The sequence below is a fragment of the Lissotriton vulgaris genome, chromosome 5 (genome assembly GCF_964263255.1).
Source record: "Lissotriton vulgaris chromosome 5, aLisVul1.2, whole genome shotgun sequence".
Classification (NCBI taxonomy): Eukaryota; Metazoa; Chordata; class Amphibia; order Caudata; family Salamandridae; genus Lissotriton; species Lissotriton vulgaris.
Window position 1 is genome coordinate 1,246,244,881 of NC_141693.1, and position 288,358 is coordinate 1,246,533,238.

At 44.6% G+C, this 288,358-nt stretch overlaps 1 protein-coding gene across 1 annotated transcript; it reads right to left on the bottom strand.

Moving 5' to 3' along the window:
* Positions 1 to 13,837: 13,837 nt before the first annotated feature.
* MYBPH (myosin binding protein H) lies at positions 13,838 to 165,100 on the bottom strand. Its single transcript, XM_086923086.1, has 11 exons — positions 164,712 to 165,100; positions 150,410 to 150,544; positions 113,895 to 114,062; positions 111,902 to 111,990; positions 68,597 to 68,792; positions 66,541 to 66,680; positions 46,834 to 46,993; positions 23,173 to 23,309; positions 19,659 to 19,845; positions 15,728 to 15,777; positions 13,838 to 14,096 (listed from the first exon to the last, which is right to left on the bottom strand). Exons 1-10 carry the CDS (start codon positions 165,043 to 165,045, stop codon positions 15,767 to 15,769), a joined length of 1,557 nt encoding a protein of 518 aa, XP_086779212.1. The 5' UTR covers positions 165,046 to 165,100; the 3' UTR covers positions 13,838 to 14,096; positions 15,728 to 15,766.
* Between the last annotated feature and the right edge of the window lie 123,258 nt (positions 165,101 to 288,358).

A 288,358-nucleotide genomic window follows, 5' to 3' on the forward strand; every position in this document is an offset into this window, starting at 1 on the left:
TGCTCTGTCGCGCAGCCACATCACATGTTGATGATCTCTTTTGCTGAAATGACTTACTTGCCACCGTTTGTCTTTACCTGCCAGACATGTTAGTGTACCGTGGAGCTAGACCAGCCTCATCAGTGGTGATCTGTCACGGAGCTGGTTAGGGGCATTCTAGTTTATTTCATTTTGAAAAAGCACACGGTACTCAAGATCTTGGCACAAGAGCAGCTTTATTCACTTACAGAAAAGTGCCACAATCACAACAGTGCAAGAGCCAAACCAAACAGTGAAAGTATCCCAGAAAACCAAGACTTCCCTCTAGATTCAAAATACAAATACTCTATAAATCATAGGTGGCACCCTCCCGAGATTCCACCTGCTGAGGTTCTCATATCTGTGACCTTATCAGGTGAGATGCAGTTCCACATATCTGTTTATTTGCACAAACAAAAAGCAAACCACTCAGAAATTAATTCACAGAACGCTGGCTTGCTGTAAGTAGTGGAGAACCAGGACTTGCTTTCTGAATGCCTGCCTCCTACCGTTCTTCAGTTCCCAGGCCAGGGCACCATCAGAATGCAAATGGAGTTCATAACTATATATCCACATCTTGCCAAACGTGAAACACTCAATATATTTGCACCATGGAGTGTTGCAATGGTCCTCATTGCATTAATGAGTTCGAGAAGTCAATAACTCAACCAGGAACCTTCCTACTTCCTGCCAGTTCAATGTCTTCCATTTTGCTGGGATCATTTCTGCAAACCAGAAGATTGGTCTCCCCAAGTAAAACAAATGATGGAAAGCATATGCATACATTTGGGTCGTATACACTTGCCATCTCCTGCCGCTGATCTAAATGACCTCTAAATGAAAATGGTTCCTCTCTTTGTAGGCATATTGCCCTAATCCCATTGGAATATGGTTGCTATGCTCTAAAGCAGTGGGTCTTAACCTGCGGTCTGGGGACTCCTGGAGGTCGCAATGCCTACACAGGGGGTCCACTACTGCTTAGAAAATTAAATGATAACAGGTTAATACAGAGTATACAAATAAAGAAGCAAAATGTCAAATTGAACATTTTTAATGTTCTGTAAATGTCAAGGAATTTTAAAATGTATGATAAAAATGAAGTCAGTATCCTCAGTTTGATTTCTGAAAGCAGTGTAGTGCATCAAACAGGATATAGTATGAATGATGAGTGACCTCAATTGAATATAGAAAAGCATCAATATTCCTTTAAAAATGTAGCTTTGTGTTATCTTTGTATTGTGAAATATATTAAATATTTATAGTTTTTGTGTATTTGCTTGACAAATGCTCTGTATTCTGAGCGTAATGTTTTGCTGTTCGAATCATTGAACATGCTTAGACTGGGGTCCCTGGTTTCTAGTAATTACTCAGTGGGGTGTTGCAGGATTCCAATGTGGGTTCCTTTGTGGTACCGGGGTTCCAGTAAAGATTAATTGGGGATACAAAGAAGTCAGAAGGTTAACAGCCACTGGTCTAGATTTCATGAGGTGTATTTTAGACAGCCTACTATTTTATGCAAATTTCCAGTGGAAAAGCTTTAGACAGTATCCACAAAGTTGCATGAGCCGTGACAACTCAGGGCCTGATTTGAAGGAAGCAGTGACAGAGAGTACACAAACAAGCATTGGCATAGCCAACAGCTCTCGTCTTTGGGACCTTATAAGTGTTTAGTTATCAAGCACAATATCCTTGGTGTAACAACATCAACTGTTGCATGGCTAAACACTTATAAGTTCTCAAATGCGAGACCTATTGGCTATGCCAATGCTTGTTCTTCTTGGCTCTCAGTCCGTCATTTGCTGCATAGCGAGAGTGAGGTTTAGTAGGAAAGGGTGGCTTTAGCATCACTCTCAATCAACTTCATTTGGAGCAGGTCATTCCTGACAGCCGGCCATTTATATTATTAAACAATAGAATTCTTCAAATGAAACGAAAATTTCACTCAACTTTCTGTTATGAAAAACCAGTGTGTAATTGCAGTCTTATCATTTGTCTTTTAAAACCTAGAATTTGAAAGACGCAAATTTTGATTTTAAGATCATTGGCTCGTTCAAGTGGCATAGCCTAATCAACTCACCATGTATGTGTCAGACGAATGTCTGACAAAATATCGATAACACAAATATCGATATACAAAAATATCGGAACAAAAATATCGAAGTCAAAAATATAGGAATCCTATCCCTAACAAGGTAAGTACAAATACATCGAAAATAAAAAATAGAATGACAAAAATATCGTTTTTTGTAAAATATCGTTTTTTTTATATAATAAAAATGTAATATTAACAAAATAATATTTATAAATAAATAAACATATTTAAAAATGCACAATAATATTTAAAATTAATACATAATGTAATACAAATTATTATTAATAAATATATAATACATAACATATTTTTCATTAGTAATAACTCTAAATTAATTATTGTCATAACTTAAAAACAAATAAAAATGTAATAAATTACTAATACATTTATTTACATAAAATATTCACATAAATAACAATTAATAACAACATAATACTAATAAAAAAGCTAAATACATTTTAGATAGCGTATGAGTAAAAATTACTATTCCCACTCCAGAGAGTGCGTCAGTAGGGAAAGTGTTGGATAGCGTAGCGGTAACAATTACTATTCCCACTCCAGAGAGTGCAACAGTAGGGAAAGTGTTGGATAGCGTAGGGTTAAAAATTACTATTCCAACTCCAGAGAGTGCAACAGTAGGGAAAGTGTTGGATAGCGTAGGGATAACAATTACTATTCCAACTCCGGAGAGTGCAACAGTAGGGAAAGTGTTGGATAGCGTAGGGGTAAAAATTACTATTTCCACTCCAGAGAGTGCAACAGTAGGGAAAGTGTTGGATAGCGTAGGGGTAACAATTACTATTCCAACTCCAGAGAGTGCAACAGTAGGGAAAGTGTTGGATAGCGTCGGATTAAAAATTACTATTCCAACTCCAGAGAGTGCAACAGTAGGGAAAGTGTTGGATAGCGTAGGGGTAACAATTACTATTCCAATTCCAGAGAGTGCAACAGTAGGGAAAGTGTTGGATAGCGTAGGGGTAACAAATACTATTCCCACTCCAGAGAGTGCAACAGTAGGGAAAGTGTTGGATAGCGTAGGGGTAACAATTACTATTCCAACTCCAGAGAGTGCAACAGTAGGGAAAGTGTTGGCTAGCGTAGGGGTAAAAATTACTATTCACACTCCAGAGAGTGCAACAGTAGGGAAAGTGTTGGATAGCGTAGGGGTAACAATTATTATTCCAACTCCAGAGAGTGCAACAGTAGGGAAAGTGTTGGATAGCGTAGGGCTAAAAATTACTATTCCCACTCCAGAGAGGGCAACAGTAGGGAAAGTGTTGGATAGCGTAGGGGTAACAATTACCATTCCAACTCCAGAGAGTGCAACAGTAGGGAAAGTGTTGGATAGCGTAGGGGTTTAAATTACATACTTATAAATTACATCTATCAATTAATGAATTATGTAAAATTAATTACCAATTAATTAAATTTATTTACCAATTAATAAAAATAAATGTATGCTTCCTACTAATTAATAATTAATTCTTCATAATGAAATTACTTCCCACCCTATTCCCCTATAAACCCATAACCCTCTACAGAACATATTTATCAATTAATTAAAAATAATTACCAAAATAATTAAATATAATTACCAATTATTTTTAATAAATGTATGATTCATACTAATTAATCATTATTTAAACATTATTGCATTACTTCCCACCCTATTCCCCTATAAACCCATAACCCGCTACAGAACATATTTATCAATTAATCAATTAATTAAAATTATTTACAAATAATTCTCAATTCATTAATTAATAATTCCTACTAATTAATAATTAATTTAACATAATTAAATTACTTCCCACCCTATTCCCCTATAAACCCATAACCCGCTACAGAACATATTTATCAATTAATCAATTAATTAAAATTAATACAAAATTAATTTCCAATTAATTAATTAATAATTCCTACTAATTAATAATTAATTTAACATAATTAAATTACTTCCCACCCTATTCCCCTATAAACCCACAACCCGCTACAGTACTAAAGGACAATATTTATTTAAATTACATTAAAAATAAATAATAAAACATAATAAATACAATATAATATACGCAAAATTTATTTAAAAATCGATATTAGTAACATCGAAATTATTTACTTCGATATTATTGACATCGATATTTAAAACTTCGATATTACTAATATCGATATTAAGACTGTCGATATTACTTACCTTCTATATTATGTCCCATCGATATTTAAACTTCGATATAATTGTATATCGAAATTTAAAACTCGATATTTTGTCTGTGTACCGTGTCAGACATGGCTGTGTTTGATTCAAATTAATGTGTTATGCTACATGGTTTAGAGTGAAAACAACCTAGGCGGCACACCATACTAAGCAAAGAATTTTAGCTGATGTGTTTTTAAACCACGCCCTTCATTACATTGGCCACGCCCCTTTGAGAGACCCCCCCAGTTTTTTCATCCCACTTAAAGCCCTGGGTATAGGTTACACCTGGAAAAAGGACACACAACCCAAGGTTTTCAACAAGTACCTGCATGTTCTATTCCCATACTTTGAGTTTGCAGAGCTGCTTCGAGGATGTTATTTGAGGCGTCATATATAGCGTTGTTAGTGACGTCATGTGTTCGGACATAATTATTGGGTTACAGCGATAAATAGTGAATTCCAGTGTCTTTTGGATTTTGAATGCCAAAGTTAATGGCCCTTCAACTAAAGCTTCACTGCAGAGATGGGTGCGGAGTGGTGTTCAAGGGTAGTGCATCGGAGGAGGGGGAGGGGGCGCCGCCCTGCCCGCTCATTTGCACAGTCACGGCTGAGTGTTTAATCCGTGAATGATCTGTGTGTGCATCAAGGGCCTCTGAGTAATATGTGAGCCGGGATTGTTTTAAAGAGTGACCTTTAAAACCTGTTGGGTCATTCTAAACTTCCACAGTGTTTGTTTAGTAGATTTGCAATCCAGTGGCCAATTTAATCTTTCCCAGCGCCTGGTAGATGAAAGGGGGAAAAGCCAAGGGGTAGGTGGCGACCAAGTGGGGAGCAGGGCGGGCGAGACGCTTCCCATGCTGGGGCAATCCTTGCAAATACCAAACCTTCAGCACTATCCCGACTTGTCTCCTCTCACCTCTTTTGTGGTGTGTCCTCGTCTCCCAGGAAGCTAACCACAGTTTGGCAGGAAGTGACCCTGGCCGACCTGGGGTCAGGCAGACCACCCATCTCTGCATCCTCATGAGCCTGCATTCAAGCTGGCCTTAGGCTGCATAGAGAGGTAATAACCCTAATACCCTTCCATTAAAAGCAGGGCTTTAATCCTAGCGGAGATCTTTCTGCACTTTAAAATCCCAGCGCATATGAGTGCCTTCACTCTATCACTTCTGAAATACAGGGAAAAAAACACTCAAAGTAGCCACTTAAGCAGGGAGGGCACCCGTGCTAATTTCTGGGGAGACTGGGGGTTATTAGTTACCATAAAACTTTGACCCAACCCAGGAAAGAAGAGGCAGACAATGGAGAAAGAAGGTTGAAGGTAAGAAAGATTTGCGCTGAAAGGCAAGCAAGGCCCAGCGGCCGCAAAAGTTAAAGCGGCGCGCAGCATTTACCTTAAGGGAGCGAGCAGCGGTGGGCGAGATAATTGCAAACAGATTGCGCCGCTGCTCGTTTCCGCAAGGGAAACGCCATACATGCATGAGGGTTCATTGGAAACAGTGCAGCTCATGCACGAGTTTCCACAATAGCCCGGAGTGATTCCAAGAGGTTACTCCAAGGCAGTGCTTGCACGCTATGTAGGCGAGACCTAAAAACAAGGATCCAGCAGCTTAGTGACCAGATTTATTAGGTATATGCTGGCAGGGGTACGACTGGCAGAGACACTCCAACTCTCCCTTTGGCTCTAGCGGGGTCCAGCTCGAAAAAAACCAAAGATGGTGTCAGATCCTTCACCTTGCTTGGCAAAGTTAGTCCCTTCAAAAGCCATAACAAGCATAATGGAGGACTGTCACAAAAGATGAGTGCAGGCGTCTCTAACACCTATGGGAGAAAAGCTGGAGTGTTAGCGAGACAAGATATGTGAGCACTGACAATGTACCCTCCCCTGCCATTCCGTTCTTTTATATATGATACATTTCCAGTGTATTAGGTTATGGAAACTGCACCATCATTCTTCAAATTAGCTCCTCCTTTTGCGGTGCCACTTTGCTGAAGATACTTCTGCCACCGTAGTGGCAATTTCAGAACATGCCAGGGTTCTTCCTCCCAACCAGTGCAGCGAACAATCTTGATTTGCCACACTGGAGGATGGAAATGCCATTAGCAAAGCCTTAGACGAACCCTTCGAAATCTGTTAGCAGAAAAAAAAAAAAATTCAATACTCTTTGATATTGCAACACACTTTTAGGATTGAGAAAAATTGTATGTGGCCAATGTGATTCAAATTGTAACCATACACTGTAGTGATGTAAATGGTGATGATTCAGTGCTACTGTTAAAAAGAGTGAATGCCTTGCGGAAGCTACTGAACCCACATTCAGCACCGATTCTTGGCATCAACAAAATAAAATCTGAAATCATGTCCTGGGGTCCACAAACTTTGCAAGCTGTAAGACAAATTACGCAGGGGATTCCCCTGGAGAAAATGAATCAGTTTCATTACCTAGGAATCACTATCGTACCACGTCCCGGTTCGACCTTACACATTTTGAGAACCACAAAGAGAACCTATTCCACAGTAAATTGCTTACTGAGATTTGCACCGATACGTGGTTATGACTTGCTTAAGTATGTGGAAAACATGGTCAGGCCACGACTGGCAACATAATGACATATGAAGCTGAAATATCGGCCTCAGCGGCTAATCCTGCTCAGCAACCACAGCACAAAAGAAATACTGGCAAAAAAAGCCTTAGCACATCCCACTATAACTTCACCAGGGCCCTTGGAGGTAGATTGCAGTTTGGGGCCACTATCACTAAGAATCAGGAACAGCGTGCCGCTCTAGGTAGAGATAATCCTCTAGCAGGGACAATCAAAGCAAGTAGAGATCAAACCCCGCAGGAAAGTAAAGATAAAACATTAAGAGACATAAGACTTCATAGGTCATTCAACCTCATTCAGTACAGAGGAGCAGTAGAATTAACTCTTTTTTATTTGTTTCCTCCTCGCCTCTTCTTGTACCCTTTTCCTCGATCTTCATCATTATTATGTTATCTTATATGCATTTTAAATGTGCCTTTTATCGTCTTCTTTCCTTAATCGAAAGTCAAGTGGTTTCATGCAAATAAAAAAACAAAAACAAACCTTGTGATTCGTGAATGTTTTGAAATATTTATTTACTTTGTAAGCATAACTTTGTTTCCAATTTTTAAAAGAAGAGTTTTTGAAAGCCATTTTAATTAAAGCTATGTTATCTTTCTATTGAAAATGGATACATATGTATCACTTCACATCTGCCATTAAAGGGTCCGTTTAGAGTGGTATGCTGCCTTCTTTGAAGCTGTGCAATTCCAGAATCCTTTAAACCAATCATTTTTGTCTAGAAGTCACATATTCTGTGTTGATGACCTTTTGTGGGGGATTATTCTTTCAGTAACATGTTTTATGCCAAGATCTTAACGCTACTTTTTGGGTGACTGAATATAGACACTATTACGTTGCATTTATTTATGATGGTCATAAGAAACAGTAATATTGCAGAACTGTGTATGTGGAAATATATGTGGAAATGTTTTGATATCAAGATCTTTCCTAACGCTGGGATGAGTCTCCCGTACGGACAAGTACTGATGTAAACAACCTAAACATGGATTATGATAATATACTCTTTGTATTGTGATAGGCAGTCACAGTATGATTGGGCCATCCACACATAGAGGGTAACCCCCTTTTTTTAAATCACGGTGCATAGTGCACTATGGTACACAATATTAGAGTCTGAATGTCACGTTGCACTGGGGAGCATGAATTCACTATCACAATGATTGGAATTCCCTATGTAGGACGGTATACATTCAATTCTGTGTGCGTCAATTAGAGTACTTCGAACGATAATATTACGATTTACTGATCACATATCGGCAGTAACACATTCGCTTCGAATGTACATAAATCATATCTCCATTTCACAGTGTTCATTCTACGATTAATTACAATCTTAACATTAAACCCCATATATCATGTGTAGATAAATATATATTATCCTCTCAAACATGGCTGACCTAGTTACTCTCTAATGTACTCTAAGTGGAGGGAACGCATCACATTTGCGACGCGCTTATATGTGGGCGGAAACGCAGTCACGTGTTCATACACGGAACCGGGCCCGGAAGAGGTGCACTCGTCTGTTACCTTCGGAGACGCCGCACACGGGTAAGCGGATTAAATACGTGCACTGATACGAATGTGGACGTTAAGATTTTGGATTCGTAAGTAACGAGCAGATTTCTAAATCCCGCTTTTACTCCTTTTCTGTAGCTTGATACCCAATCTATTTGGAACCGCATCAGGTTTCCTTTCAAAAGAAATGAAATTGGTAAGATAGCGAACACTTTATGACGACTATTCCTACTTATTTATAACTAACCATAGTAGTTACTGACGTGAACATTATTTTCTTCAAACAGCACTCTTTCTGATCACGGAAGTTCCGAAATTCTGGTGAATGATATCGAGTGTTTTCCGAGCCCGACTTAAACTCGTATGCCTTTTAGATATATGTAAGTTGAATAGATCTACCTTGTATAGGGTAATACATAATACGCTACGCATGTAACAGAATTTGTAGCTAACAATAATGTCTCGGCAAGAATGAAAGATAGGGAATTCCATCGCATGTTTTCATAATAATAGGACTCTAGTGAGAGAATCTTTGTGACATTTTGTGCATAGGCAGGTCCTGCCCAGTTCCCCTAATGGAAGATTTTAACACTACATATCTAAAGTGACATATTTTTACCCTGATTGTGTCACAGATATAAGGACTTCCACCGCTTCTGGACGCACTTAAACCAGTGCTACTAGTGGAAGGCCCGGCTGGGTCGGAATTATCACCAGCTAAGCGATGAGTCGACGTACACTTATTTTCGGACAGTCTCATTGTGGTGATATCTTGCCCAAATATCACTCAAGTGCGGTTAGTGATGAGATTTTTCCGATTTTATCTTTTTTTTCTCTACAATGTCACAGACCTTCCGATGTTGACACGGCCATCTAGGTATGTCCTCTCAATGACACGATTTTTTGCACTATATCACAAGTTTGGCATGAAGGATGTAAGAGCCGCACACGGTTAGGACACTCTCGCTGCGAAGCAGGATTTTGTCACTATGTGTCGTTGGGGATCGTTGAACACACACATTGAGCAATTATTTCCTCCCACACAAATCCATCACAATCACTATCACGTATACTCACGTCTTCATAGAACATCGACTATAGACACCCTATTCGACACGGATGTGTTGTGGTGGCACTAGCAAAACGAGCCTGAACAAATCACTGTATGTTCACTGCTGGAGGAAGCATTTACTGTATGTCTATAATGACCAGACAGCATGGTCTGGTATGGAAATGTATCTGTTCAAAGAATATGCTATATGCTACTTATTTGTTTGTTTCAGCCCTGAGGAATCGCGAAGGCGATGAAACACGTGTCGGCTGGCTGTAATCTTCATTAAAGACTCCAAGATTTAATCATCTTGTGGAACTTTGTTCACTTCTGTCAAATTGGTGTTCTTGAATGTGCTTGTATTTTGTCATTGTACAAACGTCGTTACTTTACAGAGTGCTTCGGCAAATCGTTTTACTTGATAGGAGTAGTTCTTTACTCACAGGAGTGGTTTGGGTTTGTCCACTCGCCGAATAGCACCTGAAAATTCATGTTACTTGAAACTGTATGCGTATGAACAGGCAGTGCACCCTCTTACTGATTCAAAAACCTTCTTCCTTCCAGTCTTAACGCTAGTCGCATCTATTGTGTGCTCTGTCGCGCAGCCACATCACATGTTGATGATCTCTTTTGCTGAAATGACTTACTTGCCACCGTTTGTCTTTACCTGCCAGACATGTTAGTGTACCGTGGAGCTAGACCAGCCTCATCAGTGGTGATCTGTCATGGAGCTGGTTAGGGGCATTCTAGTTTATTTCATTTTGAAAAAGCACACGGTACTCAAGATCTTGGCACAAGAGCAGTTTTATTCACTTACAGAAAAGTGCCACAATCACAACAGTGCAAGAGCCAAACCAAACAGTGAAAGTATCCCAGAAAACCAAGACTTCCCTCTAGATTCAAAATACAAATACTCTATAAATCATAGGTGGCACCCTCCCGAGATTCCACCTGCTGAGGTTCTCATATCTGTGACCTTATCAGGTGAGATGCAGTTCCACATATCTGTTTATTTGCACAAACAAAAAGCAAACCACTCAGAAATTAATTCACAGAACGCTGGCTTGCTGTAAGTAGTGGAGAACCAGGACTTGCTTTCTGAATGCCTGCCTCCTACCGTTCTTCAGTTCCCAGGCCAGGGCACCATCAGAATGCAAATGGAGTTCATAACTATATATCCACATCTTGCCAAACGTGAAACACTCAATATATTTGCACCATGGAGTGTTGCAATGGTCCTCATTGCATTAATGAGTTCGAGAAGTCAATAACTCAACCAGGAACCTTCCTACTTCCTGCCAGTTCAATGTCTTCCATTTTGCTGGGATCATTTCTGCAAACCAGAAGATTGGTCTCCCCAAGTAAAACAAATGATGGAAAGCATATGCATACATTTGGGTCGTATACACTTGCCATCTCCTGCCGCTGATCTAAATGACCTCTAAATGAAAATGGTTCCTCTCTTTGTAGGCATATTGCCCTAATCCCATTGGAATATGGTTGCTATGCTCTAAAGCAGTGGGTCTTAACCTGCGGTCTGGGGACTCCTGGAGGTCGCAATGCCTACACAGGGGTCCACTACTGCTTAGAAAATTAAATGATAACAGGTTAATACAGAGTATACAAATAAAGAAGCAAAATGTCAAATTGAACATTTTTTAATGTTCTGTAAATGTCAAGGAATTTTAAAATGTATGATAAAAATGAAGTCAGTATCCTCAGTTTGATTTCTGAAAGCAGTGTAGTGCATCAAACAGGATATAGTATGAATGATGAGTGACCTCAATTGAATTTAGAAAAGCATCAATATTCCTTTAAAAATGTAGCTTTGTGTTATCTTTGTATTGTGAAATATATTAAATATTTATAGTTTTTGTGTATTTGCTTGACAAATGCTCTGTATTCTGAGCGTAATGTTTTGCTGTTCGAATCATTGAACATGCTTAGACTGGGGTCCCTGGTTTCTAGTAATTACTCAGTGGGGTGTTGCAGGATTCCAATGTGGGTTCCTTTGTGGTACCGGGGTTCCAGTAAAGATTAATTGGGGATCCAAAGAAGTCAGAAGGTTAACAGCCACTGGTCTAGATTTCATGAGGTGTATTTTAGACAGCCTACTATTTTATGCAAATTTCCAGTGGATTTTCTTTTCTATGATACATTTCATAAGACAATCTTAACTGAGGAAACTTGAAAAAACTAATTTTATGAGTATTGAACTAGTATCCATTACGTGAACCATTTATACTGTTTTCAATGAAAATCGTCATCCTGAATACCTACGTAAACACCAACTTTATCCCATAAGGCAAATAGAATGACAAAGTGTGTTACCGCAAAAGGCTGAGCTTTGTGACTCTGGTGCTGTATGAAATTCTTCCACCTTTCCTCAAGTACTTCACAACTATTAGAAGGAGCAGACCACCATTATTTTCACCAATATTTCCACCTCCTCGTTTTCTGAGTGCAGCTCTCCTTTCAATGGAAGTCATGATCAACTTGTGCCTGATTCCCTTAAGGGAATTACTACAATGAAGCTAATTAATGCATCACGCAGCAGACAAAGCCTGGAAGTTTCCCTAAAATAATTGTCTCTGCCTCACTGTCACAAATCTCTTTTATGGTTTTCCGTAATTATCTCTCCACCACAGAATACCTGAATGTGATTATGCAACCTTTGCACTGCCCACTTGCCTTTGGTCACTCGTCCCACATTTTTCTTTTCCACTTAAGCAATAGCCAGCTTCATTCTCTTAACCATTATTTACATCTGGATCATCAAACTACAACCTCAATAGGCACTCTGCCATATAACTCCTATCTTAACACACTTAGCAGCCAAGCCGTAATCACTGGTATCTGTAATTTTCAACAGGCTAAGAACAAATCTTTGATAATAAATGTAAATCTTGACAAAGAAAACCCTTTAGTTGTGAAACCTATGTCAATCATTTTGTGTTCGGAAGAGAAATAGCGGACACACGTCATTCACTTGTTTTGGCTGGAGTATATTGGTGTAGATAGTTGATCAAACAGCCTCTCACTGTGCAATGGAGTAGTAAGGATTTCCTTTCGGTGATAAGGAAGGAATGTTGTCTTAGTACAAAGATACTTCATGTAGTGAATAGTGTCCTCTATGGGTGATTTAAGAAAATACTTAGAGGATTATTGGATGCTGGTGTATATTGTCCAGATTGATCCTGTGAGGAATTTAATTCTGCAACAAAAAAAAAATCTACACCTAAACGGACATTATTTATCTAAATTATAATTTTGGAACAATATTTCTTTTAGAAGCTATTTCTGTATCCAAAATTCTGATATATATCCCCTTCAAGCGGTTGGGAATCTCAGAATTTAGAAGGTGTTCCTCTGCAGGGTGGGCAGGGGCCAAACATTTGCTGCTGTGATTGTCTGCAGGACTATCCGCCATTGTTTAAATGCCCCCGTAGTCTGATATACATTTCCTATCATATTAGTGAGAGGGTAACTGTCAGACATTATGTGTGAAAAGAGATTGTATTAACAGTAGCATCATGTAAGGTGAATATTAGAATATCATTATGAAAAATAAAGCCGACCAGAAAATGGTGTCCTAAACATAGTTAAGAAAAATTCACCAATTGGGTATAGATTTTTTCCTATGAAATCCAATGAGGCAATGTTTGTGAACTATATTTAGGACAATCTATTTCTGTCAGACAATATGTTGTCTAGAATACTCTGGTGCCATAATCACTATTAGCAGAAAGTAATCCAAATATTTCTGAATTACAAGGAAGTACGCTTTTCTTGTTGTCTAAACCTGAACCCTGGACTTAAGTATATAAAGAAGAAAACTTGGGAAGAATTGAACGCACCAGGTAACATAAAAAGTTGACCCAGTGAAGGAGGACCCTAGGAAGCATGTAGCATAAACATGAGCCTTTGCAAATAAAAATTAAATTCAAACTATATAGTGAGTTGATTCTAGACAAGGAGATAAAACAGTCATTCGATAATGTAATTGAGGCTTATTGGGGAAACTAACACAGTCAAGTACAATCAAAGTTGGAAAAGAAAAGACGAACATGTGCTGATACATAGGAAGAAGCAGTGAGCACAAATTCAGTGGCACACAACATCAACAGTAAACGATGAGCTCAGGCTCTTAGGTAGAGTGGCAACACACACCGACCCAATCCTTAATATGAGTCGTTTTTACCCACAAGCGCCTTATCAATATACATGTCTGTTTTACAGTCATTAAGGAACTGAACAACAAATATTTCCAGGCCCGGCTTTCATGGTTCAATCACACATGTAAGACCAGTAGGACATACGATTTCTCAATGAACAATTCAGAAGTAAAAAGGAGATCTTTGAGTTGCATCAGACACTCATTTATTCAATTGTTGAAATGTACTAATGAGCAACATCGATTGCTCCAGCAAAGTTCAGGCACTGTGAAATGTAGCTGACGGCATACCCTCGTGCCGACCTGAGAATTGATGCTAAAACACAATAAATATATGAACAATGTCATTGTGAATTGCTTCTGTAAATGGAGGTGATGCACAGCATAGACCTGCTGGTTTGTTTGTTGATGCCTTGAAGCATCCGCTTGTATTCACGATGGATTCAATCTAACGGAAGCAAAGGAGAGCAAACACAAGTAAATAAAAAGCAAGGACCTGCACATGCGAATCACCATACAGCATTTTTAACAGAAAACAAACCTAATTAGATTGCTTGTCTATTATTCTGTTCATTGAGTGGCACACTAGGGATGCACAAGAATACGAGTATACAAGTGATGGCATCTCAAATTACATCATTGATGAGCGCAGCGGGGGTTGGTTGCAGGGCCTTATCTGCAGCCAGGACCTGCAGCCAGCACCCCCCCCAATACAGCCAACCCCACATTGCGGGAAGGGAAACAGATCTAAGATCCCCTCGTAGCAGGCAGGATAAATTCTGAAACTCCCACCAGCTGGGAGTGGACTTGCTCTTTGTTCCTGCTTGGCGGGAGACATAAAAATCCTCCCACTGAGCGAAAGCGAACGCAGCTTTCCTGCCCGTGCTGCTGCAGGTAGGGAAGCTGCTATGTCCTGGGGATGGACACCCTGGGACATTGCCTGTGAGCTCGTCCTGAGGGATGGGGTTCCCAGGGACATTAATGGCTCAGGGAGGTAGGCCATGTGACCCCCCACCCTTAAAGGAATCAGCCCTGGTGGTGTGCTAGCTGAAGCCTTTTCTGGCTCGGGGAAGAGGGCTGCGGGCCCCTTCCATTTTAGTTAAACTTTGGCCCCAAGGGTGGGCTCCCCGGTACCATTGAGGCCTGGGGAGGGGGCTCCTCTCCATAAAAATTAACATAGGCCTCCAGGGGGCTGTTTAAGCCTCATTACTAAAATGTTTTTTTTAACCCTTTTACCTGTTAATCCACCAGCAATTGACCTGGCAGTCATGACTGACAGCATTTAGAATAACTGAACAAAAACAACTTAATATACGTTTTTATCCACATTTAAAAATAAATACAGACAGGAAAGTAAATGATTTTCTGTCAGTATTTATTTGTAACCATCAGTAAAAAACGGCAAACAGGCCGCTTTAGTAGTATTTCACTTTTAATACTTGGAGGCCCTGAGCATTACATCTGTGTGTAAGTTATAATTTGCATGGCTGTTTATGATTTATGGTTTCAGGTTCCCAGAACATATGTTGAGGTACTTTAACCAACAGTTAACCATACTTCACTTTAACCTTTAGTTTTATCTGTGAGTTTTCTCGAATCATATACAACATCCAAGTGTTCCTTTCATGTATGCTAAGAAAAACTAAGAAATCAATTTAGAAATCACCAATTATTCCTATGGATTCAATTTTTTTTAAACGCTTAATATTGCAAGTTATGTTTTTTTTCATTGTTTCAACATCCGTTGTGGAAAATAAATGGAGCAGCTTTTTAAGGCTCAAACATCGCAGAACTGATAGGCACAGTTTGAAAGCCACTCACCGGCTGCAGTGCTCCGGGCTGGAATCACAGAGATAAATACATAAATAAAAATAATGCCATGTTTGATTGTGAACGTTTCGTCCGAACTCTTATGATGTCTGTGCACCAGGCCCCTGAGCTCCCTTCAAAGCAGCATTAGGCATCCATAAATTGTCCTTCAAACAACTTTCTTTCCAGTGCAATATTGCCATGTCTGGCACAGTAAGGACATTGGAGGGGTTTGCCGAATTCTCACAAATACACCATGATAAAACTTACCATGCTCTTTGCTTCCACACCAGTTCCACCTAGGGATCCTTATTGCGGCACTGCAAGAAAAGAGAAATTTGCTTTTAGGAGATGAAACAGGTTTTAGCCAGCCCATCTTTCTGCCTCCTGTGCTTTCAGATGCAGAGCAGCAGACTGGGCGCCCCTGCCAATGGCAATGATAAGTTTTAGGAATTGCATTACTCTGTTGGCAGGATCGGTGTTGCTTCTGCATATTTTTGGGTTCTCTGGTTCATAAACAGACGAACAAAACGAATTCTAAAATGAGAACGTTTTGTCGCATTCATTTTCCTAAGTTGAATGATTGCAGCATCTGTTCCTTTGGATTGGATCCTGGTTAAACAAATGGAAACATTACAGACAACCACGGCCTTTCCAGACCCTGCCTGCTCAGAGGGAGGAGGCACTTTTCACCATCTTCATTTCAACGTTGGACAGGCTTTTTGTTGTGCTGCCACTTTCATTTAAAGTGTTAAAGCATCCACAATTCCATGCACCCACCAACAGCTGGCCGCTTTAATGGTGATCTATTAAGTCACACTTTTCTGTTCTAAAATAAAATTGATTTCAACATTGTGTTGCCAAACTATAATTTGTGGTCTTGTGGATACACATTTGTATCTATTTACCACATTCCTTAATTGGAAGTATCCTGCATTCAATACTTTGATGAAGGTTGCCATTGATGTATCAAAGTATGCGTTAATTGGTGCACATACCCAAATTATTTCAAATGTACTCAAATTCCTGTTTCTGGTCCTTATAAATAAAGAAGAATCGCTCCCTTTTGGAGTCTAAATTGATAACTTTTGGCCTGTGGTTAATGTCTTTAAGCAAAATTGGTGCTGCAAAATTTAGATTATAGTATGTTATTCTTTAGATATTAGGTTTCACAATTCTTTGTCCGCCTTTTTCAATTTATTGTATTTGAGCCTGTTTTATGATTTAAATTGTATGATTTTAATTAATCAACAATTAACAATTTACTTGACTTTTAACCCGATCTGCAGAATTTTCATTCGGGTGAGGACCCTAATCCCATGCCTCCCATCTCTTCCTTATGCCTCACAACACCCCAGTGAGAGCATGAGGTGCAAGCAGTGTGTCCACATGATTCTATCCTAATGAAAGTTTCAAGACACCCGTGATCATTGGGTAAAACAGAGACATCACACCCTGACAATATCGGGTAATTTCAGTTGTAAATAGATTGAAAACATGAACAACAAAAAATGCACAGGATTGGGCAGTAGAAAAGATATATCCTACGTGGCCATGACACTGCATGCATCTAACTGACAGCACCTTAATGGACCATTTCCTCAATAAATCAAGACATCAGTCACAGATACAGGCGTGAAAAAGATCTCAGAGAAGCAATATTGACCAGCAGAGAGTCAACTGAGGCTTCTGCAAGAATTAGCTGAGAGGCCAGGCATCTGGGTGTCATCATACAGGGCTTGTTTGAAGCAAAACTTATGAGAAGTTCTTCAATAACAATGTATTTTTAATACTATTCATATAAAATTGTTAGGATAACTGAATGGCTGATTATTATACATTATAGTTTTTTTTGTTTTTAGGTAGCATAATTCAGACAATCAATCTGTAGGATTTTTAAATTGGCTGTCCTTTTTTAAAATAAAACCTAAATTAGGTATAAGCAAAAATCTAAAGATATAAACAATCTGCATTAGATAAAAAATTGCACACAAAGACAAATGAAGCTGTCAAATATACACACAGTGTCACTTAAATATGTATTTGTCGTTAAACAATCACCTACACGTATTTCAATGTGAATTTGTCATACCTACATTTCTCACACCTTTCAGTGCTTTTTCCTCAGCCCTGTCTCAATCACAGGAAAGGGACACACTACAGCAGACGAACTGACCTGACAACAATAACAACCTCCCTGATAAAGGGAGCACATGAGGTCTCTGGTGAGTTTGATCTATCAGTTTGCATTTACCCTGGGAACAAGCTGCATGCTGCTCATATCAGCCTACCTTAAAGGTACCTTTAGATACTTCCATTAAGATTACAGGGATTTTAGTACATTTTCACTATGAGACAGCAGGTGAGAAGTGGTTCTCAGGAAGCTAACAATGACAATAATGCATCTCCCCGGATTCCTATTAATCGGCTACAGGCACATTTTTTGATATGGTTATTCATTTAAAAAGGAACACTACCACCAATGAAGGCTTCCTGGTATCTAGTCTCATGCAAAAATAGATCGATTTTCACCAGAAAACAAGAGAGTTATTTTACACAAAACAACTTGTTCACTGTTTTCGAAAAGTGAGATTTGCCTGTCTTCAAAGCTCTGCAGGGACAGAAATTGCAATTAAAGCAGCCTGTACCCAAAACGTTTGGCCACTGATCTAGACCATACAACACTGAGGGACCATCAAAACGTCTTTATTTACAAAGCAAATAAACTTTTAGCCCAGCAGTGTTTGAAAACACTTGCAGAGAAGAAACAGCATTTATCATTGTCTCATTTAAAGACAACCCAATTCTATCCATGGTACCTACAATTTAATTAGAGGCGTTCAAATGTAAAGTAAGATTTGAGCATAAATAAATACATAAAGAATTGGTGATTGTATCTCCTAATTAATGTACACAGAGGTGCAACATATACAATTAAGAGTGGTAGGATCAAAGAGGAAATCTAGGCAACCAAGTCAGATAGGTTCCTTTCCACACACATGTTTTATGGCACGGCAAAATGCTGGGTGCAGTTTGCTAGAAATGAGAAGCTCCAGCAAAGTATAAATCCCCCACACCTGCATTAGACACGTGATCAAGAATTATCGAATGTTTACCAATGCTTTATAAAAGTGAAGCAAAATAAAGGCACTGCCCCTGTTGTCATCTGAAACTTGCCAACATGTGTCTCTAGGTGCCTCGTGTTTTGGGCACATTTCTGTGTAAAAGGAATCCAGAATCTGAGGTAAGTTTAGGAATTGGTGTAGTTGCCAACTTATAGTGCGTCCAGTCCCCTTCCATTGGTAAAGCAGTTTGGATACAGGGCTAAGATCGTCAATGCCAGAGACTCCTTATTTGAAACTGATCTTACACGCTTTTAGAACTAGGTAGTCCACCATAGTAGCTGGACTTCCACTAGGTCTCCATTGCTTGTGTTTTTGTTCTATGCCTCCCCTCATTTAGTGTATCTGGATTTGTCTACTGTATGGTCGGATATCTCATCAGGAAGATGTCCTTTCATGTTTGTCATTGGAGCTCTTGTCACCTCTGTATAGTTTGTGCCATGTTCGCCATAACATACCCACTTCAGAGGTCTGCTCATGTAACAAGTCCAAGGTGAGTTATCTCTTGCCGCTTGACTCAGGCTAGTTATGGTCAATGATGATTTACCTCATGTGTCACTGCTTCAAGCATGCCTCATTATCCACTTCACACATTGCACCATATCAGGCAATTCCATGTCTGCTGCTGTGCTTTCTCTCTCCCAGGTGCTCAGAAGGGACTGTATGTTAATCACTTTTTATGGTCTAGCTTGGAAGCACATTTGTTGCCAGACAATTATGTGAGTATTATTAGGAGTAGGGCTTTAGCTCTGTCCACATGTTGGGAGCCAAGTGTACATATTTTGATTTGGAAGGAGTTGTGTGCTACCACAAAAACGTGATTGCCATCCACACAGATGTGATCATTTTGTTTATTTATCCAGCTGCCTGAGCTTGCCAATGCTTGTTGCTCCTGTCACAGCCATTCTTGCTGTACACTTTCACACATTGAGGCTGTGTGCTCAGTATGAAAATAATGCCATGGTTGAAAAGCTGGGGTAGAAAGTGTTAATTTAAATCTGGCCAAGCAGCAACAATGAAAAACTCATGAGCAGTTGCTTATTCTACACATGCAAGCAATATTTGCATTCATCACCTACCTTTCACATCAAGTCTGCAGTCCACAATAGCTTCTCCAAGGTCATTGACAGCTTTGCAGGAGTACACGCCCCCATCAAAGGGGCAGGGCTTGCGAATCTCCAGGGAGCACACACCCTGGTTGGTGAGAGCTCTGTACTTAGGGTCTTCTCTGATCTCCATCTGATTCTTCATCCAAATAATTTTGGGCTGAAAAAAATGTATTGTTTTAAGTAATTGCCAGCATTTTTTTAAAATCTGTAAATAAGTTCAATTAGAGGAGTGCAGAATTGAAATGTCATAAAAGTACTGGTAATTGACTGATAAAAATAATATGTGGCTGCAAGTTATATAGACAATATCATATGTTATAGAGAAGGTGGGACCTATTCAAAAGGGCAATTTGGAAGAAGAAAGTAGAACTGCTTTGGTAATCTTTTACATGCATTTGTGAATTAGCCTCAAAACATGTAAAAAGGGAATATATTGTGAATATTTAGGTATTATCTAGGTACAATTAATACAAATAAAAAGGATGGTGCCCTCTTTACACTTTTACTAAGAGGGTGTTGGATATTTCGTAGTGGATTGAAAAAGGAATGTAAGAGTATATAAAACTCATGTAGCACTGCTTCCCCTTCTCATGAAGTCTTTTGTGAATGTGTCAATTCATGTTAATTTAACATGGCATTGTTATATTCCAAATGTGTTTATGTTTTATTGCTCACTTTTGATTATTGCAGGCCATTGCCATACAAATTCATAACAGAATATAGTCAAATACAGTGGACAACACATTGTTTTAAGGCTATTCACTAAAGAAGGTCACCGAAGGCTAAAAGGCATTTCTTGATCAAAGATGTAGACGCTGACACATTCAGTGACTGAGAGTGCAGATACCTTCATCCGTGATACAGATTGAGGATGACAGGCAGATGAGGGCTACTAAGTAGGGGGGATAGTCATCTTTATTGTGGCACTGACTTGACTTTCTTCTCCAAATCCTACATCAACTAACAAAAAAGTACTATTTTTACTAAGAGCTCAATCTGCTTTTTTTGGCTTTCTTAAAGAGGGAGATTATAAGCATCAGGCTGAGTCTTTGATGAAGACGAGATTTTGTATGGGCTGAAATGGAATATCAATCAGCTCGTAAAATAAGTGTGATTCATGTTATCCCTATTAGTTTACTCAAAAAGTGGAGATATGAACCCTCTGTCAGGTGTGTTTGCCGTGTTGTAGCAAGATTGCCTAGGGGTATAATGCAAAGATGGCTGATCTGCCGCCTTGCCTTCTGGTTACATAGTCATAAACAACTCTAATGGGGTTGCATTAAGCCCTTAAACCCCTCAGACCTGGTGCCACTGCACATGCTCGACTAATGATAGCTTTGCCCTCGCACCCTTTAAACCTACATTTTACATTTGTCCAGTGTGAGAAAGTGGATTATTAGTTTGGGTTGATTCTAGTCCACCAAGCGTAATAATGCCACTATTCTTGTTAGGTCTAATAAAGGTTTCAGTAATTTAAACCTTGGCTGAACTATGGCACAGACTAGACAGGCTTAACCCTTTTAGTGTGGGCGTCGGCTAGCAACCATCATTTGGCGCACTGATGTAATTTCCACTGAAAGCAAAATTATTCAATCAGCTCATTTTACTTTCACTAAATCAGTGCTAAGGGGCATATCTCAGCCCATTGAGCACCGATTTGCATGGGGAAGGTATTGTTGGAAAAGAGGGTATCTTTCCTTTCCAGATATGTCACTCCCTACTAGATCCCAGCATGGGTATTGCCAGAGGAGGGCAAACCCTAAGCAGGTATCCTTCCACTGGTCACCAGGGATAAAGATTGTAGGGAAGGACATCACCCTGGGCCTGTGCTCCCTCCCACCCCACAGCCCAATTAGTTTTTCTGCCCCCATGGGGCAGATAGGGTGCTCACCCCAATCTGACCCCTCCCACAGGAGAGCAGAAAGCCCACTAGACACCACAGATTTGTTCCTGGTAGCATTTTTGGTGAGGAAATAGCCCTTAGTGGCATGGGCCTGTGATCCCCCAATTAGTCTTTCCTCCCCCCCAGGGTGTTGATGAGGTGTTCACCACAATCTGACCTTCAGGTGCAGAATGGCAATTGGAAGTCCATTGGACCACCAAGGAAAATATGGTTGCAAAAAAAGAAGGTGTGATGGCCGCCTGCCTTGGTCACCAGAACTCACCCAAGAGTTGTCCCCTCCCACGGGGCTATACTTCGAATCTTTCCCCTGGGGGAAATTAAGCCCACTAGACACCATGGATATATTTTATTGTTGCAGAATAAAAGATGGTGGGTGGGTTGCCCACCCTGGTATTAGGCCATTCCTCCAGCCCTAAAAACCCAACAGTCTTTCTGCCCACCTGGGGCAAAGAGTCCCATTCCCATTGCAAGTAAGGGAAAATGTCACGATTTTTGGTCATAGTTTTAAAATATGGACTGGCAGAGTGGGAGTAAATCTAAATCTCTTACTTGCCATGGTGAATGGTTGCGCAATTCTGGCCCGTGCTATGCCATATAGAAAAACAACAAAACTCAACCATTTTGAAAACTAGACAACCAGGAGACTCAAGAGTGGTGTGCCTTGCATGGATCTCACAATCATTTCTTACCTACAATACCCTGAAAACCTCAAACGTTGTCGAAAATCATACATTTTCTTCACATTTCTGGGAGGGAAAGTTAATTATTTCTACCACAGAGTATTCCCCTAGGTCTTGTCATAGAAATGGTACCTCACTTCCAAAACAGAACAAACCAGGGTTAATGGGGGGTTCTCCTCGCAAAGACCCATGATTGGTCTTCAAGTTCCTATGTCTAAGTTTTCTTCTATGAAAAATAATGAGGTGGAAAATTACTGCAAAACTTGCGATATATTGTATGACAAAAATATAGTACCACAATAGCGGCCATCACTACATCATCAAGTTAAGTAGATGAGGAGCTAACTCTCGTAACTATTAACTAACCTAGATAATGTAGTCTTAGTTCAGTAGTGAATGAGATTATTTTTAGTTTTATATTGTTGACCTTGATATAGTAGCATAACAAAATATAAGTCCCCCTTGCCGGGAACCAAACCGCCTTCACAAGTTTGCGCAAAGTGTATTGTACTCCCCTGTTCAAATTGCCAAGAGTCATTTAAACAATATGCGAAAGCCAAATCATTGCTGTCATCAATGTGACCATTTTGATGCAACTCTCACTTCCTAGCAATGGAGTATGATTATTACATTGTTGCTGTATATTGAAGATATACATCTTAATGAGGTATTTCAAAAGTTATCTTTCATGGCAGTGATTGAATTCAATTTAAATTAGTAAAATAATTGTGTTTTGACCAACTGTCTGTGTGACAAGGTTCAGATGCATTACACAATAAGGCAGAGCAACATGATTGAACACCTTGTACACTAGGTAATAAACAATCTGTTGCCAATGCATGAAACTCACTTGTGAAAAAAACAGTGCCATCAAGTTTTAATGCAGTGCAATTCGCCCTACCTTAGGGGTCCCACGAACTGCACAAAACAGCTTTGTGCTGTAGCCTGTTGTGGTTGTCCTGTTGCTCAAGGCCTGAGTGAACTTAGGTGCTTCGGAGAAATCACGCTCTGGGAACTCTGCCGGCTTGAACACAACTCCTGTCAATAGACACAAGAACATAAGCATCAATAGCTCCTGCAAGACTGGTCAGTATACCACGCTGTGTGCCTCCTTTCAGTTTTTGTGAAACAGTGTGTGTGCAACAGTGATCATATCTGTTATTATGAGCAAGAGCTAGTAACATATTTCCATATTTGTCTTAAGCCAGTGAGAGGCAGCTCTACATAGAGACAATGGGGATTGCACTCAAGCTTCATGGATATCAATTCACCAAAATGCCAAGGGTAGTGGAAGTGACTTCATCCCACTGGTCAACCGTTGATGTCACCACAGCAAGCAACATCCAAAGAAGTGACTTCAAATGATCTTTTGATGCTGATGATATTAGAGAAACTGTTGTCACATGAACTTTTGCATACTGGCATTGAGGCAGGGACCCCATTGAATTCAAAATACAAACGTAAATCAAAGAGCAAACAATAAATGAAAGATTAATAAAGTAATGTACTGGTTTCTAAAGCAGTTACAAATCTGTTTTTGTATCACTCTTAGATCTCAATTTGTGTAGTGCAACAATTATATGCCAGAAGTGCTGTCTTGATAGCCAGGTTTGCAGTAGTCACCTCCCCAGATAAATCCAGCATAGGCACATCCCCACATGCCACATGCCAAGACACAGCTGAAAATGCCCACGCCCTGCTAAGTGTTATACCCATCACCCAGTGCTCAGACACAGCCTTCAGTACTTTCACACAGCCTCAAAAGAATGGGTCAACCATTATTTCAAGCATCCTTCACTCACCAATTATCCATTTCAACAAGTTTTATTAGCACATTTTCATATATACATACAGTACAGTGATAGCATTTCCTCACGGGCTCCGTAGGGGTTACAACGGGCTTGGCGGACTCACCAATTATCAATCACATGGGCAGCAGTACAGAGGCAATCAGCCAAATTGCTGACCATAAATCAGTGGGGTGCAGCTATATCCTGCCAGGTGATCCCTAGGACTTGTTTTCATTCTCTCTTCTCCTGAAGGGAGAGGTCCTAAAAAAGGCACATGCAAAGCTCAGTAACAGAAGAGAAAGTGAAAGGACTTCTGCTCCTGTTGGCGCCCCCGAAATGTAATGGGGCTTTTGTAATAATCCTGCAGGTAAGCAACGTTTCAATTCATTTGAGTGTGCATTGCACGCGCTTCAGATGTTTTCTATGTGAAAAATAATAACATTCTGAAGCGGGAAAGAAACTCAAATGAATTAAGATGCCCCTTTTCCGCTCAAAAAACAGAAAGTAAACCGGGCTCATGCAAGTCCCGTTTTTCTTCTGTTCCAACCACTGCCATTGTGATTTGTGAAGCCATTGGTTAAAGGGGGTGCCAAGGATCGCACGAAGCATGCCAGTCATCGCAGATGTGACCCCTGAAAAGCCCTAAATGATGTCCATTGGTAGCTTCTATTTCAAGTTCCTCGATGAGCCATTAACATCCCAAACTAACACTCAGAGGACCTAACATAATCTTTTCTTCTCACACCTCACTCTTAAAACCTACTCGCCACATTTTAAGAAACAATAGGGCTTATTTACAAACGCCTTGTGCTGCAGGTGCGTCCTTTTTAATATGGGTGGAAAGGGGCGCACCGGCAGGGTACGGGGCTTGTAAATAAGCCGCCATGTCCAGGGCGGCCTTAGGCATGTGCAATGTGCACCTGCACAGGGCCACCAAACCCCAGGGGGCACCACGCCAATATATATCCTTAATATAATAATCCTCTGAGGATGGATACATATTTGCGTGGCGGTCCCCCCTGGCAGGGATTTGGCGGCCTCCGGCTCTGTTCCACTTCCAAACACCCTAAACACCCCCCCCCCCTCTTCACTGGCCTCTGTGCTCCCCCCCCCCCCGCCCCTCTTCCCGGGCCCCCTACCTACGCTCCCTGCCCAGGGCCGCCATGAGCCTAGAGCCGCCCCAATCAATCAATCAATCAGTGACACTTGTAAAGCGCGCTACATACCCGTAGGGTCTCAAGGCGCGGCCCCTGCCATGTCTCTTGTCTTCCCTCCGTAAGGGAGGTTTTAGAGATGTTACGAAGAATATGTATACATTATTTCATAAGCATTGTTATTTTGGACAAAGTATAAGAGCACTACTTCAACATATATGTATGAAAAAAGTAAAAGAAAACGTCATCCTTCAAGTTACATGCTTTCAAAATACAGCAAACACTTACAGTTCCTACAATTGTAATGGCTTGGTTATGAGGCAGTGAAACCTAGATGTCCTGGACGGCATGGTCGAACGCTGAAAGGGTTGCCAACTGCATTTTTCAAGTACTTGTATCCCGGGTAAACTAAACTGTACAGTTCTTAAATTGTTATATTCGTATTTCATTTTTAGTAGATTTCTATGGGTTTCTTAAAGGCAAATTAGGAAACTGCGTGATAAACATAAGGAAATATAGGGGCACATGCATCATCCCGGCCTTTTGCGAATTCCAAATTGCGAAAAATAGGGAATCGCAATTTGGAATTCGCAAAATGGGATGCATGTATATTTTCCCAAAATATTTGTGATTCGGTAAAAATCGCAATTTTTACCGAATCGCAAATATTATGCGATTTCCAAAGTGCAAAATCGCTATTCCCATTGATTCCTATGGGCCAAAAGGCCAATAGGGATCAATGGGAAGGCTTTAACAAATTGCGATTTTCTTTTTTAGAATCGCAATTTGTTCATGCATTACATGGGTGCAGGGGGGGGGGTCCAAAGGATCCCCCACTGCACCCCTGTAATGTATTTTTAAGTGCATGTTTCACACACACATGTCCTAAGGACATGTGTGTCTGTAACATTACACTTTAAAAAATGCATTTTTGTGCATATTTAAACATTTTCGCAAATTACCACGAGGTTCAACCTCGTGGTAATTTGCACTCCCTATTTTGAAATTCGCAAATTTCAAAACAATGATGCATTGCTTTTAAGGAATCGCAAAATTGCGATTCCTTAAAAGCAATCGTATTTTTGGAAAACGCTAAAAATAGCGATTTTCACAAAAATGCATAATGCATCCCAAAAACGTATTTAGGAAGTGCAAACGGCCGAATTTACCGATTCGCACCGTTTGCACTTCCTAAATAGGTTGATGCATGTGCCCCTTAGTGTTTAGAATTACTATTGGACAGGTGTATAAGATTCTTGTAAAGGTCCATGTATGACTTTAGAATGACCATCTGGAGGCAGTGATATGATCGTGCAAAGTGACAGAAGCCACTAGGAAAGTCCCAGTCAGCCCATCAGTCAGGGTTTTGTCCTATCAAACAGTAGTATAAAAATATCTCATTAGCTTTCCAAAAGATTGTTGATTGATCTCAAAGGTTTCTTATAGGATTATGTTGTAATCGAAGTATATCTTGCTCACATATATTATATTTTATTTTCTTGAAAAAGGTTGGTTAGAACCGTAAATTGAGCAAGTAGTTGTGAATTAGACAAATTCATCATGAACAGTTGTCTTCGGTTTATCTAAACCTGTTTCCAAGCAGACGTGCTAAAAATAATAACTAAAAAATGAGACATAAAACAGGATATTCCAAGGCTACAACAACATACACCACCTAGTTATTATTAATGCATTCCCCAATTATGCTGAAAAAACAGCTCTATACTATCTGCTTTTTTAAGCGACTGCACCTTGAGCTGGTCTGGTCCGTGCTCACCAAAACACGTGCAAAATATAATATCTAGTGGTCAAGTGATAAACTCCCTTGAAATCAAGCAATGCTACCCATAGTATGTATTGGAATACTTCCAATTCAGTACTTTATCCCTTTGTTCTGGCACCCCGCCCAAAAACAACTCCTCGATCTACATTTAAAATATATGCAGGGCAATAGTCATTCATGAGTACCTATCCATTTTCAAGAAGTTCATTAGCGGAGTTGCCAGGGAAGACCGCTTTGTAAACAATTATCCATTAGTATGAAGCAATAATGGTTGGCGTGTCCTAATGGTTGTCAGTGGAGTAAAAGTGACCATGGAAAACTGATATTGTGTATCACATAGGTATTTGGTTGTGTATGCCAACATCGGTACATCTAGATAGGCATCAGCTACAAAATGCCTTAATATCCACAAACAAAGACTCAAATCTGATAACAGTTTGTACCAGTTTATGTCACAAAAGTGATGCAAACCCAGGTGGATATACTTTCCAACGCAAATCATGATTAGCGTTGTAAAGTTTCATAAAGTAGCTCTTGGTGTAAGTTGCAATACTCTGAGTTAAGGGGGCATACCATGGGTAATATATGGGCTTTGACATGCAACCACCAATGGTTTTTGACACAAATCCCTATCTAGTAGCATTTATAGACAGAGATTTACATAAGAAAATTACTCCCCCTTGAGGCAGGAGTAACGGTTGAGCAAGATTTAAAACTCCCCACTTTTTTTCAGCTTTGCAGATATGCTGCACTGTACAGCACATAAAGAGGAAACATTATTAAAGCATAGTTTTGTACTGGAAGGGTTTCCTTCCAGGACAAAACATTTCCTTGACAGAAATCACCCACCCATGCATTACGGTTCAATGGTCGGTGTGTTAGCTCATGATAGCCTAAAATGTGCCATCACTGGGGAACAGATATACAATTTCATATCCTAGTAGATATGGTGCTGTTTTGCTCATACCCTTTCATGCAACCTGGCGAGCAACTTTGTTACTGCCCTGTGCTGTGTCAAAACTCAGTAAATCTGCCTCATAGCATGCATAAAGTGAGGTAGCTGTTAACATAAAGCATAGTATGTTTAGACAAAAGCAGTATAACGTTGATGCAAATCAACACGCCCCGCACACATCAGAACTCTCCTAATAGCACACAAAAGGCACCATGGGCCCTCATTTGGTGTTTGTCCTGCTGACCTGTGCAGTCAAAGAATACTTGACAAGTGCCTTTCAGCAATTCTTTCAAGACTAAACATAGTTGGGTGTGCTTTGCGTACTTTTGTTAAGGTTCAATCAATCAATCAATCCGGATTAGCAAAGCACACTAATCACCCTGTGAAGGAATCTAGGCACTAAGATCTGGGCTGCTCTGGAGGCATCATTTAAAAAGCCAGGTCTTGACTCCTCTTCTGAACTCCCGAAGAGAGGGTGAAGCCCAGAGATCTAGGGGAAGGTTGTTCCAGGATTTTGCAGTGCTTCCCCCACTGCTGCTTTTGGGGAATGCTGGGGGTGTGAGCAAGGTAGAGAGATGGATCAGAGGAGTCTGGATTGGTTGGAGGAAGCTCAGGCAGTGGTTATTATATGCTGGTCCTTGGTTGTGCAGGGCCTTGTAGGCTGAAGTTAGAATCTTGAATTGGCACCTCTTGTGGACGTAGAGCCAGTGGAGTTTCTTCAGATGAGGGATGATATGGGTGCATCTGGGGAGGTCGAGGATGAACTTGGACGCTGATTTCTGAATGGTCTGCAATCTCTTGAGGATGGTGAGGCTATTCCTGCATAGAGTGTGTCGCCGCAGTCCAAGTGGCTGGTGATGAAGGCTTGATTTATGGTGCGTCTGGTGGAGATAGGGAGCCATATTAAGATCTTTCAGAGAATGCTCAGGGTAAGAAAGCAAGTGGAGGAGACTGCTTTGATCTGGTTCTTCATGGTGAGTGTGTTGTCCAAGATGATCACAAGGTCACCGGTGTGGGGCGTGGGGGTTGGAGAGGGTCCTAGTTTGGAGGGCGACCAGGAGTTGCTCCATAGTGAGTATGTGTTCTCGAATGTCAGTACCTCTGCTTTGTCAGTGTTGAGCTTGAGGAGTTGTCTTGCATCCAGGCAGTAACGCTGGTCATATACAGCTGAGTTTGCGGTTGTGGTGCAATAAAGAGGATGAGCTGTCATCTGCGTAGGACATAATGTTGAGTCACTGGTTTCTGACGATGTTTGGCGAGGGGGATCATGTAGGCATTAATGATTGTGGTGTTGAGGGATCAAACTCGAGGTATGCTACAGTTGAACTTATTCGGCTCCGAGGTGAAAGGTGGAACCCAGACTCTCAGGGGCAGCTTTACAAGCCCTTTGCGCCACTTTTGCTTCATTTTTAACATGGGAAAAGTGACGTAAGGGTGGCGCAAGGGGCTTGTTAATATGCCTCTCTGTGTTCTGCAGTTTAGGAAGGAAGTAATTCATTTAAGGGCATTCTTTTGGATTCTGATCCGGTGAAGCCTCTTGATCAGCTTATGGTAGAACACAGGGTTGACAGCTGCTGTGAGGCCGAGGAGGGTTCTTATGTCGTCTTTGGCTGTGATCAGGACGGTTTTGGTGCTGTTTTCCTTGCAGAATCCAGATTGGGATGCATCCAAAAGATCATTGCTGTTGAGGTATTTTGTGATTTGGTGGTTAATGGCCTTTTCAAGGACTTTCATGGAGGAAGAGAGCAGGGAGACGGGCCGGGCAATTTTTAGCTTGATGGGGTCAGCTGAAGGTTTCTTGTGGAGGGATTTGAATTTGCGTGTTTACACTCATACGGGAAGGTGGCAGAGGGGATGAATATCAGGATGATGGCTGTGAGCATGTTCCTGATGGTGTTGTTGCAGAGGTTAAACATGTGGTGTGGAGAGGGCTCTGTGATAAGTCCTGAGTTGACGAAGTGCATGATGTTGATGATACTCTGTATGGTGAGCAGGTCCCATGCAGTGATCTGGTGGTCAGGGGTGGTGCCTGTGGGGTCGAAGCGGCTGAGGATATCAGTGGTGGTGAGTTGGGGTTTGAGGTTTTTGTAGATGGTGAATATCTTGTCAGGGAAGAAGTCCGCCAGGGAGTTGCAGAGTATTTGGCAGTGGGTGATGATGTTTTCTGTCACTGAAGTTTTGGATAACACCTTGACGATGCTGAAGAGTTCTTTTCTGTGGATCGAGCTGTCTTTCATCCAGGCGGCTAATGTGTTCTTTCTTGTTTCTTTTAGGAGTCAGTGACACTGGTTGAGTGAAGTTTTGTAGATGGTCCGGTCGGTGGGCTCCTTGGTGGTGCACCATTTCTTTTCAGGTTGTTTGCACTTATGATTTGAGATTCTCAGTTCCAGCGTGTACCAGCTGGCTTGTTTGGAGGGTCTGTTGGGTTTGGTGGGTTTGATGGGGGCGACTCTGTCGGTGCAGTCGGAAATCCAGGTAGTGACATTTTTGACAGCCCGTTCAAGGTTGGTAGAGGTGTTGGGTGGGAGATGTTGAGGGCATCGGTCCACTGGCTTTCCAACTGTGGTTAGAGTCGCTGGATGGCCTGTTGGAGGTGCTGGGGACTGCTGTGAGGGTGAATTGGATGATTGTCTGGTCCCTCCAGGTGAGCTCGGTGGTGTGACTGTACTTGACTCTGTTGCAGGCTGTGAAGATGGGGTGGAGAGTGTGTCCTGCGATGTGTCTGGGGTCTGTGACTAGCTGACTGCCTCCAATGTTTCTCATGCTTTTGAGAAGGTTGGTTGTGATGACATTGTTGGGGCCGTTGAGGTGAAAATTGGGGTTTCCAAAGAAGATGTAGTGTTTGGTGTTGAAGGCTTGGTGGGTGAAGAATTCGAGGATTGAATTGCAGAAGTCAGGCGTGGTCCTGGAGGTCTCTAGGTGAGGGTGCCCCTGATGGTGATGTTGCTGTCTATTCCGGGTTGGAAGTTGAGGTGTTTCATGACCGGAGTGTTGTCGTCCGTGGTGGTGCAGTGGATGGCAAACCAGCCTCCATGTTTGTTGATTCAGTCCCGGTGTGCTATCTTGTAGCCGTTGGGAGTGGCAGTGGTGATGTCGGTTGTGGATGCAGGGTTGAGCCATGTCTCACTGAAGAAGACGACATAGGGGGTGATGGCGTCCCAGATAATGGTGGCATGTTTGCAGAGTTATAAGACATTGAGCAGGAAGCCATGAAGTTGATTAGGGGCTGTTGTGGTTGACGAGGGGATGGCGGTTGCACATGTGGGTGGCAAAAGAAGGGTCCTGCTGTAGATCAAGGAGTGGTGCAGCTGCAGTTTTTGTTGCAGAGGATAACATCCAAGACTATGAGCTCAGCGCTGGTGTAGAATCAGGTGACTGGAGAACCAGAGATCCTGGCGCTGGACACAGTCAAGGCACGGAAGAGCCTTGGTGCAACAGCGGCATGCCCGCTGTGTGGCCACAGTGCGGCCTCCATTAAGTAGGCCCTGGGTGGACAGAGGAACTATGGGATGCGGTAAGCAGTGGAAGAGAATGGCAGGTAAAGGGTGGCAGCTCGGGCAAAAAACTGGCATAAAGAGGCACAAACTGGTAAAATAAGAGAACAGAAGCAGCGCAAAAGCAAGCAAAAGAAGAAAAGGCAAGTGAAGGCAAAAGCAGTAAGCTGGCAGATGCGGAGCAGAGTGATACGCATGGTGGAGCTGTCACAGGGACCTGCTCAATGGGTTTGCGCTGGGAGGCGATAAGCGAGCGTGGGGCGAGAATGGCAGTAAAAGTGCAGCAATGTGGGGAAAAAAGAGGTAACTATAGGCAAAAAGAGGCAACTAAAGGCACAAACTGGTGTAATAAGACGAAAGAGAGGAAAAGCAAGCAAAAGTAAAAGAGGCAAGTGAAGGCAAAAGGAGCGAGCTGGCAGATGTGGAGGGACTTTTATACGCAGGGGGAGTTGGCAGGCGGGCCTGTTGCAATGGTAAATGTGAAAGTGACATTTTAAACTATGTTTTGATACCAACACTACCGTATACAAAATAGTGTATATGTAAAGTCATAATTTGTGATCTGCAAAAATAAGCTACACGGTACCTAAATACGTTTAACAATTGGTAGTGAAGCCATGCACTTCATGGGTAAATCTTGCAATCAACAATACTATCTATCCATGAGGCTACTGCCAGATTTATGCCGAAATGAAGTGCGATGTGTGGTTCTGTGTGTTTCCGACGTCGGTCTCTGTGATAATCAGGCAACTGGTCAATAAAACCGCCCTTTAGAGCTACAATTGGACACACTGCTGGTTATAGAAAAGCCCAAAGAATTAAAATGCACATAAAAACAAAAATGAAGTGCTGGAGACTCATTTCGCTCATGTCATCAGCTTTGCTTAAAACTCACAGGCTTATGCAAAATCTGTAAGCTAAATCTTTTAAAAGGAAATGTAAGTGCAAAGAACATAATAGCCCGCTGAGTGGGACATAAGTAGACTGGGCTCTCTGTTGTGATAGTAAATGGCCGCGCTGCAGGATTAGCTGCGCTGATATCTAATGCCCCTGATTAATGGGAGTCAATGCCGCGTGGCAGCGCATCACAATGCGCGTACACACCGGAAATCGATGCATGGAACGTAGCAATCCATTCTAATCTATACAAGTGCTGCTGAGGACCCGTTCTAGGATTCCTTCCAATAAGCAACAAAAAATTACCTCAAGAAACCGTTTCTAAAGGCGTACATTATCCTCACAGAATAGCTAAAGAGAGCCAACATGGCGAAGCGGCGAAAGCAGACATAGAGTACTAAAGGGGGCAGCAGTGTAATCCTGGGCTTCCTGCCACGTGCTGCCCCTCCCACCTCAGCATCACTCGCCGTCCTGCACCACTCCCCATCTCTGGTCCCTCTCTTCCAGCCCTCTATGCCCATGTCTCTTCCTGTCCTCCACTTCTGCTCCTCATCCTCACCCATTCTTCGTCTTCACCCTCGTCCTTCCCACTCTGCCAACAAACCCAGCCCCAGCCTTCAATCTTGTCTACACCGCTTCATGGATGAGCGCGCATTGCTCTTATATCTAGTACGGTGCATCAAAAAACTACGAGCAATTTAAAAACACTCTACAGCAGCTAATAACCTTGTGGCCAAACAAAACTGTGTCCTAGAGATTCCCCAAAGTTGGACAATGCCCCTAAAGTGAGGGCGGGTTAAACACCCCCTCCTTCATTGAGTAGGAATAACTTTGGCATTGATTTTTAGTGAGATGTCTATTCATTCAGATCACATCTCAAACTATCCTCTTGTCACATGGTGGCATGGCCGCCTCCTCTTGACATCTAAGTGATGTTTTCTGATGGTTCTTCTAAACTGATTTCTCAGCTGCCTTCTAGCTTCCGTACTGTTCAGCATTCCATGCGCCACTGCCCACGGAATCTGCTGTTGGGTGGGGATATTGACTCCCAGCAGAAAAGCTAAGGGCAGTCCTGCACTCCACACCAAGCATTCAAATCAGCGACCTTCTTCTCATTAAGAAATTCTTCAAAGTCTATAGGTTGTAGAGAAGAGACAGGCATGGCCCGTGCAGGTAACACCGGTGGGGCCGGTTGGGGGGGTTTCGACGGACAATGATGAGGGAAAATTAAATAAATAATTAATTTTACCTCGTCACAGTCCATCCAAATCCGATAACACAGATGTTAGTAAAGGTGGATTTTAAATTGTGCATTTCAATATGCCACTTTTAGAAAGTGGGCATTCTCTTCCTTCACCATGCCGTGCTTCTATCTGCCTGAGGAGTCAATGTCTGGTTTAGACTGATAGCTGGGTTGTTTGTGCATTCACTCTAGACAGTCATACAAAGGGAGTTAGTTGAGGTGTGCCCTGCATATCCTGATGGCACATCACCAGGCTGATGGGCCTTCCTGAACTAGAGTGGTGAGAGGAGCTGTCACCTGCACCTGAATAGGGCTGTGCCTGGACTCTCACAATGCTGTCTTCCCCCCCTCCCCCTTCCCCCCGAAGTGTGTCTGGATCCAAGAACAGGCAGGACAAGAACTTGTGCACTACAAAGACAATCCTTTGAAGAATGCCTACTTCCAAGGCAAAAAGAGGCATAAATACTGGACCTAAAACCCCAGATTTTTAGAAAACCATATCAAAAGGAACCTCTGCCAAGGAGAAGAGCTGTGAGAAACAGTACTGCCACTTTGCTGTGTGTTGCTTTACTCGGGTGGCCTGCAGTTGCTGCTTCTGCTTTGGAGAGTAAAAGGACTGGACTTTGTTGTGTATCCTGCTTGTGAATTTTCGTGAAGGGCCTATTTGTGCGTGTCTCCTCTTAAGAAGTCTCAAGGCCATCAAAGACTTAATTTACAGCTTCCCTGAACGGCCAAAGAAATCGATGCATCGCCTGCCTGGGGCTGAAGAAACCCCCACAGCTCAAATTTAGCGCACCGTGTATCCAAAGTCTGAGACCACCACACTGACTCTGATGCAGGCCCACCTGTGCACCTCAGAAGATCAGCGCATTGTGGACCGTGGCTGTAGAAATCGATGCAGCGCCTGTTTGCCGTATCGACCTCCAGCACTTCCGAATTTCCATGCATCGCAACTGTGCGCCAAGTTCACATCGACACTGGGCTTCAGTAAGGAACTGAGGCTGAGGGTCCAGAGAACGCATCACTTGACCACACAATAAGAAACAGACGCATCATCTCCTCACCGTAAGGAACCAATGCATCATCTCTCCTGCTTAGCAGTAAGGAGCCAACACATGACCTCCCCTAGAAGCAAGGAACCAACGCATCACCTTCCCTGCGTGCATGAAAATGGCACATCGTTTTGCTTTCCGTCACTTCACCTCCCCTGCACCAGTTTCCAGATTGTAATTTTGACGCATCGCGGGTACTTTACACACAAAGTGTGGAGAATGGAAGATGGTGCATAATGAGGGCACAGGTAGAAGATGAGACAGCAGAGAACAGTTCCTGACTTCTCCAGAGAGTAAACACAGATGAGCCTGGTGTTGAAGGGAGCATAGGAGGGTTTCAAGAGGCAGGAAGGCAGGTGTGCAGGAGATATCATGCTCAAGTATGGTAAGGTACTACTTTCTAATTAAATAAGACATAGGTGCTGATATAAAGTGAACACAGCCTCTTTCAATGCCAGCCTCTACTATCACACCAATGGAACTCGGGGAAAGGTATTTGCGTTTTTTATAAGATAATTTAAAACACTTACAGTGGAGCTAAAAACAATTCAAACTCTTTAACCTGAGCTATCTTTAGCCTTACAATTGCCCCCTTGACTTGTGTACCATCTGACAGACCTCTTTATATTTAGGGTCACAGGTTCAGATTCTATTTACCTTTTTGCACAGAGACACAAAAAGGTGAAGGGCTATTTATAATTGAATGACCAAACATTATTGACAAAGTGCCTCTGTAAACACCAGGGACCCTTTGCCTGTGAAGGGTTAGACAGGGGAGATGAGCACTGAGTCAATTTTCAAGCAGTGTGTGAGCTTTCAAGAGGTCTCAGCTGATAATAAATCGTGCCTGACACCGAATGATTATGGCTGTGCCTTTTATGATTGACTCTTCTGAGGCAGCATCTTCGATCTAGTGCCTTGATACTCAAAGTACGGCCCGATGGCCGCATACGGCCCTCCTGACCTTTACAAGCGGCCCCCTGGTGTACTGCAGCACTCAGCTGCTGTTTACTAGAGAGATGCTAACAATAAAAAAGATGTTGAATAAGCAGGCAAGCATTTATTTAAAGGTTAATTGGTGTCAAAGAAAGGCAGTAACTATTGAGTCCTGCATCACTTAACTTTATGAGCACTTTCATGTTTAAAGTAAATCTTGCAGCAATAGTGGAAAAATATGATAAAGTCTCCTAAATTAAAAAAAAAAAAGTGTATTTAATTAATATGCAGATCCTTTTCACTTTAAAACCTCAGGTTAAATCAGTGCATTGAGAAGCATTATTTTTAAAGTGATGCTTTTCGAACAAAAATTTAGAAACATTAATTCTTCACTTCACCCTGACAACAATGGCAATAGTGAACTAAAGAGGCAAATTAGTTCTTATGTGCACTCTTTGGGTGACTTGCGTTCCGATTATACAAGTAAAACATTATAGCTTATTAAATCAAACACAGGAGAAGGTTTTGTACTACAGGCATCCTGAAGTCCTGTATTTTGAGATCCTCGTATATGTGAAAATGAAGAGCAAGGCGGGAAAGTGAAATGAAACTATTGCCTAGGATCACACAAATAGGTTAATTGGGGAAGCCGAGGGTTAATCGCAGGTTTTCTGGCTTCACGTTGTGCAATTCAGCAACTAGATGTATATGCTTTGCTTCACCTACACCCACCTTACCACCAATGCCCTGACCGCATCCATCTGGCATCAATGCGGCCATCGGTCACATCGTAGACCACACCCTTTGGCCCTTGGGAACATGTTTGCGAGTACCCATGATCTAGTGTGAATTATTTATTGAATGACACGCAAGCGCCCACCCCCGCCCCGTGTTCAGGGGCGGTAGCGTTACCCCCCTGGTCTTGCCCTTGAAACTGTGCCAGAGAACCACGTGCACCCTGGCCAGAGCGCATACTTCAGGAATGCCGGATCCACCGACCCATAACTGAACATCGCTCAAGCTTTAAGGAAAAGACTGCGTCTTTTCACTGTACAAAGCTCTCAGGAGCATAAAATTTGGTCCTAGAGGGCACAAATCCGGCACCTTACAAAAGGAAGACGGGATTAAATATAGGAAAATGTTTAAAGAGCAGTAAATGAGCGCTTTGCACACGTAAGCGTATTCTCCTCGCTCAGTATTGCTTAACTCAGCAGAGCGCAAAACTCTAAATAGAAACAGTCAATAGTAAGCGTGTGTGTAGGAGAAGAAATGAATCAAAGTTCGCTCTGGCTGGCTTTCGGTGAACACAAGAAAGAAATACAGGCATTGGTAAAATGGCCGCCTCCAGGTGGAGTGCGATCATGCTGCAATCCTACTGCCTATTGAATTAGTCTGCTTGAAATGGACACTCTCTTGCAGGTGTGCCGGAAAGAGACGGCTAATGGAAGTGTCTGCACTCACTGATATCTAACGCCAAGGAACTATTGCAGCTGGCACACAAGGTGTCATGGTGGAATGCCTGGTACCTGTGCAAATGGGGGCAGTCGCTTCTCTTCTGACATCAAGAGTCCGCCACACCACCTTTCGATCCGGATACGACATGTAAATCAGAGAGATATCCCTGAGGCCCAGGGTGCAAGGGCAGCCAGGATTCACGCAGATGCCAAGAGACTATGAGGTGGCGCCACGGTAACCTGGCCCACAACCCAGGGCCAGGGCACTAAAAACAAGAGAAAAGAGAGCTCGACATGACCTCAGTTGATCCTCTCTTAAGATGTCAGTGCAAGTCCAGGGGACCTACAAAAGCCCAGTCTCCTGTATACAGATTCACCTTGTTCCCGTGGGACACTTTCTGACGCACCTTTATTTCCCGGGACAGGTGCTGACAAGATGCTTTTGTCAGCAATTAACACAACCTAGAGGACGGAGGTCCGCAAGGAGCACAGCTGGCAAATTCCTGGCAGGGGGGTGGGGGGGGGGGGGGGGCTGAGATGGGTAGAGGATGATGAAGTGAGTAGCCTGGTGAGCTATTCAGTGGGCGGACATGTTGATATCAGGAGCCCTCTTGATAAACAGAAGGGAAATTGCAAGCAGGCAGATGAAATCAGGTGGCCCCCTGCTACCACACACATGCACAGATTCCATTATAACTGAGAAATATGCCTGGTGTCAATGGGATGAAACTGGAGAAATAGAAGCAAAGGCTGATAGAGTGGTGAGGATTTCTTTGCTTTCAGATCTTTGAAGCAAAAAGGGCACACACATGCGGTATAAAGCCATGCATCGCTGTGGCAACTTCTCGTGCAGGAGACCTACGGAAGAACCTATTTTCCATCTCCCATATCTATGGGGAGGGAAATGTACATAAAGAACAAAAGATTATTGTGACGAAAGGAAAGGGTCCACCTGGGCTTGAAGGGCATCCTTGTTCTAAAGCTAGGTTTACAGCATGCAAATCAAACATGTATAAAGGCTATTTTAGTAGTAGGTTACGTCAGTAAACAGCCTTGCGGTTTTGTGTGGCACTGAAGAGTAAAATAAACCTTGTGTCTCTCAATCGATACATCTTTGGTGACTGCGCGTGGCTTCCCGCGTTGTAACAGAATGAGGTGCCATATAGATCTGCCGCCATTGAGCCAATTTTAAAGCAAACAGAATTACACTGTTCCCAGAATATCTGTAATAGTGAGAGCAGCCGCAGGCAGGATGTCTCAAACAGATGGACTCCTACCCACCTGGGCAATCGATAAATGCATTAGGTGGAAATGTGAACTGCAATATGTGCGTTTTGAAACTACCGTGAAAGATAAACCTTGTTTGCAGCCACGGACACTGAGCTCTACCGCACACCTTTGTATTGTATTTTACCTGCATCAACATAGCGCTTCAATCTACCGTAAAGACTCCAGAGCACGTTTGGGAGGAGTAGCAAGTTACTCTTCGTCATGTGCCTGAGGTAGGACTTTTTTGGGTGTTGTGCTTATATTGCAGAGACTGCTGAGACGGTGTCTCAGTAAGCATGCAGTGCTACCTATAGGGGGCAGCAGGAGAAAGTGTGAGATAAGATGCCGTCCTGCCTACCTATACCTGTCGGTGTCAGAATGGTCGGCACTGTGCAGTTTAAACCACATTGAAGAAGGAAAATGGTTACCAGACAAGCATCGAATACAGTGTATGCACTGGAACCCACACAAAAGTGGCAGAGTGGCAGCCCATAGAGATAGGCATTATGCACCAGTTTATGCTCTGGCGGGTCCATCAATGGGTGATAGAGGAGCAGCAGCCAGCAGTCATAGTATGTGCCTAAGCAGCCTACCCAAGGGTGACAGGGACAACCTATTGGATAGGTAGAATATAACCAGCCATGCTGTATGGGCAGTAGAGGGCCCCATGGGAGCGGTAGAGGAGCAACTCACAGCACTTGTCAGGATTATATCAACAGCCATAGTAGACGCTCTGATGGACCTCTGTGGGGAAACAACCTTTACAACGCAACTTTTACTCCGCACTACCATTACAACGAAACTTTTACAACGCAACATCCATTACAACGCATGTATTTACAACGCAACCATTACAACGCATGACACTACAACGCACACCACTACAACGCATGCCCTTACAATTCAGTCGTTACAACGCATACCATTACAACGCATAGCATTACAACACATAGTACCCTTACACTATCCAACACTTACCCTACTGTTGCACCCCCTGGAGTTAGAATAGTGATTTTAACCCCTACACTATCCAACACTTACCCTACTGTTGCATCCCCTGGAGTTAGAATAGTAATTTTTACCCCTACACTATCCAATACTTACCTTACATGCAATGTAATGTTATGCGTTGTAATGGTATGCGTTGTAAATGTAGTATGCATTGTAGTGGAATGCGTTGTAAAGGTAGTTTCAAAGAATTCGTTGTAATGGCATGCGTTGTAATGGTATGCGTTGTAATGGATGTTGCGGTGTAAAAATTGCATTGTAAAGGTAGGCGTTGTAAAAGTATGCGTTGTAACGTCATACATTCACCTCTGTGGAGCGACAAAGGACACCTATTATAGGAACAGGAATATTATATTATTATATGCTCGAGGAGTCCACCCAAGAGAAGCAGGAAGCAATCCAAAGGATGGGCTTTTCTTCCGTCCATCACAGCACAGTACAGGTTCTGTAGAGTTATCCAGGAACAACAGAGGAGAGGTCATTGTTCAAAAAGTCATATTAAATGCTGTGATTCCACATAGGAAAGGGATAGGAGCAAGCGTTTGATTGGTCATTGTTTCCAGGTATGCTACAACACTCTGAGGGATCCACCTAGAATCGTCAGAGGACAATCTCAGAATGGCAGTATGCATCAGACTATGAATATGTCGTTAAGGTCGACACAGGAGAGGCAGTGAGCAACCTATATGAATCTTCAATATACCATACCATTCTATATGCCATGAAAATATTCAACTAGCCATGCTATATAGGTTGTGGAGTGCCCAGGGAGCAGCAGAGGATCTAACTTTATCGACAGGCATTATACAGTCAGTAAATTATATGGGTTGTATAGTACAGCAGAGGACACCTCGATGCTAACACTGGTTATGGTATATATTAGGAAGAGTCGGCCCAGAAGTCATAGAAATAGGCAATATACAAACCAGCCATAAAGTAGGGTCTGATAATTGCTCCGAGGACAGTCAAGGGAGAAACACAGGAAGCAACAGACACCACATATGTATGGGCTGTAGGGTCCACCCAGGAGCAGTGACACTCAAGCCAGTCGATGTAGATGATGTTAAAAAATCACAGAAAGGGGCATCAAGCAGTGATTCTGTGGAAGGAATAGCATTTGGGTCACGGAAAGGTCAAAGGCGCAGTACATTGCAACATTAACCTCTCCTCTGCTGGACGCTCCAGTGGTAGACGTTACAAAGGGCAGGTGAGAGTAGGCAGGAAGGTCAGAAGTCAGAAGATGTGGGCCAGCTGAGCCACCATGAGTGCCAAGATTAGGAGCTAAAGGGAGAATGCAGGCCGGCATGTGAGGAGAGGGAAGAAGAAAAGGAATGTCCAAGGAGGAAATTGGGAAATAGACGGGCACCTGGGGAATCTTCTGTGTTTCCTGATAAAAATGTTGACAAATGGGTACATTAAGAGGCAAACACAATCTGTAGAACTAAACACCAGATAGAAGGTCACAGCTTAGGTCAGGCCCCTCAGGATAGTCCAGGCTTGAGCTGCTCCCTCCTTTAGTCATTCTTGACTCGCCAAGCACAAGCTAACAAGACCGGAGCGCTCGTGACACAGATTGAAGCTAGTCCCACCACAGAGGAGAGCTGAGTCACAGACCCTGAGGAGACCCGAGTCACATACCCAGAGTAGAGCTATCTCACAGACCCTGAGAAGAGCTGAGGACAGACCCAGAAGAGAGCTGAGTCACAGACCCTGAGGAGACCTGAGTCACACACCCTGAGGAGAACTGAGCCATAGACCCCGAGGAGAGCTGAGTCACAGACCCTGAAGACAGCTGAGTCACAGACCCTGAGGAGACCTGAGTCACAGAACCTGAGGAGACCTGAGTCACAGACCCTGAGGAGACCTGAATCACAGACCTTGAGAAGAGCTGAGTCACAGACCCCGAGAAGAGCTAAGTCACAGACCCTGAAGACAGCTGAGTCACAGACCCTGAGGAGAGCTGAGTCACAGACCCTGAGAAGACCTGAGTCACAGACCCGGAGGAGACCTGAGTCACAGACCCTGAGGAGACCTGAGTCACAGACATTGAGTAGAGCTGAGTCACAGACCCCGAGGAGAGCTGAGTCACAGACCCCGAGGAGAGCTGAGTCACAGACCCTGAGGAGAGCTGAGTCACAGACCCTGAGGAGACCTGAGTCACAGACCCTGAGGAGACCTGAGTCACAGACCTTGAGTAGAGCTGAGTCACAGACCCCGAGGAGAGCTGAGTCACAGACCGTGAAGGCAGCTGAGTCACAGACCCTGAAAAGAGCTTAGTCACAGACCCTGAAGAGAGCTCACCCCCTCGTTTAAATAGGTCGTTCTTGATTAACAGAGATCATTCCTTCATGGGAGGGACCAGGTGCAGAAGGACAGGTAAGGGGGGAGAAATAGCCTATCTGGGCAGACCAGGAGTCCTGGGACACCGAAGTAAGGGTCAAAGCATAAGAATCCAACTCTTTTGGAGAAATGAGAGTAAAATATGTATACAAATGCGTAAAATAAAGGCAGAAGCATTCTGAAAACAAACAACAATGCTCCCTTTAGCCAGGCTGCTGATCGCAGGGTATTCCAGGTTAGAGCTGCTCCATCTTCTATTCGCTCACCAAGGACCGAGCAGGAGTGTAACCCTTATATAAGCTCCTAATCTTTACTAAAAAAAAACCTGGGCCTCATTTTTAATGTCTTCTCAATTCATGGGGCATATTGATGACATTATCACAAAGCGCAGCAAGTCACCGCACTACGCTACGCTGCACTGCATGACAGGGAAAGAGCAGGAAAGCTCAGTATTTAAAAAGATTTCCCTTGCGCTGTTGCCATTTTTACAACATAGCGTCAATGCAGGCTCCCTTGCACCTTGGTGCAAGTGTGCTTGTGTTGCATGCAGGATTATTTTTGTGCATGAAGGGGCACCTTCCTGCACAAAAACAATCCTGAGAGGCATATTTGTCTATCTATGTGTCCTGCAGGATGCAGCACACATAGACAAAGGAAATAAGGAGGAGAAATAAATATATTTCTCCTTGTTACACCTCTCAATGGAAGGGGTATCTTTTGGGGGCATTCCCAGGTGTACCAGTTCTGGTAAATCTGGAAATGCATCAAAAAAATATAGGAGTTGCGTGGGAACACCCATGTAACTCCCATTGAACACCTCCCTTGCACAGAGAAAGGCAATGCAGAGATTTGCGCTGCATTGCTTCACTAGAAATGTATGAAGCCATTCGGGATCACGCAAGTTGACCATGCGTGGACACATAAATCAAATTTTTGAGTTCTGATGCTCAAGAGTGATGCAGACTGGGTACATAATTATGGCCCAATGTGTGAATTTATAGAATCTGTGTGACCACACTAGCCCCAGGCTGTGCTGGGGAAGGGAACTAGAGGCAAACAGGGCGTCGGGAGCTGGCCAGCCTCCAACACAAGCTGTTATACACACATGAGGCCGCTCCTGATTTTATGACCTAAAAGGTGCTCAGGGTTGTTTTGTGTATGTGAGTGTAGGCATCTCACAAAAAGTTAAGGACTGACCTCACACACCACCTGGTGTCATGCTTCATCATCGGCCGTCCTCGCCCTCTAAAAAGTTGGTTTGATAGAGGGCGGGCATTCACCTGATGACAAGGATGCACTTCTAAACTAAGTAGGGGCCCAAAGTGAGTGAGTGAGATTTAAAAAACATTACAGTTGTCTCACTAAATTTTAATGGAATAGGTATCAGTATGGTGATAAAAACAAGTAAACGAAGATATGGGGAAAGTTATTAACCCCTCACCATATAGAATTGGGTCGACATGTTTCTGCCTAGTGTCAAACAATGGTACACGGCATTCATCAGGACCTATATACTCAAAGGGCTCCGCTCTTACCAACTCTGGTGAGAAAACCACTAAGTGGGGTGACCTGTCTCACTCTCCACTTCCTGGGGGTCCCTAGTAACCCCACAGACTTCACAGCCAAGGAGCTGCCCCCAAGCCTCTGAAACTTAAAACGTGCGACTAGGGCAAGGTGTAGGGCCATGGATCAGAGAGCTCACAAAGGAACATAAAAAGCGAACAGACTCTGCAGGTAGCGAAGACCAAGCCCGTGGAGAGCACGATGCGCCTGGACCAAAAGATTTTTATTTAACTCTATCCACCACAGGGAGCCAATGAAGAGTACACAGCTGATGGTAAAAGCAGCTCCTGGCTGAAATGCCTAATAGCAATCAAGCTGCCGCATTCTGAACCACCTGACATCTTTTCAGCAGGTAGCCTGGAACACCAGCAAACAGGGCATTGGCATAATCCAACCGTGACAGAATTAGAGCGCATGTGACCGTTGTACTTGCTGCCTGCGGCAAAAAAGGAAAGAATTTTCTAAAAGTTTTAAGAAGGCCGAAAATGCACCCTGCCAACTTCTTAATGTGCGTCGGGAAGGAAAGGCTCTCGTCGAACCAAACCCCCAGTTTTTTAACTGGCTTCCCGGAGGAGGGAGGCAGCAAAAGATTTGGCGGCCACAGCCGCTCTCGAAAATTGGGAGGAAATTTGCCAAGTAGCAAGATCTCAGACTTCTGATCGTTACACTTAAGTTGTGCATCCGCCAGCCATTTAAAGACAGAGGCTAAGCAGTGTTGGACCAATGAAACAGAGTCTGTATCTTTGTCCCAAGTGAAGAGGAGCTGGGTATCATCCGCATAAGCCATCACTTTAGCCCCAAGTTCCTCTGGCAGATAAATCAGTGGAGTGACACAGATATTAAAACGAAGAGGGCTAAGGGAGGATTTGTGAGGGACACCAGTTGTCACAGGCTGAGGGGAGGAGGAAGATGGTGGGAGCCAAATCGGCCCAGCACGCCCTTCCAAAATAGAGCTAAGCCAGTCCCAGTCATCCCGTAACCCTCTCATCTGCAGTCTTTGAGAAGCAGAAGGCCCCACATGACAGTCCATCTTCAAGGAGCTGACATTTGCAGTAGGTCAGACCTCCACTGTCATTGAAACTGACGGCCACAGACTGTAGAAGCTGGAAAGATGCATAGAACCATTACATTTCAGAGGAATCTTCAGGGCCAATCAAGGTATCTTACATAGAGGCACGGCCCCAAAGAATTGAGTTGAATTATGATTACATCAAGAAATGTATCTTCAAGTTTTCATATGAAAAATTACAAAACTATTGCAACTTATCAATCTATTCATGGAACCTTTAACCGAAATTATGAAGCCTCCAATTTTCATGACCACATGTATGCGGATGACACCCAACTATACCTAAAATTATCATCCCAGGATGATATCTGTCTACTCAGCACAATTTAGCAAAAAACACACAACTGGATGACAAAAAAACATCTCAAACTCAATGCACTTAAAACCAATTTTCTCTTAATCTCCCCACCGCAAAGACACAGCAACATAGAAAACTGGATGGAACACTTAACAGCCTTCAACTGCACCCCACACATCATAGATTCCACAAGATCACTGGGAATAACACTCAAAAAGAATCTCACCATGCAGGAACACATCAGCACAGCCACCAGAGGAGCAAACATTTATATGAACCTTCTTAGAAAACTAAAACCCTTTCTCAACGACGACTACCTAAAAACAGCTGTACCAGCTCTAATGATACCTAGAATAGACTATGGGAATACAACCCTTTGTGGTTTGCTGAGATCCAGCCTGGCTCCACTAAGAGCTTCACACAACGCGGCTACAAGATTGTCACCTGCTCCAAAAAGAACAACCACATCATCCCTGATCTAAAGGCCATGAACTGGCAAGATCACAGCAAACAATTGCCTGCATAACACACAAAGCACTGTAACCTCAACACACCAAAATGTCTAGCCACTAAACTGGAATTATCAGGAGGTAGCAGAACTTTGAGAAGCACCAACACCATGCAATTGCAACCACATACATAGGATCTAGAATGCCCTGCCACTGGCAATCAGAATGAACCCTTCAACCTCCTCCTTAAAAAAAGAAGTCAAACTACTTCTAATGAACAAAACTCTCCACTGATCCCAGTTCTAGAGCGAAATGGGTACAATTCAGACTCAGTTCCCTTTACTAGGATCTATGATGAATGAACGCGAAGCAAGAATGACTAAAGCACTCCTGAATTCCTCCAGACCTACAAGGTTTACTGTCAACATTTACTTTCTCCTTTTAGCTACACATATCTATGTTCCTAGTTCTCACCTCTCTTTTAGTTGTAAAAATTGTAAAGGGCTCTGATACCCTCAGTGGCTCTAGTTCGCGCTATATAAAACTTAATAAATAAATGCATTTACGGCAATATAAATTCACCATGAGAATAATATGACATTGGAGCGATCTTCATGCAGACCCTTGCTCCTTGACCAGGTGCACCAAGTAAATTTTAACAATCACATGATGTAGAGTTATGGAGACCAACAACCAATTTTACAGGATTACCTATATTTTGCCCTAAATCCAAAATAAGATTTCTTAAGCACAGACCCAGCCAGGGCTGACGCAATTGCTAATGTTCCTAAAATTTGTAAGCTGTTGTTGCCCTGACCAGTGCTGCAAGATGCACTGCGGTCCTTTAAAAAGACTTGGGGGCTCATTTATTAAAAAATTGAATTGCAAGTCTTTCTGCTCCATTGCCCTTCAGCAATTTGAATGGGCAGGAATGCACCTTATTTACGCAATATTGTGCATTCCTGTCCTTTCAACCAGCACTGACTTGCAATTTGGTGCCTAGCACCAATGCAGGCCCTCTTGCACCATGGTGTAAGGGTGTCTGCGTTGTTGACAGGATTGTTTTTATTCAGGAAGGGGCACCTTCTTGCACAAAAATAATCCAGAGAGGTGTTTTCCTCATTCTGTGTGTGCTGCAGAATGTAGAACACATAGAAAGAAGAAAAGACAATAAGGCGTAAGGTTGTGTCGCTGCCCCGGTTTACGTAATTTTGTAAATCTGGGAATGTGCTAAAATCCATGGGTGTTGCATAGGAACACCTACCAACCCACCCATGGAATGCCTCCTTGAGCAGAGTAAGGCATCACAGCCCTTTTGTGCTGCATTGCCTTATTCCATATCTATGAGGCCTGCAGGGAGGCTTTGAGTGGCTTCATAGATATGTTTGAGAGTCCTGTGCCATCGGAGCGTAAACAAAAGGGACGCCCCGGCTGCAAAGTCCTCTTATAAATAAGACCCCTGCCCTGAAACTCGCACATTAATTCAGTGCAGGGTGCGAATGTTGGTTTCAGGCCAAAGGTTCCTCTCTCAGACTATGTGTAAAACTTTCTTAGATAACATGTTATACATCTAATGTACACTAGAGGGCAGGGCAGGATTACTTTTATTATTCCAGACCTGGCCCGCTTCCATTCCACGTTGCTGGAAGGGGACGTGTTGTACAATTTGCATGCAGTATTCGCTATTTTACCTTACAGTGATTTTGATTGTCATAATAGTTAGATAAGATATAGTAAATAATGATTTGCACCCCCAATGAAGCACCCCTCTACACATTTAGTGTAGTGTGGCACATTTTATTACGAACCTGTTTTCTTAATGAAGGCGCAGTCTTTCGTTACCGTGGGCTTCTCGCTGAGGCCACACTGGTTTTCTGAGAAGACCCGGAAGTAGTAGGAGTTGCCCATGATGAGGTCTGTCACCGTGCAGTTAGTCCTGTGGTAGTGCTCCAGAACAGTAAACCACTCCTGGAAAGAAGGGATCGTGCAGGTTAGTGCCTGTGCGGAGTATGTGAAAACAGTGGTTATATAGCAGTGAACTCAGAAACTTCTCAATTCTTTCATTCAGCGCTGGCTTTTGGCATGGGCGAGCTGGGCCAGGCCACCAACCTTCAGAGGGGCCAAAAGAACTGTCTGCATTAAGGCCATGCAAACAGTAGCGCCCTCTCATTTTGCACCAATGATTCTGTTTAAAGTGCGGTGCTTTTAGTCACTGTTAATCATGCAGCATGTGCTGTTTTTAACACACTAGCAGCTCCTTTCCTTCCTCACCCCATCCAGTGTTTGGAATGAAGGGGGATACAGATGGATCCCGGATCCGGCAGCTGTTATGAAGCCGGGTCAGGGATCTACAGTCTGGCCCCAGCGAAAAATGCTGAATTTGTTCCAGTGTCATTTAACAACACTGGGACACTATTCAGCAGCGCCAGCACATTGTCTGCTTGGGGCAGCAACCTGCAGGCAGCGAGGGAGCTTTCATATTTTAGATTTCAACTGGGATGCAAAATAAAGCCAATATTTAAAGGGCCATCAGCCCTTCTTTTCTTCAGGTCTAATCCTGGCTGGGAGCTATCTGGAGCCTAACACCTAAGTGCAATGCAAAAGAGGATATCAAAGGTGCACAGCTTCTTATCACTTCACAAGTACTTAAGAGAAACTACGATTTGGAGGTACGCTTTTGACAGTGCATATAAGAGATGCGCATGTGCTGTAAGAATGTCAGATGTTTGACACTGTACGAGTATTTAGAAGAATAACAATTTGAATAGCATTAAATATTTTTTATTTAATTCTTTTGTAGCACTACTCATCGCAGTGTCTGGCGTCAAAGCCCTGTACATCACAAGCAGACATACATTGACAATAAATCGTAAAAGTGTGTACATCCATTTACTGGGCGTTACAGAAGACAATGACGGTTTCTAGGTGTAGCAGTCATACATCGTCTTTACTGGTAGGGATTACTGTCATGGAGAAACACAAAGTCTGGATTTTAAAATCTAATGCAGGGCATGGGATTGACTGTACTAATCTGCATTATCCCGTGCCTTACGGTTGCAATCAGGGTCCTTCATGCCATTTCATAGCTCACTGTGCAATACTAGAAAAACAACAAGTAATAAAAGGATCTCTGAGTCACAAGCAATATCCCCTTACTTATCTACATAAAATACATATTCGTCATCTGCATGTTAAAGGATATGTTTTCCAAGAAACACATCTATGGTACTTCATAGGTCAGAACTGCCTCTAGACAAAACACAGACCTCTTCAGGAAGTGCATTAACCACCAGAGTTATCTTACCATTATTATTATTCCCTGAGATTTACTAGGCACACAAAGCTCTCTACAGTAGGTGCCTTTAGCCCATAAGATATTTTAAAATCCAGCATTTTCAACCAATGCAGCTGGAACAGACTTACTGCCATATTTCTCCTTGTTGCCAATTTTTGCTGGGGCAGTTATAAAAAAATTAATGTACAAGCTGACAGTTAGACTGCTTTTTGTTACTCCACATTTCACGAACTTTCACCTTTCCACCCCCTTTTTATTTCCCCTCATGACTCCACTCCCTTTTTGTTGCCACAACTTGCCCCCCAATTGATGGGTGCCCTGAGTCACGTTTTTTCAATGTCAGCACTGCTCCCATCTTGTTCTCACCCCCTGCTGCAATGCCACCACATACCAAAGACCTTCCGGCCAAGAAACAACTTGGCACCAGTGTTATGGAGCTACGTTGTGAATGTAATGAATGAGTAGGGGGAGTTGTGCAGATGTTTGTGTTCAGAAGTCAGTCACTGCTCTAAAGCAACCAGCCAGGACCTGACCTGTCAACTCTGCTGCCTTTTTTTATTCGTCAGCAGCAGGCAAGAGCTCTGATGGTGCGCGATTTTTGAAAATAAAATCTGCTCGATTAAATCCACTCTAAATTCATATATTTTAAATAACCATACGCAAAACTACTAATATAACACGAGAGTGTATAACATGAGAAATGTGCACAAGGCACGATAGTTGATTTTTCCTACCTAAAATAATGTGAATATTGTTAACTGAATGTTATGCTGTTTTCTTAACTGCAGAAAAATGAACGACAAAAGAAAGACTGTCATGTCATAGTCACATTTATCCAGCTCTATCAATGGCAGGGCATCCATCACTCATCCTCTCAGGGAGGGGCAATGCACAATGGAACCCTTCTGCAGGAAGAAATGTATGTACGGCAGGAAAAAAGTTACCTCATTGTCAAGGAAATTGTGTTTCTAGAAACAAACTTTTTCTTTGGGAGATTTTTTTAAGAAAATATAAAACTTTCCTGAGCAGGTGCATTATAGATGGCACTGATTGGCACATCTTTGGTGGTGTGGTTCCACTGAAGCCAGAACTATCCCAACATGCCTGGTGGGGAATCTCTAAATATGATGACAGTCTTATACCAGGAAAGCAGAGACCATAGAGAGTGTTGACCTGGTGAACCACCCATCATATTCGAAATGACACCATAGGTACATCTCCATGGCTTTCTAGCTGGAATGAGAGGAAATGTGGGTACTAGTGCATCAGAATCCTAATATAAAGGCCATATTAGTTAAGTATTGCCCTTTAGGCGTGCATGAGCTATGCGCTCCTTAATTTCAAATATGAGAGGTTAATGACAGAAGAACCTTAGCAAGCTCTTGAGGCACCCTCCCTGGGACAAGGTTGGTTGAAGTCTCTGTGGTCTTATAGTCTGATTTAGAGATTGGCAGATAGGTACTCCACCACAAAGGTGATTTATATATTGTTCACCCATTATATCCTAATGCAGTTGAAAGAATATCTTTTATATCTGTGACAGTCTACCCATCAGCCAAATTCTAAATCAGGCCCTTCATGTTTTAGCTAAAGTTCTTTTTTGATAAGCAGGAAGAGGACGATTTCAGACAACAGGCAAGGGTAGGGTATCTCTCAAATATAGGGATAAATGTTCCCTGACAGTCAGCATCTACTTGCATCATTCATTGCCCTGCTGGCAGCGTCAGTACTGGTCAGTTTTCTGTCATCTGGTAACACTTCCCAATGTCATGGAAGAACATGAAGTGCTGGTAACAGATAAGAGAGCTATCATTTTTGCAGACTGCTCCCACCCTAATGTGGGGGCAGGGTAAACATTTTCCGGGCTCTTGGGCCCTATACCGGGCCTTCTCAGTTTAATTGAAGACCACAAGGGTGATCATCTGGGGGTGAGTTATAGCTAGTCGTTGTTCAAGGTTGTTCTGTATCGCCTCCCCTCACTCCTTCATTTGGGGTCATGCTTGGATTGACGGCTGGGGTTTTAACTCTCCTATCCACATGCCATGGCTGGTAAGTGACTGATGCAGAAGGGAGGGGCCAGAAGACAATCAAGAAGGCCTCCTGTGTGACCTATTAAACAAATTGAGACAGTTGTCTTGGATTTGACTAGATCAGAGTCAGCTGTATCGTGTAGCCACATTTTACACACACAAAGAAAATGTGGACAGGTTGCCATGCTTGTTGCTTTCCACTCAATGTCAGGATATAACACTAGGGTGACATTCCTGTTGAAGGATTGCTTTTATGCAATATCAGTATCCACAGGAGCTGTTGTTCCTTTCCCCAAAATAATTGACTTTGCATAGCTGGCAATCGTAGGAGGGAAGTGGGGTAAAACAGCCATCTTCCTTGGGCTCCTGTGTTCATTCGGAGAGGCCAGCAGTCGGATTAATGTTACTAGTGAGCTTTCCTCCTCAAGCTGGGCTACACACTCCTGTAGGTGCTGACTGGTTGATTGTTGCCTGGTGTGGTAAAGGATCTTCTTGATTTATGGTGGGCTCCTTGCTACTGAGACCACCTTCAGCTGCTTGAAGACCAAAGTATACCTAGCTCAACCCCCAGCCTGCACTTCTGGTACCTGCTCCCCTACAGTGGCCAGTGTACATATTGCTAATACAAAAGAGGAGGAAGAGAACGTAAGAAAGTTCCTTTCTTCTCATATGTGGTAAACACATTGCATAGGCATACTGTGCCCACTGGATGGGAATAGACCACTCACTTTAAGGGGGATTGTGTCAGTAATTTATTAGGTTACAGTGTGAGGGACCCATCAACTAGTAGTGGTTAACCTGTTATTTAAGACTGCTAATTCCTCCAATTAATCCCTGAATATCCACATACTTGGGAGTCTGTGAACCTCTGAGAAAAAACTGAACATACAGGTTGGCTGCTATTGCTGGGTTCTCTGAAACGTCTTACCTACGCTAACACCACGAGCTTTGTGAGAAGTTGTTCCAGATTTTACATGGTTGCAGCAAGGATTAAGTGTGGTTGCTGGCTTGCCCAAAACTCAGTCTTCATTCATACCGGATTTGGCAAGATGGGACTCATGGTGAAAAACAGGACCAAAAATGTAGCACCTGCCTCTGTTGTAACAGAGGGTCGACTGAACATAGCCACACACGTTTCCATGTGTTCCATTGCAGAATCAGTCAACCACCCTTATCCTAAAGCTATGTAATTAGCACACTTGATACTTTGCACAAGCGTTGCATTAATTCCAACAAATCTCTCATTGTTTTAGTCAGTTCCACCTTGTCTGTAAGAAATACATAATCCTGTGGTTAGATCATTCTGCTTCCCCAGAAAAGGCATTCTGTCCCCTTTTTTGCACAGGGACACCATATCCTCAGGCATAAGCAGTTGAGGCACTGGCAATCCCTTGGCCTCTGGGCTGGCTGTATCCTTTCCCCCCAATTCCTCTCCTCCAAAAAGTTCTCCAGAAAATCAGAATGGAGGAGGCCAGTGTGATCCTGATTGCGCTTATTGGTAGGGGTGGGCAGAACTTGCAGAGTTTTACTGTGTGAAATTCTGGGGAGTTACCTAAAAACTCAGCAAGATTCTGCAGAGTTCTGTGCGCAGCGCAATTCTGGTCGGTCGACCTGCTCTCCTGGATTTTTTGCACTGGGGCTTGTCCCACGCTGTAAAATCTGAACAAACTTCACCACAGCGCTGCTTCTTTCTGCTTCTCGAGTAGATTCTCTACTAGAACTGCAGTTTTCACAACATGAGCTGCAACTTTCTCAATGTGAGTGGTAGTGACCTGCCGTGATCCCCGGGTTGGGAAATCTCACTGGGAAGCGGTCTAGCACCCATTTTGTCTAGCTCAGGAGCAGCGTGTGAGAAAAACTCCACTATGCGGCAGTTGGGGGCGTTTGTAACTAACTCTACACTCCAAGTGGAACGCTAAGTGGGCAAAACTCAGCGAACTCTGCCGGCAGAGTGGAGTTTACTGCTCACCCCTACTTATTGTCCTTATTAGCCCAGATGTCATTGATTTCTTCTCCTTCGCTGTCTTTGTCACGTTTTTTTACTCTCCCCTTTATCTCCAGTGTTATCTCCTCTGTTTGTCAAACGATTGTCTGAGGGCTAGGCTGTTGAACAAGCAGGTTTAAAGAATTTGGGTTCCTCTACACAAGTTGCTCTTGAGATTAAGTCTTCTTGTAAGCAATCTACTTTAAGGTCATATAAAAAACACTGGGACTCCTTTTCCAAATGATGCTCATCTTTGTCTGAGGATTCAGCTATGACTGATTCCTTACAAATACTACATTTTTAAGAGATGGTTTTGAGACGGGATTGGCACCTAGTACTCTTTCCGCTCAATGGGCTGCAATAAAGGCTTTTCTTATCTTTTCTGGTGATTTCGCCACACTTTCTCCTTTGGTATTCAGGTTAGGTAAGATTTTCAGTTTGCAGAGACCTTCAATTCAGGAAGAAATGTTGTCTTTGGATTTGTAAGTTGTTCTTTGGGGATTGCAAGGCTCTACCTTTGAACCTCTTGAGGAGGCAGAGTTGGTGTGGTTAGCTGCTTAAGTGTTTTTCTTGGTTGCCATAACTTCTGCATGGCATTTGGAGGAATCTGGGAAGCTCATGACTGTTTTCCTTATCTCAAATTATTTCCAGATCATGTGGTTCTCAAACTGGACACCAACTTTATCCCTAAGGTCTCTTTTATCCTTTCATTGTGCTCAGGAAGTCATTTGTCAGGACTTACAGTTGCTTATTCAGATTCACTTCCCTCTCCTGATTTATCCAGAATGCACTAATCCTTTTCAGTTATCTAACTCTTTGTTTATTGCTCATGGCTCTGTTTCTAAGGATAAAAAGGTTTCTTCTTTAATTTAGGTAGATGGGTCACATCAAGCCATCAATCAATCAATCAAGTCGTATTTATTTAGAGCTACATGTCACCCAGGAGGGCATCCATGCGCTTGCTGCAGATTTTTGTTGAAAACCAGTTCTTAAGTCTCTTCCTGAAGTCAGCCAGCAATGGAGCGGAGTGGAGGTGGAGAGGTAGAGGGCTCCAGGCTTTGGCGGAGAGATGGGAGAAAGAGCGTCCTCTGGTGCAGCTTTGGCATATACGAGGGAGAAGAGTACAGAGCGGAGATTCCTGGGTGGCCTGTGGAAGTACAGGCGCAGCCATTGCTAGGGCATACTCTTCGGTGGGGGAACCCATTCCTGCTGATGTACTCAGACGTTCCACTATGGTGGTCTCTGCCTCCTGGGTGGAGGTATGGGGAGTTTTCTTACTTGAGACTGCTGAGCGGCTACTTGGTCCTCACAACAGATCTTCAACTTTATTGTCTTTCTGTTTGTGATGGTTTAGATGGTCATTTTGGTTCCAAAGTTCTGACTACAGCAGTGAAGTAATTGATGTCCTTCTAATAAACAAATGTTGCATCTGTTTGGTGTATTGCAACTTTTTTTTACTGCTTGGATACATCCTGAAGGATGCCCTAAGGACTAGGACGAAGAGGACTCCATGAGGGGTAATGAAGAGTACCAGTAAGTAAGTTATTTATTTATTACCCCGATCATAGTTTAAATGCCTATAATGGTGCACATATATATTCAGGCTAAAATCACAATTTTCGCAGCACACTTTACTGACTCGATCGTAATATGATCCAGTATAATTATACATCTTTCATTAATCCTCCAGGGATGAAAGTTTGAGTCAGATCCACCAAGACTCAAACGAGTGTCAACGCATGCCTTTGAACAGGTGTACGGCTTGCCACTCCCCTAACCCACGGATTATCCAGGGGCAAACAAAAAAACAAGAAAGATACAAAAACCTCAGAGCAGGGGATCAACTTGCCCATACAAAAGGCTCACATGTTGAAGGATCAGGAGACTTACCTTTGAAAACAAACTAAAATGTAATCTATAAAAAGGTAATTATTTTATAAAAGAAAATAAGAGGTGAAGAGCTCAAAGTACACACATGCTGAGTGAATTCAAAATACTGCAAGGGAGGCTAAAATCATTTGATCATATCGATAAACGCAGCCTCTACGTCTAATTGTCTCCTAATTGCCGATTAAAAATATTGCCTCCATAAAGAACTCCCAGTTGGCTTGGACTACCGCGCTACCCGTCCTCTGGAGGCTGGGGATGCCTTCCTGCTGCTGTATTTGGTCCAGATATCCGTCAGCACTCTGCCACCGTGACAGATGCTCTTCGGCTCAGCCAGACCACCGTAAATCACTCGAGCAGAGTCGCATACTCAGAAAGGATAAAAATATTTTTCGCTAGGGACTTAAGCTGGTGTCAGAAACGAGACACCCCCGCCTGCTGGCAGGAGAGAAGTGGTCCAGCCCGGTGCGTTTTCAACCGTTTATACTGTTTGCCAAAAAGAAGGTTGGGGGCCTCCTGCCTCTGTCGGCTCGAGCTCAAAATGTGAATCAATAGCAACCTACTGCGTGCATAAGACACGCATATTGTATCTGCATCGTTGTCAAAACGTCTGGCAGGGTGCCACGGTCTGCTCCTCTGTTTAGTTGCAACTCTACATGCCCGCACCTATGGAATCCATAGGGGCTGATCACTTAACTCAGAGGGGTCACATTTCACATCTGGAATATTCTCCGACTTCACCACTTGCCGAAGCCGCCTTCTCCGTTCTGAGCTGCTCCTGTCTCTCAGACCAACTATTAGCAAGAACAGCGCCTACAGACGACCTGATTGCACAGTGCGTTACAGTAAGGCTATTTCTTTGAGCCAGTCACCAGCATCCAAGTGTCGCTGGAACAGGAAAGATTCGAAGTACATTTGGGGAATGAAAACATGGCTCCTCTCTCTTTCTTCTCTCTCTTTTCTTTTCTCCTCTCCTCTTCGGGGAAGACGAAGGCGAAGCATACCACATTCTGTACTGTATATAAGAAATGCCAAATGTATATTCCACTTTTTTTTTTTGTATATTTTTAATAAAAACATTTAAATACAAAAAGAAAACATGGCTCCTCTCTCAAACACTCATAACATACCCTTATTTTTGTGGAAATATTTAGCAGCAGCAAGGTCCTGACTTTTAGACTGTCAAGCGTGTGTAATGTAACATATTTTCACTCGAGAAAATCAGTGGAAAGCATTGTGACGCATTATACGAGCGACAGGGCAAAAAACCTTTACCAGTTACCCCCTGGCGACAGTAACATCGCAGTCTACGTGATACATGCGGATCTAAAAAATGCACCGTGTGCCCACATTCTCTTTTCCGGAATAAAAAGTCACATTTGTTCAGTTCTGGAACTGAGAGCTACATCGTATGTATTTACTTAATCTGTAAGACTGTATTCGAAAGCATCTGCCCCAGTTTGACCGCTCTTGCAAAGTATTGTAAGATAATGACCTAAGAACCGATAAGCTACACACTGCAGCAACTGCCACTTCTGTCTCCATCAATAACTGGCTGAAGACGAGACAGCACCTTCCTGCTTTGAATTGTGTCTGTTTACTGAAAGGTTTTGTGCCCAATTCAGCATTAACGCTAGGCACGACGGATCAATGAAAGGATAAACATTTGGTTATTTATTAGCAGCTTTTATTGAGCTCTGGTAAATGAGGGGCATTCAAAATGGCCGCTCTGAAATCCGTGTTAGCGTCCGGTTATGGCCATCTCGGTATTTGATGTGTGAGACTTCCAAACACGGAACACTATCTAACTATCCAACACAGGCCTTCACTTGCCACAGAAATATGCGTCATATATTTTGCTTCCACAAAGTATAAGGTCAGGTCAGTAGGGCTTTCTGTTTTTGGCCTACATTCTCAGTAGGCAATACGTTTCCGCGAACTCAGAGCGGCCTTCGAGTTCCAGGACAATCCCTGTGATACTGCGCACATGGCTTCAACAGATTACATGTAATGTGTCTCAGTGATAATCTCCGCGCTCTGCCTCTGGACAGCTATTCTGGGCGCCATATGGCTGAACAGTTACGGGCCTTTTCCGACTATCCATCTTCAGAAGCGGTCTCCCACTCCGAGGCCTGCTCCCTGTCTTGTGTTGTGTCAGTGATATTTGAAAAGTGCAGTCTGTCACGTATATGGCTTCGTAGCCACGCATACTGCTATACGCCTACTCCCAATGTTTCGATGGTTACAAGTGGATGCATTTATATACAGCAATCATCTATGGATGTCCTACAAATAACTATAGCAGACCGCGAGACTTCTGCTGGGCTATGGTAGGTTTAGCGCATTGAAGCATACGCAATCAATATGGATCTGAAATAGGGGTCAAACCCTGTCTCTATGCAGTTGTAATAATTCAGTAGCACAACCGAGTGCCTGTATTTTGGGGAAACCCGCTGGGACGGCCGGCCAAACACACATGCGCACTTACAAGTGCTCATAGCACTCCTCCTCCCCCTCCCATGGCCCGGCCAGCCCGCCTGACCAACATGAGCTGACTCAGAGCCAACAAATGAAAAATAAAACAATGATAGAAAATCGTTTTATTTTTGACATGATGGCTCTGAGCCAATGGGGCGATGCTCCTCCGCCATTGTGGCAGAGCCGCCCCTGATTTCGATCAGTCAGTTTTGTTTCAAATCCATCTGTTTCCAACCACATTTTGATGACCACTGTTGGCAAGTACGTTCGACTGTGTGTGGATTAAAAATCTTCCACATCTTTGCTAGTATTGGGAGGTAGGACATTTGAAAACAATATCTGTGTTCTTTTAACCTAAGATTCCGGATTTCTTTTATAAAAGTCACAAGGCGTCTCCTGAGCGCCACAGCCTAACAATGCAAGCATAAGGAGATGGTGGACGGAGCGCTGAAACTTTTCAGACACTCACCCTCCAGTCACAGATCTGGGTTGAATCCATCATCGTTCTTTAGCTCACTTCGCCACCCCAGTTCAGACCCAGCCATATGCAAAACTGCTACCTTACTAGACTACTGCCTTGCTTGATTGCTGCCCTAAGGCCCTCATTAGAGGGTCTGGACCTGAACCCAGGACTCCCAGAATGTCTCCAAGGGCTAGTCTGCTGGCCTCCTGTTCGAAGCCCAGGGACATAGCAGGCTCCCAACCACCTGAACCAGTACCCGGATGCAGCTGGAGTAAGCCCCAGAACCCCAAGTGTTGTCCCTCAGGTCCTGGATCCTTGTGTGGCCTTGGAGGAACTAAATTGAAGTTTTTGGGCTCTTTGCAACCACAAACCAGCCCATTGGAACCTAAACCTTGTCGCTCGCACTGCCCACCAACACGAAGTTCCATCAGCTCCATCCTTTGCGCTACAGCATTGACCCCTCGGGGGAGCGCCAATCCAAAGGCCCAACAGTTCGTGATAACAACAGGATCTTCATGCTACAGTCGAGTTGGTGATGCGGCGAGAGCAAGGTTAGTGATTTTATTTATTTTTGTATTTAATTTTACCTACTCCGACATCTGTCAACTTCCCCCTCACCCCGTCCCATCGCTATTACATGTGCCAGCCGCGCCTGTTCAAAAGAATTCTGAAACAATCTTTAACAATATGTTCTGCCGGACCCGAACTGCAGCAAATGTACAGGTGTGAACATGATCTGCTGTAGCTCAAATTGTTTATTATATAAGCATGATATTTGCAGGGCCTCTTGATCACATTTTGCATGCATCGGATTCACCCTCCTCCACAGATTGCTAAGCCATTGAGACACAGCACAACTACAGAAAGCAGGTGGAGGGGTACAAGAGCATTATGTGCATTATCTCCAGGGGAGAATGCCACTCACGAGCTCCACAGCCCTCCTTCGGGGCATTTGCGGGGGGAGGGAGGAGAGTGGAGTCGAGGAGTATATTGACTCTTGGCACAGGTGAGACATGATAAACAGAACTTTATATAAAAGGTTGTGGTATTTATTTTTAGCACTGCTTTTCCCTAGGTTGGGTCACGAGCACCTACCACAAGGAAGCACAAAGAACGTTTTGTGCTGATGTTTTTTTAGTCCCCCAATTGTCTGTGCCCTTACCTGCAGACATGGGTGTTTATCTTATTGACGTTGCCATTTGTCACCTGCTAATTGTTCTACCCCTTAATATGCCACTATCATTGCACTTACTCATATTTTGCTTGTGTGCACATTCAGTGTAAGAAACTCCATGGTCCGTATCATGAGAGCTCCTTAACCACTACAGGCGCATTACAAACACAGGCATTTGGTTCTGTGCTGAGGCATCGGAGTCCATCATGATATGGCTCAGCAATCTGTAACATGAACGGTGCACCAGCGCAGACAGAGGCGTAACACAACCCCCTGCAGCACAGGGGTGGGGTGCCACCCCTTACAGGGCCTCCAATGGGGCCCCAAACCTTCAGACGGCCCGCATTCAGGCCAATGAAAATCTGTAAGATATGGGAGACTCAGGGGCCCCTCGTGACCTTCTGCCAGGGGGTCCATCATTTTGTGCTACGCCACTGAGTTCAGGTCAGAGCTAAGTGTCAGTTTAAAGGGGTAAACAGCCTTTACAATACGGCCGTTACCATTCAATACCATTACCATGCATCCATTACCATACATATGCCTTTACCTTGCAAAATTTTACCAAGCAGAGGCCTTCACCACACATGCCTTTACAACGAAAATGTAAGTATTTTGCAGGTACGTAAAAAGCCTTTATATATATATATATATATATATATAGATAGATAGATAGATAGATAGATAGATAGATAGATAGATAGATAGATAGATAGATAGATAGATAGATAGATAGACAGATAGATAAGGTTATGTATGTTTTTAGCGTTTAGGAGTGGGTGAGGATATTGGGTGGCTAGGTTTTTTTTTAGGATTTAGGGTAGGTTAGGGTATTAGGGTGGCAAGGGTATTTTAGGGTGGAATACTTACATTTTCGTAGTAATTGTTTGGTAAAGGCATATTTGCGGGTAAACTTTTGCATGGTAAAGGCATATGTGTTGTTAAGAATGTGTGATAATGGCACACGTGGTTCCGTCATACATCAATTTTTGTGTTTTGCAGTATATAAAGTACAGACATAAGTCTTTTCCAAGTTAGTGCATGTGCTGCTGGCAGCTTTTTTAATAAACAGAGGGAGGCAATCACTACTCACTGTTTCCGAGCTGTGCTGTCTGCAGATTATGCATTAACTCGAAGAAATTGCGAGTTAATGCAAGCACTTTAGACACTGTACATGTGCTGGCTCTGCTCTGAGCGAGCACATCTGTGCATGATACAACCCCATTTGTGTCACATTTTTAACCTTGTGAGCCATGCTAGATTTGCACATACACAAATAATATTCTTTTTTTCCCCCCATGTGTTAATCTACTTGAATGACCCCTTGGTCACGCTGAAGTGATTGACATGAACATTTTGCGAAAGCGTTTTTAATGCTGACTACGACGGCCCTGAAAAAAGCCACATGCTGTGTGCCTTAAGAGGTGGGCTGAGGCCCCTTTAAACTGAGCCGAGCAGAATACATCATGCAAGAGGGGCAGTGTTCAGTGCTTTCAAAAGACTATTAAAATGATTTAAATCTTTAACCCATACACTGCGGGTGTCGGTCAACGGCCGTCGCAAGCACTATCTCGGTAGTGCTGCACACGACCAGTGGCCGACGTGGCCCCGCCCACTTAATAGAACTTTCCGCACTGGTGCGGAACGTTCGAAGCAGCAAACGGGTTAAAAATCGAAGGAAACTATATTCATAGAAACACAGTGGTCCTTCTTCTGACATGGGGAAGTTTTGCTGGAATATGTCCAGTGGACCAAACCACCAATATCTAGAAAGTCGCAAAATCGAGGAGGTGTGTCTGGTGCTGAATTCATCAACTGTTGAATCAGAGCAAGTGGACTTGACCAGACTACATGATGTGAAGCAAACAATATATCCACACACCCTCAGTTCTCTCACCTCACACAGCTGGAGACGACAGGCGAACCCTAATACTGAGCCTGGTGGAAAGTGTACTGGAGCCCCCGAGTGCGCACTGATGTAACTTAACATGAGCCCTGCTGGGCCTGAGCTACTACCTGAACCTGTTCTTGTCAATCCTCCAAGCTCCTCATGCCTCAGAGGAGGAGCCATAAATGAGGTGCTAGTCAGCACAGTGAGCTGACTGCCACTGTGCAGCAATGCTGACGTCGTGGACAGCAGGAGCGGCCCATGCAGGTAAGGGCAGCGGGCGGTGTGGGGGGAGACTCGACAGACGACGAGAGAAAATTGAATATTTATTTAATTTTCCCTTGACGTCGTCTGTCGAGTCCCGCCCCACCGCCCCCCACTCTTACCTGCATGGACCGCTCCTGATGGACAGACTCCAGGAGTGGAGTCTGTTGTCTTTCTGTTCTGTTGTGTGTCAGGCTTGGGTGAGTGATTCCCTTTGTCGCTGTTGGCACATAAGCCAGTTCTTGGCTGCTGGTGCTGTATAGTGGCTGCATGACTGCCTAGCAGGAGGGATGTGAGTCATCTTCTCTCTGAATGCCGTTGGCTGGGCCAAGGCATTGGATGTGGCCTCAGGTGTGTGCATAATGCAGTTTTGAGTTGGTGACCAACAGGGCAGACCTGTGTCTCATATGTAGATGTCTATGAAATGAGCTTTGCATGACGCACTCCTCTTGGTGGGCGTGCTACCTATTCAATGAAACCCATTGGTGCCTGTGTAGTTGAGACGGTGCTCACGAGTTTCCTCAGTAAGAGGTTTGAACAGCTACCCTGAGAAAGAGATGCACCTGCAGCGGCCTCTAGTTTGTTTCCATCCGCTCGACTGTAGTGGACATACATCATCTGCTACATGTCTCTTCCTTACCACATCCAGATGCGTAGCTACCATTGGTGCAGCAGGTGCAGTGATAATTATGCCTAAAGCCTTGAGTGCCCATTTAACCAGACAATGCTGTATTTTACTGTCCCAGCATAATTTAAAGGGGCCATTTTCCTTGCTTGCACTTGGGCCCATGGCACCGTTGCTGCTCTACTGACCGCGTCTGAAAGTTTTCAGGACTTTATGATCTTGCTCTGCTTTTTTTTTTAGTTTTTCTTTATTGCTTAAATTATTGTACAGATTCATTAAAAATGAAAAGTGTATGCATGCAGAAAACTATAGATGCACCATACAATGATGGCATGATTTCCCCCTTTTCTAAAAATGAAGTAGCAAGTAGGAGTTTTAACTAAAAAGCAAGTGGCGCCAATGGGGATAAAAGTGTCAAACTTCTCACCTAATCTCTTGCATTACACAGTGGTAGCCAGGAACTCTTAGCTGGGTGTCAACACTCTTCGGAGACCACTGGCACCCTTGCACGAGGCGCACTGCAGTCGTGCCAGTTCTCTCAGGCTTCCAGGACAGCCTGTACCTTCACATCACTTTCTTGCCCGAGACATCAACACACCTTGTATTTGGCCAGGCCACTCTAGAAGTACTCAGAAGCTGGATGAGGTCCCAGCAGTGACAGATGATTCAGCAGCACATAATACATCCTGAACCCAATCCAAGGGTGCATTAGCTGATTACACAACCACCTCCAGGGGGGAGATTATAACCAGCCTGATCAAGTGCATCGCTCTGCTGATGACATACGATACGAACTCAGTACTTTGTATCCATGCATCTCAATAGCAACCCCTCCCCACCCCCAATTAGTTCTGGGGATGTCGCGATGGTTTAGTTTGTGGAAAAGGTCAACCTGGGTAAAACATTTATGCCCTCATTACAAGTAGCCCAATAATTCAGCTACAGCCCCATCGGAATCATAAGTGTTAGGGAGCGCTCATCTCAGTAGTGTTTCACCACAGATTTCACCTACGGGTGCAATGCAAACATATAGAAATTGACACAATAAGTACAAGTTTCATGTTTTCTGCCCTAAAAACTATAATGATGTTTTTTTCCTGCCCCGGGAAGTATTGGAATCAGAGGATCATTTCATGGAAAATTTAATAGATGGGAAATAAAGGGCATCATGAACAGTCATTGAAATGAGGGCCTTGGCGATCACTATCGGACGGGCTGACGACCCCACACCATCAGAAGAGAAAACTGAACGATATGTTTTATTTCTAGAATTCCCTCTGCTTCTGCAGAAAACCAGCAGTAAGGTGCCCACACTTGTTATGTAGGAGCACACGTGACCTATTGGCGTAGATCACTTTTGTGTTCTGGCCCTCAGACTTCATGATAGTTCGGTACCTCAGAAGGATGCATAAGGTAGAGCACACTCATGGGCGTCCGCAGGGGGGGGCAAGGAGGGGCGCCTCTCCTTGCCCCCCTGCGTGCGCCCATGTGCACAAATGCATCCCGGATGGAGCCTGACACCGGGGCTCATCCTCAGGCAGGACATCACCTTTTGTCCCTAATCCAGAAAAGCAGGTGGTGAGGTATAACCAGCGCATAGCCCATGCAGCAATAAGTACGAGAGGGGTTATTTTGAAGTGGCCTCAAGGGAACCAAGGACAGCTACCACCCACCGCTGTCAAAAACCAACAATTACGAAGTAACTGTTGTCACAATAGAACAGACATATAGGATTCCCTGAGCACAAGAGTACACGTATCTGTGAGTTTTACAGATAAAATCTATTCAAAAAATCATTGTCCATATCTGTGCATCCAAATTATGAGATGTCCTTATTTTATTTTCTCAGTCCAAGATGTTCACGAAGACTTGTGGATACAGCAATAGAGTCTTGATACAGTACACAACAGCCAAACGCCAACACGTGTTTCGTCAAGGGACATTACCCAATGACTTCTTCAGGGCCTAAAACTGTTCTCACTCTTAGTGTCAAAACAATCCGGCTCGTATCATGGACCTTTATTTTATAATTCACCTTCAAATGGTCTTTCAACTATTTCAATAGTTACTGTCTTCCTTAGTATAGTATTCTTGGTATGTAAGATCAGGCAATATCAGCCTTCGTTCTCTGGAACGATCATAAATATCTCGGGTTCCCCCAGCAAACCGACTATCCAATCCTATTTTCAAAACGGCGTGTAACCTTTTGTCCCTAATTTTCGGTATTGCAAGGAACAGAGCTGTTCCCTGAAAAAGGCCTCAGCTCCCTGATAGGGCCACCTCGCACTCCTCTGAGCACAAGAGCAGCCCCACCCGCCCTTTGTCATTCTGTGTGGGGCTGATAATTGCCACATTCAGAATGACAATGGGTCAGTCTGGGTTGGCACAGCATGTGGTGGCCTCCTCCAGCCTCGGTCCAGGGCAGGGCATTCGGTCACACAGAAGTGCAAATACGCCCATGCTGCTGCTAGGTGAGAATCCAGTTAACCACAGGAAGGTGGTGAAAGAAGTTGAGAGGAAGATTATAGTTTAGCAGCCATGGTTGCTGCTTTGTTATTTTATGCAACTAACAACCATAGCCAAAGCCAATAGATCCGGCATGTTGTAGGTGTAACTTACTTATTCTAAGTGTAACGTTACTTGTTGTATTATATATCTGGATGCAATGACAGAAGCAACAAAAATACCAATTGGGCGGCACATTATATTAAGCACAGATTTTTAGCCTATGTGTTTTAAGTCACACATTTTATTACATCAAACACACTTTTGGAGAGACCCCCTAGTTTTTCATCCCACTTAAAGCTCTGGAAACAACACCTTTTCACAGTCACCCCACCTCAAGGCACTGTGCATCATGCATGACTCATGCCTTCCACTTTTTCAGATTGCCTATGTGCAGGGGCATAGTGAACCCTAATCCAGCCCACCTCTTGCTTTAGAAACTACAGCGAGACTGGACTTCTTGATGAGTCTCATAATTAATTTGAAAATGTGAGTGAGTAAGTGAAGGGATGGGTGGATGGATGGCTGGATAGATGAGTGAAATGATGGATGGATGAGTGAAAGAGTGGATGATGGGCGAGTGAATAGGTGGATGGATTGATGAATTGATAGGTGAAAGGGTGGATTGATGAATTGATAAGTGGAAGGGTGAATGGATGGACAGATAAGTGAAAGGGTGGATGTAAGGCTGGATGAGTCAGTAAAAGGGCGGGTAGATGGACAAAAGGATGGATAGATGAGTGAAGGAGTGAAAGGATGGATGGATGAGTGAAAGGATGGATGAATGATAGGTTCAATGGATGGATTCATGAGTGTATGAGTAGATGGATGGATGAGTGGATGGAAGGATGGTTGGAAAAGTGAAAAGGGAATTGAAAGGAAGGGGGGTTAGTAAATTGATGACTGAATGGGTAAATGGCTGGATGGATGAGTTAATGGATGGATGAGTGGAAGAGTGGATGGATTAAAGTATGGATGGACAGGGTGAAAGGATGGGTGGATGATGGATGAGTAAAAGGGTGGATTGAGGGATGGATGAGTGAAATGATGGATGGAAGGAAACGTGATGGATAGGTTTGTAAATAGATGAATATGGACATGGATGCAGCCGCAGTTGGTAGTGGGAGTAGATGCCGGGCGCTGACGTCAGGAGGGGGAGGGGCAGGGTGGGGGCTAGTAATTTATGGATTACGGAGCTTTACAGGTAAGTAAACATATAAATAAATAACACAAATTTCGTTAAGCTCACTGCATGGCATTTGGGGATGCAGTGCACGCAACAAAGTTTGTTTTATTTATTTATGTTTACTTACCTGTAAAGCTCCGTAGTCCATTGATTGCTCCCACCCACCCTGCCCCTCCCACTTCCGACGTCACGACCTCCGAATGTACAAATGAAGTGTAAGCCTGTAGGGGCAGATTTACAAGCCCCTTGGGCCACTTTTGCGTCACTTTTCCCATGTTTAACGTGACGCAAAAAGGGTGCAAGAGGCTTGTAAATCTGCCCATAGCTTTCAGCTTTTGGGATGCCAGTGGGGTAATTTTAGGGTTCAGAGTGGGTATGGGTTTTGGGGTGGCAGGGATAATTTTAGGGTTCAAAGTGGGTATGAGTTTTGGGGTGCCAGGGGTAATTTTAGGGTTCAGGGCGGGTATGGGTTTTGGGGTGCCAGGGGAAATGTTAGGCTTCAGGGTGGATATGGGTTTTGGGGTGCCACAGGTAATGTTAGGGTTCAGGGCGGGTATGGGTTTTGGGATACCAGGGCGGCAATTATAGGGTTCAGGGTGGGTATGGGTTTTGGGTTGCAAGGGGGGGACATTTTAGGGTTCAGGGTGGGTATGGGTTTTGGGGTGCCAAAGGGACAATTTTATGGGTTAGAGCGGGTATGGGTTATTCGTTTTGGGGTGCCAAGGGAGCTAATTTTAGGGATCAGGGAATGTATGAGTATTAAGGGGCCAGGGGGGTAATATTAGGGTTCATATGTGTGCTCTAATTGTTGTCCAGTTTCAAATGCAGAACTCACCACTTTTGTTTTCTCCGCTTGGCCTGAGCATTAACCAATCCTGATTGTCTGTCATTTTAGCCCCGCCCCTGTTGATTAACATTAGCCACGCCCCTTCATTTGCAGGTTAGCCCCCCTGGAAAAATTTCTGCAGATGTGTGTAAATGTCAATACCACTGGGCAGAATCAGTGCCATCCTAGTCATCTTTCATAATATATGTTGTAAGTACAACCAATTACATAACAGCCTATTTTCCTCTGCATGCGAAGCCCTGGGACCGCCAGAAAATAAGGAGGAAAACTGAGCTCTTATTGCAATGCATGTGAGGCATGTGAGGCATGTGAGTGCAGGCCTGCAGGGTCTTTGTCAGGTAGTGACGGACCCTATGAGAAAGGCGTGGCTTCGCACTTGTCGTTTTACAGCTTTTACCACAAACTGTGAGAGAACAAATGTCTGCAGATGCCGGGAAGGGTTCTTTAGGGGATTTTATGCTGCCTCGAAGAAGCTTTTGATGGGGCGAAACGTGGGCGTCTATAAGGTGCTCCTGCCTGGCACAGACGTTCGTAAGGGTAAGAACGGAAGTGTGCTTATGCATGTGCATGTGTAATACACCTGGATTGGGTGTGGGTTTGTGGTGGACTCCATTGCTGGAGTGGATGTGAACCCCATAACGAGGATTGTTGTTTGCTATTGTCAGTGCTGAGAATGGATACACAGAAGTGGAGGTGCCCTATACCAGAGTTGATACTTGCTTCTGAGAAGTGTCGGCACTCTCCAATTAAAAGAAGTACCCCTCTGCTAAAAAGTGCAGATACACGGGACCTGACAGTGCCGGCCCATGTGAAACACTGGCTATTGCTTTAAATGTGATTGGTTACGTTTGGCTGGCTGTGCACAGTTGCAACCACCATTAGGGAGGCTTACCCCGGTCTTTTTGTCTGATTTCTGGACTGTGTAGCCCTTAATTTCAGAGTTGCCATCGTCATCGGGTGGAGTCCACTCCAGAGCAGCGTTGAATCCCCAGACGTCGACCAGCTTGATGGTCTTGGGAGGCCCAGGTCGCTCTTGAAAAGGAAATAAAATGCAGGTAAGAGTGCTGCAGGGAATGCTTCAGCAATAAGAGTGTTTAATATTCAGTATTTACATTACCATATCTAAGCAGAACTCAAAAGCACATTTTTTCAAAAATGGTCGTGTTAGTTTCACCTTATTGAATGAGCTGTTCATTGCGCCCAGACCAAACTCCTGCGCTGTCATGACCAGTTAGCTAAAGCCGCCTAACTTAAGCTTTCACTTGGGGTCGAGGGTTAGTATGGATGAACACAAGCAACCGAATAAGCCAACCAAGCTTCATCAGTTCCAGTCCACCCTGATCCTGGGATCTGGTCAAACTCGCACCCAAACCACGGCTGGTAAAAGCCAGACCCTCTCCTTTGTGTACCAACCACGGGTGCAGGGCTCCTTGTAAACTCTATCTTTCTGGAGCTTTACAAACAACCAAGGCTAATGTCACCCCTAAAATAGCAGGTATTGTAATTCTACTTGCGGGTTGCAATATCAACGCATGCCTCCCCCTTATGACTCTACCTAGTCTGCCTGGTGGACCGTAGGAAGGGAGAATTCATCGCTAGGTCCAGAGAAGCAGCTGGGATGCTTGATTCCTGCCCCAGTATTGATGGCCATTTCAATTGAACCACTAGTGGAGATGAGATCCTAAAGTGTCAGAACGCTGGAAGAAGCACTTTTAGCAAATGATTGGGCGGTGGTTTTCTTACATAGGCATAAACAGCTGGAACACATCATGTGCTGATCGGTCACAGATCACCAAACTCAGTTCACATAATACTCTGTGCTGACACGCATCCTAACCCAGCCTGCACACAATGCTTCAAGTCTGCAGGCCGAATCGAACCAGATGTTAACAAAGCTATCCACTGCCTTTTACCACACTGGCAAAGCAGATCTAAAGCCATCTGGAAGACCTCTCACTATAGCAAGCCACCATCTTGCTTCACATGCTCTTCCAGTGATCACACCTTTCTCAAAAGAATGTTCCCCAGTAGACAAGCTTGCCCACATGCTTGTTCTAAATAAAATCTCACAAGCACCTCTCCAATATCCAAGCTCTGAATACACCTAAAATTACAGGTAAGTAAGTATATTTCATGGGGAAAATTAAGAGGAGTCTTGTTTCCCCAAGTATAAACAAGATAGTCAATCCTGGGACTTAGTACCCTAATTTGACAAAGATTTAGACAAAGATAACTTCAAAGTGTTAACTTCATTTCAAAATGACTGACAACTCCCTGCATCTTATGAATACATGAGATAATAAATTGCTTTATCGAAAAACGTGCTTTGGATGCAGCACTCAGAAATAATTATGAATTATCTACTAAACCACAAAATGGCCCGAACATCCTCTCTGCCATCAGTGGCCGTCTCGTGTAGATAAATGACTTGTTTCACTAGAACCAATCACTGGTCTCTGGTATCCCACATTCAGGTTTTTTTCAACCATTGATGTCCAACAAAATTAGGAAATGTTGCAAGAAAATGTTATGCAACGAGGGACTAACCAGTTACCAAGTTGTGCAGATATTTTGTAGGTAGAGAGTTACTGGCCCTGGACTGGAGGCAAGAGCATCAGATTCGAGGAGACTGAGAGAGGCCACGGTAAGAGGAGGGAAGAGTTATGCGCACTTGAGGCATGGAATGCTTTCATTAACAGGAGTCCCACACATCGGCAGCTGGGAGTGAGAGGTAGTGGCAAATCTACGAAAATGCAGAAGCTGCACCGACTTAGAGTGGAAGAGAGAGATCTATGTAGAAAAATAAGGCATGGATAACAGTGGAAGGGGAACAACGAGGTCTCCATGCTGTGCTGGTCAGAGTCAAACAGGCCATTGCACTTCATGTGGTATCTTTTCTGTCACAATATATTAATTCACAATCGTATTTATATTCAGAGGCTCCTTACCAATAATTTGAATATCAATGGTTGCCTTGTCCTCCAGGCTGTCAATCTGAACGGTCACCTCATATTTTCCGGAATGCTTTCTTTCCGTCTTGCGGATGAACAGAATGGTGTCCTTGTCGCTGTTCCGTACACTCACTTCCTTGGGATCCAAAGGCTGGCCATTTTTTGTCCAGCTCACCTGTGGCCTGGGCTTCCCCTAGAAAAAAAACAGAGTGACCTGAATATCCAGACATCTATTCAGTTTAAAATAATGACGTTGTAACAAATGCAAAAGAGACCACTGAAAAATGTATTATGGAACATTTAAGGAAGGGGATCTTGTTATCGATAAACCAGGCACATGGGGATACTACCGACACTCTGATGAGTAATATTGCCTTTCAAGAGGAATTGTAGACTTGGAAACTCTTGCAACTATCTGTGTGATGTGCAAACAGTTAAATGTTTCAGTAAACCAAATATAGTCCATAATATTAAAATGCATTTCCTAATGAAGGGAATAAACAAGAGCTACTGCTAAGTGTATTTTGGGGAAACCTGTCTTGTCTTACTAGGCAGCTAGTATGGATGTTGACCAACGACAACTTAAAAAGCCAAACATTTTAAAATTTCTGAAAAGAATTATGGCAGCCCTATGAGCATATGAGTAACCACACATTGACAAACTGAAGTTGATATTCAGCAGCATTCCCAGACTGTATGCGCTACTCTCTACTGATAAAGAAAAACTATCATGAAACATGGACTATTGTCTAGAGATACTCAGCACTGGCTGCACCAACCATGGGGAAAACAAAACATTGTTTAATGGAAGTAAGTGTTACCGTGCACTGCATTTACCAGAATGCATCTGAGTGGACTGGGTGCTGGGATGACAAGGCATTGTGCTCCTGCTGTGTTTTTGAAGATGATAGTATATCCATGCCACAAGAATTTTCTCTGAATATTCTTTTTAACCATTTATATAGTTTCAGTAACGCTAAACTCTTCTCAACATTCTTCATTTTTACCTTAGGTTCCTCCTCGATTATCATCAAAACTTCGTACACAATCTTCTTCCTTAACTGAAATAGCATCACCTTCCAAGCTCTCTGGTAGAATTCCCCAAGCCCCAGGACATGGTATTCCCTATTTTCTCACTATAAATACTTAGAGAACGAATCCACTGTTAGTTATCAATTACTGACTTCACACACATACCAGCAACCTAACCCTGTCTCTCGGTACCCCCCCCCCACTGTGCAGCAGGCAGAATCGAAGACCACCTGGTTCATATGCTGACACCTTAAGCTAAACATCTCAAAAGTGACCGTAGTCTTTTCACCTCGACATGTTACCACCTGACCAGTATCCAAAGGCACAGCAATGTCAGTTTTGAACCTTATGTGTTAGGCCCCGACACACTATATCTGGCCACGCATGACATGCCCTACAGTGTCTGAAAAGCCACACCCTTTATTTATTTCTCACCGTGAGAATCACAGCCTTTTACTTCCTGCCTTCTCTTTAATCACGCTCCTAACTTAGGCGATACTTTTGCTTTTCATCTAGTTTCACCCACCCTCTTCTCAGTTGTACAGTGACTCCACCACTCCTCATGCAATCTTTCCCCAGAAAGTCTTGTACTTCCTAATGGCATCTAGCAGATCATGCACGACTTCCCATACACAAAAGCTCCATGCCGCTCCTCTTGCCCTCTCCCACAGTACTAAATCTAAAGATATTTTCAACTGGGAAACAGACTTTAGAATGCAGTTGTTACTATGCAATACCTTTATCATGGAAAGGGGCGACCACTCGGTCCCCCCGAACGTATGGTGGAGTACCCCGATCCCCCCGGGAAGCCATCTTGGGCGGGAGGCGAGTCTCGGCTGGTATGCCCGAAGCGGCGTAGCCGGGGCGCGCTTTCTCCCGCCCTAGAGTGGGTTGTCCTAGACACTGAAGCCGCCAGCCACGCCCCCGGAGGCGGGCGGAGGTGGGTTTACGCCCGCCGGAAGAAGGATAAAAGGAGCAACAAGCCTAGGAAGCATCCTCTTGTTCCTGTGCTCTGAAGCTGCACCTCCCCGCTGCACGTGAGCTCGAGACGGAACGAAGAGCCAATTTTGAGCGTTGTAATTTTGTCCTTGTTCTTTCAGATATCTTCGTTGGAGAATGCCGAGCAAGAAGGTCGGAAAGCGGGTCGGTACCGATCAGATGCTCCGCATGCTCGTAAAGGATATGGCCGAGATGAAGAAGCAGATGGCGGCAATGAACGGGGCAGGAGGCCCGAAACGCATCGTCGGGCCAGCATTGCCGGGTGTAGTCCCCAGCGGTAGAGGCAAGAGGTCCAAGAGGGGGGCACCTGGGGGAGAGGCCCCGGTTCCCGATACACCGATTGAGGAGCCAGTCTCGGTTCCGAAGGAGGGGCAACCGATCCCCGTCGTAGTCACCCCTGTGAACAAGGGGGATATGCCTCCCGAGTTGGCTGCACAACTGGCAGCGTGGTTGGGGAAAGATTGTGAGGGCACCACGGCAGATGACGCCAGGGCAGTAATGAGGCAACTGCGGGAATCTAGAGAGGCTGCGAAGGCATCATCTTCTGTTCCCCCACAGGCTCCGGTGGGCGAAACCGCAGCGGGCACGAGTTCGGCAGCGACTACAGCTTCTAATTTAGGTAAGCGGCTACTGCCGATTGCGGGGGAGGGGTCTGTACCCTCACGGAGAGAGAAAGTGGCCCAGCATATTCCAATTGAAGTCAAGGAAAAGATTTGGGCTGATAAGTATGTAAACATGTTTTCTTTGCTTACCGATCACTACGAGATCGAGCATGTGAAGGGTCAAAAAGAGTTTCTGCATCCGAGTGTTTGGCGCGCAAAGATGGCCGCCTTTAAGGTCGATGAGAACATAGGTACCTGGGGCAGAGCGTTTGGCATATTCACTTCAATTATGGGGGAACGAAGGCCTGAGTTGTTGGCTGAGTTGCCCATATATCAGACACGTATCATGGAGTATTCTCAATCATATGAGGGCAATCAGTGGTTTTGCTATGATAATGTTTTTCGTAAGGCCAAGGAGCACGACCCAGCTTTGACCTGGGATTGTTACGACTCCATTTCTTGGCAAAAAATGGAGAATTCAGGCATGTTAATGACACCATTGCCGGGGGGTAGCGGGGGTGAGTTTTCCCGCCATTCGTCTGGGACGCCCTTTCGGACGGGGGCAGGTAACGAGCATCACTCGAAGCCGAGTGGCAACGCAGGTAAAAAGGGGATCTGTTGGAATTTTAATAGGGGAAAATGTACAAGGCCCCAGGGGTCATGCAAGTTTAGGCACGAGTGTGGGGGGTGTGGACAGTCCTCGCATCCTGAGACCATGTGCAGAGCCAAAACGGGTGATAACGGTGGTAGGGGAAGCGCCAAACAGGTCTGAAATAGTCCGAGGGGCGCCTTTACCTACCCCGGTTGATACCATGGCAATGATTCCTTGGCTCAATGAATACCCGGATCATGTCTCCGCTGGGGTGTTGCGAGACGGGTTTTCGTATGGTTTCCGCATTCCAGTGGGGAATTTTCAGGGTAAGGCACGTTGCAAGAACCAACTGTCGGTCCTGGAAAATACGGCGGTGGTACAGGTAAAGATTGGGAAAGAGGTGACTCGAGGGCGGGTTGCCGGACCATTCGATATACCACCGGTTGCTAACTTTGTTTGTTCCCCCTTAGGAGTGGTCCCAAAGAAGGACCCGGGTGAGTTTAGACTAATACATAATTTGTCAGCCCCACGAGGTCTTTCCGTGAATGATGCGATAGACCCGGAAGTGTGTTCGGTGCGGTACGCATCTTTCGATGAGGCCGTCGCCATGTTGAATCGCCTGGGGCCCGGAGCGCTGATGGCAAAATCAGACATCGAGTCAGCGTTCCGGTTGCTCCCGGTACATCCAGACGATCAGCGTCTCCTTGGTTTTCTGTTTCAGGGTCGCTATTACATGGACAAATGTATGCCAATGGGATGCTCCATATCTTGTGCTTATTTTGAAAAATTCAGTTGTTTTCTGCAATGGGTATTCATGAGAAAGACGGGTTTCCAGCATGTTATGCATTATCTTGATGATTTTCTGTTCCTGGGGCCAGCTGGGGATCCAGAATGTGCACAGGCTTTAAAAGAATTCTGTGTCTTAATGAGTCAGTTTGGTGTGCCATTGGCACCAGGTAAGACGGTGGGGCCATCAACTTCGCTCGAGTTTCTTGGAATAGAGCTCGATTCAGAAGAAGGTTGTTTTCGGCTACCCAAGGAAAAGGTGGGGAAATTCAGGGCCTCCCTTGAAACATGTATTCGGGAGACTAAGGTGAACTTGCATCAATTGCAGCAAACTGTGGGTCAGTTGAATTTTGCCCTTAGAGTGATGCCAATTTTCCCGCCCCTTTTCCCGCTCGATTGCACAAGCCATGGTCGGTCTTAAAGAGGGACACCACCGCACGAGGCTATCGGCAGAGATTCGCCAGGACATGCGCATTTGGTTGGCATTCCTGGCGGATTTCAATGGTCGAATTGTCTGGAACAAGCCGGCGGTGTCCTCCGAGGAGCTGGGGCTGTGGACAGATTCGGCGGGGAGTATAGGTTTTGGCGCCATATTCGGTAATCAATGGTCGGCTCAAAAATGGCCGTCATGGTGGCACGAGTCCGGGCTGACGAGTAACATTGCTTTTCTTGAACTTTTCCCTATTTTGGTGGCCCTGAAAACATGGCCGGAGGGGTTCCGGGATCACTCGGTGGTGTTCTGGTCTGATAACATGACCGTGGTTGAGTGTATCAATAGTCAGGCAGCACGATGCAAATGGATTCTGAGATTGCTCAAAGAAATTGTGTTATTGTGTATGCAATTGAACGTGCTCTTTAGGGCAAGACATGTGCCGGGGGTACTGAACCAAGCGGCTGATGCGCTTTCTCGTTTCCGTATGCAGGCCTTCTGGGGTTTTCTGCCCACAGCGGACCCGGTGGCGGCATCCTTTCCCGAAGCTCTCTGGTCTCTCGGTGCCCCGAACTACAAAACCTGGTGGGAGAGAGTTTAGCACCCAGGACAAGAAAGGCATATGAAGGGGCGTTCCGTTCCTATTGGTCCTTTTTGGGTGCTGCTAGGGGGGAGTTTTGGGGCCAGGAAGAGTTTGTTGTAAAATTTTTGCTGTCTTTACATCAGGCAGGCAAGTCAGTAGCTACGGCCCAGAGGCATCGGGCCGCCATTTCCTTTATGGCAAGGGCTCATGGGATCCAGGACCCAACAGCGTCTTTCGTTGTGCAGAAAGCGCTACGTGGGTGGCAACGCCTTGAGGGTCGCAGAGTAGATGAGAGGCACCCGATAGGTCTGGATAGGTTGGCCCTGTTATTATCCGTACTCCCTGTGACATGTTCATCTCAGTATGAAACAGTGTTATTCCGGGCCGCTTTTGCGTTAGCATTCCATGGGGCGATGCGGGTAAGCGAACTGGTGGCGAAGAACAAGCGGGATACGGTGGGAGGACTGTGCCGAGAGCACATTCAGGTTAAGGGGGAGACGAGGATGGTCTCGTTTGTCAGGTCCAAGGCCGATCAGGGTGCGATTGGGGATTGCGTAGTCATACATCGGATTCCCGGATCTCCCATGTGCCCTGTGGTTTGCGTAGAGGAATATTTAGCGCAGAGGGCGGCATCATGGGGGGGGACCTTGTTGAGACACGCTGATGCCACCCCACTGACGAGGTTTCAGTTCCAGCGGGTGCTTACAATGGCATTTTCGGCCGCGGGCTTGAACCCCGGCGAGTTTGGGACCCATTCCTTTCGGATAGGGGCTGCTACTGAGGCTACAGCCAGGGGTCTGAGTGTGGAAAAAGTGAAACGATTGGGGCGTTGGTCCTCGAATTGTTACAAAAGGTATGTGCGGTTGCACATGTTGTGAAGCTGCTATCATGTACTCACGCTTCTTGTTTTTGTTTGGTTTACAGTTTCGCAAGCTTACGAGGCGGGGCGAACTGTGCAGTCGACCCGACACCTGGGAACCAGCGGTCAAACATCACCGGCTGCGGAAAAAGTGGCGTGGGTCGTGGGCCACTCATACGTGAGGCGTGCCGCGGACGTATTCAAAGCAGGTGACATGATTCACGTGGCTGGGGAATACGGGTACAGGGTGACCTTCCACGGAAGGGGCGGGCTCTGTATTGACCAGTTTCAACCTTTTGTCGAGGGTTTGTTAGGGCGGACAAGGTCACCGCCATCTATAATCATAGTCCATCTTGGGGGCAACGATTTGGTGACCACTGGTAGACGACTTCTTCTCGAGGCGATACTTTCCACAGTAAGTTGGTTGGCGAGAAGGGTTCCAGGGTGCACAATTGCATGGTCCCATATGATTCCACGTAAGGTGTGGCGGGGGGCGAATTCGGTGTCTGCTATAAATCATTCGGTAAAGAAAGTCAATAACAAATTGAGTAGATTGTTTCGTTCAAATGCATTGCATTCGATTCCTCATGGTTGTATCAAGGGGGACAATATGTATTTGGAGGATGGGGTCCATTTGTCCCGGGTGGGGAATGTGTTACTCATAGGAGACCTCATAGCTTGGTTAAAGAGTTTACAGCATGACCTTTAGGCAGGAGTTTTGTGGGGGGTCCGGATAGCCGGTCAACTATCCGGCCTGTGGCGGTAAGGTCATGATCGGTGAGCAGTAATTGGAAGATCCCTATGGTGGGGGCGTCACCCATTACGGATGGGAGCGCCCGGGGGGAGGTGGCCATTGGCCCCTCAACGGGGAAGCGGTCCCTTCTAAGGATGGGACGCCGAAAGGAAAGGGAAGGCGGTCAAGGCCCCTCCCTGGATAGGAGGGGCTACGGTCCCCTCCTGGGAATTTCCCGGGGCCAGGACATCTGCGACGGCAGATGTGGTAAGTTGTGTGGGGTGGGGAAGGGGGTTTACGCTACCTTCTAGACACCTCACACGAGTCCTCGGACGACCATAAAATGGCGTTGAGTTCATTGGGGCCCCCGTCAAGTCAAGGGAAATTGGTATGTGCACATGAGGTACAGCCCTCTGTGCGGTCGCCCCTCGCAAGTGAGGGGGTAATTCTGGTTAGGGATCTGACACCGGTTACGACCTTGCCGTTGGCCCTTAACGTTAGGATGTACAATTTTAAGTTAAAATGTATTTGTAGGATGTTAGTTTCGGCTAGGAGAACCTTTGTATTAGAAATATGTTAAGGTTAGCCAAAACATCGTAATGTGGAAATAAAATTGTACATAATATGAAACTGTTATTTTAATGTTTTTGATTTTGTTTCATATTTTAATAAATACGGCCGGGAGGGTCACTCCCTCCCGCCTTCCAAAAGTTCAGAACTGTTTCCGGTTTCCCATCCTTGGGTATTGTGTTGAGAGGGGGTGGCGGGTATCTCAGCCATATGGAAAGGGGCGACCACTCGGTCCCCCCGAACGTATGGTGGAGTACCCCGATCCCCCCGGGAAGCCATCTTGGGCGGGAGGCGAGTCTCGGCTGGTATGCCCGAAGCGGCGTAGCCGGGGCGCGCTTTCTCCCGACCTAGAGTGGGTTGTCCTAGACACTGAAGCCGCCAGCCACGCCCCCGGGGGCGGGCGGAGGCGGGTTTACGCCCGCCGGAAGAAGGATAAAAGGAGCAACAAGCCTAGGAAGCATCCTCTTGTTCCTGTGCTCTGAAGCTGCACCTCCCCGCTGCACGTGAGCTCGAGACGGAACGAAGAGCCAATTTTGACCCACCCACCAGCCCCTGGAGACAGCAAGTGGTTTTGAAATAAAGTTTTGATGTGGTAACTCGATTTCTTACAGGTTGTTGTGATTAAAGTGTGGTTTTACTATGCAATAAAGTGAATGATTCCTTACAGTATGTTTTTCGAATAAAGTATTTTTGCACCAGTGTTGATCAATGATGTCCCAATAGTCATACTTAAAGCGGTTATTGTCTTGTTTTTAATTTAGTATTGCTAGTTAATGTCGTATTTATTTTGGTCGGGCGGTAAGGTCATGATCGGTGAGCAGTAATTGGAAGATCCCTATGGTGGGGGCGTCACCCATTACGGATGGGAGCGCCCGGGGGGAGGTGGCCATTGGCCCCTCAACGGGGAGGCGGTCCCTTCTAAGGATGGGACGCCGAAAGGAAAGGGAAGGCGGTCAAGGCCCCTCCCTGGATAGGAGGGGCTACGGTCCCCTCCTGGGAATTTCCCGGGGCCAGGACATCTGCGACGGCAGATGTGGTAAGTTGTGTGGGGTGGGGAAGGGGGTTTACGCTACCTTCTAGACACCTCACACGAGTCCTCGGACGACCATAAAATGGCGTCGAGTTCATTGGGGCCCCCGTCAAGTCAAGGGAAATTGGTATGTGCACATGAGGTACAGCCCTCTGTGCGGTCGCCCCTCGCAAGTGAGGGGGTAATTCTGGTTAGGGATCTGACACCGGTTACGACCTTGCCGTTGGCCCTTAACGTTAGGATGTACAATTTTAAGTTAAAATGTATTTGTAGGATGTTAGTTTCGGCTAGGAGAACCTTTGTATTAGAAATATGTTAAGGTTAGCCAAAACATCGTAATGTGGAAATAAAATTGTACATAATATGAAACTGTTATTTTAATGTTTTTGATTTTGTTTCATATTTTAATAAATACGGCCGGGAGGGTCACTCCCTCCCGCCTTCCAAAAGTTCAGAACTGTTTCCGGTTTCCCATCCTTGGGGATTGTGTTGAGAGGGGGTGGCGGGTATCTCAGCCATATGCATCCATTACCACATATATGTCTTTACCAAGCATATACCTTTACAACGGATACCTTTACAATAAAAATGTAAGTATTGCGCCGGTAAGTGTGAGTGTGTATATATGCAGAACCTAGTCTTCTGAGACCTTATCAGTGGCTCTTCTGTCTGTTACTTAGATCCAGAAGTCTATGTGGAGAATAACAGACTCCTAACAAGACTTTATAGAAAGCCCATGGCAGGCAATTCCGTCCTGCATGGTGGAAGCTACCATCCCAGGAGCTTCATTAGAAATATCCCCTATGGGGAGTTCCTGAATGTCATCATGCAAAAGTTGATGCAATGGAACGCTTTAAGACGAGGGGATATATGAACAGTCTCTTGAAAGAGGCACAACGAAGGGCAGACAAGGTACGTAGATCGAATTTGCTAACAGCCAAAACCTGTACTGTTCCACAAAATGCCAGGGAAGACAGCACAGTCAGAATGATCACACAATATAATGATAAATCAAGAACTGGCACAATTTACAGACAGACCAAGCATTGAAGAATGCCATTACGGCACGACCCCAGATCACATACAGACGTTGTCGGTCGCTGAGTGATCATCTAGTATAGAGTCACTATCAAGCTATTCCTTCAACAAGAATAGAAGGAATTAAGTTTTTTTTTCCTTGCATGAAATGCAGGGCCTGTAAATTGAGCAGTAAAGCGACCAAGTATAGCACCATGGGAGATGGCCCCCGTAGATTCAGGAGCATCAATACATTACTGAACTGTAACTCAAATTTTACAGTGTACTGCCTTGAATGCCTACGCCCGAAGAGGTACATGAATCCCACTAGGAAGCGCATCCTGGAATACATGGGGGTCATCACAAAGAATGATCCCACCTATCCGTTGGCTCGTCATTTCGAAGCTGTGCACAAAAGCAACCGTGATCTCTTAAAATTTTTCTGTTTGGACCAGGTACCCAAAAATAAAAACGGAGAGATAAGATCCGAAAATTATTGGCTAAAATGCAAAGATGGGGGATACCCACCAAACTATTGGAAGCCATAATCAACTTGTACTCGCACACGTGGGTCCAAATAAAGAAAGGTGACGGGCGCACTTTAACCAAAAAAGTTCAAACATCCAATGGCCCTAAACAAGGGTGCGTTCTGGCTCCCTGTCTATTTAACATTTGTACTGCAGACCTTGAGAAATGCCTCCAACTCACACAAACTGACCCCCCAAAACTGAGCAAAACGTCGATACCTAGTCTTCAATACGCAGATGACATAGTCCCCCTAGCCCAAACACCTATAGGCCTACAGTGATCGATATCTCAATTAGGTGCCTAAATTACGTTTGCCCAACTTTCAATTAATCATCAAAAAACAAAGGTGCTATGCTTCTTAAAACATCATAAAAACAGGAAAAAATGTAAATTTACATGGAGGCTAGATGCGAAACCAATATCCCAGGTGGACTCGTATAAATACCTGTGGTTTCATCTTGACCACAATCTCAATTTTAAGTCACAACTGGATCAAGGCAAAACGAAAGCGAAACAACTCCTCTTCACCTTTAAAACTGTTCAGAAGAAGCTAACATGTTGCTCAACAGGACATATCCTTAAAGTAATTGCTGCTAAATTCCTCCCCTCTATATCCTACAGATCGGAAATCCTGAAAAGAAAAGATGCCACTGTCCTAAATCTAGCACAATCCAGTCTTTTTAAGAGACTGTTTTCAATTCCCCAATATATCTCTCAGGCTCAAATCCGATTGGAGTACGGAATCAAAAACCAGATACCCGCTAGACAAGGGGCAATGGCCAAATATTACTGGTGGATGAGGGAAGCTGAAGATAGCACTCTGGCCCACTTCTGTTAGGAAGAGATAGAAAAACAAACCTGGTCAAAGAATTCAACTTTTACCATCCTAAAAGAATCCCTCCTGGCCCTTCAACTCCAGGAGGCATGGCTCACAATTACCACATACCCCGGATTTAAAACGGTAGTGAATAATGCAATTAAACAGGTCGCTTTGCTAATGGATAAAACTATCTTCACCATGAAAAGTCACGCAAGGGGAGTGATACAATCGTATCAGTCGCTGAAGCCCCAAAAGTACTTATTCAAACACTTTTCACAGAACAAAAACCATTTTTTGATGCTGCTGAGTTTAGGTTATTTTCCTATGAAAGACTTAACTCCGAAAAGAATGCCGCCTCTGCAAACAAGGAGAAGAGTCACTGCTACACCTCCTATGCATTTGCCTCTCATTACTAGAAATCAGAAAAATACTGCTTCGTGAGTTACTGAGGAAGGCACAAACAAGGACATGTAGAGGGGCAGTCATACAAAGTCTTGGAGGATTGTCAATTCAACTATCTTGCAGAGCTATAGCCTTTTGGAAAATGGCGGCAAACGAACTGGACAAAACAAACACAAATGAATTAACTGGAGCAGTCCAGAACTGAACGGCCTTATTTTTTTCCAAATAGCAACGCTATTTCTCATTTTATAGTTCGCAAATTTTTAGAATAATATTTTATTGTACAATCCGATACTTTTTCAATCTAATTATCGATGACTGTTCAAGTACCTTAATGCGTAATGCACGTACTTCTTGTATTGTCAAAATTCCTAATTTAATTTACAATGTACTATGCTGGTTTGCATACCCTTTTAATATTTTTAATGAAAACAAATAAAAGTATTATGACTGACTGACTGTGTCCTTGAATCAAAATACATCATCAACCTTCAGACAAAGACCCCAGGAGGCCTCAACAATGACAAGAAACTGTCGGTACATCTGGAATGAGATTAGGGAGGGGAGAATAGGTGAAGTCCACAGCTGAGACGTGTAAAAGCACAGACAGTTCCCTGCCCAGAGTCACCCATTCCCCTTGTTTGCGTTACTAAGGTGCAGACCAGAAAAAAGGTTTAGAAAGGCATTGGCTCTTCAAGAAATATCTATAGGTTGCATGGAAATCAAAGCAAGGAATGTGTTAATATTTATTTTTATGATTCCTGTCACCTATCTGCCCTACAGCTCTACTTCTCTTCTTGCCCATTCAGGGCTTTATATCTAATAACCAATGTGAATATGAGTCATCTTGCCTCTACAATGGCCAAATGGGATTTATCCAAATACACCATGAGAGATGACTTGGTTATTTTTATTAGATGATGAATTCGTAATAGGCTGCCCTTAATTCTCATTTAGAACAAATACGATGGCGTTAAATTGCTTATTTAATGAATTGAGTATGAATTGCTGGTTTGAAAACAGAAATGCATTACATTGATTTAAAGGCTTTTTCACATTTTTTAAGATGGCTGCCGTTGTGACAAAATGAATATGATGCATTTTGCAACCATCTTCACTGTTGATGAATTATGAAGAACCCCCTGTTTACTTTTTTGTTTAAAATGGCAACCATGACAGTGATTCAACTGACATTGAAAAAGGCAGCGTCCCAAAACGCGTCTGTCAGTGTTTGGAGGCTTGCTCAGTAAAGCTTTGATTTAATAATACACCTGTGAGTGTTCTCGTTATTAGCCGAGAATTACAGACCATTTTTGTGGTTTCCTGTGTTTCACCTCACCACCGCAGGAGTTATGCACCCAGAACGTGAGGAGCGGTGGCGGTGACTGTGACTGTATATATATATTTATTATATATATATATATATATATATATATATATATATATATATATAAATTCCAACTCCTGCTACTTCTAACGTCCACACGGCGGCGGCAAAGACAGAGACTCAGACCACGCAGAACTTCTGGCAAGATGTTTTTATTTCTTGCAACAACCCACGCACGACGCGTTTCGGGCCACAGGAGCCCTTATATATATATATATATATATATATATATATATATATATATATATATATACCGAATCCTCCTTCCTCCCAAAGGACCGGGACTCTTCACCGGCGGTGCGTCTCGGGTCGGTAAAGTAAACATTATGCTTTTTGCCAGTTACCGATTATGCTCAGGTTGAAACTGCAATTCCCGAGTTGTTTACATATTGCGATGAACTGTATTATGAGGTACATAATCGGTCAAAAATGTGTTACTATCCTACAATGTAGTCATCTATTGATTTATTTGTCTCGCAATGCCAGAAATTCGAATTTTATTTATAACATCGTTACCAACTACGACCCAAACCCACTACAAGATGGCTGACCCAAAAAATTGTGAAAGTCCGTTTTTTATGTTTATTGTTTATGTTTGTGATCACGTGCACTGCATATAATCAATGGCCGTTGAGTAATACTTTACCCGTTAGCAAGGCGGTTACCCGCCGAAACGCGTAGTTTTTTTTTGAAGGCTTATGGATTAAAAATAAACTGCGAATTTGACTACATAGACAGAGTAATATTCTTCATTTCCTGTGCGGAGTGCGTTGTACTGCTAAGTACGTGACCAACTCAGTCTTACCGGGGTTTAGCTTCAAATGGTTATGGTCCATCCACTGGCAAATGTGAAGAATGGTGCCCTGGAAATCCTGAATTGATTCAGGGGAGTTGTCTATTGTAAAGATCAGCTGGTGGATCATCTGCATAGTTGAAGGTGATAGTTTTCCGTTCCTTCAGGGACTGAATCAAAGGTATCACATATCAATTGAACAACTAGGGAGAAAGTGAAGATCCCTGAGGGACCCCGCATGTCGTGGTAGCTTAGGAGCAGTGAAAGGGGCTAGGTGTACCGCCTGAGTGCGGTCGCTGAGGAAGGACCTGATCCAGCTGTGAGCCGCACCATGGATGCCAGCCTGTTTGGCACGGTCCATTAAGATTGTATGATCGACCATGTCAAACGCGGCTGAGAGGTCTAGAAGGACCAAGGCCTAAGGGATTCCTTTGTCGGCATTTCCTCTTAGAGCATCCAGTACTGCGAGAATTACTGTCTCGGTGGAGTGGGCAGGGCGAAACCCTGCTTGGTGAGGGTCTAAGTAGTCAGACTGCTCAATAAAGTTAGACAAGCATGTTGCTACATGAGCTTCAAGGACCTTGGCCGGATAGGGGAGCAGAAAAATAGGCCTGTAATTGGAGAGATTGTGGGGGTCCGCACGTGGTTTTTTAGGGCTCGGGCCTCGCCCACCACGAAGTGGGGGCGGAGCTTGCGAGCTCTTTTGTATTTAGAAAAAAAAATTCAGAAAGGGGTCTGGCTGGCACATTCTTTAGTGCGCGCCGGCGTTTTTTATGGCATCTGCCTAGTGATTCGTCTTCGCTGTGCTGTTTATGTAGTAGCCTTGACGTGATAGGCTATATTTACTTTTCGTCCGTCATTGATGTTAGTTTCATGGCATATTCTGTGCGCGAACGAGCACAGAGAGTGATTAATCTTAATTAGGAGCTGTCAGAGTGCCCGTGTAATGCAATCCAGATGGCGCAAGCGCGTTCACCATTGCATTGCATGTATCATGCGCGCGGTTAACATTTACCTTTGGCGCACCCGCACCCAGAGAAAATATACAGAATTTTCAAACACGCATTCCTCCCCCCACAGAGGAACAATGCAGCTTTTCTTCAGAGTTGATGCTAAGGTAAGTAATACTGCAGAGATGAACAGTCCGCCCGCGAGGGCCCTGTCTCCAAGCACAAAGAGGACATTCAGTGGCAGGTACGGCGGAGGGGCTGGGGCGCACCGTGGACTCGGTAATGCTGAGGATGGCGCATGGCGGAAGAGGAAGACCCTTCTTACGAAGGCCTCAAGGCGACACACCATGCTCCCAGGTGGTGTACAACACACTTCGGACCTTCACTTATATTGTTGGAGAACAACTTAGCAGGTGTTGGTCGTGTGGTTATGCAGTGCAAACGCAGCCTGCTAACAAGCATCCATTGCACGGGGTGATATTGTTAAGCGCACGCAGGCAAAAATGTCGCGGCGGGCACAACCCGACTGGCACGAATGACCCGCATCTGTTATGGCACTTCAAAACCCCGTGTTCACAGCAGAAGCCAGCCGCCTCAGTGAGGTCAAGTGATTGATGCAGATATTCGGGTGAATTTTTATAGGTTACTTGGGAAAATCCAGGTGCGCCAATTCAGACTTACTCCATTGGAGGTTGATGAAATAAGTATCATTCAGGGGGGTGGCTGTGACGCAATGCGCAGTCACAATCATTTGATAGCAGGCTCTCTATTGGCTGACACATACCTCCACTGTGCAAGCATAAAACGGGCAGGGACTGCCCTTTGATGTCTGCGACCCATCCCACTTCCACCCGGACAGGCACCAGCCAGCAACAGAGACGACGAGGCTAGCGTACTTTAAATACTAAACCTCCTTTAATAAACAGATACCACAAAGCCAGTATGACTGGGGCAGTGTCAATGACATGAAAGACACACAACAAGGGGTGTGTGCTATGTGTACGTTTATAGACTGTGCGTCTACCATAAAGATCCCTAATACTGACACCAGCAGAGGGCAGGGAGCGAAGCATAGCAGACGAACACAAAAAACACATTTTCCGTTTCCTCCTGAAGGGCAGCAAACATTAAAGTGCAGAGCTAATGGAACACTTTTCCACGGTCAGTGCACTGGAGTAGAAAAGCCTCAGATCTTCCAGGTAGTTTCCAATGACAGGAATTGTCAGACGATAACAAAGCTTGTAGTGCTGTTCTGCTTGGCTGACTGTGATGAAACTTTTTATTTAAAATGGGCGTTGAAAGGGCGAGCGCCCTGAACAAGATGGTGAATAACACAGGGCATCTGAAAAATAGGCCTGGGTTCCACGGTTAGCAAGTGGGGCATTTTCAACATGGCGGCAAAATCAAATCTGCAAATCTCGTGAACTACATAAGCAGGTAAATTCTGGCCCATCTTGAACTTTCCAGAAAGATGTTTTTAGGAAAACAAGTTTAAAACATTTCTTCACTGGAGTGTGAGGCCCAAAATAATATATATACCACAGTCCCCAGTCAAGGCATGCCATTATTTGGGACTTAACCGTAATATGGAAGAAGGGTATGAAATAATAACAGTTCGGTATGAAATAATAATAATTTTTTTAAAAAGTGCACACAATTTTGTCTGAAAATGCAGCTCGAGTTATGTGGTACTGTGGGCAAAAATTATTGAATTAAAATCTGAATTAAAAAATTTTAATGGATGCCAATAGACTCATCTACATGGATATTTACTTCCTCCATCTCCAGTGTCAGCCATCTGCCTACGAACAAGGTTCTTATGCAGAGCTCTAGCTGCTTCCCAGTAACTTTACGACTAGTCCCTTGCCTACCCGTGCTCTCCACAGCTGTTCGTCTGATTTCACCCAGCCGGCTCTCTAGCACCCAAGGAGCACATCTGGGCCACCACACTAGTGCAGAGCTGTTAGACATGTTGCCCTCCACTTTTGAGTAGGGAGGAGGGTGGGGGGAGAACAAACTCTCCATGTAGTGAGTAGAGTAGTGAGTAGTGAGTAGAGTGGAGAGTAGTGAGTAGTGAGCAGAGTAGTGAGTAGTGAGCAGAGTAGTGAGTGCAGAGTAGTGAGTAGTGAGTAGAGAGTAGAGTAGTGAGTAGAGAGTAGAGTGGAGAGTAGTGAGTAGTGAGCAGAGTAGTGAGTAGTGAGCAGAGTAGTGAGTAGTGAGTGCAGAGTAGTGAGTAGAGTAGTGAGTAGAGTAGTGAGTGCAGATTAGTGAGTAGTGAGTGCAGAGTAGTGAGTAGAGAAGTGAGTAGTGAGTAGAGTAGTGAGTAGTGAGTAGAGTAGTGAGTAGAGTAGTGAGTAGTGAGTAGTGAGTAGAGTGGAGAGTAGTGAGTAGTGAGCAGAGTAGTGAGTAGTGAGCAGAGTAGTGAGTAGTGAGTGCAGAGTCGTGAGTAGAGTAGTGAGTAGTGAGTAGTGAGTAGAGTAGTGAGTAGAGTAGTGAGTAGTGAGTAGAGTAGTGAGTAGAGTAGTGAGCAGAGTAGTGAGTAGTGAGTGCAGAGTAGTGAGTAGAGTAGTGAATAGTGAGTAGAGTAGTGAGTGCAGAGTAGTGAGTAGAGTAGTGAGTAGTGAGTAGAGTAGTGAGTAGAGTAGTGAGTAGAGTAGTGAGTAGAGTAGTAAGTGCAGAGTAGTGAGTAGAGTAGTGAATAGTGAGTAGAGTAGTGAGTGCAGAGTAGTGAGTAGAGTAGTGAGTAGTGAGTAGAGTAGTGAGTAGAGTAGTGAGTAGAGTAGTGAGTAGAGTAGTGAGTGCAGAGTAGTGAGTAGAGTAGTGAGTAGTGAGTAGAGTAGTGAGTAGTGAGTGCAGAGTAGTGAGTAGAGTAGTGAGTAGAGTAGTGAGTAGAGTAGTGAGTGCAGATTAGTGAGTAGTGAGTGCAGAGTAGTGAGTAGAGAAGTGAGTAGTGAGTAGAGTAGTGAGTAGTGAGTAGAAAGTAGTGAGTAGAGTAGTGAGTAGTGAGTAGAGTGGAGAGTAGTGAGTAGTGAGCAGAGTAGTGAGTAGTGAGCAGAGTAGTGAGTAGTGAGTGCAGAGTAGTGAGTAGTGAGTAGAGTAGTGAGTAGAGTAGTGAGTAGAGTAGTGAGTAGAGTAGTGAGTAGAGTAGTGAGCAGAGTAGTGAGTAGTGAGTGCAGAGTAGTGAGTAGAGTAGTGAATAGTGAGTAGAGTAGTGAGTGCAGAGTAGTGAGTAGAGTAGTGAGTAGTGAGTAGAGTAGTGAGTAGAGTAGTGAGTAGAGTAGTGAGTAGAGTAGTGAGTGCAGAGTAGTGAGTAGAGTAGTGAGTAGTGAGTAGTGAGTAGAGTAGTGAGTAGTGAGTAGAGTAGTGAGTAGAGTAGTGAGTAGAGTAGTGAGTGCAGATTAGTGAGTAGTGAGTGCAGAGTAGTGAGTAGAGAAGTGAGTAGTGAGTAGAGTAGTGAGTAGTGAGTAGAGTAGTGAGTAGAAAGTAGTGAGTAGAGTAGTGAGTAGTGAGTAGAGTGGAGAGTAGTGAGTAGTGAGCAGAGTAGTGAGTAGAGTAGTGAGCAGAGTAGTGAGTAGTGAGTGCAGAGTAGTGAGTAGAGTAGTGAATAGTGAGTAGAGTAGTGAGTGCAGAGTAGTGAGTAGAGTAGTGAGTAGTGAGTAGAGTAGTGAGTAGAGTAGTGAGTGCAGAGTAGTGAGTAGAGTAGTGAGTAGTGAGTAGAGTAGTGAGTAGTGAGTGCAGAGTAGTGAGTAGAGTAGTGAGTAGAGTAGTGAGTAGAGTAGTGAGTGCAGATTAGTGAGTAGTGAGTGCAGAGTAGTGAGTAGAGAAGTGAGTAGTGAGTAGAGTAGTGAGTAGTGAGTAGAAAGTAGTGAGTAGAGTAGTGAGTAGTGAGTAGAGTGGAGAGTAGTGAGTAGTGAGCAGAGTAGTGAGTAGTGAGCAGAGTAGTGAGTAGTGAGTGCAGAGTAGTGAGTAGTGAGTAGAGTAGTGAGTAGAGTAGTGAGTAGAGTAGTGAGTAGAGTAGTGAGTAGAGTAGTGAGCAGAGTAGTGAGTAGTGAGTGCAGAGTAGTGAGTGGAGTAGTGAATAGTAAGTAGAGTAGTGAGTGCAGAGTAGTGAGTAGAGTAGTGAGTAGTGAGTAGAGTAGTGAGTAGAGTAGTGAGTAGAGTAGTGAGTAGAGTAGTGAGTAGAGTAGTGAGTGCAGAGTAGTGAGTAGAGTAGTGAGTAGTGAGTAGTGAGTAGAGTAGTGAGTAGTGAGTAGAGTAGTGAGTAGAGTAGTGAGTAGAGTAGTGAGTAGAGTAGTGAGTGTAGATTAGTGAGTAGTGAGTGCAGAGTAGTGAGTAGAGTAGTGAGTAGAGTAGTGAGTAGAGTAGTGAGTAGTGAGTAGAGTAGTGAGTAGTGAGTAGTGAGTAGAGTAGTGAGTAGAGTAGTGAGTAGAGTAGTGAGCGCAGATTAGTGAGTAGTGAGTGCAGAGTAGTGAGTAGAGAAGTGAGTAGTGAGTAGAGTAGTGAGTAGTGAGTAGAGTAGTGAGTAGAAAGTAGTGAGTAGAGTAGTGAGTAGTGAGTAGAGTGGAGAGTAGTGAGTAGTGAGCAGAGTAGTGAGTAGTGAGCAGAGTAGTGAGTAGTGAGTGTAGAGTAGTGAGTAGAGTAGTGAGTAGTGAGTAGTGAGTAGAGTAGTGAGTAGAGTAGTCAGTAGAGTAGTGAGCAGAGTAGTGAGTAGTGAGTGCAGAGTAGTGAGTAGAGTAGTGAATAGTGAGTAGAGTAGTGAGTGCAGAGTAGTGAGTAGAGTAGTGAGTAGTGAGTAGAGTAGTGAGTAGTGAGTAGAGTGGTGAGTAGAGTAGTGAGTAGAGTAGTGAGTAGAGTAGTGAGTGCAGAGTATTGAGTAGAGCAGTGAGTAGTGAGTAGTGAGTAGAGTAGTGAGTAGTGAGTAGAGTAGTGAGTAGTGAGTAGAGTAGTGAATACAGTAGTGAGTAGAGTAGTGAGTGCAGATTAGTGAGTAGTGAGTGCAGAGTAGTGAGTAGAGTAGTGAGTAGAGTAGTGAGTAGAGTAGTGAGTAGTGAGTAGAGTAGTGAGTAGTGAGTAGAGTAGTGAGTAGAGTAGAGTAGTGAGTAGAGTAGTGAGTAGAGTAGTGAGTGCAGATTAGTGAGTAGTGAGTGCAGAGTAGTGAGTAGAGAAGTGAGTAGAGTAGTGAGTAGAGTAGTGAGTAGAGTAGTGAGTAGTGAGTAGAGTAGTGAGTAGTGAGTAGAGTAGTGAGTGCAGAGTAGTGAGTAGTGAGTAGTGAGTAGAGTAGTGAGTAGTGAGTGCAGAGTAGTGAGTAGAGAAGTGAATAGTGAGTAGAGTAGTGAGTAGAGTAGTGAGTAGTGAGTGCAGAGTAGTGAGTAGAGTAGTGAGTAGTGAGTAGAGTAGTGAGTAGTGAGTAGAGTAGTGAGTGCAGAGTAGTGAGTAGTGAGTAGTGAGTAGAGTAGTGAGTGCAGAGTAGTGAGTAGTGAGTAGTGAGTAGAGTAGTGAGTAGTGAGTTTAGAGTAGTGAGTGCAGAGTAGTGAGTAGAGTAGTGAGTAGTGAGTAGTGAGTAGAGTAGTGAGTAGAGTAGTGAGTAGAGTAGTGAGTAGAGTAGTGAGTAGTGAGTGCAGAGTAGTGAGTAGAGAAGTGAGTAGTGAGTAGTGAGTAGATTAGTGAGTAGTGAGTAGAGTAGAACGTAGTGAGTAGAGTAGTGAGTAGAGTAGTGAGTAGTGAGTAGAGTGGAGAGTAGAGAGTAGTGAGTAGTGAGCAGAGTAGTGAGTAGTAGCAGAGTAGTGAGTGCAGAGTAGTGAGTAGAGTAGTGAGTAGAGTAGTGAGTAGAGTAGTGAGCAGAGTAGTGAGTAGTGGGTGCAGAGTAGTGAGTAGAGTAGTGAGTAGAGTAGTGAGTAGAGTAGTGAGTAGTGAGTAGTGAGTGCAGAGTAGTGAGTAGTGAGTAGAGTAGTGAGTAGAGTAGTGAGTAGAGTAGTGAGTAGTGAGCAGAGTAGTGAGTAGTGAGTGCAGAGTAGTGAGTAGAGTAGTGAGTAGTGAGTGCAGAGTAGTGAGTAGAGTAGTGAGTAGTGAGTAGAGTAGTGAGTAGAGTAGTGAGTAGTGAGTAGTGAGTGCAGAGTAGTGAGTAGAGTAGTGAGTAGGACATCACGGGCAGCAGCTGTGCAAGCTTCTTACACTCACAAGGAGACCACAGGCAGCTGAGGTGCAATCTTCTCCCACTCACAAGAACGACATCACAGGCAGCAGCAGTGCAAGCTTCTTACACTCACAAGGAGACCACAGGCAGCAGAGGTGCAAGCTTCTCACACTGACAAGAAGGACATCACAGGCAGTAACGGTGCAATATTCTCACACTCACAAGGAGATCACTGGCAGTACACACCACATGAACACACTCCATAACACATAGCAACAATACATTGGCATTTACAATGCCATTAGCTCAAACTCAAATAAATCCGAGCCCGATTGCATTTCTAATGCTTGTTTAAGAGGGGGACTACAACTGCATCCTTGAAGGCATTAGGGACCCTGCCCTGATATAAAGATTCATTCAGGAAGGCCAAAATAGGCAGGGAGAAGACAGAGAAGGCGTCCTTTAGAATATGTGGGGGACAGCTGTCCCTTGGCGAACCAGATTTCACCCTGGCCAGTAGAGCGTGAAGAGACTGAACATTTATGAGGGGAAAGTGGTTGAGGGTATGGGGTTGGATATCGTGGCCGATGGATTCTCTTTGAGACAGGAGCTAGGAATACTGGCTTTGATATTGACAATTTGTTTCCAAAAAGTATGTGTTCAGGGAATCACACAGGGCTTGGGTGGCAACGGGCTTGGGGAGAATTCACTCAGCGTTGGATAGCTCATTTACTATGGCAAAGATGTCCTTTGATTTATTATTCGACTTTGTGATTTTTGCTAAGAAGTAGGTGGCTTTAGCTGAGATAATAGCGCTTGAAGGTCAACAATACTCCCTAATATTTCCTGGCAGACTCTGTATATTGCTTGATGGTATTACACACTTCTGTGATTGTCCTGAGGTGGCTTGGGATTGGCTCACTTCTTCCACTGGTGAGACCTGCTCCTGGGGCTCCCCGGCGCAAGACAAGAAGAAGATCTGTCAGCATTCCCCACGATGGGCCATTGAAAAATGGACCCACTCCCAGACTGAACGTGAGCAGGCTGCCACGCTTCAATCCATGGCAGAGACCACAATGTCACAAAAACAGCATCGGAGATTGACACTCCCTCAGATCTTCAATCTGCCCCATTAGAATCGGAGTCGTCCCTGGCAGACAGTAACGCCGTGTGCTATGAATCTGTATATTAGGGTAGTGGCATTTATGGGTGTAGGGGTGGGTGAGGATATTTGGTGGCTAGGGTAATTTTAGCGTTTAGGGTGGGTAAAGGTATTTGTATGGCAAGAGCATCTTTAGAGTTTAGGGTGGCTAAAGGTATTTGGGTGGCAAGGTTATTCTTAGCTTTTAGAGTGGATGAGGGCATTTGTGTGGTAAGGGTGGTCTAGGGTTTAGGATGATGTCATCAGTGATGTCACTGACCATGTCATGAGTGATGTAATATGTGCGGTCCTAAGTAGTGCATTGCATGAAGTGTAAGTTATAGTTTATTTATTTATTTATAAAGTTCAGATAGCTCAGGTAAGTATAATTGTTGAATTTCTATGGTTTTGTGATTGTAAAATATGAAACTAACCATAGCGTCCCCATGACTTTGTTTTTTTCAGTCAATTTCTAAGGTTTTTTATTTTAATTTCCTAACTTTAACATCCCTGTAACCTTTGTTTTTTAAGGGACTTTCTCAGTTTTGTTTTAAGTTGACTCACAAGTTCAAATTACTAATATACATTTTCACAAAGTTTACATTCATTCTTTTTTACATTTTAAAACTAAAAATTACAAAATTAAGCTAAGGTTACTTATGTAGTCTTTCTATAAATGCAATAAACCAACTCTTTATATTTTGTATGCCATTTATGGATCTGCTGATCCATTCCCAACCAAAAGCACACGTTGAATACTAAACAGCAATACATTTAATACAAGCATATGCTATTGCAACTTCTATAAGCTCATCACTGCCTTTTTGTGGGTGTGTGTCAGTGACTGTATGAATGTATGAGTGGGTGTGTAAGTGGGTGTAGGAGTGGCTGTGCAGTGTGTGAGTAGGTGTGTAAGTGGCTGTGTGGTGTGTGAATAGGTGTGAGTGCCTCTGTGGGTATGTGAGTGGATTTGTAGGTCTGTGAGTGGGTGCACGGGTGAGTGAGTGGATGTGTGAGTGGCTGTGTGGGTGTGTTATTGCTTGTGTGGGTGCATACGTGGGTGTGTGAGTGGGTGTGTAAGTGGCTGTGTGAGTGGTTGTGTGAGTGGGTGCATGAGTGGCTATGTGGGTCAGCGAGTCAGTGTGTGAGTGGTTTTGTGGGTGTATGAGTGGATGTGTGAGTGGGTATATGGGCGTGTGAGTGGTTGTGTAGGTGTGTGAGTGGTTCTGTGGGTGTGTGAGTGGGCATGTGAGTGGTTTTGTAGGTCTGTAAGTGGCTGTATGGGTTTGTGAGTGGGTGGGTGAGCGGTTGTGTGGGTGTGTATGTGGGTGTTTGGGTATGTATGTGGGTGTGTGAGTGTGTGAATGGGTGTCGGAGTGGCTGTGGTTCTGCGAGTGGGTGTATAAGTAGTTTTGTGGGTTTCTTTGTGTGTTTGTGTGTGGCTTAATGGATGTATGAGTAGGTGTGTGAGTGGGAGCGTGAATGAGTGTAGGAGTGGATGTAGGAGTGGTTGTGTGGTGTGTGAGTAGCTTTGTGAGTGGCTGGGTGGTGTGTGAATGGGTGTGAGTGGTAGTGTGGGTATATTAGGGGTTTTGTAGGTCTGTGAGTGGGTGTATGGGTGGGTGAGTGGGTGCGTAAGTGAGTGAGTGGCTGTGTCAATGTGTAAGTGGGTATGTTAGTGGTTGTGTGGGTGCATAAGTGGGTGGGTAGGTGGGGGTGTGAGCGGCTATGTGGGTCCATGAGTAGCTGTATGGGTCTGCAAGTGGTTTTGTGGGTGTATGAGTGGGTGTATGTGTGTGTGACTGGTTGTATAGGTGGGTGATTGGTTCTGTGGGTGTGTGAGTGGGCATGTGAGTGGTTTTGTAGATCTGTGAGTGGATGTATGGGTTTGTGAGTGGGTGTGTGAGTGGTTGTGTGGATGTGTATGTGGGTGTGTGAGAGTATGTCAGTGGTTGTGTGAGTCTCTGAGTTTGTGTGGGAGTGGTTTTGTAGATCTGTGAGTGGATGTGTGAGTGGGTGCATGAGTGGCTGTATGTGTGTGGGAGTGAGTGTGTGTGTGAGAGCAGGGGAGTAGGTGTAGGAGTGGTTTTACAGATCTGTGAATGGCTGTATGGGTGTGTGAGTGGTTGTGTGAGTTGGTATGTGAGTGGTTGTGTGGGTGTGTAAATGGGTGTATGAGTATGTGAATGTGAGTGTGAGTGGCTGCGTGGGTCTATGAGTGTGTGTGAGTGGTTTTGTGGGTCTGTGAGTGGGTTGCTGTACAGGTGTGAATTGGTGTGTGAGTGTTTACTTTTATGTGTAACCAGGTGTGTGAGTGGGTATGTGAGTGGGTTATGTATTTTTAATTGGGGTCTGGATCCATGGATGTGCTGCAGATTCACACAGTGGTCACACTGAGCACCGAGGTTGATCCGCAGATCCTCATGTGCAAAAAAAAAACATTTTTCGAAAATTTCTTGCCCATGAGGGGTCCCTAGCAGACCCCTCCCATCAGTCCTGTAGGGTCAGGATACCGCTATTCGGAACCCTTATATCCTTTTTTAGGGTTTATTCCCCCACCCAGGAACCATGTCCGGGTTCACAAAATGGCTTTTCTCTCGGATTGTGGCCAGCCAATCATACCATTGTTCTTGGCGCGCGGATCTGCTATTTCACTGTGGTGGATTCATCTCACTAGATACACATTTTTTTTTCTTTAATAACCAGACCTACTGAAAAGATGGACGCCAAAATAAAAAAACACCCTTTCTGGACCAAGATCTAGCTTTCTTCCAAAATTGGGGTAATTCCGTTTAGCGGTTTGGTTTGTAGTTGTGTCCAAAATCCCTTTGGGATATTTTGCATTGGGAAAACATGTTTTGGGATCCCCTTTTTTCTCGGCCTCACTTGACGATTCACACAATACTTATTAGACAGCAGCTGAAGTGAGTGGCAAATGAGTTTTGAAAATGTGACAATTGATCAAACGGCACCAAAGTTATTAGCAAAACAGAAAATGCTTTTCCAAAGGAAACTAGATCCGAGACTGCCAGGATATGTGTGTGTATACATATATACACATACCCTGCTGAGTATATATATATATATATATATATATATATATATATATAAGTCACGAGTTGCCCCCAAATGAGAACGCCACACACAGAGGATGAACGCACACCACCTCGCAAGCGTCAGCAGTGAGACAGGTAGCTCATGATCCCAAAGGCCAACGCGTTTCGAGCTCTGTTTAGCTCTTGTTCACTGGCAAAGAAGCAGGAAACTGCATTCGTAAGAACAACTGATTTTATTGGATCAAAGGTCCCGCCCCAATAGGCGCATGGCATGCTGGTTAAGGTAGTCCATATATTGCCATCCAGGACCCCAATGTTCATTAACCCAGTGGTTGCAGTCCCGCTTCCTTAAAATAACATCCATAATGGGGTGGGAGCACGATGACAAACCTGCTCACCACTGCAAATCTCCAAGCAGGTAAGGCTCCTCTGTCCACCAAGCACCTCAAAATCGTAGCACTCAGGGTCCGCTCTTAGGCAGCGGGGCATTCTCGCGGCCGGACCGACCGCTTATACAAAAGTCACGAGTTGCCCCCAAATGAGAACGCCACACACAGAGGATGAACGCACACCACCTCGCAAGCGTCAGCAGTGAGACAGGTAGCTCATGATCCCAAAGGCCATACGCGTTTCGAGCTCTGTTTAGCTCTTGTTCACTGGCAAAGAAGCAGGAAACTGCATTCGTAAGAACAACTGATTTTATTGGATCAAAGGTATCGCCCCAATAGGCGCATGGCATGCTGGTTAAGGTAGTCCATATATTGCCATCCAGGACCCCAATGTTCATTAACCCAGTGGTTGCAGTCCCGCTTCCTTAAAATAACATCCATAATGGGGTGGGAGCACGATGACAAACCTGCTCACCACTGCAAATCTCCAAGCAGGTAAGGCTCCTCTGTCCACCAAGCACCTCAAAATCGTAGCACTCAGGGTCCGCTCTTAGGCAGCGGGGCATTCTCGCGGCCGGACCGACCGCTTATACAAAAGTCACGAGTTGCCCCCAAATGAGAACGCCACACACAGAGGATGAACGCACACCACCTCGCAAGCGTCAGCAGTGAGACAGGTAGCTCATGATCCCAAAGGCCATACGCGTTTCGAGCTCTGTTTAGCTCTTGTTCACTGGCAAAGAAGCAGGAAACTGCATTCGTAAGAACAACTGATTTTATTGGATCAAAGGTCCCGCCCCAATAGGCGCATGGCATGCTGGTTAAGGTAGTCCATATATTGCCATCCAGGACCCCAATGTTCATTAACCCAGTGGTTGCAGTCCCGCTTCCTTAAAATAACATCCATAATGGGGAGGGAGCACGATGACAAACCTGCTCACCACTGCAAATCTCCAAGCAGGTAAGGCTTCTCTGTCCACCAAGCACCTCAAAATCGTAGCACTCAGGGTCCGCTCTTAGGCAGCGGGGCATTCTCGCGGCCGGACCGACCGCTTATACAAAAGTCACGAGTTGCCCCCAAATGAGAACGCCACACACAGAGGATGAACGCACACCACCTCGCAAGAGTCAGCAGTGAGACAGGTAGCTCATGATCCCAAAGGCCATACGCGTTTCGAGCTCTGTTTAGCTCTTGTTCACTGGCAAAGAAGCAGGAAACTGCATTCGTAAGAACAACTGATTTTATGGGATCAAAGGTCCCGCCCCAATAGGCGCATGGCATGCTGGTTAAGGTAGTCCATATATTGCCATCCAGGACCCCAATGTTCATTAACCCAGTGGTTGCAGTCCCGCTTCCTTAAAATAACATCCATAATGGGGTGGGAGCACGATGACAAACCTGCTCACCACTGCAAATCTCCAAGCAGGTAAGGCTCCTCTGTCCACCAAGCACCTCAAAATCGTAGCACTCAGGGTCCGCTCTTAGGCAGCGGGGCATTCTCGCGGCCGGACCGACCGCTTATACAAAAGTCACGAGTTGCCCCCAAATGAGAACGCCACACACAGAGGATGAACGCACACCACCTCGCAAGCGTCAGCAGTGAGACAGGTAGCTCATGATCCCAAAGGCCATACGCGTTTCGAGCTCTGTTTAGCTCTTGTTCACTGGCAAAGAAGCAGGAAACTGCATTCGTAAGAACAACTGATTTTATTGGATCAAAGGTCCCGCCCCAATAGGCGCATGGCATGCTGGTTAAGGTAGTCCATATATTGCCATCCAGGACCCCAATGTTCATTAACCCAGTGGTTGCAGTCCCGCTTCCTTAAAATAACATCCATAATGGGGTGGGAGCACGATGACAAACCTGCTCACCACTGCAAATCTCCAAGCAGGTAAGGCTCCTCTGTCCACCAAGCACTTCAAAATCGTAGCACTCAGGGTCCGCTCTTAGGCAGCGGGGCATTCTCGCGGCCGGACCGACCGCTTATACAAAAGTCACGAGTTGCCCCCAAATGAGAACGCCACACACAGAGGATGAACGCACACCACCTCGCAAGCGTCAGCAGTGAGACAGGTAGCTCATGATCCCAAAGGCCATACGCGTTTCGAGCTCTGTTTAGCTCTTGTTCACTGGCAAAGAAGCAGGAAACTGCATTCGTAAGAACAACTGATTTTATTGGATCAAAGGTCCCGCCCCAATAGGCGCATGGCATGCTGGTTAAGGTAGTCCATATATTGCCATCCAGGACCCCAATGTTCATTAACCCAGTGGTTGCAGTCCCGCTTCCTTAAAATAACATCCATAATGGGGTGGGAGCACGATGACAAACCTGCTCACCACTGCAAATCTCCAAGCAGGTAAGGCTCCTCTGTCCACCAAGCACCTCAAAATCGTAGCACTCAGGGTCCGCTCTTAGGCAGCGGGGCATTCTCGCGGCTGGACCGACCGCTTATACAAAAGTCACGAGTTGCCCCCAAATGAGAACGCCACACACAGAGGATGAACGCACACCACCTCGCAAGCGTCAGCAGTGAGACAGGTAGCTCATGATCCCAAAGGCCATACGCGTTTCGAGCTCTGTTTAGCTCTTGTTCACTGGCAAAGAAGCAGGAAACTGCATTCGTAAGAACAACTGATTTTAGTGGATCAAAGGTCCCGCCCCAATAGGCGCATGGCATGCTGGTTAAGGTAGTCCATATATTGCCATCCAGGACCCCAATGTTCATTAACCCAGTGGTTGCAGTCCCGCTTCCTTAAAATAACATCCATAATGGGGTGGGAGCACGATGACAAACCTGCTCACCACTGCAAATCTCCAAGCAGGTAAGGCTCCTCTGTCCACCAAGCACCTCAAAATCGTAGCACTCAGGGTCCGCTCTTAGGCAGCGGGGCATTCTCGCGGCCGGACCGACCGCTTATACAAAAGTCACGAGTTGCCCCCAAATGAGAACGCCACACACAGAGGATGAACGCACACCACCTCGCAAGCGTCAGCAGTGAGACAGGTAGCTCATGATCCCAAAGGCCATACGCGTTTCGAGCTCTGTTTAGCTCTTGTTCACTGGCAAAGAAGCAGGAAACTGCATTCGTAAGAACAACTGATTTTATTGGATCAAAGGTCCCGCCCCAATAGGCGCATGGCATGCTGGTTAAGGTAGTCCATATATTGCCATCCAGGACCCCAATGTTCATTAACCCAGTGGTTGCAGTCCCGCTTCCTTAAAATAACATCCATAATGGGGTGGGAGCACGATGACAAACCTGCTCACCACTGCAAATCTCCAAGCAGGTAAGGCTCCTCTGTCCACCAAGCACCTCAAAATCGTAGCACTCAGGGTCCGCTCTTAGGCAGCGGGGCATTCTCGCGGCCGGACCGACCGCTTATACAAAAGTCAGGAGTTGCCCCCAAATGAGAACGCCACACACAGAGGATGAACGCACACCACCTCGCAAGCGTCAGCAGTGAGACAGGTAGCTCATGATCCCAAAGGCCATACGCGTTTCGAGCTCTGTTTAGCTCTTGTTCACTGGCAAAGAAGCAGGAAACTGCATTCGTAAGAACAACTGATTTTATTGGATCAAAGGGATCGCCCCAATAGGCGCATGGCATGCTGGTTAAGGTAGTCCATATATTGCCATCCAGGACCCCAATGTTCATTAACCCAGTGGTTGCAGTCCCGCTTCCTTAAAATAACATCCATAATGGGGTGGGAGCACGATGACAAACCTGCTTACCACTGCAAATCTCCAAGCAGGTAAGGCTCCTCTGTCCACCAAGCACCTCAAAATCGTAGCACTCAGGGTCCGCTCTTAGGCAGCGGGGCATTCTCGCGGCCGGACCGACCGCTTATACAAAAGTCACGAGTTGCCCCCAAATGAGAACGCCACACACAGAGGATGAACGCACACCACCTCGCAAGCGTCAGCAGTGAGACAGGTAGCTCATGATCCCAAAGGCCATACGCGTTTCGAGCTCTGTTTAGCTCTTGTTCACTGGCAAAGAAGCAGGAAACTGCATTCGTAAGAACAACTGATTTTATTGGATCAAAGGTCCCGCCCCAATAGGCGCATGGCATGCTGGTTAAGGTAGTCCATATATTGCCATCCAGGACCCCAATGTTCATTAACCCAGTGGTTGCAGTCCCGCTTCCTTAAAATAACATCCATAATGGGGAGGGAGCACGATGACAAACCTGCTCACCACTGCAAATCTCCAAGCAGGTAAGGCTTCTCTGTCCACCAAGCACCTCAAAATCGTAGCACTCAGGGTCCGCTCTTAGGCAGCGGGGCATTCTCGCGGCCGGACCGACCGCTTATACAAAAGTCACGAGTTGCCCCCAAATGAGAACGCCACACACAGAGGATGAACGCACACCACCTCGCAAGAGTCAGCAGTGAGACAGGTAGCTCATGATCCCAAAGGCCATACGCGTTTCGAGCTCTGTTTAGCTCTTGTTCACTGGCAAAGAAGCAGGAAACTGCATTCGTAAGAACAACTGATTTTATGGGATCAAAGGTCCCGCCCCAATAGGCGCATGGCATGCTGGTTAAGGTAGTCCATATATTGCCATCCAGGACCCCAATGTTCATTAACCCAGTGGTTGCAGTCCCGCTTCCTTAAAATAACATCCATAATGGGGTGGGAGCACGATGACAAACCTGCTCACCACTGCAAATCTCCAAGCAGGTAAGGCTCCTCTGTCCACCAAGCACCTCAAAATCGTAGCACTCAGGGTCCGCTCTTAGGCAGCGGGGCATTCTCGCGGCCGGACCGACCGCTTATACAAAAGTCACGAGTTGCCCCCAAATGAGAACGCCACACACAGAGGATGAACGCACACCACCTCGCAAGCGTCAGCAGTGAGACAGGTAGCTCATGATCCCAAAGGCCATACGCGTTTCGAGCTCTGTTTAGCTCTTGTTCACTGGCAAAGAAGCAGGAAACTGCATTCGTAAGAACAACTGATTTTATTGGATCAAAGGTCCCGCCCCAATAGGCGCATGGCATGCTGGTTAAGGTAGTCCATATATTGCCATCCAGGACCCCAATGTTCATTAACCCAGTGGTTGCAGTCCCGCTTCCTTGAAATAACATCCATAATGGGGTGGGAGCACGATGACAAACCTGCTCACCACTGCAAATCTCCAAGCAGGTAAGGCTCCTCTGTCCACCAAGCACCTCAAAATCGTAGCACTCAGGGTCCGCTCTTAGGCAGCGGGGCATTCTCGCGGCCGGACCGACCGCTTATACAAAAGTCACGAGTTGCCCCCAAATGAGAACGCCACACACAGAGGATGAACGCACACCACCTCGCAAGCGTCAGCAGTGAGACAGGTAGCTCATGATCCCAAAGGCCATACGCGTTTCGAGCTCTGTTTAGCTCTTGTTCACTGGCAAAGAAGCAGGAAACTGCATTCGTAAGAACAACTGATTTTATTGGATCAAAGGTCCCGCCCCAATAGGCGCATGGCATGCTGGTTAAGGTAGTCCATATATTGCCATCCAGGACCCCAATGTTCATTAACCCAGTGGTTGCAGTCCCGCTTCCTTAAAATAACATCCATAATGGGGTGGGAGCACGATGACAAACCTGCTCACCACTGCAAATCTCCAAGCAGGTAAGGCTCCTCTGTCCACCAAGCACCTCAAAATCGTAGCACTCAGGGTCCGCTCTTAGGCAGCGGGGCATTCTCGCGGCCGGACCGACCGCTTATACAAAAGTCACGAGTTGCCCCCAAATGAGAACGCCACACACAGAGGATGAACGCACACCACCTCGCAAGCGTCAGCAGTGAGACAGGTAGCTCATGATCCCAAAGGCCATACGCGTTTCGAGCTCTGTTTAGCTCTTGTTCACTGGCAAAGAAGCAGGAAACTGCATTCGTAAGAACAACTGATTTTATTGGATCAAAGGTCCCGCCCCAATAGGCGCATGGCATGCTGGTTAAGGTAGTCCATATATTGCCATCCTCTGTGTGTGGCGTTCTCATTTGGGGGCAACTCGTGACTTTTGTATAAGCGGTCGGTCCGGCCGCGAGAATGCCCCGCTGCCTAAGAGCGGACCCTGAGTGCTACGATTTTGAGGTGCTTGGTGGACAGAGGAGCCTTACCTGCTTGGAGATTTGCAGTGGTGAGCAGGTTTGTCATCGTGCTGCAATAAACGGGAGCAATACCCACAACACGTGTGCAGGCTCCTTAATCAGAGGAAGGTTGGGGAGATATATTCTTTCATATATATATATATATATATATATATATATATATATAGATAGATAGATAGATAGATATATATATCTCGAAATTCCACAAACGCCACTTCCTGATCCACCCAGGACCGGCGAGGCAGGCAAAGTAGGAGACGGACCACTGGATTCACAGGTTCCTTACTTTATTGCAGCTGGTAATATATATATATATATATATATATATATATATATACACACATCAGTGCTAGTTCACTTTGTTGTTGGGATGTAGAGATATATGTGGATACCAACAACACCCTAGCTACTAAACTATACAGGAAACCGACTGCTGGTAGTACGGTTTTACATGCTGCCAGTCACCATCCAGCACATCTGATCCGCAGTATCCCCTACAGGGAAATGCTGCGGATCAGAAGGATTTGCAGCTCTGACTCTGAATGTGCAGCTGCACAAGAAGATAGCCGGAGACGTTTCCTAGCTAGGGGTCACTCCCACCAGACTCTCACTAATGCCATTAAACGCACTCAGGGCATAACAAGGCAGGAAGCTATGATTCCAAGAACGAAAGAGAACAAAGTCAAAGACAGGGACTCTAGCATACCATCACGCATAATTCTCCCGTAAACCGACAACATGGGGAACTCAGAAAGATCCTTTATAAAAACTGGAACTTAGTGAAGAGTAATCCTGTTATTGGATCAGAGGTAGCGAATAAACCGCTACTTACTTTCAGGAGGTCTCCTTCTATGGCTAAGGTGTTAGTCAGGAACACCTTCGAACCCCAATTGTCCAATACCTGGTTGTCCTTGAGCAAAGGCTTCAAAACATGTCCCCAGTGTAATTCTTGCCAATTTGGCATTAATAAGACACATTACACCAGCCCCTTTAAAATGGAACCCATTGCTATATCAAAGAGATTGTCTTGTAAGACTGACTATGCAGTCTATGTGCTGGAGAATCCTTGTGGGTTGCGGTACGTTGGTAGCACCAGGTTACCCGCCCACAAACAGATACTCCAGTACATACGTGCAATCACGGGACGTGATCAGGCATATCCGGTTGCCAGGCATTTTGAACTCAAACATACAGGCAATCCGTGCTACCTCCAGTATTATGTTATAGACTCAGTTTTACCATCTAAAAGGGGAAGAGATCGTGAGTCAAAACTCCGTCTCCTTGAGACGAGATATATATTGGAGTTGGACAGCATAAATCCCAATGGATTGAACGATAGGGAAGATCTTTACACCTGTATTTAATGCCTATGCATCATTATATCTTAACTGCTTGTCCGGATACTGTGTTGTTTGAGGAATGTTATGAGGCTGAGCTAATCATTAATATTTGTAATTTTTATGAGATTCTATGTATTTTTTAATGGTAGTAGTAAATAAGTATGCGCCTCTGTTTTGATTTCTTCAAGATGAAATGGATTATGTGTATATATTGAGGAAAACAATGTTTTTATGAATTTTCTTATATTTGTATTTGCACTAATTTTTGCACATTTTCTGCACTTTAGTATTTATGATGCAAATGGGATTTTTTAAGACGGATTTTTGATATACTTTGACATGGCCCACTTTGGGCTTTATGATACTAGAGGCTATTTATTAAGATTGTACTAAGGTGATGAATTGTCAGTGCCCCCTTTGGGCTATATGAGATTAATTGAGTTTAATGCTGGTTGTACAATATAGCAATGTACTTTGTTAACAGTGGAGAAGTGTGGCTCAAGTGGTTGGAGTGGCAGACCCTGATGCAGAGGTCTGGCCCGGACCAGGGTTCAATTCCCCGCCTCGGCGGGTCTTGGGCTCAAATTTCCCCGGACCTGACAATTCTCGCCTCGGTGCCTATTCCAATCATGGAGTCCCACTCTGTAACTCTGGGCAATAGCTTGCTTAATCTCCACAACGGCCCCTCGCAGCAGGATGCCTGGCTTTCACCTTGGGGATGCCCAGTAATGGGTTATCTCCCAGGGGAATACCAGGACGGGTTCCCTAAGCAAGCGCTGGGACGCTTTCGGGCAGCCATGCGCTCTACAAATCAAATTTCATTTCATTTCATTCATTTCATTAACTGTGCAATTTGGGAGGCTAAATCCATTTTTTTCTGCACTATGTCAATGGGCCGTGTATCAATATATCAGCTAACATACTTAGTGGAGGAAGGGGTAACTGGGATTGAAGTTTTCTACCCTTTCTCGCTAGCTGCTATTACAATTTATAAATGTTTATTTATTAATTCATGGTATGTGCCCCATAGTGTTTTTCCCTATTTTGCTGTACATAGCAATTATGCGATATTTTCCACAGTACTTTGTCTATATCTATGGCCCGTGTTGTCATTGTATTTGAAACATCAATTTCCATTTGTGCACTGTCACTTTAAAAGCCTGTCTGCAACGTACGTAGTATGTCATGTGATCAAGCTTTGTGAAGAAGCGAAACGCGTCATGGCGGACGCGCTGGGCACAATAAATTCACTTTAACTTTGCACCAGCAAATTTGGGTCTACTCCTTGTCATTCCAGCCTGTCAAAGGCCTGTGTGTGTTGGTGACGATTTTTTCCTTTATATATATATATATATATTTATATATATATATATATATATATATATATATATACATATATATATACATATATATATATATATATATATATATACATCCAACAGCTGCAGTCTCTCAACAGGCCGATCAAAACGACAGAGAAACTACGCAAGTCCAGCGTTCCTTTTGGCACAAAATTTATTCAGGTATGAGTATCCAAATCTGACGCGTTTCGGGCATCCGCCCTTGCTCACAGACAGTCAGTATATGAAATGAATATCACTTAAATAGTACTTGTTCCACAGTTTTTTTCACAGAGGCATTTTTTTCTTTGATTCTAACCACGTGTAAATGGAAAGTGAGGACACACTACTCAGTAAAAACCATATTGAGTACCTCTTCCAAACATTTCAAAGTGCATAATGCAAGAACAGAATAAAAATCAATATTATTTAAATTCTAGTATGCAATAAATAGGGCAATATATGTAAATTGGAATTATTTAAAAGAATGTATAAAATAACGTTTTCATATAGCAGCATAAATGCATTTGACTAAACCAATTGTAATTAGAATATTGTTTGAGTCCATATTAATTGTTACTTGTGCAAAATAAGCATATTAACCAGATGTGCAAATAACGCATAGTATTGTAATGTGCAAAGAGTCGCTCAAAAAATGCCATTAAAGGGCAATTTTGTGCAAAAATGCTTATCAAATAAGTGCAAAACATCGCAATGTGTAAATAATTAGATGAAATGGAGGTCTATATTTAAGTTTGCATAGACCTAATTGTGCAAAGTAAGCAAGGTTATATGGACCAAAGAATAAATATATAAATATATAAATAAATATATTCCAATTGATAAAAGTATTTAAAAGCAACACAGTTTGAATATCTGCATAAATGCAATAATGGTCAATTGAAATGCTGATCGCTCACAAAAACATATGTTAGCATAATACAGAATAGGAAAAATGATGGAAGAAAACCAAATGCACACACTGTTTGTGTCTATGTCCTCAAAAAATGATATAAGAAAAAAGTGATTCCTAAAATAGAGAATAATGGGAATTGTAAAGAGAAAAACCAGTCACCATGAAACAAAATTGAAATAATAACAAATTTGCTTATAGAGATTCAGAAAAAATATTCATATATACAGAAACGGAAGGCAAAGCACTCCATTCAACCTACCACATTAGAAAGCGAATATCATCAATTTAGAGAGACAGATAAAACCCATCAGTGGTATTAAGTCCATTAGGGAATGTACTGTCCAATTCTAAGATAAAATGTGACTCCAGCCTCCTCAAGATCTTATCCCTGTCCCCTCCCCTGCGGGGCTTGGGAACTGAGGCAATGAAATAATAGGTCAGGCACTGCACGCTGTTATTATGTATGGCTTTAAAATGCCTGGCCACTGGGTACGTGCCATCATTGTTAACGATGGCACGTAAATGCTGGAGAATTCTGACATGCACCTGCAGTCGAGTACTGCCAACGTATCTCAAACCACAGGTGCATGTCAGGACATAAACTGTGAATCCTGTCTTACAATTGAAAGACCCCACTATGTTGGTCATGGTAGGACTGAAAGGTGTGGAATATTGAGTGGTATTTATTCCGAATTTACAAGCTCTACAAGTAGAGCAACATTTAAATCCCGGCCGGGATTTCAACCATTCTTCCTTCTTGCCCAGTTCGGGAAAGTCATGGCAGATCTGGGTTCTGAGAGAGGGGCCCCTACGGTATGTTATGGTGGGACCATCAGGTAACCTTGGTGCTAAAACCAAATCTGTTTTCAGAATCGGCCACCGTTGTTTAATAATGGACCAGATTTGTCTGGCCTGTTTACTGTAGGTTGTTATCATTCTAGGGGCCTGTTCAATGTCTGAAGGAGCAGTATTAAGAGGAGAGACGGCAATAGGTGCCAATAATGACTCCCTACTCCTCGCCTTCACTTTTTGTACAGCCAACTTTAAAACAGACTCCCTGTAACCTCTACGTCTGAACCTGTCCAGGGCTTCATTTGTGCAATTAGCGAGGTCCGTATCGGTACTACATATTCTTTTAAGTCTAAGTAACTCACCAAACGGAATGTTGTCAATTGCATGTTTTGGATGGGCACTGCTGGCATGTAAGGTGTTGCTAGCAGTGTCCTTCCTGTGTAGTTATTGGCACTATCAGAGTCACCTCTCCACAAAATAAAAACATCATCTATATATCGCACCCATAGTGCAACATGTTTGTTAAAAAGAGTACCAAGCATTCCTCTGAGGACCCACTCCTCCCACCAGCCTACGTGTAAACACGCATTGCTGGGGGAGAAGCAGGCCCCCATCTCAACGCCACGTTTCTGGACAAAAACATAATTGCCAAATAAAAAGAAATTGTTGTGCAGACACCAAGAGGTAAGTTCAATTAACATCTTGTGATGGTTATAACAATTGATGGGTCTTTTTCCTAGGAAATGTTCTAAAGCATTCAAACCAGCAGTATGTAAAATGCTCGTATACAGCGATTCAATATGTAGGGTTATTAAAAGCATATCGTCACCCCATTGAATGCCCTGAATTTTCCTAATAAAATCTCTGGTGTCTCTGATATATGTGGGCAAATTCTTAATCAAGTCTTGCAGGAAGTAGTCTATATATTCTGTGATGTGTTCCGCTACCCCTGCAATTGCCGAAATTATGGGTCGACCGGGAACTGGGACAACCTGCTTATGAACCTTTGGTAGAAGGTATAGCTTGGGCAAAACTGGGCACTCTACATGTAAGAACTCAAACTCTTGTTTGGAGATCATGCCTTCTCTTTTCCATTTGTGTAACAGTTTTTTGAGCACCTCTCTGGCATCATTGTATTGTTTTATGTTAGTGCGAGAATAGCATGCAGAGTCGCTGAGTTGTTTGTTGGCCTCCTCAATGTAGGCGTCCTGTGGCCAAATTACCACATTGCCCCCCTTGTCCACAGTAGTTACAACAATTGTATAGTCTTTACTCAGCCTTTTGGTCAATAACAAATATTCCAATTCTTTCTTACTCTTGAATATTTTTTTGTGTTTTATCTTGTGGTGTAGTTGCTTTAGGTCCTCAAGCACCACATCCTGGAAAATATCCACCGAGTCTCTGGGCATATGGGAATAAATTAGGACTTGGGTTTAAATGGGCTGATGTTCGCCCCCACTTGATCCATCGATGCTGCCCTGAGTTCATCCTGAGTTGTAGCTATATCCACATCCAATGTAGTATTTGTTGCTAATTGATGCATTGTTAGGAAAGTTTTGGTTTCTTTGGCAGGTAGGATAAGAGGTTTATTAGCAACAGTCGTATTTCCAGATGGTTCCTTTTTATTTGAAGGCTCCTTAATACTGAAAAATGTTTAAAGTTTGAGCTTTCTGATGTAACAATAGACATCCACTCGAGTATTAGAGTAGTTGAAGTCCGAAACTGGGCAAAAGTTCAAACCAAGGCTTAGTAGTTGTTTTTCCGCCTCGGTGAGCGTAACTGATGAAAGATTGATTATTGCATTATCATCTATTTCTTTTTGCGCCAGTATTAATTCTTTTGTTTTTTGGGCGGTTTTGCTCCTTTTTCGGCGCTCCCTCCTCCTTTTGTTGCATCTTGCTATTTTTGCTGTTGTTGAGCCCTTGGTTGTTGTCGGGTCCGAGGCCTTAATGTTTGAAGTCGATCCGAAACTAAAAAATCAACCTCTTCTCCCAAATCCAGAATTCGTGAATTTGGGTTCCATATGCTGCAACCCTCTTTATCCGATGGTGGGCCACTAGTTAGTGTTTCATTATCACTTAATTCGTCAGTTTAGCTTGTTGTGCAAATTTAGTTTTTTTAGCTTGATCAAATTTGCGAGCAAAAGTGTAAATGCGTCCTTGTGCATAGTCCTCCTTATCTCTTGCAAATTTATACACCTTTCGCGCTTTTATTTTTTCTTCTTGTTTGGCTAATTTTTCATCGATTTCCTTTCTTGTCCTGGTAATGAGTTCATTAGGTTCAAATGTCGCCAGTAACACATTAATTTAATCTATTTCTTTCATTAGTAGCTCTCTGTCAATAACAGCGTATTTGACAAGAATTTGGATTAGTTTAGCTGAAGACTCCAGATTTGTATGGCCCCAATTCTTCAACATACCTGGGTTAGGATTGTCGTAACTGGGCGCTAATAATAAGCGGAGCCCTCGTGGGACCCGATTTTCCTCTAAGTACATGGTAAGCGATTTATGTTCCCACCATTTTCGACATTTCCTGATGCATACATTTTTCCAGGCGTTTCAGGGCAGTTTTAATTTGAGTCTCATTTGTGTTTTCTTTTTCGATCTGTTGATTTTTACTACTCGCTCCCGAGCCAGAAGTCACTTTCGGTAGGTTGGAATAGAGAACAGCAGCCGCCGCTTCTCTACCTCGTAGAATCTGTGCTGACATTTTTAGGATACTCAAAATGCCTTGACTCAATGTATAAAGAATACGGTAACAGACCCGAGCTAGGTTGTGCTCCCAGAGTCCGACCGTTAGTGCCGTTCACTCCTCCCCACTGTATGCAATAGCGAAAGAAACTCACAGACGGGACTGTTTCTTTGTAGATCAAACACCGTCCGATGCTAAGAACGGCGCTGCTCCTTTTGTTCCTCGGTTCGAGTTAATAGTTCTGCTGCAGTACGGGGGCTGCCGTTGAAGAATTCCTCTTGGTAGGATATAAAAAAGATTGATTGCACGCGGCAGCCAGCTTGTGGGGAGTGGACTTGCCTCAGAAGCAATCACCTTCCGAAATTAAATCCAACAGCTGCAGTCTCTCAACACGCCGATCAAAACGACAGAGAAACTACGCAAGTCCAGCGTTCCTTTTGGCACAAAATTTATTCAGGTATGAGTATCCAAATCTGACGCGTTTTGGGCATCCGGCCTTGCTCACAGACAGTCAGTATATGAAATAAACATCACTTAAACAGTACTTGTTCCACAGTTTTTTTCACAGAGGCATTTTTTTCTTTGATTCTAACCACGTGTAAATGGAAAGTGAGGACACACTACTCAGTAAAAACCATATTGAGTACCTCTTCCAAACATTTCAAAGTGCATAATGCAAGAACCGAATAAAAATCAATTTTATTTAAATTCAATGAATGCAATAAATAGAGCAATATATATACATTGGAATTATTTAAAACAATGTATAAAATAACGTTTTCATATAGCAGCATAAATGTCAGCTAACATACTTAGTGGAGGAAGGGGTAACTGGGATTGAAGTTTTCTACCCTTTCTCGCTAGTTGCTATTACGATTTATAAATGTTTATTTATTAATTCATGGTATGTGCCCCATAGTGTGTATATATATATATATATATATATATTCACTGAAAAAAACATAGGTTTCACACCAGTTATAGTTAGGAATAAGCATTTAAAAAACCTCTTAAATTCACTGAAAAAAACATAGGTTTCACACCAGTTATAGTTAGCTGGAAATTTTACTGACATAAAACCATAGAAATTCCAACGTTATAGTTAGTTGGACTCACTATAACAAGCGCGCCTGCAATGCACTGCTGATGACGTCACATATTACATCACTCATGACATCACTGATGACACCAGCCAGTGAATGTGTGTCTTTCTTTAAAATTAATATGTTTAATATTTGTAGTTGTAAAGGTTGATGGAAGAATAAATGGTTAAATAAGTGTGTAAATGGATGTTTTTTTTAAAAAAAATGATTGGTTAACTGCCTTATTAAGTGTATTTTATTGAATACATATATTAGCGAGTAACTTTTAAATATTGAAATATATGTATCAGTATTTCACTTTGTGTATAAGTAGCTGCATGGGTTGGTGACTGACTCACTGTTTGCATGTGTTTTGAAGACAGCATATGTGCAGGACTGTATGGGTGGATGAGTGTGTATATGTGTGCGTTAGTGAGTGAATGACTGTCTCACTATTGTGTTTTTAGTAACGACATATATTTTAATCTAGTGTATGTGAGTTTTGATCTATATAAATGAGTATATGTGAGAGTAAGAGATTGTAAGAGTTCCTGTTTAAATAAGTATATGTTTATATAAGTGATTGTTTAAGAGAGTAAGTATGTGTAAGTTTCCTTAGAAGTAAAGAGGTAGTGTGTGTATAGTTTTATATGCAAATAAATGGATGTTCAATAATTTATTTTCATGTGTGAGTATGTGTGTGAGTAACTTTTGGATGACTGTCGGTGTATAACAGGATGTATAGTTGTATCACTACATATGATGAGTGAGTATATGTATGAGTGACTATATAGAACTGTTTGTAAATGAGTGGATGTGTATATAGATGGTGGAATTACTGAATTGGTTGTTGTAACTGGTATGGGTATCTCCATTTTTTTGAAAATGTTAGTTTCTATTTTTGAATATCTATTTCAAGGGTTACATTACACTAAAAGGAGGTCAGTCACTCTGTCACAAGGATGGTGTCATGAGTGATGTCATGAGTGATGTCACTGACGATGTCATGAGTGATGTAATATGTGACGTCATCAGCAGTGCATTGCAGGCGCGCTTGTTATAGTGAGTCCAACTAACTATAACGTTGGAATTTCTATGTTTTTTTGTCAGTAAAATTTCCAGCTAACTATAACTGGTGTGAAACCTATGGTTTTTTCAGTGAATTTAAGAGGTTTTTTAAATGCTAATTCCTAACTATAACTGGTGTGAAACCTATGGTTTTTTCAGTGAATTTCAAAGGTTTTTTAAATGCTAATTCCTAACTATATATAGGGCCTCAAACCTATGAAATGTAATATTTATAATGAATCCTATATTGTATATTTATATAATACTTTTTTTTTTTTTATTTGCCCTGGTGCGCTCCCGGTGCGCGCCCCGGTGTGCGCACTGGAAAGCGCATTTTTTCGGAGCGCCCCGGGTCGCGCACCGGTGAGGGTCCCAGTAGCGCTATTGCTGCGAACGCAAACATCATGACGTATCGCGTAGCCGTGTCCGCGTGATACGCACAGCGTAAGCGCACCCGGAAATACTCGAGCGAATACGATTGCGCAACGTAATCATCTGACGCGCTTACGCGACGCGCCCCGTGGTGCGCCCCGTGGCGCGCCCTGGGGCGTGTCGCGTAAGCGCGTCGGGTCATGTGACCTAAAAATAACACTTTTTATTGGTGCAGAACAGTTTTGGTTTCTAAATGATGAAAGCCCGGGTCATGTGACCTGAAAATAACACTTTTCATTGGTTCAGGACAGTTTTTTTGTTCCAAATTAAGAAAGACCCCACCTTTTTTCCTTATTCTGACTTTGTCCTTTGACTGAGGAAGACCTGTTTGGAAATCTCTCAGACATATTTTGTACTTTAAAATGGCTACAGTAGCAGCAGCAGCTGGAGCATCTGCACCACCACCACCACCAAGAGGACCACCACAGCATTACATTGGTGGTCAAGAAGAGGAGGAGGAGGAGGAGGAGGAGGGGAGAAGGTGGCTGCCAGAAGACAATACCCCATACAAGCCAAGGCAGCACATTGTATGGGAGTTTTATTCTATCCCAGAGGGCAAGAAGAAAGTCAATGCGCCCAAGGTGACTTGCCTAATCTGTGGCATGGAACTTTCAAGGGGGAACCCTAACAAAAAATATTCTTTTGGTAATAATACCATGATTAGACACATGCAGCGCAAGCATCCGAACAACTATGCTGCCGCAGAGGTGAGAGAACTGGCCAGTAGCCCTCCCCAATCTTCAACCACCACCTCCAAAAGAAAGCAACCCACTCCATCGGGACCAGAGACAAGGGAGACGATCCCTTGCATACAACCACGGTTTGGGGAATTCAGAATTACATGTATTTTTTGTGGTAAGACCACCTCCTATGGTGAACAGAGCATAAAGCTCATCCTCCTTGCTGGTGAGAACCACAATTGCCCCAAAAAACCCTAATTTTTTCCTGATTTTTTTTTTGCTCCAGTTGAGCCATTTTCAATTCCCTGTTTTTTGTTTCTCCCCATAAAAATAACAAAAAAAATATAAAATAGTTCATAGAAGCCAAAAATAGTACAAAATGTTCAAAAAACATAAAAAAATATATAAAACAACAAAAAGAAGAAAAAAACAGTTCTTTTTAGAACTACCTCCAATTTTTAAAAAAAGGCTACATTTTTTAAAAACTCTATCATTCTTTTTTCCCATGGAACACTTCCCGGTACGCTCCGCGGTGCGCGTACCGGGCGCTCCCCCGTGCAAAACAAAAAAAAATGTTTTCTTTTTTTTTTGCCCCGCGGGGCCCTTTTATAGCCCCCACATCAAACCTAGGGGGTCAGGGGGGTCTACTCTGCCCCCTTATGGTCATTTCCCCCTTTGTTTTTGCCACCTCTTGTGTCTCGATCCTACCGAGACACAAGATGGAGGCCGCTCCGGACTGTTTGGAATGTTGACAGACACCCGAGAGCCAATCAGTTTTCCGCGCGCGAACTCGCGTAGCGCGCTGGTTAGCGCCCCGGTGCGCGTACCGGGGAGCGCTTATAGATATATATTTTTTTTTTACCCTAAATTACTCAAAATTCACTGGAGCACATATCTTGAGTCATAGCAAAGGCACATCAGGCTACCAGTCCCTACAATTTTGCCAAGTTTGGTGGAAATCCATTCAGCCGTTCGGGCTAAAAGTGAGGTTGACCGCCCTAGGGAAATTAACATGGGGAAAACACGTTTTGGGACCCCCTTTTATCTCGGCCCCCGCTTGACGAATCCCCTCCAAACTTTCAGGGAAGGACCGGGGCGCCGCGAGGCAAATTTGAGGAAATTTTCAGGCAGATTCCTCAACCGGCGCCAAAGTTATTCACAATAGAATGTTGAGATTTTGTATTGAAAATAATCCTAACTATAACTACCCACTGGCGACCGCCAGTAGGTAATATATATATATATATATATATATATATATATATATATATACATATATATATATATATGTGTGGTAAAAATTTGTGTGGTAAAGGTTTGCGTGGTAAAGGCATATGCGTGGTAATGAACATGTGGTAAAAGCATGCATGGTAATGCCATGCGTGGTTCTGTCATACATCCCTTTCAACTGCATAATGCCCCATTATTTGCCACTTCCCTTTCGATCTTGAAATCTCACAATGCAGGCCATCTATCCTACACTCATTCCTCCTCTGGCATGTATTTGCTATTCACCTCACCCTTCTTGCTTATCAGCAGGTTCCTCTTCAGCAGCCAGTGCAACCTTTCAGAGACACCTCTACACATCCACCAGTTATGAGTCACTGAGTCAGCCAAACATGCTTGTGCTAATGCTTCTTAGCCACTGGAAGCTCAACTGGGTAGCATTATGGTGTATTGATTTTACTTTGCCTGCGCCAATATAAAGGGGACCAGCAACAAGCAAATCACTGTTGACACCAATGCAAAGTAACAATCCAGTCAGAATTCCTAGGTCATATCCCCCCTGCCTAGGACACAAACAAGTCTAGATGCAGTATTAGCACAGTCCCAGACCGTCCAATATTGGAGAATTTACTCCAGAAACCATCCCCATCATTAGCAGACAGAACCTGAAAGGACCTTTGCAGTGACTTGGCAGCGTAAAGCTGTATTTTGCACCACGTGGTAGGTGAATATGCTGTATTGCGTCAGTTGGTTGGAACAAATGACGGTACGTAATCAGAAAACATATTCTGCTATTACCTGGAAAGGAATGACCAAGTTCACGCCTTCACCAACGACTCTTAAATATGTCTGTCTCAGGAAACGGGGTAGACGGATTTTGGGGCGATCTGTGGGGAAGAACGAAGACAAATTCGACATTTCAATCAGTTTTATTTAATAACTGCTTCTAGAAAATCAAAATGTTACATCAGGGCAGAGGCAGTACTTTCTGAACAAGACGAATTGCACAACTTTTTTGTCCCGTCCGCGTGCGAACATATGAGCTTGCACCCAGGGCCGGACTGGCTACCGGGCGTTTTGGAATGCTGCTGAGCTGGAAAACGCCCGGTAGTCAGTCCGGCCCGGCTTGCACCACTTTGCCTAGACTTCCAGCTTTGTTTTCTACACTAATCACAGTTTTGAACGGGGTGCTAATACTTGGATGTGCCGGAACCATTTCTAGCTCATATTTTTCCGCGATGTTCACTAAATGCGTGAGAGACTTCAGGCGTTTTGCACATTTCCTAAAACTTACAGACGTTCTTGACATATTCTCAGCCTCGTACATATTTGAGGACGGGGCATGAAGGGGGTGGGGGGGAATGAGGAATCCAGATGCGCGTGGACATGGCCTGGACATCAGGATTTGTGCGCACGTGGCAGAATCGGCCGTGTAACTTAACCAGTACCTGAACTTAAAAATACACATAGCCATCCACGTGCCAGAGTTTATGCTGACAGAGAGGGGTGAGCCGGGAGGGGGAGGGGCGTGCTGAGGGCTCAGAATAAGGTCATGAGTGCGCACTGCTGTCATGGACGCCGTCCGAGGACCTCGGCGGGCTCCAAGGCGCAGAACCGAGCACATGACTAACACTTCTAGTGGGTAGAACACATCATGCTCGAGAGACTAATGGGACAGCATGTCTCATCGATAATCTAAGTGCGATGACACAATGTTAGACGGGTTTTAAGTGCGCCACGCGGGCGCTACTGGCAAGGTGAGACCCGGATGGCTGACAGGCCCAGATGGCCGCTAGAACAGCTGAGATAGCATGTTCTCTCTCCCCTCACTCCATAACCTGCTTCTGGAATTTTTTTTCTGCTGCAAACACTTGCCCATATCCGTCTAGAGAGGGAAGCGGCGAAACCCAATGCCTGTGAGTGGACATTCCTGCCAGGGGCTTTTACTGACGTCGTCCCTCTGATACAAATGGATTATTAAACAATTCTATAAGTCATTTGCAGTATTTCTTTCTTTTTTTGGGTGACCTGCTATAAATTGGTTTCGGCAATGTCAATACAAAATCAAGAAAGCGTGATAGGAGGCACTACAGTTTGTTTCCTAAGTGTTAGCAGGAAGACAAATAATTTACAGAGGCATGTGCAGATACTTGGGCTTCTTGAACGGTTTCCAGCACTGTCAGGTTAGCACAGAAAGTCAGGAGGGATCCTAAAGTCAGGATAAGCCTTTTGTATGGCTCAGCACTCTGTATCTCAGTTTACTTTGAGCTGTCGTTCTTCACCTGAAAAACAGTTGAAGTACGTTTTGAGATGTTGAAACCTTTCTAAAGAGGGCGTTTGGATAATTCAGAACCTACATGTATTTAATCCATCACAGCACTATAGTGTACTTAAATTCACAACCCTAGAAATAATTGTTGGTCCAAGTTTTGTCAAATATGTCCAAGACCAATTGGAAGCATAAGTAATGTTCTGCACTTTTATTATTTTTCTTCAAGTTGTAGATCTGCTGGGGCATCAGATGTCTGGCACATTTCGTCCCTGGCACACAGTGTAGATCGGTCGAGGTCTGGGTGTCCACACGCTTCCTCACGCGAATGGTCGCGCCCGCACATGCTTGGCTAACACAAGGGGAGGGGGGGTCACTTATGTCTTTCCCCCTGGGGCACAATGAACAGAATTCTTTGGATGGGTTGAGAAATGCAAAGCTCGAGGCCTATGCAGCAGGCATGCAGACGCAGCAGAGCACACAGGAGTCCTGCAATGCGCGGAATGGGCAGAAGGCGCTTACCAACAATCTCTCTAATTGGCACAGGTTGGTCCAGGACAGCTGGCGCGCTGGCTCCCCCACTGTTCACTGCCTTCACCCGCACAAGAAGCTTGTCTCCCTGGGTCAGGTTCTGGATGTTGTACCTGTTTGATACACAGGGTTCTTGGTTTACAGCAACCCAGGCATCAGCTGAGGGGAGACAAAAAAACGTATGTACAGGGTCAGTACGGCACGGGCACTTCAATGTCAAGTAACAATTAATACATGTGCACTTGGAGTTGGGAAACCCTTTATTGCTGGTTTAAAGAGACAAAAAGAATCTAACATCACAGAGGTGTTCCGCCAGAGGCAGTACTTGGGTGTTTTCAGTTAAAAGGCTCAGATACAAAGCATAACATAGCTCAGAAACATTAACCATGTTGCAACAAACCTGATTTCCTTTTTATTGAATCTCATGGCAGACACACTCCATACTTCAATGTGCAACGAATTCTAAACATAATATAATACAATAATAATAATTATCAATACAAAAAAAATCAAATAAAATCAGAAACAAAAGAGGGCAAATGATAGAGAAACTGACCAGGTGAGAGAGGAAAAGGAAATAGAAAAAGGATGGCAGCTCAGTGCTTTCAAGGTGTGTTTAATATTTAATCATTTAAGAAGCAGAGGATTGTAAACTTTGAAACTTGTGGGACAAAAATACCAGCCTCCAGTTGGACTGAACGAGTAACCAAACAGAGTAAGCCCAAGAAAGTTTCGAAAAGAAGAAGAAGAAAGCTTGCAATTTGAAGCATAATTATCACATAATAGGCTAAAATGTCAAAGGTTTGGAAGGGGTTCTAATGAAATATCCCAATACTTTCTTGGCATGTTTGGTAAGTACTGTCCACTCTATGGATGTCAGTCGAGGCATATATTATACAAGACAACTTTGAAAAAAAATGGTGGCGAAACAATGGAATTTCTGCACAGTTTTCCCTACAAATTAGATAAAAAGTTATATGTATTACATGTAAGTTAAAGTGGGAATTGCAATGTCCTGTTGTTTTTCAGACTATATATATCACACTTCATTTTTCATTCTTGCCCTTCCAAGCAGATTCATAGTTGTTCCCTGTGACTGAGAATTTAACGGATTAGACAGCAGCCAGGTTACACCAATCTTATTTACTGGGCTTCAGCAGTAGTGATAATATATATTTTACATTATGAATATAAACAATGAAATGTCTGCAATATGTCACGTATCAACAGTCATAGCAGTAAGATCTCCAAGGTACTAAGGCAACACATTCAGTAATAATAACCCTCTTGAACTCAGCTGTCACTAAAATGTCATATTTAAATATATTTTTGATCAATAAGAAAGGATCACTTGTCCTGCATAACATGGGGTATGCATTGATGTTACGTACAATTCCCAAGTTTTAACCCTCATGCACGTGTTGGAAAATTTCGATCTTATAGCGGTATATCTTGATTTTCCGCTGTCCCTAACACGTGTTCGCATAATCACGGGGTTTTGGTAGTGTATGCGACCTCCATCCAGGAGGTATTACCCTTCTTAGAACAGTAGTGATCAGAAATCGTGATAGTGAAGTGATAAGGTGAAAAAAATATAAAGAGGCAAAAAATTGTTCTCTATAACAGATAATTAATTTTAATAGTTCTGGTTATTAGAGGACAATATTAAAAAAGGTGGGTGAGTGAAATTAGAGCGATTATGACTCTTTCACATTTGGTATGTGGTATAGGTCGACATGTTTCAGCCCTCCAATAGCCATAAGGTCTGTGGGGCTTTCATCAGGACCACGGTGCTCAAGTGAATAGAGACTTACTCACGTCTCTATCGGTTCAATGAATGTCGTAGAATGTCACATTATGTAGTTCTACACCAAGATCAAAAGTATCTTGTCATTCGGTTTAAGTAAACCTCAACGGGAACCAGCCGGGTCAAGGAGGTTTTCTCATCTACTCCATACGCTGCTTGTGCTGACACTGCCGATTCTGGTCCCGGAAAATTGGTTCTCAGGGACAGTTAGCATTTTACTCATGCTGTCGATATTATTTCAGGACTCGGCTATGCAAACAACAGGGAAAGACAGAATACTATTCAAAATGTTTACAATATGCAGGTATGGGTACTCTTAGGCTTACCTCTACGGTAGAGTAAAGTTATTCCCTGGCCTAACAGACACTCCAGTCAATTCATATGTGCAGGCTCTCCTACGCACACAAATAGGCATCCATGCATACATATCCATAGGCAGGTAATTCCAATCTCAACATATATTGCTCGGCCTGGTATCACTGCAGGTGGTCTTATGCTGCTCATCCACTTTAGTCCTGGATTTAAGAACAGTGCAACGAAAGTAACAGAGAGAAGGAACCAAGATTGACATTTTATGCTTTTCCCATCCAGGTCTCGGCCACCTTTACCAACCAGGAGTGGATATAAAGATCATGGGAAGCATTTGGTTGAGGGGGGGCTGGTGCTTGCATAACCCCTTAATCAGGCAATACTGCAAGAATTATTTTGCATGCCCACTGCATACAGAAGAAAGTCGAAAAGCTGAACTGAACTCTGTCAACTGGCAGGGCCCTTGTGCAAGGAAGCCACAATAGCAAAGCTGGTGACTTGATACCTTTGATAATGACTGCATTGAGTGGCAGCTCGAACGTGATGAGGCTTGGCTCACCACAGACTAATGGGCCAGCCACTGCTGCAACTATGTGTAAAACTCTACAGGCTGACACACATAATAGTGGTGAATTCCTGGTTCCACAATTTTAAATCTGCGTTCTCTAGCATCATAAATGGCACACAGTATTGCACCAAATTCGTTTATGCCCTGTTTAGATGTTTATCCAGCTAGTTGCAATCACTGTACTATTATTAGTGTCGTGACAATAGCCCCCGCGGTCCTTATGGTTTGAGGGGGGGCCCGAGCTCCAGGTGGCCCCCTTCGAGTACCATGCACCGGCAGGCCTTGGAAATTCTGACTGGGATCGCATTGTGGGGAGCCCCCTTCCATGCACTTTGAATTTGAATTTGAATTTGAATTTAAAAACATTTGTATAGCGCGCTTCTACCACGCGGTTTCTTTGCAGGGAGGGCCTCTCAAGTTTCGTTACGCCATTGAATATTAATGCTATGTGCTGAGGTCCAGTATCACTCTCGTTTCAAGGTCTCAAACATTTGCACCCTAAACCTCAACCAAGTTGAGCCTCAAGCATAAAAAGAAAGAGACCGATATTGAAAGTGGAGGCAGAAGGAAAGTATCAGGTCAATCCGGCCTTTTTACTTCCTAATGACTGTAGAACCTGTGCATGGAAGACCTACTTCTTCACCCTATGGGGGTTGCAATCATCTCTTTACTTCTTGACACTTTTAAGAAAATCACAGCTTCACACTCTGGATTTCGCCATCAGCCCTTGCCATGCTCATTTTGAGGTGGAGTCCTCATGTCCCCTGTTTCCATCCCCCTAATCCTCTGAAATGTTGAATGGGGTTTGATGAGGTGCCCCACACTGGAGTGGTACCAGAATGAAAGAGTGAAGCTCGAGACTCAGGCAAGGTTGCGGCTTTGGGAAAAGGTCAGATAAAGAGACATTGAATATTGCAATAATAATCTACCAGGGGACTTCCAAGGAGGACTAGCTCTAAAATACACCACACTCTCTAAAGTGCCCTACAAATGTGTACCACACAACGTATAGATCCAGGTGCCCTCAACTGCTTTTAGAGTCCGGCATGTGTGATCAGGCGAAAGTCTGTCCGCACCAGAGCCCATCCTCTCCAGAGTCCATCCTCTCCAGCACCTGCCCACAACAGCATCAGCCAGATACCGACATTGAGAGGAGCATTCAGACAGCAGACACTGGGAACAATTTTGAGGAAGATATAATTAAATCATCATCATGGGTGCTATATAAATCGTAGCACTAGTGCACAAAAGCACCTGAATGGATTTAACACAGATTTTGATGTGTCCATACAAGTAACCAAGTTTTACAAGTTAGATATAAAAATATCTCCACAAACTTTATCCAAACTTCCAGGAAAAGCTGGCTGTCCTACTGCCTCTGGACTGTGCCGCTATAAATGTATGACCAGAGAGGCTTTTTTACAAGCAATCGGCATCCAATGTACTTTTAACTACAGCGATGAGATCACAGTGTACAGAAGAACAGTTTATTACGGTAAGCTGACCTGCAAGGTTTGTGAAGGAATTCCTACTATATATCACAACGTCTAATAAAGTATCCTTACTAGGGCGTTTTAGTCAGTGGGCAAATTATTGTTGAAATGAGTTGGATCTCATAAAACACAGCATAACACTGCGGGAGCTGTTTTACCCGATGCTGCATGCAAGACTGAATACCAGCCCTGGCAGTAACTAAACAATTCTATCATTCAGGGTAGGAAGCACAAGAGAAGACCATCTTCTAAGGTGGCCAACTTCTCAGAGCCATCAGGGTAGCATTTTCGTCAACAGGGGAGAAATCCGGAGGTAGTGTATGGGCTGCTGAATGTAGGAAACTTTAACATTTCCCAAGTCATCCTCCATTGTCAGGGATCACCAGGGTCTGCTCACCACACCTGGGAAGCGCAGGAGAAAGACTGCGGACCTCCACGGAGAGGTAAGATCTCCACCTTCTCGATTTCAATGCTAGAATTCTAGAATACTATATTGATCTGTACCGAGATTACTCAACAAGCTTCATATCCAAAAAGAAAGTTCCCAGGTCAGTAATAGTGGAGTCGATGCATAAAATAGTTTACCATGAAAAGTCTAAGCGCCCATTAAACTCGAAAGCATGGGAAGCCTTGAGAATACCTGAGAACGTGCTGGAGGTAAGTGAACTCGTGAACACACCAGGATGGTGTCACTGACGCAACACATGTTACAATCTAACAGAAGAAGCTCCCAGAGCCGAGGGCATTTACACATGAGCTCACAGTAGCACAGAAGCTGAAAACCTACCTATTTCGCTAAATTTGGCTCCTCTTTATTCTCTCACGGTTCGTGCCAAAGCAGTCTTGTATTATCTGTGTGCGCTAGAAATGAAAATAACATAACATAACAGTAATCTGCATAGAAACACATGGAATCTTTCCCTGGGGCAAGTGGGCAGAGGTAACGTACACTAGCCCCAGCATAGAAATATGTGCCATGAGACTCACAGGGGCCTCTGCATTACTGGCCGAGGAATATAGTTAGATGCAGGGGCTGATTTAATGGCTATGCTTTCCTCTAACCATAAACTGTCCAGCTGAGGACAGGAGCAGGGTTTAGGAAATGTTTTAAATTCCTGGAAATGGAACTAATCCACGAGTAATGAGGTGGAAACAAGTTTTCACCAGGGATGTGGGCACTGCACGGTTGGCTGAGGAATTCAGTTCATTTACAAGATTGTGAGTTTTTACTGTATTTCTGAACCTACCCTGCAACATCCACACCCCTGGTTCTTCCTGTAAGAATGTATAAAAGCCACCATGCTGGCAAGTTGTTACCTGCCATTTATGATTGTAAAATTTCTCCAGCCTTGCATCTGTGAATCTGGATGTACAATTTGCTACATGTTGTATATATATATATATATATATCCTCCACCATTTGCTCAGGTTCGCGGTTTTGCGCTGCTTTGGGCTGTGCGTTATCCCGCGGGTGAGCAGCCCACCTCCATATTAAACACACTTTTCCTCACGTCGAAAAAGCAACGGGTCGCACAGCAGCAATCCTTTTTTCAAAATACTTGTTCTGTGAACAAGTTCCAAGATAGATTGAAATGCGTAGGTGGTTTGTTTGCTTGAAAACTGCAGAAATAAAACTTGTATTTTGAAAAAAGGATTGCTGTTGTGCGACCCGTTGCTTTTTCGACGTGAGGAAAAGTGTGTTTAATATATATATATTTATATGTGATCAAGGCTGTTGTGATACAGCCGAAACGCGTCATGCTGGTGGAGAGGAGAGAATAAAGACACTTCATTTCACTTAATTTGGTGTCCGAGAGATCTGTACCTGGGGGACAAGTACGGCGTCGAGAGCTGAACTCACAGGATATTGCTTGTATATATATATTTATATATATATATATATATATATATATATATATATATACATACATATATATATATAGAGAGAGAGAGAGATGGACAAAACTTTTGTGAATCGGCCCAAAGTGAGCAATTCAGTTCACGTTACCTGAAGTCAACTGAGCTCTTTTCAAACTGCTTCGAGCTCAGTAAATCCTTTATACCTTTGGGTTCACTTCCTCTGTGATTCCTGATCCTGGCTTGAACAGCACTGCTGATTTCATAATAAATTCCACTCTTCCATCACTCGACCCAAGCATCTGGACTTTGTGTTATTCTACCGTGAATTTTTCATAAAAGCATCAGATGGTGACTTTCGTTCTTGGCGCTCAGAGGAATGCAGACTCTCTTATAAATCAACACAGTTTTTTGCACAAATAGCAACCCTATCGTTATTTGTTGAAATCTGCGTGTTATTCTGGCGGGAGAGGAGTGGGGTGAAGGGTTTTCCATCTTATGCAGAGCTCCTTGCTGCCTCTTGGTCTAGTGTATCTCACAGGCGCATCCGGCACAGGTAACAGCGGTGGGGTGGTGAGACGGGGCGGGGGTGGGGTAAGGTGGTGGGGGGAGTGAACAGACGACGGGATAGGGAAGGTAAAATAAAAAATTAATAAAACTACTCAATTTGTACTCGCCGCATCGCCGACTTGGCAATGCGGCAAGCGCAAGGTAAGTGGTTTTATTTCTTTCTTTTACTTTCCCTGTCCCGTTATCTGTCCACTTCCCCCCCACCCGTCCTACCACTGTTACCTGTGCTGGCCGCACCTGGTATTTCACCTAGGCGATATTCCACCTCTACAGGTCTTTATATTTCACGATTTTTGTATTTTTGTGCCTTTCAGATAAGGAATGTTCTTGCTGCTATGACCCAAGTATCTTACATGTAGGGGCTGTATGTAGTTTATGCATCTTACACATAGGAGCTGTTCCGGCTGCTGGATCCACGTACCTTACATACACTGGATGTCTCGCTAATAGGGCGCATGGGTTGGGGTCTGGAATATCGAGTATGGGACTATTGTGGTACCTTAATATCATAGCCAAAATATCGAAGACCAAGGCATTGAAAGGTATATGCATATAAGGAGGTATAGATCCACTCTTCTAAATTGAATATGGCTCATTACATTGTGATGTATTACATTGTGTACTTTTACAACGCGGTTGTTACAACGACCGCATTGTTAGAATGCGATGGATTTACATTGCAAGTCATTACAACGACTTGAACTAGGGGCGCGCTGCACTTAGGAATAGTATTAATTACTATTCCTACTCCAGTTTGCGCAACAGTAGAGAAGGTTTTGGAATTCATTTCTTATACCTCAGCACCCCCTAGTGCAAGTCGTTGTAATGACTTGCGATTTAAATGCATTCCATACTAACAACGCGGTCGTTGTAACGACCACGTTGCAATAGTAGCACGATGTAATGGCAGCGTTGTAAACGCTGTTTCCCTTCCAAACTTCACGTCTATGTGTCTTGGAAGTATATTGTCAAGGCGTGGAGTTAGGTATAGAAAATATATACATACATGCCTGGCAATATTTTAGACCTCGATATTTGGCTATGACATTAATCTATAATGATATTCCAACTCCATATTCAGGACCCACACTAGGCTAACGTATGTCACGCTGAAGTGCTGGAGTGGCATGGGCTTCTAAACTCCTTGCATCTTACAAAGGGGGGCACCAGCTAACGGATTCTGTCTATTTTTGCATATCTGACAGAAGGGATGTGCCTGCTGCTTTTTGGGAGTGGGCATGTATCCCCTACAGTGGAAGATTCTTCTACTTGACTTTGTCTTTATCAAGCAATGCACGTCACTCCTGGTGGGGTACATGTATTTCACATATGGAATCACTGGGTTTTGTGTGACTCTTCAGAACCCTTGGCTACTCCTAGGTTAGGCGTAGCTCCCACAGAGGCTGTTCCTGTTCCTGAGTTCCACGTAATTCACACATTCCTGCTCCTGTGGCCTGCGTATCTCACACAGGGACATTTCTGCTCCTGTGGCCTTCGTATATCACACAGGGGACATTTCTGCTCCTGTGGCCTTCGTATATCACACAGGGACATTTCTGCTCCTGTGGCCTGCGTATATCACACAGGGACATTTATGCTCCTGTGGCCTTCGTATCTCCCACAGAGGCTGTTCCTGTTCCTGAGTTCCACGTAATTCACACATTCTGCTGCTGTGGCCTGCGTATCTCACACAGGGACATTTCTGCTCCTGTGGCCCGCGTATATCACACAGGGGACATTCCTGTTGGCTTCATTTGTCTAATAAATGCCACATTCTAGCAATATGGGTCAGTGTAGCTGACAGCAGACTTTCCTACTCCTAGGTTCCCGTATCTCACACAAAAACGTTCCTACTTCTGAGCTCCGAGTATGTCACATAGGGGCGATGCCTCATATTGGGGTAATTGTTTCTCATACAGAGGCCTATCCGGGTCCAATTTTCTCACACACAGGATTGTTCTACTCCTGCGGTCCACCTATCCCACAAAGTCGACATTCCCCCTTTTGGGGTCCTTATATCTCACACATAAGACGTCCCTGGTCCTGTGGTCCATGTGCCGCAAACAGCGCACATTCCAGCCTCCGGTGTTCGCGTCCAAGTCAAGATAAGAGCAACTCTGGTCACTCACGGATGACACCAACAAGTTTTCCACATAGATTTACAGCAAACACAGCCCCGAACCCACTGTGCACTTTGGGGCGCCGCCCGTCCCGTCATGTGCTTCTGCGTCCCACAGTTAGGTACTGTATGGTCATTTCATTTATAGAGTGCTTGCACCCCTGACGGTACTGCTGCTGCCCAGCGCAAAGCGCCTTAACGCCTCATTAGGGGAAGTAAGCGGTACATAAACTTGATACAATACAATACTGCACGGGGCGAATTCATGGCTGGGCTTACGTTTAAACTCTTGTGATAAGTTAACGCCCGGAATGCATTAAAAGAAGGCAAGGAGGATTAGCGTCTATATTTGGGCTCCCAGCTTTATGAGGCCATGTGCGTTGCACGAGCCCCTCGCCCTCCCCCTCAGGCGCTGATAGCCTGACCGCTGCTTTATCTCTTCGGAGTACGGCAAGTTAAAACCGTCCCTGCTGACCCGCCAGCCGGGCTGCTGCACAAACTGCAGAGGGTGCACATTGTCGAAGCACATTTGCGGAAACCTGTCAAGACGTTCCTGCGACCGCACACCGGCTGCCTATTAAGACAAGGGTTAAATTTAACGTGGCAGCTATGATTCACAAAGCTGCCATGATGGATGGCCCGGTTATATCCGGAGCCCCGTCCAAGCGCGCGCCCCTGGCTGCGGCGAGTGCGCTGCGCAGGGACGGGGCTGCGCCATCCACCGAACGAACACCTGACGCAGCGCCGCCGCTTCCGCCGCAAACTCTGCAGCTAGACGCCAGCATCCTATTGGTTCCCCGTTTGTCACATTCTAGAAGTATTGAGAGCCCCCTGCCTATGTTGCTTGGATGTAAAACAACATGGAAAATGCCAAACACTTCCAAAACCGATACAATGTTAATACACACAGGAAACATAATTTGGCCAGAAATCACATCGTATAGTGTCAGATTTGGAAAGTTCACATGGCAACTTGTATCAAGTCCATTTCTGAAGGCAAAACATGTTTTACTCTTGAGTAGTGTACATTAAATTATGCTATCGATAAAGGCTTCTTGTCATCATGGCTTCCTCAGCTAACTTAATTCTTGTATACAATTTTCAAAACTTGTTGAGGTTCAAACAATTGTGGGGAATTTCTAAATCTGAGTTGTTTCATCAACATGAATAGAATGCTAGAGCTTCTGTATCGAAACAGGACAAGTCCTCCATTTTGTTTAATTGTGAAATATCATGTGCAATCGGAGGGCAAAGGAGATGAACCAGGATAGGAGCACAGTAAAGCATTGAGAGTAACAAGACCAACATACACAAAGTGGGTGGGCCCAGACGGAGGTTGCTAATGTACTATAACTGGCTAGACTAAGTGTTAAATTGGAAACAAAGGCATATTTCATTGTTTACCCGACCAAAGTGACCGGCCAGAATCACCTTGGTTGAACCACAGACTGGAAAGGGATGTCTGGAATGAACCAATTTAATATAAATCTATGGATATCAAATATTTTGAGTATTTCCACTCATAGTAAGAAAAGGTAAGGTATCTTAGTTTTGGCTGATACACAAATAACTTGTTGCATCAAAGGCATCAAGTAGTGTGGCTAAGTATATTTACAGGTGACTTCGTTTTAGAAAGGTATAAAACAGAAGACAGGATAATATCCATCTCTGTAGGACAATGAAATACACGTGTGAACATATAGAGCCCTCACATCATCTATTGGAGCCATGAAATCCACTCAGATGCTCAACAACCACCCTTAATCAGCCTGAAAAACATGCATAAAGGAGTACTTAGAAAAATGAAATTATGCCTATCACCGATGCCGCCTTACAGACACAAAAGGTGCAAAGCCCATTTATTGACATGAAATTTGTAGTTAGAGGTAAACACAACACTACCACAACAAGGGCCAACAATTCATCACAAAGGTTTGGCTTATTAAAAATAAGCAAAAACCACAGTCAATGAACTACAAGAAATATAGAGGCAAATCTGGACTTCGGAAGACAGGGTACTCGGCCACAGATGCTGTTGAGTAACCTGGCCACCAAACTCCTGCTTCTCCCGCTCTATCTAAAGTCAGGGAAGCCATAATGTTTCCTCCCGTGAAGTCTTTGATGGCTGTGCTAGTGGAAACCTTAGACATCGGTCTGTCTGCCTAAGTATCTCAGACTGTCCAAATTGGCTGTTCCGAAAAGGAAAGGAAAACAAATACCCCCCACATACTGGGTGAAAACATCCAGTGTGTCAGGGACACTTACGTTTTTTTTTAAACAAACTTCCTCTTCCCATTTGGGAGTTTGTTTTTGAAAAACTAAAAGCTTTTTTCAGCAGCCTCAGTAACCATGGCAGCTGCTCACTAAAGCTGTAGTGTCTTCAGAGGACATGCCATAACAGTGAATCCTCTGAAACCACAGATAACTCTGCTTGCCTGACAGAGAACTGTAAATATGATGGTCAGTCTTGCACAAGGGCAGCAAAATCAGTCCTTCTTAGGCCCTAGTGCACCATCGAACCAGCCACCAAATCTCGAAAAGCCCATTTTGACATGGAACATACTTGCCCTGCCAAAGAAAAAGACAACTGACAGTTGTTTATCCATCACATTTGAGCGTTAGCAGAGTCTCAATGCATATACATCCTTCTGTCTTGCCCAACTACTCCAATTTAATACACAGGAATCCAGCGAAACACTCTTTCGCTGTAGACCAACAAAAACATTGATAACACCAGATTTATCTTCATTCATCAACGAACTCAAATTTTTGTGTCTGTAAAAAGAGATCAAAGATTCTATTTAACCTTTTCTACCCTCAGTAAAAAACTACACTCAAAACTGCTTTCTGGATAATCACCACAAAAGCTTCACCCATCACTCTTTTAACAGTTACAGACAAAACCACATTTCTACCACCTGGCTAAAAGTTATCCTCCACTCCATTAACACAACCATCATACACAACTCAGACAAAGATATCCCATCACAAAGCAAACAACCATACAACACACAGCTTCTAATAGAACAACCTTGTTCACTCAAGCATCAACATTCAAGGATTGGCTCAGCCTTGGCAAGAGCATTATGCATCTATAACACCAACTATTCAATATTCATCTCCAGACATTCCGCGATTAACGTTAAAGAAACCCAAACTTGTCTCAAAGTTCACCTCTGTAGATATCACCAAGAAGCAATTCAAAATCATGTGCCAGTCTACACACAAAAATGAGCCATAATAAATGAATCCCAAAAATTAAACAACAATGTCAAATGTCGTAATTGAAAAAATGTTAAAAATCACAAGACACCCCGTCTGAAGACCTAAATGTGTTTTGACGATCAAATATCTTTGAGGAAACATTAAATATCTTGAAATACATGAAATATGGCAGTCACACAGCACATAAACAGAGCCTTTAGAAGAGCTGTGCAGAGGTCACCTCCAGGCAGGAGGAGCCCTAAAAATATGACAGGTGGACATCCTCTAAGGTGGTGGTGATTACAACTTCTGTCACCCTGACAGTATGGTAGGACACCCAACACACCCTAAATAACCCTGTAGGTTTGTACGGTGATAGGAACCTTTCTAATTCTGATTTCTTGTGTCTAAAACACCATCTGAGTGTTGACAGTGACATTTAAACTGCACCTTCTGTTCCACAGCCAGCCACGGCTACTATCTCTCTCGTTCACACACAAGGTCAAGAATGCAATGTTGCAGGTCTGTACTGATTGCAAAGTGTACTAAGTTTCTCAAGGCTTTCTTCTATTACCATTTCATTTCGAAATATACCATTGTGCCCTCCTAAGGCCACTAAGACTCAAGACCTGCATTCTCACTTTTATAACAATGATATTTCACTATATATTTGTATAGCCCAATTTAAAGCAAGCAACATGCCCATTCACGATGGAATCCTAAATGGACAAGAGCCTCTGGTAAATTAATGTATCCAAAATCAAATGGTTTATGCTCAACCCACTACAAACCTCCCCATTAACCAACCTCACCCACCCATCCTATATCAGACAGATACTCCAGCACCAAGGTCAAAGGCCTGAGCTGCATTTCACTCTTTCAGTATCCCTGATGGGATCATGGATCAGTTCTTCGTAGCATCATCTGCGTCTCTCACATACATATTTCCCTTTACCCGCATGCAGAGGGACTGGTGTATAGATCCCACCAGCTCTTGACTGCACTAAGCCATCTACAACTCGAGTCAGGAAAATCTTGAAATTGTCAATTTCTCAGTGAACTCTGACACGGCATCTAGCAGGTAACCTGGAAAAAACTGTTGGACTCCTTCCTGACCTAACGACCCATGGATTAGCTCCCAGTCAATCATCCAGTCACTTTTCAAGTCCTACTTTCCAAATACATTTATGGGCAAAAAAGCTTCGGCAAAGAAAAAACTCTCCCCCATATAAAGCCAGTCCACATTCCCCATTCTCTCAGAAGAAGTCAATCCCTTCATGATTCAATGGAGCTTGGTTTGAAACATGGCCCCTGTAAATACCATCTCCAAAAGTAACAATCTCTCCTTCGCAGAGAAATAAATAACCCATGAAGTCTAAATCCTCTTTGCACCGACTCGTTAAGCCAGAACACTTCATGTCTTGGGATGATTCTATTCCAAATGCTTAGAATCCTATCTATTTAAAAGGAAGAAAGAAATGAAGATACCGGACAGACTACAAGACACGGCCAGCCAGGCAGGAAGGAAGGACCTGTGGTGTTAGGTGTAATTCAGAGGTTTAATAAGATCAACCGGTGCATGTCTCTTTCCTCTGCAACTTACAGTCTACTGCAGTGGCCAAAGATACCCATTGACAGTTCATAGTTATTCATTGTTTATCAATAGTCATCCAAGGACAACAATCATTTTATTATGCTTTTGAACTAGCATTTTTCTTGGGATGGCAACAAGAGAATCTGAAGATAGTTTCCTTCGCGTGCTCGCTTTCAAAATGTGAAATTGAGCACACAGGAAAAAATGTAAATACGTGATGGGACCTTTCTTGGTCCTAGGTTATCGTGACTTCAGCATGTGGTACATCTGCAAGGAAATACATGTTTGTAGACTTCTGAGGTTGGCTGATTTAGAGCCAGACAGACCAGGCATAGCTGTTGAATGAGGATTCATCCAGTAAATATCACTAAACCTGAGTGACTGCCAAGGAGCAATGTAACTTTAGTGGCACTTGTGGCAAATGGCATCTTCTGTTCCACAGCCAGTTGGGGCAATTCCCTCTCTGCTTCGCACACAAGGTCAACATGCAAAGTTGCAGGTCTGTTCTGATTGCAAAGTGTACTAAGTTCTCCAAGTGCCCCCTCCTAAAGGTCACTAAGACCCATGCCCTGCACTCTCACTTCTATGTGGATGATTTCACTATATTTTTGTACAATCCAATTTAAAAAACAGTAAATGCCCATCCACTAAGGAATGATAAATTAACAAAATACCCAAAATCAAATGGTTAATGCTCAACCCACCACAACCCACTTGTGGCAAGGACCCCACAAATATCTGAGCACAGGTAAGGAAAGTATGATCTTTGACAGAAATAAACAATTGCTTTAGTGTGCTAAGAGGAATTTTATATTACAACATGAGGATGTTGTGGTACAGTGATTGACCAAAATATAAAAAAAAATGTGTGGCCAAAAATATTGTAGTAAGTATATCGAGGGCAGGAATGTCATGAAGGTCAGTTTCTATGGGCAAGCAGATTTCACTGTGCCTAACTCCTCATATGTGCACCTTGATGATTTATAGACCTTCAAAGCACATCAATGTAGAGTTAAGGATAGTAAATGTACTCTTCCCTATTTGTACTTGCCTTCTCAATATTCTTGCCCTCGATATTTCTGCCATAATACTTTGACCACATGATATTTTCGTCCTTGATTCTGTCAGACAACCAAGGATATTGCACTGGCATATACAGTTCATGCTCTGGATCACTCGGGATCACTAAACACAGTTTAGAGACCTCACAGCAGAGCCTGCCAACACTGTATAAATTTCAAGAGTGGGTGACATCCGCATATAAACATTATTTCCATTTGACATATCATTTGATCAGATGACAACTTATGTTGCAGTGCTCATGGGACGAGCCTTTGAAATCTGTTCCTTTTACCACCATTCCTACTGTACATTGGATAACAGTGTCCCCTTCCGAGCGGTTTTCCCGCCCCAGCACTGTGTTAGTTATGCCCCATCTTGTGTCTGATCTTGAGCCAGGAGCCCAATGGGAGTTCAGTCATTGTATGGAGCAGCTAACTGTCTAAAGGCAAAAACAAACTTCTAAGTTTTAAATAAAATAAACCAGAAGGTTAAAACAGATCCCGTTATTGGCCACCCAAAACAGAAGGTACACCATACCGGTTCTCAATGCTATAAAATAAGTTATTCTTGCTAAGATTGTGTCCATAAGTCATGACTTCTTTCTTCATTTTTAAGAGGAAGCCACAATGTGAGAAGCCAGGGCAGACAACCTGACTAGGTAGCCATACACACTAGTGCTGGGCTGAAGTACCGCCACCTTTGGATAACAGGGTCAACCCCCAGGCTGAGAGAATACTAAGCACAATTTTCCGTGAAGAATAAGAGGAAAATGAATGCTACAGACCACTGGTGTTGACCAAGTCCAAAGCCATGCCATACTCTCATCAAACTTCAAACTTCACTTAGATCCATTATGTGTAAAATGATCTCATGTCTATATCCCTTAAATCAGGCATGGGTCCACTATTCTGTACCTTCGCAGTAGACTTTTCAGTTAGAGTAACACGTCATACTGTACCTTGCCTGACTGGAGAACAGTATCCTAGACTCTCACAAAGAAAGACTAGCCACTAATTGTTTTTAACAGTTGAGAACCAAAAATGTGCACTAAACCAGAAAATACACCTCAGTTAATAAAAAAAAAAAATCTGAATCAATACACCAATTTAAAATTCTCATACTATATCAGTCATCTGGAAAACACTTCACAATGAATCAACACAGTTCTCAAATGAGACAGATGTGTAACTTTTCCCCAGGGTGTAGCTTGTGATGACACAGACCGCAGCCTACGTGGTATGTGACCGGCCACCACAGCACACTGTGGGGCGGTCGGGGCATCGGGTGGGAGTGACGTTATCCCCATTCACTCCTCCACTTCAATTCAGCCCCCAGGGTTCGACTCAGTGTAGATTCCAGGAGCTCTGTGGCACCAAGAGCTCTGTCAGCATGCAGACCTACACTCTACTTATCTCACTGAAAAGTAAGAGTGAGGCGCCCCCTATCTCCCCTTTAAATGATGGGTTCACATCACACATCCAGGAGTTAAGCCTTCCATTCCTTGTGTAATCCATTAGCTACAGTCTGTTTAGACATGTCTTGCTGATGACTACATAGAAACAAGGATATATGTCTGAGGTCATTTCCACGCATCCACCCAACGTCCATCTAGTATGCATCTTTGCATTTGTGACCTACTTGGCGTTACCTTCCACTCTCACTCACTTTTGTCCAGAAAGAGCCATTTCCAAACATACCCATTTACCAGCACATGTAGCCCATGAACAGTCAAGAAAATATGACTTTGTACCAGACAAGGACTGAAGCTGCTGTAAGAGAAAATAACGCTCTCTCAGTCGGTCACTGTTTATAGGAGCATGTTAAAGCTTTGGGGTAATGGATGTCACACTGGGCTTTGTGTGTGGGGGGGGGGGGGCTCCATGGGGCTTTATGGTGGTGGGCCATTCTGCACTTTGAGACGCTAAGAGCTGTATGGACAGCTGCCACGGTAGCAGGTTAACAATATCACATTCTGCTTGCTGGGAACCGCAGCGTCAGGCTGTGCCCCTTGACCCGACAGCTATTTTTAACACCTCCACTTTTGCAGGCTCCAAGTGTCGGTTCTAAGAGGTTGGGGGAGGGAAATGGCAGAAAGAGAAGAGAATTACTTGTACTTTACGAGGGGCGGGTCGAGTGAATGTGTTTGCAAGAAGCAGCATGGAAAATGGAGCGTAGGCACTTCTGCGTCCACTGGAGTGTGGGACCCGCCAAGGCAAACTAAAGGTGTGCAAACACGTGATTCGTGAATGACATAAAATAACACAAAACACAGAATCCTTTCACGGACAATGTGTACTAGAATCACCACAGACCAGATTAGCTTTCTGAATCACTGCAAACATGGATAAAGGAAGTAAGAACAACTGAGTCTTTCATAACTGGTTCTCTCCTCGCGTGACGTCAGTCTGTTTGGGCCTGAGTAGTCCGTTGTCATTGTCTGCAGTGCTTTGTTCTGGAATCTTCGTTATCAGTGTTCGGTGAGAGTGAGGGCTACACCGTTTCTGCGCTTCTTCCTCAATTGTGCCAATCAACGAATAATCACTCTTAGATGAAAATGTGTAATTCAAGACCATTTGTAGCCCGAGTCGGAAAACATGAGCAAGTCTAGACATTCATATGCAAAGCCCTACAAACGTGTTGGTTTCACAAAAGTGCAGACATACTATAGACCAGGTCTGTGGCTTGCTCCTGACTGCCATATAGCCAGCCCTACAAATGCAGACCTGTTTGAGCAGCGAACTAATAATATGTTCAAAGAAACATCCAATACATAAACATTATCTCAGTGAGTTTATGCACCTGCTGCAGCATTCTGTGTAACCTGCAAGTGAGGATTTCGAATCCTGTTAAACACAAAGTCACGTGAGCATTGGGAGATTTCCGGTCAGATTATTTGTTTTATTCATAGTTGGAGAAGCATAAGTCACTTGTGGTGCCGAGGGTAATAATCAGTGCGTCATGCACTAAAGGAGTAAAGTAGAGAACACAAACCAAACTACTACCGGTTTGTGATTCTGTTCCCAGCTACGCATGCTGTGAAACACTGGGGAGGTAGCATTATGCAAAATAGATGCATACCTAGCTATTGTGGATCATGCAGGTGAAGGCCAGTGACATGTATTAACCACAGGTCAAGGTAAGTACTGTTCAAACAGAGCATTGTGTCTTGGAATCTGTATGACTTCATGACCAAAAACAGGCAAGAGTCACAAAACCACACAGGGTCTTGTCTTTCATCACAAGTAAAAGAAGTTAAAGGTTTTTAGGGCAAATAGCTTAGGATCAGGTAAAAATGTGCTCTTGATAACTAGGAAACATTACACTGTCTCAGTTTTAGTCAGAATAGCAGAACTGTAGGGCATGGTTTTCTTGAATCAGGCGGCTACCAATCAGTCAGAGTCGAAATGACTGATGCAAGCATTTGCGTGCCCCCTTTGGACAGGGAGATACCTCTTGTGGTATTCAATTGCGTTCCCTTTAGATGTCTTCTGAAGGCAGAGCATCCCTGTGTCTCCTAGTGACCGCCCTGCATTGATTGGTGGGCTGGGAGATGCTGCTGCAGACTCTCATTCCAGTTCAAAATCCCTATGCACAGCCCAGTATCCACTAGCACAGTATCCACCACATTGCAACAGTCGAATGGTGTAGACTGCATTTTATAGGATTTGGCCATACTGCCCTTGGCCTACCACAGTCTATTTTTGTAAACCTTGGAGAGGTGACCATTCCTGCTTCTTCTGTCAGTAAATTCCTCTACAAGGAAACCCACAGATGCGAGCTATTTCAAGCAGAATCCACTGAAAGGTTTCAGGACTGGCAGCCTTCACTGATTTCATCTGTAATGGTCCCCAGTGGAACTTGCATGGTTATTTTTTGATTTTTTTTTAGAGTTTTATATAGCGCAAACTAGACCCAAGATACTGGATATCAGAGCGCTTAATATGAGCACCAGTTTCGTTACATGAGTACACATTCATTTTTTGTCAGGCACGGGGAGATTAAGTGATTAGCCCAGAGTCACAGGATGTTGAGTGTCGAGCAGAGGCGTAGCTAGAGCTTGTGGCGCCCGGGGCTATCCTTCAGCTTGCCGCCCCCCTGGGGTGGTGCTGGGGAAAAAGGACGGCGAACACCTGAAAGAGGTCCGAGAGACACGTAGTATCGTTGCTAATAGTTACCTCAATCATGCAAATTACATTCACATACATGAAATGGTCCAGGGCTAGACAGCCCCCGTCCCCAAAATAGTAACGCCTGGGGCGGACCCACTTAGCTACACCGCTGAAGGAGAAGCAGAAAAAAAACTTACATCAGTTCTACCTACCTTGTTTGTGACATCTCACTCATAACATCACAGCTTGTTATGAGCCGCTAAAAGTAACCCTAGAGCTACCCGTAAGTTGATGCCCAAAACCACCTCTCCACTTCCCACATTTCAAACCCTTGCATCCCAATACATTTACGTGACACCCATTCATAAACGAATTGTTTCCCAACAAGTAAGTCACCCGGAACTTTACCTTCTAAATCAGCTTCCATAAACACCTCACGATTGAAATACAAGCCCCCACGTACTGCATGCTTTCCTAAACCTGTGCTTTTAACACCTGTGCTCTGTGTTCACCCTCCTCTTTTTCGTAACCACCTCCGTTAACCCTATATCTCCCTCTTCCATGCTACGTTAGGCAGTAACCTTTCCTTTCATGTACTTCATAATCATTACTGATTTATTTAAAGTTCTGACGTCTTTTCACAATAGTAACCTCCCCTTCATCTTACCCTGGTAACCTTATAACAATGGAAGTGACCCCACTCTTCTAAATCCGTCCTTCGTGATATTTGCCAAATAACTTATGGAGGTGAACCCCGGCCCACATGTTCCAGGTCATTGAGGGATATGTTCTTAAAAAGAAATCTCATTCCCTCTTTTGTATTCACGCCAGTCACAGTCACACGTGAAATGATTTGATGCATTTGCACTTGGCCTTGGCATTCAGGACATTAAAGGTAGACGACTCCAGATAGCTTTTTTTGTGATTCTGTTTAGTTTACGTTATTTCGAAGTGATTATTTGTTTAACTTCCTTTTAATGTTTTAACATCCTAGGTAGTTGTGCATTTGCTGTTGCTACGTTAAGGCACGCAGACACCGTTCCCATGGTGGTGACAAATAGTTCAAAAAGTGGTGCTTCTGTGTGCCTAGAATACCTTGTCTATGCAATCTTAGTACCATATCATAGAGGCTTCTGGCACCTATCTTTTGGCATTTCTCGTGTTGTTGGAAATGAGCCCCATTTCAAACACACTCATGCACTACCCTTGAATTTTGTGTCACTCACCTCTAAATAGCTTTTCTCAGCATCACCCCATCTCTTATTCTCAACATAAACATGTGTCTTTATAAAGCGGGCGTTCTCCCAAGGGTATCTTGGCACTGAATAACAGATGTTTATTCTTACCCAAACTTAATAGTACTCATTTCACCCTGTGTACCCTGTGATCATGAGGTTGAACATAGGTCCTTACAGTGGACGCATTAGTTCACTAAGACACCAGACCCGGATGATGAAACATCACCCTATCTCCCTCCCCCTTCTCTCTGGCTCATTCATTCAGGTACGCTCTCCACACCGTAGTCTATTCCTTTTTCTCAGATTCACTCCCTTACTCACTCAAACACACTTCTCATCGCTTACCCTTACCCACTGTCGGCATCAGCAAAACACCCTCGCTTGGGCACACTTTATATCAGTCCTGATCTTTCTAACAGCTGCTCGGTGCCCTTCTCCCTCTACATTGTTTAGACTCCCTCACTCATTCACTCTTTTGAATTCACCCTTCCTTCCTCATTTAGATTCAGTTATAGCCTAACAGGACTTTTCTCACTTATCTGTGGGCTCCACCATATTAATTGTTTTCCAGGTTGGCACTAGTGACCGCAGCATTGCAGTGTTGGCCAGATGTGGATGGCGCTTGGGTACTGGTGCCATGTATATTTTGCCACTTGAAATCTTATTGCGTGTACATTCAGTATCACGCTCTCTTTTTGGTTATATGTTCATTTGTCGTACGCATGTTGGGATAAAGGTTTAGGGCACATACGTACAGTTCAGATTCCGCATGGAATTCTGCAACTGTGATTAACTTTGAGGCAACGACTTCTGTGTCCACTGACTTAATATTCTGGGTATTGCCCCTTTGAAATACGACCAGTTGACGGTATTGGACTTTCACAGTTTTAAATAACCCACAGACATTTGCATAGCCACAATCCTGCATACTGTACATGTAAATAATGCTTTACCTTCTACACTTATAGCAAGACTAATTCTTTGCCTTTTCTGATGCTTCTGTAGGTTACAGAAATATCCGCTCAAGTCCCCGTAGTTCTGTTAGAAATATGTCTTCCCCGTGGGTAGTTGTATAGCGCGCCTCTGACTTCACTAATCACTGGACTCTTTGCTGTGCGTGATCATGTGCACTTTGTGGGGCCCGCATGATTTCTTTGGTTAGTGGGTGCAGCTGTTCCAGAAGACCTACATAAGGGCCTCTGATGTCCAGTATTGAATTTTGGTTAATGAAACCATGTCGCTTTCCGTTTTTCAGGCTTTTCAAGTCTTCCATTAATTACAAGTATGCTATTTATTTTAAGAAAGCTCATATTTATTTTATCATTGCCCGCAACAGACTTCTCACTCACCTCAGCTGAGCCGGACGGTGGACCCTGCCTGCATCTCTGCCTCTGCCATGTGCACTGCGGCCCCTCCAGTTAAAGCCGGTATTTGCACGCATGATCGAGGGAGGCACCAAAGGCGGGCATTAGCGAAGTAATCAAACGTAACTACCGCTTGCCCTGCCTTCGCGCCCAGAGACAGTAAAACGATACACTGTTAGGTGCATTCACGTGACCTCTCCATGTCACGTGAATGCCAATCCACTGGCTGCGCAGCGTTTACACTTCAAACGGCGGCCGCGAGGTACTGGCCCGTTTAGGCAGCGTTTATAATTTATTTGGGTACACTGACTGATAGTAGTATCAGTCAGTGTACCCAAATAAATTATAAAGGCTGCCTCAACAGGCCAGTACCGCACGGCCGCGGCCGCCCTCAAAATAGTGCCGCCTGGGGCGGACCGCCCCCCTCGCCCCCCTCGTCCCCCTCGTCCCCCCCTAGCTACGCCGGTGGTGTCGAGACTCGAACTCGGTTCCTCAGCTTCGAGGTTGACAGATTTAGCCGTGAGGCTACATCCTCTCTCATTAGTTCTGTTTCTTTAAAAAAAAGTAGAACCTTGAAGTAAAGGTGAGACATCGGTATAGGAACATAATTGTTTTTAAGGCCTGCGCTTTCCATTTACAGACTGTTCTACCTGGTACATGAACGCTATTCGGCTGCATTGATATGAAAGAGTAAAATACTGAGAAGGAATTGGTTTGTCAAGTGAAAGCAAGGTCGGTGCACAAAGTGATCATCTTTAGTACTCCGTAGGCAGCTTCCCATAAGGTCAACAATATGAATAGTGCATCAGCTAAGGTCACTGCTTCTCAACAAAGCTGAGGGTATACAGAAAGGTCTGGGAAGATTTCAGGCAGTAGCACTTCTGTTCTTTCAAGAGATCCTGCCGCGGATATGAAGTGGAGAAGAAATTATGTGCACTATAACTTTCTCAATGATGGAAATTGTATGTCCAGTCACCCAAACACCAGCAGCCGAACACACCATTTTAAATCTGGTTTCCGTTCACAGGTCTGGATCAAATTAGGGAGTGCAGACCCTTTCAGACTTGGAATTGCTTTCTTTCACTTATTCACAAAGATTTGCTTTGGGGCAAATCTAAGGCACCAGCACATCTTCGAGATGCTCAATAGAACATTCTGCTCACAAAGCTGTACCTAAGGGCAACTTGAACATATTCTAGCTACTTTCAGATTAGTGTATCTGTAAAATACAGGAGTAGCCAATCTGAGTGTGGGGCGAGGCTTGCCCGACCATGATGTTAGACGTGTGAAACCAGAGCTCCCCATCCAACGTCACTTATCCTAACTTTACTGGGTGTCCCTGGCCACCAACCACAACAATTGCAGAGCATTCCACCACCTACCTCTGCTGCCTGCCCTGGGGATGGCATCTAGTCACTGTGGTGTGCCCCAGAGGTGAATCCTGCTTTGGAGAGAGGAGGCTGTGCTGACAAATGCCCGAGGAGGTGCAGGCCGACAGAGTAGGCGCGCCAACTTTTTAGGGGTTGGTGCTGCTTGCTCACCAAATTCAGCTACCACCTCAAGACATGCCTGAGCGAAACTGATAGGCTTCGGGGGAGCCCGGAACAACTGCCGCTGTGGGTGACCACGAGGCAAAGGACAACTGGATGCTAGGGCCGCCGCAAGGCCATACTAAGAAGTGAGGAGGAGTAGGCCTCCGAGAGTTGCGCCGAGGGAGCTGTCTGCTGGGATCAGCAAGGGTTCTGACTCTGATCGCGGGTACCGCTGTACCAAGTGATCTGGAGAGAGGGGCTGAAGCTCCCTGGAGGACTCGATGAAGGAGGACCCCATGACTGCTGCTTGCCCTATTCTAGCCCGGAGACAGTGAATCTTACTGGCTCTCCCCGGGGACTTGGCCACCTTCCAACACCTGAAGAGCTCGATGGAAGGTGGTCAAGTAACTGTGGCCTGCTCTGCTCCAGCTGCACAACAGGGACACAAAGTGCTTCAGACCCCCCAACCCCCAACTGATGAAGAGCATCTTCAATGCTCCAGCTGTGACTGGTGCGAGTTGGTGTGGATCACTCCTGGCACAGGCATGTGGATCCCGATCCACAAGTACACGCCATGGACAAACTAAACCATAGGAGCCCTAGGGTCGGAGGGGCCAAAGAATCTCCCTGGGAACATTCCCATATGGGAGATGTGACTGTATATATATATATTTTTTTTTCCAGCACAAAGGAAAGAACTCAGGGAAAGCAACAATCTACAACTGGCGAAACAGAGGGTGGTACCTTAAGCGTCACAGATATAGAACTTCTAAGAGACTTAACTGAAATAAATCTAAATACTGCCAATGAATCTGAGAACATAAGCAATACACAGGCAGCAAGAGCATCAGAAATCTCAATTGGAGCCATTTGTAAAACACCATTCAGCCCTAAATCAGTATTTACCCCTCTAATGCCAAAAGATAACAATGACATTTTTTCTGACAAAGTGATACAAGATCTTAAAGCCTTAGCCTTATCTAGTAGCAATGAATTCAACAGAAAAACATCTAATCAAAGTATGAAGTACACCAAACTAATGGAGAAAATAAAATTACGAACAGATATTGTAGTACGTTGTGCAGACAAGGGGGGCAATGTTGTACTATGGCCCCTAAAAATGTATAACCAGGAAGCACAACTACAACTACAAGATAAGGACTGCTACATAAGGACCACATCCACAAACATAACAAATATCAAAGAGAGATTTGATATGAGCCTATATGAGTGGAAGAGACAAGGACTATTGACTAAACAAGAATTGGACTTCCTAAAAAATGACTATCCTATAACACCCCAACTGTACCTGATTCCAAAGATCCACAAAGATCGCCTACAACCACCTGGTAGGCCAATCATATCAGCCATAGAAAGACTATTCGAAAAAACAAGCCAATATGTGGACTATTTTCTACAACCATTTGTCAGTTCCCTTCCTGCTTACACAAAAGACACTGGTCATTTTCTTTCTTTGATTTCAGACTGTATGTGGCATGATGATTATGTATTGTTATCACCAGATGTACAGAGACTGTACACCAGCATCAGGCATAGGGATGGTCTAAAAGCGCTGCAACACTACCTGGGTACTAGGGAGATCAAATTCTACAAACATTCACAAATGCTCCTACACATGGCAGAATGGTGCTTGGAAAATAACACCTTCCTTTTTGATAAACTCCTGTACAGGCAGATACAGGGCACTGCCATGGGTACCTGCTTCGCCCCCAGCTATGCGAATCTGCATATGGGCTGGTGGGAGGAGCAGGTACTCAGGGTTCACTTCCAGGATGAAATGTCCAAAAATGTGATGATATACCGCCGTTATATCGAAGACATTTTCATTCTTTGGAAAGGTACAGAACAAGAAGCATTAAACTTCACTGACAAAATCAATTGCAATACCCTAAACTTGAGATTTACCTGTAACTCCAGTAAAGACAAGATCACATTTCTAGATTTAGAAGTCTACCATGATAACAGTAAAATTCGAACCCGAACATACAGAAAGGAGACAGCAGGCAATTCCATTCTCCACGCCCAAAGTTCACACCCCAAAAGCCTAGTTGAGAGCATTCCATATGCGGAATGCCTTAGAATGAGGAGAAACTGTAGCACCACCAGAGACTTAGAGACCTGCACATCTAGTCTTTTCGCAAGACTCAAACAGAGAGGCTACAAGGACACAACACTAACCAAAGCAAAAGTAAAAAGCCAAAATACACAAGAGAAGAACTCCTGAAAGACAAGAGTAAAAACACAACCTCTCAGGAAGATCCAATCCCACGCATGATCACAGGCTACAACAAATATCACAGCAACCTAAGAAAGATCTTATACCGGCACTGGCCGATTGTGCAATGTGATCCTGTGATCGGTGCAAAGTGTACCAAATTACCACAACTCACTTTTAGGAAGGCCAAATCCATAAGGGAAGAACTGGTGAACAATGCACCTACTCAGGCACCCAAACCTGATTGGTTCAAGGCACAAAATGGATTTTTCAAATGCACTAAGTGCAAAGCGTGTAAACACGCACAGAATACCCGTTCCATAACAACTCCTCTCCGAAAAAGTCCAGTCCAAATCAAAGACCACTTTACCTGCAAAACAGACTACGCAGTATATGTGTTACGCTCCACCTGTGATAAAATCTATGTAGGCAGTACACTACATCCTGTACATGTGAGGATTTTACAACACCTCAGAGCAATTACCAATGATGACCCAGCCTACCCAGTAGTGAGACACATAAACAGAGATCACCACGGCAGAGCAGGAGATTTGAGCTACTTTGTACTGGACAGTGTCCCAAAACCCCGGAGGGGGGGAAACAGGCTTTTAACACTAAGTAGACTGGAATCAAAATACATAATTTTACTGAACAGCAGAGCCCCACACGGGCTTAATGCAGATGAAGCTCTGAATGTACATCTCTGAACATACCCCCGTCATTGATATCTGTAGTTTAATTAACACCCACTATCCCGCATCCTGACAGCTCCTCCTCCGCCAAAAGCATCTGAAACTCACCACTTTGTAAATACCTGCACAGCACGTAAATAGCACAATCACCACACACCTTACATCAGGCACCACACTTGATAAACTGAATGCTAAATTTCCGATGCATAGTTTAATAATCAGTAGAAATCCGGCTGACAGGCTTCCACAGTTTCCCTTAACATGCGTAGCAACATAGTTACGGGGGCCGCGCTAAGACACAGGAATGAATGCTATAATTAACCAACAAACCATCAGCTCAACCCGGATCATGGTTTCCTCAACGCGCGAATCCACTAGGAAGTCACATGCGGACAGTCTTAAACCAGGTCCAAAGCTAATCAACCACACGCCACACCATGTACTTACTGTTAATGAGCATGACTCAAATCGGCGTCTCACCCAACCCGGCAATAACTCGGGCAAAGCGCCCCGTACATCACCGCAGCTTCATCCCTCTCTGCCGTGATCTGTTGCAAGCTCGGAAAGAAGTTACAGAATGCGAGCGCAAGCAGACATATATCCCATGAGCTGACAATATGTTCTCACTTTCTATCACACGCGCCTCGGCCTAAAACACCACAGTTTTCTATATAAGAATTGAACCCTCTATTTTCTTAGCAAATACGAATGGCAATTGTACATTTATGCAACATAAATATTATGTATAACACTGTGAAGCTGTTTTCTAATTTAATTTAAAATCACCATGACTTGCAGAATTAACCATTCTTAACTCCACCATGTCTATCATTTCAGTGCCTGTAACCATGACAATCAATGGTCTGTTTTCCAAATTTTCGTTCGTTACATTTGTTTTCACTTTCTTTTATTTTATGTCACATGGTGCTAGTGAAACACTATAAAACATGTATGTTCTTGGGGAGTAGTAGATGTAGTGACCAAGGCGGCTGGGTCTGTCGAAACACGTCTAAGGTATGGAATAAAGAATAATCCTTGAAAATTTACCTCACGGAGTCGGTGCCTACTTTATATGGTGTGGAGAAGGAGTGAAAGAATATATATATATATATATATATATATATATATATATATATATATATATATATATATATATATATATATATATATATATGTATATACATATATACACATATATATAAATCCACATTCCTGCCCTTGATGCCCAAAGATGCATTGGATGTCTTCAGTGATAGGATTATCACTGAACTTAAGACACTCAATAGATCGGTACTAAAGAAGAGGGAACAAGTTGATTTTAATAACGTCCAATATAATAAACTTGTGAAAAAAATCCAGGGTAACAATCAGGTTGTAGTGAAGAGTGCGGACAAAGGGGGGAACACGGTGTTGTGGGCCCAGTCTGATTATATTGCAGAGGCATCCCGACAGCTGTGTGACCCTCTTTGCTATACCAAATCCACTAAATTTGTGATGCTCAAAAGCCATGAAACCACCAGAAAAGCTATTAATCTCTGGTACAGAACTGGCTTATTAACAAAAGATGAATTTAAGTTCTTGAATGTGTCACATCCCATTACTCCACTTTTTTATTTGTTACCCAAAATTCACAAATGTACTTCTCCTGTCCCTGGTCATCCCATCATCTCCGCCCAGGGCAGTATGAACGAAAACATTTCAAAGTACGTAGATTTTTTTCTTCAGTCACATATGTTTTCTCTTCCTTCCTTCTTGAAAGACACTACAGATTTTTTGGTTAAGGTTAGTCACGTCACTTGGGGTCCTGATTTCTGTTTCCTGGTGATGGATATTGAGGCACTTTACACCAGCATCAACCATCTCCAGGGCTTAGAAGCAGTTAAATATTTCCTAGATGGACGAGAGGCAGCATTAAGAGATCACAACCTCATGCTGCTTGAAATGATACGCCTATGCCTTTTCAATAATTACTTCCAATTTGGAAAGGATTTTTTCCATCAAGAACGCGGGGTGGCAATGGGTTTGTGCTTCTCCCCCAGCTACTCATGTCTTCATGTTGGCTGGTGGGAGAGGCATGCCCTTGGTGTCACCCACGCACATTGGCTTCCCCATCTAGTGCATTATTGGCGCTTCATAGACGATATTTTTATCGTCTGGCGGGGCACCAAAGAACAAGCTGCTTCATTTGTCAACGAGATTAATGTTAATGACAGGAATTTAAAGTTTACTGCAAATATAACATCTGATTGCGCAGAATTCTTGGATGTCCAAGTTTATATCGATCATGGTACTATACACACGAAACTCCACAGGAAGAGCACTGCGGGTAATTCCATCTTGCATGCCCGCAGTGCTCACCCACCACATACCATCAATAGCATTCCTTTGGGGGAATTCATACGCATTAAACGTATTTGCAGTAGTCCTGAGGTACTAGATAAATGCTTATTGGAATCCAGGACAAGATTCCTTAAACGAGGTTACAGTAAAGTCATTCTAGATCAGGCTCTGACTAAGGTACTTGCTCGTCCTCGTGAGGAACTCTTAATCTCCAGAAACAAAGAGATCAGCGGATCCAACGAACAGGGCTCTGTTCGTTTTATCACCACTTACAGTTCTCAAACATTCAAGATAAGTAATATTATCAGATCAGAATGGCCAATTGTATTAACTGACGTGATTTTAGCACCATTTCTACCTAAATCACCAGCTATTACCTTCAGGAGGGCTCCATCTATGAAAGATTCACTTGATAGGACTCAACTTGAACTTACACCTAAAACAAATTGGTTGAACAAACCAGGTTTTTTTCAGGTGCACCTCCTGTCGTGCTTGCACTTTTGCAGTTACCGGTACACACTATGCTTCGGCTTTTAACGATAGGCTGATTCCAATACGTGAACATCTGACATGTCGCAGTGATTATGTAGTTTACCAGCTGACCTGCACTTGTTCATTGTCCTATATTGGAAGTACTAAATTACCAGCAAACCAGCGCATTTTGCAGCACATTCGTGCCATAGTCAACTCTGACATGAACTACCCAGTGGCGCGCCATTTTAAATCGGTGCATGATAAGAAACTAAAAGATCTCAGTTATACCTTACTTTGTTCAGTAGCTAATCCGGGCAGAGGTGGAGATCGAGAAAAATTGCTTCGCCAAAAGGAAGCATATTTTATATTGCTGCTTGATACTCGAGCCCCTGCAGGTCTAAATGCTTTTGATGAATTGCATCATTTTCTGTAAAACGTTTGAGTTGTTTCCTTGATCGATATAGTTGTGGCCCTGACCAATAAGTATGCAGTTCTTTTTGTCTTATGCAGTATGTTTCCCTTGTATTTTGGTGTGGTTGATTACTATTCTCAAATTTGAGATAACACACTGAGAAATCGCTTTCTTCTGGTTCTTATTTGTAGGTTTTCAAATTGAGTTTTCTGTAGCCTGGCAATTTGTCACTTAGATCATGAAATATTTTTAAGCACTTGCACTTTAGCACAAAGGCACTTGGTTCACATTTAGACACATAATGTATCAGTGATAGGGATGCTAACAGCCAGCTTAGGGATTATGATATGTTAAATCTCTTTGTTTTTAAAATGTTTCTATGCACTAGCATTAGATTTCCAGAGTTCTTGCTATACTTAACACAATGTTTGTAATGTTGAAACTCAGGATTCATTTTATTTATTTTTTGGTTGATATTTATTAACTCAGATGAGATTCACACAACCAATTGATTTCAGTTGATTTACCTGCCCTAAATTGATTTGCTGGCTTGTTTAAGTGACGTTATCTCTATTTGTTATTTGAGCACTATGCTCTTATTGTGTCTCTTTTGTTCATTTACCAAACATCAATGTTTTGAACTTTTTGGTTTCATTATGAACTTGTTGACCATTTGCTTTGTTGCAACCCTTGCGTCCTGTTTCTTTAGGCGCTGGGGCTTTTAATTTCAATTTAATGCACTGCCTACTCCTGACGCGTCATGTGATCAAGCTCCGCTTGCGGAGCGAAACGCGTCAGGGAGGGCACTAGCTCTTTTCACCTTGCTGAAATAAATGGATTGCTGGCACAGAAGAGTGTGATGTGGCTTTTTGGTGTTTGCTAGATCAAATACAAGCACCTATTCTTGGAGTGAGGTCTACGCCTGCTGCAGCCGCTACCTTTGGCGGTCACGAGTTTCTGTTCATAAATATATATGTGTATATATATATATATATATACACATATATATTTAAAAAGTAAAAATACATGAGTATGTTATTTGTTATTCTTCTTTCTTGCTCAAAGCTGTAATTGGTTTAGTGACTTTTTTTAATTGTAACAATTTGGTTTAAGTTTTTATCCAAATGTTTTTTATAAATGTATTGTATTTTAATTGTATTGTGCTTTTTAAGATATTTTATATCGAAATAAAGCTTTGTATGATGATGATATTTTTTATTTTAATTGAACTTTATTTCCTATGGGGTTCTACATTGAGTCCCTGCTGCTGGGATTTTCTATCCGAGGGTGCTGCCATTTCAGTGGTTGGCCCAAAATGCAGGTAATTCTTGCAAAGTACTACTGCCAGTATTAGTTCCATCACTCCCAAATAACGTTGGGAACAATGCGGCTGGCGGAAAGGTGGCCACAGATGTTTGGTGGATTCCCTTATTTCTCCCTCCTCTAAATGAGGTGCAAATTGTTTGGCTGTGAGCTAAACGAAAACATTAGGGACCAAAAGAGGCAGCGATCAATCTTTCACCTTGGGGATGCCCAGTAAGGGTTATCTCACAGGGAAAAAGCCAGGACGGGTTCCCAAGGCAAGCGCCTTGATGCCTTCGGGTGATACGTGCGCTATATAAGTCGCAATACATACATACATACATACATACATACCACTGCATCTTGAAAGTTTTACTAGAGTCCAGGACCCATATTTTGACATGTAAAAGTGAGTGAGAGATTCTCAATGACAATCTGTAGCTGGATCACAAGAGAGAGGAGAAGTGATGCAGCTGCAGATGGTGGCTACCCTAACGCTCACTAGTGAATTAGTTGTCGAACCATCCTCAATCATGTAATTGTCTGGCTCCACTGCATTTTTTACATCAGCAGAGGCCTGGTGGGGTATGTACCACCTTGGCATGAGCAACTGATTAAGCAAACGAGGTCAGAGAGCATTTGCTGTCAAACTATATCACGCCATACATGCACACCTCCAATGATATAACTCCTATACAAGTGAGTACACACAGATACAACATAAAACGCTATTAAGGATGAGAGAGCAGAGCAATATAAGCAAGGAGGAAACACAAGAGTAGCAAAAGACAAAAGAGCCTTAACACAAAATAACAAATAAAGTTCATGCTTTATATTCATTTGTCATAAACGTTGTCTTTAAACTTTAGGATTTAATGAGTTGAGATTAGTTACAGGACCGTCACAGACTATTTTCCAGAGTTAAGCTGTATTGATTCTGAGTGAAACATGCTTAATGTTCTCCATAATGTGTTAAGCATGAGAAATACATAAAATGTGAACATGTTCAACATACTCCAACTTTTCCAGTTCAAGTTGTTCGGTGAACCCTGTTAGTTGGAGGCCAGCTGTTTGTATTTGGTTTCTAGAAGTGTGGAAACAATGATTAGTAAATGAGATAGCCAATCAGTGCAACCAAATTTAAAAATCTGATTAATAAGAAGGGACGTCTTCAATATGTATATGAGGAAATAGGCAAGTAAAAACCGGAAATCATGGACACGGAGTCCAAACCTACCAACAGTATCATCCTGCATGCTAGTCTTTCAAGAGCACAGAGAAAAGATCTAGAACCAGTGTGGGAAGGGACACAGCAAGAGTGACAGTGTACACAAATGGCCAGACAAATAGTCTATGGAGGACTGAAATCATCAGGGTGGATGAACAAACCTCTGAGATCCTACTACAAAAAAAAAGTGAAGTTAATTCTTGATCGAAAGGAGATTTTTCCTTTACTCAAAGGAGAAGAAAGAAGGTCCTGGAAACCCTGTACATTTGATTTTGGCAGGGACCCCACAGATCTACTTCCACAAATATCTGGATGTTTTACAACAAAAGGAGACAAACAGAAAAGTAACCAGAGTTGAAGAGATTCTCCCATTGTGAAAATCCTCATAAGGAGAAAAGGCTAATTCATGAAAGCATCATAAGGAGTAAGAAGAGGAGAAAAAGTTGTGAAAGCGTATAGACATTGGGCTCTATTCCAGAAGGCCCAGAAATGTACACCTCTGCATGAGCGTATTTTTGAACTTGGAAACTTCCATGGCAATTCATGCGAGAATCTGTCCCTGCTGAGCACAGTTCTACATAGCATAGCAATCCACATAGCAAAATGGGGCCTTCTACCGAAATGCAGGTTTTTTTTAATTCTGCGGGGAAAACATTTTGTGTGGCAGTAAATGGATTTACGCCCATCAGAAATCACTTTGTGAGTACCTAGCATGTGCTAAACAAGTATTTATGGCCATAAACTTATGCTTGTGGCTGAAAATGTATTTGTGAAACGGCCCTAGTGCTTACCTAACAGTCTGCCTAGTCTTCTCTCTTTTGTATATCAGTGATTAAAGGTAGTTGTGGGCCAGTTAGAATTTACGTCTCTGGTTGAAGAAAAAACGCAGAGTCCCAAGACATAAATTAATGAACTAACCCATTTAGCATAGGAGCCTCCTTGGTAGTTCCGGACCTTGGAGTTAAATCTAAAAAATTAACTGCAGTTTCAGAATTTCTACCGATGTTCTTCTGGAGTACCCAATATTGAAGATATGACTTCTTGCCTCATCTGTCACAAGGAACCTTTCTCCAATACATTTGTTAAAATGTATTATCTTAGGAGATGCACCTTCCAGTACTAACAGAAGATGATAGAGACTCGATAGACAGGGACATAACGGAGGAAGAAATAGTGGATGCCATACAGGATCTGCAGGCGGGGAAGGCACCGGGACCCAATGGGCTACTGGTGGAACTTTTCAAATGTGCGGCCTCCACACTGGCCCCACACCTTCTAGCCATGTTTGAGGAGGTGAGAGACCCTGGTTCACTGCCGTTTGACCAGCAAACAGCGAGTATTGTAGTGATCCCTAAGACCGGTAAACCAGTAGATCAGTGCGGCTCGTATCAGCCGATATCGTTGCTGTATTTGAAAGTTAAAATTTTGGCGAAGGTTTTGTGAATCGACTTTTAGTGCCAATTCTTACTCTGATACATCCTGACCAGTCAGGTTTCATGCCTAACCGTAGCACCAGACTCAATTTGCGATGCTTATATGGGGTAATGCACTTGGTAAGGACCAGTCCCGGGGTGGAGGCGGCGCTGCTGTCACTCGACACCCGCATGGCGATCGACAGTATTGAATGGAACTATATCTTCAAAGTCTTGAAGATGTTCGGCTTCGGGGCCCGGTTTATCTCCTGGGTCTGGTTGCTATATAAACAACCTATGGCAAGGGTCCATGTTAATGGCTCGGTGTCGCGCCCCTTTGTCTTGCAGAAGGGCACACAGCAGGGGTGCCCCATCTCACCAATTTTGTTTGCCTTGGCGTTTGAGCCTTTGGCGGCATGGGTCAGAGGGGATCGAGTAATGTCAGGTATCCAGGGGGGTGACCAGTGGGAGGAACGAATATCGTTGTATGCAGACGATGTCCTCGGTTTACTATAAATAGGCTGCTCCAGATCTTTGGACTCTTCGAGGGCTACTCAGGCTATCAGATGAATTGGGATAAGTCCCTTCTATATATGTTGTTGGATGGACCTCCCCCACACCTGGGGCCTGACTCCAAACTCCAGATTAAAACCGGTTTTTAAAATCTGGGAATACAGATTGAAAACTCTGACGTAGGGTTCCTGGAAAAGAATCTGAAACCGCAATTGAATTGCCTGAAAAGCAATGTTATACATTGGAGGAAGTTGCTAATCTCCCTGATGGGAAGAGCTGTTTTCTTCAAAATGATGTCGCTGCCATGCATTTTATACGTTATACAAAATACCCCCTGCCCAATACCAGAAACATTCTTTGGGGACATAGACAGTGAAACAGTGAATTGAGAACATTGCTGTGTGACGTGGTGGGGAGGGCGCACTGATAGCGTTGGCCAAACTGCAGAACGGGGTGTATGAGGAGGATTGGCCATTCCCGATATTCAAAAGTACTATTGGATGTCACAACTGATGGTCATTTATGACTGGGTCTTTGCAGCTAGGAATGATCCAACATATAGAGTCGATCACTGGGCGATGGGGGCGGAACGCTACTTGCGGGCGCTATATGATCGGGCGAGACAGGATGGTATGCCCCCGCACACTCAATTAGTACAGATGGCGTGGAATATGGCCACTCGATTCCTAGGTTGGGAGGGACGGCTGATGGAACAGACACCCTTGTGGACCAGTGAGATGCTTCGGGAGGTGGGTCGACTACAGGTTTTTGCGAAGTGGAAACTGATTGACATTGTTCGTTTGGGGGATGTCAGGCAGAGGCATACTGTGTTGACGTTTGCAGAGCTACAAGCAGAATTCCAGTTGGCACCAATGGAACATTATAAATAATTGCAACTGAAGCCTGCACTGGGCAGTTATCTTAAGGATGGGGATCAGATCCTCGAGTATAGCCCATTAGAAGACAGATTATTGTTGGACCCAATCACGGAGAAGGCATTGTCATGTACATAGAAAAAAATGATAAACAACTCACCAGACTTATTAGCCAAGGTGCAAGCGGCGTGGGAGTCTGACTTGGGATTATTGGAAGATGATGACTGGGTGGAGGCATTGCAGAGTCCCAGGGAGGTGGCAATCCGGGCACACTTTAGATTGGTCCAGCTGTGGATTTTCCTACTGCACCAGTACCCTTATTTTTAAACTAGGGCGCATCTCCACTGAGGAGTGTCAGAGGGGATGTACGCAGAAGGGAATGTTTTTCCATAACCTATGGCACTGCCCGGTAATACAGATATACTGGCGGAAGGTGGTCCAGACTGTGTCAGAAGTGTTGGAGCAGGAAGTCCCTCTGGATGGCAGATGGCTTATATTGTGTGTGGGGAGGAACTGAATTGGCCCAAATATCCACGAATCTGGCTACAGGTGGCAGCAATGGTTGCAAAGAGGAAATTTGCAGAGGTGTGGGGGGCAATTCCACCACCTAAAGTCTCCCAATAGAAAAGGGACATGGATATGTGTTATGCGACAGAGAACACAGTTTACGACAGCAGGGGATGCCCCAAGAAATGGGAGAAAATTTGGCAGCCATGGGAAGCTTACAGGGGATTGGGGAGGATTCTCGACTATTTTGGCGGGGTGTGCGCAGGGACCAAGGGGTAGGGCGGGGGCCCTACAAAGGGACTGTCAATTCCATAATATGTCTGTGCAATGTAATATGTATATCCCATTGAACGTGAAGGTAATTCAAAGAAAGTTTGTGATCATGATTATGAATGCTGACTCCTGTTTCAATAAAAAGAAGCTAAAATATTTAAAAAAAATCTTTTTTAAATCGTGGATATGTTATGTGGATGGTGTTTCAGTATCTGATGGAAGTGGGCCAGGCTAGCTCAAAGCTGCACCAGAATCCTTGGGTAAGCAGCTATTGATGGTTAAATATAATCAGGAGAAGCACCAGCTTTCCCTCAATGCAAAGATAAGAAGAACATTGACAAGACAGTTCAATAGGACAAAACACTATTCTGACGACTTACTGTTGTCCGTGTGAAAAAGAATGAATTGGCTTGAATTTGCGTGGCAAAAACAATGATGAGTCACCATGATTTAAATATAAAAGGAGTGACTGTTTTCCCTGTGGCTTACGTTTTAAAGAGAGATTATGCTCACTTGTCAGTTTTAGTTAACAAGATGATAACAAGCTTTGCTATCATAAATAAGTTTAAAAGGTGGACTATGATCGCCTCCTTGGCAGCAACAATGCTTCTCATTGTTTTCATCTGTAACAACCTGCTAAAAAGTGAAATACATGCAGCAGGTGGAATGATGGGTTTAGAAAAATGAATGGAATGCATCATATGGGGCACTGGCTCAAGAGCCTGTGATGGGAAATACAGATAGGGACATTTTCTTAATGAAATAATTAAGGGATAATGATTGATGAATCCCATTCTTCAGGGCGCGACCCCAATAGTCTAAGCACTACGGACATGACTGTCTACGTTGAAATGTAAAACAAATGTACTTGTATACTGCAAAAAAAAAACCTTAGCACTGATTATCTGACAGTGTAACACCAGATATACAGATTTTGGCTACAACACTGACCAATGTTTATGGCTTATAATCCTTCACTGAATGCATGCAAAACACTAAAATAAAGTCTCCTGGTTATACGAGACAGGCAGCCTGAGGATGTGTCCTGACTGCATCTTCTACGTCTTCTCTCACACAATTCTCATACTTCTACTGTTGACAAGTACCATATTTACATTTTCAATTTATGAAGTGTGCCAATGTCCTTTTTTGCAGGCAAGAGTTGCCATCTATTGCAGGTAAAACAATATTCTCTGCAGTTTCTTGTGTACTAAACACATCTGTCACGTGTGTGCCAGATTCTCCATTTAACATTGACCTCCTAGTGCATGCTATGGAACCTGAACAGAATCAGAGCAAGTTAGTTCTGCTTGAAGAAGACCCACACATTCAGACTTAGAGCTAAACAGTCTTGGTTATAGATTGGTAAGTATTTGACCTTCAAATAGACACTGTGAGATAGAAAACATAACCTACTTCCTTCCTTGCAGTACTCCAAGAGGTATCCATCCAGCCCGGCTGGTCCCACTTGCTCTGGAGCCTTCCACTTCACCAACAACGTGGTATCGCTGACATCTTCCACTGTCAGTTCAAGGGGCTGACTGGGAGGTTCTGAAACAAGACCAAAAAGCATCATTTACTACGTGCACCTACCACATAATATCTCTATCCAAATGGAGCTCAGAGGTTGGTGTTTGCTGATCTTGTAGATTAAATGAGATCAGGAGAAATCAGGGATGAAATCTCATATCAAATAATTGTGTGACTTGCCCATTATGCTACACCAAGTGTATCCAATATAGGTTGGGAAGTTATGGATCCATGCCCGGTTTTCAGAAGAACCACTTAGTATGCACATGTTTTCCATGTGGATTGATTGTGTATACATATTGCCTGTGTGACAGTCATGGAAATCTGGCATAGATCCAACCCTTCTGGGTGTATGTTGTGCACTCCTGGACTAGACCATCTGGACTTGGCGATATCTAAACTATGGCTGCTGCCAACCCATTTAATTAGAGGGATGTTTCAATGTAAGTCTCCCATTGAATAAGGTCTTCCTTCCAGACCTCTTATGTGACATTACTGCTGACTAGCAGCAGGGGGGGAGGAGTGGTGCACACTTAAAGTTTAAAGTGCACATGCCACTTTGGCGGTCTGTCTAGCGATGGCCAGCATGACATGCGCACTTTAAACCTGTCTTAGACATCTGGGTGGAGAGCAGGCACAGGCTTCCAGTAACCTGTAGGAGTTCTGAGCCAGCCCGCTCCAACCAATCCTGGTGCTGCTATCATGCTGCTTAACCCCTCCCACGCTCATGACGAGCTGAGCTCGTCATGAGCCAGGGTTGCCTTGTGCTCATGACGAGCTGAGCTCGTCATAACTGCTCCAACGCTCGCACGCGGGGCTAATACCCCCTCTGTGCTGAGCGTTCCAAAGAAAGGGGTGTGGCCGTGATGAGCTCAGCTCGTCATGAGCACACGGCCACCGTGGCTCATGACGTGCTGAGCTCGTCACGAGCACCAGGGCACTGTGCGCGCCCCCCGCCCCCCAGCACAGCGGGGGAATTACCCCAGCGGCCAAGGTGTTAATAGCCTGAGCGCAGCGTCTGAAGTTGGCACAGAGACCTCTTGCTGCGGAACTGCAACCGGAGAGGACTGTAGTAGGGAAGTACGCTTTTTTTCTTTTAATTTTGTTAATAGTTTAATTTGTTTTTACACACTGCCACTGCCTTCCATCTCAACTCCAGAGCTCTTAATCGTGGCCCGTTATAAACACTGTTTATAACCGACCACAAATGAGAGCTTTAGGTTGGACAATCTGGAGTGCCCGCCTATCGCCCCACTACTTTTAAACAGGGCCGGACTGGGAACCAGAACCGGCCCTGGCAAAGTGCTCGGCCGGCCCCCCTCCGGAAGGGGAGGGGGGAGAGGTGCAACCGTGCTCTGTGACAGGGCTGGTTTTTGGCCGTTTTTGTTACAGGGCCATTTTTGCAGCATAACGGCCCTGTAACAAAAACGGCCCCCAGGGACCCAAAACCGGCCCCCAACCATGAGGCCCACCGGGGGATTGCCCGGTGCCCTCAACGGCCAGTCCGGGCCTGCTTTTAAACAGAATAAGCCACAAGCCACCACTGCTCTTTTCACAAAGATCATTGGAGAACTGATTCTGTCTTTATTTTTGTTTCTGATGACTTACTTCATGGCAGTGGCGATTTGCTACGAACCATCAAAACTATTAACGGCAACCTCTACGAAACCTCTCCTTAACATTTGCGTATCTGACATTTTCAGGTCCGGTCTGGTTATGGCCCTAATATTATTTGAATTTGAAATGGCATTCTCAAATGCCAAGTTTATTTTATGGTCTGAGTAAATCACAGCACTTACCTGTATATAAAAAGTGCAAATGCTGTCACTTTGAGCCATTTCAAAGCTACAAAGCATGCAGGTGATTTCCAAAAGATTAACTCTAAAATATTCTTTTAACTTTTCTTTGTATGATTATTATTTTCTTTGTTATTTTTGTATAGGGCTTTTCTAGTCAGGAAGCCATGTCAGAGTTCTCATACAGATGTATTTTACTTTTCAGTTTTATTTGTAAAATAGGTCCGTTCCTATCAAAAAGGAGGGCTATCACTGAATAGCCCAAGCAAAGATTGTCGTATCCTGGGGCACTGTAAGGTCATCATTTATTATGTTTTTAATACTAATACAATTGAATTCCAGCAATTCCCAATTTGCGTGCATTGTATCAGAGTAAGATAACCCTATTATGATTGGTCCTGGCATCCCTACAGCGACGGTTGCTCGCCTCCCCTTTTGACTAATTTAGCTGCAGTACATTATGTTGCAAATTGGGCTTATATATGGTGACAGGCCATAGCTATATGATGCCCAACAGAACTATCGCTGTGTTGTATTATCAAGACTCTATACCTGAAATATCGACTCTTGCCCTCCTATGCGAGTAGTTCCCGTCGAAACATTTCCCCCAACCTTATACCATATAGAGTACGATATTTTAAGGAATTACCATTAACCGGCGTTTAATTACGTGTATTGTATACCCTTCTCTGCAAAAACTATGATTGAGTCTGGTCACTCTTTCCCTGTAAATTAAGCGATGCTGTGTCACGTCTTGGACTAGCATCTAGCGTCTACAGCGATTCCGTCAGGGACACGCTCGAAAGCGTCTGCATTTAAACCACAGACGAGTCGCTGCTCCGGTTCCTTTCACATTGCTAGGAGGTTCCCGACGAGTAGCGGCGAGATATACGAATGGACTCCACATGCTGTGTACGTAACTCTGGTACAAAAGGGGGTGGTGATGGACGGAGCATCTGAATCAATCAAACACTCACACCCAGTCAAAAGATCTGGGTTTAATCCATCACCGTTCTTTAGCCAAGCAAGCCGGGCTGAAGAAGGCTGGAATGCCAGAAACCGGTCCTCGGAAGCTTCTTTCCGGTCCAGGGAAGACATGGCTTGGCAGTTCGGGCTCGACTGTTCCCATGAGGCACAGAGTCAGACTGATTTGCATATAGCCATGTCTGAACTGGGGTGGCAGAGTGGGATAAAGAACGGTGATGGATTAAACCCAGATCTTTTGACTGGGTGTGAGTGTTTGATTGATTCAGATGCTCCGTCCATCACCACCCCCTTTTGTACCACTTTTGGCCACCATAAGTGTGGCAGGGTATGCTCAGACGTGAGTCCCTTGCTCACTTTGCCACTGGATTCAAGCAAGCCGAGCTGAAGAAGGCTGGAATGCCAGAAACCGGTCCTCGGAAGCTTGTTTCCGGTCCAGGGAAGACATGGCTTGGCAGTTCAGGCTGGACTGTTCCCATGAGGCACAGGGTCAGACTGATTTGCATATAGCCATGTCTGAACTGGGGTGGCAGAGTGGGCTAAAGAACGGTGATGGATTAAACCCAGATCTTTTGACTGGGTGTGAGTGTTTGATTGATTCAGATGCTCCGTCCATCACCACCCCCTTGTGTACGTAACTCTAGCACGCAAGCCCTAAAGTCTACTGCTGGTCTAGCCGGTGTTCATACGCTGCTTTTTTTCTCCTTTTTATTTTCAGACAAAGCACCGCTGGGCCGCCTGATCCATTTCAGGTCAGCTTTCGCTTCTAGCGGTGAGTTGTTCCAGTCTCAATTTGGGTTTTTCCAACACACTAGCGTATAATCGGAAGGCGATTCCTTGCATTCTAACTCTGTTTTGATACAACCCCTTTAAGCTGTGTCCCCGAACTTTCACTTTTTCCGCGATTTATTTTGTGTATCGCATGGCGGGTATATCAGTTTGGCCAAACCACTAATGCTTGCGTGTATAATACAGGTGTGAGGTCGAACTCTAGATGTGCACACTTTTTTAAGGTCCCTGTTAGCAATGGTTCATTCTCCTCTTTGCTTCTGATTTTTTTTAAATATCTCTTCGACCTAACCTGGTGCTTGACTTGGAAGGGACACGTCGGAATATTATCCGATTTAAGTAAGTGTTATTCCTTCACCTCCAACACGGTAATGTCTAACTCACCCCACTTATCGTGGCCTTTGCCAATACATTGTAACTTAAAGGTACACAGGTACTGGTGTTCCGCTCTCCTACGCCTGCAGCCTAGGCGCCCGACATTCTGAAGAACTGTCCCTCTATACAGGGCTACATATGGTAATTTATGGGACCAATGTCCTTACCCCAAAATTTAAAATTGTGTTAAGATCCTTACATCTTTTAGTGAAAGGTCATTTCTCACATTCACCTCCTCAAGTGCCCCCTCCCTTTCGACCACAGTCCTGAGGAAAACCCCCACGTAAGTATTGCAAGAACCTACACCCTTTAAAGGGGTCGAAACGTCGACACATTACACGTTGCCAGCAGTACCAACAGTGAATAATACACTGTGGTATTCGTCCTATTCATGGCTACAAAATATTTTATGGAGATTGTTAACAAGCTTTTGGCTAAAGGTTGAGCCAGTGTACAATGTGTATATAAATATGTGATTGTCACTATATTGTCCTTCCCCATACCCTTTGACCTCACTTGATTCACCTGACTTCCCCTACTCCTCTATCCTCCTGGGCACTTATTGCATTTATTATTATGATTGATTTCCAAACGCTTTATGTCCAGTGTGATTAAATAACACTGTTCTTTAATTCGTACAACGTGTTTTTTTCATATCTGGTTTGTACATTTATATTATTTGTGTTTTGGTACTTAAAATAGCATCTGCTGGGGCCACTTTCTTCTGTACTACAGCACATCTATGTAGGCCTTGATTTAAACAACCCTTCTGAGACAACGTTAAATATATGCAGCTAGGGCAATACATTACTCAACATGGGCACAATATTCCACAAGGATATTTAATTGAACACATGGGCAAAGTCTAAACATTAGAAGCAAAATCTTAATGAAATGCGAAACATTGTTACCTAATTGCCGATCCTTTTTTAATTAAATAATCATAACATAAATACTTATTTCAGGGTCCACACTAGTCTGCCATGTTGTATGAGGGAACATGTTGCACGTCACTATGCTTCGAAAACATAGTATATCTTATTTGATGCATTCTGATGGCGAAGAATGGATTCTCTGATGAATGAGTAGGAAAGGAAATATTGAAAATACCTACAAGTCTAACCTCATTTCAGAAACTAGAGCGGGGTTTCCCATGTCAAAGACATTAGTCCTGGGTCACCAGATGTAATTTATGTTTGATTGGTCCTCCAATATGAACCACTCCAAAACAAACACAATGGTGTTTCTCACCCTACAAAACTAACATTTGACTTGCATGGAAATGTTGACAGTAAAGTAAGTCATGTGCGCAAACAAGCACACTGCATACTTTGGCTAAAAATATTGTCTCTTATCCTTCAATATCAACATACATATTTTCAACAAGATAATCGTAATATTCCATCTTTAAAAACTCCACTCAGCACAGTCTGAATCTGAATGCAGACATACAGCAAGATGACAGTCTAATCTAAACAACAATAAACTTACATTTTTTGCTATATACATTGTTCATGTAGGTTGATGCAAATGGATACACCATGACCGTGCATCATTATATGTGAACTGTTTGACAGCATGTGGCAGGCATTTGACGTCAGTGGTAACTGTAGCCATATACGCAAACCAACAAATTCATTGGGTGTATATAGGATACAGAATCTTTAACACAAGAGGAAGTGTTTGTTGGGTATTGACTCAAACCTGCCAAAGCTACATTTCTAAAAATAATTTTCAATTTTTAGTTCTAAAAATAAATACTTCGTAAATTAAACACTTCCTAAAGTGTTTGTACCCACATTCAATTGTAGGAAGGACAATGCAAATGTGGTTTAGAGTTAGAAGTTAATAATATTGGTGTTAATGGTATGGGATTAGCCGTTAAAGGCTTTGGTTTGTTCAGTTAAGGGGTGATTGGCCAGAGGTAAGGTACTAAAGGCTAGGAGCTCAGGGGTATGGTTATTGGGTTTAGTTTGAAGGGTCGGGGTTTAGGGATTAGGACTAGGTTTTGGAGTATAGGGGTTAGGGGCTAAGGGTGCAGGTTTTCATGGCACAGTGAAGTGTGTGGGCGTACATTGCAGTGTGTGGGATTATAGGTTAAGGCCATAGGGTTCATGGTGAAGGTTTTGAGGAACAGGATTTAGGATTTGGTGTACAGGGTTATGGATTAAGGGCTAGTGGTAAAGTGGTCAGGCTTAGATGGTATAGGTATATGGTAAATGAGGTCAGATTAATGGTAATGGCGTAGTAATAGTGTTGGAGATAAGGCTATAGAAGGAAAGGTAAAGAGTGTGAGGTATAGGGTTAAGAGTTTGGGGTATAGGTTAAGGGATAGAAGGTTAAGGGTTTGGATTACAGGTTATGTGTGTAGGTATTAGAGGTTAAGAGGTTATGGGTTACGGAGCTATAGGTTAAGACTATAGGATTAAAGTTTAAGGTTTAAATGTATCTTGTTTATGGTAAAGACTACAATGAACAGGGTTAGGAGTATAGGGCTAATGGTTTGAGATATGAGATTTAAAGTTTGTGGAATTGGGCTAAAGGTTTGGAAACTAGTGTTTAAGAGGTTGGGAGTTGAAAGTTGGTGTTAGGTTTTGATGATATAGGGTTAGTCCAAATGACTACATTTGTTTAGTGTCACAACTGAAAATGTGTTCAGTGCAAGGCCAGTTGATGAGTGTTAGTTATTTTTATCCTGTATGTATGAAGAAAAAAAGTCAATGTATTGCTTTTCAATGGGAAACTGCACTTAATTCCAATGGAATACACAATTTCGTAGTGATGCAATAAGGAATGTTAAAATCGAACTGATCTTCTTTCTCAGTAGAATATTCAAATTGAAAAGGCACAACCATTTGTTTTAGGTCATTTACAATCTAAAAATAGAGAAAGTAAGAAATATTTGTAATGTATATATATATATATATATGTGTGTATGGATATGATTACAATTGGTTAACCATGTATTATACTCGATTACCCATCTCATATCATATATTTTTTACATGTGGACTTTCCCTCAACTTTCTTTCTGCCATCCTTTCTCCAGCTCTATGAACAATAGCTGTATAAAGAATGTATGACAATTGTTTTAACCTGTACATTTTGCATAGGCCATCAATGAACATAGGGCCTGGTGTACACATTACTGGTTGCAAAAATCTGGTAGCAATTTGTGACCAGTATATTTGCGACCAGTAAAGAATATAATGAACATACCTATGCACTTATAGGTCAGTTAGCTAAAGTCCGATTTTGAGTGAGTTGCAATTCACCCTACCTCTTGAATATTAGTGAGGCAGGTCGATGCAGCTCACTCTGACTGGTGGCAATCTCATGGATGGCGACCTGCCAGAGACAACAGACAAACAAGTCTGTGATCATCTTTCAAGTAATTTCTTTTTTTAAATGCAGTCCATTTTCCTTAAAACAAACAGGTTTGTGTTTAAAAAGATTTCTTTTTTGAAAATGTTTGAGTTGGCAGGTGTCCCCTGGACCACTGCCTGGTTCCCAACAACCTATTTTGTACATTCTCAAAGGGGAATGTATCGTAGAGGAACCCTTTCCTCTTTGCAAATGCATTACCACCCCAACTCGGGATTTGTAACTTTTTCAACCAGATTTCTACAGTAAAACAGTGACACATTTCAGACCGATTCTGTATTTGGAAGGGATGTCTACAACAAGCCCCTTCCAAATACCGAGTCAGTATGGGAAACCAATTCAATTTATCGTGTTTTACTTATTCTTATAATGGGATTAGTACATATAAAAAACGACTTTTGTGGTTAGAAACTCTGAATCAGAGTGCTTGTGTCCATAAAAAAGCTTTTTACATCAGGCCCATAGTGTGTAACTTCGAACAGGTTATCTTCAAGTTTTGGGTATTTCACGGAGGTGTCAATCACTAAAAGTGGTAGTTCAGTTGTAGATTTATATAGCACATGGCTCATCACCCATGAGGGTATCCAGGCGCTGTCCATGGGCACAGGGAGATTAAGGGCCAGATGCATCAAAGGGTTTTGCCCATTCTGTGTCTATGGGAAAATGTGTTGATGCATATGGCCCTAAGTGATCTAACCAGAATCACAAGATGTTGCGCTGATGCCAAGACTCAAACCCAGAGCCCCAGCTCCCGAGTTGGCAGCTCTGGCCATTGCACTATATCCTCTACCCTAGGCTAAAGACGCATGATATACATCAATGAGTGGCGGCTGCTACTTAACGAGGGTGTCGGGTGTATGAAAAAAAAACAATCACATACTTGCAGACGGGCCACTAGCTCACGGTCCTCTTCAGTCAACTTCAGAAGCAGGAAGCACGCAGACTCCCAGATTCCCCTAGCCAATCACGACGCTGCTGTCATCATCATGACAGCAGCGTCGTGATTGGTCTAAGTGCCGTGGTTCGGCCCTCAGAGACGAACTGGTAGCCTGTGCATGTTCTCCACCCAGGCTGAGAAATACAGCTGGGTAGAGAACATGCTAAATGCACATGACTGTTTGGCCGGTCCAAGACAAATGGACAAACTGTCATGTGCACTTAAGATAGTGCCCACTACTCCTCCCCTTGTTCCTGTGCCAGCCCAACCCTGCCCCACATCTAAAATGTAAGTAGCTTAGCCAGGACGGGAAAATAAAATGATAATAGCATTGCTTTATTATCATTTTATTCTTCCTTTTTGAACTGCTCAAAGAGCAGTGGGGCGATGCTCCTCCGCCTTAGCCGAGAAGCCGCCGCTAATATCAGTTTATCAATTTCAGTTCATCTGAACTTCTGATGGACCTCTGATGACACCCATGGGCGTAAAAACTGTGTGTACTCACCTGGATACACGAGCAACTTTGGCCGATGCCCGGTGGAGCTGGCATATGCAGCTAAAGAGGAGTCTGGCCCTGGTTTCACCCCCTCTGCCGTCACCTACCCAGCCGGACATGGGTCATTGTTTTTCCTCATTTTTTCCTTTGTGTATTCCGCTCCCTCCCCCTCCTCCTCCCCCTGTGACTCTTTGATTTAAGTGATGTAACTAAGTTAACTTGTAACTCATGTAAAGCGCTCTGATACCTCTGGGTCTAATAGCGCTATATAAAACATTTCAAATAAATAAATAAATGTATTCTACATCATCTCTAAAAATAAAAAAACTTCTGTAGGAAAAGTAAAATCATTTCTCAGGCTTGCATGGGTCGGTGACATCCATAGTCCTGCATGGTGAGCGCTGTATTTTAACGATGTGTACAACATCAGTACAGCACATCCCAGCCACAGGACATGCAGTCTTCACACCAAGTGATTTCTGAAGAGAATTTTCATTTGGGACAGGCTTGAAGTCGCCATAGGACACAAATCCTGCAGTTGCCCTTTTAAAGGTCATCTGAGATACTTTTTTTCCGTTCTGTCGCTACTCTATCCCACCCTGAGATGCTTCCTGTAATCTTGTAATCTACGATTGCGGATCACTGCATGATGACAGCCTGCTAGAAGTTTCACTGCTTTAAAAATACCCTGTATTACAGCACCAAAAGCGTAACAACTACGGTTCCTATTCACAAAGCGTGTAGTGGAAAATCAAAAATTGTAGTGGCGTGAAAGTGAAAGTTAAAAGCTATACAGTGGTCCCAGTACCCAAGGGTAGCTTAAGCTTTAATAACTGGGTCTCTGTTAGCATTAAAAAAGGCTGGTGGATGTGTAGGAGTATTAATTAGGGCCTCCTGCATCCAAGTTTGATCTACATGTTTCAGCCAGGCCTTTATAACTTAAACTGGCTTTCACGCCACTAATCTGCACACTCAGTAAAATACCTGCTCCGCTGTATTCAGACGTCGAAGCACACATTCAGTGTCACTGGGTGGGCCCGATGATGAAGCATGCCACCAACCAGGTTGGTGGGTGAGGGTTTCATGAACAAACAAAATGGTTTGCACCTTACCATACAGCGTTGAGTCACTCCACAAATAGGCTAGTCCTTATTGATTAAACATATAATCCCCGGGGATACGGACTAGCTATCTAGTCCTCTCTCTCTCTTTTGATAAACGATATCCATCTCATGCCTGCCTGTCTTTATCATCAGATGGACTATTGTGGGAACTTCATAGGGTGACCAACTGGCATGGGTGCAAATTCAGGACAGTGAGTGCAAAAATTCAGGACAAAGTGTCAAAATTCAGGACAAACATTAAGGACAGAAGTTACGTTTTGGATACACATCATTGGAAGTCGCGTAATAGTGCATAAGTGAATAGACAACCAACACAAGCACAAGTCAAAATAAGTTTATTTTAGGTTGAGAGAACCTTGCACTCACTGCATCTGTTGTGTATGCAAGTGAAACACACCTGCGTTTGTATATTTTTTAAAAAAAGATCAAAGCTGAAGGCTTCTCAGATCTTACATGCCCCCTCTTCCCCACTGGAAAAAAACACGGGGTCCGAAATGCTGTCACTGGGCAGAGAGGCCCATTATCATTCTGTATGTGATAATTAGGCCGCCATACAGAATGATAATGGGCCTGATAGCAGTCTGTGCCAGGTCGGGAGAGGCTGCTGCAGCAGGAGCGTGAGCGGACCCCTGCAGCAGTGAGAGTTGCAGGCTGCTTGCATGGGGCAGCTCACGCCCATGTCTGAAAGTACGGACAAAAGGCGTCCGTGGAAGAAATCCTTACGGACAGCGGACAAGAGGCCCAAATTACGGGCAGTCCATGAAATTCTGGACGGTTGGTCACCCTAGAACTTCACCATGTATTTTATCGGACCAATTTATAAGCATCATACGCAATTGGATCATATGATTTACATCGTCTTTACCATATTAATCTCCAGCAGGCACTGGTGTCAGGGACCCACCGAGGAGAGCGAGATATCTGTGGTGTGCAACAGAGGAGTGAATGTGCCATTATTTGAGTTATATCTAAGTTACAACACAGCAGTGTCAGTGTGTACCTGGGTTTGATGGACTGTGTGAGAAATCTCTTGGCCGCAATAAAGGGGGAGCCCGTGGTGAGCCAAAAAGAGAGAGATCTTGAATATGAGGAGCTGAGCATCACTGTGTCAAGCCAGAACAGCTTCCTGTTGGTGCACCGAGACCTCTGGAAGACCCAGGCACACATCACATGCGTGTAGCTACCCATGAAATGTATGTCTCTGAGGCTTGAAGAATTCTATTGTTTAGGATCAGCTTCCATCCCAAGACACAAGAATAAGCCACAAACACATTACAGCCTAATTGCATGTCAGCAGCGATTAACAAGGACCGACTGGGAACCGAAATCAGCCCTTGCAAAAATGTTCAAATCCGGCCCCTCTCCTCCCTCCACCCCTCTCCATTCATCTATTCTCTGTCGCTCTCTCATCTCCTGCCTCTTCTCCAGCTTGGTCTCTGTCCATCCTCTCGCTCCTTTCTTTCACCTCTATCTGTTTCCCTCTCCTCTCTCCCTCTCTCTATGTTTAACCCATCCAGGGCACTGAAGTCAGTGAGAGATACCCAGGGCACAAGTCCTAAAAAAAGAAGTGGGGGGACTCTCCGAGTTAGTTAGTATCACAGGAAGTGACATCACGGTGCGTGACATCACAGTGCATGACATCACGGCGCGTGACATCATGGTGCGTGACATCATGGCGCGTGACATCACAACACAGGAAGTGACATCACAGGCCTGCAGTCTCAGCGGAGAGCTTGATGATTTGCAGGGGCAGAGCGCCTGCAAAACAGCCTTTGAGTGACTGGCTCTCCCACTAACTAAATCTCTTACTTGGTCCAGCTCGGTGATGCCCTCTATCAGACACACACTGGAACTCCATCACCTTTTCGTTCAAAAGGTTAATCAGTCACCCCGCCTTACACTCCAACTCACATAATATTTTCTGATTAGAGTCACTCACCCCCTCTACTACTGTTGCTCTCTCTTAGTCACTGTAAACGTCTTTTCCTCCATCCCCTTTACTCCACTCACCAAGAATCAGCCCAAACAAGTCCTGAGGCGCATTGAGAGTGCGGAAGTACAGTGGTGAGAGAGAGTTGATGGGGTAATCGAGAGAGGCAAAAGGTGAGGAAGGTGGGGCTGGTGATTGAACAGCGGGGATATGAAGAGACATCAAGACAGGAGTGGAGATGGACGGTGACCGGCAGTCCGAGAAATTTCCGGATGCATTGTTTGTGCTTGTGCTTGTTTGGTGGGCTCTTATCACGATATTGATGAGCAGGGTGGACGTTTTGTTTAGCAGGGTGGACGGTGTCCACCCTGTAAAAGTGGTGGGGGGACGCCATCCACCTGCGTTTACCCCCGACTCGTGCCCTGGATTCAACAAGAGATAAAAACACGAGGCGCGTAAGAGATTGCACAGTTCAAAAAATAATTAATTCACCTGCGGGCTGGATTTACTGCGTGACTGGCTCCAGTGCTTCTGCTTTCAGCATTGGAAAGCATCCCTTTAAACTTGCACTCTGTTCCCATTGAAGCACACTCACCAGGCGCTAGAATCAGAAAACACTGCACGATTTATTTGAAAGGCACACACCTTTCTTACAGACAGAGACCAGAGCAATGGGAACCGAATAACTGAAATCAACCAGGCGCTATAATTCTGCTAAGCTTAGAAGCGCTGTACATGAAGGTGAAAAAGCCCCCGCACACCAGCTCCACCAAATGCTTAGTTATCCTGCAATGAATGTCAAGTGCAGTTATGAAATGCCTGACACAGCGGACGGTTTCACAAAGTTTGGTGCGTGGTGCGCTTTATCACGCTTTAGATGCTTTGGATGAGCAGGGCAGGGTGGACGCCGTCCACCCTGGAAAATAAATGGGGGGACGCCGTCCACCCGCGTGGTACCCCGACTCGTGCCCTGGAGCTACCACAGGTGACTGATGCAACCCTCCTACTCCAGAATGTAAAATGCCCAGTGTGATAAATGGCCAGTCCGGCCCTGGGGGTGTAGAGCACGATTCTCCAGGCCCAACAAGCGACCACAGGCACATGTCAGCCTCATTGCACCTGATCCGCAATGCACAGCTTGATGCTATAGGCATAGGGCCCACTGCTGTATTGTGAACTTGTTTCAGTAATGAGATGGGCACTGTGTCCCAGCCACTGCTATGCATGCTGGGAGGATATATAAATGGGAATGGTCATTTCAGTGGTGACATAAGACCATGGGTGAGCCCCATGACGAGAGGGGGACGAGATTGCCTGGCATTACTGAAGTCCTCGGAATGTTTATTAGAGGATGCGTGATGAACACAAGCCTGCCATTTATATTTTAAGAGGATTAGAAATGTTGCTTGGAACATTTCCACACACTTCTTTTTTCTTAATGAAAGCAAATCCTATCTCCCGACTCCTGTGTCTCAGGACACTGGGTCCGAATCACAACGATGCTGCCATGAGTAGGCATCACTCACTCTTGACTTACTCCGGGCTTTTTAGGAGTAGGACATGAGCATTCCTGCTTACTCCAAGAGTTGAGGAGTACTTCAGGAGTAAGACACAGAAAAAATCATTGTGACTCGGGCGCACTGTGCAGCTGTGAATAGCGAACGCGATATATATCGGCTAAACGGAGAGTGATGCGGAAAGCCATCAGTCACTGAGCAAAAGACACACAACGTTTATGTCCCGAGTGGGCTAAGCTGACATGTTGAGTCTGTCTTTAAATGTGCCTAATCCTATTAAACACAAGGTCTAACTCACAGATCAGAGTGCAGCGCGTGAACGCCTATACGTTGTTTTAAAATTCGCAGCAGTCTGAGATTATAAACAACACGAATTAATATCAGAAAAAGAGTAGCCTGTACTAGTTACTGATAGGATACTGCAGATAACGTTTCTTGTTTAATTAATTTTTTACCAGGATGCTTTTTAAAAAAAAAAAAACACGGATACATGCCACACACTCATCTTTTTTTTTTTAAGCGATATATTGTTGCCGCTTATATTATGGGCTATCTGATTTTTGCGTGCATGACGTCACTCAAAAGAGAATATACCCGAGGCTTTGTAAAATTAAAGAAGACTAGATTGACTTTACGGATACACCAGTGTCATGTCACAGAGTCTGTGAGGGTGAGTAAAATGGGTTTACAGCTTTTAGTGAAGAAATGATACTTTCTGCATTGGTGGAGCTTCCATGGCAGAAAGGGAGTCCTCTGTGCAGCTCTGCTGCTGGGCTTCCCTCGTGCACCCACTTCGCCCTCTTACAGTATTTCGGATCCCATGAGCTCGTCCCAACCACCCCCGTCCCCTCCTCACCATCCTTTGGCTTCTCGGGCTCCGCTGGAGGGGGTGGGGGCGCGACCTCCGCCGGCTTCTCGGGCTCCGCCGGGGCAGCACTCTCGGCCGGGACAGCAGCCTCCGCTGGAGCCGCCTCCGCGGGGGCCTCTGCCGGCGGAGCTTCTGGCGCGGGGGCGGGTTCTTCCACTGGAGCGGGGGCAGGTTCCGGTGCTGGAGCAGGGGCCGGCTCGGGCTCAGCCACGGGAGCCGGGGCTGGCTCTGGGGCTGGGGCCGGGGCAGCTGCCGGCTCGGCCGGCTTACTAGGAGCAGCCTTTTTGGCCGGGGCCTTCTTGATGGGGACTTTGGCTGGCATGTTTGTACACTCTGCTCACGCTGCACTGTCAGGACTTCGAGCTCCGAGCGAGCTCCTTGCCTCTGATTTATATAGACACTGGCTGCAGCGCTTTACCATCTGTTCTAAAGGGCCCACCTCCTCCAAAATCCTATTTCTAGTCACAGAGGGCCGCACGGTTCCCCGTGACAAAAATAGACCGGGGGTAGTGTGTGCAATATTGCAGATACCGAAGGAAATTCTCATCCTCGCAGGTTTGCGGTCCACGTTTCGTGCTCAGAATTCTTTCACTTTACGAAATAACACGCGTACGAATCTAAGCGCTAGGATGAGCGCATCAGCGGCACGGATAAAAACAAACAGCAGAGCAGGCACAACGCATCACTTGCTTCACAGACAGTGTATATAGCATTAGTTGCATATTCCATCAGCAGCCTCGCTGTGTACGCGCAGCAGGTATACCGACAGATTTCGTTTCCTTGCAATATATTCTTTTTTGGTAACCTCTCCTTTCATCTTTGAACAAACACAACCAAAGGCACATGAAAGAATAATACCGTAAAAGTTATTGTACCGTTAGCAGTAAATATTCCAGGATGTATTGACTCTACCAAAATCAAGGAAACCTTAAAAAAAAACACATGAAAACCTTTTGCGACTCTTTGTCTCAGGTCACGCCCACAGAACTGAATTAAATCAATGGAAATTATTTCATAAAGTGCTTCGAGAACCAGAATGAAAAACGGAAAACAGTTATCAGTTACAAAAGCAATCTGTGTGACTTTTGTACAGGTGAAGGAATTTGTATTTTGACTGGCGAGTTTTTGTGGGCGTGTCATGATGACACAGGGGAGGTTGATAAATGAGAGGATGGATGGAGTGAAGGAAGGGGTGATGGATGTATGAATGTATAAACGGAAAAGAATGTGAACATGGACTGACGAATCAAAGAGAGTGGTAAGATGAACGGGTGAATGAAAATCTGGATGAATGAATGCATACATGTCAAGATGGATGAATTAATGAATCAATGTGCTTCAAATTGTGTCGAAGGGCGTAGTAGTTGTTAGGGATGTTTGTCCATCATCACAAAGGGCCACATTTTGAAACTAAGCATACAATGAAATATACTTAAAAACACGTTTAGGGCCTGTTTACATGCGAGCCATTACATTAGGTTAAAAACATCTGTTGGAGCACGAAATTGCAAACAGAAGTGGTGCGATTTTTATAGCACTTGGAAATAACAGGTGCGTTAAAGATCACTCGCTTTGTTCAATTTTGGCAGGTTAAACAAGCCACAATTTAACATGGAGAAAAAGGCCCAATATTACTGAGACATTCAGAGTTTAATTAGGTAAGCACCACATTTTGCATGTTGTTCTCCAGAAAGTACACTCCCAACAGGCAATCATTGCAGATCTGATACATTCTTTATACCTTGGTGTCTGATTTTTATCCGATGAAATCATGAACTGCTGTAATCAGGCCCTTAATGTCTAAGTGAAAAGTTGGGAGGCTAAGGGAGGGGGTTGAATAGTATTCAAAGGACAACACAGTCAAAATGAGAGAGGCGGGTGTGAGGCAGAGAGCATAAGGCTTACAAAAAAGACACATTTATGCTTCCTGTAGTGGGTGCTATTGTTTACACCCTTTTTAATTCCCTTTTTAGGTCTCGTAGCGAACACAGCGCGTCAGCGCTGTGTCTCCGCTAGAGATCTTTTGTTAGCGAGTGTGCTTCCCAGGAGACAGTTTCGGCCGCGCGCATCCTTGGAGTGGATTTGAAACGGGAACGCGCGCTGTGGCCAGGCGCTGTCTCCTGGGAAGCGCAAGCACCACACACGCATGCGCATACACACACACAAGCGCCCATGCACGCACATACATACATACATACATACAGAGACACCCCCCTGACACATACACACACGCGCGCGCGCACACACACACACACAAGTGCACCGAGGCCCCCCCTCCCCCTCCCTCGCCGTCGCATACACAAACGAGCATACACGCACACACACACACAAGTGCACCAAGCCCCCCCAGCCTTTTGAAACTTACCTGGGCAATGTCGGGGACTCTTCTCTCAGCACGCGGCGCCCAACCTCCTGCTAGCGCGGCCCCGGGTCTCCACACCGCTCACAGGAGCCCCGGGCCGCGAGACGCATCGACTCCGCCTGCCACCTCTTCCGGTCTGGACGTGGCCCCGCCCCCGTCACAGGCGACCGTGCCTGACTTCCGGGGCGACCGCGGCGGACTTCCGGGGCCATACGAAACATAAGAAGTACTTATAAATGTGGGTGATTACGTGTGTCTCTTCTCTCAATGTTTACTATAACAAGACTATATAAAGTCTTGGAACTCAGAATAAAAGAGTAATATTAAAGAGAACTCCGAATGTCCAACACTGATTGGGACTATAATTCCCACGAAAATGTTGACTATCTGACAGGAATGGGGACTACAATCCCCATGTAACATAGCACATCCGGGTTGACATGAATGGTCTTCATTGAAGTGACCTCCCGCAGCACTTCAGGGTCAATAGGAACTGGCCACACAAGGTTCCTGCTGCTGCGGCATTCTTGCCTTTCGACAGCCCTATTCTGAACTCGTCTAACACGAGCATAGAAGCTATGCACTTCCTTAACGGGGAGGGTCTTTCTTCGTTACATATGACATATTTTGAAGCCGGGCAGGCAGCGTGGTGGCTAATAGGCCAGAACGGCGTGTGAGTATGAGGGGGGAACAGGGGGTTGTAGATGCAACATGTGTTATGACTATGCAGCACTCGGATGAGCGCATGCTAGATGCGTACCATGTCGAACATTGCTAAATTGCTGAGACGTTTCTGAATCAATAAAATCTGTTTTTTTTTTTTTTTTTAAACGGTGCGTGAGTATGAGTTGCAATTGTGGGTGCTGAAACGTCCCACGCTTTTAGAGAAATAAGTCCGGATGTGAGATTCCGTCTACAGAGCTTACGTTCTGAGTGGTCCATAGTTTTTCCCATGTAGTCTCTGCGGTTTCCCTAATAAAATATCAGGAACGCATGAGACAGACCCCTACTTTGGGGCATTGGATTAGAGTATAGAGAGCAATGCAACTGACATCTGGTGCTAATTTATGCATTACATTTGCGAAAGGTACTCGGGTAGAATGATATAGACTGACTGTGCTCCCAACACAGTTTAGTTGTTGACATAGCTTTAAACCTTCCGACATGTTTGATTGCGGCTGCACTTTCTGGTGTAAATATTTTCACTTTGAATGAAAATTATACTCTGCACATTTCTAAAGGAAACGGTCTCACTTTACTGTTCTGATTGGGAGTCCATATTGTTTTAGACCTACAGAACAACCCGTACCTCATTGTGCCCCGTACCCACATCTGAAGAGTCGCTGCTGCTTTGTTTTCTGTGACTCAGTGCCTCAGCATTTATAGTCTTTGCCCTTTCCTTTTGCAATTAATTGTTTTTTCAGGTGCTATTGTCTATTGAACCACATTGAGACTACAAGTCCCAGAATGCACTATTTAGTATGTAGAATCCTAGGGCAGAAACATGTAGTAGCCCTCGCTTTTGCATCAGCAGGAAACGTAGTGGTTACATATATCTACCGTACTTTTTTCAGTTTTTAATTGTTTTGCAGTAGGAGGACATATATTAAACAAACTTTGGCAATGCAAATAGGTCTCACCAATGTCTATTACAATGGCTTGTTTTTTTGTTTTGTTAGCTTTCATCACTATTGGGTTTGTCCCGCCCCTGCAGCATGGCTTTTTTATCTTCATATTCAGTTGATGACTTGTATCCTTCCATGGCTCACATCAGCAAACTATTTATTTTTCTTTGAGCACCTTGTAGGAGTGCACATGAGTGTGTCCTTCGTAAACGTCTGTGCGGCACAAGCTTATTCATCAAGCCACAATACCCCACTGCACCACGCTGCCCCCCTTCATAGCCCATTAACAATAAAGTGATCTTTTTACCAGTACTTTTGTGTGCACCCATTCTCACGCACACATACGCACATGTACACACAGACCCCCCCCCACACACACACATGGGCACACACACATGCGTGTGCACACACATGCATGCGCACACACACACACACACACACAGTTTCATGGTAGTGGTGCTCACTTTCACAGAGAAGCCACCAAATCCATCAAAAATGGGCCATCGGAGTTCAATTAAAGTTATTGATCTCAAATATCCGATTTTGCCAATTTGATAAAATGGCTGAAAAGGCACTTCATTACTGATTGCCTTATTTAGCTCATGGCTGATGAATCATGCCTGCAAGGCTTAAAATGTATTTTCGAATGAACGAATGTTCATGCCTATTCACAACACTGCGTACTTCACTTTCTACTCACAGAAACGCACACTTGCCCCCTCAAACAAAACACTCACACATTCTGATCACACCCTTAGTCTAATCTATGGCCACAGGCCAAGCACACTTATATACGTAGCACCACTGCCATACACACACGGACACCATCACTGCCATGCACACACGGACACCATCACTGCCATGCACACAGGGACACCACCACTGCCATACACACAGGGAAACCACCACTGCCATACACATACACAGACACCACCACTGCCATACACACACAGACACCACCACTGCCATGCACACACGGACACCACCACTGCCATACACACAGGGAAACCACCACTGCCATGCATGCACGGACACCACCATTGCCATACACACACACGGACACCACCTTTGCCATGTACACACAGACACCACCCCTCCCATACACACACGGACACCACCCCTCCCATACACACACGGACACCACCACTGCCATGCACACACAGACACCACCACTGCCATGCACACACAGACACCACCACTGCCATGCACACACAGACACCACCACTGCCATGCACACACGGACACCATCACTGCCATGCACACAGGGACACCACCACTGCCATACACACAGGTAAACCACCACTGCCATACACATACACAGACACCACCACTGCCATACAGACAGGGAAACCACCACTGCCATGCACGCACGGACACCACCACTGCCATACACACAGGGAAACCACCACTGCCATGCATGCACGGACACCACCATTGCCATACACACACACGGACACCACCTTTGCCATGTACACACAGACACCAACCCTCCCATACACACATGGACACCACCCCTCCCATACACACACGGACACCACCACTGCCATGCACACACAGACACCGCCACTGCCATGCACACACAGACACCACCACTGCCATGCACACACGGACACCAAAAAACAAAAATTATGCAAAGCATTGTCATTTACAATGCCAGTAACTCAAACTTAAATGCTGCGAGACCTATTGCATTGCAAATGCTTGTTAGCAAAGGCTCTCAGTAGCCCACTACCCTGAGACTATACTCTGCAGCAGGTATTGGACTATTAGAAGACGGTGGCAGCCGTCATTTTAAAGATATTTCTTCTTCATTTTAGAATTGTTTTTGAAGATAATTATTTAACTTCTTATAACTTTCCTTTTATTGTTTAAAGAACTCAGAGACACCAAAAAACACTGTAAACAACCTCGACCGTCATTTTAAGATCACCTATTCTTCACTCCCTGTTTTGCACTGCACTTTTTCAGCACCACTCTGTGGCACGGACACCTTTACAAGATGAACCAGTAGTGCGTGTTGTCTGGCCAAATCATCTGGGCTTGGACTCACCACCCTGGTTAGACGTCCTACATGACGAGGCTCCGCCAGATGGGTGGGCTGATAGGATATCTAACATATATTCGTGTCATGTGACCACTTGGTCTGGTTCAGTGCAATCCAAAAGGGTCACTTTAATAGGACCTCATAGACTCAGCTACGTTGTTTAACAGACCTTCCGACTCTTTATGTTTGTTGCAGTTTGATTAGGGGTATTGAGTTTGGTAGGTCTATAAATATAGTCCCCTTGACCCTCCTCAACCTTTGTTTTCCATTCCTTTCACTGGCCAGGCTAGGGACATCAGCCGCACCCCAGGGGGTGGAGCCAGCATTGTGTGGGGTAAACCCAGCCTCATTCAGGACCATCAAACCAGACGGTCAATCCACAAGCAGGCCCAGGCTCACTCCTCCCCTCACATCAGCATGCTAAACACTCAATTCACCACCGGGGCAGACCCTCCCAGACTCTTGGAGCCAGGCTCACCAACCAGCCTCAGCCAATCACACACCAGACACAAATTACACAAATATGCCAACTTCTAGAAGTGGCACTTCTACACTAGACACAATCATGCCGCATATACCATTGCGCAGCATTCTATCTCACGAGTTTGCACATACCAAACTCGACCCTGCACTCCCCACACATCAGGAACTACCATGGGCATACATATTCCCCATTCATTCCTATGGGAGGGCAGGTCACTCACCACACATACACAGAGAACTCACGCACTTTACACTGTACCACAGTGAAAAAGTGCGCAGAGGCCTAAAATCACCAACACCAGGTCACAGAAACAGGCTAGGAAAAAGCAAAAAGTCTTGGGGTGAACCTGCCAAAAGGGCCGGGTCCAACAATTCCATGCCAGCAAACAGCACCTCATTGAGGGCTTGATGGAAGGCAAACTGCAAAACATGAACTAACTAAACTGACCCTAAGCTACTAATGTGTTGATGACCATGGCTAAGATAATGTAAAATGTAAGCCTATAACTTGACCCTATGCTAATCATGTTGAAATAGTAAGAAGAAGATCTGGAATAATGAAAGCATACCAAAAAACTTTTATGGGCTTCTCAGAAGTCCACAGACTTGGCATACCCCCTAGTCACTGATTTACATGAGGGATTGTTTTTGGTAATGTTCAATAATCTTACCTATAGGTAATGTGATTGTTCCATGTTATTGATCTACTCCATCACATATATCATCAAGGTTTCTCATGTGTATGGTTTCCACCATATGAAGAAAACACATATTTTAACAATAAACTACTAGTAGTCAACAGCTACCATTATCTGCACAAGTCTTCCTTTACCTCTCTCCATCTCCATCCAGGCTCTCACTCCTGCCACAGCTTTACTGTTCACTTCTCCTTCTGCAATTTTTAATTTGCCATCATATACTGCATCTTACCATCACTTCTCCTTGAGGCTGACCTCCACCTTCACAACTCATTATCAGAGGTCAATTCCTTTCCCTCAACGTGTCACCTGCCTACTCACCACTTCTTCATCTCAGACTTTTCCAATAATTCTTCTTCAACCCTCTCCCCTAGTTTAACTCTACCAGTCACTTGTTGTTGTGCAGCTGTCTGCCAGTGGAGCCCCGAGCCCTGGAAGACCACTGGTCTGGACCTTATGAGGTGAAGGAGCAAAAGAGTGATGTCATCGCATTGATGGAACTCAAGACTCCTGGGAATCCTTTAAGGGTCCTTTATGGCAATCACCTCAAGGCACACTTTGAGAGGTTTCAGTTTACCATGCTCCTGGTTACTGATAATGGGGTGAAAGAGGACAGTGACCTCTCCCCGATCTCCTTTCTTCCAATGGGCAGGATGGGTCAGTGGAGGGTGTCAGCCTCTCCTCTACACTGACCCTAGACCAACATGGAAACTGCAGCCAGTTGCTGGATAGATTGCCTCTTTGTTCTTCTTTACCCCAGGACGTACCACATGGTATACCCATGATATTGATACTGGGGCCAGCACACCTGTAAAGAACAAAATGTACAGGTTGTCTGGTGGGTTGATAGCCAGCATTAAAAAGGAGGTCTATAGGATGCTGGCATTATGGGTTGTTGAGCTCTCAAACAGCCCTTGGTCCAGTCAAGTGGTGTTGGGCCTCAAGGCTGCTCCTATAGATGTCACACCTCAACTTCTGTGTGAACTAGTGTGAGCTTAATGTGGTCACCAATACTGATGTGCACCCGTCCCCAGAGCTGATGAGCTTGTAGATCAGCTCTGAGCTATCAAGTACCTCAGCATGTTTGACTTAACATCTGGGTACTGGCAGATAGCCTTGACCAAGGGGGCTAAAGAGAAGTCTGCTTGCTCTAAATCAGCAGGGCACTTCTAGTTCTGGGTCATGGCCTTCACCCCTGCCACCTTCCAAAGGTGGTTTACCAGGTCCTGGCTGGATTGGAGAACTTCAGTGCTGCCTAACTTGACAACACTGCAGTCTTCAGCTCTAGCTGGGAGGATAACCTATGCCACCTCCAGGAAGTGCTTTGGGCTCTTCAGAGTGCAGCCGTGACTATCAAGGCCAGTAAGTGCCAGATAGGACAGGGTTCAGTGATCTACTTGGTAGGTGGCAAGGTGGAGCCCCTCCAGGCCAAAATTGAAACCATTCTGGCTTGGGAACAACCCAGACAGGGGTGTGAGCCTTCTTATGCATCACTGGCTACTACAGGAATTTCTTCAAGGGACATGGCACAATTGTAGCCCCCTTGACAGAGCTGGCTTCCAGAAAGCAGCCACATAAGGTGATGTGGACAGAAATCCAGGAAATTTTTGACACCCGGAAGGAGGTCCTGTGCACAGCACCTGTGCTCCAGGCCCCTGACATCTCCCAAGCATTTTTTGTCCATACAGACACCTCATAGTAAGGTGTAAGGGCCATGCTCTCACAGCTAAATGAAGAGGGCCTGGATCAGCCTGTGGCCTTCATCAATAGGAGGCTACTTCCCAGGGAACAGAGGTGGAGGGCAATAGAAAGTAAGCCTTTACTGTTGTCTATGCACTAAAGAAGCTGCAACCATACTGGTTTGGTACTCAATTCTGGGATCAGGCAGACCACAGACCCCTCAGATGGTTAATGAATGAGGGATGAGAATCTTAACCCCTTGTGTGCTGATGACCGAACTGCTCCGTCATCAGCTGCGGTGGCGCTGTGCTGATGACGGAGCGGTTGCGTCATGGCCCGCTCACCGCTCATGCGCAGCACAAATTCCGCGCCTGCGCTGATCGTTCTATTGTGCGGGCGGGGCCATGACGGAACCGCTCCGTCATAAGCATAGCGCAACCGACGCTGGTGACAGAGCGGTTCCGTCACCAGCATGCGCCCGCCGCTCTTCCGCCCCGCCCCCTTAGCACTGCGGCGGAATAGCCGCCGCAGTGAAGGGGTTAAACTGTTGAGGTGGTCCATCTCCCTACACGGAATGGACTACATGGTGAAACACCATCCTGGAACAGACCACGCTAACGCTGATGGTCGCTCTAGGTTCTTCCGCAGTACTTAATTTGAGCCTGTGGTTTCCAGTGCCCGGCACCAGAACTCAATTGTAAGCACCAGGACTTTTTATAGTCTGTCACATGGTGCCACTGTATATCACATGTAGAGATCAGGACAAGAACAGTTGTTTATTTGTTCAATATAACATAAAATGACTAATACCTGCGGTCCAAACTATTCTTATAGCATTGGGGGTATGGAATAGTCTGCATTGTCACATTTGTAGCAGTGTAATGGCTAGCAGTTATGTTTGTACTGTCATTGACAGTGCTGGCAAGGGCAATAAGTGTCGTAAGCTGAAGTTGCCTTCTGTTGAGGGCCCTGGCACTCGTTATTTTTACAAACTAAGCCCTGTAACTCTTCCGTCTGAATAGAACCCCCAAAAGGTTTGGTGGTTCTCCCCACTTTCAGCTGGGGGGACACGTGTTAGACCTGACGACCTTGATGTGGTTTCTCCTGACTTTTTTGCCTTCTGACCTCCTGTTATGCTGACTTTGTTTTTGCTGGCTGGCTTTAGGACTCTAGGTACTTCACCACTGCTAACTAGTGCTAACCAGTGCTAAAGTGTAAGAGCTCTCTACTTTAAGCATGGTAACATTGGCTTCTGCACAATGGCCATATTTAATTTACTTATAAGTCCTTAGTAAAGTGGGCTGCCTGTGCCCAGGGCCTGTAAATCAAATTCTGCTAGCAGGCCTGCAGCACTGATTATGCCACCAACTTAAGTAGCCCTTTAAACATGTTTCAGGCCTGCCATTGCAGAGCCTGTGTGTACAGTTTTAAACTGTCATGTCGATCTTGCAAAATAACCCTCTTGCCAGGCCCAAATCTTCCTTTTTAATACATAAATGTCCCCTCTAAGGTAGGACCCAGACAAGCCCACGGGCAGAGTGCATTGTATGTAAAAAGTAGGACATGTACTTTTAGGTTTTACATGTCAGAGTAGTGAAAACCTTTTAAAACTGGTTTACACTACTGAAAAGCCTATAGGTTAACATTGGAAATACCTTATTGCATCTTATAAGTGTAATTTCTAATTGTAAAGACATGGGACCCCCAAGATTGGTGTCTCTGGAATCACAATTTAAAATTTCAACTCATGGTCAATTTAGATTTTAAATTGTAATTCTGAAAATGCCACTTTCAGAAAGTTGCTATTTTCTTACTTTAGCCATTTGGTGCTTTCTGTATGTTGATCGATACACGTGGTCTCAGGGACATCAAATACTTCCACCAACAGCACCTGGACTCTGCTATCTGTGAATCCTGGCCTGCCAAGTCATGCCAATCGAGGACCGGGCCCTTAAAAGTGGGTAGAAAGTGTTGCTCTAGCAGAAATACTGTTTTATGAAACAAAGAGTACCTGGTTTGTATATTTATTTGACCGTTTTTTTATTTTATGCGGAAAAAGAAACAATGACCATAAGGTTCATAAGTTCAATGTCAACCATTTAATTTTTTTTAAAGACATATATAAAGTACATTTGAAATTTTTGTCTGAGAATCAATACATCTAGCATCCACTAAGGGTAATTTTTATGCAAATTACATTAATAAGGCAATGTGACAATATTATTCAGTGAAAAAATAATAATACAAAAATGGCAAACAAAATTCATCCAATTAATTCTGAAGGTATTACACCAGCTGACACCATTTCCAAAACACAAGATCTCCATTCTCCTAGCAATAGGTGATTGTTACGGAGTTCCTTGAAGCTACTGGGGCAAATCTTCTTAACTCCTACCGGGTGCATAAACCATTGTGCACCCTAATTTTGGAGCATAGAGTTGGTAAAACGCCTTATGTAACAGATATATTGAAAAGGCCGATGCGTTTCTAATCCCTGCGATGACTTGCGGGATTATCATCAGGGCACAGTGTAACCTAGAACATGAAGTTAAAAGGACTAATTAAAATCTAGACCCAACTCCTCTTCTACATCTTTTTTACTTATTGAGAATAAAAAAATCATGTACCTGAAGTTCATGAGATCGCTTCACATTGGTGAATATAGATGATACCTCTTCCGAGTGAGATCTAAACCCATCAAGGACAAATCATGTTAAGTTACAGGACACTATTTCTTTTGAAGTTTCTAATGAGCTGCTTTGAATTCTAATATAAAACACTTACTTTTTAACAGATGAATAGGAGAACGCCTGAGGCTCACTTTCACTTGTGCAGCTTATGTGGTTTCCAGCTACTTCATTCACTTTTTACTTCAATCTGCCCTAAACAAAAAATGCACCCGAGTTACAACTCTAGCTGTTGTTAAAAGATTTAAATGACCCAAAAATATTACAATGTTAAAATTTACACTTACTGCTGTGCGTTAGTACACATGTTCAAGTGCTTGAGGCTTACACTTTGCTGGTCTGTCTGAACGCCTTGGATGACGCAGGCCAGAAGGAGAAGACACAGAAAACTTGAAAAAACAAAGCCCTCATTATTTTTCTGCCGTATGGCGCGTACAGCGCTTCTACTCCCTAATAGCGATATGCCCCGTACGCTCAAAGATAGACTTACTGTATTAAAGCGAAGTCCGATATAAAAGACGGTCCATCATTAACAGTTTAGCAGTCAGTCATCGCTCTACGCGATTCTGTTATGCAATCAACGGCCGAAAGTTAGCGTTCTTTCCGTACTGGTGTATTATGGGGCACGTAGTATTACTCAACGCACCACCGGAGTACTCAATTGGCTACTGTTTCTAGATTTAATTTACTCTTAAATCATCATAACTTTGAAGCATTGTAGCCGGGCCAATTTAATTACAGTAAACACTGCTGAATTTCGGACAAACATTGAAGATGTAACATATATTTTTTGGGGTGTATTATAGGGCATGTAGTTATTAGAGAGCACAAAATTGGACGCTCAATTTATTACCCATAGTACATGAGCCATAATAGCTGACCACTACTTGTAGGGTGCAAACTCTGTTGCTGGTAGATCCAAGTAAACCCCATTATGCTACTTACGCTACCTAATGAGGCAGTGGGCCACTTTTTTATTTTAGCAGTCCCCATTTTATCAAAACTTGAATACATGGCACAAGCCAAAATTTCGTAAATATTGTAAAGAGCATCTGGAGTCATGAAAGTACAGATGGCGGCCTCCTTTTTTATAGAATTTTACAATGAAGTGAATATATATCTCTAGTCTAAATAATTTGTGGCTTCTGTAGCTTTTACACAGAGGACCCAGAGCTTACAATTAGAGGGCCTATGGCAACTCATTCAGACCATCTGCTACACAGTCAAATTTCATAATAAGGTATGTTTATTTTTTATTCAACAGAACATCAATGTCACCACCCCTCAGAGGAGATTTTATAGCGGATAATACTGTCCACACAAGGGGGCTCATTAGGATTGCGTTTTTTCCGCATCCTCCGGGCCGGCGGAAGTTTTGTCGTGTTTCGGTGAGTCCGGTGGAATCAGGAAACTTTAGCCAACCCAATGAAGGTCGAAATTTCTCAACTTGAACCAAGTAGTAAATGGGTGTTATAAATATTCACCACGCTCCTAGCTTATATTCAAGAAAGTACCTGACTGTTCCTATTAATCTGACTAGTTTTGATTTTGGCAAAGTAACTGCCTCTGCAATCTTTTCCAACTTTCCAGCATGTAGTGGCATGTGAATGTGCCCCTGGACTCACAGCTGCGGTGCCAATGCCACCTTGTTGCACCTCCACAGCAGTAGACTGTTTGGTTCTTAAGGAGGGATGAAAAATACAAAAATACAATTATTGGTACTCAATAAAGTAAGTAAATGTAATTCAACACAAAATATCTGATTCAATAACCTTTACACTACCCATGTCAAAACCCTTTCCCCTTGTTTAATATGCTACCAATATAGTGCTGTTGCCTTACAAATAGTATTCCTCATCCACATATTGAGCAGCTGGAGGAACAATACACAGTCACTTGGGGTGCTCTTTTCCTTCCCAGAGTTCAACTTCTTTAAAGTTACCCTGGCTTGAACACAATGGGGCCGATTCACAGAACTAACTTAAGTCAAAATCCTAAACTTACTACCATTTACTCATTTTGGTATTCACAGAAGGCACTTACTCATTTTGGTATTCACAGAAGGCACTTACTCATTGATGAGTAAGTGACTTCTGTGAATACCAAAATGAGTAAGTGCCTTCTGTGAATACCAAAACGAGTAAATGCTTTCTGTGAATACCAAAATGGTAGTAAATTTAGGTCTTTGTCTTAAGTTAGTTCTGTGAATCGGGCCCAATATGTAAAGTTTCAAAATATGTAGCTTTGCAACTTTGCACTACCAGTAATGGTAGAGGCAGGCTTTGTTATGTTATATTGATTTGTATAGAGTACTAATTACCTGAGGGGGAATCTAGCTACTTGGGCAGGTGTATAGGTGTGTGTGCTTATATGAAGAGCGAGGGTTTGAGCTTCTTGCAGAACTTAAAAAGTGAGGAGGAGGCTCTGATGTGTTGAGTAAGATGTGGGAGAGCACACTTTCGGCAACCCGCGCTGCACCTGCAGCGCCAACAGCATTTCCAAAATTGACGGCTGTACCCGCCCGTCAATTGCAATGCGCCCTTCACCTGGGATTCAGTTTCACGTAACCTTACAGGCATACAGTGGCCATTCTTTACCGCTTAACCGGTTCAGAACCGGGTTGGAATTATCACTGGTTCCCCGATCCTGTTTATTTTGGATTCTTTCAGCCCTGAAGAGTCACGGGTTACTACCGGTTTGACGAAACACGTGTTGGCTGGTTTCTTTTTGGGATCTCCTCTTGAAGGAGGACCACAAATTAATCACATAAAAAATCAACTACTGTCTTGTCGATCTTGTTTTCTTATTCCTGCTATTCATTTTGAAACTGAATAATTGCTCAATACATGTGTTTTTAAATAATTAACTTGCCGTGTGCTCAGGACATGGTGTTTGCATGTAGGAGAATGACTAACTTTCAGTTTCTCTTTTGCAGATGCGGGGAAAGTGTGCAAAGTGAGAATGAGGCAGAGCATCGGTGTCTGGTGGATTGTTGAAAGTTTTTGCTGCTGTTCAGGAATTCTGGTCCTGTGCTGTGTTGGGCTTTGTATGTGTGCATGAGAATTTTGAATTGACTGAGCTTGTGAATGGGGAACCAGTGAAGCTCCCTGATGTTTGGTGTGATGTGAGTGCGGCATGGGAGGTTGATTATTAGTCTTGCAGTAGTGTTCTGGATGGTCTGGGGTATGTGTAGGAGTTGTTTGGAGATTCTGGTGTAGCCGTAGTCCAGCCTGGTGGTGATGAGTGCTTGCTTGATAGTCCGTCCAGTGTTCTGAGACACCCATTTGAAGATCTTTCACAGCATGCGCAGGATATGGAAGCAGAAGGTGTACATTACATTGCATTGAGCCGTCATATTGAGCATCAAGGATGATCTCTAGATTTTTAGTGTGGTCTGTGGATGTTGGTCCTAGCTCCGATGGCCACCAAGCAAAGTCCCTTGGGAAATTTGCTTGTTGCCGCAGACCACTACTTCTGTCTTTTCAGAGTTGAGCTTCAGGCAGTTGAATTGCATTCAGCCTGTTGCCATGGTCATGCAGTTGGTGAAGTTGGTTCTGATACTGGTTATCATGTCCGTCAGTAAGAGGATGAGTTGGGTGTCATCAGCGTAGAAGATGACGGTGATGTCTTATGATTGTATAATGTTGGCGAGCGGTGTCATGTATATGTTAAAAAGGGTGGAGCTGAGTGACGATCCCTGTGAAACTCTGCATATCAGTTTCTTGGTCTCTGATGTGAAGGGTAGCAGCCTGACCCTTTGGGTTCATCCCCGAGGAAGGAACAGATCCATTTGAGAGCAGATCCTTGTATGTCAATCTCATGGAGTTTCGGTGCTATGGTTATTTCTGAATTCTGATTAAGTGTTGTCTAGATGGTGACGTTTGAGGTGGATTGGGAGTTGCTTGTTGATGCCTTCTCAATCACTTTGGCTGGATAGGGGAGCAGGGAGATGGGTTGAAAGTTGCTCTTTTGATTCGGGTTGGCTGTGGCTTCTTGAGGAGGGTGTTCATTTCTGAAATTTTCCATTCTTCCTGGAAAGTGGTGGACGTAAACGAGGTGTTGATGATGTGGGTCAGGGTGGTGCTGATTCGTAATGTTCTCAGGTTGTAGATGTGATGGGGGCATGGTCGAGTGTTCCTGATCTTCTTCCCAGTGGCATGGTACCGCTGTATGGCCAATTCTAAGCTATGCTGGATGACCGTTAAGAAGTCCTATACAAATTGTCTTTAGAAGTTTGCGAATCAAATAAACAAATGCACCTCTATCACTGAGCCTGGTGAAGGCCACTGCAAGACTGCTTTTACCTTAGAAGCATCTATATACTGAATGCTTTGAATAGACATTTGTCTGCCTTGGCATACAGAACAAGTTTTCAAAGATAATAGAGCACCTGAAACATGACTGTTATATTGCTGCAAGGTATCAGAGTAAATGAGTATGTCATCCACATTCACCTCCATGTAGACATCTATTAATTCACACCAAATATCATTGATAAAATGCTGGAAGGCAGTAGGAGCATTATAGAGCCACAAGGTATTCAAACTGCCCATACTATATATTGAACATTGTCTTCCATTCATCACCTCTTGTACTGTCACCAGATTATAAACCCACCTCAAACCAAGCTTTCTGAAGATTTTAACAGTCTTGGCCTGATCCAGAAAAAAGTAAATGAAGGGGAGAAGGTATCTGATTCAGATGATGATGACACTGACTTTTGATATTTAGTAGATGGTTGATATTCCTCATTAGATGTAGGTACAAAGAAAATGGAGGCCTCTGCTGGTGATGTAGAATTCCTTGCAAAGCACTTGTCAAGATTTTCTTTCAGCTAGGGATGCAGCACCTCATGTTCTTCCATAGTTAATGGGAAGAAGTAGGGGTTTCCTGGGGAGTAAGTTGATGACAGTCAAGTACACAATGAAGAGAAAGTGTGCCTTCTCCCGTCTTACTAAACACATTGCAAAAGTCTCTGAAAGGTCTAGGCAATGGGTCTTCTTAAAATGTATCTCAAGACTGAGATAATGGCTGCAAGTAGTGCAGGACATAATACATGAACGGATGACTGTCCTCTGTAACTGTAGACATGAGGTACTGTTTTCTACAATAGAAAGTATCCTTCATGATTTAAGGTGCCTCCAATTTGATTCTAGGATTGTGGATCCTAAGCCAGGTTGTGCCCAATTCAATAGAAAAGACGGAACTTAATATGTTTCATGTGTCAAGTTGAGTCCTGCAAGATATCTCGAGAAGACAGGGTTGTGCCATCAGTCTGCATTATCTTTTTAGGTACTTCATTTTTTCTATGTGGAATTTGTATCTTATCCTTGAAAGCATAATCCATAAATCATCCGGAGGCCCTGGAATCCAATATTATGAAGACTCTGAGAGAGTCTCAAGGCATGGTGATAGATGTAGATGAGCTTTGTTATTAATGCACACTTCATGTATTGGCTTGGTTATACCCCGTCCATTACCTAGAAATTAGTTGCTCTGTTTCCTGACAGATGAAACAGGTTAATTTTTAATGTCCTATCTAGCCGGAGTACATGCATAACTCTTCTTTTCTCCAGTGAGAATTGCCTTAACTCCTCCAATGTGCATAGGTTCACATTGGGTTACACATTGGTTTACTTTTAAGGATTTCTGTTAATTTGGATATTCTAGGACATCTCCATTCACCAGAGTGTGTGTCTACTGAGCATTTATCTGCTGTGTTAAATAATTAAGGTTGTCAATCTAGTGAATTGGTAAACAACTAAAGATAAGGCATATTAGCTTTTCTCTTAGCTCTTCTTAACAAGCATTGGCATAGTCAATAGGTCTCGCTTTTGGGACCTTATGTGTTTATTTTGAAGTTTTGGCTATGTTGTTGAGTATTGTGGCTGATGTGTTTTATGTAGAAAATGTCTAATAAAAACTGTTATATGTGGTACTTAGTGGCATTATGTGGAGTGTGTTGATGTTGCATAGAGTATAGTGTAATTATGTGGTGTGTAATTATGTGGTACTGAGTATTGCTATGTGTAGTGTATGTATATTGCATTGAGTGTAGTTATACATTTGTGGGGTGTTATTACGTGGCACTGAGTGATATTATGTGTATTGTATTAATGTTGTATTGAGTTGAATGTAGATATGTGGTATGTAATTATGTGTCATTGAGTGGTATTATGTGGGGTGTATGTTGCATTTAGTAGAGTGTAATTATGTGGTATGTAATTATGTGGCAGTGAGTGGTATTATTTGAAGTGTATGTTGCATTGAGTGCAGTATAATTATGGAACATATAATTATGTGGCACTGAGTTGTATTATGCTGAGTGATTTTGTGTTGTATTGAAGAGAGTGTAATTATGTGGAGTGTAATTATGTGGCACTGATGTGTTTTATGTGTAGTGTATTTATGATGCTTTGAGTAGAGTGTAATTACGTTGCATGTAATTATGTGTTAGTAGGTGGTATTATGTGGAGTGTATGTTGCATTTAGTAGAGTGTATTTATGTGGTTTAAATATGTGGTTTTGAGTGTTGTTATGTGTAGTGTATTTATATTATTATGGTATTGAGTCGTATTATGTGGGGTGTATGTTGCATTTAGTAGAGTGTAATTATGTGGTTTTGAGTGTTGGTGTGTGGAGTGTATTTATATTGTATTGAGTAGAGTGAAATTATGTGGTGTGTTATTACATTATTGGTGGAAGATCCTTCAGTTTCCTTGCGGCCAAGCTATGGAACAGTTTGCCTGAAACCATACGAGGGATGCAAGACCTCTTAGCCTTCAGAAAGGCCATCAAAACCCACCTTTTCCAATAATTTGTCTTCTATCTGTGCACCTTCACTCTGCATTTGGTCTGCTCGCAGCGCCGGGACGCCCCTTGGCTGGGGCAGCCGTGCGCTATACAAATTTCCATAACATAACATAACATAACATTACGTGGCACTGAGTGATATTATGTGGTTTGTATTGATGTTGTATTGAGTATAGTGTAATTAGGTGATATGTAATTATGAGGCACTGAGTGGTATTATGTGGGGTGTGTGTTGGATTTAGTATAATGTAATTATGTGTTATGTAATTATGTGGCATGTAATTATGTCGCTTTGAGTGGTATTATGTGGGGTGTACGTTGTATTTAGTAGAGTGTATTGATGTTGTGTAATTATGTGGTTAATTTGCCATTTATAAGGAGATTTGGGGTGGAACATTGAAGGCTTGCACTGACCTTTACAGACCCTTGTATCCTGACCACTGGTGATGGTCTGGTTGTTGTCCCTTTGTGGCTACTTACAGTTTCCACTCCCTCAACTTCATGGACCTTGTATTCTTTCTGATGCAATTGGCTGTACATTCATTAGCCCTGCTCAAAGTTCACACCTGTCTGTTTGCATTATGACCCTTACCCTAGTGAGGTTTCGGTTTGGGGATCACACATGATCCTTCCTGCCCTAGAAGGCTAACGCTGGTGTTCTTTTTTGGGCACAATACTACTCAGGTGTCTGTGTGGCAGTGGATACATCCTGTCTTTTACTGTTCCAGTAGTTTCTATGGTGGCAGGGAGTAATGTGCTCCCCCAGACGTCATCTTTTTAAGGGGAAATGTATGTAACTCCTCAAGCACTCAAAAATGGCCCGTCTACTAACACATAAGTATCAAATGTATTAGAAAAGTACACATCACATGGAGCTAAATTGCAACTTTGGTGTTGCATGGGCTATCTTCTGGGTTTTGGATTGGGGCATCTGTGGCTTGAATGCCAATTTCGCTTTTATGTTTGAAATTGCATGCAAACACCCATTATAAATCGAAAATAAACAGCTCAGTTTTTATATACATCTTAATCCTGGTTTTATTCTGGTCTGTAAATGCTTGTATTTTTGTCAGTTCAGCAAGCTAGCCTGCTTTGCACAAAATCACACAGATAGATAACAAGTGGAAAAAGCGTTCCAAGGGACAGCACTTTGTTTCTAGTTTTATACTGCGCTAACTAATTTTATTGTAGCACTTTACATTTGCACCTTTTACACTAAACACGTTAATGTTAATTGTTTAGGCAAGGTAGATAATGTAGTTTGCCCATAATCACAGGATGCTGAGTTAATGCTGCAACTAAAACCTAGTTCACTAGTTGGCATCTCTGGCTATAACGCCACACTCCTCTCTCCTGGGAATATTACGGAGAAGAGAGGTGCTGCTGCATTGTGTGAGGTGAGGGGGTGGGGGTTGGGGTGGGCTAGGGGAGCCGTAGCCCTTAGGAAGGATGGCGTCCTAGGTGGGAGGGTTAGTGCCTTTTGGCCATGCATGGCGCTGAGGGGGTGTTGGGCACGGATGGGAGCAGCGAGGGGGCATGCAGAAGGCCCATGTGCGGTTTGGTATCGGGTGTAGGGCCGCATGGTGGTTGCGCAAAACAATGGCAGTGAGGGGCAAGATGTAAGGAGTGGGGGCAAGGCTCGGACCTGCCTACGTTGGATCAGGGGAGTTAAGTTTGGGTTTTGGAGGGGCTCAACAGTGCGGAGGTGGCGCACATGGGGGTGCATACAGGCTCGGGTCAGCAGTCCGTCATTCTGTGCAGACCCGAGCACCGTGGCGCCTTGATGTGGGCGGCGCATATGAAGCACTTTCGGCTTGCAATGTAGAGGTTACAAACAGGGTGCTGCCGTAATTGAACTACAGGGTGCTGCCGTAATTCAACTTGGTCTGGGTATAATGTTGTGGTTTTGCTGCGTCTTTGACACTGGGATACCTGTGGCACTGCAGGGTAGGATGCAGCGCAGGAAGAGATGTGAGGAGGCGGAAGGGGGTTTGTGCGGATGGCTGGGGAGCGGACGGTCTCTGGGGGGATGGAAGGGTGGCGCGAGGCTGTGGCTCTGACCTGAAGGGGGAGAGGATTTAGGGAGCCTCTGGTGTCCTTTGATATTAGCTATATAGCTATATGGAGCTCCAATCTGCTTTCTACAAATGTCATCAACTATTAAAAAAAACAAAGCAATTACGCTTACCAATGTAGTAGCAGCTTCTCCGCATTCTAGACCGAACTTCAACTGTGTGAGGCACAGTGCTTTAACGAACCACGACTATTCCCATGACGTGCTGGCTTTAAATCTCAAAGCACCTACGCGACCCGGAAGTAGTGTGGTAATCCGTCCTAAAAGGCAGAATGTACATAAAGTTGCGAATGAAAACGTGAGAAAGTAAAACAAATTAAACCAGCATTGGCCGCACGCGAGGTGGGGAGGTGGGGATTTGGAGAAGCGGGAGTTTTGTGCATGCTCCGTTAATGCTTACAAAAACAAGCATTGTGCACAGGCGCGTGCGAGGGGGAGGGTGCGGCTGAAAGCAGGCAGCGTTCCCTTGTGGGAGGGTGCGACCAAATGGTGCTGTGCACTCCCGCAAGGAAATCGCCAAAAGGTGCACGCGCTGCATTGAAAGCAAATCAACACGTGCACGTTTTTGCCGGGAAAGCTGCATCGATCTCAAGAGGTCTCTTTCCTATGCAGCGCGCATGTACGCTGCGTAGGCGAGACCTAAAAAGAAACCGAGACTGCCTAGGCTGTCCAAGTAACGTCCTAGGACAGCTGTTGCGAATAACTGATTTATGTCACAGTTCTTTATTTCCTTGCTTCATGATCAGTAGCTCCAAATGTGTGCAGACTACTTCATCTGGTGTTTACCAAATATTGCTCTAAACTGAGAGAGGAACTGGCCCCAATTTGTAAACCAAGGGCTCTGGTTCAAAATCAAGGATGAAACACAAGTCATAGTGTCTTTGAACAAATATGAGAGTACAACAGTCACCTTGATGGAATCTACAACAAAGGATTGTGACTGTGCTAAAAATATAGTTAACACTGTATCAAAAGTGTTGAAACATAAAGGGATCACCCTGAAACGTTTCAGTGGTTGCCAAAGATAAGGTGCTACCAGTAGAGTTACTCTCAATCACTCCTGGTCCTGCCATATTTCTGTTCTCTGACTGATTGCCACTCACCACAGGGATGTGTGAAGGTCATAGAAAGACAAGTGCTGGTACCTTACAAAGGAGGCATCTGATTTATATAAATTAACAGGAATGCCTTTTTTTTGGTGAGCTGTATCTAACACTGCCTGAATTTTATTGATTGCTTGCGCTATTCTGTTGCCTAAAGTGGGTTTCTGGATTGGTTAATGGGCCTGTCAAACTGTCAGATTCGAAGAACCCAAACAACCCAGAGTCCCTAATATCCCTTAATCCCCGCGTAGAGGAACTGGACAGATGAGACACTTACAGGAGGCACTTGGGAAAAACAGGGAAAGGGGTAAAAGAAAACCAGGACTGGATTCACCCCCTATATTAGATTATCTCAATCAGTAGAGCTGTCTCCCGGTTAGGCGTAAAGTTTCAGCATTATCCAGCTATCCCCATCTCATAAACATTTCCTAATAAAAAGTAGGCCTAACTGTGTGGAGAGATCAGCACACGTGGCATAGACCATCAAACAGAAAAGATAGAAGTGGTAGAAGGGGAAATCTCAACACATAGGTCAGTAAAAGTGAAGTAGTGTGGCTCACTGGTTAGAGGCGGCAGACCCGAGAGCAGAGGACGGCCCGGGACCAGGGTTCGATTCCCGGCACGGCAGGTTTCTGGACCAGGGTCAGCGGACTCGGTAATTCTCTCGCCTCGGTGCCCACTCTGATCAGCGATCACACTCGGCAACTCTGGGCATTAGCTTGCCTCATCTTCACTAACGGCCCCACCAGACCGCCGGGGGGAACATCACTTACAACGCATTTTTTACAACGCACTACCATTACATCGCAACCATTACAACGCAAACCATTACAACGCATTGCGCTGGGGGGCGCTCTAGGATAGGGAATATATTTAATTTACTATCCAACACCTTCCCTGCTATCCACGGGGACTGGAGTTGGAATAGTAAATTAAATAATTCACTATCCAGCGCCTAAAAGCATTATGCGTTGTAATGGACTGCGTGGTAAAAACCGCGTTGTAAAGGCATGCGATGTAAAAGCATGCGTTGTAGTGACACCAATCCGACCGCCGGGGATGCCTGGTCTCACCCTGGAGATACCCATTAAGGGACCATCTCTCAGGGAAGCCAGGAAGGGTTTCGCAGCGGTCGAAGTGCCTTGGGACCCTCCGGGTAAGTAGTGCGCTTTATAAATGCCTATACATTTACATTTACAGTAAATAGCATTTTGTGGTATGTGATTAGTAGGTATTACTGTAGTACTTGTTATGTTATGTTATGTTATGTTAATTAAATGTGTATCGCGTGTGGATACTCGAAAGTGTCCAGGCGCGTACCAGAGGGGGGAGTCTAGTAGTAAGTGAAGAAGTGTGTTTTCAGGTTCTTTTTAAAAAATCTGCTGGTCCTGAGTATTCCGCAGGCTGAGGGGAAGGGCGTTCCAAGCCTCAGCTGCCTTCCAGGCAAAAGAGTTGCCTCCAAGCCTCTTACATATAAAACGTGGAACCTGAGCAAGGCGCTGAGACATGGATCGCAGATACTGCGTGGGGGCATAGAAAGAAAGCCGTTTTCGTAAGTAGCTTGGGCAAAGACATTGAAGAGCACGGTGGGCCATAGCTAAGACTTTAAATTTGACCCGAAGGGCCACCGGAAGTCAGTGTAAAGAGTGTATGTGGCAACTCATGCTCATCCTAGAAGGAAACTCAAGAAGAAGTCTGGCCGTCAAGAAGATGGCCTGGAATACCCACCAGTAAAGCATTGGCATAGTCCAATTGGAACAAAATAGGTGCGCAGATGAGTTATTTTTGCCGCCCTGGGCAGAGGAGGAAAAAATTTCCTTTGAGTTTTCAGAAGGCCAAAACAAGTCCCCGCAAGTTTTTTGATATGTGTGGAGAATCACAAGTTATCCTCTAACCACACCTTCAGGTTTTTAGTGGGCTTGCCTGTAGAAGTTGGTAGGGGGAACTCGGGCGGCAAGAGAATTTCCTTGAAATTGGGAGGGAACTTCCCAAATAGGAGGATCTCTAACTTCTCCTCGTTGCACTTCAGTTGCGCCCCGGCTAGCCATGTAAAAATGGAAGACAGACAGTGTAAAAAGAAGCTGAATGTCATCAGTGTAGGCCATGACCTTAGCCCCAAGACCCTCAGCCAAATACACGAGGGGTAGTTACATGAATATTAAAGAGAAGGGGGCTAAGGGAGGATCCCTGGAGGACACCGGTTGTCACGGGCTGGGGAGCAGAGGAAGACAGCGGGAGCCAAATCTGCTGGACCCGCCCTTCCAGGAAGGACCTAAGCCAACCCCAGGCAGTGCCTGACAGCCCAATCTGAGTCAATGGCAAGATAAGGAGAGCGTGCGGAGCCCTATCAAACGCTGCCGACAGGTAGAGCAAAATTTGTGCAGCCCTCCCGCCGGCGTTCAAACACTCACAAATTGCCTCTGAGACCTCTACCAGGGCCGACTCGGTACTATGAGAGGCCCTAAACCCAGACTGAGCTGGGTGCAACAGGCCCTCCATCTCCACAAACTCAGTGAGCTGTTTGTTTGCCACCTTCTGCCACACTTTGGCCAAGCCAGGCAATAGAGAAATGGGGCGATAATTCACTGGGATAAGTGGATCGAGGGAAGGCTTTTTTTAGAATGGCAGAATCATGGCCTCCTTCCAGGCCACTGGGACACAAGGTTCCATGAGGGACAGATTGATAATGCCATTCACTTCGGGATTAATGGTCTCTGCAACTGCTGCCAACAATCTGCTGGACATGGGTCGGAAGGCGAGGTCGACTTCAGGCCCTTAAGAATTTTATGGGAATCCGACACGTATTACAAAATGCAGTCTGTGAATAGCCCCTTTTTCTTTTGAACTTTGGATACTATGAATACAAAGCTACCTGGAAAACCAGAGGTCACCTCATCTCCTTAAAATTGTATTTATATTTTCATAATACATATATTATAGTTAAGGTTTTAATGAGAGCTCAGAAAAGAGGTTCATTTTAAATCTGTGTGAACTATATAATTCTTATTAACTGTTTGTTATATCAGGTTTAAGAAGCAACCTTGAATGTACATCAAAACCCAAGGGCATATGTTCATTAAAAAAAGAGAATTAACTTAGTCAGAGAAGGGAGTAAGATTAGGCCAAAATGTTAATGGTATTTATTACATCAATATTATTTATAGTTGCAGGAATGTGAGAGTTCAACTGTAAAAATAGAAAGTCTGATATTCATATGGTGTATACTTCATTATAGCCAGGTATAGATGATTCAATACACCAATAAGGTACTAAAGATATCCAATCTGACACAAAAGACATCAGTACCCATAAGTCAGAGTGGCAATATACATTCTCTATGTTTTCTCTCTTTCCCATTCTCAGTCACACAAGATCTACTGCTAACCAATAGATATGGAGAAGTGTGGAAAAGATAATTGCTAACATTGGATCTGGAATGCAGGTTATTGAATTCTGACAGACTGCTTAACTTATGTTTTCATCCATCCAGAGAAATGGATCCCTATACTACACTGTCTCAAATATTAGATCTAGTAACCAAATAACAAGAGATGGTTCAGTAAGGAATGAGAATACATTTTTGCAATCACAATTAATTGAAGTCAAAAACATAATAGGTGCCACACAAACGACAAAAAAGAATGTAATTATGTGCCATTATCCTATATCATAAAAATAAAGATCCTTAGTCCTTACAATTTCCGTAACAAGTTTTTAAGCTTTTTTCATATACAACAGACACTAGTAACATCCATTACACTTTTAGCACCACCTCAGAGACTTAGGGATTTATTACGTCCTTGGCAATCTTTGGCTGGGACAGCCAGGGCCATGGTGCGCCGCCCACTGGTTTAAGAGTATAATCCTGGGCGGGCGGTGCAGCAGTCTCACAGCTGTGGTATGCTAGGCTCATTTGTACAGCCTACTGCCACTGTGACAGCGCCAAATGCTGTCCGTGCACAGGGTGGCATGTACCATGTTGTGCATGCCACACAGTGCACGCATAACCATGCATTTATGGGGAGCACATCATGTGCCCCCACGACCAACCCCCATAGGTAGATTTGCCCACACTGCCATGAAAAGGCTTGCGGAAGGGCAAGTCATAATATGGACGGCAGTGTTGAATCGGCACCACCGCCATTCCTCTTCATTTCCACCACCACCAGCACTGCGGGATCCAGGATGCTGGCGGTACCGGTGGTGATGTAGTGGGCTTCTGGTGGTCTGCCCACCTCACTCTTAATACGACAGTTGGACGGTGGTGGTCAGGCTACCACCGCGAGTACTGCGGTCCCAGGACCTCCGTACTTGTAATGACACCCTTACTGTGGACCCAAAGAAGCTTACATTATTCCTTAATCAGTGTAAGTTGTTTTGATGCAAACCTGTATGTCTCGATGACTAAAGTAGTCCAGTAGGATTTTGTCTTATTTAAACAGACATTCTGCTATTGGGAGCATTTCTTTACCAGAGAAACACGAGCCATTCTTAAATTATTTGTCTGCACTCTGCGAGCAAATGAGGAAGTTGCTCGAAAGAAAGCCACATACTCCTTATCAGGATAATGTATTATTACATTTAAAACAAGCCCTTCAAATTTGATAAGTTACAGTACAAAAGGTAATCACTGAGTTGTTGTGACTGATTGGGCTGAAGAGAAAATTGTATTGGTATTCTATCACAGGCTACAACATGCATTGAAGGATTTAATGGCACAGGTGGTAAAATCTCCTGCTAAGTGTGCAGAGCTCCTAGCCATAGTGGTGCAATTACTTTACAATTTAACTGAAGGTTGCTCTGCGAAAACAAAGCAACAACTAAGGTATTCGTGGTATTTCTGAAGTTATAAAAGAATGAAAACTCAGAGGTTCCTGAACAATCTCAGAAGAGGAAAGAGAAGAGAGTACACAGAATGTATGCATGCACTGTGGGAGGTCAGGGCATTCTTTTAGGTATTTCTAGAGTGAACGAGGAGTATCACCGGATCAGTAATGTGGCATACAGAAAGACAACAGCTTGCAGAAAATAAGATTCCTCATCAATTAAAAGAGCTGCCTCATCGAGTGAAGACTTTAAGTCAGTTCCTGTGAGCAACTGAGTAATTAATGGGGTGGATTTGAGTCCACCAAAAGAAATAATTCTAGAAACATAACAGAGCAAAACATAGTTTCAATAATTCAAACCTGGGCTCAACCCCTTGGTAGCTAGGTCAAAGAGCATGTAGGCCTAATTTAGGAAAATATGTAAAGGATGCAGCAGCAATAAACAGTAAAAAAAAGTCAGAGCACAACACAATAACAGCCCCAATTATAATTTTTTTAATGGACAATATTTTATTGAACAGAATAATAATATAATGGCAAAAGATCCAATACTGGAAACTGAAGATATAATTGTTTTAAGTTTTAAGGCAAAAAGCGTCAAGAATAAGTAAAGTGGCAACCAGAAATGACTGTTCACAGTTGAACGGTGCAATTTCAGGCCACCCGCACTGGAGCAGGTGTCAGCTACACTGAGTGGGTTGCCCTTGTCAAAGATTGTACCTTCTGACTTAGTCTTTGAAATGGAAGTTTTAATCCTTCAGTGAGGTAAGGCTGCAGGCTATATCCAAATATCTGGATAACCATTGGACGAGTACCCACTAAAACCTTTGGTTTTAGAAAGGGAGAGGGTGTCGCCTAATGGATAGAGCAGCTGGGGAGCTGGGTTCTAACCTCAGCAGGGACACTCAACATCCTGTGATTCTGTGTAAATGACTTAAACTCCCCATGTCTAACAAAAATGAATGTAATGTAACTGGTGCTCATGTAAAACACTCTGATACCTTCGAGTCAAGTTTGCACTATATAAAATTCCAAATATTAAAAAAAAGGAAAACCTTTGAACTGTACAAATTCAATTTTCACAGATGCTGACATCCTCACATCTGGCCAATATTTCTTGTGTCTTTGTTTTGCCCTGTTGAGATTTTGGTCTTTTGATTCATGGCCTTATTTAGAGTTTCATTGGTGTAATTCACCGCCACAAAATTGATGGCTATAATGCACTTCTATTACTCTGAACAGGATAGCTATCATATTTTTTAAGCAATATACCACCTGACAAACTTTACATCAAACTCTTAATCTTGTTTTATAGAGCTTACAATGCTCCAGCGGGGCAAGGCAGAAGCTGTATCTGACAAAATCTACATAAAATCAGACTTTCACTGCAAAGTCTTGTTGACGCTGCAGAGGTTTTGGAAGTCCCCAAACTTTTCAGAGTTATGAAGCAGCTCCTTTGGGTAATTTCTAAGGCTTCCAGGAGCTTGGGGGCAGTACTTTCCATTGTTGTATTTTCTTTCAACACACATCACGGCCTTACTAGAAAGTTATTATGCAAATAAGGAGTTATCCTGTTTTACCCTCATTTACATGTCAGATCATATATACTGAGGACGGGTTAACAGTTACCAATGGATCAGCGGTCAACAACCAGCAGCATCAGCCCACAAAGAAATGGGGGTGACCACATAAAAATAGGCTCATTGTTACAGTTCCCAAACGAGTAGTGAATACCATGCAGTCATCAGTTGCCCATTTGATTGTACCAATAAAGATCACTGTCAAATGGGCAAGAAAAGAAGTTTCAGGGCTTTCATATTCCGGAGATTCAGGAACCCATACGGAAAAAGGTGCATGATGAGGTTAAGGCAGTTGATAGTTGTATTTTGACTTCAGAGATAGTATGTTTTCATACACATTTGATTTATTGGCTTGTTTTGTGAATCATCATGAAAATATTTATTTTGATTTTCTAGATGCACCTCAGTATTAAGTGATTTTACGCATGCCATAGTTCACATTGCATGACCTCACACCTATACCGGTACAATTACATTTTGACCATTGTCAAAACAGTTGTGTCATACCAAGTGAATTATTCATAAATTGCCCTTCTCAGGGCTTAGCAGGAAGCGCAATACCTCAAGTTATTAGCTGTATGACTAATTTACCACCTGTCTTTGAGGTTTCAGTGAGGTGTTTCAGAAGAAAACAAGCATATTATCTCCACTCTGGAGTTATGATTGCAAAATTGATTTATATCCTAATGCACGATACATTACAGTTCAGTTTATGTACTCACAGAATCCGAAACAGAATATGTTAAAGTTTAGATGAAGATTTGGTCAATAGGTTTATTAGACCATCACAGGCACCCTATTTTTTTCCCAAAGAAAGGGGGTAAGTTAATGATGAGCATAAACTACAGAACAGTCTAAAGAATCACAGAAATAAAATGATACCCTCTGCCATGATACTTTTCTTCTTAGATCAGATTAGAAACAAATATTCCTACAATACTAGACCTCAGAAAATCATGCTATCTAGTTAGTGTCCATTGGGTTGACAAGTGGAAAATTGTGTTTTGCACAAGTTTCAGTTGTTTGAATTTCAAGTCATGCCTTTTCAAACTCTTCAACACTCCTACAGCCTTTCAATACTTTAATAGGAGGTTTTGAAAGGACTCTTGGAAGTATTTTGTATAGCTGTTCTGGATCATATTCATATTTATTCATATTCACTGGAGACCCATGTACAACACGTCAAGGCAGTCCTACAAACTTTTTGAGACCGCCATCTTTCATTCTACTACTGAAGAGGTTTTTGATTACAAAATTATATCTGGAGGTATTAACTCCATGGCTGCTAAGGCAATTTCCCTCCTGTGCTGGGAATTGCTATTTTCCTTGTTTTATGACGAGCTGGGCTCGTCATCAGTGTACGAGGAGGCTACACCATGACGAGCCCAGCTCGTCATGAGTGTGGAAGGGGTTAAGATGGATGTAAAGAAAAGTGTCAGCAATAGCTCTATGCCCAACACCAACCTCAGTTAAAGCGACACAAGGGTTCCAAAGTTTTAAAGAAAGATCATTCATCAGCTTTCTGAAATAGTTAGACCCATCACCAGGTTATCACAAAGAGAACAGTTTTGTAGTCAGAAAAGGGGTAGTGGCTTGCAGTTAGACAGGGAAGACAGGGGAGATGCCCACATGGTGAGCTTTGTACCTGGGTCGCCTGTCCACGCCAATATCGACCACCTGTGGCACACTTCAGTAAGGAAGGGCACCAGAACTCAGACAGGGACCTGGGCCAGTTATAAATGGAGAGACATGCCCCAGTGAAATCGAAAGAGCGAGTAAGGAGCCACTTGGGCTGGAGGAGTGCCACAATGTGTCGGCCATCTTGGGCCCTCCAGTCCTCTAACGATATGAAAACACGGCCACTCTTGATTAGTTGTGTTTCCCAAGACCAGTGAGGATGCTGGCTTGAATGCTCTCACTGTGAGAAAATCTTTCAGACTGCTGGAATTTTAATCATGTTACAGAGACTTTTGAGCTAGTATAGCGTTCTCCTCAATATAATAGTTGTCACAATGGAAAATAGATTGCGGTTCTTAATCTCCACTCTCTTTGAATCTGACTTGTGGTGTGGTGATAGCCCTATGAGATTGTTTGCCCCTGGGTTGGAAGTTTGGCCCAGATGTGGAGGACTAGCACCTTTACGCACATGGGGGTAATGAATCCGCTATGAGAATGGGCACAAAGTAATTAAAGCTGCAGGGCTTCCATTCATATTGCATACTTGCCAGACAAGATATGGTTCTCTACTTACCAAGTTTAACCCCAGGTATGTTTGTTCTGACAATTTAGACAGCATCTAAAACCATTCAGCATAGAGCAAGGTTCTTCCTTCATAAAGAAGTACATTTTAATACCTTATGATTCTGACCCCTGCCTAACCACATTTTAAACCAAGCCACCGCCACCATTGCCCCCCTAACTCCGCTACACCTTCAACAGCTCCATCGAGTACGCCTCCTTCCCTGAAGACTGGAAACATGCAGAGATCAACCCCCTGCTGAAAACACCCTCTGCTGACCCGACAAACCAAAAAAATCATAGACCCATCTCGCTGCTCCCCTTCCCAGCTATAGTCATTGAGAAGGACATCAACGCCCAACTCACCAAATTCATTGAAACAAACCACACTCCCAATAAGGATCCAGAAGCAACCAGAGCACAGAGACTGCACTCCTTACCGCAACAGATGACATCTGCACTCCCCTCGACCGAGGCGAAAACACAGACATCATCCTCCTGGACCTCTCCGCCGCCTTTGACACGGTCTCCCATCACACCCTCTGCAGAAGACTCCACGACACCAGCATCCACGGCTAAGCCTTAGAGTGGTTCCTCTCCTACCCCACCGGCTGAACCCAGAGAGTGAAGCTCCCACCATTCTTCTCAAACCCATAGAGATCAGCTGAAGAGTTCCTCATGGTTCCTCTCTGAGCTCCACCCTCTTCAACATCTACATGGCCCCGCTTGCAGCCATCATCAGAAGGCACTTACTCAACATTGTCTCCTACGCTGAAGACACCCAGCTGATTCTCTCCCTCACCAATGAAGCTACAGCCACTAAGAGCAACTTTAACAACAAGATGAAGGCACTCACTGGCTGGAAAAAGGACAGCTGCCTAAAACTCAACTCTGACAAAGCCAAAGTCCTTATCCTGGACACCACTTTCTCCACCTGGGATGACTCCGGCTGGCCTGCAGTATTCAGAACCCTCCCACATCCACTGACCATGCTTGCAACCTCTGCATCATCCTCAACTCCTCGCTCTCAATGAACCATCAAATCAATGCTGTCTCATCCTCTTGCTTCCACACGTTCCACCTGCTGTTGCAGATTTTCAAGTCGATCTCCACCAAGTCCAGGAGAGCGGTCACCCAGGCGCTCATCAGTAGCAAACTTGACTAAGGCAACACACTCCACGCCACCCAAAACTCCAAAAGAAATTGCAGAGCATCCAGAATGTCTCCACCAGACTTATCCTAGGCATTCCCTGTCGTAGCCACATCTCCAGTCACCTGAGAGACTTTCACTGGCTCCCAATCAACAAAAGAATCACCTTCAAGCTCCTCACGCATGCCTATAAAGTCCTCAACACTGGACCTGCATACCTCAACCACCGTCTCTTCGTCTAAACACCCACCAGACATCTCCGTTCCGCCCAACTGGTCATGGCCACTATCCAACGGATCCGCAAGACATCGGGTCTGAGGAAGATCCTTCTACCTTACTGTAAAGACCTGTAACTCTCTACCTCTACATCTCAGTTATTCTCCTTCACTGCCTTAATTCAGAAAGGACCTCAAGACCTGGCTCTTCGGCTGAACTGGTGATTAGCAGCGCTCTAAAAGAACCCTGATTGATTGATTGACTGTTCATGCTCAAACGGTTGATAACGGAGAAAAACTTCAACAAATTCTGGAGACATGTTACAGAGTCAATAAATCAAGCCCATGCTTAAATGGCATCAAAAAAGGGAGACACAGGATTGACCATCACAAAGGAGGACCTGCAGAAGTGCCTGGGAGACCTTCATGACAAAACTGTGAATTTGGTCACCATGCAAATGCCATCTTGAAAAGCAGACATGCCCTCAGGTATTTCTGCAGTATTGAAAGAAATTCAGGCTGTGGGAGTCAAAGTAGCGACTAATGAAGACAATATTGCAGTGATGATTCAAGATTTGTATAGATACTGGATAGACTAGCCAAAATGGAAGAGGACATCAAAGCCCTATGGGAAAAATGCACGGATCTGGAGGTTAGACCATAAAGGGCAATGTCAGACTCCGCAATGAGAGAGAGAAAACAGAGAGGAAGATGGTGTGGTCCATTGCTGTGCACTTTGCTTCACCACATTCTGAGGGAAATTCAAATGATTCACATTCTCCTAGTTCAAGCTAGCAGTGTGGGCACTCTGAGAGGTGTATGGAGTGCCTGTGCAAGAGTTATAATAGCTAAACTCGGGTACTCCCGAATGAAACATAGGTTTATGAAGGCGGCTAGGGAGCTCAAACACATAACAGTCCAAGACCAGTCTATCGAACTTTATCAGGATCTGTCACAAACAACGTTGAGCAAGAGACAAATGTTGACACCAGAAACGGTGGAACTATGTAGATGGCAGATTCAATATAGATGGGCATTCCCCTTTGTTCTCTGGTTTCAACTGAATTTAAACTCTCACATGGTTCGAACTCTTGTGGAAGCTCAGAAAATTCTGGGTCCATCACAAGACAGGCCCTATGCTTCACCTACAGAAGAGAATACAGGAAATAGTAAACGACACAGATACTATTTCACATAGTATGAAAACAATCCTCTATTGTGCAATGCTAATATGATAGAGGGAGTTATCCTGTCATATACATAGGAAAGGTAGCTGGAGGTTTAAGAAATCTCTTCTTGAAAATGGAGTCATCTTGCAAGCCTTAAAGAGTGTCATCTCTTAATAATATCAAGAGAATGAAATATGAGAGGTAGCTCAGAATACACTTTTGTGGAAGCTGCGTAGCAGAAAGAGCTGCACAACAACGGAATGGCACGCTTCATAGAGACTCCCTTGATCAAGAGCTATAAACTATACAGAAAAAATGTATGTCCTTGCCCGCTTTAAATGCTCTGCACGGATTACGTCCCTCAGAGGGAAAACTGGACTTCTGGCCACTGAGAAATCCAAAAAAAGCACTTTTATATTTTTAGCAGAGTTTTTATAAACCTATAAACAACGCAGGGTCACTCTGGGCCAGACGTCTAGGACGACAGAGAGTGACAAGACGAATTCCTCCATCCACTTCATGACCCCACTGGTGCTATCCTTAGCGCAACTGAGGCTGAGCTTAAAGCATTTAGTGCGTTCTATGATAATCTTTATTGGGAGAAATAAATTAGTTGATGTGATAAAGGTTGAGACAATCATACAAGAGGCACATTTTCCCAAACAGTGGCCAACAGGGAATGCCTAGAACTTTGCATTATACGGGAAGAGGCTACTAGGGCAATCCATGAACTATATCCCAATAAACATAGCCAAATTAGAAATAATAAGAATGGGTAAGACATCAGCTCGAACTTGCAGGGACGACTTCTTTTCATAGGGCCATTAATAAAATAATTGGGGATATATATATATATATATATATATATATATATATATATATATATATATATATATATATATATATATATATATATATATATATATATATATATATATATATATATATATATATATCAAGGAAAAACTCGTCTCCAAACTCCAATGCTGCCAAGTTTCACACAGCCATGGACAAACGAAGAGAGGAACCCAGAAATGGTGCCAAACAAGTGCGTTTATTTTTGCTCAATCTCGCCCAGCATGCCCGCCATTACGCGTTTCGACAGTATCCACTGTCTTGATCACATGATGTGATCGCAAAGTTACATGGGAATTTATTTTCATTTTCATTGACACAAAAGGTGGACTACATAGCGGCCACCATATTCAAAAAAGTGCTTTCAAAAGGGTGCAATGAAACAGATAAAGGACTAAACCATCAATCTTTAGCCCTCCCTGTATAGAAGATATAACCCATAGTGGGTGAATAAACAGAAGTATATACATGTATGTGCAAACTTGCAAATAAATAAGTATGTACAAAAAACTTCATGACTATATACATATAAATATATAAATATAAATATATAAATACGTAGATCATAAAATTCAGATGTTAAATCCACAAATTGATTTGAGTTTCTATTTTCTGACCCTTCTAAAAACCACCATTTAGAAAATATATCCCAAGTGGGATTTTTCAATAAAGTGTCAAGTGCTATATGTAAACACAATTTCATGTAAACATTGGCAATTTATATCATTAGATTCCCATAATGTAACAAGGAGCAGCCATCATTGCTAAAGTGCAAGAAAAGAATATTTAAAGTGTATAGTGCAAACAAAAATTGTTCAAAATTGTTTAAAAAAAAGGGAAGAGCCCCTCCCTTTGGAATTCATTGAACTGACAGGTGTTAACACACAGTTCCATCCGGGAATGCAAAATAGTTTCAATGACATGTTATTTTTCTTTTTCTTTCAAGTTTGCACAGGACAGTGTATATATATATCCAAAGCACACTGGGTTCTGCTGGGACCTCCTCCCGTAGTCAGGTGGCGCGAAAATTCGGCAAACCCTCAGCCGAATAGTTTCAATGAGAATTCCAAAGTTCTGCCCATAAGCAAAGTCACGCACTCAAGGAAATTCAGTTGTGAAGGTTTTTTAATCACCGGATATCGCTACGCGTTTCGACACACCAGGGTGTCTTGATCACACGATAACCATTTCTTAGAAGTACCTTGTCAGAAACAGAAGTAACCAAAAAACGGGCGAGTTTTTTAGACGAGTTCAGAGTGCTCAGGACCTGGCGCAAGAAGGAAACGGAAACAACCCAACAACAAACCTTCCAGAAAAAGAACGACGCGAGGAAGACCAAGGGGACAAGCAAGAGGACGGGGAGATCACGCCAGAGACGCATCAAGCTCCAGCAGAGACGGAGAAAACAACAAAAAGCCAGTGGGAACCAAAAGAGGTGGCTACAGAAGAAGGAGATAATTATGGATGACGCTATGGTAAATAAAACTATAATCAATCTATCATCTAGATCATTAACTCTTAAAGAAAAACGAACCCTGTGTTTGGGATTAACTTTTTGCCCAACTGAACTATTTGACTATGCCGGGGGGAGACACAGCCTTTAGTTCAACGACCGGAGCCTTACCTGAGTGTGCCTGTGCTGGGAGAGCGCACGGAGAGTCACGCACGGCAGACCGGCCAACAGCGCCAGATTCCCGCCACCAGTCGCGCCGCTGAGCCTGATGGGAAACGTAGTCCCAAGGCGGCGGCGCGTTCCCCGACGCGGCAGAAGCGCCGGGAGGGGCATTACAAATCCGAGACCCCTCAGCGTCGCGGGACGCGAGCGGGACGCCCGGGGCGAAGCCCGGGCAAAGGGCGGGCCCTCTACGGCCCTCAAAGGCCAGATAAGGCCGGGCTGGGCCATATCCCCTTGCAACTAGGATCATGCCTAAATCAGGAATTGAGGTACAACCATCTGCAGAAGAGACCCCTATCCTTGGACCCCTCGATAAATTTTTCTTCAAGGCAGTAGGTGAAATTGACAGAGACTTGGCTCTGGCAGAGCGTCGTATTGCACGGCGTCAATCCATAGAGCTATTAAAAAACTCCACTCACCTAGCAGATCCGATTCTTACTCCTGAGCCCCTTCTACTTAATTCAACCTTAAAAAATATAGACGAAGATCTAATGAACACGGATAATGTTCCATCAGTGTTCCGATCCTATTTTCCACCAAAAAATGGACCCTCTCTCCCATGCCCATTAAAATCCACTAACAATACAATCTTCGAACCCCCTGATCTCATCGATCTGGTCACTCCAAATTTGCCAAAGATTGCTGAGTTCGTCCCTTCTGAAATAATCGAAATACCTCCTTCTTTGGTCACTCAAAAGGTAACCATGTTTCAACCTAGCCCAGTTGTTATAAAGCTAGACAAACCTTCACATCCTAAAAATCATCCTAATAAGAAACAGGTTACTATTAGATCTCCACCTAAGAAACGACGCAAAAAAGCCGCCACGAAAAGTACTGCTAAAACCCAAACATCGGCTCAAGAATTATTAACCAAAGAACTACTACAAATTGCAGAAGGAACATCCAGACCATCTAGGGAAACCTTTACCTCTTGCGTCCCACCTACAATCAAAGACTTTGTGGACGCCATGGAACATCTCGTCCAGGCCTTGCTAATACCCATACATGAGAGAGTCAAAAGAATAGCAGCCCAACTTGACACTCTCTCAGAATCTCTAACCCAAAAACACCCAGCTAAGGGGGTCGTAAAAGTCGTCTCGAACTCAACAGCTAGAGACATACCTATTCATGATTCAAAACTTATAACCCCCAATGCAAAACCCATTACATCGGTTGACGGGGGAACAAATTCAAAATTAGAAAAAATGTCCAAAGTACAGAAATCTAATAAGCAACCCACGGTTTGAAATCAGCAAAAAATCCACTCTCCAGTCCCAACAAACAAGACAGCAACTACACATAATCCTGTGCCCCCTCCAAAAGTTTCCTCTGACACCCACTTAACGCAAATCAATTCCCTCATAGCCTCAGCAAAAATGGGCAAGGCACAAACTATCCCTGAAAAAATGAAAATGAAGTCTGCAGTCCCACAGGAAAAACGCCCACCCAAAAGATACGTTGACTTACCCCCCGCCGCAGCACAGAACGTTATCGTGCTGACGGGAGTGCTACCATTACTTCCTACAGGAGCCCACGAAAACCATCACAGCCTAAAAAACAAGGTGATTTTTTGGCTTAGAGAAAATAGGCCCCTACCCCCTCACATAAATGGCGACATAATCATGGTCAAAAGAACACACTGGATCGGGATTCGCCCCAAAGACATTGAAGGGGACGTAGTGATTGTTACCTTCAGAGATCCAAGGGTCATCACGCACATTATAGATTGGTTTTCGGGCTTTACTAGGGGTCCAATCTCGCCAAAACCCCTAGCTTATTTCTATCCCGAGGCGCTAATGCATCCTAAATTACACCAATCTAAACCTTACCATCATAATCCCACATCTGTGCATTATAGGGACTACAACCGAAGGAAGGGAACAAGAGAACAGCCATTCTTTCCTTTGATTGACTATATGCATTTGCCGACTCCACGGCACTACCCAGAGGGGTTCCCTCAACCCCCCCCTTGCGTTAATCCAACATGGAACTTATCTTGCCATAACTATTATGAGACACTCTACGGGCTGGACGACGTAGAATGACTCAATCAAGACAAGGAAGTAAATTATGACAGGAGGATTTGGGATCAGACAGTGACTCATATCGATGCCAGACAGGACGACCCAGCAGATGGGATCATTAAAAACCTCACAGAAAATGACCCTATGAACAGAGTAGTAATTCCTGAAAGTGGCAATGCCAGAAGACAAACCTTTCCTTCCTTAATTATATCTGACAACCCAATTTCCACCCACAAGGCAGACCTTAATAATATGCTCAATCTCCAATTCCTATCATGGAATTTGGCAGGACTTTCCTCCAAAATCACAATACCGGAATGGCTAAAGATTGTTAACCAGCATTCCATCTTGTGTTTTCAGGAAACCTGGGCTATTTCTCCCATCCATCTTCAAGGTTTCCAGACATTCCACTCCCCGGCTGCCATGAGTAATCAAGGCAGACATAAAGGGGGGCTATGCTCCTTTATTAGCGTAGCAGTTGGTCATAGGATTAGGAAAACAATTCTGAGAGAGTCCTTCCAGATAATAGTTATGGACATTGCCCCGTCACTGTCATTACTAATTGTCAACTTCTACAATAATCTCACGGTAGAAAAATTGGGGTTTGATCTGGAAAATCTCCAACAAGCGTTGCAAAATCTTAAAGAATCATCTGGCGGAGAGTGTGCAATAGCTTTTCTGGGCGATCTAAATTGCCATATTTGCCCACATATTGTCAGAGACGATTGTGACATCTTCGTGACATATGATTCAGACTCTGGTAACGCCACTTTTAACCATTTCCTTCATACACTATCTGGGGATCTTTTCAACAATTTCATGACCTCATTTAACTTACGTTTTGTAAATGAGCTTCTTCATACCCCACGACCCCATAAAACAACCTTTCATGGCAGAGGTTCGAACACCACCATAGATTTTATTCTATTTTCAAAAACACATGCACCGTTAATACAAGACTGGAATACCCTCGACCACCTATACAGTGACCACTATCCTTTGTCCATGTTGATCGAACTACTGGGGCCTACAAAAAATCAACGCCCACATAAGGTTAATTACCAACAACCTATTCAAATGGGAGCTACAAATGGATATTGTGTCAAATGGTCTAAAATCAATCCAAATAACCTCCTCAAAAACTTAGTTAACAAGAGGAGGGAGGAGATCCATACCTGTCTCACTATTAATAACAACCCTGATGACATCTGTAAAGCCTTCATAAAAATCCAGGACACCCTAAAAGAACTTTTGACAAGACAGTTTAAACCAGGTCCAATTGAACATAAAGGATGGTTTGATGCAAATTGTTCAAAGGATTTGAAACATCTAAAAAACTTGTTGCATGCCATACCCAAACCTCAAACAGAAATTCGTTTGGCAAGGACTCAATACCGTCTAGCCATAAAAAATAGGAAAAGGACACTTAAACAGGAAGCATGGCAGAACTTGGTCATAACATCAGAAACGGGTGATATGTCAGCCTTCTGGAGACTTATTAATTCCCCCTTACCATGGGTGAAAATGCCTGAAAAGAACTTGGACATGGCAATAAGTGGAGAGACGTGGGTGGAACACTTCCAGAAGTTATATTCAAATCCCACACGTCAGAATAATTTGGAATTAGAATGCCTCACCGTACCAAATTTAAATCCACCGCAAGAGAGTCCTCATATAATTCTTTTCTCACTAGAGGAGGTGGAATTGGCGATCGCAGAAAGCCCAGCAGGGAAGGCACCTGGACCGGATGCAATCCCTGCAGACGTCTACAAAGTGGAAATGGAGTTTTGGGTACCTCTTTTGACCTCTGTCCTAAACTCGATAAACACCGTCGATCTCCTTCCAACATGGGGAGAGGCAATAGTAATTCCAATTTTTAAAAAAGGAGACAGACACTCGCCGTCATGCTATCGGCCCATATCCCTCCTCGATACCCTGATGAAAATTGTCAGACGAATAATCCTGAAAAGACTTACTATCTGGCTGGAGGAAAAAAACATATTGTCGAAATTACAATATGGCTTCCGGACAGGTAGAGGGACAATTGAACAGGTCCTTAATCTACATCTAATTAAGGCTAAATACATGGATATCAAAAAACGCAGTCTGTACATAACGTACATAGACCTTACTTCAGCATTTGACTGCGTCCAGCATGACCAACTCTGGGACACATTGCATCAATTTGGGATAGATCCATCAATCCTACTATTCATTAAGGCTCTGTACAGAGAAGCTGGAGCCAGAGTTAGATTTGGTCTGAGGGGAGAGTGCTCGTCACGCTTTAACATCAATAGAGGGGTTAGACAGGGTTGCATCCTGGCACCTCTTCTCTTCTCCCTCTACATAAATGCGATTGGCGAGCATCTCAAAAACATCGAGTGCGATTTCCCAAAAATAGGTGGTCAACCGATTCCAATCCTGCTATATGCAGATGACGCCGCAATTCTCTCCCAGACTAGAAGGGGCCTACAAAAGGCAGTCTTAGAGTTTACGGCTTTCATGAAGGCCAGGGGGCTCAAAGTGAACATAGGCAAATCTTACTCCATGCTAAGTAACAAAGGCCAGAAAAAAATCCCCTGCCCTATCTTCATCGAGGGCCAAAAATTAGAAACAGTTGAGGCATTCACCTACCTGGGCATCTGCATACATAGAAAGTTATCCTGGAAGGCGGCGATAGATAAGAGGAAACTTGCTTTTGTGAGTGCCATTGGCGGGCTCCGCGATTTCGCTAGTAAAATAGGGGGAAGACCGGTGAAACAACTATTAACTGTTTACAAGGCAAAATGTGTCAGCACTGCTACGTATGGGGCAGGCCTCTGGGGAATCGACAAAAACCTCTCGCCAATACAAATTGTGGAAAACCAATTCGTTAGGTACCTCCTGGCCTCCTCAAAAACAACTTCGGTGTATCAGATGCACATCGAATTGGACCTACCATATATATCAGATGTCATAAAATCTGAACCTCCCCTTCTCTGGCACAAAATTTGGACCACCCCCGAGACTGATTTTAACAGAGAGGTGATACAAGACATTTTAAAACTGGAAGGGGCTAAACATTCTTTACCAAAATGGCTGGCCTATGTGAAAAAGTTTTTTCTGGAAATTGGGCACCCAGAATGGTTTACAGATCCCTCGTCATTAGAAAACATCTCACGGAAAGGCCTAAGAAAGACGCTAATGGCCCACATGGAAACAGCCAGATGGAACAAACAGAAGCACAGTGCCACCATGCTGGCATATCAGAGGGTCACACCACACAAGGGCCTTCAGCTTTACCTTTCAACTGACTTTTCGTGTTATTCAAGGATGCTGCTTACCAGATTCAGACTGGGTTCTTTCTTTCGTTATGTTACTTTTCCAACATGTAATGATTGGTCTCGGACTCTCTGCTCTTGCCCATGTGATAACATATCTCAACAAACTAACATCCATACCATCCTTTTTTGTAAATATTATGGGCTATTGAGAAAAGCTTTATTATTACCCCTGCTCAAGAAATGGAATATCAGGTCGTGTAAACTTGCTTTTGAGCGCCTACAGGAACTTGAAGATAGGGAGGTGATAACTAGAATGGAGCAGTTTTTAAAATTATTGATAAAAATCAGGAATACCTTAGACTGACATCGGAAGAATACAATCAGTTCTGTTTTTAACTGTCGTCTTTTATCCATTTTTTATATAATTCGTGTATCAATGTCTTCACTTTATTACCGAGTATTGAATGACTTTTTAAATTATTACCTCTCCTGTTTTTTAATGTTTTTTAAACTTGTATAACAATGTATGCTTATATGATATTTGTTTGAATATCGAATAAAGCTTATTTTGAACCTTTGAACCCTTTTGACTATGCCGGGACTAGAGTGGACATGTTTAAATTTGTCCGCAAAATGAAATTGAAAAAATGGCACTCCCTGAGACCAGATAGAATAGCACCAGAAATTGTGTTGGAAGAAGGTCCATCTGAGGTAACTATAGGTGACATGGACACCCTCCAAGATATATATTCCTTGGCGGAGCTGCCCAGTGATAGCCAACAGAATAGCTCAATAATAGGAGTGGGGAGACAAGGACTGACAGGGCTGCTTGTACGTCTTTTAAACCAAAGTCTATATTTTTTCCTATACTGCCGCATGACGCAATTGATACTTTTCATGAAGTAGTAACCAGGGAACTCATCAAATTGAAACATAAACAAACTAAAGTAGGAGTGAAAATTTTTAATCTGTCTAAAGAACAGATGGATTTTATTTTTTCACTAGCTGATGACAAAAATATAATTCTAAGGCCTTCAGACAAAGGAGGCAATATTGTCTTGTGGGGGAGGGACCTTTACATTACCGAAGCTCTTAAACAACTTGAAAGGAGCGTATTCTACTGCAAGTCCAACTCTGAAGAATATAATTCCAGCATCGCTGAAAGCTTACTGGAATGGAGAAATGATGGACTCCTTTCTTGGCAGGAATTTTGTTTTCTTAAAAAGGATTACCTTAAAATGCCTATATTTTACCTTCTCCCGAAGGTTCACAAAGATGTTAATCAACCTCCGGGCAGGCCCATCATTTCTTCAATAGGGAGTGTCAATGAAAACTTATCTGTTTACATTGATCACTTCCTACGCGAATATGTTTGTCTTCTCCCTTCCTATACTAGGGACACTACCGATTTCCTTAACAAATCGAAAACATTGCATGGGTGGAGGGGGCATTTCTCATCACGATGGATGTAAATGCCCTTTACACCATAATTGACCATGTCCAGGGCATGGAGGCTTGTTACCATTTCCTTAAACAAAGAGAAATTGGCTACAGAGATCATACATGCATGCTTGTAAATATGATGAAATTGTGTTTGAAAAATAACATTTTTTTGTTTGATGGGTCCATCTATAAACAAACTACCATGGGATCAGCATTTTCCCCCAATTTTGCCAATCTATTCCTAGGTAAATGGGAGGAGGAGATAAGAGAAGAAAAAGATTTCGAGGCATACTTTACCAAAGTTCAAACCTGGATAAGGTATATTGATGACCTGTTCATCATCTGGCAGGGCACTGAAGAGGAAGCTGTAGAATTCATTGACAAATTGAATTCGAACAGCTACAATATATCTCTCACCTATAATATCAGCAGTAAAAGTGTCGAATTCCTTGATACCACCATAGAAGTCACCAATGGTCACCTTACTTCTAAACTCCATAGGAAAGACACATCAGGGAACAGCTTACTTCACGCCCTCAGCGCCCACCCTGACCCATTGAAATGGAGCATACCCTATGGTGAGCTCCTTAGAGCGAAGAGAAATTGTAGTAGCCAAGAAGGTTTCATTGAAGAACAAGAAACCATGCTGATTAGATTCAGAGAACGGGGTTATCCTGAATGGGTACTTAACAAAGCTGTTAAAAAAGTGAATGAAATTGAGAGATTCAGTACCTTGATACCCAAAGCCAAAAATGAGTCTGTCACCTCTGATACTAGAATCATCACTACTTTTCATGAACAGTCCAGCAAAGTTAAGAAAATCATTAACGAGAACTGGAAAATATTGAAAGCAGACAACATCATAGGCCCACAAATCACTGAGAGGCCACAAATCACATACAGAAGAGGCAGGAATCTTAGGGATATTCTAGTCAAGGGAGACATCACTGAGACTAAGAAACAACATATCCAAGGGCTCAAAGGTTTCTATCCCTGTGGACATTGCCGGGCATGTACGGCTAGTGTCATGGTCAAGGAAATAGAAGTCCCAGGTACCCATGCACGTAAAAAGATTAAGCAATTTCTCACATGCAACACTAACTTTGTCGTTTATATCCTGGAATGCCCCTATAACATCAAATATGTGGGTAGCACCACATGTATGGCCAAAAAACGTGTCCAAGAACATCTTAGAGCCATTACTAATAAGGATGCCAAATACCCCATAGCTAGACACTTCCAAGACTTCCATAAATCCAACAATTCCTTGTTAAGATACTATGCTGTAGAACAAGTGAATGTAGGTAGTAGGGGTGGCAACAGGGAACCGGCTCTTAGAAAGCGAGAGTCACGTTGGATCATGGAGCTCGAGACCAGGTCCCCGGGAGGGCACAACATGGATGAGGAATTAGCAACTCATCTTCATAATGAATAAGTTGCATGCTTTGTTCATATGCTTAATCTGGAGACTTTCTGTAGTCATTTTGTTCATCCTATATGCAGAGTTGTTTTCTGAGAATCTTGCATTGTTATCATGTTTTTGTAACAAGTATACCTTGTATATGTTTTAAATCATTTTAATCTTGTAACTGTTATGTTTCTTTCAGGAGATTAGGATGGGGAACTGCACTCTCTCTGACCACCTCACCACGGCCCCACCCTTCTCCAGCTTGAATGGAAGAAATCACTTCACCCTGTTAAAGATAAGACTTTCACTATGGGCACTTTTTTCCTCCTTTTTGTGAAACATATTTATTATTTTTCCTTTTTCCTACATGAATGGCCTTGCATTAGACTTATGCATCCCTCCCATTTTTTGACCCTTAGGCACTAGACCTCAGGCACAGTTCGGGATTCATGCAGTCCAGTCAATAGCTACATGAATCAGTATCAGGGGGGCACTAGACCGCCAGTATATGATTTTCTGTTTTCTGTTTAATGATGTTCAGATTACGGCCAGGATACTTTTGACATTACAATTATTGTCAGTTCGTTTGCAATTATATGGTTGAAAAGTTGACTTAGAAAAATTATCCTAATCTTTATACTTTAACCGTTAAGCAACAATAATTTTTGTTAAATCACTAGAATCATGGTTGATTTACAGAATGCTTGACTCTTCACAGCGGTTTTAGACACTAATTCTTGTGAGTGACTCCACTCTAATATGGCCGACAATGTTTTGACCGGAATGTATGGAGGGTTGCTGACCTCTTCTATGTTTATGAATTGTTTTCACAGTCTGTATTTAACATGTTGAATATGGGGAAATGGTTATCGTGTGATCAAGACACCCTGGTGTGTCGAAACGCGTAGCGATATCCGGTGATTAAAAAACCTTCACAACTGAATTTCCTTGAGTGCGTGACTTTGCTTATGGGCAGAACTTTGGAATTCCCAGCAACATCAGGAAGATGAAAGAGAGGACCGAGATATTAATCTCAATTGGGCACTCTGTCTGACATTTGACTGCCCCCACCCTGTTTGAAACCTGAAGACGCTGGTCGCTGCAGTTAGAGGGGACTAGGAGGAAAAACGGCCGTTTCATCTGCTCCTCGATCCGTGCCACTCACCTGTGAAGCTTGCACCGAGCCTACGCTTTCCAACTCCTTCATGTTTGACCATCTCACCTATGCATCCACAGTGCATGTTGGGATTTGGAGTTCGACACATTCTCCACGAACTCTGATTGGCCAGCCAATTGCCAGGGGGAGGAGATTCAGGTGCTGATTAAGACTTTCACAGGAGGAGTAAATCATGGACGGCATCCTAACAGCATGAGGCGCCGAAGAAGGCTCACTTGCCGAAATGCATCCGCCTGCGCTGGGACCCTTGAAATAAAGCTGTTTTAATCTGAACTCCCCTCGTGGTCTTTGTTTCTTCTCCTCGGAAAAGAACCACTTGCAATATTTCTGGGATTGCCAAGGCTCAGTCCAAAGACCCTGCTGCACGCAAAAGACCCGGAATAAACTTTGGCAACTCGCTGCACGCAGCTACCTTTGCTCCAGGTTACTGGAATTTCCGGCGTTCTGCCAGCAACATCAGGAAGATGAAAGAGAGGACCGAGATATTAATCTCAATTGGGCACTCTGTCTGACATTTGACTGCCCCCACCCTGTTTGAAACCTGAAGACGCTGGTCGCTGCAGTTAGAGGGGACTAGGAGAAAAAACGGCCGTTTCATCTGCTCCTCGATCCGTGCCACTCACCTGTGAAGCTTGCACCGAGCCTACGCTTTCCAACTCCTTCATGTTTGACCATCTCACCTATGCATCCACAGTGCATGTTGGGATTTGGAGTTCGACACATTCTCCACGAACTCTGATTGGCCAGCCAATTGCCAGGGGGAGGAGATTCAGGTGCTGATTAAGACTTTCACAGGAGGAGTAAATCATGGACGGCATCCTAACAGCATGAGGCGCCGAAGAAGGCTCACTCGCCGAAATGCATCCGCCTGCGCTGGGACCCTTGAAATAAAGCTGTTTTAATCTGAACTCCCCTCGTGGTCTTTGTTTCTTCTCCTCGGAAAAGAACCACTTGCAATATATATATATATATATATATATATATATATATATATATATATATATATATATATATATATATATATATATATTACCTACTGGCGGTCGCCAGTAGGTATATATAGTTAGGATTTTTTTCCTATGGGATTTTTGAAAATTCTATGTCGAATAACTGTGGCGTTTGTGGACGGAATTGGCTGAAATTTTCAGGAAAATGGCACATTTTGTTTCTGAGCAGCCCCTGAAAATTTGGGGGGCTTTCGTCAAGGGGCGGCTGAGAAAAAAGGGGGGTCCCAAAACGCGTTTTTAACATTGAGTTTTCCATAGGGCGGTTGGACTCACTTTTAGCTCAAACGGCTGAATGGATTTACACGAAACTTTGCAAAATTGTAGATATGGTTTGCCCGACGTGCCTTTGCTATGTCTCAATATATGTGCTCCAGTGGATTTTGAGAAATTAACGTTTTAAAAAACAGATATATCTGTGACAGCGTCCCGGTTAGCGCCCCGGTTCGCGTACCTGACGCGTAACGGAACTTCGTGAAGCGAAGCTGATTGGTTCTCGGGTGTCTGTAAACATTCTAAACAGTCCGGAGCGGCCGCCATCTTGTGTCTCGGTAGGATCGAGACACAAGAGGTGGCCAAAACAAAGTGGGAAATGAGCATAAGGGGGCAGAGTACATCATCCCTGACCCCCTAGGTTTGATGAGGGGTTTTAAAAGGGTCTCGCGGGGTTAAAAAATAATATTTTTTATATCGTTTTTTTTTGCGGGGGGAGCGCTCGGTACGCGCACCGGGAAGCGGTCCGGGAAGCGTAATATTGGGAAAATAGGATGAAAGAATGTTCAAATATTGTATGTTTATTGATTGTTATTTTTTTTGTATTATTTATTTTATTTAAGCACCAACATGTAGGTACCAATGCAGAGTCTAAAAATAAAAATACATTGTTTCCTTTGTAGATATCTTGCATGTTGTTTCAGAAGTTATTGTGGTATATGGAATTCATAGCGTAGTCTGTCAGGAAAGCAGAAACACCATGGAGGCAGGAGATGATAAAGAGATGTTAAATACTCATTGGTGATGATATAGTGGAAGAAAGGAAGTAACTATGAGCAAACTTAAAGTTGCACAGTATATTTAAAGTCTGATTTTAGATTAAAATTAATTTGCTACTAGTTTTAAAAATACATATAAAAATGAATAATGTCTCAAACAATTTTTGAATTATTATATATACATTAATTATTCTGATTTATTGTCAAAATTAAAAAGAACTTCTAATAATTCTTGGTCAGATTTTGACTCATTTTCAATTAACAAATCCACAGCTTCAACACATTGCAAAAGTTCTATGTCCATTGATTGATCAAAGAATTCTGAATCATTTTCTTTGTCTTGGTTGCATTCTGCAATTTCCACGTTATCTTTCTGCTCTCCTTCCATTTCTATGCTGTAAAATGAATTAAAAAAAAAATATATCAGTACATATAGGGCACTGTTGGGTTTAAGTACAGACAGGTAGTTTGGTTTTTTAAACAGTGATTTTTTTCGTTGGGCAGTGTATGGTATCAAACTGGAAGTAGAAATATGAAAAAATGTATGAAATAAACTCTAAGTCAATTCTTAATTATACAAGACAAGTCTAACTCCATCCATAACTAAAACAGAGAAGTCTATTTTATTCTATAAGTATTACAGAGGGATAGTATTTAACTATCAGAAAATGTTTTCCTAATTAGCTTACAGTACAGAACATACTTCAGTTTTTAAAATAACATCTTACCTTTCAAATAGAACTTCAAGTTATCAGTTGAAATGTACTTGATATGTACTTCAAGAAGTAGTAGTCAAAATGGCTGTGTTTCTCTCTCTTTCTTTATATATATTCAGGTACATAACCAATCAAATGTCATGAAATAATAGAAGATATTGAAAGTAGCATTTTGATTGGTTGTCAATTCTAACACTTCATAAGTGTTTTGGTTATGTAATTTACCTCAGGATATTTAATCAGGTTTACAGCATAATTTTCACAATGAAATTCCATCAAATTTGGGGAAATGGTAGGGACTGCTATATAGTAGGGGCTATTCTATATTTGATGAAAGTGTCTGTAGTGGTTTTTATGTAAATTACTTTCCCACCTTTTTTTATCGAGCGCTTACCGGTGCGCTCCCCGGTACGCGAACAGGCAGCGTTACAGGAGTCCTCCATTTTGTGTGTTGGTAGAATTAAGACATAAAATGGAGGACGGGTAGAAGGGGGCACGGTAAACACTTTGTGACCCTCTAGGTTTTCGGAGGGAGGATTAGGATGCTGATACATGCAAAAATTAAGAATTTTTTTTTTTAATTTCGCGGGGGGAGCGCTCGGTACACGCACCGGTAAGCTAACCGGGGAGCGTACTTTGGTGAGAAAAAAAAAGAATACATTTTACATCTTTTGATATTTGCTATTAAAAAACCATTGAAATTCAGTGAAAAAACCATAGGTTATAGACCATATATAGTTAGGATTTAGCATTTACAAAACCTTGAAAATTCACTGAAAAAAACATAGGTTATAGACCACATATAGTTAGGAATTAGCATTTACAAAACCTTATTTTACTCGCACAAAACCATTGAAATTTGCATATATAGTTAGTTGCACTAACTATATATTGCGCACCCGCAATCCACTGCTGATGATGTCACATATTACATCATTCATGACATGGTCAGTGACATCACTGATGACATCACTGATGACAACTCAAATGACATCACTGATGACATTATCCAATGACTGTATGTTTCTGTAAAGTTAAAATATGTCTTACATATTGAAGAATGAGTGGATGTATAAGTGTCTGGATGAAGAATTTAGTAGGTGCATGGCTGACTGTATGAGAGAGTGATTAAATGTGTCTCACTGAGGGCATGGGTTAGTGACTAAACTGTCTTAATTTGTGCATCATTGTGTCTGTTGTTCTGTAAACTGCTGCATGTGTTAATCAGTAGCTATATGAGTAACTATATGGGTTATTCATTGGTTGCCCAAGTATTTGTATGGGAGACTGAGTATGTGTGTGAGTGGCTGGGAGGTGTATGACTCTGTGCATAGATGTGTGAGCAGTTGATTCACTAGATGTATGGGTTCAAAAGTGCATGTGGAAACAGCTGCATGGGCAGTTGACTGTGTGCATGAGTGTATTGGTGAGTGAATGGATATCTCAGTGCTACATGTCAAAGTAAATACATATGTAAAACACAGTACATATGAGAGTTGGCATATATAAATAACTGTGCATAAGAGCCAGTGAATGTGTGAGTGGCTGTATGGATCATTGTGAATTTGTATCAGGGATTGTATAGGAGAGTAAATATGTGTTAGAATATGTGTGTTAGAATATGTTTGAATTAGTAAGGTGTGTATAACTGTATAGTTGAGGAAATGGAGGTGTGATTGATTCTTTGCATGATTGACTAGATGTATGAGTGACAATCTGTGAGTGTCTGTTTACACTGATTGTATCTAAGGTTATATTAGAGACAGAAGAGGTTCATTGTATTATCACATGAATGATATTATCAGTGATGTGATCAGTAATGTCAAATGAGATGTCATCAGTGATGTCATCAGTGATGTCACTGACCATGTCATGAATGATGTAATATGTGACATCATCAGCAGTGGATTGCGGGTGCGCGATATATAGTTAGTGCAACTAACTATATATGCGAATTTCAATGGTTTTGTGCGAGTAAAATAAGGTTTTGTAAATGCCGTATATATATATATATATATATATATATAAGAAATATGTCTAAGGAATAAGACTTGGGAGTATGACCCTGCACTCGAAGGATTTTTTTGTTGCTTTTGTTTAAAAATTGTTTATGGAGGTAATACCTCATTTACATAGAAATCAATATTTTCGGGTATTAAAACTCAGTACAGCTGGGTGAGGGAACCATAATGGAAGGAATGGGTTTAAAGCTGGTGATAAATTGTGTGATGTTTACATGAATTTTAAATGTAAACTACAGATCCCAGAATACCACTGTGAATGTAAACAGATTGATGTAATCATGTGACCTAGGTGGGCGGGAACTCCCTTTTTAAAACACAACCAGCAAACAGTGATTGAAACAACCGTGATCAAGTTAGTGGGGAGCTAACGAAATGCGTTGGTTTTGTGCTGTGAATAATGCTGTAGAGGATTTAAGAATAAATTAGTTGTCTCACACAAATCGAGTGACTGGAGTGGCGGCTTCATTTGTTTTCCGGGGGATCGTGTATTCGTTGGGAAACTCAGTTTGAATATATATATATATATATATATACGGCATTCACGTCATCCCGGGAGGGATAATCCAGTTCCCAGTTCCCGCTTTGCCAACAGAGGAACGCCATTCACGTCATCACGGGAGGGATAATCCAGTTCCCGCTTTGCCAACAGAGGACCCGGCGCAGTGAGGTAATTTACCTCAATTTGGACATTGTGCTGACAACATATTTGATCCCTGCACATTGGATCCTCTGGGTGCGAGGCTGTGGCATAATAGGGGAACAGTGGACGGACTTGTTAGCATGACGGCAGGGGAAGGCTCAGTCATCGTGTCCTGCTGTGTGACCGAGGTGGAGATTATCTTCTCACCCTCCCTATCTCACGGACCCGAATTGCCGCTATTACATGGCCTTTTGAGAGTTGCAGTCCCTGAAGTTAAAACGGACTGCGACAGGTGTGCCTCATTGTCAGGGGGAGGAGCGGACCACGCTAACTTTTCATCAGAGGCAGCAGGAACAGAATACTGATGAGGGCTCCCGGTGTTGGGTACCAAAGAAGGCTTCACGCCAAAATGCATCTGCCGCAACTGGGACTGCCTTTGTGTTAATAAAACCCGTCTTACCTTTTCTCCTGGGCTCCTGCTTCTTTTCTTATGGAGGAAGGCTTGCGTTCATATTTCTTGTGTCTTCCAGTGGCACAATTCAGGAATTCCGCCACGCTTGGGTTCTGGAAAACTGCTGGCTTCCGCCTCACGGCATTCACGTCTAGTATATATATATATATATATATATATAGAAGCGTTGTTTCTTCTCCAAGCCTGCAGCTCCTGATGAAATGCCATCCGGCATGAAACGCGTCGGGCTTTTCAGGACTTTATTTTGTGCGAGGCAAGTGTGCTGTCAACAGAACGCTGATTCCTTCGATGAATAAACAAGGTTACAACTTTTCATTCGAGTGGGCTTACTCATACCAGGCAAACTTTGTTGTGGATGTTAAGGCGGCGCAGTCTGAGTCGCGAGTTAAGCCCCACTGCACGGTGTTGCAGCCCCGCTGGGACGCCAAGCGACGCCTCGGCATCGGGGCGAGTGAAACCTATTGAAGGAAATAAAGGGTGGCTGTGAGCAACGCACAATGACTATCGCAAACCCACTGGGGTGTTTTATTTGGGACACTTGAAGACAAGCATTGGCAAACTCACTGGAGCAATACTATAATCACCACAAGATCCAGAAGGCCACAGTGTGGCCACGCCCATAAGGGCGGGAAACTAACATTTAAAAGGTGATTTATCCTTGCCAAGCGTTGTTTCTTCTCCAAGCCTGCAGCTCCTGATGAAATGCCATCCGGCATGAAACGCGTCGGGCTTTTCAGGACTTTATTTTGTGCGAGGCAAGTGTGCTGTCAACAGAACGCTGATTCCTTCGATGAATAAACAAGGTTACAACTTTTCATTCGAGTGGGCTTACTCATACCAGGCAAACTTTGTTGTGGATGTTAAGGCGGCGCAGTCTGAGTTGCGAGTTAAGCCCCACTGCACGGTGTTGCAGCCCCGCTGGGACGCCAAGCGACGCCTCGGCATCGGGGCGAGTGAAACCTATTGAAGGAAATAAAGGGTGGCTGTGAGCAACGCACAATGACTATCGCAAACCCACTGGGGTGTTTTATTTGGGACACTTGAAGACAAGCATTGGCAAACTCACTGGAGCAATACTATAATCACCACAAGATCCAGAAGGCCACAGTGTGGCCACGCCCATAAGGGCGGGAAACTAACATTTAAAAGGTGATTTATCCTTGCCAAGCGTTGTTTCTTCTCCAAGCCTGCAGCTCCTGATGAAATGCCATCCGGCATGAAACGCGTCGGGCTTTTCAGGACTTTATTTTGTGCGAGGCAAGTGTGCTGTCAACAGAACGCTGATTCCTTCGATGAATAAACAAGGTTACAACTTTTCATTCGAGTGGGCTTACTCATACCAGGCAAACTTTGTTGTGGATATATATATATATATATATATATATATATATATATATTACCTACTGGCGATAGCCAGTAGGTATATATAGTTAGGATTTTTTCCCTATGGGATTTCTGAAAATTCTATGCCTAATAACTTTTGCGTTTGTGGACGGAATTGGCTGAAATTTTCAGGAAAATGGCACATTTTGTTTCTGAGCAGCCCCTGAAAATTTGGTGGAGTTTCGTCAAGGGGGGGCCGAGAAAAAAGGGGGGTCCCAAAACGCGTTTTTCCCATGTTAATTTCCATAGGGCGGTTGGACTCACTTTTAGCTCGAACGGCTGAATGGATTTGCACGAAACTTGGCAAAATTGTAGGGACTGTTAGCCCGATGTGCCTTTGCTAGGTCTCAATATATGTGCTCCAGTAGTTTTTGAGAAATTAACGTTCAAACCAAGATATATATCTGTAACAGCGCTCTGGGCAGCGATCCGGTCCGCTTACTTTTCGCTTATCGGAACTTTGCGCGCAGAAAGCTGATTGGCTCTCCGGTGTCTGTCAACATTCTAAACAGTCCAGAGCGGACGCCATCTTGTCTCTCGGTAGGATCGAGAGAGAAGAAGAGGTGGAAAACGAAGGGGGAATTTAATGAAAGGGGGCAAGGTATCCCCCTCTTGACCCCCTAGGAATGTTGTTGGGGTTATTAAAGGGTCCCGTGGGGAAAATAAAAAAAAAATGATTTTTCACGGTAGAAGCGCGGCCGCGAACTGGTAGCGAAACGGGAATTCGCCATTTTGTGCTTCGTTAATTAAATTACTAGTTATAAGTGGGTGCGGGAGACGTATCCTAATCCCCTATGTTTCCTGAGGGTGGCTGAGGAGGCTGATATATGTTGATACATCTCTTCCAGCGGCTGTGCGTGAGCTTTTTTTTTTTTTTGCTGCGTGACAGTCCGGAGCGGCCGCCATCTTGTCTCTCGGTAGGATCGAGAGAGAAGAAAAGGTGAAAAACTAAGGGGGAATTTAATGAAAGGGGGCAAGGTATCCCCCTCTTGACCCCCTAGGAATGTTGTTGGGGTTATTAAAGGGTCCCGTGGGGAAAATAAAAAAAAAATGATTTTTCACGGTAGAAGCGCTTCACGGGCCGCGAACTGGGCCGCAAACTGGTAGCGAAACGGGAATTCGCCATTTTGTGCTTCGTTAATTAAAGTACTAGGTATAAGGGGGTGCGGGAGACGTATCCTAATCCCCTATGTTTCCTGAGGGTGGCTGAGGAGGCTGATATATGTTGATACATCTCTTCCAGCGGCTGCGCCATGTTGCCTTTTTTCGAATGCCACAATTTTGTCGTGCACGGCAGCCATTTTAGATGCCAGGCTGGTCCCAGGCTATCACCTAACCCTGCGGATGTAGTTTATGGCCCCAGCTGTAGAGAATTCAGACATGCCAATCCTCCTGATTCAGGCGTGTGACTACTGATTTCAGTGCTAGTCTCCCGCCTCCCGATTTCTGCAAGCAAAAACCCGGGGGCATATTACGAACAACTAGCGGTAATTTTTGTCTCTAACTTGTTTAGAGACAAAAATTATCGCCGCACATCGGCGATTTTTATCGCAGATAAACCTTGCTATTATCGCAGAAAAGTCAGCGATATTCATGTATTATCGACCTAATGCTCTTAGCCATGTTATCCACCTCCCATTGGATAACATGGCTAAGAACTGCTCAGGGCAGGTGTTAGATTTTGGAGATATTCGCGCTTAGCGCGAATATCTCCAAAAGTTGGTAATAGAAGGTAGCGATGTTAGGGACTGTTTCCAGTCGCTAACATCTTGGCACGCCACTTTGCATGTCATTAGTGATAAGTATCACTGACATGCTAAGCGGGGCCCAAGATGGTCGCTATCTCCTTTTAGCTGTCACTAACTGGTGTTAGCGACAGCTTGGTAATAGGGAAATAATTTTATCTCCGCTTTCATGGCTTTTAAAGCCAAAAAAGCGGAGATAAACCCCCTTGATAATATGCCCCACGATTCCTTGGGGGTTTCAGCTGACAGGGCTTGGTATTGTGTTACATGGTAATTTTTCCATGAAACGTCAGAGGGTCGATGCAGGGGTTCTAGAAGAGGTGATAAACCATGTAAGCCTCATGAACAAGCGCATGGTCTTTTAAAGATTTGTGAAGTACTCGGGGCGGCGGTGTGTGTGTGCCCTCTTTCAGGAGCGGGCGGGGGGGCACTGCCAGCAACTTGCCAGGTCAGGTAGTGTTCAACACGTGCATCACCCTTTCTCTGCCTGCTATTGCGCTCCATGCTTCGGAAAGGTAAGAAAAAGAACGTGCATTTGAGTTTGAAATGTCCGATCCTGCAGCAGCACACTTCCAAAGCCCACACATGACAATAACCCGATTCAAGGCCCCATTCACCCGTTTTTAAAAAAATAGATAACACTCCAACAAAGTAAGGTTATAAAACTTTATTAACTACTAACTTTAACGAACGGAACAAAAACTAAAAACATTTAAACATTTCTCAACACAAAAAGCAACAATGGTTAGAAGCTGTCTTTTGTGCGAATAGTCCCAAGGCAGCACAACGTGCAGAGTTCTGGACGGCACCCAGGTGATGTCGCCTGGGTGCCGCACTGGTTTAGGGATCCTACAATGCTGCTCCGAAAATTGGCGTGGGGCGTCCCGGGTGGGGCGGGGGGAGGCCTCGTCAGTAGCGGTCTGTTGTGCGAATAGTCCCAAGGCAGCACAACGTGCAGAGTTCTGGACGGCACCCAGGTGATGTCGCCTGGGTGCCGCACTGGTTTAGGGATCCTACAATGCAGCACAGAAAAACAGCGTGGGGCGTCCCGGGTGGTGCGGGGGGAGGCCTCGTCAGTAGCGGTCTGTGTCCAGTGTCACATGGCTGACACAACATGTACGACAGGCACCCAGGTGATGTCCAGTAAACTGCCGCACTGGTTTTGGTATCCTACAATGCTGCTCCGAAAATTGGCGTGCGGCGGCCCGGGGGGGGGCGTGGGGGAGCCGGCGTGAACGGGCCTCCCCAGGTGGCGGCCATCTAGCTGAGTTGCGCTCGCTCTTGCGGCCACAGCGTCTCGCTCACCATGTTGTTGAGTTGCTCCCACTCTTGCAGTGCAGCGATAGGCGGCTGCCACATGGCTCTTAAAATGGCGGACAGCTCCTCGGTTTTAGGCCTGGTCCACTGAAATGGCCCTGGGACACTTTGGAACTCGGACGCTTGCCTGCTAGGGCTTGGGCTCCATTCTCGAAAAGCGTCCCCTCAGCCGTGAAGATTGTATAAAAGTCTTGGGGGCCCCCGACTCCCGCAGGCTTCCGGTGGGGAGCGGCTGCCATGATTGCTCGCGGAATGACCACGACGGAGCCACGAGATGGTGGTGCTCTCATGCTGACGCCAGCTTCAGTCTGAATGATCCAGAAACAAGGTGGGGCTTTCATCGTTTGGGAAAAAAAAATGTTCTAAACCAATGAAAAGTGTTATTTTTAGGTCATATGACCAAGCCTTCCATCTTTAGGAAACCAAAAGTAAAATGAACCAATGAAAAGTTTTATAAACAAGTCACATGACCTGTTATGCGGCATAGGGCTACAAAAAGCGTAGAAAATCCGTTGGCACGTGAGGCGGCGTCAGTAGCGGACCGATGTGCGAATAGGCCGAAGGCAGCACAACGGGCCGAGATCCGGATGGTACCGAGGTGGTGTCCAGCAAATTGCCGCACTGGTGTGGCCATCCTACAATGCTGCGCCGAAAGACGGCGTGTCCAGCTGAGTTGCGGTCACTGTTGCGGTACAGTGACTCGAACGCGCCGAGATGCGGATGGCACCGAGGTGGTGTCCAGCAAATTGCCGCACTGGTGTGGCCATCCTACAATGCTGCGCCGAAAGACGGCGTGTCCAGCTGAATTGCGGTCACTGTTGCGGTACAGTGACTCGAACGCGCCGAGATCCGGATGGCACCGAGGTGGTGTCCAGCAAATTGCCGCACTGGTGTGGCCATCCTACAATGCTGCGCCGAAAGACGGCGTGTCCAGCTGAATTGCGGTCACTGTTGCGGTACAGTGACTCGAACGCGCCGAGATCCGGATGGCACCGAGGTGGTGTCCAGCAAATTGCCGCACTGGTGTGGCCATCCTACAATGCTGCGCCGAAAGACGGCGTGTCCAGCTGAGTTGCGGTCACTGTTGCGGTACAGTGAGTCGAACGCGCCGAGATCTGGATGGCCCCGATGTTGTGTCCAGCAAGTTGCCGCACTGGTGTGGCCATCCTACAATGCTGCGCCGAAAGTCGGCGTGGGGTGCCCCGTTGGCTTATGAGGTGATGTCAGTAGTGGACCGATGTGTGAATAGGTTGGAACCAGCACAAGGCACCAAGATCCGAATGGCAAGTCCTGGATGTTGAGTGCCTCAGTTGAGAGTTCTGAGCAGTGCTTGTAAGACTGTCTGAAGCTTATTTGCACCTGCTGCAGCTTCACTAGGTCCGGCGGAACTTTTTTCCTTTTCCTTTCTGCTTCTTTTCCTACAATGCGTTTCATCTGAAGACACGACCAGGTCCCTGAATGTGTGCAGGGGGACGCTATTGATTGAATGAAAATGGCGGCTTGACACAAAGCTGACTCAAGCGTTACTGTTGGTGCTATACAGACAAAAATTGGTTTTCAGTTTGTACATTCTTCAGGTTTTTTTTTTCCATCCAAGTCTGATTGAGAGTTTGTAGAAAAATGGCTTCAGATTTTCCACATACTACTCTTCAACATTCTTCCTAAATGTAACAATGTGAAACTCACTAGGAGAATGGCTGTTTCTGTTTCCTTTCAAAATGCTGCCACCAATATTTTCTGAATGGAAGACACCATCTTGTAGCATAAAGGGCCGAAAGGGGTTCTGGTCTGGCCGATGGTTGGTGGAGACATTTTGACTATATCTTGGACCTGCCCGGCCTCGCCCAAAATGGCGCCGGTATAAATGGGACTCGTAACTCCTTGCCCGCAAATGTATATCTAGAAAATGTTATTGTAAGTGGCCCTGTCGTATTTTAATTACAAAATGTACGTCCACCGATTCCGCAACTGTTAGACACCTTTGTTCTTGTCACCTAATGGCCCGCTCGTTACGTTCTTCTACAGTGTAAATGTCTCCTCATCATATACGATTTCAGTTTGCTCCGTGGCCGGCCCACGTGGTTATAGGCCCGTATTTGTATACTGACATTTTCACAATAAAGGTTTTTAAAACAAAACACGGTAGTAGTATTTTCATTTGTAAAGTTTTTACTTTTAGTGACTGTTTTCGAATCAGTAAAAGGCAAGTGAAATAAAGCAGTCCAATTACATGACGGATAAAAGGTATAATATGTAGGAACGCAGTAAAGATAAATGGTCAAGGGCAGTTGTGTTTTTCATGTCTGCAACATAAAGTGATCGATAAGAATCTGATAATCAGGCGTATCGGCGACTAAGACAGCAGGCCGAATCTCTTTTACTCAACGGCTCCGTCATGGAAGGAAGAAACGCCCTTTTTCTCGAAAAAGGAATATATTTTACTTGCAAGACAGTTGTAAATTTTCCGGGAAAGTACATTAGCCTGGAATATTATAACATATGTTTGAAAAAAAAATATTGTTCGAAAATAATAAAAAGCGTAATTTTTAGGTCATATGACCAAGCTTTTCATCATTAAATTAACAAAAGTAAAATGAACCAATGAAAAGTTTTATTAACAAGTCACATGACCTGTTATGCTTACGTTACGCGCTGCGCGCCGCGCCTCGGATCACTTCCGGGTGCGCTAACGCGGCGTGTCATAAAACGCATTACGCGACAACGTAGGTCAAGAATATAGTCTAAATGTCTCCACCAACCAGCGTTCAGAACACAACCCCTTTCAGCAGTCCAAAAAGTTCTGTTAAATGACAACAGAGGGGACAGGCAACAAGAACCATCAGTCAAAGAGGGGAGGGCAAGTTCTTCTCTTCCGGGTCATGTTGGGGCGCTACCGGAACTGATCGTAGCTCCGTCGTGGCCATTCCACGAGCAATCATGGCAGCCGCTCCCCACCAGAAGCCTGCGGGAGTCGGAGGCCCCCAAGACTTTTGTAGAATCTTCACGGCTGAGGGGACGCTTTTCGAGAATGGGACCCAAGCCCTAGCAGACAAGCGTCCGAGTTCCAAGGTGTCCCAGGGCCATTTTAGTGGACCAGGCCCAAAACCGAAGAGCCGGCCGCCATTTTGAGAGTCCTGTGGCAGCCGCCTATCGCTGCACCGCAAGAGCGGGCGCATCTCAACTACATGGTGAGCGAGACGCTGTAGTCGCAAGAGCGGGCGGTAAACAGCTGAATGGCGGAAGAGGCACAGTGTAGCTAAAGCGGGCGGAATGGCAACTAAAACGATAAAGGGGCGCCCCACTACAGCTTGTCTTCAGGTCAAACGGATTGTGGGACAAGGTCCAGAATTGAAGAGTCATCAAAAGGCAAAAAGTTCCGCCGGACCCCGGGAGCCGGCCGCCTATGTCGGGGGCGATCTCAGGCTACACCAGTGCTATAAGACTTGGGGAGGGTGTCGGAGCCAAGCGTCTTCTCCGAGTCCATGGCCATCACACCGCCCCTCAGGGGCCTCCGTCAAGCTGTTAAGGAAGGTAACATATCACATTGTTTTCTAATGCAGTCAGGTCCACAAACGACACTCACTTACTTTGAGAATAGTGAAGCTGCAGTAGGTGGAAATAAGCTTCAGACAGTGTTACAAGCACTGCTCAGAACTCTTAACTATGGCACCCAACATCCAGAACTTATGCTATTTGAGAATGGTAGTGACATCGAAGCATCTCAGGGACCAAAACCATTAACGTACTTTCACGTATGAAAATCTTACTTGGGGAGGGGGCAGGAGCGAAGCGCCCCCTCCCAGTCAGCGCCACCACACCGTATGTTGAAAATCTGAAGCCATCGCTCTACAAAGTCAACCAAACTTGGATTGAAAAATCTAGAAAAATGTACAAACTGAAAACCAGTTTTGGTCTGCATAGCATCAGTAGCAACGCTTGAGTCAGCTTTGTGTCAAGCCGCCATTTTGATTCAACAAAGCACAGGCATTGAAAAAGGCTCAAACTCAGAACTCTGAACTATGGCACCCAACATCCAGGAGTTTGCCATCCGGATCTTGGAGCCTTGTGCTGCTTTCGACCTATTCACACATCGGTCCACTACTGACATCATCTTATAAACCAACGTTATGTAAATAGTTTTTTAATAAAATGTTTTACCCTGTTTCTTTGCTGGTGTGTTGTCTATATTTTTAATATTTGCATAGGGTTTGTCGTTATTTTGTGCGGGATGGGTGATGGAGCCGAGCTGTCTTGCAGCCCTCATGGTGTGGAGCTCAGTTCATCTCACTATTTTCGTATTTCTCATGAAGGGTTGTTCCTAATATTTCTATTTTAGCGAGGTCAAAAAGAGATCCAATTAGTAGCCTACTGATTTTGTTTGATTACTTTTATTTTTTTACACGATTTTTCACTATCTGCAAAGACTAAACAGAGTATTGCGACTTTGTGCTTGTTTGTAAATAGAGAATGATCCAAAGAGAACCAATTCTAAAACAGTAAATGCTTGGACAACAATCAATCAAATGGAGAGACAAGCAGGCACGACGGATTACAACGGGGGCAAAGGCTTGCGTAAACTACCATTCACTATCTGCAAAGAGAGAGTACTACTAAGACAAAAGAGGGGAGGGGGGGGTGCAGCGTTCAAAGCACATCAGCGTGCATAAATACGAAAATGTTTTTATCTATCACGTACTTGACATTTTAAAGCTTTTCATATTTGCTATTAAAAAACCAATGAAATTCACAGAAAAAACCATAGGTTATAGTGGATATATAGTTAGGAATTTGCATTTACAAAACCTTGAAAATTCAATGAAAAAACCATTGGTTTTAGGCCATATATAGTTAGGGATTTGCATTTACAAAACCTTATTTTACTCGCATAAAATCATTGAAATTCCATATATAGTTATAAGCGCTAACTATATATCGCGCACCCGCAATCCACTGCTGATGATGTCACATATTACATCATTCATGACATGGTTAGTGACATCACTGATGACATCACTGATGACATCTCAAATGACATCACTGATGATATCACTGACATCTCATTTGACATTACTGATTACACCACTGATGATATCATTTATGTGATAATACATCTTCAGACTCTAATATAACCTTAGATACACTCAGTGTAAACAGGCACTCACAGACTGTCACACATCCATGGAGTTACTCACACACCTAGTCAGTCATGCAAAGAATCAATCACAACTCCATTTCCTCAACTATATAGTTATACACACTTTACTTATTCAAACATATAGTAACACATATTTACTCTCTTATACAATCCCTGATACAAGCTCATAGTGATTCATACAGCCACTCACACATTCACTGGCTCTTATCCACAGTTATTTATATATGTCAACTCTCACATGTATTGTGTTTTACATACATACTTACTTGCACATGTAGCACTGAGATATCCATTCACTCACCAATACACTCGTACACAGTTAACCACCCATACAGCTGTTTCCACATGCACTCTTGAACTCATACACCTAGTGAATCAACTGCTTACACATCTATGCACAGAGTCACACACCTCCCAGCCACCCACACACACACTCAGCCTCCCATTCAAATACTTGGGCAACCAATCAATAACCCATATAGCCACTCTTATAGCTACTGATCAACACATGCAGCAGCTTACACAACAACAGACATACTGATGCACAAATTAAGACAGTTTAGTCACTAACCCATGCACTCAGTGAGACACATTTAATCACTCACTCATACAGTCAGTCATGCACCTACTAAATCCTTCATCCAGACACTTATACATCCACTCATTCTTCAATATGTAAGACATATTTTAACTTTACAGAAACATACAGTCACTGGATGTTGTCATCAGTGATGTCATCAGTGATGTCATTTGAGATGTCATCAGTGATGTCATCAGTGATGTCACTAACCATGTCATGAATGATGTAATATGTGACATCATCAGCAGTGGATTGCGGGTGCGCGATATATAGTTAGCGCTTATAACTATATATGGAATTTCAATGGTTTTATGCGAGTAAAATAAGGTTTTGTAAATGCAAATCCCTAACTATATATGGCCTAAAACCAATGGTTTTTTCATTAAATTTTCAAGGTTTTGTAAATGCAAATTCCTAACTATATATCCACTATAACCTATGCTGTGAATATATATATATATATATATATATATATATATATATATATATATATATATATATATATATATATATATATATATATATATACATATATATGTATATATATATATATATATGTATATATATATATATGTATATATATATATATATATACACACATATATACATATATATATATATATATATATATATACATATATACATATATATATGACATGTGATCAAGCCTCGGCTGAGGCGAAACGCGTCATGGCGACTGGTGGGCTGTTTATTCTCCACGAATAAATGCACTAAACAACAGGAGCACGGAGTCTGTGGCTTTACTTGATCTTTCCGACTTATGCTGTGTGGCGTGGCGTGGCTGCGCTGTGCTGCGTAGCATCGGACCCAACGAAATATATATATATTATATATATATATATACATACATATATATATATATATATATATATATATATATATATATATATATATATATATATATATATATATACATACATATATATACATATATACATATATATATACATACATACATACATATACATATATATATATATATATACATACATATATATATATATATATATATATACATACATATATATATATATATATATATATATATATATATATATATATACATACATATATATATATGTAATGTCCAACAACATTACAGCAAGTTGAAAATGAATCCTATAGGGAAAATGATGTCAGATTTGAAGGAACAACTAATACTATGGCAGGCAAAAGGACTGATTAATGAGGAAGAGCGCAAATACATGACCATGGAGCATCCTATCACTCCGTGTGTGTATTTCTTACCTAAAATTCATAAGACACTAACTCACCCACCTGGAAGACCAATCGTGTCCTCATGTGATTCATTGTATGAAAAAGTTTCAAGGTATGTGGATAACTTTCTCGCTCCGATTGCCCAAAGTATGCCATCATATCTTAAGGACACCGGAGACTTTCTGAGAATCCTAATGGATATACCATGGAATCCGAACTATCTCCTAGTGACAATAGACGCTGTGTCGCTATACACTTCAATCAGGCATGATATAGGCTTAAAAGCGTGCAAATATTTTTTAAATCAAGGGTGAGATCCTTTGTAAAGGACCTACCCTCATACACGAGAGACAGTGGTGATTTTTTGAAAAAAATCTATGACATCAAATGGGACTCAGATTATGTTTTTGTCACACTTGATGTTCAAAGTCTATATACGAGCATAAGACACCAAGATGGACTTAATGCAATAAGACACTTTTTGGGAGGCCGCAGCCTAGACTTGTATAAACACACACAGATGTTACTCCAAATGGTTGAGTGGTGTTTGGAAAATAATACATTCAGTTTTGATAAACTACTGTACAAACAGATACAAGGGACGGCCATGGGTACTTGCTTTGCCCCCAGCTATGCTAATTTGCATATGGGCTGGTGGGAGCAGCAAGTACTCAGGGTGAAACATATGGAGGAAATGACAAAAAATGTAATATTTTATTGTCGCTATATAGACGATATCTTCCTAATTTGGAAAGGCAGTGAATCTAGTGCCCGAGAGTTTGCTGTAAGGCTTAATGAAAACAGTCTAAACCTGAAATTTACTTGTGAAACAAGTAACAATAAGATAAATTTCTTAGACCTGGAGTTGTTAGCCGTAGACAATGAAATCGAAACCAACACCTATCGCAAACCAACTGCAGGTAACACTATCCTGCATGCTTCCAGTTTTCACCCTCCAAACTTAATTGACAGCATACCATATGCAGAGTGTCTCCGCATGAAAAGAAATTGTAGCACAACCACCACTTACAAAAACTCAAAAACAAAACTGTTCAGCAGATTAAAACTTAGGGGATATTCAGAACAAACACTAGAAAAGGCAGAACAAAAATGTGACCTAAAAGACAGAAAAGAATTACTGTTCAATGTCAAAACTGCAAAACCTAAATCTGAGTCTAATACAGGAATCCCACGTCTCATTACAGGTTATAATGCTTACCACAAACAAGTGAGAAACATAATTTACAGACATTGGCCTATAGTTCGGAATGATCCGATAATAGGCAAATGCTGTACCAAGAACCCACAACTCACTTTCAGGAAAGCGAAAAGTATGAGGGAAGAGCTAGTTGACAATGCCCCAGTGTTGAAAAAGAAAGAACTGCCATGGTTAAAAACTAAAAATGGTTTCTTTAAGTGCACTAAGTGCAAAGCGTGTCAGTATGGTACCAATGTTACCAAGGTAAATGCCCCATACAGAAAAACCCCACTAGAGATACGAGCGAATTACTCCTGCAAAACAGACTTCGCAGTCTATGTATTGCAGTGTAGCTGTAATAAAAAATACGTGGGGAGTACAATACACCCGGTCCACGTAAGAGTGCTCCAACACCTCAGGGCCATAAAAAACAATGACCCTACGTATCCAGTGGCGAGACATATAAACATGACACATGAAGGCAATGCAGATAACATCAAATACTTTATAATAGACCATGTGAAAAAAAGCATCAGAGGGGGAAACAGACAATTAGCCCTTAGGAGATTGGAATCAAGGTACATCATTCTCCTGGACAGTAAGACGCCGCAGGGTCTTAATGCAGACGAAGCACTTAGTGTACATCTATGATTCCCACAATAATGAAAAACACTATAATGAATTGATCCAGTAAGCTCCCAAACCGTTCCTCCGGTAACAGAGATCAGAATGTAATCATATGTACATGATATATGTCATCTATCTGAATTTGCAGTATATATGCTCACAGAATATATTTTATGGTTGTCCTCAAAAAACTGGATATCTCACTGTTTTAGCATTGCTAATTATGCATTTAATAAATAGCTCAATGTAATGTTTATGGATAAATAATCATACAATGTGTTGCCATTGCCCACTTGGGCTCAATTCAGAAATTGTTTAAAAAATAATCATGTGTGTTTTCACACATTGAACCTCGGAATTTTTTTAGGTTCTTGATTATAAAACGGGCACTAGACCCAGTATTTTTTAATCTAAAGTACAACCTTGATTTTTGTACTCACACAGCAGATTTAACTGGTTTATTTACTTAAACACATTGCGAAAAATAGTTTTACATGCAATCCTTTTGATATTTGCAAAGTATGCAATGCTTTTTTGGTTAAATTTCATAATCGACAATGACATAAATTGTCCATTATTTACATAGAATGAAATATATGTGGTTTAACTTTAAGGTTGCTGTTTCTAAGTAGGAGCAGTTGTACTACACAGAACGCTGTATTTTTCCAGTGAGTTTGCAACTGGTAGTCATGACTACGGGGAAACCATTCTGAGATCCAATCAAATGTTGACATGTTAAAAGCAATGACTCATTGTTAGCTCTGTGTTGTGAGCAAGGCGGCTTTGACCGTCGAAACGCGTCAATCCTAAAGCACTAAGAAAAATAAATATTTGTTTCTGAACATGACCCCACGGAGTCAGCGCCTGATTGCTATTGTATTCGTCAGGATTGGAGAAAATACATATATATATATATATATACATACATACATACATATACATATATATATATATATATATACATATATATATATATATACATACATATATATATATATATATATATATATATACATACATATATATATATATATAATGTCCAACAACATTACAGCAAGTTGAAAATGAATCCTATAGGGAAAATGATGTCAGATTTGAAGGAACAACTAATACTATGGCAGGCAAAAGGACTGATTAATGAGGAAGAGCGCAAATACATGACCATGGAGCATCCTATCACTCCGTGTGTGTATTTCTTACCTAAAATTCATAAGACACTAACTCACCCACCTGGAAGACCAATCGTGTCCTCATGTGATTCATTGTATGAAAAAGTTTCAAGGTATGTGGATAACTTTCTCGCTCCGATTGCCCAAAGTATGCCATCATATCTTAAGGACACCGGAGACTTTCTGAGAATCCTAATGGATATACCATGGAATCCGAACTATCTCCTAGTGACAATAGACGCTGTGTCGCTATACACTTCAATCAGGCATGATATAGGCTTAAAAGCGTGCAAATATTTTTTAAATCAACGGAACATCAAGGAATTGCAACATACAAATATGCTCCTTAAAATGATAGAGCTCTGCCTGACTAACAACGTATTTCTATTTAACAGCGAGTTGTATAAACAAGAATGTGGTACGGCCATGGGAATTTCTTTCTCTCCCAATTACGCCAATATCACCATGGGCTATTGGGAGAAAATGATGGTATGGAATAACTTTGAACAAGAAGAGCTTGACCGAATCACATTATGGGTCAGATATATTGATGACCTTTTCCTGATTTGGAATGGGACCAATGCACAGTTTCAAGAGTTCTTCATCAAACTGAATCAGAATGAGATGGGGCTTCAGTTCACATGTGCAACCAACAGAAAAGAGATAGACTTTTTGGACACTAAAGTCTATGTCTCAGAAGGAAAACTGGAAACCACGTTATTCCGAAAAAAGACAGCCACTAACAGTGTCCTCCATGGGACCAGCTTTCACCCCAAATCCTTGCTAAGAAGCATCCCGTATGGCGACTATATTCGACTCAAGAGAAACTGTTCGAAAATGGAAGACGCGGAGAACAAAATTCATGAAAGCAAACTCAGATTCCAATCCAGAGGGTACAAAGACTATGTATTAACAAACGGCAAAAAGAAAGTTGACAAAGTCAGCAGAGCTGAAACACTAATTGAAAAGGAAAAATCCCCACAAGACAAGGATCCTCCGAGATTCATAACCGCCTACAATAAGGAGAGTGGGCTGATTGCAAAGAAATTGAAAACATATTGGCATTTGATAACTAGCGATCCGGATATCGGGACATTAGTTGGAAAATATCCTTCCATCACATATAAAAAGAACACTTCACTGCAAAATTTGCTGGTAAAAAGCCACTTTCAGATGCAAGAAAAACCAAAATGGTGGATGGAACAAAATGTGGGCTTTAAACCCTGTACTTCGTGCAAAGCCTGCAAGATAGGCAAAAAAATGAAGTATGTGATGGAACCCAACGGAAAAGATGTGCCAATCAAGCAATACATTACATGTACATCGAAAAATGTAGTTTATGTTATCGAGTGCAAATGTGGCATGAAATACATAGGCTCAACGACATGCATGCTAAAGAAAAGAATCTTGGAGCATATCCGGGCTGTCAAAAATTCTAATCTACTGTATGCTACAGCCAAACACTTGAAATCTTGTCAAAATGGGGACTGGCGAGCCATGAGCTTCTATGGGTTAAGAATGCTGACAAAACTTGAAAGAGGAGGCGACACAGTGCGTCTCTTAAGACAAATGGAATCCCGTCTGATAATTCAATTCCGCACCAGACATCCCAGAGGCATGAACTTTGGATAAAACCTCCACATACATCTGGAGTGAGGACATGCCCAGCTGAATCTTGATGAACTGTAACCAGGGTACTATACCCCAAAACCCTAGAAATATGGACTGTAAAGTTAAAAGCCCTAAGTGTGAATAACTTATGATGCTTAGAGTACTATACTCTGACAACTTCAGCACACCAGTCCTTTGTTTAATTTAAATTTCTTTTAATGTGTCCAACATATTGCTTGTAAAACTACATATCCCATAATGCCACTTAAGGGCTAACATGGGGCAGTATTTAAACCAAAAGCAAAAAAGGACTCACTGACCGTGAGAAAAGCCGTGAGGCTGAAACGCGTTGGTGGAGTGTTTGTGTGAATGAAAGCTGAATACAGTATCTAGTTGTGCCGTCCCTTTTGTTCAGAAATTAATTTTGGGTTGAGCACACACTGTCGAGCGCTCTCAGGCTTTGAAGGATCGTGTTGGATTTATATATATATATACATACATATATATACATACATATATATATATATATATATATATATATATATATATATATATATATATATATATATATATATATATATATATACATATATATATACAAATATATATATATATATATATATACACATATATACACACATATATATATATATATATATATATATATATATATATATATATATATATATATATATATATATATATATATATATATATATATAAAAATCTTTCACCATCACACTGGTGCGGCAGGCCCTGCAGTGTCCACAAGGGTTTAGACTTTCAACCAAAATTCTAAACAAGTACATAAAATAATGGCTGATAATTGGAAAATCTTAAAATCAGACTCCATTATAGGACCTAAACTCTCAGATAGACCACTGATAACGTATAGAAGAGGTCGCAATTTAAGAGACATGTTGGTGAAAAGCGACATCTCAGATAGGAAGGGCCAACACATCCGAGGGCTTAGTGGGTTTTACCCTTGTGGACACTGCAGGGCCTGCCGCACCAGTGTGATGGTGAAAGATTTTGAGATACCAGGGACCAATACCAGAAAACAAATTAAACAATTTATGACGTGTAGTTCCACTTTTGTGATCTATATTTTGGAATGCCCATGTCATAAAAAATATGTGGGCAGCACTTCATGTATGGCAAAGAAAAGGGTCCAGGAACACTTGAGGGCCATCACCAACCGGGACCCCAAATACCCTATTGCAAGACATTTCCAAACCGCACATCAATCAAATAATGACCTTCTTAAATACTATGCAATCGAACAGGTCAATGTTGGTAAACGGGGTGGGAATCGTGAACTTGCTCTCAGAAAAAGGGAGTCCAAATGGATATTAGAACTCAAGACCAAATTCCCTGGGGGACACAACTTGGATGAGGAGCTCGCAACTCACCTTCACATGGAGTAACTAGACATGTCTGAATACTATACAGCCTTCTGGTTGGACCCCTGTAACATCAAGTATATCCTTGCACGGAATTATGTAATCTGATTGTTCATGCATATTAATTGCTTACAAATGTTCAACCGTGTTTTTAACCTATTTTAACCTACTATTTCTGTTACCTTGCTTTCTAGGAGCTGGCTGGGGGCACTTCACTCCTTAGAAAATCTGAGCACTGCACTGACCCTCACATGTCTGAACTGAATAGAAGACTGTCACTTCACCACGATAAGCTAAGAAACACACCATCACCTTTATTATTTTTCTTGCCTCCCCCCGCCGCTATGATCCCTTGGATCTAGATGCACTCTGTTTACCATGATTGTACTTCCTGGTTTCAAACGAGATTGACCCTTATGGGAGGACAAATATCCCAGAGACTTTAGACTCAGCCTTTAATTTAAATTTGTTCTTTTCGGGCACTAGACCGAGTGAAAATTTGTTCGTTTGTAAATATGGCCTCAAAACGGTCTGACTCTGCCGCTAGTCACAAGTTAATTCCAATGCCATGCATCTACCTCATGGGCACTTTCGCTTAGGATGTGCATCACGCAATTCAATTACTGTACTGTTTAAAAATTGTTTACGAGTGTGCCAGAAGCCCTATGGCTACCAGACCCGAAAATGATATGCATAGCAATTGTTGGGTCTAAGGTTTAATAGTACTACCTTAATTATGTGACGGACAACATATATTAGAAATGTACTGCATGTATTATTGAAGCACTCGCATGCCTCTCGACAGATAGCCTTTAATTTACTTGAACTTTTCATTTAATTTGCACGTCCGAGGCTCGTGAAGCATCCACTATATTTCAGATGCCAGCCTAATGTGACATTATGGCAATTGTGTGATTAATTGGAATATGTGGCAAAATTACCCTCACAATTTCCCTCAAATTTAAGGGAATAGGACGGGATATTCAGAATTATGTTTAATATGCACAAGTAAACATTAACTGCTGCAGGCAATTGTCATACCCTGTAACATGCTATACAGGCACAACGGTTTATTTACTATTTTCACATTGTTTTTTGTAATGAGAATGAGTATATGTCTCTCATTGCACTTCAGGTGCAATTTTCATTTATCTGTTTACATCTCTATGAAGCAATAGATATGAAATGCGAAATGACAAGTTAACAATGGCCGACGCAACTTTTACATTGAATGTGTCCTTCTCCTATGTTTACTAAACATGGTGGTCATTTATGTTTGTACAAAAGTCGTTCATGATTGGTTATGGTTTAACGTGTGATCAAGGCACCCTTGTGCTGAAACGCGTAGCGTTACCTCGTGAATAAACCCTTTCTAGCTGCACCTTTCCGAGTGCGTGTTTTTGCTTTTGAAAGCAGCTTTTCTTGGACATATATATATATATATATATATATATATATATATATAGCAGTAAACTCCTCCCAAAGAAAGAAGTAGCGACCCATGTGGAGAATACAAAGAAGCACTTTATTGAGGAAAAGTCTCTTAGCGAATGCATTTCGGGTGTCGGCCTTCATCAGCGCTCCTCTCCAAATGCTTCATGTGCTGTGGCGTAGGCAACCCTGCCTTGGTGGAGATTTAAACACCTTGCTCCGCCCCCTGATCTGATAGGGCTCTCCTGTGTAGTCCTGTGGACACGGACTACATGTTCCATGATGCAGCAGTGTGGTGCATCCCGGGGAAGGAGAAGCTGCGTGGGGTGACACTGACGGAGTGGCCGTCAAAGCAGGCACAGCGTCAAAGTAAGTTGGGAGGTGAGGCAATTCAACAGTCCAGTGCCCCCTCGAATCCCCCGCATATACCGCTGCACCCTTTCGCCTGGAGCCTTTCACGGGGGTTGGCGCAGGAAACCCGGTCACCCAAAGTGGAAGTAAAATTACCTCCTCACCGCTGTGTCCCCCAGGCGTCGTGGTGGGTTCAGGACGAGATTGCTAACACAATCCAACTGTAAGAATTGCTCAGACGAGCCTGCCAAGACGTCCTGACCTCTTGTGCTGCGTGGGTTCACTTGAATGCTACTTGGCTGTTCGCATGGGTATATGGCAGTAAACTCCTCCCAAAGAAAGAAGTAGCGACCCATGTGGAGAATACAAAGAAGCACTTTATTGAGGAAAAGTCTCTTAGCGAATGCATTTCGGCGTGTCGGCCTTCATCAGCGCTCCTCTCCAAATGCTTCATGTGCTGTGGCGTAGGCAACCCTGCCTTGGTGGAGATTTAAACACCTTGCTCCGCCCCCTGATCTGATAGGGCTCTCCTGTGTAGTCCTGTGGACACGGACTACATGTTCCATGATGCAGCAGTGTGGTGCATCCCGGGGAAGGAGAAGCTGCGTGGGGTGACACTGACGGAGTGGCCGTCAAAGCAGGCACAGCGTAAAAGTAAGTTGGGAGGTGAGGCAATTCAACAGTCCAGTGCCCCCTCGAATCCCCCGCATATACCGCTGCACCCTTTTGCCTGGAGCCTTTCACGGGGGTTGGCGCAGGAAACCCGGTCACCCAAAGTGGAAGTAAAATTACCTCCTCACCGCTGTGTCCCCCAGGTGTCGTGGTGGGTACAGGACGAGATTGCTAACACAATCCAACTGTAAGAATTGCTCAGACGAGCCTGCCAAGACGTCCTGACCTCTTGTGCTGCGTGGGTTCACTTGAATGCGACTTGGCTGTTCGCATCGGTATATGGCAGTAAACTCCTCCCAAAGAAAGAAGTAGCGACCCATGTGGAGAATACAAAGAAGCACTTTATTGAGGAAAAGTCTCTTAGCGAATGCATTTCGGCGTGTCGGCCTTCATCAGCGCTCCTCTCCAAATGCTTCATGTGCTGTGGCGTAGGCAACCCTGCCTTGGTGGAGATTTAAACACCTTGCTCCGCCCCCTGATCTGATAGGGCTCTCCTGTGTAGTCCTGTGGACACGTACTACATGTTCCATGATGCAGCAGTGTGGTGCATCCCGGGGAAGGAGAAGCTGCGTGGGGTGACACTGACGGAGTGGCCGTCAAAGCAGGCACAGCGTCAAAGTAAGTTGGGAGGTGAGGCAATTCAACAGTCCAGTGCCCCCTCGAATCCCCCGCATATACCGCTGCACCCTTTCGCCTGGAGCCTTTCACGGGGGTTGGCGCAGGAAACCCGGTCACCCAAAGTGGAAGTAAAATTACCTCCTCACCGCTGTGTCCCCCAGGCGTCGTGGTGGGTTCAGGACGAGATTGCTAACACAATCCAACTGTAAGAATTGCTCAGACGAGCCTGCCAAGACGTCCTGACCTCTTGTGCTGCGTGGGTTCACTTGAATGCGACTTGGCTGTTCGCATGGGTATATGGCAGTAAACTCCTCCCAAAGAAAGAAGTAGCGACCCATGTGGAGAATACAAAGAAGCACTTTATTGAGGAAAAGTCTCTTAGCGAATGCATTTCGGCGTGTCGGCCTTCAACAGCGCTCCTCTCCAAATGCTTCATGTGCTGTGGCGTAGGCAACCCTGCCTTGGTGGAGATTTAAACACCTTGCTCCGCCCCCTGATCTGATAGGGCTCTCCTGTGTAGTCCTGTGGACACGGACTACATGTTCCATGATGCAGCAGTGTGGTGCATCCCGGGGAAGGAGAAGCTGCGTGGGGTGACACTGACGGAGTGGCCGTCAAAGCAGGCACAGCGTCAAAGTAAGTTGGGAGGTGAGGCAATTCAACAGTCCAGTGCCCCCTGAAATCCCCCGCATATACCGCTGCACCCTTTCGCCTGGAGCCTTTCACGGGGGTTGGCGCAGGAAACCCGGTCACCCAAAGTGGAAGTAAAATTACCTCCTCACCGCTGTGTCCCCCAGGCGTCGTGGTGGGTTCAGGACGAGACATGCATGCTAAAGAAAAGAATCTTGGAGCATATCCGGGCTGTCAAAAATTCTAATCTACTGTATGCTACAGCCAAACACTTGAAATCTTGTCAAAATGGGGACTGGCAAACCATGAGCTTCTATGGGTTAAGAATGCTGACAAAACTTGAAAGAGGAGGCGACACAGTGCGTCTCTTAAGACAAATGGAATCCCGTCTGATAATTCAATTCCGCACCAGACATCCCAGAGGCATGAACTTTGGAGAAGACCTCCACATACATCTGGAGTGAGGACATGCCCAGCTGAATCTTGATGAACTGTAACCAGGGTACTATACCCCAAAACCCTAGAAATATGGACTGTAAAGTTAAAAGCCCTAAGTGTGAATAACTTATGATGCTTAGAGTACTATACTCTGACAACTTCAGCACACCAGTCCTTTGTTTAATTTAAATTTCTTTTAATGTGTGCAACATATTGCTTGTAAAACTACATATCCCATAATGCCACTTAAGGGCTAACATGGGGCAGTATTTAAACCCAAAGCAAAAAAGGACTCACTGACCGTGAGAAAAGCCGTGAGGCTGAAACGCGTTGGTGGAGTGTTTGTGTGAATAAAAGCTGAATACAGTATCCAGTTGTGCCGCCCCTTTTGTTCAGAAATTAATTTTGGGGCTTCGATCCAGCTCTTGGGTTGAGCACACACTGTCGAGCGCTCTCAGGCTTTGAAGGATCGTGTTGGATTTATATATATATATATACATACATATATATACATACATACATATATATATATATATATATATATATATATATATATATATATATATATATATATATATATATATATATATATATATATATATATATATATATATATATATAGCAGTAAACTCCTCCCAAAGAAAGAAGTAGCGACCCATGTGGAGAATACAAAGAAGCACTTTATTGATATACATATATATATACAAATATATATATATATATATATATATATATATATATATATATATATATATATATATATATATATATATATACAAATATATATATATATATATATATACACATATATATACACATATATATATATATATACATATATATACATATATATATATTACCTACTGGCGATAGCCAGTAGGTATATATAGTTAGAATTTTTTCCCTATGGGACTTTTGAAAATTCTATGTCTAATAACTTTGGCGTTTGTGGACGGAATCGGCTGAAATTTTCAGGAAAATGGCACATTTTGTTTCTGAGCAGCCCCTGAAAATTTGGTGGGGTTTCGTCAAGGGGGGGCTGAGAAAAAAGGGGGGTCCCAAAACGCGTTTTTTGCATTGAGTTTTCCATAGGGCGGTTGGACTCACTTTTAGCTCGAACGGCTGAATGGATTTGCACGAAACTTGGCAAAATTGTAGGGACTGTTAGCCCGATGTGCCTTTGCTAGGTCTCAATATATGTGCTCCAGTAGTTTTTGAGAAATTAACGTTTAAATCAAGATATATATCTGTAACAGCGCTCCGGGCAGCGATCCGGTCCGCTTACTTTTCGCTTATCGGAACTTTGCGCGCAGAAAGCTGATTGGCTCTCCGGTGTCTGTCAACATTCTAAACAGTCCGGAGCGGACGCCATCTTGTCTCTCGGTAGGATCGAGAGAGAAGAAGAGGTGGAAAACGAAGGGGGAATTTAATGAAAGGGGGCAAGGTATCCCCCTCTTGACCCCCTAGGAATGTTGTTGGGGTTATTAAAGGGTCCCGTGGGGAAAATAAAAAAAAATGATTTTTCACGGTAGAAGCGCGGCCGCGAACTGGTAGCGAAACGGGAATTCGCCATTTTGTGCTTCGTAAATTAAATTACTAGTTATAAGTGGGTGCGGGAGACGTATCCTAATCCCCTATGTTTCCTGAGGGTGGGTGAGGAGGCTGATATATGTTGATACATCTCTTCCAGCGGCTGTGCGTGAGCTTTTTTTTTTTTTTTGCTGCGTGACAGTCCGGAGCGGCCGCCATCTTGTCTCTCGGTAGGATCGAGAGAGAAGAAAAGGTGAAAAACTAAGGGGGAATTTAATGAAAGGGGGCAAGGTATCCCCCTCTTGACCCCCTAGGAATGTTGTTGGGGTTATTAAAGGGTCCCGTGGGGAAAATAAAAAAAAAATGATTTTTCACGGTAGAAGCGCTTCACGGGCCGCGAACTGGGCCGCAAACTGGTAGCGAAACGGGAATTCGCCATTTTGTGCTTCGTTAATTAAAGTACTAGGTATAAGGGGGTGCGGGAGACATATCCTAATCCCCTATGTTTCCTGAGGGTGGCTGAGGAGGCTGATATATGTTGATATATCTCTTCCAGCGGCTGCGCCATCTTGCCTTTTTTCGAATGCCACAATTTTGTCGTGCACGGCAGCCATTTTAGATGCCAGGCTGGTTCCAGGCTATCACCTAACCCTGCGGATGTAGTTTATGGCCCCAGCTGTAGAGAATTCAGACATGCCAATCCTCCTGATTCAGGCGTGTGAGTACTGATTTCAGTGCTAGTCTCCCGCCTCCCGATTTCTGCAAGCAAAAACCCGGGGGCATATTACGAACAACTAGCGATAATTTTTGTCTATAACTTGTTTAGAGACAAAAATTATCGCCGCACATCGGCGATTTTTATCGCAGATAAACCTTGCTATTATCGCAGAAAAGTCAGCGATATTCATGTATTATCGACCTAATGCTCTTAGCCATGTTATCCACCTCCCATTGGATAACATGGCTAAGAACTGCTCAGGGCAGGTGTTAGATTTTGGAGATATTCGCGCTTAGCGCGAATATCTCCAAAAGTTGGTAATAGGAGATAGCGATGTTAGGGACTGTTTCCAGTCGCTAACATCTTGGCACGCCACTTTGCATGTCATTAGTGATAAGTATCACTGACATGCAAAGCGGGGCCCAAGATGGTCGCTATCTCCTTTTAGCTGTCACTAACTGGTGTTAGCGACAGCTTGATAATAGGGAAATAATTTTATCTCCGCTTTCATGGTTTTTAAAGCCAAAAAAGCGGAGATAAACCCCCTTGATAATATGCCCCACGATTGCTTGGGGGTTTCAGCTGACAGGGCTTGGTATTGTGTTACATGGTAATTTTTCCATGAAACGTCAGAGGGTCGATGTAGGGGTTCTAGAAGAGGTGATAAACCATTTAAGCCTCATGAACAAGCGCATGGTCTTTTAAAGATTTGTGAAGTACTCGGGGCGGCGGTGTGTGTGTGCCCTCTTTCAGGAGCGGGCGGGGGGGCACTGCCAGCAACTTGCCAGGTCAGGTAGTGTTCAACACGTGCATCACCCTTTCTCTGCCTGCTATTGCGCTCCATGCTTCGGAAAGGTAAGAAAAAGAACGTGCATTTGAGTTTGAAATGTCCGATCCTGCAGCAGCACACTTCCAAAGCCCACACATGACAATAACCCGAATCAAGGCCCCATTCACCCGTTTTAAAAAAAATAGATAACACTCCAACAAAGTAAGGTTATAAAACTTTATTAACTACTAACTTTAACAAACGGAACAAAAACTAAAAACATTTAAACATTTCTCCACACAAAAAGCAACAATGGTTAGAAGCGGTCTTTTGTGCGAATAGTCCCAAGGCAGCACAACGTGCAGAGTTCTGGACGGCACCCAGGTGATGTCGCCTGGGTGCCGCACTGGTTTAGGGATCCTACAATGCTGCTCCGAAAATTGGCGTGGGGCGTCCCGGGTGGGGCGGGAGGAGGCCTCGTCAGTAGCGGTCTGTTGTGCGAATAGTCCCAAGGCAGCACAACGTGCAGAGTTCTGGACGGCACCCAGGTGATGTCGCCTGGGTGCCGCACTGGTTTAGGGATCCTACAATGCAGCACAGAAAAACAGCGTGGGGCGTCCCGGGTGGTGCGGGGGGAGGCCTCGTCAGTAGCGGTCTGTGTCCAGTGTCACATGGCTGACACAACATGTACGACAGGCACCCAGGTGATGTCCAGTAAACTGCCGCACTGGTTTTGGTATCCTACAATGCTGCTCCGAAAATTGGCGTGCGGCGGCCCGGGGGGGGGCGTGGGGGAGCCGGCGTGAACGGGCCTCCCCAGGTGGCGGCCATCTAGCTGAGTTGCGCTCGCTCTTGCGGCCACAGCGTCTCGCTCACCATGTTGTTGAGTTGCTCCCACTCTTGCAGTGCAGCGATAGGCGGCTGCCACATGGCTCTTAAAATGGCGGACGGCTCCTCGGTTTTGGGCCTGGTCCACTGAAATGGCCCTGGGACACTTTGGAACTCGGACGCTTGCCTGCTAGGGCTTGGGCTCCATTCTCGAAAAGCGTCCCCTCAGCCGTGAAGATTGTATAAAAGTCTTGGGGGCCCCCGACTCCCGCAGACTTCCGGTGGGGAGCGGCTGCCATGATTGCTCGCGGAATGACCACGACGGAGCCACGAGATGGTGGTGCTCTCATGCTGACGCCAGCTTCAGTCTGAATGATCCAGAAACAAGGTGGGGCTTTCATCGTTTGGGAAAAAAAAATGTTCTAAACCAATGAAAAGTGTTATTTTTAGGTCATATGACCAAGCCTTCCATCTTTAGGAAACCAAAAGTAAAATGAACCAATGAAAAGTTTTATAAACAAGTCACATGACCTGTTATGCGACATAGGGCTACAAAAAGCGTAGAAAATCCGTTGGCACGTGAGGCGGCGTCAGTAGCGGACCGATGTGCGAATAGGCCGAAGGCAGCACAACGCGTCGAGATCCGGATGGCACCGAGGTGGTGTCCAGCAAATTGCCGCACTGGTGTGGCCATCCTACAATGCTGCGCCGAAAGACGGCGTGTCCAGCTGAATTGCGGTCACTGTTGCGGTACAGTGACTCGAACGCGCCGAGATCCGGATGGCGCCGAGGTGGTGTCCAGCAAATTGCCGTACTGGTGTGGCCATCCTACAATGCTGCGCCGAAAGACGGTGTGTTCAGCTGAGTTCCGGTCACTCTTCCGGCACAGTGACTCGAACGCGCTGAGATCCGGATGGCACCGAGGTGGTGTCCAGCAAGTGGCTGCACTGGTGTGGCCATCCTACAATGCTGCGCCGGAAGTCGGCGTGGGGTGCCCCGTTGGCTTATGAGGTGATGTCAGTAGTGGACTGATGTGTGAATAGGTCGGAACCAGCACAAGGCGCCAAGATCCGAATGGCAAGTCCTGGATGTTGAGTGCCTCAGTTGAGATTTCTGAGCAGTGCTTGTAGGACTGTCTGAAGCTTATTTGCACCTGCTGCAGCTTCACTAGGTCCGGCGGAACTTTTTGCCTTTTCCTTTCTGCTTCTTTTCCTACAATGCGTTTCTTCTGAAGACACGACCAGGTCCCTGAATGTGTGCAGGGGGACGCTATTGATTGAATGAACGCGCCGAGATCTGGATGGCACCGAGGTGGTGTCCAGCAAATTGCCGCACTGGTGTGGCCATCCTACAATGCTGCGCCGAAAGTCGGCGTGGGGTGCCCCGTTGGTTTATGAGGTGATGTCAGTAGCGGACCGATGTGTGAATAGGTCGGAACCAGCACAAGGCGCCCTGCACTGTTGAGCCTTTTTCAATGTCTGATTTTTGTTGTTTCCCCTCCATCAAAAACAAAACAAAAATACAAGGCGCCAAGATCCGAATGGCAAGTCCTGGATGTTGAGTGCCTCAGTTGAGAGTTCTGAGCAGTGCTTGTAAGACTGTCTGAAGCTTATTTGCACCTGCTGCAGCTTCACTAGGTCCGGCGGAACTTTTTTCCTTTTCCTTTCTGCTTCTTTTCCTACAATGCGTTTCATCTGAAGACACGACCAGGTCCCTGAATGTGTGCAGGGGGACGCTATTGATTGAATGAAAATGGCGGCTTGACACAAAGCTGACTCAAGCGTTACTGTTGGTGCTATACAGACAAAAATTGGTTTTCAGTTTGTACATTCTTCAGGTTTTTTTTTTCCATCCAAGTCTGATTGAGAGTTTGTAGAAAAATGGCTTCAGATTTTCCACATACTACTCTTCAACATTCTTCCTAAATGTAACAATGTGAAACTCACTAGGAGAACGGCTGTTTCTGTTTCCTTTCAAAATGCTGCCACCAATATTTTCTGAATGGAAGACACCATCTTGTAGCATAAAGGGCCGAAAGGGGTTCTGGTCTGGCCGATGGTTGGTGGAGACATTTTGACTATATCTTGGACCTGCCCGGCCTCGCCCAAAATGGCGCCGGTATAAATGGGACTCGTAACTCTTTGCCCGCAAATGTATATCTAGAAAATGTTATTGTAAGTGGCCCTGTCGTATTTTAATTACAAAATGTACGTCCACCGATTCCGCAACTGTTAGACACCTTTGTTCTTGTCACCTAATGGCCCGCTCGTTACGTTCTTCTACAGTGTAAATGTCTCCTCATCATATACGATTTCAGTTTGCTCCGTGGCCGGCCCACGTGGTTATAGGCCCGTATTTGTATACTGACATTTTCACAATAAAGGTTTTTAAAACAAAACACGGTAGTAGTATTTTCATTTGTAAAGTTTTTACTTTTAGTGACTGTTTTCGAATCAGTAAAAGGCAAGTGAAATAAAGCAGTCCAATTACATGACGGATAAAAGGTATAATATGTAGGAACGCAGTAAAGATAAATGGTCAAGGGCAGTTGTGTTTTTCATGTCTGCAACATAAAGTGATCGATAAGAATCTGATAATCAGGCGTATCGGCGACTAAGACAGCAGGCCGAATCTCTTTTACTCAACGGCTCCGTCATGGAAGGAAGAAACGCCCTTTTTCTCGAAAAAGGAATATATTTTACTTGCAAGACAGTTGTAAATTTTCCGGGAAAGTACATTAGCCTGGAATATTATAACATATGTTTGAAAAAAAAATATTGTTCGAAAATAATAAAAAGCGTAATTTTTAGGTCATATGACCAAGCTTTTCATCATTAAATTAACAAAAGTAAAATGAACCAATGAAAAGTTTTATTAACAAGTCACATGACCTGTTATGCTTACGTTACGCGCTGCGCGCCGCGCCTCGGATCACTTCCGGGTGCGCTAACGCGGCGTGTCATAAAACGCATTACGCGACAACGTAGGTCAAGAATATAGTCTAAATGTCTCCACCAACCACCGTTCAGAACACAACCCCTTTCAGCAGTCCAAAAAGTTCTGTTAAATGACAACAGAGGGGACAGGCAACAAGAACCATCAGTCAAAGAGGGGAGGGCAAGTTCTTCTCTTCCGGGTCATGTTGGGGCGCTACCGGAACTGATCGAATTGGTAGTCTACAGTGTTTCTGGATGTTTCAGACTAAAGCTGGCGTCAGCATGAGACCACTACCATCTCGTAGCTCCGTCGTGGCCATTCCACGAGCAATCATGGCAGCCGCTCCCCACCAGAAGCCTGCGGGAGTCGGAGGCCCCCAAGACTTTTGTAGAATCTTCACGGCTGAGGGGACGCTTTTCGAGAATGGGACCCAAGCCCTAGCAGACAAGCGTCCGAGTTCCAAGGTGTCCCAGGGCCATTTTAGTGGACCAGGCCCAAAACCGAAGAGCCGGCCGCCATTTTGAGAGTCCTGTGGCAGCCGCCTATCGCTGCACCGCAAGAGCGGGCGCATCTCAACTACATGGTGAGCGAGACGCTGTAGTCGCAAGAGCGGGCGGAAAACAGCTGAATGGCGGAAGAGGCACAGTGTAGCAAAAGCGGGCGGAATGGCAACTAAAACGATAAAGGGGCGCCCCACTACAGCTTGTCTTCAGGTCAAACGGATTGTGGGACAAGGTCCAGAATTGAAGAGTCATCAAAAGGCAAAAAGTTCCGCCGGACCCCGGGAGCCGGCCGCCTATGTCGGGGGCGATCTCAGGCTACACCAGTGCTATAAGACTTGGGGAGGGTGTCGGAGCCAAGCGTCTTCTCCGAGTCCATGGCCATCACACCGCCCCTCAGGGGCCTCCGTCAAGCTGTTTAGGAAGGTAACATATCACATTGTTTTCTAATGCAGTCAGGTCCACAAACGACACTCACTTACTTTGAGAATAGTGAAGCTGCAGTAGGTGGAAATAAGCTTCAGACAGTGTTACAAGCGCTGCTCAGAACTCTTAACTATGGCACCCAACATCCAGAACTTATGCTATTTGAGAATGGTAGTGACATCGAAGCATCTCAGGGACCAAAACCATTAACGTACTTTCACGTATGAAAATCTTACTTGGGGAGGGGGCAGGAGCGAAGCGCCCCCTCCCAGTCAGCGCCACCACACCGTATGTTGAAAATGTCAGTATACAAATACGGGCCTATAACCACGTGGGCCGGCCACGGAGCAAACTGAAATCGTATATGATGAGGAGACATTTACACTGTAGAGGAACGTAACGAGCGGGCCATTAGGTTGCAAGAACTAAGGTGTCTAACAGTTGCGGAATCGGTGGACGTACATTTTGTAATTAAAATAAGACAGGACCACTTACAATAAAATTTTCTAGATATACATTTGCGGGCAAGGAGTTACGAGTCCCATTTATACCGGCGCCATTTTGGGCGACGCCGGGCAGGTCCAAGATATAGTCAAAATGTCTCCACCAACAATCGGCCAGACCAGAACCCCTTTCGGCCCTTTATGCTACAAGATGGTGTCTTCCATTCAGAAAATATTGTTGGCAGCATTTTGAAAGGAAACAGAAACAGCCGTTCTCCTAGTGAGTCTCACATTGTTACATTTAGGAAGAATGTTGAAGAATAATATGTGGAAAATCTGAAGCCATTTTTCTACAAACTCTCAATCAGCCTTGGATGGAAAAAAAAATCCTGAAGAATGTACAAACTGAAAACCAATTTTTGTCTGTATAGCATCAACAGCAACGCTTGAGTCAGCTTTGTGTCAAGCCGCCATTTTCATTCAATCAATAGCGTCCCCCTGCACACATTCAGGAACCTGGTCGTGTCTTCAGGTGAAACGGATTGTGGGACAAGAAGCAGAAATGAAAAGGAAAAAAGTTCCGCCGGACCACGGAAGCCGGCCGCCTATGTCATGGGCGATCTTTGGCCACACCAGGGCAATAGTGAAGCTGCAGCAGGTGCAAAAGAGCTTCAGACAGTCTTACAAGCACTGCTTTTCTAAACATTTTTTGTATTTTTGCACAGTTTTATATATTTTTTTTGTTTTTGATGGAGGGGAAACAACAAAAAACAGGCATTGAAAAAAGCTCAACAGTGCAGGGCGCCTTGTGCTGGTTCCGACCTATTCACACATCGGTCCACTACTGACATCACCTCATAAGCCAACGGGGCACCCCACGCCGACTTTCGGCGCAGCATTGTAGGATGGCCACACCAGTGCGGCAACTTGCTGGACACCACCTCGGTGCCATCCGGATCTCGGCGCGTTCGAGTCACTGTACCGCAAAACTGACCGGAACTCAGCTGGACACGCCGTCTTTCGGCGCAGCATTGTAGGATGGCCATACCAGTGCGGCAACTTCCTGGACACCACCTCGGTGCCATCCGGATCTCGGCGCGTTCGAGTCACTGTACCGCAAGAGTGACCGCAACTCAGCTGGACACGCCGTCTTTCGGCGCAGCATTGTAGGATGGCCACACCAGTGCGGCAATTTGCTGGACATCACCTCGGTGCCATCCGGATCTCGACGCGTTGTGCTGCCTTCGGCCTATTCGCACATCGGTCCGCTACTGACGCCGCCTCACGTGCCAACGGATTTTCTACGCTTTTTGTAGCCCTATGCCGCATAACAGGTCATGTGACTTGTTTATAAAACTTTTCATTGGTTCATTTTACTTTTCGTTTCCTAAAGATGGAAGGCTTGGTCATATGACCTAAAAATAACACTTTTCATTGGTTTAGAACATTTTTTTTTCCCAAACGATGAAAGCCCCACCTTGTTTCTGGATCATTCAGACTGAAGCTGGCGTCAGCATGAGAGCACCACCATCTCGTGGCTCCGTCGTGGTCATTCCGCGAGCAATCATGGCAGCCGCTCCCCACCGGAAGCCTGCGGGAGTCGGGGGCCCCCAAGACTTTTGTAGAATCTTCACGGCTGAGGGGACGCTTTTCGAGAATGGAGCCCAAGCCCTAGCAGGCAAGCGTCCGAGTTCCAAGGTGTCCCAGGGCCATTTTAGTGGACCAGGCCCAAAACCGAAGAGCCGTCCGCCATTTTAAGAGTCATGTGGCAGCCGCCTATCGCTGCACTGCAAGAGTGGGAGCAACTCAACAACATGGTGAGCGAGACGCTGTAGCCGCAAGAGCGGGCGCAACTCAGCTGGATGGCCGCCACCTGGGGAGGCCCGTTCACGCCGCCTCCCCCACGCCCCCCCCCCCCCCGGGCCGCCCCACGCCAATTTTCGGAGCAGCATTGTAGGATACCAAAACCAGTGCGGCAGTTTACTGGACATCACCTGGGTGCCATCAACATCTCAGCGCGTTCTGCTGCCTTGGGACTATTCGCACAACAGACCGCTACTGACGAGGCCTCCCCCCGCACCACCCGGGACGCCCCACGCCAATTTTCGGAGCAGCATTGTAGGATCCCAAAACCAGTGCGGCACCCAGGCGACATCACCTGGGTGCCGTCCAGAACTCTGCACGTTGTGCTGCCTTGGGACTATTCGCACAAAAGACAGCTTCTGACCATTGTTGCTTTTTTGGGTGAAAAATGTTTAAATGTTTTTACAGTTTTTGTTCCGTTCATTATATTTAAAAGTTAATAAAGTTTTATAATCTTACTTTGTTGGAGTGTTATTTTTTTTTTTTTTTAAACGGGTGAATGGGGCCTTGAATCGGGTTATTGTCATGTGTGGGCTTTGGAAGTGTACTGCTGCAGGATCGGACATTTCAAACTCAAATGCACGTTCTTTTTCTTACCTTTCCAAAGCATGGAGCGCAATAGCAGGCAGAGAAAGGGTGATGCACGTGTTGAACACTACCTGACCTGGCAAGTTGCTGGCAGTGCCCCCCCGCCCGCTCCTGAAAGAGAGCACACACACACCGGCCCCCCGAGTACTTCACAAATCTTTAAAAGACCATGCGCTTGTTCATGAGGCTTAAATGGTTTATCACCTCTTCTAGAACCCCTGCATCGACCCTCTGACGTTTCCTGGAAAAATTACCACGTAACACAATACCAAGCCCTGTCAGCTGAAACCCCCGAGGAATCGTGGGGCATATTATCAAGGGGGTTTATCTCCGCTTTTTGGGCTTTAAAAGCCATGAAAGCGGAGATAAAATTATCTCCCTATTACCAAGCTGTCGCTAACACCAGTTAGTGACAGCTAAAAGGAGATAGCGACCATCTTGGGCCCCGCTTTGCATGTCAGTGATACTTATCACTAATGACATGCAAAGTGGGCGTGCCAAGATGTTAGTGACTGGAAACAGTCCCTAACATCGCTATCTCCTATTACCAACTTTTGGAGATATTCGCGCTAAGCGCGAATATCTCCAAAAGCTAACACCTGCCCTGAGCAGTTCTTAGCCATGTTATCCAATGGGAGGTGGATAACATGGCTAAGAGCATTTGCTCGATAATACATGAATATCGCTGACTTTTCTGCGATAATAGCAAGGTTTATCTGCGATAAAAATCGCCGATGTGCGGCGATAATTTTTGTCTCTAAACAAGTTAGAGACAAAAATTATCGCTAGTTGTTCGATTTTTGCTTGCAGAAATCGGGAGGCGGGAGACTAGCACTGAAATCAGTAGTCTCACGCCTGAATCGGGAGGGTTGGCATGTCTGGATTCTCTACAGCTGGGGCCATAAACTACATCCGCAGGGGTAGGTGATAGCCTGGGACCAGCCTGGCATCTAAAATGGCTGCCGTGCACGACAAAATTGTGGCATTGGAAAAAAGGCAAGATGGCGCAGCCGCTGGAAGACATATATCAACATATATGAGCCTCCTCAGCCACCCTCAGGAAACATAGGGGATTAGGATACGTCTCCCGCACCCCCTTATACCTAGTAATTTAATTAACGAAGCACAAAATGGCGAATTCCCGTTTCGCTACCAGTTTGCGGCCCAGTTCGCGGCCCGGGAAGCGCTTCTACCGTGAAAATTCATTTTTTTTTTATTTTCCCCACGGGACCCTTTAATAACCCCAACAACATTCCTAGGGGGTCAAGAGGGGTATACCTTGCCCCCTTTCATTAAATTCCCCCTTCGTTTTTCACCTCTTCTTCTCTCTCGATCCTACCGAGAGATAAGATGGCGGCCGCTCCGGACTGTTTAGAATGTTGACAGACACCGGAGAGCCAATCAGCTTTCTGCACGCAAAGTTCTGTTTCGCGAAAAGTAAGCGAACCGGTGCGCAGCCTGGATCGCTGTTACAGATATATATCTTGTTTTGAACGTTAATTTCTCAAAAACTACTGGAGCACATATATTGAGACCTAGCAAAGACACATCGGGCTAACAGTCCCTACAATTTTGCGAAGTTTCGTGCAAATCCATTCAGCCGTTCGAGCTAAAAGTGAGTCCAACCGCCCTATGGAAATTAACATGGGAAAAACGCGTTTTGGGACCCCCCTTTTTTCTCGGCCCCCCCTTGATGAAACCCCCCCAAATTTTCAAGGGCTGCTCAGAAACAAAATGTGCCATTTTCCTGAAAATTTCAGCCGATTCCGTCCACAAACGCCAAAGTTATTAGACATAGAATTTTCAAAAATCCCATAGGGAATAAATCCTAACTATATATACCTACTGGCGATAGCCAGTAGGTAATATATATATATATATATATATATATATATATATATGCACCAAACCTCCTTCCAGAAAGAAAGACAGTGACCCAGGGGGAAACGGTAGGTAACACTATTTAATTAGCACAGATGCAAATGCATTTCGGCAGCCTTCTGCCTTCTTCAGCGCCCAAAACGATCCGTGAGTAAAGTCTCATGCTGCAGGTCAGTCCCTCATTAGAACGCTTGCTGATGCAAGCCAGCTCCACCCCCAGTAATCAACTCCACGCACCTGTGAGCAGTCCCGAGTGTGGCGCAGGACTGCAAGACCCAGAATGCAGCATAGTGATATATATATATATATATATATATATATATATATATATATATATATATATATATCTATATATATATCTATATATATATATATCTATATCTATATCTCCTACTGGTGATAGCCAGTAGGTATATATAGTTAGGACCTAGTTACCATAGGAAATTCCGAACATTCTATTGGGAATAACCTTGGCGCCGATTGGGGGATCTGCCTGTAATTTTCCTTAAATTTGCCTCGCTCCTTCCCTGAAAGTTTCGGGGGGATTCGTCAAGCGGGGGCTGAGAAAAAAGGGGGGTCCCAAAACGTGTTTTTCCCATGTTAATTTCCATAGGGACATTCTGACAAGGCTACAGCTCAAATGGCTGAACGGAATTACACCAGATTTGGCAAAATGGTAGGGACTGGTATGCAGCAGTGCCTTTTGTATGGTTGGTGAAAATCCCTCCAGTAGTTCTTGAGAAAATTGAATTTGAAATTTTTCAAATGGCATTTTCTATGGGACCTTTAGACACGGCTACAGCCCGAACTGCTGAACCGATTTATACCAATCCTGTCCCCCCCTGGAGCGCCGGGGGGGGGCAGGATTGGACCCGCAAGATCAGCATTGTCCTGCTCGCTGAAAGGGGAGGTCCCACAGTGGTAATTTGTAGGCGCACAATCGGTGACTTACCTGAGTACCCTAAGACTCGGTTGGCTGGAGCCCAGTTGCCCTCCCCCACACACTGTGGGCCCTCGTGGCGCCCCAGAGACTGTTGCTGAATTACCCAGACATTATTGCGGCGGCCCAGGGCGAGCGCGGTGGCAGCACACGTCTTTTGAGTCGGGGCGGTTGAGCCTCCGGGCGCCCTGGAGCAAGCGGCAACTGTATTGACCCACATGGGGATGGTGCAAATTACACAGGCAGAGTGCTCAGGCGACACCGCGTGATAACCGGCGAGGTGGATGTCCAGCCCTGTTGGTGCACGAGTGGCAGATCCTTCGTGCTGCCCTAGTGGAACGGTGGCAGTGCGTGGTGAGTTGCTGGTTCCTCAGTGGAGATAAACACAGCCTGGAGGCCCGGTTATGATCCTAGGGCCCGAGCTTGCGGAGTGAACCGGTTGAACTTCCTGATACTGACCGACCATGGAGCTGTGTGGCAGCCTTCTTGTGGTGGAGGCAGCTAGTCGCTGCATTAGGCCTGACCAGAAGTTACGTGGGGCCACGAGAGCAACATGGGTAAAGGGGACAAAACCCCAACAAAACTTCCCTTCGAACAGCGCCGCACCAAGGCCCCAGATGTACAGGACATGGAGACCACGCTACAGACCAGAGGTGCTGAAGGCTCGATTTACACAGACATCAAAGCTTTGCTGGTGACGATGGAAAAGGGTCTGCAAGACAGCATGACATCGCTGGGCTCTAAGATTGATGCGCTCTCTTATCGAATGGACCGCATGTCAGAAAGGGTGGATAAACATGCGGAGCGCCTAGACATGGCGGAGAGGCGCATAACTGAAGTAGAAGAAGCTCAATCGGAACAGGATAAAGATCGCAAGCAGTATGACAGAATCTTGCAGGTCATCCAAGATAAGTCGGAAGACTTGGAAACCCGTTCTCGAAGATCGAATATACGAATTACGGGAGTGCCGGAGACTACGCAGACTGGGAAGATGGAGTTGTTTGTTGAGAAACTGCTGACCACGCTGATGGGGACTGATGCATTCTCACAGATGTTCATTGTAGAGAGAGCGCACCACATGCTGGGCCCGCGCCCGCGACCGGGGGCTCCCCCGAGGCCGATCATTGCTAAGATTCTGAGCTATAGAGATAGAGACACGGCCCTGCGGATAGCCTGGGAAAAAAAGACACTGCAATATGAAGGCTCCGACATTTCGCTGTACCCGGACTTCACTGCGAAGGTACAAGAGGAGAGAAGGCACTTTGCTCCTTACAAGAAACAGCTACGTGACCTAGGACTGGACTACGCCATGCTATACCCAGCAAAATTAAGAATTAACCGACTGGGCCACTCACACATCTTCACGGACCCCAAAGACCTACAAAAAGCATTGAAGGTTTGGTCCAGGGAGCGCAGGGGCAGCCCTAGGAGTCAGAACGACGACGAAGATCACAGCAGCCAACTGGAGAAACAAGACTAGAAGCACTGAGAGGCTTATGGAGCGAGCCGCGCACTAAGAATTGGCTGATGGTTGGGTGACCTGACCGAGCATTGCAGCTCGGCGCTGACAAGTGGGGCCTCTGGGCTCCTGGGTGCCCAGTTGCTATAGCTCCCGGGGCGAGACCACAGAAGTCCAGAGGATTCGTCATGTGGGTGAGACTGTTCCGCATTACCTATTACTTACACATATAGAATGCGTTGCTACATGCACCCTACATGTTGCATTAGATTGAATGCCAGATCTTGCCCGAAGCACTCCGGGCGGTGGACACACTGAACTGAGTACACGTTGCTATAGTTTCCTTGGACCCTGACGGCTCAGGTTGGGACAGCACTATTTGGCGATGGTGACGGGGGCAATGACTGAGTAGTCACTAACTGAAGTAATCACTTCTACACCTGGCAACCTCTGCCCCTGTGCTGTGTGCACTGTTGGTCTCCTTTGGGGATTTCTAGAGTATATTGGACTTGTATTGAGGGGAGGGCACTGGCATGCTAGGCCAAGTTGGGGTTGGTCTGCTGTGGGAGGGGGGAAGGGTGTTCATAGGGGAGGGAAATCCTTGCTCAACTAGGAAAAATAACATGGGTTACACTCAACGACAGATGGCGCTCTACTGTTTGAGAGAAGTTCGCTATGCAATCTTTGAGACTCTGATTACTCTGACTTTGAACTGTTTCACTGTTACATGCACTGATGTGAATATGCTTCTTTTATGCTTAACTGTTTTGTGCTATGGCTGACACCACTTCGGAGGGTGGGAGGTCACACGCACCCGGATTAAAAGCCATCACCTGGAATGTTCATGGCCTAAATGACCATCGCAAAGTTAGGAAGGTACTCAGCTATTTACAGGGACAACACATAGACGTTGCCCTGCTCCAGGAGACGCATCTCCCTACACATAGCCACATGCTCAGATGCAGAGGGCTTGAGGGTAACATCACAGCAGCGGGGTTTACCTCTAGCTCCAGAGGGGTTGCGACATAGGTTAACCCCAAATCTAAACTGCAGATACAAACACTAGAGACAGACTCGGAAGGCAGACATGCTATATCTAGATGTACCTTAGATTTCACTGTAGACAATACCTATGGCCACAACTTCGACTCCCCGGAATTTTATAAGACCCTCACTGCCAAGGTCAAGAGATTTGATCAGCGACAACTGCTACTATGGGGGGGAGACTTCAACCTCACTATGAACCCGACTCTGGATAGGTCATCCGGTCCTATATGCAGACCTGCTGCCGCTGCACTTGAGCTGCAGAGTGTAATAACTAGCCTGGACTTGGGGGACGTATGGCGATCACGAAACTCACAACAGGGGGGATACACACATTACTAAGCATATCACAATGTCCACACTAGGATAGACTATTGGCTCGTTTCCTCCTCCCACCTTGACCGAATAAGAGACTGCAGATTCCTGCCCAGAACACTATCCGATCACTCACCGATACTGCTGGAGCTACGCATCCCGGTCAAGACTATACCACCTTTCCCATGGAGATTCCCGCCTAATTCTCTGCTGGACCCGGTGTTTGGGGGGGGAGTTGGCTGAGGCCATAGACGTGTTCTTTGAAACCAACATAGGCTCGGTTGACAGCTTCCAGGTGATCTGGGAGGCATTCAAGGTCTATATCCGAGGGGTAGCGATGTCAAAGCACTCGGGCATACTTCGGTCCATTCGGCGGAGCCTGGCAGACCTTGAGAAACAACTAGGCGAGCTGGAGCGTAGACAATGTAACCTTGCAGACACCACAGTGAGAGAAGAGATAAAGGCTCTAGTAGCGGAATACCATGAAGAAGCGGACAGGGAGGTCAAGCACATGAGCAAATACTCCACCGACAGGGTGTATGGCGAGGGAGAGCGGCAGAGTGCGGTCCTGGCCAACCTCATGAAGGGTACAAGATGGCGCCATAACGTCACGGTGGTGAACTCTGCAGAGGGAGATCCGATCACAGACGAAAGGGACATAGCTGAGGTCTTTAAAGGATACTACTCAGATCTGTACTCCTCCAGGAGTGGTGATCTGGAAGTGGAAATTAGTGACTACCTGGGCCACATTGACATCCCCACATTGTCCAACTCTGATAGGGAATTTCTCATGCATCCAATTGAAAAGGATGAAATTTTAGAAGCGCTGGCTGGCATGAGATTGGGCAGCGCTCCGGGAGCCGATGGGCTCACGGCAGGCTTCTACAAAACATATCAGGATCAACTACTCCCTCACCTGTCGACCCTTTTTGATGACATATGTGTGGAAGGCAGCATGCCACATTCTATGAGGGAGGCCCTCTTGGTCACCATACTGAAGCCCGAAAAGCCCCATGATGAATGCAGCTCATATGGGCCATTGTCACTGCTGAATGTTGTTACCAAACTGTTTGCCAAGGTTCTAGCCACCAGGTTGGCGCTCCTTGCGGACGGCCTAGTCGCCCCAGAGCAGGTGGGCTTTATTCCCGGCAGAAACCTGGTCTACAATATACGAACAGTTCTGGGCGCGATGCAACATGTGAGACAAGATAGGAAGGCACTGGCTGTTTTCCTAGACATGGATAAAGCCTTTGATTCAGTGGAGTGGCCCTTCATGCACATGGTACTACAGCGTATGGGCCTGGGGCAGCCATTCCTACGGATGTTAGGGGGGCTATATTATGAACCTAGAGCCCGTCTCCGCATTGGAGACCTCGTCACGGACTCCTCCCCCATTAGTAGAGGAACTAGACAGGGATGCCCTCTCTCACCCCTTCTATATGCCCTGGTGGCTGAACAGTTGGCATGCGCCCTGCGAGAATACCACAAAAACGAGGGCATAGGATTCCCTCGCTATAAGATCATAGGGTCGATGTCTGTAGGCGACACCCTGCTATACATACGCGACCCGGAAAACAACCTCTCACCGGTGCTCAGGGAGGTAGTTCGATTTGGAGCGCTCTCCGGCTTGAGGGTCAATTGGACCAAGTCGCTAGCCTTTCCGCTAACACCAATCACGCAGCCAATGCCAATGGAGTACCCTCTTCAATGGACCACAGACCCGGTCCGCTATCTGGGGATTCAGTTGCACACGGACGCGGAGGTCCTCCTCAGAGCCAACTACGGCACTGCTGTCGGCAAACTAGATGATGTGATTGCCTGGAGCAAACTCCCTTTGTCCTTAATGGGGCTCATCTCACTAATGAAGATGGTAGTGCTCCCCAGATTTTTGTTTCTGTTCATGACTATTCCAATGGTTCTTCCCAAGTCGTTCTTTGCAAGACTGCAGCAGCAGATGACCAAATTGGCTTGGGCGGGCGGACAGCCACGGGTCCGGTGGACCACACTCATCATGCCATATGAAATGGGAGGGCTAGGGTCCCCGGACCTGGAGGCATACTATCGAGTGGCCCAGGCATCGCATCTGCACACCTGGATGCATGGGGATCGTAACTTACCACATGTCTACATGGAAACTCTCTTTGCAAGCCGAGACCCACCCCAACACACGATCTTTCATCCGCTTGATCGCAGAACGGGACTACTGGACTCTATAACTGCCACTAATCACGCATGGCATAGCCTCTTGCAGGTGCAAAATGGGGTGTTGCTATACTCACCGGAGATGCCAGTAGTCTGGGCCAGATGGTTGCCCCCGCTCGAGGGAAAAGGAGTAGTCGCTGCTCTACACAAATTGAATATTAAAACAGCGGGAGATCTATTTGCAGATGGGGTGGCTAAAACATGGGAACAAGCACTAGGAACCTGTGACACGCCCCCACTCCTGACACGATTCCAGTTCCACAGGGTGTGCAGCGCTATGGGTGACCTGCTGGGCGGGGACATGGCGGAGCCTCCTGAGGTCCCTGGCCTTACACACATCATTAAAACTGCTGTCCAGTTTATACAGAATTACACAAGCAAGCACACTAAATTCATACTCCAAGGCGTGGCTAGCGTGGCCGACTGATTTAGACACCGTGCTGGACAATAACACATGGCGATACTGCTGCACATGCACCAGGAAGGTATCACTCAATGGCTGACACCGACTGGTCCATTTCAAATTCATAAATCGGGTGTACTACACTCCGGCCCGACTCTTCAGATATGGATTGAGAGATGCCGCCCGGTGTGAGAGGTGCAGTGCCCCAGAAGCAGACTTCTTACATCTCGCATGGCAGTGCCCAGGAGTCTGGGACTTTTGGAATAAGATATTTCCCGACATTAGCAAGCTGACGGAGGTGGCAATTACGCCGGATCCCCTGATGGCCCTACTAGGGTACACTAAAAGACTGCCGAGAGCAATTAGGCGCTTGGTAGACATGGGATTGCTGGTGGCCCGCCGGGGTGTGGATTGCTGCTGGATGAGAGGCCCGTTGCCAACACCAAAACGCTGGGCGCACAACATACTTTACTGCTGCACTCAATCTGAAAATTATGCTGAACTAAAGCACCCAACGAGTAGACCTAAGAACTTCTGGGGTTTGTACCAAATCTACTTGGCGAACAAGGGAGGCACTGATGTGGCAACACAGAAATAATGTATGATGTGATCGCAGACAGGAATAGCTGGGAGAGACTTCAAGGCGCCACCTTGGCACTGAAGTTAAGAGCTGTATTGATAGTTTTGTAGTAGGAAAATGCTTTGCAGTAGTGGTGAAGCGCCGCCTGCCCGATTACGGGTTGTTGGCTAAATGGCTGTGTATACACTTCGAAGGAGGATGCAACGAAACACAGTGTGCAGGGGAAGTCAGAAATGTCAGAGTGGGGGGAGGGGGGACTTTGATCGGGACTGTTGTTGTAAACTGGTGCTCTCAATGAAAATGCAATAAAGAAATTAAAAAATATATATATATATTTTATTAATTGCCTCTTCTTGCGCAGCCAAGTCATTTTCAGAGTCACATTAATTTACCTCCCTATAGCGTGAATGCCATTCAATCCTCCATCATTAGTACTGGCTGCCAGGGCCGAAATTACTTTAATTCTTGAGTACTTAAGGATAGATGCTCTGATAACTCCGGTTGGAAGGAACTTAGTTTAATCCATCAGGCCTGGACAGGACGCGTTTCGGCTGTACTTGACAGCCTTGGTCACGTGATAAGCGCCATTTTTAAACAGTTTATATACTACGGTTCAACATAAACATAAACAAAATACGAAATGGTTTCTTGCCTGAATTTCACTTCAAATTACATAAAAATGAAGTAAATTAAATTGTTCAAGGTCATGGGACAATTAATTCGTAATATATATATATATATATATATATATATATATATATATACATACCCAGGAAGCATGAGATGCTATGCACAGCTAATTATCTCAGGCTGATACACTCAGTCATTAAAGAACTGTAAAGATGGTGTCTAATATATATATCATGGTTGGGTAGAACAATTGTCATTAAATTGAACGTGCTTTCTCGCTCGCTTTACATTTTTCAGACCCTCCAGATGAAGGTCCTGGGTAAAGAGGAACAAGGTGGCCCATGGGGGATAAAAAGGAGCCTAGTAGGCTAATCAGGAAGCACTATTTTTTATGTTGAGCTTGCAAGACTTTTTCAAGAGCCCCTCAAACCCATCCATCCAGATATACAAATATTTCTGTACCTTAATATCTCCTAAACTACTGATTGGGTTTACACCAAAACATGAAAAGCACACTTTCTGGGATGAGATCAAGCTTCCTCCCAAATTTGGAGTTCCGCTCAGCCATGTAGCTGCAGTCCTTTTCAAAAAAGTCTAATGCCTGGGGAAATTTGGTTTTGGACCCCCCTATTTCTTGGCCTCCGGAGCCCGAGTAGAGCTTAACATATTTTGTAAAGTATTTCCGTGGCTGGAGCTTTTGCTCAACAGCTGGGATTGCAGTGGTACCTAAGAGCTGCTTGGATGGTTGCAGTTTATGTGATGTAGTGTGGATGTGGTTGTTTTTATGATTGCATTTTTTAGAAAGTAGAAGTAAGATTTTTTTTCCTTAAGAACAAAAATAATACATCTCTGACTACTTACTTGCACATTTTCACTCCAAAAATGTAATAATAAAAACTATGTAAAAAGAAAGAGTCACAGGCATGCAGTTTAATAAAAATGTATAAAATTTGTTTTCAGTAATCAATAATAATGAAGATTGTATTGTGTGTATTAGTGAAATATACTTTTCATTAAAATGATTGCTAACTTTTGTGGAAGAATGATAGATCTGCTTTACATATAGGGTGTTGGGTGGTGAGAAGGAGGTTGGCCACTGGATCTGGTCGCAGGCTAGGCTCTGTGGTCACCCCCTGCTGTGTGCAGGTGTGTGACAGAGAGTTGGCTTTACATATGGGTTGGCTTTAGGTATGGTAATAAAACGTTACTTTAAGTTTAAAAAAATAGAAATTCACTGAAAAAACAAAGGCTACAGTAAAGTTATAGTTAGGTGACAGAATTTTAAACTATAAAATTCACAGAAATTCACCAGGTATAGTTATAGTTATATCCAGACCTGGATGTCCAGCACCTATCTGATTTTCAACCCGCCAAGACAGAAGTCCTGTTGTTCACTAAAAAAAACTAATGGTAGTGTAATGTTATAGTTAGGTAAATATGTCAGTGACAACAGTAACATTTGGAACAAAAAAAACACAGATGAGAATCGGAGTGTTATTATAAGTAATCAAACTCTGGATGAATTGTGCTGCGGCATGTAGGATGTCCCTCAGAAAGGCCAGTGTAGAGTCTGGAATTAGTGAAGAAAAACAAAGAAAATACAGTACAAACTTGGCACAAGGACTTGAACCTTGAGGGCTTCAAACCCCATCTTTTACTGAATGTCAAGTTACTTAGATTGACCCTGGACAAGAACCTCAACCTAAAGGAATACATTGACAAAAAGTCAAAGAAGGTCTGGTATCAACTCTCTTATCTGAAGAAAGTCATTTTCTTCCAGAAAAGGACTTCAAAACTGCTAATCAAGCCATTGTACTCTTAATCAATCAATCAATCAATCAATCATTTGTAAAGCACGCTACTCACCGTGAGGGTCACAAGGCACTGGGGGGAGGGGCTGCTGCTACTGCTCGAACAGCCAGGTCTTGAGTAGACTCCTGAAGGTAAGTAGGTCTTTGGTCTGCTGTAGGAGGATGGGGAGGGTGTTCCAGGATTTGACGGCGAGGTAGGAGAATGATCTGTCATCGGTGGTCACTCTCCGGATGCGGGGGACGGTGGTGAAGGCGAGGTCGGCGGAGCGGAGCTGGTGGTTCGGGGTGTAGAAGGTGAGTTGTTTGTTGAGGTATGCTGGTCCGGTGTTGTGTGCGTGGGTGAGGTGCTTGAAGGTGATCCTCTTGTTGACGGGAAGCCAGTGCAGGTCTCTCAGGTGGGGAGTGATGTGGCTGTGGCGAGGGATGTCGAGGATCAGGCGTGCAGAGGCGTTTTGTATGCGTTGCAGTTGTTTCAGCAGTTTTGCCGGGGCACCCGCACAGAGGGCGTTTCCGTAGTCCAGTCTGCTGCTGACGAGGGCCTGGGTGACCGTTCTTCTAGTGTCGGTGGGGATCCACCTGTAGATCTTTCGGAGCATGCAGTGGGTGTTGAAACAGGAAGATGTGATGGTGTTGACTTGCTTGGTCATGGAGAGTGTTGAATTGATCAGAAATCCCAGGTTGCATGCTTGGTCTGGAGGTGTTGGTGCAGCTCCCAGGGAGGTCGGCTACCAGGAGTTGTCCAGGGCAGAGGGGGTGGAGCACAGAATGAGGACTTCTGTCTTGTCCGAGCTCAGTTCTAGGCGGCTGTTCTTCATGCATTCGGTGATAGCTTTCATTCCTTCGTGGAGGTTGGTTCTGGCGGGGAGTGGGTCCTTGGTGAGCGAGAGGATCAGTTGTGTGTCGTCAACGTAAGAGATGATGTTGAGGTTGTGCAGTCTGGCGACGTGGGCAAGCGGGTCCATGTAGATGTTGAACAACGTTGGACTGAGGGAGGATCCTTGGTGTATGCCGCAGATGATCTTGGTGGCTTCGCATCAGAAGGGGGGGAGGCGGATGCACTGCGTTCTGCCTGAGAGGAAGGAGGTGGTCCAGTCCAGTGCTTTACCTCGGATTCCTGCCTCGTGTATGTAAGTGCTTAGGATGCGGTGGCAGACTGTGTTGAAAGCGACTGATTGGTCCAGGAGGATGAGGGCCGCAGTCTCGCCATTGTCCAGCAGGGCCCTGATGTCATCAGTGGCCACAATGAGGGCAGTTTCGGTGCTGTAGTTGATGCGGAACCCGGACTGGGATGGGTCCAGGATGTTGTTCTCCTTGAGGTAGCGGGTCAGCTGTTTGTTGACAGTTTTCTCGAGGACCTTCATCTGGATCGGGAGCAGGGAGATGGACCGTAAGTTCTTGAGATCCTTGGGGTCTGCTTTGGGATTTTTGAGCAGGGCATTGGTCTCGGCATGCTTCCAGGAGATGTTGATGGCTTTGTGGAGGTGGGGTGCGATGGTGACACTGGCTTTGTTGAAGATGTGGTGAGGGCATGGGTCTGATGGGGAGACGGAGTGGATGGTGCTCATGATTTTGATGGTGTCGTCGTCGTTGATGTTGGTCCAGGTGAGTAGAGGGTGACCGTGGGTAGTGGCTGTGGGGTCTGAGGTGTTGTTGACTGCCATGGTAGACCGGTTGTCAAAGCTTTCGTGGATGTCTGCGATCTTGCAGTGGAAGAAGGAGGCCAGGGAATTGCACTGGTCTTGCAAAGGTGGGATGTCATTGTTGCTGGAGCTGGGGTTGGAGAGTTCCTTCACGATGTTGAAGAGCTCTTTGCTGTTGTGTGCGTTGTTGTCGAGGTGGTCCTTGAAGGAGGTCTTTTTGGCAGATCTGATGAGGTGGTGTTGTTGGCGCATGGCGTTCTTGTGGGCTGCTAAGTTTTTTGGCGTCTGTTTGTGGCGCCAATTCTTCTCCAGCTTTCTGCAGTTTTGCTTGGAGGTCTGGAGGTCCTCAGTGAACCATCTGGCAGTCTTGTTGGTGCGACTGTTGGAGGGATTTTTGATCGGGCGAGGGTGTGGTGGGGTTTGTGGATGGGCTTCAGGCAAGGGTAGTGTGTAGCTGGTCTTCGATGATGATTTTGCTCCAGCAGCGGCGGAGGATCTGTTGAGTGCGGTGGCGCGTGATAGGTTTCTTGAAGGTGAAGTGGACGCAGCGATGATCGGTTCAGTGGAGTTCGGTGGTGTGGCTGAAGGAGACGTGAGAGCTTGCGGAAAAGATGGGATCAATCGTGTGTCCGGCGGAGTGGGTGGGAGTCGTGACGAGTTATTGGAGTCCGAGGTTGGCGAGGTGCTGTCCTGGTTGGTGGTTTTGTGGGTCTGCTGCTGGTGAAGCTGCAGTTCCGGCAGGAGCAGGGTCCTTGGGTGTGTTTCAGGGTGGCCTGGAAGCAGGAATGTGCTCGTCCAGTGTTGAGTGCATGGAGGGTGCTGGCATTGTAGCAGAGACAGGCACCGTGGTGTTCGTGGGGGCCAGGGGTTCTGGCGCTGGGCGCGGTCAAGGCCCGTTAGGCGCAGATGGGCTTGGCTTAGGTGCACCAGTGGCACGCCCGCTGCGCGCGGCCGCACAGTGACGCCATAAGAAGGGGAGGTGGGAGGAAGGAGGCAGCTGGGAGGAGGTGTACGAATGGGAGTGGGGGGCCGTGCCGCAGGGGACGTAGTGGTGGGAAAACAGGACGGGCGAAGGACGCGGAAGGCAAAAACCGGCACAACAAAGCAGGGGGAATGAAAGGAGGAGAAAGAAACTAGCACAAATAAACAATTACAAAAACAGGCAACAGCAGCAAAACAGGCAAAAAGCAAGTAAGCAAACCTAGGGCCTACCACTGGCCACCAGGGATGAGGCACAGGCTGTAGCCTGCGGGTGGAGGCAGTCCTCGAACTTTCAGCAGCAGCTGGGCTCAGGACACAGGCACAGGCTTGTGGAGCTGCGCTGCGTGGGGAGCGACCTGCCTGGATCAGGGTCAAGGGTCACTCTTGCATCTGGATGGTGATAATGCCCTATACTGCGATTCAGTCCACCTTTAGCTCCAGTGACACCTTGGATGGAATTTATAACTCCTCCCCTCCTGCAGGGTCATCCTTACCCAGGATGGTGGAGTTCGCGCCCCCTTCAGCAGCTGACACTCTGGCCGTGATTAAAGCCCTGAAATCTGGGTCTCCTATTGACCCCTGTCCGGCGCGGGCGCTTGCCGGCATAGCTGAAGTAGTGGTGCAGGAAGTTGCACATATCGTTGGCCTTTCATTCAAGTCAGCTATAGTACCGGCCGATTGGAAACAGGCTAAGCTGCTGCCTTTGCTGAAAAAGACGGGTGCTGATCCTGCAGTACTAGCCAATTACCGGGCAATTTCACTGCTTCCGGCTATGGCTAAAATCGGCGAAAAAATTGCATTTCGGCAGCTGAACGAGTTTGTTGAATCGTCAGGGGCTCTCCACCCGGCTCAATCAGGGTTCCGTGCTGCTCACAGCACGGAGTCTGCATTGGTGGAGATCTCCGAAGCAGTTAGGGAGTGTCTGGACAACGGCGGCAGAGCGGCTCTAATTTTATTGGACCTCTCTGCCGCGTTCGACACGGTGCCTCATCAGCGCCTCCTCGCTCGGCTTGCAGACATTGGTGTCTCAGGCTTAGTCTTGGACTGGCTAAGCTCCTTTCTTTCGTCTAGATCTCAGCAGGTTTGGCTTCCCCCCTTTTCATCTACGGCCAAGCCTCTGTCGAAGGGGGTTCCTCAGGGCTCCACACTGAGCCCTTTGCTTTTTAATGTTTATTTGACCCCCTTGATAAAGTTGGCCGAACAACTGGGAGCCAAAATCATTGCCTATGCGGATGACACGCAGCTGCTATTTACGTGGCCTAGCGATATCTTGGACACAACGCAAATTCAGTCTTGCCTATCCTCAGTTTTTAATTGGCTTGCTTCCTCACAATTGAAGTGTAATGAGGATAAGACTGAAATTTTGCTGTATGGACATTTTCCCCCTAATTTGAGAGAATCTCTCTGGCCGGCTGGCTTTCCGATGCCTTGCTCAGTCAATGTCCTTGCTAAGAACTTGGGGGTCTGGTTCGGAGAGGACCTCCGGTTCGAGACTCACATTAAGAAGCTGACGGGGGGCTGCTTTGGGACCCTTAAAGAGCTTCAGAAGTTTTTTCCTTATCTTCCTTCCTCAGCAAGAGAGTCAGCAGCGAGAGATTTAATCCTCTCGCGGCTCGACTATGCCAACGCCTTGCTGAGTGGTTCTCCGGCTTTCCTGGTGAAGCGTCTCCAAGTGATTCAAAATGCGACTGCCAGACTGTTAGGTAATATCTCCAGCCGGGTGAGCGTAAAGAGTCACTTGCTGAGTCTGCACTGGTTGCCAGTCCCACAACGGATTATCTTTAAAATTCTTACATTGGCTCATAAAGCCATTAATGGGCAAGGTCCTGCTTATCTGATGAAACGTTTCTGTCGTTATAGATCCTTGCGCTCTGCCAATCAGCATCTGTTGCAGGTTCCACGCTTCCGACGTGCCCGGCTTGGGGGACAATCTGTGGCGGTAAAGGCCGCTTTGGCCTGGAATGAACTTCCATTATTTCTGCGAGCTACCCAGAACTTCGGCTCTTTCAAAAAAGCGTTGAAAACACACCTGTTCAGGTTGGCCTTCTAGCTGCCTTTTGTCTCTTCGCTCTGCTTGTTTTCTGTTTTCCTTCTCTTATTCGCGCCAGGATACTCTGGAGTAATTGAGCGCGTAATAAAACAGCATAATAATAATAATAATAATACTCTTCACTGGCACCCTTCACAGACATCCTACACCCTGCAACACAATTCATCCAGGGTCTGATGAATTATGACCACATCACTCTCATTCAAAACAACTTAGGTTCTGGTAAACATCCCCATATCCACCGGAACCACACCAAAGCTGCTACAATTTTGCAAAGAGTTAAAGACTCATTGTATTAAAGATCACAGTACATTCCCCAGCCACAGCCCAGCTTCCTCTCCTACTATTCTTGGGCTTTATGCTGGTATGGGACCGGCTGTGCAGCACACCAGTGCCTTTTGACTAGGTTCCTGCTATAGAAATAGCAGATAAATATACATGCATGCCGTGCTATGTCCTAAAGAAGTGGTTTTTTTTGTATCAATGCAAAATATATAATTCTGATGAATGTTCTAATATAGTTCAAGAAATAACCTTCAATATATGTCAGAACTAGAGAGGGTGGCTTAGACCTGGCATCTTTTAGCATGGTTTCCTCTGACTTTTTTGTTTTCTGACCTCCTTTTTTGACTGTGTGCTGAACTTCATTTTTGGTGGCTTTAGGACTCTGTGCACTTTTTTACTGCTGACCAGTGTCGAAATGCATGGGCACTGTGTCTACAATGTAATAGCATTTAGTTTCTCCATGATTGGCATATTTAAGTTACAGATAGGTACCTAGTACAGTGCACTACATGTGCCCAGGGCATGTAAATCAAATGCTACTTGTGGGCCTGCAGCACTGACTGTGCCACCCACATTAGTAGTTCTGCAAACACGTCTCAGGCCTACCACTAAGGAGCTTGTGTGTGCAGTGTACACTGCCATCTCGACCTGACAAGTTAACCTACTTGTCATGCTTAACCTTCCTTTTTATTACACATAGGTCACCTCTAGAGAAGATCCTGGACAGCCCATTGGCTTGGTGCAGTGTTCCTAAAAGGTAGGCCATGTACTTTTCAGATTTTACATGTCCTGGTAGTGAAATACTCGCATTTCACTGCTGCAACGTCTATCTTTCCCATAGATTAACATTGGGGCTGCCTTGTAACACTATGCAAGTGTAACGTCCAATTGGGAAAAGGTAGGAAGAGTAAGTTTGGTGTCTCTGGACTTGCAATTTAAATACACATATTATAGTGAAGAAGGTCTGAAAATGCCACTTTCAGAAAGTTGGCATACACTTGCTTTAACCATTCTGTGCCTTCTGCTTGTCTGTGAAATACCCATCTAGGTTGGGTGACAGCTGGTCTTTGTGCAGTCCCTCTAGACAGTCACACAACACAGGGAACTGAAGTGTGCCATTCACATCCTGATGACTCATCACCAAACTAATGGAGGCTTCTGAGTTAGAGTGAGAGGGAGGAGCTGACACTTGCACCTGAATAGGGCTGCGCCTGGCCTACACAATGGGTTACATACCACCCTGTAGTGAGTCTGGAGCCAGGGAAGGGAGGGCAGGGTCTGGTGTCTTTGAATTCTCCCTACTTCAAGGGTTAAAATGGGTATAAGTACTGGACCTCTTACACTATATACTCAGAACACTTCTGGAACTTAGGATTGTAACTGGAAGAAGAACTGCTGTGTTGACAGGAGGGATGCCACTTTGTGGCTTGCTTTGCCTTGTTGGCCTGCTACTTCCTGTCTGGGAGTGAGAGGTCTGGTCTTGACTCTCTACATCCTGCATCTCTTAAGGTTTTCCAAGGGGCTTGTTGGGCTTTCCTCCTGTTTCTGAAGTCTCATGGATGTCAAATACTTCACCTGCATCTTTCTAAGAGCACCTGGGCTCCTCTGCTGTGAGTCCTGCTCTGCCAAGTGATACCAAATCCAGTTCTGGGCATTTGGTGTTGCACCTCAAAAACCAACACATCGACCCGATGCACCGATCGGAACCAGTGTGTTTCCCTGTGATCTCGACGCATTTCTGCTGCCTGCACCGGAGCCGTGGACACCGCTCACTGACTGTGACTCAATGATGATGACTTACAACGCAGTCCAACTTTGCGACGTAGCACCCCCGCATCACCGCTGTTGTCCGGGCACTGCAAAGCCAAAGTCTGCAACACAGTGTCCCTGGACCATGTCGCAACCCAGCGGTTCAACATAGAAGAATCAACCTGAAGCACATCACTTCTTGACTTTGATGCATCAATGACATTGCCACGACTTCAGAAATGATGCATCACTTTTGACAGTGATGCCTCCCCTTCTTGACTCAACGCATTGTCTCCGAGCTTTGATGCAACCAAGGTACTGTCAGGGGGTTTGCTGACTCCTGTATCCAGCCAGTGGTCGGACTGAACCTTTGGATTTGCCCCGGTCTAACGTGACTAGATAGCCCAGTTGGAGCTATTGATTTCTAAGCACTGCATTTTGATTTCAGCTTGCAAAATGTATGTCTTGTTGGATTTTTATAGTTTTGGTCTTGTTCTACTCAGATAAATATTGGCTACTTATCTAAACCTGTGTGGAATATTTTTGTGGTGTTTTCACTGTATTTCTCTGTGTGTGTGCACAAATAATTTACACATTGCCTCTTTAGTTTAGCCTGACTGCTCTGTGCCAAGCTATTAGAGGGTGAGCACAGGTAAAACTTTAGGGTGTACCACACTTACCCTGACTAGGATTGTGGTTCCTGCTTGGGCAGGGTGCATACCTCTGCCAACCAGAGACCCCATTTCAAACACTGTGTATCCACAAAAAGAATCTATTTACCTTTGACACTTAATGGAGTGAGATTATGCCAAAATGAATATACCATATATTATATTGAGGTCACTGAGGCACACGTGAACTCCATCTTGTCTGTCCACCTCTCTCGTAATAATATTCTTGACGAGAGTCAAAATGGGTTTCGCGCACAACACAGCACTGAAACTGCTTTGCTCTTTATGACCGAGCATTTGCGTTCAGTGCTGGATGCGGGGCAGACAGCGGTGCTCCTATTGTTAGACCTGAGCGCCGCGTTCGACACGGTGTCTCATGACATTTTGATGCGGCGCTTGGAGGAAGTGGGTATTGAGGGGAAGGCTCTTCAATGGTTCCGCTCTTTCCTTTCGGACCGGTCTTTCAAAGTAGCCCTTCCACCTGGCCAGTCCTCTTTCCACTCTCTGGGACTGGGAGTCCCTCAGGGCTCTGCCTTGAGCCCCACATTGTTCAACCTGTATGTGAAACCGCTGGCCGCTGTCGTCAGGCAATGTGGCCTTACCATGACATCGTATGCCGACGACACGCAGCTGGCGGTGACACTCAGTGGGGACCCTGAGGTGACTGCGCCCAGATTCCGCGCAGGACTTATAGCTGTGGCAAATTGGATGCGCAGCAACTGCTTACAGCTTAATACTAAGAAAACCGAGGTCCTGATTTTAGGGAAGCAGGCGGAACTATGGGGAGATCAGTGGTGGCCTCCCGAATTGGGGGTGTCCCCCATCCCAGCGGCCGAAGTTAAAAATCTGGGGGTTTGGCTGGATCCTAACCTCTCCTTTACCAGCCACACAAAGAAGACAGCAGCTACCTGCTTTGGTATTCTGCGAGGACTGAGACCTGTCCTCAAATTCTTCGACCCTCCCACTCGGCAACTGGTGGTTCAGGCCTCTATCCTTTCCCGGCTGGACTACGGGAGTGCTCTGCTGCTTGGAGTTAATCAGGCTAAGGCTACTAGGCTTCAGAGGGTGCAGAACGCTGCTGCACGGGCCATTGTTGGCCTTCCGAGACGGTGCTCTGTCTCTACTGTCCTGACCTCCCTTCATTGGCTTCCGGTCAGACAGAGAATCAAATTTAAGGCTCTCTGTCTGACATTTAAGATTTTGAAGCTTTCCTCTCCCCCTGCCCTCGCGGGCCTTATCTCTCCGTATGTCCCCACGCGGTCTCTCAGGTCTGAATCTCACCATCTGGCGATTAAGCCTAGGTTCAGACTGAGTAGGATGGGAGGACGCTCCTTTCGTGTTTTGGCGGTTGGACTATGGAATTCCCTTCCTGTACATATTCGTGCCCTAAATAGCCTGACTCTTTTCAGACGCGCTATTAAAACCCACCTGTTTGCCTCTGCTAATTGATTCCCTTTCTTTTCAGCTCTGACCTGTTGTGTTGTGGTACTTGATCAGGCGCCAGGACGCCCCTTCGCTGGGGCAGCTGTGCGCCGAATAAAAGTTATTACCATAACATAACATAACATTTATATTTCAGCTCCTAGAATGTCAGAGTTCAATTAAAAGACCCAGAGAATCTGTGACTAAAGATATTTGGAAGTTGTATCATTTGTTATCACGCATGTAAGCTTATTCAATCTAACAATAAGGTACTAAAGACATCCATCTTGTCTTTAGATCTCCAACAAATAAACATCAGTGCAAAGCAGAGTGATTAGTTAAAGGGCCGATATCCAGTGTCCATTTGCTCTTGTCTATACCCGATTCGCCTTTTTTTGTCAAACCAACATATTTTTTATAGTGTATGCATGACTGTGGATACCGTACTGCCACTAATTGCATTTATATAGTGCTTACTAACCCTGACAAGGAATTGCAGTGCTTTGTAATGAGTAGCACGCTACTCCAGAACCCAACATTAGTGGTTCATCAAGTGGTGTTATTGCGGTTAGTCTTGTGTACAAGCAAAATATATATGTGCAAGTATATATAACATTGGTGGAGATGAAGCATCATTGAAAAGGGTGCAAAGCAGCAAAATAAAATAGATGTTACTTTCTCTACTCATAACCACACTCCATATCTTTATTCACGAAAATCATGAGCTTAACAAAAAACGACTCGTAGATGAAGTGAAGAACTACAAAAATAAGGGTAAAATATAGATCTTGTCCTTAACAATACTGAAAAAATATGTATCATCACGTTACCACTCTATCTCCTAATTAGCAATGAAAGCCGGCCTGATTTTGGCTAAATATTTACGTTTTATGTAAGAGGTGGCGAGAAGGGGTAAAATGGGACAGCTCCACCATTACACTAACTGGAGAGAGAGTCTAAGTCAAGTATTTTCTTGCAGCAAGATTTCATGTATACAGGATGTGCATGTGTGGCATTCCTCTCCAAGACATCTTTACTTGGAAATCATTAAATAGATTTCCTTATGCATTAATCTTACTAAGATTGAAAAAGTTATTTGCAACAATGTATGCTGGCATTTGCTCCACTGGAATGAGATCTGCAGTGAGACAAACTAATGCGCTGCAAGCCAAGAATTAATGGATACATAGAAGAAGGGTAACATTGAACACTTCCTTTGTTTCTATTTCTATTTCTATTTAGGGGTTTTATAAAGCGCTTGGTGACGCACAGCGGCGTGTCCCCGCGCTGAGGAGCTGAATTTACTGGAACTTACACATGCGGAACACCTTACTGTGCGAATAATGTCGTTTTGAGCTTAGCTCTAAAGAGTGGTTCTGATGATTCCAATCGCAACGCCGTAGGTAGCTTATTCCATCTAACAGCTGCAAGGTGCCTAAAGGGTCTTCTGCCCATCCGAGCTCTGGACACCTTAGGAACGACTAGGAGTCCTGAGCCGGAAGATCTCAGGGAGCGGGACGGCTCTTAGGATGTCAGCAGCCCTTTTAGCGGGAGAGGAGACCTCCCATGGATAATCCGGTGACACGTACATAGTGCCTTGAATTCTACCCTGCTTCTAATCGGGAGCCAGTGCAAAGACCGGAGGGCCGCTATGGATGCAGCTCTTCTGGGTAGTCTGAGCACTAGTCGGGCCGCGGCATTCTGTAGAACCTGTAGACGACTCAGATTCTTCTCCAGGGTCCCTAAGTAGAGAAGATTGCCGTAGTCCATCTTTGACGTGACTAGTGCATGTACCAGGGTTTGACGGGCTGTGATAGGTAAGAACTTCAATACCTTCCTAAGACTTTTGAGAGTCCCGAAGCATGATCCAACCACCTGATTAATCTGGGGGTCAAAGGTAAGGTCGGAATCGAACCAAATGCCCAAGTTCTTTGCTTTCTGGCAAGGGATGGGTGTTGGACCTAAGCAAGGCGGCCACCATGCCGACGTCCACGCCGATTGGCCTCCCCCCACTACCAGCACCCCGGTCTTGCCTCCGTTGAGCTTGAGGCAATTGGCGGACATCCAGGCAGCAAGATCTTGCATGCAAGCTCTGAAGATGTCCGCCGAAGGACCGGGCGCACGCGACAGGGAGATGACCAACTGCTTGTCGTCGGCATAAGACACCATTCGGAGGCCGTAACTCTCTACTAAGGTGGCAATCAGGGCAACATAAAGATTAAAAAGTGTCGGACTCAGGGACGAGCCCTGCGGCACCCCCTGATCCAAAGAGATTCGCTCCGAATAATGATCAACTTGCCTCACTTGGAAACTTCGGCCTGTGAGAAATGAATAGATCCATTTCAGCGCTGCCCCTCTCACCCCGCCTTTGTTCAGACACTGTAGCAAGATGGAGTGTGCTACAGTGTCGAACGCCGCACTGAGGTCTAAGAGGATTAAGGCCATTGTTTGTCCCTCATCAGCCCCTTGCCTAAGGGTTTCGGTAGCCCTAAGAAGGGCAGACTCCGTGGAGTGACAAGGCCGGAACCCGAATTGGGTAGGATGAAGAAGGTTGCTTTCTTCCACAAATTTCATTAGTTGTTTATTTACCACCTTCTCCGCTACCTTAGAGAAATAAGGCAGCAAGGAGATGGGGCGAAGGTTGTCTAGCTTCTCACAACTAATGTTGGGCTTCTTACGGAGGGGAAGCACCACAGCCTGTTTCCAGTCCTCAGGTATGGAGCTGGAGCAGAAGGAGATATCCATCAGGTGTCTGATGTAGGGTTCGAGTGTTTCCAGACTGTCTCCCAACCTTTTTGGGGAGGCGGGATCTCGAGGAGAGCCAGATTTGACAGATCTGCATATATATATATATATATATATATATATATATATATATATATATATATATATATATTTGGATGCAGAATTCAAGTTAGTACATTCTACTAACCAGGAACACCAGTATCAAGTGTGAGTTATCTGAGGTCATCCACATATGTGCTGAACACACTACCTTAGATAGAAAAGACTGTGTTGGGGAATTGCTGGGGGAACAATTATTGAGGAATTGTTTTTAATTCTTTTTAAAACTGCACTCACATTTCTGCCAAGTGCTCACTCACTTTAAAAAAGAACTTGGCTTTACCGGCTCACACGCTGTTGTTGTTTGTGTGGCTGCTGCCATTTGCTGACTTTCCTACTCCACCAAGCTGATTGGATGATTGCTAGCCAATCAGCGGGCAGCACGGGCCGATGCCTGCTGTGCTCCCAGAGGCGTCAAATGCACACTGGTACTAGGATGAGCAGCGGACGCGCACAGCGGGCGCACCAAAGGCAAGCCCGTCTGCGCCCGTCCGCTCCTGGCCGTCGCCAGGAGCCAGGGACCCTGCCTCTCCTAATGCTTTAAGACTCTGCTACTCTGGGGAGGAATTAAGAGCCCTAGACAGGACAGTCACCTGTGGGACTCATGGTTGGGCCCCAGATGAGTGCCCTTCTACCTGCGAGCATTGTACCTTTAGCCTGGTCCCAGTGAAGCACTCTACACTATATAGTGCTACTACTTCACAGCGACGGGTCGTGGAGGGAGTTACGGTGGGGCAGGAGGGTGGGGAGGGGGAGGGGCAGGGTGGAGGTTGCTAAAAACCGGCATATGGAAAATTGCAGGTAAGTAAACAATTTAATTAATAAAACGAATTTCGTAGTGCGCCTTGCATCGCAAAATGCAATGCAGTGCGAGCTACGAAATTCGTTTTATTAATTAAATTGTTTACTTACCTGCAATTATCCATATGCCGGTTTTTAGCAACCTCCGCCCTGCCCCTCCCCCTCCCCGCCCTCCTGCCCCACCGTAACTCCCTCCACGAGCCGTCGCTGCTACTTCATCATGTACCTTTCTGAGTGTAAATTGCCGCTCCTTAACTAAACACCATGCAGAGGTATTAGATCTTCTCCAGGACCACTCACCTGAGATTCTCTTCCTAATGGAAACGTGGCTTTGCACATTGTCCGTGGCCATTCCTGCCCTCGCCTTGCCGACAGGTTACGCTATACGGAGTATAGACAGAACTGGAGGGAGAGGAGGTGGTATTGCGATTATATATAAATCAGTCCACTCCTGCAGTCTGTCCCCCGTAGACCTTCCAGATTGCGAGAGCGCACTCTTTAAAATCGCACTCGGTGCCAACTTCACCTTTTCCGGCCTTCTTATTTATCGTCTGCCCAGTCCATCTAAACGCTTCAGAGAAGCCCTGACAAATATTGTGAGAGCCCTTGCCTTACATACTGCCAATTTTAACATCATAGGCAAACTAAATCTTCATCTAGAACATGGGTACTCACAAACTTTCTCTCGGGGGCCAAATTTACAGTGTGGTTTGTGTCCGAGGGCCGCGCCGGTGGGGGCGGGGTCAGTGGAGTAGGGAGCGGGGTTAGAGTAACAAAAAAGACTGTGACCATGAGGTTGAACAGAGGTCCCTGCAGCGGACTCCTTCGTCCACTGAGCCACCAGACCCTGCATACGCACTTCTCTTTCTGTCACCCTTCCTCCATCCCCCTCTCTCTCTCTCTCTCTCTCTCTCTCTCTGTCTCCCTCCATCTCCCTCCCTCTATCTCTCCCTCCATCCCTCTCCCTCCCTCCCTCTATCTCCCTCCATCCCTCTCTCCCTCCCTCTATCTCCCCCACTGTCTCCCTCCATCCCTCTCTCTCCCTCTCTCCCTGTCTCTCTGTCTCACTCACTCTGCCTCACTCCCTCTCACTCTCCCTCACTCTGACTGTCTCACTCCCTCTCTCTCCTTCCCTCTCCTTCCGTCCCTCTCCCTCTCCTTCCCTCCCTCTCCCTCTCCTTCCCTCCCCCTCCCTCTCCTTCTTTCTCCTTCCCTCCCTCTCCCTCACTCCCTCTCCCTCACTCCCCTTCCCTCTCCCTCACTCCCCTTCCCTCCCCCTCCCTCACTCCCCTCTCCCTCCCTCCCCTTCCCTCACCCTCCCCCCCTTCCCTCACCCTCTCTTACCCTCACTCCCCTTCCCTCACCCTCACTTCCCTTCCCTCACTCCCTCCCTCACTCCCCTTCCCTCACTCCCCTTTCCTCACTCACTCCCCTTCCCTCACCCTCTCTCCCCTTCCCTCACACCCTTTCCCTCACTCCCTTTCCCTCACCCCCTTCCCTCACCCCCTTCCCTCACCCCCTTCCCTCACTCCCTCACTCCCCTTCCCTCCCTCCCTCCCTCCCTCCCCTTCCCTCCCTCTCTCCCCTTCCCTCACTCCCTCCCACTCTCCCTCCCTCCCCTTCCCGCACTCCCCTTCCCTCACTCCCTCCCTAACTCCCCTTCCCTCTCCCTCACTCCCCTTCCCTCACCCCCCTTCCCTCACCCTCACTCCCCTTCCCTCACCCTCACTCCCCTTCCCTCATTCTGCAGAGTGAGGGAACACATTGTTGTGTCTGCAAAATGAACGAGACGCCCCTTTCACTCGTTGTTTTATGTTTTTGTTTGATATCATATGTGGTATAGTAAACCATTACCAGATCTGTCCAACAGCTCGTGACGGATTTCTTGTCAAACTGTAATGTGGCAACTGTTGTAAGCAACATTTACTGTCTGCCCAGTGCCCACATTACTTCTGAGATGTTATTTTGGCAGGGCCTGCGTGGACTGTGAGGTGATGGAAGGAGGGGAGGGAGGGGGGCACCGGGGAGTATAGGGTAGGTGCTGAGGCTCGCTGTCTCCCCTTCTGACTTCCGTGTGAATCACTCTTTCTGCTTATGGGCAGGGGGAAGCTGCGGCCAAGAAACGGCATGTATGGATGTGAATAGAGAATTTATTACAGGAGTGGATGCCGACAAACGATTTGTTTAGAGACAGAGATGATGATCACCCATGCTATATAGACAGGGCCTACACATTAGGTAGTGTGTTGCAGGTCACACAGGCGTTTTTTGGCAGGGTGACTCAGGTATTCAGCCTTCCCAGGCTGAGAAATTGATTACAGTTACACTGGGTGACATGGTGACCTGATAGCAAGCACTACATAAAAACAAGTACTTGTTCCCAAAAATGAGTGCAGCTGGCCCCCACCGGTTCAAATTAAGTACTGCCAATTGCTGTGTCCCCCAGGTTTTCATGCTGTGTTCTCTCATGAACAACCTACCTCCATCCTCGGCCCTAACACGAACCTACAAAACGGCACCGCACAAACTACCTCATCCACCTCTTGCTTCCACCACATGCATCACACACCCACTCACCAATTTATGTGTGCTCAACCCTGACACTCAAACCCCACCTCGTCCCTCAAGCTCACCCTTCCTCTCTCCTTCAGCCAGTTTCACATCCATTCACCTTTCACTTTCACCACATAAACACCCTCGCCCACAACCACCAATCTACATGTGCCACACCCTCCCCCACATCATACATCCCCACCTGCTCTCCCCTCACGCCCAACCTCTTCATCCCTCAAGCTTACCCTCACTCTTTCACTCTCCAAGCCTCACACCCGCCGCTCACTTCCACCACATAGACACCCTCGCACTCTCTCAAGCACCCCTACGCATGTTCCACCCTCACACCCGCTCTCTTTCCCTCGCTCGGCCTTGCGCTCTCCCTCACAAACACCCCTCCCACTGCCATTCACCTGCACGCCCAAACCCCACTTAATAATCCCTCAAGCTCCCTCTCCCTCGCTGCCTTGGCAACGCGAACAAAGCCATGCGCAGAAGGGTTTTACAGCTTTCAGGGGGCGCCCTGTGGCAAAGTAAACAAACATTTTTTTTTATAATATTCACTTTTAATTTTTAGATTTGGTTACGCAACTCACCTTCAGTCCATCAATGCCCCTGCAACCTTTTTCCCCCTTTAAACCTTTGCCGCCACGTCCTCCCTTTTCACCTCGGCCCCCCTTTGAGTCTCTCAGAGTCTCACTCCGGTTATTACACACACTCTTTAAAAATGCTTTTTTGAATCAGGGTACGATGTCTGCAAGGTCCGCGGGCCGCCAGGGAAGGCTTGCCGGGCCGCTGGCGGCCCACGGGCCGTACTATGAGTACCCGTGATCTAGAACTTCAGGACTCTCCGGAGATTCTCAGTTTCATTGGGGACTTGGCAGCTTGTCAGGTGTCTCAATTGGCCCCTGGTGCGACACATAAAGCAGGACATCTCCTAGATCCGGTATTCTCAAATTTAGATATTTTGGAAGTGTTTACTCCGCTCCCTATGATCTTGAATGATCTTTTCCTCGTCCCAATGCGGTTAATGATAAGTGGCCCTAAATATCTGCCTAACCAGCAGCCCTCACTTAAACGGCCATGGCACAAACTTGATCAAGCAGATCTACGCACAGCTCTAAGCGCAAAACCTCTGCTACAAGCAAACAATGTGGAAGAGGCGGATGTAAGCATGGGTGGAAAATCCGTTCCGCTCGCGGATTTTCGGTAAATTTGCAATCCGCGAACGCTCGCAAATTTACCGAAAATCCGCAAATTCGCACGCAGCGGATTTTTTTTTCTTGGTGATACAATTTTGCGGTGGAAGTTTGCAATTGCGAACATGTAGGTGCGGCGGGCAGCAACAATCTCGCACTCGCAAAATTACAAAAATTGCAATTCTGCACAAGAAATCTACTAGCAAGCAGCATAGACCTTCTGAAAATGATGATATTTATCAGAATAACTCCTCAGGTTGACATTTGCCTGCACTTTTTTGGATTTGAGGCCTTTTGATTTTCTTTGGATAACTTTTGGATTAGAAATCAACTTTCTCATATAAGCTTGTTTGGGGCATTACAGTTGCTGTAATGCTGTTCTGCAGAAAAACGAGTTTTGCAATAGTGAAAGCATTCAGCAGGTTTAAAAGTTCAAACTCATCATTAGTAACCATTCCCTGTAGTGCTTCCTGACAAGGGCCCCTCCAGAGTTGAGTTGCTAGTTGTAACAATTGTATGACCCTGCTCTGACCCTCACAGCAGGCTCATAGAATAGCTACAAGTAGGCCACAAAGGTCCTGGAAAAAAAAATTGCACTGCAACAGAAAGCAAATTACAGATAAGGAAGCAGGTGCCAGACTGGAATTTTAAAACAGTGACACATTAATAAATCAACCCCACATTAATTCATGTCAGTTGAAGGTGGCAGGTGTGCTTGCTTTTTCCCCCCATAATCTACAGTGATGATGAACCAGAGGGTGGCATTGATGTACCAGAGGGTGGCATGGGTGAAACAGAGGGTGGCAGGGGTGAAACAGAGGGTGCTGGGAACCTGTGACGATGAACCAGACGTAGAAACAACATAATCGTCACCGTTGCGAGCCGACATGTAAGTTCGCAATTGCGAACTGGTACAAAACCCTCGCGAACTGGCAGAAATCCTTGCGAACTGGCAGAAATCATTGCGAACACAAAATAAATCTGCAAATTCGCGAGAATTCGCGGATTTTGCGGATTGCGAGTTCGCAAATTCGCAAACGCCAGATTCGCAAAATTCGCCCATGCTTAGGCGGATGTGCTTTTTCAAAAAAGGATTATCCAAGCCCTAGACACGTGCATTCCCATTAAACTCACTCACTCCAAAAGCACTAGAGCCAAAGCATGGTTTAATGAAGAACTCACACTGGCCAAAAAGAAATGCAAAACTCTGGAAAGATCCTGGAGAAAATCATATGACCTCCAGGCTAAAATATTCTATAGAACAGCTATTAATACATACCATAAGCTGGTGCGCAAAACCAGAGCAGCACACCATTCCAGTTTGATCTTCATTAGTACTAATCGCAGTAAAACAATATTCTCGCTACTAAAGGACCTGTCTACCCCACCAGCAGAATCTGGCAATACTATCTCCTCTAACTCACATTGCGAGGAGTTGGCGACCTTCTTTGTGAAGAAGGCCGAAGACATTTATTTAAAATTGGGGCACAACACTTCACCCAAGGACTGTAGAAGGGACATGAACATCGGTCCCGAATCCACCCTTCTTGCATCTCTCCCCCCCATGTCCATTAAGGAACTAGAGAAATCAGTGGACAAAATTAAATCTGGATCCCAGGCCGATCCCCTAAAACTATCTCATACCGCATGTTTGGAATTACTGAATCTAACCCTCTCCACCGCGATAGTGCCCAAGTCATGCAAGCATGCTAAAGTAGTACCCTTGCTTTAAAAAACCTTCTCTTAATTTCTCCAAATCAGAAAACTACCGCCCAATCTCACTGCTTTCGTTTCTGTCTAAAATTCTGGAAGCCCACGTGAATAACACGCTTACGCAATCCTTAGAAATCAATAACATTCTTGACAGTTCACTGAAAGGTTTCTGTCCTCAGTAGAGTCGGCCCTGTTAGCGGTTTGTTGAACATCTCAAATCCGCACTAGATGCTGACAGCACGTCAGTTTTGGTGCTGCTGGATCTAAGCACGGCATTTGACACAGTCTCACATGAAACCCTGCTCCACTGGCTGTAGGAGATAGGAATTGGAAATACTGCCCTAGCCGGGTTCTCTTCCTTCCTATCTGAGCGGACGTTCCAAGTGACTGCTCCACCTTTTGCCTCTCAGGTCCACCCGCTTTGTTATGGGGTTTCTCAGGGCTCCACACTGAGACCTACGTTCTTTAACATGAGCCCCCTGGCCAGGATGGCCAAGGCAAGAGGAATGTCCCTGGTGTCATATGCCGATGACACCAAACTGGTGATCACCCTATCTAATAATCCCACTCAAGACAAACTAAAATTTAAAGAGGATATCTCCGCCAAATCGGAATGAATGACAGACAACTGTCTGCAACTGAATTCCACCAAATCAGAAATCCTCCTAGTGGGTAAAGATTCCCATCTCTGGACAAATGAATGGTGGCCTTCGGCATTGGGTAACCCTCCTGACCCCAAACCCTTGGTAAAAAACGTGGGCTTTTTATTGGATAAAGATCTGAATTTCGAAATACATGCTAAAACAGTGGCCGGGAAATGCTTTGGGATACTCCGTGGCCTGAGACTGATTTTAGGACTTTTTGATGCCCAGACACATCAGTTGATTGTTCAAGCTTCCATCCTGGCTCGCCTGGACCACTGCAATGTGCTTCTTCCCGGATCAAATACATCTGTGATGAGGAGACTGCAGCGTGTCCAGAATGCGGCAGCACTCGCCATCTTTGCTCTGCCGAAATTCAGCCACGCCTTTAACCTCCTCTACCATCTCCATTGGCTACCCATCGAGCAGTGTGTTAGCTTCAAGATGCTCTGTACCATGCACAAGATACTGACAGGAATAGCCCCAGACATTCTTAATGAGCTGTGCACCCAGTACATTCCAGCACGCGCGTTGCGCTCAGCAAAGCAGTGTCTTGCACGCACTCCTCGTATACGTAAAGCAAGATCTAGCAGCCGCTCTTTTAGAGGACTGGATCCCACACTCTGGAACTCCTTTCCTCTTTACATCCGCGCCGAGCCGGATCATAAGATCTTTAGACGGCATGTCAAAACCTGGCTCTTCTCTAAGATCTAATCCCTGCCTAAGCTCTCCGCTCTGTTCTGCTTCAGCGCTGGGACGCCTTTTTGCCAAGGCAGCCATGCGCTCTATAAATACTCCAATCTAATCTAATCTTCATGATCATCTCAATAGCCAGACAGCGCCACCTTGTGGCAGACTATCAAAAGCACCAGTGTTGACAATTAAATGCCGATACCAAGCACTGGAAATCACCGGTTCAAATTAAGCACTAGCCAGCACATAGGGTCATCTACTTCCGTCCAAAATGTTTGTTGATTCTTTAATTCTGTCTAAAATTTCTGCTCTGTGTGATGCTCTGGTCATAATAAGGATGTCCTCAAACTTAAGGAGTTTTTAGTGAAACTTCATCAAAAAATTGAAGATTCCCAGGCCATGAAGATTTGCAACTTTCAATGCTTCCTTTCTATTGTATTTGTCAGATCTGCAGTGTTTGACACATTCTTTCTAGAGGGAGATATAGAGTTTGTAGTAAATGTCCTTTCCTGGAGGAAGTACGTCATGAGGCACTGCCTGAGATTGTCCTGTTCGTCAACCTAACCCGTCACAAATTGAAAGATGTTTCTCTTTGCTGGAACAACGCAATGCACCATGAGACATATGAACCCTTTTCATATTCTATTTCAGAAGCGACAGTGAATATTTCACCTAGAACTCACATTGTTAGAGTCAGAGAAACTAAAGGGTGATGGGATATATTTATTATATTAATATTTTGAAGTTTTATATAGCGCAAGCTAGACCCAAAGGCATCAGGGCACTTTACATGAGTACCAGTTGCGTTACAGATGGAAACATTCATTTTTTATTTTTAGGCACAGGGAGATTAAGGGATTTGCTGAGAATCATTGGATGACTGGAACCCAGTTCCTCAGCTTCGAGGTTGACCACGTTAGCCATTAGACCACATCCTCTCCCTGTTAAAATCTAGTTTGCAGCATCAACATTATTGTCCCTTTTTAGGCCCGTTCGTGCGCGTAAGCGGCAGCCATTTTGAATGCCATGGCCTCTCTGCCCACTGCCGATAGCCAGCGTCTCTCTCTCTCTCGCTCTCCTAACCTCGCAGGCATCCCCCGTGCGCTGACAGCCCTCGCTCTCACATGCTTGGGCCATAAACCCCTCTCCAGCGCAACCCTGCCTTGGAATCCCATCCTGTTCCCAGCTCGACACCTCCCTCCATCCCTTTCATGATCCTGTATCCCTTTGAATAAAACCCCCTTCCCTCTGTGCCCGATTGTTCTGCTTGCTCCCAGGCCGCCACCTGGCCCTGCAGATGCTGTTTATTGCCCCTATACAGTAGGAAGCTCCCCCATCAAAGAATCCACAACTGATCAAAGCCCCCACCCCATGAGATCCGATCCACCACATGCATTCCAGGAATCGACGGAATGCCCAGCTGCGTGACAATCATCACCTGTTGTGACCGGGGTGGGGACTTCAACTGTAAATGTGTGTGGGAACGGGTTTGAAGCGTGGATTCCGAGGATGTCCTTCCATACTTCAAAGAATTTGCAAGAATGTGCCACATGTAATAAACTGTAATAAAGACCATAAACCTGTGTATAAGAGGCCAGGCCTCAGAGATGCGGTTAGAGCACCTCGAGAAGATACCCTGTTGTCTGAGTTGACGTGTTCTGCTCCGTCGGAATAAAACTTCTGTTTCCTGCCTTCCAGTCTCCAGCGCCTGCCTCTTTGTTTGATAGATTGGAGTGGTATGAGAGGCGGTTAGCGCCGGGCAATACTGAAAAAGCTTCTTGTTCGACATCGGCCCTACCTTTTTCCACAATTGGCACCCAACGTGGGGCCCATCCGTGACTCGTGGATCCAGTGGGAGAGGTCCTGACGACAGAGTGAACGACTGCAACGATCGGGAGAGCTCCTGTCCGATAGACCCTTGTCTGACAGCCGATCATACGAACTTCACTGGTTCCGAACAGACCTTTCTCGAGTGATCTACGGTCCTGACTGGGAACAATCAGGAGTGCCGCGACAGTCACGGAGACTAGAGGACGATCGGGCGCTGGATTCGGAAGACAAGAAACTGTCCATGCGGTCCGGGTAAGGTCCTGTAACACGACAAATTGCGAAATGATTGTTTGATTGTTTGGAAAATACTAGTATTACTCTTTGAATTGTTGGTTCTCTTTGGAGATTCGCTGTCAGCAAACGGAGAAGAATAGATTCTTTCTTCCTTTGCAGGTAGTGAAGGGTAGGTAATGCAGACTTTTGTCCCCTTTGTAACCCGTCGTGCCTTTCTTTATCCCCCACTGATTGATTGTTTGACCCGAACATTGTTGTTCGCGGATTGTTCTCTGGAGATTCTCTGTCTGCAAACGGAGAAGAACAGGTTCTCTCTTTGCAGATAGTGAAGAGTAGGTAACGCAGACTTTTGTCCCCTTTGTAACCCGTCGTGCCTATTATTCTCCTCATTTGATTGTTTGATTGTCCGAACATTGACTGTTCAATATTGGTTCTTTGGAGGTGTTCTCTGCCTGCAAATAACGAAGAATAGAAATATTCTGTCTAGTCTTTGCAAGCGGTGATAAGATAGGTAGTGCAGACTTTTGTCCCCTTTGTAACCCGTCATGCCTATCTTCTCCCCACTGATTGGTAGTTGGTTCAGCCCGGACCGCTTATTAGAGATGAACCATCCAGCTCCACTGGAAGGCACCCCTAATAAGGACATGTTCATGAAGCATGGATTAATCGCCATAGCCTATAGCAAATTATGGCATAAATATACGAAAAAGGATCAGAAAAGTCAGTGGCCACTGATAGGATCCTTCGATGAAGATAAGATAAGCGCGCTAGAAACAGCCCTTTGCAACAATAAGACAACGCCCACTATGCTTGATAGTCTCGGCATGTGGCGCAAAGAAACGGAACAACGTAAAAAGAGAAACGAAATTAGATTAGAGAAAGAACTATGAAAGGCAGCCCACCTAGCTGCTAGGAAACTAGAAGAAGAGATAAAGGAGAGAGAGGAAGCCAAACGGAAGCAAGAGTCAGAGACATCGAGTCAGTGTCCCGTTAGAACACCCTCTACGCTCTATCCTGAATTACCCTCAAAGCAGCGAGCCAACGATGATCTTTTATTAGGTCCTCCGATCATCTACATGCCCACTCCATATGCCCCTTCCCAAGCTTTAGCACAGCACCCGCTGCCCCCAAGCACAGGCGAGAGTAGTACCAGGGCTTTGTCCCCATGGCCTCCGCGCCAGCCGGACCCCTTGTACTCGACACAGCACAAGCAGCGATGTTAGATGACCCTGAGACCCGAAAGACAGATCCCACGAGAACGAACAGGTTGAGCAAAGATGAGCGAGCAGGGATTGACAAGGTAGTCAGGACACTAGTAGAACGGAAGGAGAGTGAGGAACACATCATGGATATGTTCAACTCATATGCGGGGAGCCACAGACGACACTTTGTCGTGCGACTGTGTTATCCTGCCCTGAATGCGTATGAGGACCGATATCGAGACAAAGGTCCAGAGAGCCTAACGATCCTGTATAGAAAGGTCGAAATTGGGGATGAGGGCGAGTGTGATGTGACGGACCTCCTTGCGCGAACGCTTGAGGTTTTCCGCCACCTCACTGAACAAGGGTTGGAAGCTAAACCTACGACTTCTGCAGCGACCGAACCACGAATAGAGCAAGCTGGCGCCATGATGCCAATAAGAGAGGCTGCTCCTTACTGGGTACCCCCACGAGGTCAGGGAACACACGATGACGTCAACCACCAAGATGCAAGAGGGAAGGTAGTGTGTAACTGGGTCTACCAACCATGGGATCGGCAAGATATTCTGACGTTCCGGAAATCTCTGCCCGATTTACGTAAAAATCCCACTGCCTTCTACACTGAACTAGGTACAGCCTTAGGTTCAATGATTATGGCCCTAGCCGACATCGATTTGTTTTTTGGGTTATGTCTGCCAGCTGATGTGTGGAAGCAAATCCGGAAAGTCGACCACCTTGAGCTGTTTGGACATACCTGGTCACAACTCGATGGCATAGATAGACAGCGAGAGCCTGGACAGAAGCCTTTGAAATCCATTTTAGAACTCCCAGACAAAATTGTACAGAAACTGAAGACCCTGATCCCAGAAAAGAAAGTGGACTGGTCGATAGTAACAGCCTGTCGCCAGAAACCCCAGGAAGACTTATCAGAATACTTCTCCCGGTTTGAAACGGTGTTCTCCGATTACAGCGGCCGAGACATGACAACTGCAACCGGACACCATCTGTTTGTCCAGAACTACGTAAAAGGTCTGTCGCAGGAGGTCTCTCAGAAACTACAAGCCAGCGAGAGTAGTTGGGCAGCCTCCAAACTCGCGGCTATCCTCCAGATGGCCCAATATTATGAGCATCAGAAAAACGAAAATGATAGGGCGACCGAGAAAAAGAAAAAGGACTTGAAGGAAAGGGTGATGATTGCACAGTTGCAAGGGGTGACTGTAGGTCTAGAGCAGTACAATGGGAATTACCAGACGAATGCCCCTAGGAATCCACCCCCTAAAGACCGTACTCCCACACCCTATGTTGGAAGTAAAGACATTAGCGAAGACCAGTGTGCGTTCTGCAAGGGATTCGGCCACTGGAAATCCCAGTGTCCGCTTCTGTTGGAGATGAATAAGAATAGGGATCCTAAAGTCGTAACGGGTGGACCGAGAAATAGAGGACAGGGACGAGGGTCCACGAACGATACGAATAGCGACAGATCAGGCAGACCGAACACATTTGACTGTCCCCGACAGAACCAGTACCAACAGTCTGACTGTGGCGACACCCACAACTTCGCATAGGACTGCCTAGGGCAAGGGAGGGATCCAGTCGAGCTCTATGTTGACCAGCAAGGTCCTTATGTCACTGCTAAGGTCCTGGGTACAAAGTCTCAATTTCTGGTAGACACTGGCGCGACACGTAGCGCGTTATCTAAACGACTGATTCCGAGGGCACCCTTGTCTGGCTCACTTGTAACATCGATAGGTTTCGATGGAATGCCCTCTACTAACCCTTTGTCCACACCGATCTCCTTCGACCTAGAAAATAACACCACGGACACGACGTTTTTGCTTTCTTCCAATACCCCTGACGCCATTATGGGACTTGATTTGCTAAAACATTTCAGAGCCACCATTAGATGTTCACAAGACGGAGTTCGAGTCTTTCTGTACGACAACCCGGTTCTGCTCAGACATTGTCCTTCCCGCCGCATGTTCTCCATTTACGACGCTGACTCATCCCTACTTGACACTCTGCCTCCGTATCTGTGGGCCAAGACTGACTCGGACGTAGGACGCATGATGATTGACCCAGTGCACATAACTGTTTGACAGGACGCAATACTCCCGAAACTCCCACAATACCGGGTATCGCCCGAGGGCAAGAAGGCATTGGTAAAGATTATTCAGTCCCTGATAGATGCAGGAGTGGTAGAGGAAGTAGTTAGCAATGTTTGCAACAGCCCTATCCTACCCATCATAAAGAAGCAAGGAGAGGGAGATGAGAAAGCGTACCACTTCATCATCGACCTACGAGAGGTCAACAAGGTAGTTGTACCTCAGTACCCCGTGGTCTCAGACATCACCACTATTCTGACCCTGATTCCTTCCACTGCCACCACCTTCACTGTCATTGACCTGAAGAACGCTTTCTTCTCTATCCCCATCCACCCAGACAGCCGATACCTCTTTGGCTTCACCCTAAAAGCCCGCTCCTATAGATTCTGTCGAGCACCCCAAGGCTACACTGAAAGTCCCAGCATCTACAGTCAGGCCCTCAAGAGACAACTGGACGCAGTCCAGTTACCAGATGGAGTGGTGTTGATACAGTACGTCGATGATATCCTTTTGGCGGCCGACACCACTCCACTTGCAGTCACAGCCACCATCCAACTCCTGCACTTCCTTGCGGAAAATGGCCACAAGGTCTCCAAAAAGAAGCTGCAATTCTGCCAACCCCAGGTCACTTACCTAGGCCACCTTTTGTCCAAAGACGGAAGGAAACTTACTCCTGACCGAATCCAAACCATTCTAGAGACCCCTGTCCCTAAGACTCAGAAGCAAGTCCGCTCCCCTCCTAGGCCTCACTTCCTTCTGCCGACAGTGGTTACCGAATTTCAGCCTCATCGTAAAACCACTGCTTTCTCTGCTGGCTAAAGATGTTCCCTTCCCACTCCCTTGGACCCCTGAATGCCAATCCTCCTTCATAGAAGTACGAGATGCCCTCTGCTCGGCCCCTGTCCTAGGAACCCCCGATTACACAAAGCCCTTCTCTCTCTACACTCACGAAAGGGAGGGATGAGCTTTGTCTGTCTTGACCCAGTCCATCGGCCCAAAGCAACGGACATGCACTTACTTCTCTGCCACTCTTGACCCTGTAGCCAGAGCTTTGCCTGCCTGCCTTCGAGCTGTAGCTGCCGCTGCTATCTCTATCCGACAGAGTGAGGGAATCGTACTCTCGAATTCCCTCACAGTGTTAGTACCCCATGCGGTTGACACCCTCCTGAACCAGACTAAGACGCAACATCTGACGAGCGCACGACTGACTGGATACGAGTTGACACTGCTTGCACCCCACATCACCCTGAAGAGATGCACCACACTGAACCCAGCGACTTTGTTACCCCTACCAGAGAACGATCCCAATATATCCCCTGTACATGACTGTGTGACCCTCACAGACGAACAGACTAGGAGTAGGGTCGACCTCAGAGATACGGCTTTTCCTGACCCTGACGGAGAGCTGTGGGTGGACGGTTCTTGCATCAAACTCCCCGATGGCACCACCTCAGCTGCTTATGCAGTTACCACAGCCCGAACTGTAGTAGAGACAGCCCGCATCACACAACGATCTGCACAAGCAGCAGAACTGATTGCCCTCACACGAGCATGTATCCTGGCAGCAGGAACCACAGCAAACATTTACACCCACAGCCAGTACGCCTTCGGGGTGGTTCACCATTTTGGGCTCCTTTGGAAGGAGAGGGGATTTCTGACCTCACACGGCACCCCCATCTTACACGGAGATCTAGTCTCCGCCTTAACTGAAGCAGTCCTTCTTCCCAAACAACTTGCAGTTATAAAATGCCAAGCACACAAAAAGGTGACGGACATCATTGGGCAAGGGAATGCACTGGCTGACATCACTGCCCGAACCACAGCTGAGAATAGGATGACAACACGCATGTACGTGACCAGGTCACAAGCAGAGAAATGGACAGACGCTAGGGAAACTATTAGGGACATCCAAATAGCCAGCTCACAACACTAATTGACTGAATGGGCACGGGTGGGACTGAAAGACGATGAAGGCTGCTGGCGATCAAAAGACACGAACAAATGGTTGCTACCTGACTCATACCTGATCCCCATACTGACTATGGCACACTCCCCTGCACACATAGGATCAGCCCCTATGACTGAGCTTGTCTCCAGAGTTTGGCACAATGACAAGATCGCGGACTCCGCCAAACGTCTGGTCCAACAATGCTTGATATGTTTGCAACACAACCCTGTGAAAGGAACTGTTGTACCCCGGGGAGGGTTTGGGGTTCCCAATCACCCGTTTGAAGTCCTGCAGATGGACTACATCCAGCTAGACAGATGCCAAGGCCTGAAGTACGTACTAGTTGTGGTGTGCGCATTTAGCAAGTGGGTGGAAGCCTATCCAACCCGTGACAACACTGCCATGGCCACTGCAAAGGTACTACTAAAGGAATTCTTCCCTCGTTACGGCCTTTGTTGGATTTTGTGGAGCGACATGGCCCCCACTTCGTAGCCGAAGTTATCCAACTCATTTTGAAGGGGTTGGGTGTAAAACAAAAGTTCCACGCAGTCTTCCACCCCCAATCTGCTGGACTAGTTGAACGACATAACGCCACCTTGAAACTCAAGTTAGTTAAAATAGTAGCTACCACAGGACTGAAATGGCCAGACGCTCTCCCACTGGCATTGCTCTCAATGCGTTCCACCCCCACCAAGCACCACTTGACACCATACGAGGTCGTCTTCGGCCGACCCATGAGCGTCTGGTCTGCACCAAAACCGACTTCCATTCATGACGTCCCGGACGTCCTAATGTCTGATTACTTGTAAAAATTGACTGAGACACTGTCTGTTATCCACCAACAGGTGCTGCATGCCATTCCTGACGCTTCCAGGGGTCCCGGACACAACCTGCAACCCGGGGACTTCATCCTAATCCGCAACTTCCAGCGTGCCAAGAGTCTGGAACCCCGGTGGACGGGCCCCTGGCAAGTCCTACTCACCACCCGGACAGCTCTTTGAGTGGAGGGTAAAAGGAACTGGATACATGCACACCACTGCAAGAAAATCGCATCGACTCTGACGACGACCGAAGACGTGACCACCCAGGAAGAGCTTCTGAACAAAGACCGGCCATCCTTGAACTGTTATCCTGATACAGAGACACTCGAATTGGCAAAATATCCCGACCCCACTGTGCCATCCAGAGAAGGGTACAACCTGCGGCGAAAGGAGGGAGCTTCGGCTAAGCAGACCACTGACTAAGTCATAATTCTCAGAGCGGTGGCCTAACACTACAAAGGCTGTCAGGAGAGAAAGCTACACGAAGTTTGTGGTTCTGCCCGCTACCGAGCTTCCTTGAAGATGATGGAAGTGCCCGATAAGAAGATGATGGAAGCAACCGGACCTCCGAAGATTCGCTGCAGAAATCCAAAGACTGACAAAATCCACAGTTCAAAGACTATTGCACTTTTTATCGCCCTTCTCTTTTGCCTCCTCCTCATGACCACCCTCTGGCTTGTGGAAGAGAGCACACCAGCTTGTGAGATATTCCTGACCACTGCACAGCCTACCACAGTGAAGGAACATTATCTGATTTCTCTTTCACCCCAACTCCAAGAAAGACGAAAGGAGTTTTGGAACAACTCCTTCGTGCAACTGCTGCACCAGCACAATCTTGCTATCAATGCCACCAACTGCTGGATCTGTGGGTTGCTACCCCACGCCACTGGACATTCTATACCCTTCATCCCTTCACCCTTCTCAATTCACGGCTCCTGCCTTGCTTGGCTGATCCTCTTGCAAGAAAGCTATAGCGATAATACCACCTCCAGCAGAACTATGACACTTTTCTTTCATGAGGTCTGGCAGAGCAAAACGAAGAAAACTGCTGCACACTTCTGTCCACAGACATCTAACGACTCTATCCACCTGGACATCCCTGTCAAAGAACGGATTGAAATGCAGGTGTTCAATAATCCGACCAGACCCACCTTCTCCTACCTCCGGAAACGAACAGCTGCCACCCTGACTGTGGCCTTATCCGTCATCAACGTCACAGGCCTCATGTGCATCGAAGGGCTTGGGACACAGCTGGTAGGCCGCAGCGCTTGCCGCATCATCAGAACTTTGGACTCCATTGATCCACCCTCTTTTGTCTCCTCTCCGAACATGTACTTTGTTTGTGGTACAAAGGCTTATACCTGGCTCCCCAAAGGCTGGGAGGGCACCTGTTACATTGCCTACATCCTTCCTCCGACCTATGTGGCTCCAGCGAATCATCACAGACAAAAACGAGCCAAAGACATTGAACAAGCCGACTCCACCGGAGCACAGTTCCTCGATGCAATGAAGGGACTTGTTCCACTCTGGGGCCCGATGGCGAACAGCCGTGCCATCCGACATTTGACACAGGCAGTTGAAACAACGATGAACATTACAGCTGGCATCCTCACGAACAATACAGCCGAGCTTCAAGCGGTCCGCCTGGTGGCTCTCCAGAACCGCCTTGTTCTAATGTGGTTCTAGCGGATCGTGGAGGAGCATGCCGCATCATTGGGTCCAGCTGCTGCACATATATACCGGACAATTCACCCTCAGTGTACAAAGCCATCGAACATCTCCACAGACTTTCCTCAGAAGTTCACCAGGAACAAGAAGAATGGTCGCTTGGTGGTTGGTTTGGGAGTACTGTGAAGAACTGGGGGTGGAGGTTACTTACGATTATCCTGATACCTGTTGTTGTGATATGTGGGTTCTGCCTGGGGATCCAATGCCTGCCACCTCTGTGTTCACTATGTGCAAACTGTATCTGCCCTAAGATTCTGGACTTTGAAAAAGAACGCATGAGAGCATTGTACGATGTTGAGGTTGGGAACTTGATGAAGATAGATATAGATTAGACAAGTTGGCTTGATATGTTGAAAAGGGAGGACTGTTAAAATCTAGTTTGCAGCGTCAACATTATCGGCGCCATCTTGTCCCTTTTTAGGCCTGTTCGTGCGCGTAAGCGGCAGCAATTTTGAATGCCATGGCCTCTCTGCCCACTGCCGATAGCCAGCCTCTCTCTCTCTCTCGCTCTCCTAACCTCGCTGGCATCCCCTGCGCGCTGACAGCCCCGCTCTCACATGCTTGGGCCATAAACCCCTCTCCAGCGCAACTCTGCCTTGGAATCCCATCCTGTTCCCAGCTCGACACCTCCCTCCATCCCTTTCATGATCCCGTATC

Coding starts and splice junctions, on each gene's coding strand:
- MYBPH (XM_086923086.1), bottom strand. CDS start 165,045: ATGCCAGCCAAAGTCCCCATCAAGAAGGCCCCGGCCAAAAAGGCTGCT. Junction 66,681..68,596: donor CATTGATATTCAAATTATTG/GTAAGGAGCCTC, acceptor TTCCTTTTCAAG/AGCGACCTGGGCCTCCCAAG. Junction 19,846..23,172: donor CAGTTCGTGGGACCCCTAAG/GTAGGGCGAATT, acceptor CATTTTTTTCAG/CCCAAAATTATTTGGATGAA.